The sequence below is a fragment of the Anticarsia gemmatalis genome, chromosome 8 (genome assembly GCF_050436995.1).
Source record: "Anticarsia gemmatalis isolate Benzon Research Colony breed Stoneville strain chromosome 8, ilAntGemm2 primary, whole genome shotgun sequence".
NCBI classification, from domain to species: domain Eukaryota; kingdom Metazoa; phylum Arthropoda; class Insecta; order Lepidoptera; family Erebidae; genus Anticarsia; species Anticarsia gemmatalis.
In genome coordinates this window covers 3,692,457-3,926,052 of record NC_134752.1, presented here as the reverse complement: position 1 = coordinate 3,926,052, position 233,596 = coordinate 3,692,457, and the positions used below count along the sequence as shown (strand labels likewise).

At 34.8% G+C, this 233,596-nt stretch overlaps 8 protein-coding genes across 14 annotated transcripts; 5 read left to right on the top strand and 3 right to left on the bottom strand.

The window, feature by feature from the left end:
• Window positions 1–822: 822 nt before the first annotated feature.
• LOC142974715 (transmembrane protein 104 homolog) lies at window positions 823–16,096 on the top strand. The gene is made up of 5 exons (XM_076117190.1): window positions 823–1,068; window positions 1,629–1,841; window positions 3,255–3,514; window positions 8,588–8,796; window positions 10,536–16,096. The coding sequence occupies exons 1-5, from the start codon at window positions 991–993 to the stop codon at window positions 11,294–11,296; spliced, it is 1,521 nt and encodes a 506-aa protein (XP_075973305.1). The 5' UTR covers window positions 823–990; the 3' UTR covers window positions 11,297–16,096.
• Window positions 16,097–17,367: 1,271 nt separating this feature from the next.
• On the bottom strand, window positions 17,368–36,539 carry LOC142974714 ((E3-independent) E2 ubiquitin-conjugating enzyme UBE2O). 3 transcript variants are annotated; one of them, XM_076117187.1, is made up of 25 exons: window positions 36,209–36,539; window positions 35,050–35,277; window positions 32,041–32,283; window positions 30,845–30,959; window positions 30,356–30,487; window positions 29,302–29,438; window positions 28,776–28,951; window positions 28,153–28,290; window positions 27,496–27,697; window positions 26,999–27,124; window positions 26,741–26,841; window positions 26,521–26,656; window positions 26,349–26,435; window positions 26,053–26,224; window positions 25,489–25,676; window positions 25,266–25,355; window positions 24,670–25,122; window positions 24,413–24,536; window positions 24,091–24,196; window positions 22,835–22,924; window positions 20,805–20,920; window positions 20,187–20,416; window positions 19,588–19,785; window positions 19,099–19,249; window positions 17,368–19,010 (listed from the first exon to the last, which is right to left on the bottom strand). In XM_076117187.1, exons 1-25 carry the CDS (start codon window positions 36,431–36,433, stop codon window positions 18,679–18,681), a joined length of 4,296 nt encoding a protein of 1,431 aa, XP_075973302.1. In that variant the 5' UTR covers window positions 36,434–36,539; the 3' UTR covers window positions 17,368–18,678. The 3 variants fall into 3 exon arrangements, with proteins under 3 accessions (XP_075973302.1, XP_075973303.1, XP_075973304.1); XM_076117188.1 differs by having other exon boundaries at window positions 28,153–28,275; window positions 36,209–36,538; XM_076117189.1 differs by lacking the exon at window positions 22,835–22,924.
• A 726-nt stretch (window positions 36,540–37,265) lies between these two features.
• Window positions 37,266–60,540, top strand: TBC1D16 (TBC1 domain family member 16). 2 transcript variants are annotated; one of them, XM_076117210.1, is made up of 7 exons: window positions 37,266–38,511; window positions 49,265–49,461; window positions 49,536–50,037; window positions 50,417–50,561; window positions 51,633–51,739; window positions 56,792–56,973; window positions 57,464–60,540. In XM_076117210.1, exons 1-7 carry the CDS (start codon window positions 37,631–37,633, stop codon window positions 57,655–57,657), a joined length of 2,208 nt encoding a protein of 735 aa, XP_075973325.1. In that variant the 5' UTR covers window positions 37,266–37,630; the 3' UTR covers window positions 57,658–60,540. The 2 variants fall into 2 exon arrangements, with proteins under 2 accessions (XP_075973325.1, XP_075973324.1); XM_076117209.1 differs by having other exon boundaries at window positions 49,521–50,037.
• A 589-nt stretch (window positions 60,541–61,129) lies between these two features.
• LOC142974725 (zinc-type alcohol dehydrogenase-like protein SERP1785) lies at window positions 61,130–62,494 on the top strand. Its single transcript, XM_076117211.1, has one exon. It carries the CDS (start codon window positions 61,289–61,291, stop codon window positions 62,393–62,395), a length of 1,107 nt encoding a protein of 368 aa, XP_075973326.1. The 5' UTR covers window positions 61,130–61,288; the 3' UTR covers window positions 62,396–62,494.
• A 229-nt stretch (window positions 62,495–62,723) lies between these two features.
• LOC142974931 (nudC domain-containing protein 3) lies at window positions 62,724–69,227 on the bottom strand. The gene is made up of 5 exons (XM_076117505.1): window positions 69,018–69,227; window positions 68,350–68,858; window positions 67,868–68,053; window positions 67,380–67,495; window positions 62,724–64,281 (listed from the first exon to the last, which is right to left on the bottom strand). The coding sequence occupies exons 1-5, from the start codon at window positions 69,128–69,130 to the stop codon at window positions 64,096–64,098; spliced, it is 1,110 nt and encodes a 369-aa protein (XP_075973620.1). The 5' UTR covers window positions 69,131–69,227; the 3' UTR covers window positions 62,724–64,095.
• Window positions 69,228–69,518: 291 nt separating this feature from the next.
• Window positions 69,519–125,816, top strand: LOC142974709 (transmembrane protein 178B). 2 transcript variants are annotated; one of them, XM_076117181.1, is made up of 7 exons: window positions 69,519–69,918; window positions 94,488–94,614; window positions 119,818–119,923; window positions 122,161–122,303; window positions 122,782–122,879; window positions 123,856–124,021; window positions 125,588–125,816. In XM_076117181.1, exons 1-7 carry the CDS (start codon window positions 69,793–69,795, stop codon window positions 125,689–125,691), a joined length of 870 nt encoding a protein of 289 aa, XP_075973296.1. In that variant the 5' UTR covers window positions 69,519–69,792; the 3' UTR covers window positions 125,692–125,816. The 2 variants fall into 2 exon arrangements, with proteins under 2 accessions (XP_075973296.1, XP_075973295.1); XM_076117180.1 differs by lacking the exon at window positions 123,856–124,021 and adding an exon at window positions 124,733–124,898 and having other exon boundaries at window positions 69,521–69,918.
• A 2,049-nt stretch (window positions 125,817–127,865) lies between these two features.
• Window positions 127,866–142,315, bottom strand: Sans (SAM_USH1G_HARP domain-containing protein Sans). The gene is made up of 9 exons (XM_076117298.1): window positions 141,935–142,315; window positions 136,240–136,383; window positions 132,391–132,612; window positions 131,443–131,669; window positions 130,635–130,798; window positions 130,075–130,253; window positions 129,551–129,673; window positions 129,036–129,166; window positions 127,866–128,628 (listed from the first exon to the last, which is right to left on the bottom strand). The coding sequence occupies exons 1-9, from the start codon at window positions 141,955–141,957 to the stop codon at window positions 128,357–128,359; spliced, it is 1,485 nt and encodes a 494-aa protein (XP_075973413.1). The 5' UTR covers window positions 141,958–142,315; the 3' UTR covers window positions 127,866–128,356.
• Window positions 142,316–190,571: 48,256 nt separating this feature from the next.
• On the top strand, window positions 190,572–229,894 carry LOC142974768 (homeobox protein unc-4-like). Of its 3 annotated transcripts, none has more exons than XM_076117275.1 (4): window positions 190,572–190,986; window positions 215,027–215,199; window positions 225,200–225,339; window positions 226,428–229,894. In XM_076117275.1, the coding sequence occupies exons 1-4, from the start codon at window positions 190,773–190,775 to the stop codon at window positions 226,930–226,932; spliced, it is 1,032 nt and encodes a 343-aa protein (XP_075973390.1). In that variant the 5' UTR covers window positions 190,572–190,772; the 3' UTR covers window positions 226,933–229,894. The 3 variants fall into 3 exon arrangements, with proteins under 3 accessions (XP_075973390.1, XP_075973389.1, XP_075973388.1); XM_076117274.1 differs by having other exon boundaries at window positions 226,425–229,894; XM_076117273.1 differs by having other exon boundaries at window positions 226,416–229,894.
• The last annotated feature ends 3,702 nt before the right edge of the window (window positions 229,895–233,596 follow it).

The following is a 233,596-nucleotide window of genomic DNA, read 5'->3' as shown; positions in this document are numbered from 1 at the left end:
GAAATATCTTTACATATAAAATATATATTAGACGCTAATAAAAATAAACATAATTACAATGTACAAATTGCCATTGCAAAAAGGTACCTTGAATTGAAAACAAGTAGGTACCTAGTCAATAAATTTAAAAAACACTATCTTGGAAGGGGTAAAGTTGCAACAAAATTTGTGTGAGATATTGCACAAGTGAGACTACCCTGCACAGGCTAACATTTACCTAAGCTTAATGTTGATATTTTTTATTCACGGTAAAATCATAACCCATACTAACTTGTGGCTTGGGCCCAGACAGTGGATGGTAGGAGAACTGACATGGTTTATTTTTTTTTAATAAGTTGGTTTTTCAACTATTATCCCACAATGTGAGTAATAAATTATTATGACTTACGTTAAGATTTGTTCGAAAAATATTCAAGTACCTATTTTCCTTATGAACATATTACAAATATTAAATTAATTGTTTTCATATTTATTTAAAAATATGAAAAAAACCGGTCTAAAAACTAAATGGTCGATTGTGTAGACGTTGATGACTTTATTTTATATGGTTGCAGATAGTTCGTGCACGAGGCAATTGAATGCTATACATATCTGTTGACTCCTGTGATTCGGCAAATGTAAGCCTTACATTATAATAAAGTTCTTATGCATCTGGGTGGAGAACTACAAAGGTAAAAAAGCGCGCTGTTTTTAAATCTAAGCTGCCACTTCAAAAACAAAACTTTTGTATAATGGCAATTTATAGATTTTAAAAATAAAACAACGTGATGCTATTGGCCTGTAATATTACGTCACCTAACATTGACAGTACATGTCAAATTGTGGGACTGTCAAAAGTTATTGTCAAGTAAATGTTGTCAACTTTATTGTGTGTTCAATTCATTCAATAACATTTTCCTTTATCACGGATAGATAGTTAAATAGATTGGAAAAATCGGTTCATTGCTGTGTCAGATATCCGGCAGCAATGTTGTGCGATAACAGAGTGTTATGCCTCGTCGTTTCTGGGGTGTAAGAAGGTTGCTAAAGATGCCTCTCACAGAGGCTGGGGACCAATATTCAGTATGGGTACGTATGTTACAAAACAAATAAACAAATGAGTGCAAATATTTATTTATACCTTGAAACATATGTTACATTTTTGTGACATTATACGATTGCAATATAATAGTAGTTCGTCAAATATATTAAAGTCTTTTGTTCACAATGTTTTCGATATGAACTGTTATTTTCTCCCTCCCTCGCGTTATAAACCGTTATATGCTGTCCTTCCCGCTGATCACTATTAATGAATCATCACACTGCAGCATGTCCTAGATGTAAATTCACTTATATAAACTGAACAACTTTTATTTTTGTAGGCTTACCTAATCAAATCCGAATAATCCTTTTAAAACATACCTTATCTGTTTATAACAATTTTAATACAGTTTTATGCTGTAAATCTATATAAAGTACCTCTTTAATAAACAACTTTTCTTAATAATAATATAGCATGAGTTACACACACAATGCATATTCCAAAACTACAACTTTAACATCTAAAAGAGTTTACTAGTTTTGTTTTAGAATTTACTATATTTCAGCATCTTCAAAGATCAATCTTACAATACTATTTCTGTTACTAGGTGGGTTTAATATACATATTCAATCTTATCGTTGGCACTGGAGCTCTGACATTGCCGGCAGCATTTGCAAGAGCAGGATGGGGTCTCAGCACTATATCTCTTCTGTTCCTGGCTTTCATGAGCTTTCTGAACGCTACATATGTTATAGAGACTATGGCATGTGCTAATGCTGTGTTCAAATGGAAGAGGTTGCAGTCTATTAAGAGAGAGAGTGTAAGTATTAATATAGCTGATTGAAGCTCCTGAATTCATAGATATAATTTGATGTCCTAGATCCAGACAGCAGTTAACTCATTCTCACACAGCAAGAAAGGACTTGATTCTCTTGTTGTATGTCTGTAGACTAAAAGGTAGCCAATATACAATACTCTATTTGACAGAAGATGGAGATTTGTTAGTAGATGTTAATAATTTACTATCATACCTTTGAGAACACTTCTCATAGAGGAAACAATACAAACTATGTATTTAGTAGATAATATGCTTAATATTATCTACCATGTACTTGTGGGCATTGAACCATAAAAGGCAGAATACTCAAATCAATGTCTTAATTTTTATAGAGGCAAATAATAACATAGTTTATTACTGTTTGTTATCATTAAGGTACTCTCCTGAGTAGCAAAGAGTTCCACTTATAAATTTTAAAAAGTTGTATCTTCTGTATACTTTAGTTTTAACAAATAATATTATGATAAGTTGTATAAATATCTTAGAATGTTATCAAAAAAATATATTATTATTTTCAACAGTTATGTTGCCAATTGATTTGTGGGGAAACCATTGTAAACAGTCATAGCTTATCTTAACAAGTGTGACACTAAACAGTATTCAATTACATTATAACCAATCATGCGTACATTTTTACATTCATTACTTACTAATGAAGTGATTAGACTAACCTTACCTACAGATAAACGGGGCGTTTGACACGCGGTTATAGCCAAATTGAAATTACGCGGCTATCTTAAAGACACCTCTCGAAAGTGCCATGGCCATCATCATCGTTAATTGTTTGTCTGTCTAAGTGTAGTTATTATAACATAAATAATACTTTATTTTAGACAAGAAATATTGCTTTGTTTTAAATTTCTGATGTCACTATATCAGTCTGCAACTTTCTACGTACATAAACGCAGCACAAACGTCGCCTCTTGGTAACGCTTGATAGCGCAAGCGAGCCGACATTGAACGTTATCCTCGTGTGAATGAGCTCTTATAAGCATTTTAATAACTTACTGAAGTTAATCAAAGATATAAAATTCAATGCAAAGAACGTAATAATAGAACGTGCGTAAAGAATTTTAATATGCTGGAAATATTCGTAGTGCATTCCAACAATAAAAGAAAAAGAGTAAGGGATAATAAATAACAACTATACGCATTTAAATAGGTTTGAAAAATGTGTTGCCTTAAATGAAATTAGGTGGAATTACTGGAGACAACTTTTCAGTAATTATCAATACATCTTAGAAATCTGTAGGCCAACAGCTGTTGTCCTAAGGACCTTACCAAAAACTCTCACAAGATTAGGAAATGTGCCGCTGTTTATGCCTATATTCCTTGTTTGAAAACATACTCGAGTTATCTTAAATCACTATCATAAAAGTCTAAATGACCTTTCAGATTCAAGAACACGAATCAGACGAAGAACAATCCACCTCACAGAACAATCATGGTGATCTGGAAGAACCCCTGGTTTGTGGAGACACGATACCTTCGCGGTACTACAGCCTGGACCGACGCGTCGAGCTCGGGGAGATGGCCAACTTGTTCTTCAACAAGATGGGCAGGACAATGTTCTATTGTTCCCTCTGTATTTATTTGTATGGAGATCTGTCTATCTATTCGGCGGCTGTTGCGAAGTCTATTATGGATGTTGTTTGGTGAGTATTATATTAAGATTTTTCGACTTTTTAGTTATGTTCCTGTTAAAGTAGTAGAAATTTGGTATGCAAAGATACAAAGTTCGATTCGATTAATCATCGATTTGCTTCGATTTTACACCAAGAAGTGTTAAAACACGTTTAATAGATGTTAGTTCCATGTAATAATACTTCGTCTTTGCGGCGTGCCTATTTACTAAAGCGCAGTCCAACGTAAACCACATTGGGAACAAAGCGGTTGAAATTATTACCGCTATCATCTCTTTCTTGTTTATGGAGCAATCAATTAGACAGTAGCCTCAGTAGGTAAGCAGTGGTATAAAACCGCAAAACGTTACAGTTTGTAATGTTCCTAGTTCTGGTCTTCCAAAAGCATGTTACTATAGTCTGATTACTTGCACAATTTATCTTAATTATAATTAATAATTCTGTGTATTTCCAAAATAAATTTGCCAAACGAAAATATTATCTAATTCGTAAAAGTATTCCCATTGACTAATTAGTTGTTTCTGGTTCTGGGAATATCACAAAAATAAGACGAACAATAGTAGAAACATTGGGAATTCACATTTGTTATAATTATAAGTACGCCACGATACACACACATATGTGTTTTGTATTAATCTAATATGTTACAAACACGAGTGTTGTTTAATTAATTAGAGGTATCGAGTGGTACTCCTAATGTTGATAGACGGGATTTCCCCGCATAGAGACATCTCGATGGGAATAGTAATCTATGATAGTCGTAGACTAGTGTTGCATGTATAAAATATTCTTTAAATATCAAACCAAAAGTCGACTTCCTAAAATATTTTCTATAACAGTTTTCTGGAAATTTATGACAAATTTTTGTTAGGGCCCATACTTACCAGTAGTTTGACACCTTATTAGCAGCAAAAACTAATAATTTAAAAGTTCAGAAGAATGTACTCATCTCTGCTTCTATTTTTACTCATGAACTAAAGCCTATACAAACAATACAGCCTTGCATGAATAGTAGTGTAATGGTCTTAATTTACCACAAACTATCACCTTTTTACTATCTACAATAGTAGAACTAAAGTTTTTATTTTCTACAAAAGAATACAAGTAAAGTTATGCAAATTACGACAGTTCGCTCATAATTATTTGTTCAGGTGTTATTGTTTTCTATAAGTGTGTGTGACGACACGTTTTATTTGTCGTTTTGCCTGTTTATTCGTGAGTTGAATCGACGCCAACATTACAGGTTATTCCTGAAGGATTCTGCAAGGAAAACTTGCTATATTTACATCCTTTACTCTGTTTACTGTTTCGTAATGTCTTTTATTAGCGTTCTAATTGTGGAGCTTTATTGCAGTTATTAGATGAAACGAAACGATATATTCTGGAATGACTACTACTTATTTTGGAAGTAGGATGAATCTAAAATTCAGTCTGTTGAAATTTATTTGTGTGATAGGTATGTTAGTTAACGGGGAAGTAATATAGGAAAAGATTTTTAATAGAAAAGTAGGTTTCATATGATTAGTTTAGCACGTGTTTTCCATATTTGCACTCTCAATTCAATATGGCTGAAAATAACTTTTTATTAGAACATTATAGTACACTAGTCAAGCTGTCTGGCATCTTTATATGGCCTAGATACAAAGTGCAATGACCTTTTACATAACAACTCATGAAACAAATGACGTACTTATTTCCATGAATTTCTTACAAAGAACTTACTCAACCTAAATAGCAGAACAAATATTTGTATATTAATATTTGATGAAACACTTCAACAATATTTATACGAGTATTAGGACGACTGTTTGTCTTAGAAATTCATCTCTGAAATAACTCGGTCAAGGTCGACTTAGAGGTCAACGATTTGTGGTTTATAAAGGTCATATAAGCTTTACTATCTAAAATGCCTATTATTGAACCTGTATCTATGCGGTTACGACTTTTTAATAAACTATAATTACTAATGAAGGTAGCTTCGCACGTGGTTCAAAATTTACACGACACACATAAGTTCACTTATGCCCGGTTTCTGAGGTAAATTTGGTAGTTTATCTAAAAAAAATATTATTTTTATATCAGATTAAACGCTATTGAATATATAAACTACCACTCAATGTACCTCAGAAACCGGAGGTTAGTCAATGACTTCTTGAAATAACTAATTTGCGGTTTGAAAATAATCATCCCTTGTTTTTATATTGAACACATGAGGCAACTCGTAGTAGATACCTATGTATAACAGTTTTGAAGCAATGAAAAGTCTCCGTACCGCACATGGCATGCGTGGTCGACTGAAGCCTATCTACTACTATTACTACTACCAAACTACTATCATTCTACCATGAGGAAAGTCAACCTTACCCAGAAGAGGCTTAAATCAGTAATGGATTCAAATGTACATATAGTTTTAGTACCGAAAATATCGCAATTTATCGTAGTTTTATATCTAGGACCCAAATATACCTACCATTAAAAGTTAAGTCAGCAAGATATTTGCAAAACTTTTTCCATACCAACATTTTACCAAAACGTGATGTCGTAATTCACCTTCGCAAAAATAATAATTATTTAATGGCGATTAGACAATAATTGTAAAAGATGTGGGTATTTTAATTAGCGTCCTTGTGCGAGGTGCATGCCAACGTTCTAGCGTTGAATGAAATCAATACTTACATTATGCACGATATGTCAAATACGATGTTTTTTGCTGTTTACGCAATGATTTATTGAAGATGTATTTTACAAATGGTAATTACCGTACTTAGTGTATGGTTGTAATACATATATGTGAATTACTTTGTTATTTTTGCAGATTTGGCAATTTTTATTTGTACCTACCTAGATGTTTTTTGTTTATAACTAAACTTGCTGAAATGTCTGAATTACATAAAATTTTGATTATGTATCTTAGAATTCATAGGGATAGACAGTGCGATATAAAGTCGCTTTCCACAACGGAATTCAAGAGGAAGGTCTATGTGTAAAAATTGTAAAACCAAGTTATTTTATGTAAAATAACTTTTAAAACTTGGCGTAGACGGAACAGTTCGCTAGTTTATTTCTTACTACATTCCTCTTTTATCTACGACCATAATAATAATGCGCTACACCGTTTTGTTCTATCCACGTCGCAGTTAGTTTGCTAAACCGCAACAGTAAACCAAGACATGTAATGATTAATGATCTAATTACAGACCGCGGCTGTCTGATAGCTTCCTACATTTTTTGTACACGATATCTATATCTATGCACGCGAATACCGGCTATAAAAAGCGATACATGGCTTAGAAAAAAAAATAGATTATGTATATCACACCTAATATACCTATTGAGTAAGAAAGAAGGTATCTTTTATTTTGACCACGTGGCCGTAAAATCCCATGAGAAAAAAGCTGCAGCAAATAAATCTGAATCCGTTCTTGTTTAACTGTCTTTCGAATAAACGTCTTGTAAGATCTAATAAGTAAGACAGTCTTTTGTCACTTTCTTTCTTTTTGAAACTGTACATGAGTGAAAAAGACAAAAACATTGTAGGTATAACTAATCACAGCTAACTCAATGTTTATAAGTTAGACATTAAGATTCAATCCGTCTATAATATCTGTCAAAGTATTTATGCCTTTCCTACGGATACGAGTCTAAACAGTTTGATTGTTTATCAATATTTATGAACGATAATTTACATTGATAGCTCTCATGAACCAACCGAAATGGTTGGTGTAAAACCGTTGGTATTAAAGTATTGATTCGTGGGAATCCGATCTAATTCGGTTCATCGGTTATCGAGATTAGATAACATTCTTTTCACATACTCTGCGGTTGATTTTTACACGTTTATGCTTGCCAAATAATTTTAGAAAATAATTCTCTGCTTGTAATATTACTCGAGGATTAACGCCATCTTGTAAATGTATAAGTTGACTTGAGGATTCAGTTAGATTGCAATGCCGTGGTTGCAAACTACCCTCACGCTAGCTACAGTATACCTACACTATTTCTTCATGAACAAAATACAATTTAGCCGAAATATAAGATTGCGGCTGAATTGTATGTGAAAATATCTCTTTCTGTAGTATATAATAATATGTATAGCAAGCATGTCATTATTATAGTCCGTGGATCACAAAAATACACAGCTACGATAGCTAGCTGTAAGAATAAACCTTTAACATTACTTTTTTTCGGTAGTTGCAGTATTTAAAGAGCCATTTTCATTTTTAAGTGTTTTGAAAAACAGGACTGAATCTGACTATAACAAAATACGCTAATACTGGACCTACTATCTGCGATCAAAATGTTGTCATTTGCATCAATTTCCTTTAGTTAGTAAAGTCTCTCTCGACACGGTTGTTGATGCTTGTCTAAAGAAAATGTAACGGTATCAAATTGCGGTGCAGCTTTTGTTTTGATTTCGTTTACGCTTCGCTGAAGCTGGCTACTCTGTAGTGATTAAAATACTTGATTAAAACAACGTCTACAAGTTTTATTGACTAAAACACGTCATAAGTCTTCGGGCGGCTTGACCAACTTTGACACTAGGCTGACCAGTGACCACTTACTCTGCGATAAGAAGAAAAATTGACTAAATTGTAAAAAAATTCACACTGCCCTCCTAAGATTTACTTACTGGTATGCTTGTAGCAGTGCGTGTGATAAGATAAAATAATCTTGATATTGATAAACAGGTTTCTTAAAACCGGACTATTTATTCTTAAGAATTAAGTTCTGTTATCTAATTGATTGAATAGATGCTAGCTCAAAACTATTTGTATTGAATAATAAAAAATGACACTATGTTAACTAAACGATTACTAATACTACACTTATCTTCCTTAAAATAATAACCATAGCACTCTTTGTAGCATAAGAGGACATAGAAAAAAACATCTTCTTTAATATTCTAATAAAGAATAAAAACAGCAGAATATTTGTAAGTCAATAAATAACTCATTACGGGAGGAGACCCTTGCCCAGCAGTGGGACTGTAATGGGTTAAATTTATTTATTTATTTTTAAGTCAATAAATAAATTCAATAAAAACATATTTTTCATCAAAATAATAATAAAATCTTTTTCTTCCAGCACTCAAATCCCAGCCAACATGTCAACACCCTCCATGGACGAGCTGCCTTGCTTCAACGTGACGTCATCGGACCCCACAGCGTACACCCGGCTGGACACGTACAGAGTCGCTCTCCTCACCTTCGTGGCAGCTATGGGACCGTTCGTGTTCTTCAATGTACAGAAGACTAAGTATCTGCAGCTGTTTACGTCCAGCATGAGGTGGTTAGGTAAGAATCGAAGCTAATTTAATTTTAAATCAAAATTATAACCGTAGGATAGGCTTGTCAGGCTCCTCTTTAATTAAATATAGTGTACGTAATGTTTTGACAAGGCTGTCATGAAATAAATTTAAGTAAATATAAAGATATACCAGTATAACTCAAAGGTGACTGACTGACATAGCCATCTATCAAAGCATAGCCAAAACCAATGGACGAATCGGGCTGAAGTTTGGCATGAAGGAAGATGTTATGACGTAGGCATCCGCTAAGAAAGAATTTTGATCAATTCTACCCCCAAGGGATAAAATAGGGGATGAAAGTTTGTATGAAAATTCTGTTCTTAGTCACAAACTACGCGGACGAAGTCGCAGCCAAAGGCTAGTAGTGTTATATTCCTTCGGATATAGGTAAAAGCCCTTTTTAAATGAGTTAAGGAATGTAAAATAACTTGTCAAGAAACAGTTACCAAAGAATGCACCAGGTTCGATTTCTATTACAATCTTGAGTGATACATCAAACATTATCTCTAAAATAAACCAATAAAAAATATAATAAAAATTGTCCATAGTTAAACGGAAACGATCCAACCCACACAGACGTAGTTTCGAGATATTTAACTTTTAAGTTCAGATCACTAACTTTGGGGACTAACTCAGGACTATAACTTCATGGTGGGTTTGAATTTTACTTGGATTGTTTTCGTGATATTAAAATTTTAACTTCAAGGAGTGTTTTGGTATACATAACTCATTTTACCCATAGTGTGGGTTGGATCCTTTCCGTTTAACTATAGCCAATTATATACTTAACTAGCTGCCCCGCGCAACTTCGCTTGCGTCACCTAAGAGGATGGGTCAAAATTTTCCCCGATTTTGTAACATTTTTCGTTGCTACTCCGCTCCTTATGACCGTAGCGTGATGTTATATAGCCTATAGCCTTCCTCGATAAATGGGCTATCTAACACTGAAAGAATTTTTCAAATCGGACCAGCAGTTCCTGAGATTAGCGCGTTCAAACAAACAAACAAACAAACAAACAAACAAACTCTTCAGCTTTATAATATTAGTATATTAGTATAGATAACCTTAATATTGCGGTCAAAAACCAGACTAGTTTTCATAACAAACCACTACACTTAAGTACCTAGTATAGTACATACTTCTTCCGTATATAAGTTTATAAGTATGTATATAAAGTCTGCGGTCATATTATTATGTATAGCGGTGGACACCGTCTGTGGTAAAGATAGGTACCTATATAACAACAAGAATTTTATACAAACTTCCTTATAACTATTTATGGGTATTATATACACTTTGAACAGATGTATAGGTAGTGTTTTGTAAGTTCTAGACACGTGAAAACTAAATAAACACGTGATGATACATTTATGTAGAAAATTAATAATTTATAGTTTCTAATTTTGGGTTAAAATTGTGTCTATTTCCTTATGTACGTAATAGAGGTTTGAGTGTTGGTTCGATTACCACAAAAACCCAAATACATATTTTATCAATACTTATAGTAATTTTGAGTATACATTTTATTTGTTAAATGTAATAAACTATTACAAGTAAGATAACTATGTTTAAAAGAGACTATGGTATTTAATATGCAATCAGACTGACCTAAGTCCATTTGTTTATTCATATCTTGATCTTATGTTGATTGTTTTACATTAAAAACCTATGGAAATTATCTTAAAGTCTAACATACATAAAATAACCACTACCTTTCTTTACAGCATTCACCATAATGATATCAATGGCGATCCACCTGCTAATCGGCCGTGGACCTCAAGGTCACCCTCCAGCATTCGACGTAACTGGCATGCCGACACTCTTTGGCGCTTGCGTCTACTCCTTCATGTGTCATCACTCCCTCCCCGGCCTCATCACACCCATCAGGGGCAAGTCACATCTAGGATTACACCTCTCACTCAACTACGCGCTCATTGCAGTCTTCTATCTTCTTCTAGCATTCACAGGAGCCTTCGCATTCTCAAAACTAAACGATTTATACACTTTAAACTTTATACCGTCAAACAATGAGAATATTTTTCTAGAAATTGTAGAATATTTTCTCGCTCTATTCCCCGTGTTTACACTGTCAACCAGTTTTCCAATCATAGCTATTACTTTAAGAAATAATTTGCAAAGTTTGTTTTTAGATACGACGAGATTGGAGTCGTATAACTTTGTACTAAGGAAAATACTCTTCCCAATTATTACTGTGGTACCTCCAGTCCTTTTAACTTACTTTTTAGAAGATATAAGTATTTTAATTGAGTTCACTGGGTCGTATGCGGGAACTGGTATTCAGTACTTTATACCAACGTTCCTCGTGGTCTCTGCCCGGCGTCATTGCACGAACTTGCTAGGTTTAGGCGTAATCAATAAGTATAAAAGTCCATTTTCTCATGTAGCTTGGGCTGTTTTTGTTCTACTCTGGTCCGCTATGTGTATTGTGTTAGTTTCAGTTCACTTTTTCGAGAAAAAATCATGACATTAAAGGCTGTAAACGAATGTCTACAAAAAGCAAATGGCGGCCACGGCAGCCATCTTGATTTAGTAAGTAACGGTTATAATAAAGTCTGCATTTTGAAAAATACAAAAAAAGTATTGATTGCGTTTTGAAATGTAAGTTACTAATTGAATAAAATTATTGTAATCGTAGTCAATAAAGCCTAAAGGACAATACTTATATTATATAGATATATTATGTGTAGATCGTGTTCGTCATATTATTGGTAATGTATAAACGACAATATGTTATTTATGTGAGTGTTAAAAGTTGTTTCGCCATTTTCGAATAAAGTACTGAATACTTAATACATAATATAAGTAGGCGAAGTTTCACGGCTTATTATAGATAAGTGTCAAATAACCTATCCACAAGATAAATTGAAAACAGATGCGTATTCGAAGGTGGTTAAACTGCGGGTAAACTGTGGGCATTGTAAATTAACCAGTAATTTATCTGTAGGTGATTGTTAATTAAATCTATGCTGTTTTTGTCTTTCCATCCAGAGAGAGATGTCAATTGATTTTATGAATAACTATTGTCGATTATACATATTACAATTTGTATTTTTGTATAAATATAACGATTTGCCATAATCGATAATGTCTATGAATGAGAATAATATATTATACCTATAACATGTTATAGATAGTAATTAATTCAATGTAATTAATCAAATATGAACATATACTTTTAAGAGTATTTGTGGACTATAGAAAATGCTAAACTGCACTTTGATACTCATTTGGGGCGAAAATGTTATGTCGTTGATCGCTGGTCGATTAAAATCATACATTGGTTTTAGACTTAGGAATAGAATTTTTATGTGACAAATTAATTTTATTTTTAAGGTGCTACTTATGTACCCGTTACTTTTATTTACTGTTTAATGTATCTCTTATGTCCAATATCATTTTCGTATCTACACTGCCGATCATTTTAATGCAGACAGTGCCATAAATTTTAAAATTATATTTGGCATATCCCAGCCAATGGCGCTATTTATGTTTTTTCTATAGTCCACAATATTTCTTTCAAGTTTTAACTAAGTATAAAAGCTTTTAACAGTTATCAAATGTTACCCAACCTCCCAAAGAATGAAGGACTAACAAACAGTGAGTGATTTTGCCTGATTTTTATACATGTTACATATTATACATATTTATTTGTATTGCAATAAAAATATTGTGACGCACAATAAGTTGAGTCTAATGCATTTGTTACCGTATACTGTGCTTAAGTCAATCTGTTTATACGGCTACAGTATTTAGTAGTCATGAGGTCCTGGGTTTGTTTTCCAGGTTGGTTAATGTTAATAAATATTGCAGCCTGAAGTTTCGTAACGTGTGTATGGAATAAAACTTATTTTTCTTGGCATAAAACTACACATTGCAAAACGTATTTAGGAAAATGTGTGTTAAACCAATTTGCTAAATAATACCATGGGAAACAGACGCGTTGCTAAAACAAAATTAGTTTGTACAGTCAGCTTCTTATATAAAGTGACAGATAACATATCCAGTTATAAAGGGACTCCTAAAGTGATCAATAATAATAATACAACCAAAGTCATCTAATTATGTAAGTCATTCATCTTGCACAATGATATCGGAACATGGACATCGTCAAATATATGAGTTCGTTCAAAGTGCCATAATCATAGTAACAAACACGGCGCCAATGGTTTCTAAGCATCCAAAGTATTCAAAAATATGGAACAAACATTAGGTACATGAAAATGAACTATGTCACTATGCATGTCTGATTGGTGTCTGGGCATTAAAGTGTCCGCCGTACGTAAGGTCACCGGGTCGTATCCCGGGAATCTTACTTGTTTAATAAGTATTTTTTTTAATGTCTATTTGACTTAAAAGCTAAATTATGCTCGCCAATTACCCACGATCCTAAAATAAGAGATGAGACCTAAACAACCTTCTAAAAATGTACCTAAGTGATTTGAACTCTTCCTGCACTCTACGTATCAATCACATAATTCGATTCGATGAGACCTAAACAGCCTTCTTCTAAATGTATGTGATTTAAACTCTTCCTGCATTCTACGTATCATCACATAATTCCAGGTCAAAATAATAACTCGTAAAATAACAAGGTTTTACTTCAATTGAAATGGTTGTTTATTATCTTAAAATATATAACAAAAAAATATCAAAAACGTGTATATCCACCTTCAGCAATAATAACATCGCTAAGTCGCTGACGCATGGATTGCACTGCGTTAAAACAAAATCTGTCTCCCCTTAACGACTCCCATACATTTTCAACGTGTCTTCTCAAGTTTTCCGTACTTCTTATCGTAGTATTATCCCATAGTTGAATCATTTTACCCCACAAGTTTTCTATTGGGTATAAGTCAGGACTACGTGCAGGAAAAATTATTCGTTCCAAATCTCTTGTTTCATTTAAATAATTTGATACTACCCTGGAATTATGAACAGAACTGTTGTCCTGTATGAAACGGATTCTTTCGTTTGGATAAAATACTCGGGCCGTGGGCAACAAAACATCATTAAGGATATCTTTATATCTTTGGCCATTAAGTCTGCCGCCAACCTCGACTAATTCTCCCGGACCGCTTTGGGACATCCAACCCCAGAATCCGAGTGTGATACGTCCACTCCTGTTACCAGGTAACACATTTCTTTCTTCGTATCTGGTGTTGTTTAACCTCCATAAAGATAAACGACCACGAGCAGTAGAACAAAATACTTTTTCGTCTACAAAAACGACATTTCCAAAATTAAAATCTAAATAACGTCGTGCGAACTCTAATCTTTGTGCTTTGTGCCTCGGCGTAAGTGCAGGTTTCTTGGCGGGTATTCTATTATGTAAACCTTTCTCGTGTAATCGTCTCCTTATTGTGGTCTGTGATACTTGAAACTCAAATGCCAAATTACGCGTGTTTAAAAAACGATCGCTTCGAGCTTTCTGCACTATTCGCGTATCTTGATCAGTGTTTGTCCGGCGTGGACGACCAGTTGTTACATGGTAACGGAGAATACCCTCTGTATTCCATCTATCCGTCCATCGATAAACTGTGTTCCTCTGTAAGAAAGAAACTGAATTATTATAACATGAAAGAATTTATGCAGTACAAAATACAAAAAAATAAAATAACATACAATATAAAGAGAAGTCAACTTACGGATATTCCAAGTTCGTTCGCAATGTCTGTTACAGAAACACCTTCTTGTTGCAAGTGAATGATTTTGTGTTTCATTCCATCATTAATTCGAAATGAGGCCATGTTTTTCCAATTAAATTGTAATAATTACTTTATTATATTAATTTATTTGCATTTATATGAATGACACATGACATTGATATGTAAACAATGATGTACATTATCTATGAAATCTTTCGAGTATTTATGCAAATTAGTATTAATTACTCTTTGATATCTAACGCGAATTATAAATCATGAAAATATGATAAAATTGAGGATAGAATAAACAAAACACATGCCAATGACGTCACGTTCATAATGAAAGGAACAACCAATGCTTTATCTCATTCATTTTGTTTTTAAATTTCAAAAGGTACCTTAAATATTCAGCGATAGAGTTCATTTTCATGTAGTGTTCCATATTTTTGAATACTTTGGATGCTTAGAAACCATTGGCGCCGTGTTTGTTACTATGATTATGGCACTTTGAACGAACTCATATATTTGACGATGTCCATGTTCCGATATCATTGTGCAAGATGAATGACTTACATAATTAGATGACTTTGGTTGTATTATTATTATTGATCACTTTAGGAGTCCCTTTATAACTGGATATGTTATCTGTCACTTTATATAAGAAGCTGACTGTACCTTACTATAATTATTGCTTTATAAAATATTGTATTTTCTATATTAACTTGTACGCGAATCTAGCATGCTTTCCTACTTATATTGTAATAATGATCTCCTAAACAAGACTAAAAAAAAGCACTTAAGTGCTTCAACCATGTCAATAACAGTGCTTATTAATTTATCTATAGTTTAATATTAAAAGTGCTTTTGAGCTACCTGCAACATATTGTATACCGGGGTTCGAAAAAACCCAGATATTAATTTTTAATAATTCCCTTCGAATCCTGTTTTATACTTGTTCTTTTATTTGTCCTTTTATTCGAGTTATATTAAATATATATTTTGCATTGTGTATTGCAGTTTGAGCATGAAATAATGAATATTTTTACCAGTAAAATATTTTAAGAAAGTATAATAATCGTATAATATATGGTCAACTCGTTATTGTGATTAATGATAATAACTAATATATAATAATCGCAGTTTTATATGTTATATAAGATAATAGCTCTCGTAACTTTAATATTACATGACAACTTATTCCTTCTAATCATTAGCTATGCTCCCTTATATTTTGAAAAAGCTATTTAACTTATAAGAAGCTAATTTAACGAGGCTTACTTTTGATAAAGTTACTTTTAAACACACTTGGCATCTATTTTTATGTTTTTTATTTTATACGAATGTATACAGATTTTATACTTTAGTTCAATAGTTTCTGATTTAAAGATTGTTTTTAATCTGTTTATTAATACTGGTGCCAAATACGTATAAGTTGGTGTTTTTTTTATTTTGTATACGAGTTGTTTTAGTCCATTTTATAAGCAATGTTATTGTTTTCACTGTGATAGAAACACCGTTTGAAAGATTATTGTGAGATGGTATATATTGTAACGACTGACTCATTATTTTTTATCAGTACAAAATATTTTTATATAAAATAAATTATCATGTGTGTTCAATTTTGGTTCTTTTATTTTCTTTTAGACCCTTTCCAGGCGTAGGTACGTTATAATATAACCCAACCGTATACAAAAAAGTCAAGATTACAGTACAAATTTAAATAAAAATACTTCATTAACATTTAGTGATTTTGGTAACTGTAATTCGTGATTAACTAAAGATTTTACCAATAAATATGTAAATGTTTTTTATACTCTCTGTTTTTAAATCTTAATCTTATCTCTCAATGCGATTGTCTCAAAGACAATTTAATGTCATAGTGCAATATACATTTAATTTTACCAATCACAGTCAACTTGGGTAACTATGAATCATTTGGGTAACATTGACAGTGGGAATTTGAACTAGTTTTGATTATTTTTTTCATATGAAACCAACATACTTGATAAAAGTTTGCAAAACTAAAATGAATATCGTTCAATGTTAACCAAATGATTAAGTTACCCAAGTTGACTGTAACTACATATAATAGTATAAGCAATCCTAAACTGACATCCTGACAAATGTGACATAAATATTTCCAAAAAAATCATCTGATTTTATCAATCAACTATAAACAGACCAAGCAATCTTTGACATAACAAATTCTCGATTTCCAAGAATAAAAACCATAACCACAGAATACTTCTGATCACACACGTTTTAATATTTATTTACAGAATATTCTGAGAATCGTGTAGTATCAGAAACGAGTATAGACAGGTAAGGCTAGATCGTTATCACGAGTACCGTTATCTCGCGCCATCGCGTCTTGTGGTTTATGCAATATGTGCGTTCACGCTCCGATTACCTGCGGCATAAACAAGCGAGAGCTATGACCTCAGACGTTCGTGTTGCCTTTGTATTGTGAATTGATATAGATGTGGGTATTTTGGTTTTATATTATGGTATTTGTTAGGTTTGTTTCGATATATTTTTCGTGGTTTTTAGTAAATATAGGTTTCTGGTAGAAGATATTTCTTGCTAATTCAGAAAATTGTGGTTTTATTGGTAAAAAATATAGATATACTGGTTCTGTATTTCTAGTTGTGTTTGTAACAACACGACATTCATTTATCTATTACGTACCCTCTTATTTATAGTATCTGGACAGCTAAGTAGTCATTTTACATTCTTTTATTACTATCCTTTATTACATCTTGACAAATTTCATTGAAGTAGTACTTATTCGCTTAAACATCAGAAAGGATTAGATTCAACAAGTTAACATCGAATGGCAGGGGGTAAAACGTGTAGGCATCAAGAACGGAATTAAATAAAAACAGTATAATGTTGAAGAATTATTTATTTTTTATCATTATACATAGTTGTCACTTATCTCGCGTACACAAGCGACAAAAGCCTTCCATAGCTCAATTGACTTTGGCATAAGGTTTCATTGTATTTGTGCTGCGCGGGGAACGGCGCGCGCGCCGATGTTTACTACAAGCACTATCGAGGGGGACAATATTTCATTATAAAATAATAGTGGATAGAAAATTAAAACTAAATTTAGAAAATATCACTAATAAGCGCCAAATCACTGAATAGCACTTTACAATTTCATTGAGACTGGGAAATGTTAAATAATTAATACTAAGAATGTAGGTATCACCGCAAGTAATAGAAATACTTTTGTGACGCGCTATATTTGGCGTGAGATAAAAGAATATCCGAACAACTTCTACTCGCACTAAACCTAAGAGTGTAAATTATTTTCATTAATTTCAAACATTGGTAACGAGAATGAAAACAACGTAATATATTTAGGGAGATCAGAGTGAACTCTACGTAAAGGTGTGTCGTGGCCGACAACTCACTAAGCTACGTGGTATGTACTGTAGTTGCACAAGTTGCTCACTCGCGCCTGTGCCTGGCGATACACGCACAGACTCACAGAGCGCACGGTCTCACCACATCTATCTTTACATTACATATTTCCCGCAATATAAAACAAAAATAAAATAAAAACAAACTATAATTACATAAAAATGAGTGAATGCATATTTTTACACACAACATGACACATACATAAAAATAAAACATCGATGAGATACTCGTTATACTCGCACATCATTCCCTAAACATTGATAAATAGCTTCATCGTAAATATTAAACAATATTGGAATCAGGAACGAAACGTTCTAGACGTTACATCTAGAACACCTGTCTTTATTGTATATTATAATTATAATAATATATTAGTGTAGCAAATATTCGAATGACAGCAAAAAGCTTCGCCTCGTAAAAAGTATGCAATTTTAATAAGTACCCATAATCTAAACATCATAACGTCGAATGTTGAATTAAAAGTAGACATTACTTTGTAACAAATAAATAATATTAATCTATGCATTAATAAATCTAATAATCATGCCGTTCGCACAAGATCGAACGTTTCATTTAGAATTTGATTATCATTAATTTTATTAGAGAGGAGCGGTCGGCCCCGCGACGTCGGCCGCGGCCGGACGAGAGAGGCGACGGAGCGACGCCTCGCCGCACTAATACTCGACAAGTACATCACAATAAATACTATAAACTACGAATATTTTTGAATAATTTGCGGGGGAGGGGTGCGCGGGGACGGCTAGTGCGGCGGCTATAACGTGGAGGGCGGCACGGAGATGTCGTGGCGCCGCAGCGCCGAGCGGAACGACTCCAGCGACGAGCGCAGCGTCAGGCAGAAGCCGCGCGACGCCGGGATCAGCGGGTAGTCTGGTGGAGCTATATCCCCCCCGGCGGTCCCGTTGGACAGCGCCACCAGCTCCTCCAGGCGCCGGCACAGCGCGGCCGCGGCGCTGCGCAGGTGGCGCAGGATCTCGTCGCGGAACGGCTCCGGCGGGTTCAGCAACATCTTCGTCATCGACTGCACCAGCTTCAGCAGGACCATCTCGTTGTACATGCGAGAGTTCTCCTTGCCTTGTTGGGTACCTGCACCAAAAACCACATTAGTATACTGTGACTCCTTTAAAATTACCGTGAGATGTTTATTTTTTTGTTAATTTTAATTCCTTTATACCTTTCTGCTTCTCATATCCGGCTTCGTTGAAGTAGGGCTCTGCGTTGAGAATGAGGCCCTGCAGCGACACGATGACCTGCAGCAGTGAGCTGTCCTTGCCCCACACCTCCACGCCACGACCCGACCATGTGCCCAGCAGTGACACACACACCTGACATAAAACATAATTATTAGAAACAATGTATTATGTTGATCTGCTAAAGTGTGACTGAAAATTCTTTAAAAAATTCAAAGTTCCAAAAAACACATAACGAAATGCAATAAAAGTATTCCCCATTCGTTTTCAATATTATATTATTACCTTGCCTAATATAGACACATTAATCGTAAAAGAACCTATTGCTTCCAACAGTAAAATATAGACGGCTTAAATATACTGATACGGACAGATTCTCAAAATGACACTTTCAGTCGGAGAAACAAGGTCTTGTAGTCTACGTCATATATTTATTTCTAGATATAAATAACAAAACAACTAAATAAGCTCACCTTCCCATCTTCATACAAGTTAGGGTTGAGCCTATCGGTGCAGTAGGAGTGGTAGTGGCACAGCGGCGGCGCGCGCGGGTACTCGCCGCCCAGTTGCACGTCGAACACGAACAGCCCGCCCTCGTACGGCGTCTTGGTGGGGCCGGCGATCATCACCGACAGCAGGTCGATGCGGTCTTCGTAGCCGCGGACCCACACCTATGGGAGACAAGCATATTGAAATAGGTAAAGTGACCATGATTCTTTTTATGGCTTATGTTACTTTATACTGCTGAATGACTTATTTATACTGCTGAGTATAAGTCTCCCTTTTAGAACGCTATTTTTTACGCAAAGCAAAAGATTATACTTCTAAACGAAAGCTAGCAGAAGTAACAGACATGAAGTGCAAATATAGGAAACCTAACTACAAGAATGTTAAATTTTACTATCATTCCACTAATTATGTTTGCAATAAGTAAACCAATATTAGCGTTGTTAGAAAATACCGTCACATAACGGTTACATCTTCTTTGAAAACCGTCAAGACCACAAAAATTTGCAATATTTTTTACTAAAAGTGAAGCGATTTGGTATGATTATTATGAGTGTAAACTTACACCAGGTGGCAGATCGCTTTTGAGCAATTTAATCTCCCTCTTGACAGCGGAGTAGAATGTCCTGGGTTCAGAGGGTTGCAACATGGACAGTCGGAAGCGATGCGCAGCTGGCGCAGATTCCAGCACGCAGAATCCCTCGCCGCCCTCACACGGCTCGCCGGGGACCGCTACCATCGGCTCCGGTTCATCTGTGCCTTCCGCCGTGGCTAGGGGCGCTGTTTCTGTAGGAGCTACAATAAATACAGGTATGATGATTTCGTTATATTTAGCATTCATATTTAAGCATTAGCAGCCCAGCTAGTTTAGAGGCTATTGTAGAGAAGAGTACAGTAGGTCAGCTTAGACTTAGACTGTGTACGGACAACTCATTTGTTTACAACCTTATACCACTCCAAAAAACAGAAGACGAATGGTAGACACAGAATTAAAAATTTGTTTAAAGAGTTTAGATATTTAGAATCTGTCAAATTTAATCACTGTAACTTTCAATAATGTAAGTATTTTAAAACATGTTAAAATGTTTTCTTCTAGCAAGAAAATAGTAGCACCTGAAACTGGCAATAGCGATACCGTCAAGTGAATATAATGATTAAAGTACCAAAGTCAATAGATTATTACCTTCAACCTTGGGCAGGGTAGCGGTGGTTGCATCTTTGAGCTCCGCATCGACGGGCGGCTTGTCTTCGCCCTTATCATCCTGGTCCGCCATGCTCACCACCAGCGCGCCGTACTGACTACAATATTGATTCAACTGTTATTATATGCTAAGACTGTTTTTGGTTGGCGCAAGTACCGTCGAAATGAAAAAATGAGTAGATAGATAGTATGTACCGAGTAAGAGTTTCCAACTTCTACTTCAATGATGTTCTAAAGTTTCATGGGCTAGAGATTTTATCTCAAAAGTTAAACGGGTAAGTAGCATTTCGGAGTCAATTTATGATGTACTTCATTAACACCTAGGAACGCATATGGAGTATCAAAGAAAATTTATTTATTATTTCTATTAGAAATACGAAAAAGGATTACAAGTGAACTGAGATAAGAAGTAACTGAAATAAAAAAATAACGTTTATTAAACATTTTCATATAGTTCACTAAATATACGCCGACGGTAATTGCACCAACACATAAATATAAAATACATAATACAGGAACAGTGAGACAGTACCAACCAACAATATATCAACCATGCATATTGTCAAGGGGTCTATCGTTACAAGACTTACATTAAACAAACAACTCTTATCAATAAACATTAGTTCACGGAAATCAGAGAAATTAAGTTACCACTTTTTACAGAGTATCTATTAAATAAAAAAAAAAGAAAATTAAAAAAATATAGGTTTGACAACTGCAGAGGAAACAAATGGCTAACTTGCAAATGGCGGCAAATGTCATTCTAAATTCAAATTCGCGCGTGAAGTAGGAAATATTCTAATAAAAAATTAAACTAGCATTTAGATTAAAATTAACTACATAATTGTGCTTTTTTTGGGATAAACCATGCACAGAATTGGCATTCTAGGATATAGTAACATTCCTCTGTATTAAAAAGGGGGAATTTGGAAACCAGTCTACGATTATATCAAAAGATAAACATAAAATGCAAGAAATGATAATTAAAATGTATCTAATGCGGTCGCAAAGTAAACACATTTGTTTAATATAAGTATTGTGCTATGGTTCTGTACTGTTATTGTTGAATCAATGTTATTTAATGCCCAACACCTAACATAAGAAATTAGGAATTTGTTTCTACATTGTCAAATAAAGTTAGTGTTGAAGGAGTGATCGAAATAACTTAAGTAGGTACGTATGTATGCAAAATACTTGTTACCCATGTGCAACTGTTATCTATACAACTAATATTAGTTCGTGTTCAAGATAAGGCGAAAAGTTGATTTCTTTACCAAAATAAATGGTAACATTGTTACACTGACATGCAAAGATGATGTCTTAGTACAAGATAGAATGTATTTTTGTTTCTGTTAAGTTATAATGTGCAAATAATATTAAATAACAAATGGATTGTGTAGAGGGCAGATAGTAAGAACAACCGCTCCTTAATTCTCAAATATTGGTCCATGAAAAGTAACTGTACTGACAAGAGCATGACTGTCATAATCATATTGCGATTTTTTAAATGTTTTTAAATTGTTATATGTCAAGAACAGGGGCGCTAGCCGTATATTTAACATTGAACCATGCAATATATAACTATTTGGTGATATTATGTTTTTATTGTGTGCTATTCACATAAATATCTGTACATAAATAAGACCCCACCGAGTAACGACACAGCACGACATTTAATGAGATGCATAACATAAAATAATAAAAAAGAAAGATAAAATAATAACAATTAGCTAGGAATCTGTACATGGTATAAAGAAACCAAACTTTTAGAAGAATTTATGAAGTTTAAAATAACACGCAATGACATAAATTGTCTTACATTTTATACAGTTCATGAGTATATGAATCTTCTAAAGAGCTTCGCGAATTGATTAATGCTTTTAACGCTCCCCGGACATTTTAAATCAGGAGATATAAATAATAAAATAACAAAATAAACATAATAAATAAGCACAAAACATGTACAGAAGCCTTTTGTTAAGAACATAAATAAAACAATAATGTAGGCTCACACTGAAAAGTGGTAGAGTAACTTCTCTTCAGTCGCGTTTCGTTTCATCATTAAGGTGTTTAAGAAATCGGCCAACTCTTGAGGCCTTCTCCTGTGAAACAAATTGTTACTTTTACGATCACGCCGGTCTATTTGCGGCCCATTGCTTGCTTGCACTAAACCCCTTTGACGGAACATTTTATAATAAGCAATAAATATCTCTCTAGTATAAAATACCTATATGGTATAGAGATACTGTACTTAATTAGGGCGTATGAATGTCTGTTTAAACTATGTATCCCGATATTTGAGTTTTAAATCGTGTAGTTCCTTATAGTGAAATCGAAGTAAGCGTCAAAATACTGATGGTATATGTCACAATATCTTGATGGGATATAATAAAAAATAAAAAGTAAACTGAAGATTTTTATGTGAGAATAACTTGACTGTCTAAATTGAAAGAGGTGCTCAACATACAATATTTTGTGTAATTTTCCAAGTGCATTATGATTTCATTGTATTTTGCATAATTTATAAAAGTTAACTACTAAAATCTACTTTTATATAGCGATGAAAGGAACTATGCGACTTAAAACGTATAATTTGTGCAATGAAATAGGGGTTTTTAGTAAACTCGTGCGAGACAAATTTCATACGAGTCTCTGGGCATCAAATAGTTCGGCCTAATTGTAGGCAATGTACGTACGACTTACTGCCATTTGTGTAAGACTAGGTTGCGTTAAATAAAACGTGTCGCTTTATCCGAGAAAGTGTGCAACATATAGTGTAAATATAAATAAATACACATCATTAATAATATAAAAGAAAAAGTTCTTATGATGTTTTCGTTCGTGTTGGTAATAAAGGGTATGAGGTTTTTCTTCTAAGATTAGTTGACCATAAAATTAAACGTATATATATATATTATATTCTCGTATTATCTGACCACTGACCATAACAGACTGCAATTTTATGAACATGTCTGATCAAAATACGGACTTTATTTAGTTAGCAAATATTAAAGTAACTTTAATACTTATTTCTAGTTTCTATTTCTAATATTTTTGTTACAGCGTTACATAAAGTGTTTTTTGTGACTTTATGTGCACGTGCACACATTGCCTGTACGGAACCAGTAGCAAGCGAAATTTTAGTCAGATGTTCATAACCCGAACCACTTATTACCAACATAGTCCGAAACCTCGCCTATTTTATCTCAATAGTAATCAATCCATAAGCGTATAGAGTATTTTTACCACCTTATGAGTAAGGACTTACCGGCTGACTTCGGCGTGTGCCTTGACAAGTTGCGTGTGGATGAGATTACACAGCTTGTAGCACACGTTGCGTGTGGTGCCGTCGCCGTCGCTTGTCTCCGCGGACGCTGGAGGTAAATAATACGAGACATAGTTATACACTTTCTTACGAACTTTTCTTACTAGAAAAGATAATTCAATTTATCCCTTGATAAGCATTTTTGTAACTACCCTAGAATGCAAACTGAATAAAAAAATATTTTTACTATTTATGGATAACACAATAGTTGGTTGGTAGAGGCGTGTTTCTACAGTAATTTTGGCTGTCAAAAGAGAATACTTACGGTTTTCACTAGTAGGCGCCAAGGTAACGCATGCTCCGTTATCTTGTGTGACGTTCGTGTCTGATCCAGACTGCACTGGCTCTATGTTCAAGTGCAGCTGTTTCTTACTAGCTGTCGTTTCCACCTAGAAAATAATATTAAAGATTAAAGATGAGTTGAGAGGCTAAATGTGGCTTTTGTGACCGCTGTATGTCAACTTATGACAAATCTTACTAAGCTATTATTTCACGAAATGGTAGTAATAATTCAATATTTACCTCCATAGGTTCAACGGTGACATTGGACGCGATGATAGCGCGATTTTTATCCAGCTCCTCATCTATCATCATGGCATCTTGTGACGCAGCAGTAGGCGCGGGTGCCGCAGCTACAGAGGAGGCGTGGACGCAAGAGGCGGGAGGGCCGTGAGGGCACACTACGGGCACCGTGGGAGAAGTCGCGGCGTGGACGCAGGAGGCCGGAGGACCGTGAGGACAGGCGGGCACGACCGCCGGGCTCGTGGCGAGCACGCAGGACGCGGGAGGGCCGTGAGGGCACGCCGGGGCCACCGGTGTGGCTGACGCGTGGACGCAAGACGCTGGAGGGCCGTGAGGACACTGCACGGCGGGCGGCTCGCTGGGCGCGAACAGACGAGCTAACTGCTCGTGCACGCGCCTCTCACCCGCGCGCGGTGTACTCGCACCGCGTTCCCGCACGCGTTCTAATAGACCCTGCAAATAAGTAGATATGGTTTTACTGTCAATTCAAACGATAAGTTGCAATTAAAAAAATCTGTATTTGATTTTTTTTAAATATCTACGTTGATGAAAACATAGGTATTTATTTACTTATAACTATGTCACTATATTCTTACCAAAAAGTGGTCTTCATGGAAGAATGATGTCCCCATGAGACGGTCTAAGAACCGACAGTCCTTGTAGAGATTCAGTAATTTCCGCATAACCTAGAAAGTAAAAAAAAACAATTGTACATCAGCCACTTCCTTTAACGATCATATACACTGGAGTATAAACAAAATCATTCAAATTGTAAATAGTTTAGTTGTGCAATGTAGGACTATTCTGTGTTTAGGTTACCTCTTGGTTCTGCAGCGAGGGTTGCTTGGCGAACATCTCCTCGAGGCGGCGCATGGCCACGCGGCCGCGCTCTATATGCGCCGCCACCCGCGGCTCCAGCAGGCGCGGTACTGGCGTGCCCGCCGCGCTCACCACGCACTCGCCGCCCGGGAACTCCGAGCTGCCTAGTAGCACTGCCGCTGATAGCACTGGGGAGAAACAAGTACATATTTAGACCAATACTGAAATATTTCTAATTTTGTAATAAGTTATAAATAAAATAAGGCAAATAAGGCAGTACAAATTACTATTAAGAATAACGTAATACAATGGTACCCTATGTTTACACAAGATGCAGTTTATGTGATGCATTTTTTTTGTAAAAAAGTAGGCTCATTTGAGGTTATCTTGAAGGAAAATGTAGACTATGGTAATGAATAGACAAGGTGTATTTATTGTATTTTGTGGTAATTTAGTCATCACTTGGTGTATAATATACATTTCATTATACCCAAGAAAATCTGAAGATTGAATTCACTTAACACGCATTACATGTGAAAATAAAATCTCGCAATAATATGGTACCTTGATTAGCAGTATTGTTAGTGGCAGTTTGTTCAGGCGGCGTGGGTGTTCGCGGCTGGTCGGGCGTCCTCGGCTCGGGATCGTGCGCGGAGCTCTGCGTCTCCCACGAGTCCTCAGAACCTGATCCGTCTGAACCCCACAGCTCGCCTTCTTCACTGTCGTACTCACCAACCTACAAATACAATACATTTGAGATAATTTTAGCGAAAAAAGAAGCAACTTCTACAGTACAGGGAAGCCACTGTACATTCCTTTGTTGATATTTTATTGATTTATTAGGGCGATGAGAGCTTTACCTTATAAAGATCTTGCGGCCAGCACATGCTAGTGTGTCCATCCACCCACCATACTTTAACGCGACCGGACGGGAAATTGTCGATCACCTAAAAAAAGAAAATTGTTAAATAAGAACTTTTTAAATTATTTCGGAGCAAGTAGTTTTATATTACGATCTTTTTCATGGTGTACCTGTCCAGCAGTGCAGTTGGCATCTTCTCCAGTGAAGTTGGCAACCCTAATGACGACAGTGCCGGGCCGGTACTGGAAGTCTGGGTGGTCTTTTAGGTCGTACACGCTTACTTCACTCTCGTACAACATTTGTGGCCTAGAGACAGATATTAAGCATTTTATTATCCGACATATTAGACTGTTTGTATAAGTTAATTTGATAAGTTAGGTTAATACTTACACTGGTTCATCAGCACTGGTATATGTGCGGTACCAATGTACGATAGCTGTCCGACCGTGATGGTCCACACGTTGGACGACGCCGTAGTCCCTGTGTTTTAACTGCCAACAAAATAGTACCGGCTTAATACATGCTTTTAACGCAAATCAACTCTAAATATTGTCTATTTTCATGATAAAATAGCATATATGAAGTTAATGATTTTATATTTCCAAAATAAAGTGTGATATAATACGGCGAGTCTTGTGTTATTCTCACCTGTTGGTTTTCTTCAACGTTGGCGGCGCCACTAACTACGAAGTCTCCCGGGAAGCACTCCTGTCCATCCAAGTGATGGATAGGGTACAACTGTGTCGACGGAATACCCATTTCTATTGTGCCATCCTGTAGACAACATGTTTTATAAGTATGTTAATAATAAAACACGGACGCGAGACGTCGCGTGTACTGAATAAGTTCGTCTATCACAAAAGTATATGCGCTTGCTTGACTATGCTAAATGTGATAATATTTAGTAATGCTGAAGGATGTCGAAGTTACGAGTTAACGCAAATAAATACCAGCATATAAGAGCTTTATATTGGTTTACAATTTTAACAAGATTCAAAGTCGTCAAAAATGATAACATCCACAAAAATATTGAAACAAAAACAAATAGTTTTTATTTTCTCTCAAGATGGGTAATTTATTAGCGCTGTCTTGGTCTATGAGTACTTTCTACAATATTATTTTAAGTGGATAGCTTTATCGGTTACCTGCCACACGACATTGGCGCGGCTGGTAGTGTGCAGGGTCTCGACAACGACGCGGTCACCACGGCGCGGGGGCGGCGCGGGCGGCGCTCGGCGCACGGTCCGCTTGAGGCGCTTGCCGCGGAGCAGCCGCACCGCCAGCTGCGGGGAACGCTTGCCGCGACCTGACGCCGCTGATGAACAGCGAGATGACCATGTTGCACCGCTATATAACACACAAAAACAGTGAAGTAGGTAACAAATTGTGGTCATAACTGACTGTGGCATCAGAATTAAAATAGAGACAAGTGTTTTAATTTGATGGCAATTCTTAGCGCGGTGTTTGCAGTATGGAAATATTCACTAAGCAAATTTTATTAACTTGCTATTTCAACTGATTTGTGATAACAATTTAATCTCTTTAAAACAATTTTCTTTTACAAAACAATTAACCATTGTACAATACGCGTTACTTGTGTGTGTCTCAGAATAGAACTGCAGCTCAGAAGGCGAAATGTATATATACAATAGACAGGAGACATAACTATAATGAAAAGGAATGACCTTTCTTACTATCATCTATACTCCTTGCCTATGTCTCTTGTATTTAGATATCATAGACAAACATCATATCACAGTCAAGAATATATGCTTTCTTGGATGATAGTAATGAATATATACCTGTCAGTATCGCTGGCCTCGCTGCTGGTGTTCTCCCAGTTGTCGGAGTCGTCGTCGTTGAGCGCGGTGTCGGACTTGCTGTCGCCGTTGAGCAGCGAGCTGTCCTCGCGCGTGGGCTCGGGACTGCGGACGTGCCATCTAGTTAGCGTACTCGATGTAGTGCCACGAATTACAGGTGCTTGTTTACTTAGCTGTATTATGTATAGCGACCAAGCGGTGTATTGTGAAGTTATGCGTGTAATTTATCTATAATATTAGGTACAATTTTGTATTTTTGTGCAGTCTTGTCTCTCTATCTAGTGTAGAAGTGACCTTGGGTAATGAAATGCATAATACTTTTATTAGTCGATGCATCTTAATGTGCGTGAGTACCTATGAATGTTTTTTAAATATTTTTTGATTAGGTAACTTAATAGTGGTCTTCAAACACAACTAGTTTCTATAACGACATATATGAAACGTACACGTATACAATAAACACTCAATCGTTACAAGTATACGTACGTGCACGGTACATACGAACGGTCTCGATTTCATATTTCTACACATAATACGACGAAAATTTCTAAACATATTCAGTATACCCATAACCAGCAAAGCCAAGCGGTGAGTAGTATCGCTACCTGATGCCGGAGTCGTTCTTCTCCTCGGTGGCGGTGTCCTCCTGGCTGCTGGCCGTGGGCAGCGAGGACACGTCGCCGATCGGCTCGATCTTGATGCTGGGGCAGTTCGCGTCCGTCTTCAGACCCTCGTCCGCCAGGCATTCCAGTTTGTCGTCGCCGTCTATTTCCATATCGTTCTGAAACAGATTACACAATTAGAGACTGTATTTTGCGGCGGGAAAAGTTTTAAACAGAAGAGTTTCAGGGCATTTTTACATGACTACTCATCGATGTAGCGGTTAATATGGGGGAGCGGCCTAAGTCATAAACGAGCAAGTACGCGCCTGATGTAGTAGTATTCAAATTCATTAAATCACTGTCATTGTCAATCTTCGTACGTTTGAAACTTTACTCTAAGCAAAGTCTCCCGCGTTAGAGACACCATAGTTAAACAAAGAAAGATGGCCTTATTTTAATTTAACCGAGGCACAATTTTACATAAAAATTCTGAGTCGAACAAATTTCGTAGTTAATTAAATATACTTACATCGGCCGCCTTAAGTTTCCTGTGTGAGGAGGCGCGTTTCTTGGGTCTAGACGGCACGTGGTCTGTGGAGTTGGTCTCCGTTTTCGAAGGCTTCTTCAACGGCCGGGTCTGCTTGCGGAGATTTCTGTAGTATTTACCTGTACAAGTATAAGTAGATGCTTAATAGGGAGCTAAGTTAAGGATAAGAAATAAAGCCTATAGCTAAAAATATGGTACGATAATCAAAATTTTCAGGTGTATGGGAAAATTATTTCTCGAAATTCAGGATGTAACATAATTTCTTTACGCAAGGAAATCGATTCTAAGATCATATAATTGATTTTTATCACAGAGGTAATTATGATAAAGTTCTAGCAAATATCGCGTATGGTACGGTAGCGTGTATGGTAACGCGATTATATGAGTAAATAGGAAAGAGTAATGTTATTTAGCCACGCCATAGGTGAAACATACTGGCCATACAAAACGATCATTTAACTCACAAACCACAGCGTGTGGTTCAATTAATAAATTATAGATCGCTAATTAAACAGCGGAACTGTGTAATTAAAGGTCAATGGTCATTCATTGCACACGGGATACGTGGGCGTGACGTATTCATAAATTAATGTAATTTTATTCCTGACAAATGAAGTCCAGACTACTCGTGTTATGAGCTCGTAAATGTCACGTCTGTGTTTGCACTTACGCGCATGCAACTAACGTGAATCTTTGAATGTCTGAAATTCAACTTTGAGTATTAACATCAAAACTTTATACCAACTTTGTAGGTACAAAAAATCGTACAATTTAATAACTACCACACAGACACCGGATCTATAGTCCTACAAGTTAGAAGGCCTTGAGAAAGATTCGCAGTTGGAGGAGTCAGGAGATTTACGACATTCAGAACTAAGAACATCAGTGATTTGCCTGGCCTGTTTCGTACAGCTACATCTTTTAAAAAATACACAGATTTATTAATTATAATGATGAAAGACGCCAAGGCTCTCTATAAAATGTCTGTCTATCTATACTTCTATAGATACGAATTTAGAATGTAATGGTTACTTACTTTGTTGCTTCCTCCATTGCTTCTTACTAACGAAGCTGTCTTCGGAGCTGATGGTGAGAAAGTTCCTGTCGCCGACTTGCAGCGTGCACGGCTCAAACACGTTCAGCAACTTCAGGTTCTTTAGATCTTCGCCTGAATACCAGACAAATGTAAATTAGTTACTTTACATACCCTTACAACATATTATTAGAAGTAAATCCCGATCCATCGGGAACTCCGGGATAAAAATGTTAATTCCTATGTGTTATTCTGGGTCTTCAGCTACCTACTTACGTGAAAGAGTAACAAACATACTCACAAATTTCGCATTTATGATATTAGTAGGATTTTAAAACTTTACGACCATGTGATCATATGATCAGAAGATAGAAGGTTCTAAGGAAGAAACTGAGGCTCTTTTTCTCCATCTTAGTCTCCATCTAAACCAATGGCAGATGCAATCCGTATTAAAGATATTTTAGAAGATAGCTACAACTGTTGCAGTGTTACCTTCAACAAGGAACTTGGGCTGCTGCGGCGCGGTGGCGTCGGTAGGGGGCGTGCACAGCGCGCGGCACTGCCAGTGCACGCTCACGCTCTCCGTCATCACCGCCTCCACCGTGAACTACACGAACAAACATAATTGTAGTTATAAAAGGACATTTTATAATCAAAGTAAATATGAAATAATAGATAGAAAACTACCCATCAAATTGTGGACGCATGGAGTCATCGTATTAAGGTAGTAGTATATTTTACCCATTGTAACCAAAATAAGTAATAGTATAAAAATAATGTCAAATCGAAAAGAGATTCGGTGAATAAAAGAGAGATCCAAAATCTCGAAAATACAATCATATAAATCTATTAATATTAATAAAATTAACGAGACGCCTCTAATGCCCACGTGAGCACCTGAGCCAGATAACAATTTCGGGTAAATTCCATCTACCCACCTTAGCGACCTTTCTAGTCATCTATTTGACGAAAGTTTAAGGGAGTTATTACCAAGAATTCTTCTATTTATAATTTTTTTCTTTTTGTATTTTGTAATTCATCAATAAGTTGTAGGTAATCGTCTCGAACAAAGCGTGCCTATATAATTTGGATATGAGGTAACGTAATTTAAATATGAGGAAAAAACTGTAACGTGCGTGCACTCGACGTCCTATTTACGTCAAATAGTTTTACTCGATACGTAAATTATAAAGGTACACGACATCATATCATGATACGTTTATTGTCATGACTTAATATTGAAATCAATAGCGAGTTGCTTAATGGGAAATAGTTTACATAGTCTAACCAATTTATTGACTTAAGGTCGATACTGTTATGTTCGGAAGTACTGCAATAGGAAGTTCCTAGATTACACAATAAATTACAAAATTGGTATTCGAGCTTAACAGTTAGTCTGTAATTAATTTATAAATTGCATTTTAATTATGGAATAATGAATTCATGATGAATATTACAACTTAAGTTGTAAGTAAGTACGAGAGTTAGACTTTTTATTTCAGTTCTTATTTTAAAGCCTAACCCCTCCCACTTTACGGGAAGAGACCCTTGACCAGCAGTGGGACATTGATGGGTTACATTTATTTATAAATAAGTAAAAAAGATATACTGTTTTTTCGGTTTTAATTATGACTATATTAGGACTTACTGTCTATAGGTTCGTAGGTTAGTAATAAGTATGAGCTTACCTTATGATCATGCATTTTATGTTTCCTAGCAGCCTTCATTTCCTTGGTGACGTGCAGCCAGTTGGCGTTATCCAGGGAGCCGAGCGGGCCGTACACCACTTGTCCCGGGTAGAACTCGGACGAAGAGTAGGGCGTTGATCGTCGACGACGCATCGAGTAGTCTTCGAGAGGACACGTGTCGAGGTCCGGGTACTCCAGCCGAGACCCATCCGCGGACACTAGGCGCAGTTTACTATGGACGGCCTGTGGACAAATACTTCGTTATTCTCGACAAAATAAACTTACTAATAAAATGTCATCGAGTAAAAACTAGTATATGGATCGCGGTAGATAAGTAAGTAGTTCAACTGGCATAAAATCGAGTTTCGTGATTTGTTTTTCTTCAAGTAACTACCCATATTTTTTCATATTATTATGTCGTGTTATTTTCTTCCTAAATATCACTATCACAAATTTCGTTGCTAGACTAGTTTACGTGTAGTTTTAGAATATTCTAGTGCTCAACAGGGCGCGCTACTCGCATGGGGATAGGTAGAAATTACATAACATCATAAACACGTATCCACCGTACAAGTCTAATTTGTTTTATCCGGATTATCATAGTCTAGTCCAGGGGTTCCCAACCTTTTCTTAGTCCGAGACCACTTTATATTATTCTTGTTAGCAGGGACCACTATGTAAGTATATTAAAAATAAAATGTAATAATCATCCTGGAAATTTAAAGCTTTAAAATCATTCGCGGAACATATTTTTTTCCATGGACCACTGGTTGGGAACCACTGGCCTAGTCCCTAGTCCGAGATTATTCCAGAACTTACAATATCATGTATAACAAGACCGTTGAAACGGCAGCGTGCGAAATTAATTATTTATTGTAATCGATCGGGTTATTGTGTATTCAGTGATTGTTTTCACGGTGTTAGCAAGGTATTATAATTGCATAAGTAAAGACATGGCAAGCGTTTGTTCGTGTCTCTGGTGATTTTATACAATTATTTGAGGAACAAAATATACTAAAACGATATCGCCGTCCTACATTTTTTGTTTGACTACCGTACATAGAATCCCAAAAAGAGTATGTATTATAAAGTGAATGACAATTGGCAAATATGTAGTATTTTTCTTCAGATTGGACCAAAAAATTAGTCAACATGATTTTAAACAACGATTATTTTGCTCTGGAGGTATATTTTTCGTGTTGGTGATTAAAGAGACTTTGCCAAGTCTCCATCGAACAGCCCTATTTAATGTTTTGAAACACACATAGATCAATAAGTAGGTATCCAGTTCTAAATGGGCAGGCCAAAACACATTTAAAAACCTCGTATTTACTATTTGATTGTATACTTCAATTTAAAATAGAATGCACTAGTTCTTTTTTCCTTCAACCTTAAATACTTCGCTTGTTTGTATGAGATAAAAATATTCTTTCTTATAACCGACGCAAGCTATTGATACCACACGGGCGCACTCGTGCATAACCACTGTTCGCTACTAATATTATAAATGGGAACACGACTATTAACAAGCGTACTGTATTTATCATCGAGTTTGATCTTATTATTTGATGATCTGTTGATACTTTTTAAAAAGAATCAAGGCATAGGTGGTGTGATATTATGATTTTTTTTCATATACAATCATGCATAAAATCACACTTTTTATGGCAGGGGTTCCCAACCTTTTCTTAGTCCGGGACCACTTTTATATTATTCTTGTTAACAGGGACAACTATGTAAGTATATTAATAAAGTGTACACTGAAAATTTAAAATTATTCGCGGACCACATTCTGTCTTCCGCGGACCACTGGTTATGTTAGGTTAGTTATTGTTTTATGGTATGCAGAGATCAAAGAACGTCACTTGGTACGATCCTTACAAACTTCCCTTGCTCCTTTCACATCCATACAGGACTACCAGATTTTTTATTACAATAAAATATTTTACGAAATTCAGTCATGTGCCACGGTAAGTAAATTTTAAGCATGTTATAATCATTTTTATACAACGATTTTTAAGATTTTAGCAACGTATTTACTACATAAGGTTCATGTATACAACTAATGCCTGAAACAATATTTTTAAAACACTAGAAACTTCGCGTCTTTTTTTAATATTTACCGTTACAATCTTACATATTATGTCTCACAGTTTTATGCAGTCAATTAAAATCGAATCCTTTCTCAGCATTTAAGTAAGTCTTCATGGTTTTAAGTGATGACGACAAAATCCATTGTGTGCTTTTTGCGTGACGCTCAAACAAAACATAAATTCAATAAAAATTGTTTCGAAGTCATTGACCTTGTAGTAGTCCAATCTAAATTAGTTCTAAAAGTTTTAATAAATCAGTCTTGATAGTTTTATTAATGTAATGTTTCTGATTATTGTTGAAAGAACTAACAATATTTTTCATTTTAAGTACATTTGAGTAAATAAATATCCTATAAATATATGGATATATTTTATTACTTTACATAACATAGAACAGAAGCTACAATATGTGAAGGTATTGCCATAATATTTATTATTTATCTACCTACAGTTCTTTACTTATAAAACTTTAACTTAAGTAAATTGATCAATCTAAAATTAATGTTGCAACATTAATTTTAGATGACTATCAATTTTTAATTAAACCATAATGTTATGAGAAAGAATATTAACTAATATCATAGTGATATTTTTAAATGTTATATCTAGGAAGCCAGACAGCATCTTGTACTTGTTAGAATGTAATAAAGAAACAAAATAATTATTTTAATAACCATAGATCTTCATACAGAATTCAGATTTCAATATTCTCAATTAAAATTTTTGTTGTATCTGCCTAAAATCATTAGAAACTAAAATATCATTAAAACTTCTAACTGACTGTTACTGTAGTACCAATCTCTATCAATGTATTTACAAAGAAAAAGTAATCACATGTCACTGTTTATCAAATAACATAGAGAGTACACCTGCAAAAGGAAGCACATGCACTTATAAATGTCTCTCTAAAACTTACCTTAGAAGTTCCAACCCAAGAATCGAGGCAGACTGCCAAATCGGGAGTGAACTCTTCTAACGGCTGCAGCCTCTCACTAGCGACACTTGGTATCACATGTTTGGTGCCCACTATTTGAAGAGCTGCCGTCATTATAATATCCCGACAGTAGCCTCTTTGGGTGTCTTTACCAGCTATCAGACGACGGACTACATCTCCGGGCATTAAAGAGCGGTCTGCTAAACCCACCTGTGAGTGACAAAAGGTATTTGTATTTGTAATAAACATATTGTTGGTGCTACTGCATAAAAATCTTAATGCTATGAACTAATTTTACTAATGACAGAAAATGAGTATGCTGCTTTATGTATAATTTCACTTTCATATTGTTTTATCATTAATTCAAGAATAGCATCAATTCAAGAAGTGCATAAATGGATTTGCAGTAATATTCAGACCTAGGGATATATTCCTTTTAATATAAAAAAAAGGAAATTTGAATTATTTTTGACAATGTATTGCAGTACCACCGATGATGCTTATTCTTTGCTAAAAGATTATTACTATTAAAGAAAGAAAGGAAAGGAAAAAAAAGGTTCCAAAAACAGGTTTTGGGCTGTCATTATATTAACAAAAGTTTCTGACCAAAGGGACCGGACCACATCCTGTCATCACCCTTGCTAAGAATAATGGGCTCATATTGTCTGAAAGTCCAACAATACAATATACCTTCTTGCTGTACATAAAATTATATTGTATATTGATTGATGTCCTTATTAGAACACACACCTTTTTGGGATATCATGTTATTTTTTTATGTGTGCATGCCAATTCAACTCAATCCAATCAACAAATTGCTTACTTCATGGTCTGTGACAATAAAAAATCAGTAAACTACTCAATAAACTCAATTTACTTTTAATGTATGAAATACATATTTCGTGCGTTAAATGTGCGGGTAGATTTCATAAATGAACTACCTGCTCTTACCCTCATAAACTAATATTCAAGGGCACATCGTGTATTATTCAAGAAATATAGTATTTAGCCTCACAATTAGGGGTTGTTATACTCGAAGGTAACGGCATGATTTATTTTTTAACTACAACGGACACAACGGTGCGCAAGTAGCCGACGCCGCGTGAGACGAAAAGTATAATTTGTAGCAATCCTCGCTTACCGACTTCTCGGATATGACCCGCTCGGTGCCGGAAGGATGCCAGACAACACGAATTTCGCCTTTTTGTATCGGAGTTTCAATGTCGCTCTCTTGATCGCTGGAGTTGGCTTCATAGTTCTCGAGTACCAGACCGAAGACCACTTGACCGCGATTGTTGATTTTATACACTTCATCCTCGTAAAAATATTGAAAGTCAGTCGGCGAACCTGGATTTTGCCCCGCCATATTGACGGGAATTATCTAAAGACACAAATAATTTTGTTTTTTACGTGATTATGTTCTTTCTGACAGCTGATTGCAATGTGTGGCGCATGCGTCAATAAATTATGCAACGGAAACGCCATCTTGCGGATTTTTTGTGAATTAAAATTGCATTCCGTTGTACGCAAGGTAAATGTTTAATCGATGTAAAACAGATATTTTTTCATAATTATCGGATTAAGAATCCTTAATATACCGTGAACAATTCAACAGACAAATAATATAGCTAAGGAAATATTTTTAAATCTGTAAAATCTCTCGTATCATATTTATCATACCACGGAAATACTTACACGGCCTGTGCTAATAATTCCGTATACCTCACACTAAAGTTAACATTTTTCACGAAGGGGTTTAGTAAAAGCTTTTACTAGTCGTTATAATAAACTGTGGCTTTTTTGCTCTATATCTATAATCAAAAGCCGAATAAGCTTTCATTTTTGCAAAGATTACTGTGCTACAATTTGATTTCAAAATCAGCTGCTAGGTTCTCTTTAGCACATATTCATTGGTTAATTAGCCTACCTACCTATCTGCAGTCTATCTCTATAAATGATCATGACATAAAGCTTTAATTATTTCGTATGAAGGTTTAAGTCTATAGTAAAAAAAAAATATTGTCACTAATTAAAGTAAACATGTCAATATAAATGATCAAAATGATCTATCAATATTCGTGCGCACCAAATACCCTAGCTTCTTTGCATTTTTGAAGTAAAATTATATTAATTTTAGTAGGTACAAGGTGCTTCTGTCTGCGGTCCGCACGGTTATGAAATTTAATGTGAAGAAGTATAGTTATTATGCAATAAGTCTACCGTTTTTGTTACCGTCCTATCCGTGTAGATTGAGAAACATAGCACTTGAAGAGGTTTCGTGTCCTTCTGTGACAATATATTTCAATAAATCCCCATCCAAGAGCAATAAGGACACGTGTTACCCGTTCAAGTTACAGAGTCGCACAGCTGTGACGTTAGTCCGAGAGCCGGTTCTATTCTCGCTGTCCGATCAATACTGTGTTATCAACATAGCTGTGTAGGTGTTTACATGCGCGTAGTACACACACAGCTTCGCTTGAATGAGGTTGTCGCGGATGATAACGCGTCGCAGTACAAATAAACCGTGAATTATTCGAGGAAATGTGAACATATCCGCAGCGAGATGCCGCTGCCTGAACTTTTGAAACGTGCTTCTAGTTATTTCCTCGGTTTGGAGTTCGACGACAACGAGGAACCTCCTGATTATGTAGACAACGAAATATTGTTTTGCAAGAACAATGTGTGCGTGCATCCACCGACGGTCGCAAGGCACGAATTGGATATTGTGCACCATCCGGGATACCTTACAGTCACCACCAAAGTTTTTACTGACCAACATAACAACGCAAAAAGACCAACACTTTTCTTGAACTGGATTCCAAATTCGACGCTGCGGAAATGTCCTTCAGCCGTAGAAACCAGTCCAAGCGAAGAACTTGTCTGTGCTGGAAAGCCGGTAAATGCGAAGGAAATTCCTAAATCGCGTAGTATTACAAATACCGGTAAAGTGGACGCTAACAACGAGCATGCATTTTCCGATTCATCAGAAACGACAAGCTTGAACTCTAATTCTGATAAACAAAGTATCAAATCGTCTGATACTAGATACACGCAGAATGATACGACACAGGAAGAACTGTCCTCGAGTTCCAAGCCGACGGTGAAGTCTATAGATTCAGTGAAGGATAATGTTTTCAGTAGTTTCGAGAAGGATGAGTCTCGGGACGAGGTGTTTGTATACGATAAACAGCAGGTGCGCTCGCAGTCCATGACATCGGTTAACATTACGATCGCTAATCCGAATATAGAGAATGTCGACTTGACCCCTGACTCGGTGTCCGGCGACAGATTTATAAGGTCACTGTCAATGAGCTCGTGTGACGAGGGTAACCCTAATTGGATGAGCACTCCTGAGTTTTTAGCTCTTAAACACAATCTGGTTTTCCCGGATAGCGTACAGAGTTCGCCAGTGCCGCAGAGACGAGCACCTTTGAAATGTCGAAGGTGAGTGCTGACATAAACATTTTAGTATAATTACTTTTGAAGGAATTTGATTGTACCTACCAGGTAATAGTCATACATAAATACAAGTAGTAACTATGTTGGTTTGTTTAGAATAGTAGGGTCAAAGACTAACGGTTTAAGAACCTTACTAGCAACCTGTTACATTACGACAGGTTTTAACATTTAAGACTAGAAACAGGTAGCTAAACGTCTAGGCATAACATTATTTTGGTGCGCAAGTCTTCCCATACCCTATAACTTGGATAAACAGAAAATTAAAACCATACGACGTAGTTTTGCGACAGATTAGATTACTTTCTTCCAGTGTTTAGTTTTTGATTCTCTTCATTTTCTGTAATTCAGTCGTCCTCAAAACTACAATATATAATAACCAACGTAATTAATTAATTAGTTTTATTTAATAAATATATAAATTAGTTTAGTAATCGCAGAAATCTTTGACACTGGCCTGACATGTAGACCTTCGATTTATCAGCGCACATCGAGATCCTTACATTGCCACATACATTATGACACCAATTTACGTACGTACTGGGATATATAAATATGGATGACTATTAAGCCTACCAACATATCGTACATTATGCACACTCATGGGTTCGATAAGATATGCAACACAAGTGCCATAAACATGCAAATCGTATGGTAAATGCCATGTAGCTTTAGATAGATACAAATTCTGGTGAAGCCTACTGCATTTGAATTAGGTTCAACGATGCATCTATGTAGGTAATTTAGTGAATTTATTTAAATACAGAAAAAAGGTTATTCCTTGGGGTACTTAGCGGAAATCTGATGGGGGTCGCGACTTGGTAAATCAATTTCCAAACTATAATATTGTTAGCTTGCTAGAGGCTCAACTACGGCAGGTAGCAATAAAAGAGTAATTAAGAGTTTATTTATCCAGTAGCTAAAGTATCGTGGGCTTATTACACTTACGTCGGCTTGAGTCCACTTCTAACACAAGCCTTTGAGCTCAGTAAGAGGGTTTAACAAGATTACAAAAATCATTCAGCCTGCTATATTACTCGTCTTTGAAAGAAAGAATGTCCCATCTGATTGTTAAATTTCACTTGATGTAGTGTGAAATGCCATTAGCATGCTGATACCATTCGTTGCGAATGTTCCGATCGATATTGTGCCGTTTGCAAACTCTTTAAACTGTTATAATATGTCCCTCTTTCAGTTTTCCCCTTTTAACATCCCATTAAGAACTTTTATAACATTTTATTCACAATTTTTTCATTGGTTACGAGACTAACACACCCTTTCACTGCCCCCGATGGGTAAAATTGGCCACGTCAGAAGGATTTCCCCGTTCCACTTCGTTCACGCGTACTGAAACTCTATTTATAGCTTTATTGATACTTTTTAGAATATGTCGGATAAAAACGACAACAGAATACAGTACTAACATAACCTTTTTAAGAATCCCGTTTACGACTTCAATACTATAAGATTAGCAAAGTTTAAACTACCCAGAGGATACTGATTTTTCAGACTATTCCTTAGTCAATAATAGATCATTTCTCGTTCTTTGAGTCCTACAATAGTAAAACTAGTCAATAACTAGGCATAATCATAGTAAATAAGTGCATGCATGGCGGTTATAATCACTGTGTAATTTCACCACTAACTGACATGGCTGACACTCAACGGTTACAAACAGTCCGGTAAATTAACGCTAATTACAGTCTAATAAAAGAGTCACAGTCGGTCTCTATACACTTGGATACGACGACAATACACGTATAATTACTGTAAACAGAGAATCCTTCCATCAAACTTAAATAAAATTGGTTTTGTTAGAACTTTTAATACCTTAATAATGATTAAATACTTATATCACGGATTTGAGCGTGTATAGTATCCGTCGTATCGAGTTTCATTTGAAGGGATCCAAACAGCTGTCGTAGGAATTCTGCTTTGTGGGCACGTTGTCATGATAATACATTATCACGCACGATTCCATGTATTCATTTCGTCCTATTTACTGTACCTATTATAACAATATTTTTTTCCTATTCTACATACATACAAACATAAAATCAAGCCTTTTTCATTCAGGCGTAGTGGAAGGCAGAGACCAAAACCCCTTTCCCTCCCTTCCCCCATTCATATCCATTGTCATACGGCACAAGTAATTTTGTTGTATATTTTAATGTAGCGTTAAGACAGATAAAGACGAAATATTCCGATACCCGAAGCTGTATTTAGATGTTAATAAATAAGGACGGTCTGCCCTCTCCAAACTGACCCTAAACTTTTCAGAATTGCTAAATCTGTTCATTATTCTGGTATGATTTATAACAGACAGTTATCCTTGCTTCTATATTTAGTTTCTATTTCCATTATATAAAGTCCAGTAATTAAAGTTATAAAATCTGTTTGATTTTACGATTTAATAGCAAATAGTGGTCGTAACTGTACATTAATTACTACTATTTACCTTAGTGAAATTTGATTTGACTTTGCGGTGTAAAAATAATTATTTAGGTACAACGTTTCTATACGAATGAAAACATTGCCAAATCTTAGATTACCTATCACCAAATTGGGTACTTTAAGACAATCAAATCAACTACTCTTTATGAAATGTCAAAACACATTTTAGTATACATAGAAATACAGTATAGTGACGTCACGATACCGTACTATCGTTGGAATCAAATGAGTGCGTAATAAAATGTTTCAGCCAGTAATAATTGCAATTTTAACATTGTTTACGAAAAAAACGTAGCCTAAGCATTTTAGATGTAGGTTTAAGTTTACAAGTTTAATAATTTTTCGTTAACCAGTCAAGTACCCAATTGAGCTAGATATTCACAAGCTGTAGGCATATTTATACTGAACATTTCATCGTAACATTCACAATTTCATCGAATATGTTCTCAATGCTCATTCCGTCTGGCCTGTCCTTGTCACTATCGGCAATTGCATTCCTCTCCCGACAGGAATGTCATTATTACTCGCGCTAGACATAACGCCTTAAAACTCCCTGGAATACTAACGATCAAAGAATGCCAATGAAAGGATATTCGACATAACATAGTTGCGCAAAGGTCAAAGGTTACTTACAGTTATATAAAAGGTTCTATTTGGCTTTGAAGCTTTCTGCGAATATAACTAATGGCAGTTCAATTCTATGTTTAGAATCTAGTATTTTATGTAGAGAAAATAAGACGAGTGGCAGTTTTCCGTTCGTGTGAAAGGTTCGTTTTTAAATATAGACTACTCTTTTGTAACTTTCTATTCACGTTCACAAACATCCCTTTGATACTGAAAAGACTTGTTGTACTGAAATGTCAATGGGCATTGTAAAGAAACTAGAAGAATAGACGACTAAGGGCCAGATTCACGACTTATGGATAACTGTTAGTTAACCTATCTTATAGATAAAGTGACAACTAATGTATGAAAACAATCTGTCAATCAATGATAAGTTTTCTTATTCACCGATTCTTATTCAGTACAGACGAAACTGGCCATAAGTCTTTGAACAAAACTACACTTATTTCTCATAGAGCCAAGTTATTACTTTTTAACACGAATGTCTGACTTGCTGTCAATCAGCCTGAACTGTCAAAATGTCCTTCATAAAAGCGTAGGTCACAGCAGTTTCCCGAGCCCAAATTGAAGCATGACATTTCTTGTCAAACTACAAGTTGACCCCAATAAGTTCGGGATTTGTTCGTAATAAGCTTATGTCAAAGGTACTTTGGGCCCTGATACATTTTTGTTTCATCAGAAAAACCTTCTCATGACGGAAGTGTTTACGTTTTTACCTTACAAGTTTATTTAGCTTTAAGGAGAAAGGATAGTTTGCCCTCAGACAATAATGAAGTAAGCAGCAAACCCCATTTTGTGCTTTTGTTAGTGGACTCGAATTAGATAAATGGTACATCTTATTATCGATAAGTATGGTATACTCAATATAAGGGAACCTGTTGTACCTAGGCCGGTTTTTTAGAAATATATTTTTTATTGTGATTTGACGTGCAGCACACAAATCATATTTGCATATTTTGAAATGTCAATTATTTGGGTACTCACCAAAAAAATATCAGAAATGTATATTTAATATTTACATAATATTTTTAAATTTAAAAAAAAATGGGAAATGTGGCCAAGGTACAACATACCCTATGTACCTAGGCCAGTAGTACGTTGTACCTAGGCCACACTGAAATTTGGGGGTATTTTAAGCAAATTATCAAGTTTCGTTAACTAAAATCATTTTATTTGATTTATTACAGTACACAGTATTATTACAGTATACAGTATTTAACAAAACATTTTTAAAATTCTCAAATGATAAAAATTTTAAAATGATAAAAATTAAAATAATATTCATAGCTTTTTTTTATGCTTTTCAAACAAAATATTTAAACAAAAACAACTAACTTTGGCCACCGTTTCGTTACATCACATCGCTGCGCCTGCCAAACTCCATATGTGTATTTTGATGTTAAAAAAAATGAATATTGTGTCCCAAATAAAAAAAAAGTTTTCCAAAATCTCACAAAAGACACATGTGGAACTTGGCAGGCGCAGCGACGATATCACATAATATAATATAACAAATCAATATACCTATATAGCATAGCAAAGGAAAACAAAATATTGAAACAACTAGCTGACCCGCGCAACTTCCCTTGCGTCACATAAGAAAGAATGGGTCCTAATTTTCCCCGTTTTTGTAACATTTTTTACTGGTACTCTGCTCCTATTGGTCATAGCGTGATGATATATAGCCTATAGCCTTCCTCGATAAATGGGCTATCTAACAGTGAAATAATTTTTCAAATCGGACCAGTAGTTTCTTACATTAGCGCGTTCAAACAAACAAACGAACTCTTCAGCTTTATAATATTAGTATAGATTAGTATAGATTAGTATAGATTATCTTTACCTAGGTATATATAAATTATTATTTCTCTCTTAAATTTTAATCAGTCATTTGGACTAGCTATTATAAAAACACTATCAATAATGTCGATATATTATTCAGCCTTAAGCATTTAGTAGAAATCCCAGTACTTCTGTATCTCTGGAACATAATAAATTTCTCTGTTCTTGTTAACTTTTTGCGGGGTTTTAATCTCCTCTTTTTCAGGCCATTTCCAGTTTTTAAGTAATTTTTGCATCGATTTCTGAAATAATAAAGATATTTAATTAGGAATATTATTACGTAAATGTGAAATAATTTAATAAAACATTCTCCTGGCTAAAGTACAACATCCAGGTTGTACCTTGGCCAGTGGCCAAGGTACAGCTGATCGACAGTGGCCGAGGTACAACACTACTCCAACTTCACTAAAACGGTGATTTTATATAGTTTAGAATTTAAGTATCTCGTAAGTTTTTTATTGTGTTGAGACTTGTAAAATCAAAGAACCGATAGCATATAACAGTTAAGTGACTATTAGAAAACTTTTAAAACTATTAGACTTCAAAATATATTAGAAATACTTACTTTTTCACACAAAAAAGTTTCAGCGTCGATAACACCAAACACCGGCTTAATGGCGGTATGCGACTAAATGCACATTGAATAGTTTGTAGTGACGTATCGAATACCGTAAACAGTAGAATTTAGTATCGCGCGAATATTTGAAAACGAGCCCAGTGGCCTAGGTACACATAGTGCCAAGGTACAACAGGTTCCCCTACTTAATAAAAATTAATTATCGAAATGGATGCACCTACGCATATAACTTTTGAGCAACTCAACATTTTTTTTTATATGTTTGTAACTGTCATGACAATGTTTGTATGGGATCGATGGGATCAAAATTCCTATGGAAATGAAATCAATGGAATCAAATTGTTCTATACCCGGAAAAGTAGAGCCAGTCCCGGAGGCTTTGGTCATTTCATCCCACTTAAAACTTATCCCGCGGGATAAGTTGTCCACATTAATATTTTTATTATTTTTCTTTAGTCAACTCATCCCGCTTTAAAGAAAAGGTAAAAATGTACTGTATTATTTGAATTTTTGTACATTCGTGAACAAAAGTGTTGCTATAAATGTGGTCTATAAGTTAATAAGTTAAGTTTATTACAGTAGGGGATAAGGTTAAATACATATTCTTTTTGTATTATAAGCTGTATATTTTTAAAAATGTCTGATGAATATTACTACTCACTTATTTATCGATATATTTTATTCCCTTTCTTTTTAAATAAATAAATATCATTGGACTCACACACGGTCATTTGATTCCAAACTAAGCAGAGCTTGTACTATGGTAACCAAATGTCTGATAAATATACTTATATACTTCTAAATACATACTTAAATAGATACATTGACATCCAGGCTCAGAACAAATACTCGTGCTTATCACACAAAGACTTGTCCCGGGTGGGATTCGAAAGGACAACTCCTGCTCTAAGAATTGCTCTTGTGTCGCGGGGACTATTATATATATGTTGGGACACTTATTAAGAAATAAAACGTATTTTTTTTTAAACTTGTTGACTAGACTTAGTAGTAGTACTTACTTCCGTAATCAATTCCGAATTTTAAAAAATAGCTCTATTCAGAAGTAGCCAAAAGGGGCAGTGGCCATAATGACGAATAGTTCATTAGCGAGTCGGTTGCCACACTGAGAATTAGTCCTAATGCGCGTGAACTACTTTTTTTCAAGTCTGTACAAATCGTAAAATATATCAGCGGGATGAGTTGTCCGATTCAAAAATTGTCCTAGGACAACTCATCCCGCGGGATGAGATCAAGCGGGATGAGTTGACCAAAGCCTCCCCGCTAGTGAAAGATAATTCAAATTCAATGTCACATTTCGTTCGACGACAGTAAAGGTCTACATAAATCAAACTGGAATTTAATCAACATGCTAATAAAATGGAATAAAATTGAATAACCATGTTGCGTTCCCAAGAGAGCTGCCAAGCGAGGACCGCGATTTAATTTACGAGGAATTAGATTATGTAACGTTGATTGCGAAAATGGACATGTTTTTTTCACTTAAACCATTATGTATTAAGGGTTAGGTATAAATTCGGGATTTTTTTTTAAATCATATCTATGTGTTGGTTTTGCCAAGAAGATTTCGTAGAATAAAATTTACAAGCTATACTAAGGCTGCGTTTCCACCAGAGATGTGCGATGGAAATGTGTCGTGCGAGGATGTCTAGCTGTGCTGTGAAAATGTGTGGGTGTTTCCACCAAAGCTGTGCGATGAAAATGTGTCTACGAGGATGTGTAGCGGAGCTGTGAAAATGCGCATTATGTGTGGTGCGAGGATGCGTTGCGATTGTTAAATATAAAAGTATCTTCTTTTTCCAATTATCCATATCTATTTTACGCACTTCTACTTCCAACAAACTCCGTCTGTGGACTGGCTGGTACAGTATGCGCAAACCTCGCAACACATCCTTCTCAACACATCCCTCGCACACATCCCTCGTACACATCCCTCGCACACATTCCTCGCTTGTTTTGTATGCGCAAAAATCTAGCTCCGCTGAGCCGTTTCCACCAGAGCTGTGCTGACCGAGGCGAGGTAAATGAAGCGATTCTATTGGTTCTTTACAAACACATCCCTCGCTACGCATCCTCGCACATCTCTGGTGGAAACGCAGCCTTAGTCAGGATTCGAGAAGAGAAGTTCTTTAAAAGATGTCTGGAGCAGTCTGAATTGGGGGAACTCCCTAATATAAACAAAAAATAGGCGATAGAGTGAAACTAAGATCATTACAAGGAATAAGACAAGACAGCTGAGATGCAACATTACTATTTACAATAGTAATTGCACACATCTTGACATTAAACATTCATTTATTCTTTACAGTAGTTTTTTTTTCACAATCTTGAATACTGGATCTAAACGTTTCAGATTTACGAGACTAACATTATACGCTTGTGAAGTCCATAAAGCATTTAAAAGTACACAAAGTCTCGATTCCGCTACCGGTTTCTATCAGTCTTAACCTTAACAAAGGGAAGATTTGTTTCCATTCCATATTAAATAACTTCAGGTCATTGTACTATTGCTGTTCTAGAAACGTTATCACATTACCAGATAAAGGTCAGCCGAACCATATTCCCTTCGGTCTCCCATTAGAAGTAATAGTCGATACTCCAGAATGGATATCTGATATTTATGTTCTCGTTAATGATTATGAGATTGCTAATGTTGATTAGAAATGCTTTTGAGTTTTCCTTAAGAGTATTTCAGAAGGTATCTGAAGAAATTTAGAGTCGAAATCAACCCGATTTAGTTATTTTTAGTATTGTAGGTTACTTGAGAACCTTTTATTTAATTATGAGTAGAATTAAAACAAATTAGATTTAAGTATCTTTTGGGGATTTAAAAAAATTGCTTGTTTTATATATAAGTAGATATCCAATTGTAGTGACACGAAATAGGCTTGTAGTGTGCACAAGCTTGTATCTTTGCCAAGTCTCTGTGTTGTTAAGTAATAAGTTGAAATCTACCTAACTAGAGATAGAAAGGGTTTATAAAATGACAAATATCTAGGTATTGCGCTGGGTTTATAGAATAAACAACATCCGATGTCATGGAGTGAAAAGGTTATAAGAATTACTAAGCAGAGTTCAACATCTTGTTTACGCGCTGACCTGATTCCTTCAACGTCACTTTAATAGTGTCGCCTGTTATAAGTAACCAAGGAGAAAACTGGAATATTCGATAAAGAATATATGGGTCGATGGTTGATTGAATTATGTATAAGTAATATTAAGTATTGTATCGCACTTTGTTCATATTGAATGTAGTTTAGCGTAAGGCAACGTAGATACCTAAATCTGGAGTAGGTAGGTAGAGGTTAAACTGTGAGATGCTCATAACTACTTTTACTCTCACCGGTCGGTAAACGATTAGAGGATTAAGCAACCTCAGCGCGGACAGGCTATAGATGTGTAGCCTCATTATTGTATTTCCACTGAGAGTCTCCGTGCTTAGGAGGACTCGTAAGAAGTCGGTTCCGGTTGTTGTCAATAATTACTATAATATAAAAATCGGTTTAGATTAATTATGTATATAGATAGAGTATATACCTTTGTCTGCGGTTTAAGGAAGCGCAATAATAGGCGTTGTTTGCAACCTACACAGGATTACAATAATATTATTAACTTATCTCTTAGAATATTGTCTCATAACGGTCTAGGTTGCGTAAGATGGCTCACACCTATCGATTTCAGTAGGCAGTTGCACTGTGAGAATTATTATTACTAGTTGTATTAATTTTTTACATTGCGTTATATTTTCAAGCCATTTTTTGGTATTTAACTTGTAGAAACCCAAAATATAGTCAACGATTGCATAATCTTGTTTCTAAAAAATATTAGATTTGTTCTATTTCTTTCTTTGGAAATCCTATTATAAAATTTCCTTTCCAATTTTCTGCGTGATGTTTCCGCCTTTTTTGTAGAAAAGTTATTTAAACCTCAGGGATTTCCTTCGATGCGTATTTCTACTGATGATGACGTGACACGAGCGGTGGTATGTTTTTCGCAATAAAATCACTTGTTTAAAGCTAACTGGTGCACTTTTCCATTTTGTATATCTCACAAGACTGAAAAAGGGTAAAATATATAAGCACGGTAGTTTAATAAACTTAGTGGTTGATACGAATGTAAGTAAGTACATAGATGAGCTGATTTACATAGATACGTGTGGTTTATGAGGCCAAGTTTCACTCTGCACTCTGGGCCACTCCACAAATCCCCCGGGTGTCGTAAGGGGTTAAAACCGTTACGAGTGGTATATCTACATTAAAGTTAGTGTTTATGATACCTACATACCTAATGGGCAAAGTAGCATGTATGAGCACGCCGCGTACTGTAAAGAAGCAAAGTTAAGACTTTCATTTAGTGTTAGGACACTAAATGAGTTTCCTAACTAAGTGTCTTAATACTTACTTACTTAGTGCACTTAGTACCGTGGTACTTATCTTCAAACATTTGAAAGGGTGTCCACCTTTAAGTACTCGAATTAATTTAATGTTAGATTTCTATTATTATACTTTAGCGCATTAAGCATTTAATGGTCTCCGAGCACGATATACTGTGTCATAATACTGGCCATAAGTGTGGGCATAAAAACGGGGCTCGCTACAATTTTTCATTAACCAACCTGCGCGCTGCGTTGTGAGAATTTCTTTGGTCCCTTGTTATTTTTTTTAGGTAAAAAGTAGCCTAGAACAATTAAGAAGTAGGAAACCTTTTAATGAACACGGTAATTACAAGATACAAAACAAATTAGGTATCAAAGTTGAATGGTATCGTTGATAAAACTTTACATTCCCCGGTTTCTGAGTACATTGAGCAGTAGTTTATCTATTCAATAGTATTTCCGGTCTGCTTGAATTAATCTTAGTTTATCAAATTAGTAGGGTTGTCAGTTGCCAGTAATGTTCTTACTTTTATCGGTTTTTATCGTACTTATAATCTTTGAATCATATTTACGATATGATAATCCGCTGTAACAATATTTGATTTCTTTTGTTTACGAGTATAATATTTATGTTTTTCCTACTAATTATCAGACATTACTACCTTATATACTTCTACTGTTTCTATATTCTTATCTTGATTACATTTGTGGTCAACATTCAATATTTATGTATGTATATGCAAATAGTATGAATGTATATTTTTTATTTCTACGTTTCAATTTGCAGATACTTGTCCGCAAACGATAAGCATAAATTATTTTTTTTCTTAATAAGACTTAATTTTTGCCAGGTTCTCGGTAGACCTTAGTCAAATGCGGTCCCTACGTCTGTTTTTCAACGATGACAATTGTACTTGCGGCCAGTTGGTAGTCGCGTCTCGAGAATCTCAGTACAAAATCCTACACTTCCACTACGGAGGTCTGGACCATCTCGCGCAGGTGTTACATCGATGGCACTCCCTTCTTCACAACATTAAGCTCACACCAGGTAATACATATACCAGATTTGTAATAAATTTTCTGCTAAGGATGTTATAATGTTAGTAGGTAATGTTGTCACAGGATCTGAAGAGCCGAACCTGCCGTATCGCCATTTTATGGTATGCCGTCCAGAAGTACAGAAGTCGGAACAACATCCCGAAGAAGGAAAACTCCCAAAAATCACACCAGAACTATTTTACGGGAAAATTATGAATGGGAAAGGAGTCATCGAAGACGATTTGTTCTTGAGGAAATGCGTCTTTTTCGGAGGTTTAGACAAGGAGTTGAGGAGGGAAGTCTGGCCGTTTTTATTGCATTGCTATCCCTACAACTCTACTTATGATGAAAGGGAGATTATACTCCAAATTCGGACAAGAGAGTATGAAGAGATAACTAGAAGGAGACTGGAGAAGATGACTCCAGAACAACACGCGGTGTTCTGGAAGACTGTGCAGTGTGTGATTGAGAAGGATGTGGTGAGGACTGATAGAGGCAATCCGTTCTTCGCGGGAGAAAATAATTATAACGTAGAGATAATGAAGAATATTTTATTGAATTATGCTGTTTATAATCCTGTTTTAGGGTAAGTATTTTAATTTAAATCTGATCAATAATTTAATAAGAATGTGAATATTTCAAATAATTGTCGATCAGTATCAAAACTGGATGAATAGTATTATACGGATGCTAATGTTGACCTTTTAGAATACATACTAAATAGTAAATACGGACACTATTCTTGTTAAGCAACTTAGTTATAAAAAGCATGGAATTCTAAAGAACCCGCATCTTAGATTATTGGCATGATATACATACATGCGAATAATCTGCTGCAATTATTGGTGCTAATCATCGTATGTACTCATATATGCTAGTATGTAAGCATGTATGTACTCATGTAGCTATGTGCTAGAATATCCATTTTTAGGTTTCTTATCTAAAACGTTTTTGTATTTCGCCAGCTATACACAAGGAATGAGTGATCTTTTGGCGCCGGTGCTCTGCGAGATAAAGTGTGAGGCGGAAGCCTTTTGGTGCTTCGTCGGACTGATGCAAAGGGCTATATTCGTTTGTACACCCACTGACAACGATATGGATAATAACCTTGTAAGTAGACTCACTATAATATGGTCCAAACCATTTTAATAATGTTCAACGCTTAACTTTAACGCAGTTATGGTTATTAAAGAGTTCCTTGCCAGCTCTTCTCAGTTGTTGCGATCAGTTAAATAACTCTAAGTACGTATCTTCCGAATATGCGGTTAATTTGTTAAATATAACGTGTTAAATGTTAATTTCTAAAGGTTTCTTTTACGTGTGTTTATTTGAAAACTATTGTTTCAAAACAAGTGATTCCATTTCTAACAATGTAATAGGAGCTCAATTTATTTCAAGAGTTGAACGCTCAGGTGACAATAAACACAAATCACTGATAGCTAACCATAATCATGTGACTTGTGAAGCTCCTTTCGTGTTCACAAAAAGCCTTTTTAGTAAAGAAGGCTGAAAAGGCGGACGCAATTTTGTAAGCTCTAGAAAATCCTCCATTTCACGCGAAATGAATGAAGTTCACCTTTAACCTTTACAGATATCTTTCACGCACACGATTGATATCAGTCGATTAATAACGCTTTCTGTGATTAAAGATGTATCCTTCGGTGAAGCAAAACGGCGATTATGTCGAAATGTTAGGCTCGGCTTAGATGTAGTAAAATACAGTAGTTGGTTCGAATTAGCTATTGTTGTGACTAGCTATTGAAGCGAATATCGATAAAACGGCCTAAATTGAGGAGAGATTGTGTAATGAAACCACTGGGACATGTGTCGGACTAATAACCCTTCTTCATAGTTAGGGCATTGTTAATCTAATTCAACATTTACGTCATTGATTTATTATTTATGAATGTTATGTCTGATGGCATGTTATAAGTACCGAGTACGTTTATGTAGATATTTAATCAGATATCTATTGTTCAAGAGAGAGCAAGAGTAGGTACTTTTAACTGTCTTATCAGATTGAAAAGTCTACAATGCAATGTAAACAAAGTGGACATGCATCAATGAGCTTAATTACAATAACCTATCTTATCATTTTATACGCACAAAGGATTACTGGACATCGTGATAAGATAATTATGACGTCATAAAATAAATGAGGACACCACTTTTTTTTTGCAGAGTTACCTGAGGGAATTAATAAGGATAATGTTGCCACATTTCTACAAGCATTTGGAAAAACATGTCGACGCAATGGAACTTCTATTCTGTCACCGTTGGATTCTTTTGTAAGTACAATTCGATTTTTAAATTTCAAAGTTCAAAGTTAATATTTAATGATGCCCTTTGAAGAAAAAGGTTTTCTTTTCGATTTTTTATCGTATTATCCCACGTCTTTAAGGCTTTACCTACGCCTTTGACCTTTTGAATTTTCGCAAATGAACGATATTTGTAGTTTGCGCGGGGAAAAGTTTGACTTTCAATGAAACATGAATTTCATAGTTATGCTAAAATATCAAATTTGGTATTTTTGTTGAGTGCTTTATTTAAACCTTACGAATTGGTAATATGAGTACCTACTTATTTAGGTAGATCTATATAATATTCTTTATTGAAATAATTACGCATTTTTATCCCATCTGTAAATTAAACAGCACGATATATAATATAATAGTCCGTAAGCCAGGCGCTAATTTTCGTCAGTCATTTCCTCTCAGTCGATAATTCGTAAAATGCATCAGAGAGTCGCATTATGACGCGTTGTAAACGTCAGCTGCGGCTCCGAGGGTGGGTTGAGCAGTGGCAGCCGCCCAAACACGTAAAAAATAAAAAAAAAATTAGTCATTTCCTCCCGATTAAAAACTTGATCAAATTAAAGTTAAACCAATATTTCGAAGAAATAAAATCGTCAGCTGGTGATACAGTGGTGGATTATACGTCAGCTGGTCACGCAAAGATGTAAAAAAAAAAAAAAAGATTAGTGATTTCCTCTCAAACGAAAATTTATCAGATGATAGTTTATGTATTGTTTTTAATAAATAAATTAGTCAGCTGGCTGTATGTAGGTGGAATGTTTGTCAGCTGATGACCTTAAGGTGTAACGTAGGAGCAAAGTAAATGTATCAGCTGACGTGTTTTCCCCCAACATACTGCCAGCTGATTGTTTTAATTACTTACAGGATCATGTCAACAATTAGTACAACTATTTTTTTTCGGGAGGAAATGACGTACATAAAGTTATTCAACATTATATTTAATGTGCAAACTAAAATGTAAGATTTTCTGGCAATGTTTCGATTGAATATTAAGTTATTAAGCTGCGTTTAGACGTGTATAGTATATTGTATCTGATATTGTTTTATTTTCTCTCTCACGTAAGTAAGTGATACTTATCTTAGTCTTACTCATGGTGTAAACGGAAACTTTAAGTAAATAACACAATCAAACAATTAAGCATTAACAAAAAAAATCTATGATAAAATATTTTATGATCGTCAGATCATAAAATAATACAGCCACTCACGAAGGACTTTAAAAAAAAAAAGAAATGTGTTGAACTGTATGTTATATGTGAAGTTATGGATAAATCCTCAAATTTTATTTCGGTAATTCATATTTTTCGGTCTCGCTTTAGCCCATGTTACTCGCATGCAGTGTGGCCAGATCGTGGGATATTTTTCCCTCCACTTTGCCGTTTTTAGTGTACTTAGATGAGATTGTGTCAAAAAGTAAGGCAAAAATATCCCACAATGTGGCCACACTTCTCTCGTGTCTTTTAGATTTATTGTCTGTCCCCAAATATCCCTCCATCGCCCCTTACGGTGGTAACTCGTATATTATTCTAGTTGTACCAGTTCGGGCATATCTATCCTCACCCAAGGCTAGGTATAGTTCTGGGTTTTGAAGTATTATACGTGCTAGTAGGTACAGTAGTAAAAAATATTTAATCGAAACATTGCCAGAAAATCTTACATTTTAGTTTGCACATTAAATATAATGTTGAATAACTTTATGTACGTCATTTCCTCCCGAAAAAAAAATGTTGTACTAATTGTTGACATGATCCTGTAAGTAATAAAAACAATTTTTTATGTGTTTGGGCGGCTGCCACTGCTCAACCCACCCTCGGAGCCGCAGCTGACGTTTACAACGCGTCATAATGCGACTCTCTGATGCATTTTACGAATGGAGAATGTTACTAGGTATGCCAAATCGCTTGAAATTTTGACACAGTATAGCCTGTATGTATACATATAAACTAGTTTTTGTTTTAGTCAAAAATACCAAATACTTTTGATTTTATAAGCATTCAAAGTTTCGAAAAATATCGAGTCCCGCTAACAGCCGCGTGAGCGGCTGTGACGTCATACTACTTTACCGCGCCGCGCGGGCCGCGTCCCGCTTAGTATTAAGTCGCCAATCGCTGTTGTAGGTGTAATAGTTTGCGTAGTATTTTGTTGTGTTTTCGTCCGCTTATGTATAAAATAACTTATAATAATAGTAAATACTATTCGATTAATAAAATGGATAAAGGATTTTAAAAAGGGCAATCGGATAATCTACCTAAAATAAATGGAATAATGGTTGCGAATTATTTGTGAAACAAATAGAGGTTTTGTTGCTTCCGAAATCCTACTTAATATTATAAATTTGAAAGTTTGTGAGAATGTACATATGTACATACATAAGTACATAAGTAGTACATAGAATGACATACATATGTCATTGTACGTATGTATGTATGTACATATGTGTGTACGTACGTACGTATGTATGTATGTATGTACGTATGTTTGTATATGTATGTAAGTAAGTATGTAGGTATGTAAGTATGATGGATGTTTGTTACTCTTTCACGCAAATTTGACTGAACCGATTACGATGAAATTTGATATATAGCTGAAGACCCATAAAAACACATAGACTACTTTTTATCCTAGAGTTCCCGAAGGATCGGGATTTACGCGGGAAGGGTTTCCATGCGGACGAAGTCGTGGGCGGCTTCTAGTATATTATACATATGTAGGTATAAGTAATATGTTAGGTATTTACGATCACTGCATATTATAATGAAACAGTTTTTAACCGAAATAATCGCATACTTATCGATTTTACATTTTTCCTGCCACAGTAAAATCAAAAAACTCGCGATCAATCCGGTTAGAAATTTGTTTCATTATAAGATAGTTATTTATTATTACTTATGTACTTACCTACATAATATTAAATTACATTTAGGTACAACATATGATTTCCTAGTATTTGAATTGAACATTTTTAAAAGTATTTAGGAATAATTTCAACGCACCGAGCGCGCGACCGCAAGCGGACGGTATATTCCCGTTGTCCACCCCCTGCTTGTCCACCCCGGGTGGACAGAGACACAAATCTTTTAAAAAGTTCTCGGTGTCCACCCCTGGGGGACAGTGAGAATTAATTTTAAATTATTCTCGCTGGCCACCCCGGGTGGACAAACATACGAGTTTCATATTACTACTCTAGATCTCCACCGCGCCGGTGGACAAAGCCACTGCTTAAATAAACATTCTCAATGTCCACACTTGCTGGAATTGGGTGTAAATAATTATGACAAAATTAATTAAATACATCTTTTGCTTTTGCAATCTACACAAATAATTATCACAATAGGTATTAATCAAAGTCATAGAAAATATCTTTACATCCTCATCCTTTCTAGAAATAAATCAATATTGAAGTCCCCATTGACAAGTCCCATTCGCATGTCGTGAATAAAATGATCACTTAAAATATATTTTTTTACGTTTATTGTTATAACTTATACCTTGGTTTAATAAGTGCCGCAACTTATGGTCAATCAACATTATATGGGAAAACACACAATAGATAGTGTACTTCTATTTACCCTAGAGATGTTGATAATATGATTAAACTATGTACCTACTTAATTAATTTAAGCAGTGGCTTTGTCCACCGGCGGTGGAGATCTAGAGTAGTAATATGAAATTCGTGTCTTTGTCCACCCGGGGTGGCCAGCGGGAATAGTTTAAAATTAATTCTCACTGTCCCCCAGGGGTGGACACCGAGAACTTTTTAAAAGATTTGTGTCTCTGTCCACCCGGGGTGGACAAGCAGGGGGTGGACAACGGGAATATACCAAGCGAGGGTACTGTGTGAGCCACACTGAGCAAGTGTAGAGTGACGTCACACCGTCACCGAGAGCTAGCGTCGTGCGGTTACAACTTGTTTTACTTATAAATCGAAAACTAATTGACGTATCGAAGTAATTTTTTCACCAGTTTTTTTTATTTTTAAACGAGAATATGGAGTGCTAAAAATCAAAATTAGGTAACATTCTCCATTATCGACTGAGAGGAAATTGGTCGTGAAAATCTGTCACTGGCTTACGGACTATAACGAGTTATTCACAGTCCAAACGTTTCAATAGCAATTTAATTAGCTACCTTTACACAGCCACTCTATCGTACGTAAAATAGATCGCGTGCAAAAGTTGCCGCTAAAATAAGTCTTAAGAAGGATCCCTATAATTTACTAAGTTAATTTCGATTCTGTCGACTTCTTTGCGAATATTGTTTGTAATAGAGGGTGAAAGATCCAGTGCGATGTAGAAGGATAAACGAGGTCAGTCCATAATCGCCGATGATACTTTTTCCTGTAGAATTGATGCGCACCTGCGTTGAAATTAGATCATTTAGTTATTCATAACTTAACTACCAGTTACCCCACATGAACGGTGTTATACATAGATACTATTAGGTACACACTTATGTCTGTTTTGCTTCATGTTTAGTCGTACTTAAGTAGTGATTTAAATAAAAAAAATATTTGACTACAATTAGACGTAGCAGAATAGAAACAATGTTATTTATAATATTAATCAACTGTACAGTAATGAAAATGTAAAAGGAATTAGGAGTGACAAGTCACCTCTAAACAAGTCAAACATTATTAAAACAAAATTGTCAAAATTATTTTCACAAAATTACAGTAGATTTGCCTTTCTCGCAAGAAATTCGTGACAAAAACGATGTTTGTCAAATTTTAATATCATCTTCAAATTCGACAGTGGTGGCAAATCGACTCCGGAAAGGAACCTCTTGTAATCGATATTGTTCTTTACCATTAATTAAAATCGAAGCTTAAGTGGTTAAGGTCGTCACGCCGCGCCGCTACTATTGGGTCATGGGTTCGATTCCCAAACGGGACAATTATTTGTGCGATCCACAAATAGATGTTTCGTGTTTGGTTGTGTCCGTTGTTTGTATGTTTGTAAAAGTCCTCGCGACACGAGAGCAAATCTTAAAAAAAATACGACATAGTAACAACTGTGTACATTTCAGATGTTTCAAGCGTGAGTTCACGGAGGCAGTGGCGCTCCGTATGTGGGAGGCGTGTTGGGCTAACTACCAGACGGACTACTTCCACCTGTTCCTGTGCCTGGCCATCATCGCGGTGTACGCTGATGACGTCATCGCACAGGACTTGAATACTGATGAAATGTTGCTGCATTTCAGTTCGTTAGGTGAGACCAGTTTAACATCTATTTGGTACCCATGATTATATTGCACTGTTCTATTGCTGGGTATGGGTTTTATCTCGGAATTTAAACAATGAAAAGTGTGAGATGCTCTAGGCCCTACCTTAAAAGCATCTTACATTCGGCCATCTTTTTTTTATATATTAATAGGTGATATTCGTTGCAGATAAAGCATCCAGCAAAATTCGTTGAGATTGTTAGCTTAGATAACAACTTTTAAGAAAATAACAATCTAATGTGAAACTGAAACTTTCAGGAACATTCCCGTAACTTCTATTTGATTACAATTAAATTGCGGTTTCGCTCGTTTCGAAGTTGCCTCTTATTAGTCTTCCGTCATTTCAAGTTTGTGTGGGCCGCGAAATGATTAATTAAATATTGCGGGGTTTCCTCTTGTGTTTTAACGGTTACGACTTTTGCATAAATACTTAGATCTAAATACAATTTATTTGATAAAAATATTGTGTTTTTATAGCGATGTACATGGACGGCCGCCTCATTCTCCGCAAAGCAAGAGGCCTGCTACACCAGTTCCGCCAACTGGTCCGGATTCCCTGCACCCTCGTCGGCATGTGTCAACGTTGCGGCCCCGGCATTTGGGACTCTACACACCGACCCAGCGTCGAATGCACCGGAGCTCACGACTTTTGCAAATACGCTGTACAGTAAGATAAAACTTAAAGAAATAAATACCAGTTAATTTAAATAGTATACAACTTTCACGTTAAACAGGTTTATTTTTTTTCAACCATAGATTAAGGAGAATAGCCCTGTTTGCCTTGAAAAGATCCTTGCAGTATTCTCAATTCAAATTTTGACAGATGTTTGTTAAAAATAATAGTGCTGTGCGTTATTTTCTGTTATTCGTAAGTGAATACTTGTTTGCCATATCTGTTATAAATGTAGTAGTGTCTAAGTACTAATTTTAAGAGAAGTTTTATAAAACAAATATATTGTTATTGTAATATGAAATTTGTAATGATGAAACTAAAATTTGGTTTATTTTGACGCGGGAGGTTTTTAAGTAAGATATCACGATTATTGTTAGAAAGTTGCGAAAAGTGACTGTAGGATAATAGAGATGTCACGTTTTTAAGATGTATCGTTTATTTTATGTGCGAAATATTTTCTGTGAATATGTATTGTGAAAATGTGACCCATATTCTGTGTCCGCTTTTGTACAAAGTATGCTAATTCATTGTACAGACAAAATAGATATTCACTTTATATTTTTTGTGTTGTAACTGTTGACTTTGATAGTCATTACGACCGTGTCTTCATAGCCAGCTTAACATAGGACATTTCTGCAGCTTTACAAGATTTATGAACTTTTATAAATAATTCAATACATCGATATTTTTAGTACCTACCCATACTTGTAACAAGATTATTTTTAAAGTATAATATTTAACGTGTACCTATCGTAAAAGTGCTTGTTTTTTTAACATCGCTAGGCACACTTCTGTGTGTCATAACGTCGATATACCTACGTATTGAACATAAATTGTACAAAACAATGTATTTAGTACAAATTATCAGTATTATTACAAAGAGAAAGGCAAAAAGGATTTTCAGGAAAAATATAAATAGGGAATGATGGATAAATAAATTGGATATGGCTAGAACATATCAAAAGATAACGAAATATGTTCGAAAACTTATCAAAAATTAAGTAAAGAAAAACATCTATTTATAAAAAAATATAACTTATTGTTGTACCTGCTATATAAATATTCTTAATAAAAATATATTTGTTTATTTTATCATCTAGATTCTAGAAGCCTTTCATATCACACATGGAGAAGTAAATTATTGAAAAGTGACTTGTAATTTTTCAATAAAAACATTATCAAAGGAAATACTTATTAATTTTAATTGTTGCTTTTCTTCACATATAAAATATCATATAATTTATTTGTAAGAAAAACATTACCTTCTGCGTAGTAAACTAAGTACCTGTATGCGCTAAGCGTTTTAAATTAGGCGGCTAATTGATTTGCTGATTATTTTTTAATGACGTGCTCAAAATTGGTTTAGCACTTTATGACACTCCATTTTCTTTGAAATATGACCATTCTTATGTATAAATAATAATACATACTCGATGTTGTGTACTATGTATGTATTGGAGCTAAGTAAGTGTATATTACAATGTATAAATTATGTAAAATTAATCAAATGTTTGATTATATTTATAATATAACTACAAAGTTCAATTGTATTACACCTTTTACTTCAAGAATGCAACATTAACATACTTCATTAGAATTATGTACTTTGTTTAATAATCACGTACCTTATTCAATTTCTAGTGTGTTCATATTCATTGAGTTTAAAAAATGATACTATATTTCTAGTACCTGTATTAGCGAAATATTGATTGTAAAAAAGACGTAATTAAAAGGCCCTGTTCGTACTGCTATTGACTAGAATACAGAGGTTGAAAATTCGAGGGTACAAAGGTTTCTCAATGAAAAAGGAATTATGATGTCGTTATGAGGTCTAGAATTCGATAATTTTGACAATGATGGACGCTTTACAGAAATGGTGAAGGGCAAGGAATAATATTTGCCACTGTAGTTAGTAATTGAATCGCTGCACTAGTAAAATAAGCGTGTTTTAAATTTCAAAATGTACCTAATATACTATGTTATTTATAAGTTATTTTGTAATTTTAATGTTAAAGATCTGTTCTACTATGTTATTGTTATAGTAGGTGTAAATTTTAACAATGCTACGTTCACATTGCATGAGAAAGAATAACAAATAGTTGTGCAATCATTTTAGGTTTAAAACATTTGACCTGTATTTAATTTCAATTTCATTAGAATATGTTTGACTTCGACCATTTAATACAGTTCTTGTTTATGGATACATAGCTGTGACTACACTGACTACGTTACATTCAGCCAATGACATAAATTATTCATTACGAAGAATCACCATGTATAGAGACCTAGACCTACTTTAAAAATCGATGTTACACCTTGCTTACTTGCAAATGACGCAAATGCGAATATTTCCATCCAAGTAAGCATTTTCTACTTAAATATTATTGAAAAAAATAATACTAGTACCAAATATGTACCTATTCCTAAAACAGATACAACAAGGAACAACCCTAGCAATGACTTATTAAGACAGCCATGATTTTCGCCATAGACTTTAAAAAAAAATTATGTCTAGGAATCTCCTTGTATTTTTGCATTTGGTTGAATATATTTGAAATTAAAATTAACTAATTGTATTTTTGTAGTATGTTACGTTAACAAAGACAGTTCCATCTTTATTTAAGCGGTGAATCATGCCCTAATTATGTACCTACGTATAATAAAGTAAAGTATTGTTAAAATTAATGATTGTGTAATATGTATGAGGCTATAATGTATTTGAGATGTTTTATTTTCGCATATTGTGAATTGTTACGCGTACTCTGTGATATAAACGATCTGCTTGTATAATATTGTGTAAATGTTGATACAATTAATGTTAAACTTAATGTATTGAGGTAATAGGAGTCATATCTACTTAGAAATAAATGTACAAGCATCATTCTGGCCTTTTTATTAATCAATTACCGTTTTATTATAATAGTACCTACTACCTATGCATGTACTAAATGATTTTAGTTCAAGTAGGTAGTGCAAGATTCGATTCCGATCCATTGGTTTGTATTATTTGGTATTGTCCCTATAATGGGGTTTAGTTATTGAAACCACCTTTCTTTTTATCGATCCTCCTTTTTCATAGTATTGAACGTGTTTAGTTTAAGAGCAGAATAAATAATACTTATAACTCGTATGGTTCGCTCAAAGAATACTCATAAAAGCAAGTGTAGAGTGCGTAAGCGGGACGCAATCTACACTGCTTTTTTGAGTGCACTAGTAGTAGGTACCTAAATATCTAAGTTTACCTATTAAGAGTACAATTCATGCAGTCGTTACACATTATTACATCATTGTTTACCTCTATGTCAAATAAAAGACGCTAATAATGCTAAAAGACCCTAGTGTGTGGAGTAAAGTTAACTGAAGTTTTATCGCATAATGATTAGCCGAGCAGCCAAGCATTCGACCTTGTCGACCCGGAGCAAGTCGCGCAGTCGCGGCCCGCGGTCCATCTGTCAGTTCGCCATGAAGTTGTCTTGTTATTGCTTGTTATGTCACCGCCACTTGCGAACACCTTCATGTAATACAACACTAATCGCAGTACAATAACAACGAGTGCATAAGACTTATTTATATTACGATAACATACTTACCTAAACTTGATAGTATATTAGTGCGGCGTCACCGTGTCAATGATATTCCCTTACGGTGTTATTTCAGTGATATTCTTCGCTGCACTCGGCACGCACGCGTCTTATAACAACACGATGTCTTTACCTAAAACTATGCGAGCTATCGGCCTCTATAAATACTTGCCGATAACAGACGTTAACAGTCTCATTGATTTGGAAGTGAATTTACCGAGTTATAGTAAGTCTGATGTCTTGGTTGAGGTTAAGGCTACATCAGTGAATCCTATTGATACGAAGCAGCGGGCGCCGAAGCCGAATGTTGAAGCAACTCCTCGTATCTTAGGCTGGGATGGCGCCGGAGTCGTGGTCGCTAAAGGAGACGAAGCAAACCTGTTTAATGTTGGTGATGAAGTGTTCTTTACCGGCGACTTGAGAAGAAGCGGTTCATACGCGCAGTACATGGCTGTGGACCAGATTCTAGTTGGACCAAAACCTAAGAAGCTAACGTTTGAACAAGCCGCTGCTATGCCGTTAACATCTCTCACAGCTTTCGAATCTCTGTACGATCGCTTACAACTGTCAGAGAAGGATAAAGGCAAGTCTTTGTTAGTCATAAACAGTGCAGGAGGCGTCGGCTCAGTTGCCACTCAAGTTGGTAAAATATTAGGAATGAAAGTGATCGGGACGGCATCCCGTACAGAAACTCAAAACTTTACTCGCGAGTTTGGAGCTGATCTTGTGTTAAACCATACCAAAGATCTGGTCCCGCAGTTAAAAGAAAACGGATACGAAGGAGGCGTTGATTACATTCTCGTGAACTACGACCCAGCTCCTTACTGGGACACGTTAATGACAGTCATCAAACCTCAAGGAAAGATCTGTTTGATTGTAGATACCAGTACTCCTTTAGACTTGAGGCCTTTGAAGGATAAAAGTCTAACTTTAGTATCAGAAATGATGTTTACAAGACTGAAATACAATACTGAAGATAAGATGAGACAGCATCAACTACTGAAGGAGGTATCACGGTTGCTTGATGAAGGGAAACTAAAGTGTACTTTGACTAAAACAATGTCGCCGATCAACGCGGCGAATTTAAGAGAGGCTCATAGAATCATTGAAAGACAGAAAATGGTTGGGAAATTAGTGTTGTCTAAGTTTACTTAGTTATGTTTCTAAGTGATATTATTAGGTGCTATTATGCTATTCAGAGTTTATGGGGATTTAATCTGTTTTGTTTTAATAAAGAATCATGTTTGCATTTTATTTCACGTTCTTTTTATTGATATTCAATCTGGTCACACATTTTAACTAAGTAATAGGTACCTTACTCGATTTGATTTGCGATATTTACGGCCCAAAACGTACTATCCTTTTTGGATTGATAACCTGTCGGAGGCTATATACTGGTCTTAATCTCAAAATAGTCAATTTAATCTGGCTGAAACAGTAGCGTAGGTAGGTATGTGCAGTGGGTTTTCAATGAAAACAGAGCAATGTTTGCATATCCTCCACTTCGAGGACTTTATTTTATCTATCAGTAAACACATCGGCTTATTATTATCGGTATACATATATGAGATTATTTATCTTATAGAGTACTAGCTGACCCGTGCGGCTCCGCTCGCGTGAATGAATTTTTTTACCTGTTACAAACCTTAATTATTCCTTAACAACAAAATATGTTTTTTTTTACGAAAAATATTCTCAAAATTATTTATATCTCATATAACTCGCGCTAAAGCATATCCGCCATTAAAACTGTTGCCATGACAACGGAATTTTGTTAATTCAATGTCATTATAATATTGAATATTCGCGACTTCGGTAGCGAAACCTGAATTTTCCCGGGAAATGCGTCATTTTCTCGAGGTAAAAAGTAGCCTATGTCCTTTCTCGGGTATCAAACTATCTCCATACTAAATTTCATGCAAATTGGTTCAGTAGTTTAGGCGTGATTGAGTAGCAGACAGACAGACAGACAGACAGACAGACAGACAGACAGACAGACAGAGTTACTTTCGCATTTATAATATTAGTATGGAAGTATGGATTGTGATATGTAGATATAGTAGACACTTATTAAACACCGAAAAGCTGGTTTGGATAATGTGTTAGGATAAAAGTCCGGTATTTTAGTCACTAGGAAAATGAAATGACGAACAACTTCGGAATGTTACACCAACCTATCATACTATCACACCATTCACACCAACTCTATTTCCTTACAAGAAAGAGATGCAGCTTTCACATACGCGGAAGTAAGTATGTAGGAATAATAGTAAAATGGACGCTTAATATTAAAAAATGCAATACAGAAAATAATCCATACCTAACGTCCCTTGGTTATACATCTACCTACCTTCTTTTTGGCTTGCACTAATAACACTGTTTATACATATGTCATTCAAACCCTTACTTTATTCAGTTCCTTTTAAGTCGTGAATTAAATTCTTCAATCCCTAATTGTATACAGGGTGCTTTAAATACGGCATTTTTTACATAGTGAGGTTGACGAGTACGCAATGTTTAGCACGCTCGTTTACCGTATAATCACATGCATGCATTTTTTGTATCCTACTACATTTAAACATAAAATAGAACAAGCACCGAAAATACGTCAGACATTTTTAAACATCCACGTTTCTTGAGTATCAACAAAGATCTTGTGGTATCTAATTTAGTATTTATATCTATGGTGCTAAATGTTTTAGATTTTCATTATAAAATAGGCATGCTTTTATAATTTAGAGCCTCTGTTGACCTATCCTCAGCATCAAAATACAGATTAAAAATATGTATGCAGACACACATAGAGTTTGACTCCTAATAAAAGTTAATACAGTATATTAAAATACTTTAATAGATTACTGGTCACCAGAGTAGGAAGGTAATGGAGCAGTACTATTGAGGATGTTTGGATCAAACTTTTGTCCTTGGAACGGGGAGCCAGGGGCGTTCCAAGCCTTCTTTAATATGTCGATGTTGCGGATCTCGTCACTGGTAGGCAGGCCTTGCATCTTGCGTTCCTGGTTCCATTGTAATTCACGCACCTGGAAATAAAATATATCTATAAAATACAATAACATAACCTTTTTTTTTACCGTCATCAAAATGCATTACTGCATGTCCCGCTCCAGGGAGGAAGCGGGGGTCTGTCGGGCTTACCCGCCGGTCAGGCGTTCCGGCTTTAAATTTGGGTATACCGACTAAAAACCTGACGGTGTTCCTTCAACAGTCACCACAAAATGGCCAGGACGCGGAACCTCCAATTAGATACTCCGCGTCATCCATACTAATATCATAAATGCGAAAGTAACTCTGTCTGTCTGTATCACGCCTAAACTACTAAACTAATTTGTATGAAATTTGGTATGGAGATATTTTGATACCCGAGATAGGACATAGGCTACTTTTTACCCCGGGAAAATTTCGCATTCCCATGGGAAAATTTAGGTGGCGGACGAAGTTGCGGGTAAAAGCTAGTCATTATATATAGGAATATGCCTACTAAATGTCAAAAGGCCATGTTTATTACACCAGCTTCAAGAATGACTAGCAAAATATCTATCTTTAGTTTATAACTATTTTATAACATTATAGATATTGATATGATATGACCTGATATAGTAAACATATGTATTATCTATGATCAGCTTGCTCTGGCTTCGTCTGTGTGGCACCAGGTTAACCTTTACAAACTACTTTAAACCCACTTCGAGAATCATTGTCTTTTGGTAAACACTACAAGAACATTTTGTTCTGCAAATGAGAATGGGCAAAATAGTATGGAGCCTGGGCGATCCGCGGCCAAACTTGATTTTTTGTTTTTTTAATGTAGTTTAGTCCTATAATTACCGTGTAGAAGTTTTATTGCCGCGACGCACTTATATGACGAACAAAATACATTTTTGTTTTTGAGCACTTTTAATAGTATAAAAACATATTTTTGGCTCATATTCGGAGATTAAATAAAAAGTACTATTTATATTATTGCATACAAATGTAGACATCTATACTTATAATAAATCTGTAGAGAGGTCAATTCTGTACATTGAATATATTTAAAAAAAAACCAATGGGGGATGTTTAGTAACGGATACTGATACCGAATCTGCAATTTATAATTTTCTTTTCTGTCTGTCTGTCTGTCTGTCCTCCGTCTGTATGTGTCGCTATCACGTAAAAACTACCGAATAGAATGCACTGAAATTTGGTATATGCATAGAATAAGTAGTGGAGCAACTTATAGGATACTTTTTATCGCATAAAATTTCAAAGATTTTTAGAAAATTGAAAAAAATACTAAAAATCGTTTGAACCTGCGTTTCCCTATAGAGACCATAGATGGCTTTACAATCCATTTCACAACATTCGCATAAAGTTAACGCGGCGCCCGCCGTATCGATACCTGTTGTTCGCACCAACCAATAGATGGCGTTATAGTCCGCAACAAAGCATGTTTTTTCTAATTAATTTATTTTAATGGCTTTATTGTAAAAAAATACCTTTGAAACATGCTATACATTTATAAGATTTTAAAACATAAATGTTGTATGATATATTACACAAAAATGTTGGTTTACGTGGGTCCGGTGCGGTCGGGATATCCTAGATGGCAAATCGAGTAATTTCGTTTGTTGCCGTTGTTCGTCGCAACTAACAGATGGCGTTGTTGTTCGAAACTCATAACCAAATTAATTGGTTGCATTTTGGAAATAAATTGGATAGCTATGAAACAGACTATGTGGTAAGTTTTAAAAATAAACAACGGATGATATATAAAAAATAATTACGGGTTACGCGGTTTCGGACGTATCATCGCAAGTATACATTATTACGCGTGTGAAGAGCTCCGGCGCAGATAGGTCTGTCTGTAGCTATAATAATATTCTGAATCCAGACGGGTAAGCAATGGTCAGTCTATAATAAGGTATTATATTTTACACTGTAAACTGGTACGGATACAGACGAGAGCGGAAAAGAAGGTAACCACAGGAAATCAGGCCTACCTGAGCCTGTGTCACATTGTGTGCCCTTCGGGTCCCTTTCGTAAATAACCATTAGATGACAAAAGAGTTGTTAGCATTTTTATGTGTAGGTGTATCGAGCGCTTCGCAATTCGCTTGCTCAAACGAATAAGCAACAGTACGAAATTTACGCGAGCGGAGCCGCACGGGTCAGCTAGTTATTAATATTCGAACAATCATAACATGTAAATATATAAATATCGTAACAAGTAAACATCTTGATTTTCTATAATATATTCACTGAGACGACTTATCTGTCTTGAATGCTCAGCTTAAAAACGAGGCGTTCATAGCCAGTTGCGCTCACTGGTCGGTAAACGATCTGTTGGTTAAGCAACCGTTGGCGCGGTCATTCTATAGATGGGTGACCACATTGTGGTATTTGAACTGAGCTTCTCTGTGCTTTCGAGGGCACGTAAAAAGTCGGTCCCGGTTGCTGTCAACTAAGATAACATTCGGGCGGCTTGAACAACTTTGAAACTAGGTGAACCATATGATAGATAGATACGAGTTACGATTATTGTTCATTTTGATGGCATTGCAATCGTTGTAAGAAGATGTGACGTTATTACACAACATTAAATGCATTACAGACACGAAATAATTGTATTTGTTCTATGAAATTCCATTATATTTACATGTCAATATATTGTTTCCTGAAAGGATTGCAGCGAAACGTTCTTAGTAAAAGTTGTTCCTAGTTATCATTACTTTAATTTGACACTACTTTCATTAATGGCCGCCGACCGCCCAGGAGTGCCCATTCTCTTTTGAGTTTAATGTGAACAAACCAAATGATTTTTAGACAGGACTTTCATTGTTTGTCCTATGGTTAGTGGTCATCCTAGTGTCCAAGTTGTTCAAGCCGCCCTAGAGGCCTTTGACATGGCTTAACAACTATTATCTTAGTAGACAACAGCCAGGACCGACTTTTAATATGACCTCCGAAGCACGGAGACGTCCAGCTCAAATACCACTATGTCACCCATCTATGGAATAACTGCGCCAAGGGTTGCTTGCGGTTGCACCCACAGATAATTTACTGACTGGTGAGCACAAATGGCTATGGATGTCTTACTTTGGGATATGGGATTTATATGTAATAAAGTGATTATATTTACCTTAGCTACATGGTCTTCAGGCAAATCTGTCAATGGTCTTGAACAGTCTATTTTAGATAGATCAATGGGTTCTTCATTGTTCAACAATCTATCCCACCATCTTTCCTGCACTTTCTCTGTAAATAAGCAAAAAATACATTAGAGATGATTCTTAGTAATGATAATTAAGATAACTACTTGTGAACTACTTCAAAATTTTTTTATATACAGGCAAACACTGACTTTAATAAAAGTTAGTTACTTTCAGGACAATTATTAGTAATAAAAATTATTAACAGAGTTTAAAATTGAGAATTAGAATTTATTAGTTCATCAAATACTTGTTATATTATTAAGGTAATTTTAAATTAATAATAGAGCTAACGTAAGGACTATACAACACACTTACAGCTGAGTTGGCAGAAAGATTCCCTATTATATTCTGAGATCATAAAACTGTACCGAAGTAATTTGATTAATATTAAATAATAATATGCTAAAATACTAACCTAAATGTATAACCAGTTTCTTTTCACTGATACTCCAGAAGCTGTCCATAACTTTGATCTTGTACGGCAATGAGTCCTTTAATATAATGTCTCCGTTTCTCTTAGCAATGGTTATGTCATTTGGGTTGATGGTCACTTTCAGATCCTTCGATGATTTAATGTCAGGTGGGAGTTTCACTGTTGCTTCTGGAATGGGGAGGAAAAAACATAAATAACCAGTTGTTTGCATTTTTCATAGAGTACTCTGCAGTTAGGTTGTTAACTTCAAATTAATGTTATTGACAAATAAGGTTGAATAATGATATAGTAGTAGTAAGAAAGTAGAAAGTATAAAACATAGTAGAAAAGAAAATATTAACAGGAACTTGATCAAAGAGTTTTACATTAATTGGAACTTAAGTAACAGCAAATTGCACCTTTTATCTACAAAATGTATGTTACCTAAGTTAGTTTCTCAGCTAAAATAAAGTAGTTCTTCTTACCTAGTTCCATAATAGTCTGCGACCACAAATATATATCTCGTTCAGCACCATTGTAGGTCTCACTGTTCTGTGTAGGAATCACTGGAGGCTGATAATCATCAGGGATCACTTTGGCTGCCTCTTTCACAGTCTTCTCAGCTTCAGTCTTGGGTATCGCACCTTTACTTATGGCAGAAGTATTAGAACCTTCTTTTGGTATATCTTGGCTTTCAACTTTCAGTTTCGATATATCAGGATAATTTATCTGTTCCTTTGTATCAATCACTGCTGTTTCAGTCTCTTGTTCCTCAAATTCCTCTTTATCTTCTTCAGCGATTACTTCTACTTCTTGAGCGACTGTCGAACACATTATTTCGTTGCTTATGTCTGCTGGTCTTGACGCTCCATTAGGGCCTTTCCAGTTTTTAGGATCGCAAGTCCTGAGCACTTTGATGACGAGCTCTTCGGCGACGCCTGGTGGGAATCCCATGTTTTCGTACGGACCTTCCGGCACATGGTAAAAGTCTGTCCTGTAATTTGAATTTCAACTTCCGTTACTTATGGATAATTACGTAGAGGACAGTAAAATAGACCGCTATTATCTAGTGGATGGATTTGGTACAAAGTAATTACGATTCTTTGGCATATTGTTATTGATTTTACCAAAAAAATAAACAAACAAAGCTCACCTCCTTGCTAAAAAGTTGAAAATAGCTGACAGAAAACCTAAGATAGATTTCTCATTGACAAGTATCGATGATAGCACTTGATCGTATTTGGTGAAATCAGGAGTGCTCGACATTTTGTGAGTTTATTTCATCTAGTATTTTGCTAAATAATGAGGGACTGATTAGAATTCAATACAGATCGCGAAATTTCTTTGACAGTTTACGATTTTGACATGCACTGTCATTTACGACTTTGTTACGTTTCGTTTTATTAAATTAAAAGATTACGCAGAGTATAATTTGTCACAAAAAAAAATCTTTCAATTTTTTTTTATTAATCAGTATAAATACTTGAATTAAATTTAATTTGAAACAGTGATAATTACTAGAAAAAATAATATATTATTTTAATAATGTGCATGTTGCTATAAAACAAAATATCTGTCAAACTGACCATAATTTTTTGCTGTGGCACCACAAAACCAGTTTTTTAATTTGCATTCCCGCCACTTGGAGGAGTTGGTTCGCTTTCGAAAGTTTCACATCCGCAAGAGAGCGGCAAGGCAAGGCGAAGTGAAGTAGGCAAAGAAGTCTCGCGCGCGAACTCGGTACGCTGCAGGCGATGACCGCATTCATATGAGTTTTTATTATATTGTGTGTGTGCTGTCGTGTTCTCCGTTCCGTTAAGTGTTTACGAAAATGCTGTATAGGTGAACTTTTACGAAATAAAGTGTTGTGATTGTGATATTATCTTTTACCCTCTTCTATCTATTACTGTCTTTCGAAGGTTGTAAAAATGCCTTGCTCAGCGGTAACTTTGTCTATAGCGACCATTACAGCAATCGTGGCTGCTGCTTTAATGGCAATAGCATTCTCGACGGATAACTGGCTTTATATCGAAGTAAAGCGCTCCAACATACAGGTAAGGAAAACTTAAGCTAAAATATTTATTGACGAATATTTTATTCACAGTTATAAGATTGTTGTTTACCTGCTTTTTTCATATTATTATTATTGCAATTTAAAATACCTACCTGATGAACTAAAAAACAGTTTTAATAAACTTTACGGGTTCTTCAGGTGTTCGTAGTTAGGAAGTAAACATTTAGTAGATTGAGGTCAGTTGAGCTAAAATAAATTTTCAATACTAATAACTCAGCTCGCAGAGTCGTCATCAAGACAGAATAATTGCTGCCAGTTACTTAGAGCATCAATTCAAAGTTACAAGGTCGAAGTCGACGCAAATGTGAAACACAAGAAAGGAACTTGAAGAACAGCTGGAACAAGTACCTTCAGTCGCCAAACAAACAATTGATAAACATCTCAGTATTTTTTAATTGCCGATTGTTTAGTCCCGAGCGTGTTAACACAATCATGATCATCAATAAATCTTTGGAATTGCAGCATATCCCTCAATTCAACCTCTAGTACTTAAACACAAAGTTAAATCGAGGCAATAAAAATCATTGTAACACGTATTCTTTCGAGTCCTTGCCGAGACACCGTTAGAGCAGACACGTTACGCATAAATATGCACGTATTAATGGCACGAACAAATGTGTGGGTAACTGTACTATTCCGTGAGTTACTCCTGTGCACCCAGACGTGGAGATAAAGAACCACGACCGATAACGAGACACGACAAACCACGTTTTAAAACATATTCTATTTGCTCATTTTTCTTTCATTTGAACAGGCATCGGACACACACAAAAACTTCTCGATAGTTAAACATTTTCAGAAAGCGCGTAATTTGCAAAAACTGGAACATCTCACGGTTAATTTGCTTGTTATGCGTCGGACTTTTTGTACGGACAGGTTCTGGTTTCTTTTCTCGAGTCGGGGTCACAATTTTTTTTGCGATCTGAGCCAACTTGTTGCAGCGACTTCTACCTGCTTACGACGGCTTAATTTTTTGCTCGCTTCTTCTATAATAGGGGTGGCTTTGAAAGCTATGCGTAGACAGGTTCGTACGTGACCAATTGTCAGTTTCCCTTTGGTGTTATCTAAAAGCTAAAAAGTTTTTGTGACTCTTTTTGTTGCCAAGTCTCTAATTTTAAACTCAATGCTAAGTAACAAGCCTTACGCAAGAACTTAATGTATAAAAGAAGCCAACCCATCTATTAAGGATCCAATACTTCATGTTTTTCTTGATACCTATCCTGCTAGCGTGTGCATCCATCGGAACATTGTTTCCTCATACATTATCATGTATAATCGTACACAATTTGCTAATGGAAACATGCAATACAGACACAGTTTTTCGAGTTATTACGTGTATCAAATTATAGATCAAAGGTCGTTTAAAAGTATAGCTGAGATGTAATAAAGTGACTAACCATGATAGATGGAAAAAACTTGACATTTGAAGCACATAAATCAGTGACCGCAGGTCTAATAGTCACATTTAGGATGTACAACATTTAAATTGCTTCATACAATGGACCTCTACGTTTTGTAAAAAAGCCTGGAGGGTATAATCAGAGCTTGAGCCGATAGACAGATATCATCTTTATTTGATGCTCATTGCTCAAGGGTAAATGAAAGAAAAGTTATCAAATAAATACTTTAGGTGCACGATCGTCTAATAAACTAAGTGATTAACCGGACGTCATTCATTCAATCAATATCCGGGTAGGTACCCACAGTTAATTTGTAGTTCGAAGATATGCAAATTCAAAGAATCCGCAATACTTATCCTATATAGTAAGTAGTTTTAATATGAATAGTACCTTTACACAAAAGACGTAGTAAACATACATTTCTATCTCCAGTCTAAGCTATTATAATGAAACCCATCACGAGAAGGTAACCTTTCCAGAGAAAATGATTTAACGATGAACCATGTCGGGAATGAATTATTTGCTATCTACATATACTTCGTCTATTGAATCTTGTAAGAACAAACAGTGGAAAGCTTGGGAGAAATCAATCGTGAAAGTGACGAAATCTATGTGAACATCTCTGGACATACAGTAGCATGCCAACTTTATTGTAGTAGGTTGAATGCCTTTTGTTTGTGACTTCTCCTAAGCAAATAAAAAGTACGTTTATATCCTTTTGAATCACTAGCCTATATTTCGAATCGTTGGTATTTTGATATAAATTCAGCTTGTAAAACCATGGATTCGTAACCAACAGTTTATTAAAATCATAAGAATAAATACGACAAAAAATGGGATGGGTTCGTGTATATAACTATACAAGAATCGTTATAGCCATGTTGTATCTTACGATTGTAAAACGTAGTTGGTTTTTAGACTTAGAATTAAAATAAAACGACCTTCGTTAAATACAGCATTGTATCCGAATGTTACGGAAAACATAACCTCGAAGTCTAGCAAGGTGCGAATATCTTGCTTAAAAATACATTTAAAAACTTAACTATAAAAGTTTATTATTTTATGACCGTTGTATGCTGTTATAATTATCAAGACTAAAAACCTATGGATATTCAAAATTCTCTTTAGTGAATTTCTTTTGCATTTAAAGATCATTCATAATTCAACAATCATGACTTAAATTAAAAAATGGTCTGCTTCTGATTATGATTGCTAAGTTGATTCAATAACAAAATGATGTTTTACGAAATCATCTTAGCAGTGAAGTGCGCAGAGTAACAAACATTCGTGATATTGCTGCACTACTGAACAGAATATGGAGTGTTTGTACATTTCCAGTAATCTATAAGTCACGAGTAAAAGCTGCATGATTTGCTATATCTGTGAAGAGTTCAGTGCGATCACGTCTATAGCCCGAAGCGATTGTTATGTGTAACTGGCTACTCATCTTCAAATACCTTTTTCGTAAAAACTATTTACTCGATAGTAGTCACTAGTCGATAGGTTACAATTTCATACGAGTATTCATACGAGTACAAGATTACCTAGTATAAAAAAGTGTATGAGTGTGTCTAAATATTAAATAAGTAGGTACCTATACATAATACTTTACTACATTTCGAGAAAAGTTTCTTCTCAGAATGGAACTAAAAAATATAGTGAAAATACTGAATTTCATCTGATAAGCAATCTTATATTAACTGGACACGTAAAACATGAACATTCAGACTGAACTGTCAGGTTTCAATGACTTTCACGTTAGTTAATACGTCCACTTTGTCGAACATGTTATAGCACAAACGTAAGAACATTCTCCAACTCCTTCAACCGTGAAAGACACGGGCCTCTCAACATAGAATCAATATTGTCCAACCATCAAAGTTAATGAGTTAACTGGTAGACTTTCATCTTGAAGAGCGGCTATTTCCTGCGTTTGGTTAGTTTAGTTATGCGGGGGCAAAGAAAGTGGTTTATGCAAATAACCCGTGTTTCTGAGACGCAAGATTTCTTATGTAATTCGGCAAACACGGTGATATGTATTAGTAGACTTTCTAACGTTTAAAGTAACGTGAAATATTATTTTTAATTCTATTACTGAAAAACGAGAAATCTTTCTCACATTTTATAAAATAGTTTTAGATTTGGTTGCAGCAAAGATTACGATTAAATACGTGACGATGTGTGAATAGGAAGTGAGGGATGTGAGTTTGTTTATTGCCTTTACCTGGCGGAGACCGGATGTTGAGTTTGTTTAGACTGTCAAAGTAAACGCCATTTGTTAAAAAAAAGTATTGCCTTACAGGTAAAAGTTTTTACGTTAGGTATAATCCTCTTAAAGTCACATACGTTGGCGTTTATTTTGGCGGCTTTCCCATAAAACGTAAAGCTTTAATGTAAAAAACTGTTAATGTAATTATGTTCAGTTACGCTGTAATTTCCTTTTCAACCACTAAAATATATGCTTTCGTTTGTAAAAATGTCAGAATATCACACGAAAATACGTCTTGTCCTTGGGTCGATAAATTTTACCTAGTTTGGTGTCGAAAACATTTAAATACGAGTGTCAACACACGCGTCACTGACAATGGATGATTGTCACGGCAACCCGCTTTCCTGCACGACGCCACCCACTTCTCACGACTTCCGACTACGATTCTTTTATACTATTCCGCTTTCTTGGTTTCATAGGAAAGCCAATTGAAAGTTCAGTTATGTTTGGTTACGTTCAGTTATCGTACAAACAAATTAAATTTAAAATCTATCAATAACTTTCAAATACAATTTTTATCACGTAATTTATCAGCAAAGAGAACCTATTGAAACTATGATAAGGAGCACCGCGACTGGCCGGAGTATAGAGAAAAAAATTATGAAAGCCTTTTACCGATGAGAAAAAAAAGTGAAACTTACTTTTAATTTAAGTTAAAGTCATCATAAAGATTTTTTTCAGACGTTAACGGCCACTAACATTCAGCTCTACACAATGTCAAATAAAATATATATTTTTTTATGTCACATAATTAACCGCTAACACTCAAAGTTTTTGTTACACAAGCTATTTTTATTCGGAAATATTTAAGGTATAAGCTTTAGAGCTTTGGGTCGTGCACTTGATACCTAACTCATTGGCCTGTTGACATGTAAAAGACATCTAAATGAGTATTTAATATCACATGTGGGTACAAATGTATGTTATGAAACTACTTGCTCAAGATTGCATGCATGCGCGGATATTGCACGGTCAAGCGTGATTGCTGCTTCTAATGGTCGGTTTAATCGCAGGTAATTGTACCGGCTTCACGGGAGGGACTGCGGAGTTAGGAAATTGGTAATTTTTATCCAACGATTAAACGTGGAAATAAATAAGTTATGTAAATGATCCTTTTACAGATTACTTTTCCGCCATTACAAGTTACCTGATTGTCAACTTTATTATATCACTTGATTTTTATGCCACATTACGTCGATAAGCTTTATAAGGACATGTGAACGTAAGGCAGTATACGTCACACGGTGGCCTATAAGAAATAAAAAAAAAATAAACGTCATTATCGGTAATCTGACAGATCGTTTGCGCGGGCATTTTAGTTATTGCGCAACGGTAATAACTTTATCGGCCCCAAAATAAACAAATAACTCAAAAATGTTGGAAAGTGTGGATAATCCATCTGGTTCTCAGATCGTTATTATAGTTACCTTTCACAATTCCGTCCATGGTTTATAGTTTTCCGGCCTTTCACTGTACTTGGACGTTTAGAACTTTTGGGTTTCGCTGCTTAGTGAGATAACACGAATACCGTTATTAATTATGAATAACTGTAACTGACATAGTTTTGGAATTAGGTCAAATCTGTTACTTAATGATTTTCGATAAGCTTTCTTTGTTTTTTAAACACTTGATATTCATGGTCGTTAGTTAAGGTTATTGAGACTTAATTAGAATAAGCTTCTTTAGGAGTATTATTCAACATAGACTATAAATATTTGCCATCATGGATACTTCATTAATCTGTCACCAATTGATGATGAAATCTTACACTATTTTATAAAAGAAATTTACCCGCTAAGCTTAATTTTATACCTACCTAAAAAAATAAAGCAAATTTTTTGTACAGTAACAAGCAATAACTCAAGATTAAACTATACAAACTATTTAAAAAAAACAAAGACTAACTGAAAACAAAATGGCTTAAGTCTAATGAGATGAAAAAAAAATATAAATTGTTGCCAAACTGAGTACACGGTTCAGTTTCGCACAGGTCGGTCTCATTATTGTCTGTGCATTGTGTCATGGAGGTTTGTTCATTGATTTACCAACTATGTATAATGACATTTTTTTCTCCTAATTAGTGACATAAGTATGGCACGGTAACTTGAAGGTAGTTGGAAATTTATGTAACGTAGTACTGCGTAAAGTTACTGCTATGTGTATTAACTTAAATACTTTTTTGGAGTCATTATACAAAAATATTGCAAGATCTATCAAATTAACAAAATTATTCGTTGTCTATAAGCATCTTACAGAGAGAAAATCAGATTTTCAGTTGCCAGATATTGGTCATTAAAATAGATGCAATCCCTTGTTAATAACGGTCCCATTATTATCCCAAAAACGTTTAGCAAATAATATACAAAAACATATTTCCGTTTAAGATTATTCAGTACTTTTTAAGTATAGTATAGTTATCTGGGCGTTAGTTTATTCTAAATAAATATAAAAGACTTAGGCTACTACAAAAACAAAAAAAAAATAATTTATTTCTCGCTCTAGTTTCGTGTTGGTTAATTCTATTAGTGAACTAGTGCGACCTCGAATTTTACAAATTTAATGCTCTTTGGTAATGTTTTTAGACTTTATCAGAACAATTGTTCTACTTGAATGATAATCTCAAGTGTAAGACTAGAAACACGAAATATAAAGCCTACAAAAACCATTTTGGATACGTCTTGAAAATAAAACCAGATATTGCCAACAAACTTCCGTCAATAGAAACGCATCAATAGACTATAAATTCTGTTTTCTGTTACTTCTTGCGTATTTTAGCATTTCAAAGAATTTCTTAATTTGATTACTATAAAGTTTTTTGCTTCGGACACCGCAATTTTTACTTTTTATTATTTAAAAGATAGTCTAAACTTACTGCTTATATCTCTTTCGTTCGTCATGCAAATAAAATTAGTTGGAATTGCGTAAAACTAAACGTACGTGTCGTGTAGTCGTTTGCAAAGAATTAATGTTCGGAACGTTATTGCTTACAGAGAGGTTGTAATCTTTATTTGCTTTCGGCTATTTACCCGCGCTGTTATAAAGACGAGTTACTTTTACTACATCGTTTTCTCTTAACTCGATTCAACTATGCGTTGGTCAACGTCAAAATGACGTAACGTGGAATAACAAGACGTTTTGACAGATAATGTACGGAGAATCTGTCAAAGTATTTTTTTTATAAAGTTTTCTGACGTTTAAAAAGTAGGCCCTAACTTGCTACTTGTCAAAAGTAAAAAAGTTACTCAAAAAAAAAAACAAAACTGAACTATTGCAGTCTTGGTGGCTAATGACGTAGACTTATCATTACAGTTCTTAATTATTGTATTGATTTCCATATAAATAATATTTTATATCGATGAAGAATTCTAAAATGCACTGTAATGTTAAATAATGGAGAATTTCTACTGATACATATTAAAGTGTCAAGGCGACGCGACGATACATTTTTATTAGCTAGAAACGTGATAAAATGCGTTATTAGCCAATATCTAGTAGTAAATTTCCGTAACGTAGAACGATAGAATTGCCTAGTTTATTTCAACTTATTTCATAATAACCAAACGTCATTGTTATTCTTTTCACAGAATTTGTCACAAAAGACCGTATTGGGTTTCTTTTACGCAATAATTAAAATTCACAAACGGCTACCTGAGCCGAACTGATTTCTTAAGAAAACTTGATGCGTAGGTACTATGGTAAATACTAGCAGAGCCTTTTTGATATTGGTGACAAGAATTTAAAGATGTTTGCAAGAATTATGACTTACTTAATTAACGTTAATGAAGAATAAGAGCGATTGAATTTGAGCTATAATTCAAATATCTTTTTTGTCTATAATTTACCTCCAATTTTTAAACATTTTTTAGACCAAAGTATGGATAACACTGTAAGCATAACAGTTGATTAATGTGACATCAATCGCGTGGTACTGCCGGTGCATAGACCTCGCTCCAGTGAAATTCAACGCAGATTGACGAATACACGCGATTACACGATCTGTTTCAATTGAGACATTACTTCATAACAAATGTTTCATTAATGCTCTGTAATTGTACTGTTTATCAATTACTTACTGATGATACGTTCATGTATTTGAAAAAAGTAACACTCATTAATTTGACATTCGATTGACGCCATTCACGACTCGTAATGCATTAATTAAAAGATAGTATTTTTTTTTAACCTATCGACATGATTGCTGTGTAATGGTATGTTTTAAAATCCATCATCGGTTTTGATCGCCGGAAATTTTCTGCGAACCATTCAAATAAAAATAAAGATACAATATCAAAATTATAATACAAAAATGTTTGTGAATCTTTATCGTCTTTTAATATAATTTCTTTCCGTGTAAAATCTGAGTTTAGATAAGATTTAAAATAACCTGTGAGATGTTTAACATATTAGGATCATTACCATCTTTTAAATACAGGTTTGTTGATTTTTAATACATTAATGTTGCTGTGAATTTAATAATAAACATATTTATGTTCGCATAAATATGTGTATTTACATAATATCCACACTTTGGACCCATCGAACAATTAGTTGAGTTTTTTCTGCTGGCTATCATGAGGCTTGATTTACGTCAAAACTGAGGTTGAATTTAGAAAAATAACGGATACTGAATATAACTTGTTTTCAATATTGATTGCTTGTTTTACCGCTGATAAATAAAAGCCGTGGGGATTTAACATATTGTATTGGACAGGTAAAATTCTGTACCTATTATTTACATTGCAATTACGAAAGACTTTCTTAGCGAAAAGAACGTGTTTCAATTATTTAAGTTTAGTAGACTTTATTACTTACTTATCTTAGGCAGAGCAAAATGTAGAGACTATAAACCTCTATATCATATGTGTTTAAAGTGATGCCGAGATTGACATTTTACACATACCAAAGGTTAAACAATTTTTGACGTCATAGTAAATACAAGCAAATGCTGCAAAGGTACCTAACCCGCGAGTAATATTGTCATTTAAAGTATTTTTCTCAAAGAATGTTCTTTGTCTATTGTCTCATAGGTGAAGCGAGTATGTATGTTCGATATTGAATTACTAGAGGGCAGATGATATCGACATAGGACACTCAACAGGTGCTGTGCTATTTTTGTAATGCGATACCTTTGTTCCTGTACCACTATACTACGTTTAACTTTGAAAACAAATATTGATAGATATTTTAAATTGATAGTTTTTTTTACTGGATAAACACATACATAAAATCATGCCTCTGCACATGCCACCATGCCCACAGGGGTAGTAAGAGACCGAAAATCAAATAATTTAGTACCTGCATAAGGTTCGAAAGACTTTTTTGTCTACAAAATGTTGAGTGCACATACCGAAAGTATGGACGTTTAGATAAACTGTTGTTAATAAATCAAATAAAAATCACCGATGAATGGTACCTGGATTAATACATACTTAAGATACTTCCCCCAGATATTTTGAGACGAAATCGCGGGAAACAGCTAGTATTCAATATTTCTCAACGATTTAACTCTTAAAATAACTCGATTATACCGATTCATACCATAAACTCAACGGCTTTGCTCTTAACAACGTACTATGTAATAAAAAACCATAAGCAATTATATCGAGATACAATTGTGAGGTTGTTTTTATATCGGTTGTTGTTCAAGGCTGGCCGGTTTGAACGTAACTACCCGCTAGAGATGCATCTGCTTCTGTTTTTAACTTATAAACATCTTAAGGTTGAAAATACTACTGTTTATTCTTGTTCCAAAGATAATACTTTACAATTGGAGAGAATATTAAACTATTAAGGATCGTACCAAGTAGCCCTGCCCCAGTGGGAAGAAAGCGTGATTTTATGTATGTTTGTATTAATGTATTATGTCAAGGCAACGGTGATATAGGATTTTTGGAGACTTTTACGCAAAAATATTGTGGGATGCTTTTAAGATTAACTGGGACGTGGTAAATTTTAGATGGGCACTAGAGATAGTATTTTTTATGAAGTGGGCTAAAACATATGTGTTATTAGAAACTTTTCAACTAAATGTTATAAATGGGAAAACTTATTTATAGTGAAAAGTAGTTATTATTGGTACCTACTAAAATATTTATGAAATATATGCTTGTATTCCATTCAAAATAAAATTTCGCCTAACAATAAGGCTATTTACTATTTCGCTGACCCATTTGTGTATTGGTTCAAATATTTACAAATAAATATTTGTCAAAATGCTCAGGTATGTAGTTTACTTCGGTCACCGTTAAATAAATTTCTAACACGGCAAAGATCCGTAAGCATCAAGCCCAAACCTCAAAACCGGTTGTATTACTAACCTATTCGTTTTTAAAATATAAGATGATTTATGAAACACGACGCTTAGAAATCAAGACAACAGTTATTTTTGCTTATACGAAATTCCTTTGCGTTTCGCGGTGACTAATAAGCTTTGCTAATAGGTTCTTATGCATGGAACTTAATTGTAATTAGCATTTTAATCACCTGAACTTTAAATAAGAGGGATTTTTAAACAAAATGTGGTTTAAGATAAGCAATGAAATGCTACGGGATCAATTTGCTAAGCATCTAATAATTTTTTATTTAATTTTAAGATTTCAATTTTACCCACCATTAAAAAGTGTGGCGTTCTCAAGTTTCTGCTTTCCCCTATGGGAAAAATGTGTGATTTAAAGCATGTAAAAATTGATTTACCTGTTGCCAAGGAATATTAAAACTTTCTTCAAATTTACGATTAACGAAATGTATATGTCAGTCAGACATAAATTGTAGCGACAGAAACTGCGAAGTGGCAGTAAAATTTATAAGCATTTTAGCACTTTACATCGTTATTTATATCAAAGTATATTGAAAGGAGAATTCGCTTCGTGATCATACCAACATGCAACAAGTACTTGGTTAAAATCTTGTTACTTTCGTTGTCAAGATCACTATTTACCTACCTCATGTGGACTTGCGTGTTCGCTGTTATGACGATAAGTAGCCATTAACCTCAGCTCTGTAAATGATGTTAAGTAGCTACGTGGATATTCGGTAGGCATGGTTATAAGATTACCAAAATGTTGTTACCATGAGGAAGTTTAAGTTAAAATTGTTTCTGAAGACTATGACTGATTTCCCTAAATAATACATACCTACAATTGTCATTTTTTAGTAAGTTTATTTCAATATAAAAGATATGTAGTGTAATTCTGAAAATATTCTCTTTTGTTTGTCTTTGGCCGTTGGTGACGATTTCTCTTGATCTGTGTTTTCCAAAATAACTTTTTTTAACTGAACCTTTTAGTTCAGGAACGTCTTTTCTGAATATTTTATTGTTTTTATTTGATTGGGGTCACCGTTATTATACTTTATACCTTTTTAAAGGGTCAAAACGTGCGATGACACGTGACATTACAATACCCTTGAACAAAATACATGTAAAATTATTAATATAACCGCAAACTTGTATTTAGTCTTATATTTTACTTATTTATAATTTATTCGAAGTATTTGTGGTGGGATACAAACAACTTATTCATATGAATTACTAATTAAATTGATATTGGTATAATAAATACCTGTTAGGTTAAGCAATTATGTACCTATTTGTTATATTTCCTTATTAGAGAAAAACAACACTATTACCGATTATTACCTTTATTTATAATAATCAAAATTTACAAAAAATATAAGTATATCTACATGATTAAACGGAGTATTAAGCATGAAAAAGATGTCCATTGAGGACATATGTCCATAAAGTATACTTTACTTTATGGACTTACGTCCTCAATGGACGTCTTTTTCCTGACATACCTGATGATGGAGGATTGTAATCCTAACTTACTTGTTACTCCTAATACTATTTTCCAATACCAAACTATATTTTAATTCCTCATTACGCTGAATCTAAAAAAAACAGATACCTACCATACTTTCTCTAACACAAACTTACACGATTATCCCTCGAAACAATCACACGATGAAAAAGTCCTTTAATCATTCTACGCCTTCAGAACGCCATGCTACGTTTCTTTCCACGCAATGTCATATAGGACTACAGTGAGGTGGTCGACACAATGGTCGGCATTGCAAGGTGAACCGGCCCGCGGCGCTGGGTGCATGACCCGAGACGCGCCCTGTAAAAACTCCACACAGCTGAGCGGCCCGCAACTTGTAGGGCCCACTTATGTGTATGTATGGATGTTTGAAGATGTGTGTTTTATTTGTGAGGTTTCATTGTGCTTCTTTTTGGGGTGTAAGTTAGGTATTGTATGTCTAAAAGATTTTAAATGGGGGTGCGTTATTTGTTTCGGTTAATTCTTTTTTTGTGAGTTGTATGTATCGTATTTTATTTCTGTTAAATAGTAGTGCTGAGGCTTGTTTTATATCTGAAATAAATATGTATTATGATACTTAAGAGTTTCTTGAATCTGGGACGTTTCTGAAATCAATTTATAGTGAATTGATTAAAAACATAGTTTTACTATACTGTGGATACTTTATGGTTGCTAAAAATAAATGTATATTGCTGGAATAAATAAAAAACTTCTAGAACTTTTAGCTATCTATATCGAAGTATCATAACATTCTAGCAAGTACTTAAACCAATCTTCGTATACGCATCTAATAGAGGAAACTCACTCAATATTTGCGCAGTAATCCAGCGCACTTGCACTCACAGGTGACCGGTTTTTTATGTGAAACCATGAGCACTACATTCCAATCGTGTCGGTTCATACATTGACGCGCATGCGCAAACGTTGGCGAAGGGAAACTGTATGCATTTGCATTCAAACGAACCTGCCTTTTTAGATATAAATCGTACCAAATGAAATTATGCGGACATTGATCATGAATATTTATATTTTGCTACTATTGAGCAATGCGGTACAAAAGATATCAACGAGCGACGTTTTTATAATATGTAGGCTGTTGTTCTATTTTTAGTTATTTTATGGCTTTCCTTGCCAGTAGTAGTAGTTTTTTAATGTTTACGCAAAACTTAGTCATTGAAACATAAATGAACCGCGGTAAAATCCGTAAAAGTGGATTCATTCGTCCAATTTGCTAGTAATTAAATTCGTCACAAGTTGAACATTCAAAATAACTTTTCTTAGGACTTGATGTCATTGAACTTCTTCTAAACGATTTACGTCTTTACTCTTACTAAGGAAGATTTCGAGATTTAAGAAAAATATGATATTTGTATAAATAACAAGGCTTTATACCTACCATACTATTCTATAAACCTGAAATCCTTTTGCGATTTATGTTAAAAAATCTTTCAAATACTTTTGAAGATTAGGGTAGTAGGTACATAAGAAAATGTTATTCACATGTGACAAAGAATACGGATTGTCGAAGACGTTACTACAGACTGAGTCATCAACTGTCTTTCCATACAAAAACGTGCAAGACATTTACTCTAATTATGCGCAAAAATCTTCAAACACGTAAGTATGACAAGGTTCTATCAATATCGGTCACTTTCGCCACACTTCGGAGAGGTTCGTAAACATATAGTAATTACTCCAGCCGCGGCCGCCATTGTCTAAAGACTTTCGCCATCTTGGCTTCCGTCAAACATCTAATCATTACACACATTATCTTATATTTAATAGGTAGAGAGTTAATTTTATGTACGAGTGAAATTATGTGTAGTTGTTTTATGTATGCTATTTGAATTAATTTTAAGGCTAGCTTGTATAGACTTTGATGGACGTTAATGAAGATTTTTGAGGTTATCTCATGATAAGTCGTTCTCACATTTCATTCCTTATATTTATTGGGATAAATTATATTCCTAAATAAAAAGAAAATTGACAGCATTGTACGATTAACTGTTTATTAAAGAACTTACGATTAAAACAATGGAAAAACCTTCTCTTTCAAATTAAAAGCGGGTTGCTTCCTTTAAAAAAAATCTAAAAGTCACCTGAGATAGTACAATATCGTAATCTAAAAAAAGGTATGTTGTATTCTGGAGGCCAGTTGCATTAACCTATCGACAAACGATCAATCAGCAATCTTTAGTTAGTAATAGTAAACCTACCTTTCGCACTGTCGCACGCTTCACGGAACTTAGTTTCTTTCCGTACTTTCATAGACACGTCAAAACTCTGTTATAGTTTCTTTGACCTGTGACTTGTTTCAAGATAGTTTTTATGCTTAACAATTACTAAACAGTTTATTTTAAATGTCTTACAAAAGATTAACAAAGTTACCAATGCAAAGTAAAGATATATTCTTTTATTCTTTGTTGGTTATATTTATGTTACAACGCGATTTGATCGTTTTTGTTGACAAAATATACACAAAAAGACATACTATAATACCCAGCACTAATGCAATAAAGTAAAGCTCAATACTAGTCAATACTCTAAACAACAAAAAGCATTCGATTAATTACTTTATTTACCTACCATTTCTTTATAAAACGCATAAGGAGTTTTTATATAACCGATTCAAGAGACAACTCTTCTCTAGATGCATATGCATTTTTATAATATTCTTTATCTTTTCAGGGTTTTAAACTTTCTTTAAATCAAAATTTGAGTTCAATATTTAATTTAACTATCTAGTAAAATCGTTACAAGTAATCATTACCTTTTGTAATAGTACAATTGGAATGAATAACAACATTCAAGCTATCTCTAAAGCCTATCATAGTTTTGACAAAAGGAACACAAGTACGTGTCGTTTGCGAGTCTAGGAACATAATATTGAACGATAAGGTTTTGTCTACATAAATATTCGCGATTAAGCAAATGATATGCGTCGTCGACCGCCTCTGAGGAATGTCGGACAACTCACGCGATCGCTATGTATCAATATTCGAATAGGATTACCGTTTTTGTGTCAAATGTAGGCTCTTCAACACTTTGTTGAGGACCTGTTTGTGTAGAAACAACACACTAAGTATGGTTAATCTTTAATGAAATGCCTTAAAAACTTTAGCGTGGTCTTAGTATTTGGAATGAAAGTTTTTTGATATATCCGTCGTTATATAAGAGAAGGTTTAATCTAAAAAGGAAACTCGCCAGTTACATGGACTGTATCTGAAAAATGTGACATATGGATCTTCAAATATGTCTTTGCTTTTAAATTTTTGTGTTTTTGTTGAATGATTCCGAACAAACCAATTCGTAAATAAAGCTTATTGTATCATGCAAATTATTATGAAGCCTTAAATTTTGTAGAAATTGGCTTACTTCTGTTTTGCTACACACCTTATCCAGTCGCAATACGACAGTTTGTAATATCAATAAACTATTAATTTCATTACCAATTTATTGAACAATAGTATGCGATTACACAAATAAGCTTGTCAATGTAATTAAAACATTACAGCATTACGTAAAGTGAAAGGTATGCGTATATACGATGACATTTTAACAAATTAATTAAATTAAGTTGAACTTTCGTGTTTCTGGAACTGTTTTGAAGGTTGATTGACGGGTTTGTGGTCGTGTCAGTTTATTTTTAGACTGTCTTACGTATTTATTGGTATCAAAAGTGTGAGTGACGGTATATGGGGAATAGTTAAAGTAGAGTTAAAGTAAGTTGTCGAGATTTTTGTGTAACTGGTCAAAATATTGCTATTTGTACGTCGCCGTCGTTTTTGTGTGTCGGAGCACAAATTACTGGCCCTGTTTGTCTAAAAGCGAACAGTCTTTAAAAGTTAAATAAACGTTAAAGTTTAATTTTAAATTGTTTGATTTGCCAAGCTGTTAATTAAGTAAAAATATCCGATTTCTTACTAAACCATGTGAACAGGCATTATGTTACACAATTGTAAAATCCACGAAATTGATTTCCTAACGTCAAATAGCTGACATTCAAACATTACGCATTCTTTCCTCGCATTAGTTAGTTGCCAAGATATATTACATAAAGTTTCTCTCACAGATCGAGCATATCATTGACACTGTATTAGTATCTGTAACTTTCTTTGCACTTTCCCATCGATAATCGTAATCGGATAGTCGATTCGATAAAAACGTATCTCGACGATCGATGAACTCTAGTCGAGTTGAAGGAACGTCTCGCTCCGATGGCTGATCACTCTGATGGCCAACACTGGTGTTTTGCAAAAAAACTAATGATCTCTGATTACTTTAAGTGGGTGGATAAAAGCCGATATATTTTTCTTTTTGATTCAATTTTAAATGACTGTTTTATAGGCCGTTTGTGGACTAATTTAAACGCGATTTGCCTTATCCCGCATAACTATAGTCTAACAACTTAGTAGTGAGCTTTACTTATGCACAATTAATTAAGATTACCATTAGTTATTCTGTGTATTTGAAAAATAAAGTAGTTGTATGAACGCGTATGCCTTTGGGTCGCTTATATTTTAAATTCCCAATTTTCTTTTACTCCGTCAGCCGCGTAACTTGTTACACTATATTTCTGACTTATTATCTTTACGCAATCAAAAAATAGTTTTGCGATTATTAAACTCATTTATTTCACTAACCGTAAAAGTAATTAAATTGGTAAGATATATTTTACTTAAAAACCACTTAATTTCAATGTTCAGTTGGTAATAAATGCTGACCGATATTCAGTATTTATTCATCGAATACTTGGTCTACATAACTGGGTATTAAATCAGTATTGAATGGTTAAATTTGTACTAAAAGTGGTTCGACAACAAACTGGTTTTCACGTAACTAGCCTTAAATTAACACATGCCGATTATTGTAGTTTATTCAACGTTTTTAGTGAAACAGGATTCCGATGTTAGTTATTTAATTATAATAATTGGTTAGGATTGGCATATTTATATATAACTTGTTATTTACCTAGTTTTAGTTGTAATATTTTGTTAGAAGTACAGAAAATACTTACGAAAATTTGCTTACCTGTATCTGTAAAAATGGATTCGGTATTTTTACATATTATAAATTGCATGCTTTTGATTTTATTGCATTTTGGAACGCATTGCATATATAAACTGTTTTACATAACACATGATATATAACAGCATGATAAATAGAACTTTTACATACATACATACATAACATCACGCCTGTTATACCCGAAGGTGTTGACAAAGGTCTTTGAAACACTCGCGTTTCACCATTAACAATGTTAGTTCCATTTAATAGGGGGCGAGTCTATTGCCATTTACCTAGCACGAAATGATTATAGTCAAATACTTTTTATAGTCTAATGTTACATGTCACATGGATATATCATATCTACTATAAGCTATAATAATATTAGATCGGGGAAAAAGTATTTTCGCGTTTCAGTATGTATGAACTTGTAATAAAATCTCTTTGGCTTCAAGAAACACAAATGAGTACACGGTTCATTAGGTTTCTTTCAGTGAGCTCGTGACGTACCCAAATATCGAGCTTTTTTGTGTAGAGAAAAGATTTTATTACAAGTTCATACATACTATAATGCGTAAAGACTTTTTTCCCCGGCCTAATAATTATAGCCTTTATTACCAACATCATAAAAATAGCCGTTTTTCTTTTAAGTAGTGTGTAAGAAGTTGCACATTAGTTAGTGATCGAACGTGTGTATGTCGTTATGGGAATGCGATCAACTTTCTTGTCGTTAATGCTTTATTATTGCAATCATCTAAATAGAGTAGGCTTCGATGCAATAATTCTTAGCATTTACGTTTATTTAAAAGCTTTCAGTAATAGTAAAATTAGATAAGGCCAAGAAAAAGATGTTTGAAAACGTTCTGTTGAATTGGTATATTTTTTATGGTAATATTATTTTCATTTTCAATATATTTACATTTTTGATAATTTTAGGTCTTTTGTACTCCTAGTTGATGATTGCAGTAACTATTTGATAGCTTTATTAGAACTATTCAATAGTTGGCTCAATTGTCCTGGGTAATCGTAGAATCTTTCCCTTCCCACTTTTATTTGTAGTTAGTGAATCTTTCTTTGTTTAGACCTACATTTTTAGTTAACCGTCTCATTCAAATTACTTTTGTTACTGAATACTAACCTCGTTTTCCATGTTTAGTCTATGATACCATTCCATTCAAAGTTTAAAACCTCCTAAAAACAATTTTCCATACCCCTTGTTCTCATTCTTAACTCGTTCACATCGACATCTCAATCGGTATCGAGAAAAAGTTACCATGTGTGTCACTTTCGAGTGATGCAACACGCATGCACTTATTACAAGATATTATGTACTGAGAAGTATAACGTAATTAATTACTTCAATAGGGATCGTGTTGTGTAACTTTGTCGTAACCGCACAATATTTTAAAGGAAAATTGGACAGATTGTGAAATTTAAACGAAATATGTAATTTTTGATCGAGTTTGCGATAAGCTTTAGAATGTAAAAATGGGTTATTTTAAACAGTATAGTAACTCAAGCTGCGCGTCAGAATCTGAGCGTACGGCAATGTAGGATTTCTTGCTTTGCATTAATTTCTATGGTACTGCGTCCACTGGATCAAAATTTCGGTGTCGTAGAAATTAATACAAAGTGGCAGATCCTTAAGCCCGGTTCCCTTTGCGGAGCGGACTCATTTATGACTCCGTTAAACTCGCAAGCGCAAACTGCATACTTGTGTTTCCACCAACAAATAGTCTGATAGTATGCAGTTTACGGTCCATACGGACCGTACGCTCTGGTTTCGACGCAGTAGATGCACAGCTTCATAATGACGTCCGTGACATAGTGGGTAAGATAAGAGTCACGTGTAGTCACTGTAAAATATTTGCGTGATAAACCCCCGATTTCTGAGGTACATTTAGCGGTAGTTTATCTATTCAATAGCGTTTTTTTATAAGTCTAAACGCTATTGAATAGATAAACTACCGCTTAATGTACCTCAGCCACCGGAGGTTAGGAGTTTAGTCTCACTGAACGTAGTATCCATTTTTGGAACGTTAGTAAAGTTCCCCAGCAATGCAATAGTGGGTCTTTATAAAATTGAAATGAAATAAATTAAAGTAACTAATCGTTTATTTAGTTTCAAAGCAGACGATTAAATAGTAAAAAAACTATGTTTATTCAATTTCAAAGTTGCATTTGTAAATCGTCAGTTTGTAAATAGTTTTTTGTGTAGAATTGTGTTTATTTTTGAAGTAACACTTATTTGTTGTGGTGATCCGTGAAGCATGTCACAATTCTGTTCATTGTGAGTTTACGTTACGTTAACGACCTTCAACTTTGGTCAATAAATGGCTTGCGTTTAAGGCAATTTTAACGATAAAACCTTAACTTTTTGACCGAAACGGATGTATGAAAATTACTGACTTGCTATCGGCCTTGTAGTGGAATATGACGGCTTTTAGTAGACCATTTTCTGTAGGCTTAAACAGCCTGATGTTTAGTAACGCTTAAATCCCATTGTTTAATTTAATTTTATTGATTTAATCTTACTGTCTTCTTTCGTTTGTAGTTTAACGCCGCTTAGAATTGAGTGATAATGCAGAATTTATACATTGATCACTGTTGGTGGCGTATCTCAAAATAACAAACATGCAAGGGTCAAACACTTGAAACATAGGCCCGTATTTAATTGACTGGTATTTCAAGGAAACCCAGTTCTAGGAACCTATTTTGTGTGTAAAACGGGTATTTAAGATGTACTTAATATGACGGCTTTTAGAAGACACCTACAGATCAAAAGTTAGTAAAATCGTCTGCAAAATGCTTTCAAATGAATACCTATGCAAGTATTTTTATGCTTACTGAACAACAATAATGTGGTATTTATGCTATCTATGAGTATTATTGAGTACATTTACATAGCATTGTTTCTCGTGACGCCGCCGACCCCTCTCCGGGAAGTCATTACGACCTTTAATGGAATGTGCGTCTAATGGACCTGTAGTCATAAATATATAGCCATTGTATACTAGTTTTTATCTCTTGTATTGTTTCTAAACACTCGCTTGAAAGAAAACTGATGGATTGTCGTTTTCTTGGTAATGCTATCGAAAGAATATAGACTGTTGTAAGAATAGACTTGAATAGAAAGGTACAGATGACTGGGTTTTGGTGATTACTAATTTACGATAACATATTATTGATGTAGAGCTTTTATAATTGGACGTGTGATTTCCGGAACTGCTAAAATATAGATACGAGTAAAAAAATCTTTTATAACTAGTATAGATAGAAAAATCAAGTATTTTATGTTAGCCACATTAATTTTGAAGACTAAGGGCTTTTTGATATCATGCTTCTACCTTAGGTACAGATAAATAATGTCAAATGTTAGAAAGTCTGCGGTATATTCGTACCTACTACAGATTTCATTGAACAAAATTAAACCGGTGTTTTAAGAAAATAAATTTTGTGTGACTCATACTGCATCTAAGAGATATGTTTTAATTAATTTTATAAGATATATTGACGTGTCAGTGGTTTTTTCCCGTCAATAAATCAATACGTGAGTCATTTTGACTGAGCCAAGCCGGTTAGCTTAGAATTTAGACCGGATAGAACTGTCTATGTTCATTCAACACAAACTGTTTACAATAAAAAAACTGTCGCGAGCTTTTTTGCAGAGGTTTGCTCAATGAAGCTTTATCTTTCTAACTTAACGTTTGATGTTTTAGAAACTGTTATAATTAATTCAAGAACTTAGAGCCTTTTGTATGTAACGCAGACTTTAGTTACAATATTTGATGTTACAGACAGATATATGTACAGCTTGTAGTTAAAACGAGAAAAATGTAAGGTTATCTTTTGGATATCGAGTTATCAATTAACTAAATTAACTTAACGTAAAGTAACTTTTAAAATTAGAGGTGGAACTGGGAAATACATACTGCTTGCACTTTTTGGCGTTTTTGCCATTTGTGGCGTTTCTGAACAGTCGCTGTAAGGATGCAATACAACATTACGACTTAATACTCTCATTCATAACAAATTCGTTCTCTGAAATAGGGACAAGAACAAAAAGGGAATAGAAATTGACCCCAAATATCACAACAAACCTGATATATCCTAAGTCATTCCCTCTCAAATTCTCTTTGTAATATATTCAATCCTCGTATTAACAATAGTGATATTGCGTGGTAACTTGTGTGTTTCTCACGATGTTGTATCGGTGTACTTAGTATTAATGTGAATGACAAAGCTCTGCTTGATCTGATATTGTAACTGTTATTATTTCGTATCGGTATATCTTGGTGTTGTCTATTAATGCCTTTTCTTTGAGTGCGGGATGTTGATAGAAAGACTATGATTTTTGACTTATGTTATCTACTTACTTAGATATATGAATAAGTTCAACCCAATAACGTCGACAAAGGCTTCTTCTGGGAAACTTAAATCAATAAGTCTAACCTGTCACTGTTGCAAAACTGGACAAGGGTTTCTTGTCTGAAAATCCCACCACGCTGTCCTGTGCGGGTTGGACTTTACATCTTCAAGAACTACTACTTACCTATTTTTAGTGGCATTTGAACTGGGCGTCTCAGTACTTCGGATGGCACGTCAAAGGCCTTCGGGCAGCTTGAAAAACTTTGACTCTAGGTTGACCACTAACTATACAATAAGAAGAAGAATAAGTAGAATAAACCAACACCACTTGATTTATGTAGGAATGTTGAGTATGATAAACTTATCTCCGGTCCAATAACCTAACGAAATAAAACAATGATCGTGTTCCTATACACAGCGACTCCTTAACCGACACAATGAGCGGAAAACGAAATAGGTGAGGACATTGGTAACGCATGCCAACAGTGTACGAGTTGTGAAGTATGTGATACTATGATACTACATACTTTTTATTAGGACCTCAATCTAAGAAAAATGTTTATAGTTTTTAAACTTTGGCTTTGTATGATTACTGTCTCAGGTTATATGAGAATTTAATTTATGATGTATTGTACTTTTGATAGGTTGATATTTAGGATAGGTTATTAAGTTATTATAAAAAAAAACTAAGCGGCATACTATTAAAAAAAACATTTTTATATTTTACAAATCATAAGCGACATTTCGTAATTCGCAATTATTTTACATTGTAACTATATTTCTTTACAAAACTTACACAATAATTTGCATATTATGGAGACTCACTCAGGTACTAACAAAGATACGTATATCTTTATAGGCCGATAAATTACTATCAACCTTTGATTTAAAGATGAAAGGAAGATAATTGTAAATAGAATTTCCGTTTGTAGGTTTTCTCTCCAAACGCAAAGAAGCCAATCAAGTGGCTCTAATTGAAACGTTTTATCTTAAACACAGATACATTAAATACCTAGTTGTACGTGGTGGCGCCAGACAGACCGACGGTAACTACTTTCTAATGACTGGAATCATCTAGCGTACATGTTAAGGCGTGTCTAACATGGTACAAAATGCATAAATATCGGTAAAGTCGTTTTTGAGAAAAATTACACCAGCAGCTCGATTTTCAACCACTATAGACTACCGACAACCGGCTAGCTATCGAGAAATGTTGCACGAAAATCTGATCAGCGCCTCTAGTGGGCTCCGTAGGAACTATTATGGCAGTACATTTTAAATGTCAATCTCTCAATATTTGACAGTAGGTACCGACTGTAGAGAATTTCGCTACAGATAAGGTAACACAGTAAAGTAGTAAAGAAGAAGGAAATATTGTGTGACCGATGATATACCTACTATATCTTATTTTTTGTGAAGTCAGATAAAATGGCGACAGAGTGAGAGTAGATTTTCAGCAATATTTAATTATTGGCATTTTGTCAAACGTGTTTTTACTAATTGTAGCTTTTAACGTTATGATTGTTTAATTGCTCTGTTATGGATTATTTCGTAATTCTGTTTTGAAATCAAAGTAAAAGCTATTAAAGGAACAAGTTTGTTAAGTTTCTGAGCAGGAAGTGATTTAACCTTAATTGAATTAAACAGTTAATTCGGCGAGGTCATCATTTTTGACAGTTTATGTTTACTATTTAATGGAGTAAAAAGTATTACTAGTATTATTAATAAACGATCCAAATGCCTAAAATACTTTATTTGAACCATAAGGACACACACATAATCATATACTACTTATTTTCGACCGAAGGACACGAACATGACCAATAAATAGTTCCTTAAGCTAACCAATCCGTTCCATCTTCACTTGGTCACGACAAGAATCCGTAACTAATATCCAAAAATCCCATCCCTTATTAAAAAAAAATACCATAAAATACTTACGTATTCCCAACAGCGTATAAAACCTTCATGCATTTTAATTACTAGAACCGGACAAATAGAAAAAAAAGTAACGTTTCGGTTTGAAAAGGCTGGCACAGTCCTTGAATGCCCTTGGGGGCAATCAATCCGTTCCGTCCTTCGGGAATCCGGAGGCCTCCGGTGGAATGCGGTTGGAGCCGGTTCGACGTAATTACTATGTTGTGGCGAAGCCTGGCGACCATTGTGGCCATTGTGAGGCCGTTAGAACAGCCTCAATCGCTCTTTAATTATACTACGCATTTTCTTAAACGAGGTACAATGAGGTCGATATTTTGTTTGATAAGGTTTTTTAGTTATTGCTAACTTGTGTTTAACAAATGCAATATTTTTCTAATTGTGTCCTTCTGCCAAAAGATAACATATTACAACAAGATATTTCTTCAGATTGGTTATCTTCTTGACCGTCTATCCAATACATCATTACGAGATGGATCCTCTTACTTTAACCTAAAGTATGACTGTAGTGGTTTATAAAATTGGTGCTCATATATTTCTCAAAGAATTTTAAAGATCTTTTAGAGATGGTATCGCGCAGAAACTAAATTCGTTGACCCCAAAACTTGTAGGAGGATAATCCGTCTGTTGCATAATATTAATCAATACTCTACTATACTATTAACATCTATTGTTAAATGATTTATATCGAGGTTAATATTTTTCGTCTCATTTCGTAGTAGAAAAGTACGCTAGAGGAAAACTCACTGACACATATATTAGTTCAGCACAGTTCTGTGTTGATGAATGAGAGCAGATAATTCTTGAAGCACGATCGACATGGATACGGATATTATGAGATGTTACGGCTTATTGTGTTTGTCACTACTTTGTAGCAAGTGAAGTATTGGTACTATTTGACCGATAATTACTGTGAGATGAATGAGGCTACGAAAAACATTGGGCTAAGTACAGAGTCTGGACTGAATTCTGAACCACGTTTTACCTACGTTTGTCATATGACTCATATGGAAGCTGTTAGGATGTATTTTTTTATTCGTGTGAAATGTAAACGGAACAGGGGACATAACAGTTTTTACGACATAAATAACAAATAAAGAAAATTACATTTACAATTTGATAGAATTGTTTTACGAGTAGGTTTTAAGACATTCAAAATATGAAGAAAATTACGATAGAATTCATTTTATAACTTTACAAGAGCCCGTAGCGAACTACAAGCATTTAGGTACAAATTTCTATACCAGTTGTCGTAAGGAATTTGTCTGCTAAACCTTGAATCTGTCGCCAAAGCATTTGCCACCCACCAGTTTATAAACTGTGTACATTAACGCGTTTGTTTGATCTATTGTTTAGCTTATGTTTTAGAATATGTTTGGACAAATAAGTAAGCATTGAAGGCGTAATCGTTATGTAACTAATCATATATTGTACTTGAATATTGTATAATATTTAATCTTTGCCTTGAATTTTCGTATCAAAACTTTATACTAACAGTAACCGAAATAAAGATTCTTAAACCTTCATATCATTAATGATGCGAAAACTAGGATCGTAGGTACCAAAAAAAATATCTTTCTTAGGATTCGATTCGAAGAATTCCAGACTTAATTTATAAATTCGTGGATAAATCTCCGAAGTAGTTCTCAAAGTATCAAACCTACTAACATAATATCTATGTTTTAGCCATTAAAACATTTTAAATCCGTGTTTGATACCGATATTAATGGCCTGTTTCTTTTCTTTGCAGACGTACGCAGCAGACAACTCAGGCAACTCACAGTCGATCCTAGATAGCCTCAATAACAAGTACTTCTTCTTCACGAGGACGAGGGGACTCTTCCGTATCTGCTATCCTAAGGAGCGGCCGCCGTCAGGTAAGAACATCAGCTTTTGATTAGCGACATGTGCAAATTGGTCAGTAAGACCTCATGTTTTTACTGGTGTATTTTACCACCTTAGCTCTCTGCTAAAACCAAGAAGAATTTTTATAACGTTGTGGCATTTATGTGTTTTCTCATAAACCCCTAAAAATTTTTGTATAGACCATATTTTTCTTGGATTAGTTTTGAGAGATTTGAGACCAATCAAAACATAAAACTAAATCAGAGATCAGTTTTATCGTTTTTTAACAGATTTACTTGCGATATACGTAAGAACATTATTCTGAACCGACATTATAACTATACCAAGGTGTAATAAAATAACAGATTTTACCACAGATGACATAACTCTCAAATGACGTAACCGCCAAAAGAATTCCCTATTAAAATAGCAATAGCCAATTTACTAAACAATACAAATAAGGAGTCTAATACGGTGTTTATAGTACACGTTTACGTGAATGACGTCCATTCATGAACAAATTTGGGACCGGCCATTGTCATTGAGATCTGTACACTGTTGCAAACGTGTCTGCCGTGCCCATTCTGTTCACATCCGTTTTCTTAGTATTAGTCATTTGAGAGTTCAATGGGTAAATGTCGTAAGCGTTGAGTTGCAGTATTATTATTTTCTATCTCTTGAGAAGATATTTAAATAAATACATAAATACTAATGGACAAGTCACACACGGTCGTCTGATTGCAAACTAAGTAGAGTTTAAACTATGATACCCAAACATCAGATAAACATGATTAAACAAATTAAATGATTTGGGTATGCTTTAAAGTATTGACATGGGCATATGACACTATTACTCTGGTGCAGTAAATTGGTTTATTAAATGTATCATTCATTTAAAAAACAACGTATGTTTATAGAGTTAAAACTTTGGAAAAATTTGAAAATTTTGATAGTCCGTTTTTTTATAAAGTACCCGAAGTAAGCGTAAATAATATAGTCATAGTAGATATATGCGATGTAAGAGTAGGAAAATACGATCTGTAAGTGTTCAACATTAATGTAATGAACTAAATACATTTTTTTACAGTGATAAATAGTTTTCTGCAATTAAAACGTTTTACCATAGATACGATCTTTTCAAAGATAATTCTGTTCTAAATAGCCAATCTCATGTTCATAGCTCCTAAGAACTCATTGAAACGTTCAGCTAATGTTTTATCTAATTGTTCATAACTTCGTGATTATCTATCGAGGCGTAAATATACTAATTGGATTTTCTTTCATACGAATATAGGTCTAATCGTCATCAAAATATGACGTGTTTTCGCGTGCATGTTGCGTTGGTCAGTGGCACGGGTATACGGTAAATAGAGGTAGACGTCTTACTGTTAGGAACTACACAATAATCGTTATTTTCTTGTAAGAAGTAAAACATCTGGGTTACTTTACTGTTTATGCGTGATACATGTTGTAAATATCGTGATATCTGTATTGAACGATCAGAATGTGTTCGTGTATTAAATTGTATGAAAATCTTCGTGTGTGGCCTAACTCCCTAGAATGTTGTATCGGAATTTATGCTGTTCTAGAAAGATTTATAGATAATAAATATTGCATACACCATTGATATAGTCCGCCAACTTAGTAGGGAGCCTTTCATGTAAGACTTGCGGCTGATGAAATTGTTTATTATAAAGTCGAGAATTACTAATTAATAATACCGATATTATTTACCTGACACGGGAATCGAACCCGAGCCCTAACGATCAGCAGTCGAACATACTCCCGACTGCGCAACAGACGCAGTCTATTATAGCTCAACAAATAAATAATAAGGTCTTTACAGTGCAGTATAGTTTATCCTACTAATATTGTAAATGCGAAAGTTTGTGAGCATGAATGTATGTTTGTAACTATTTCACGCAAATACTACAGAACCGATTATGATGAAATTTGGTATGTAGGTAGCTGAAGACCCAGAATAACACATAGGCTACTTTTTATACTATTCCTGGGGGCTCGGGATTTACACGGGAAGGTTTTCCACGCAGAGGACTTCGCGGACGGTCTCTAGTAGCACATAATGTTGTATATTTGCATATAGAATCGACAGATATCATCAGTACCGTTGCTTTATGACCATGACAAACTATGGAGTTTTTACTTTCTAGAATTAAACTGAACATTTGCTCTTGAGTGGTGTATTAAACTGTTTTATTTGTTAGATACTGAGTAGAGATAGTAGTGAGTTATATGGTTTTATCGGGTGTAAAGTGCATCGACAGTTATTTGGACTTACTAGTCCAGTCCAGTCTTGTCTACTTAGTAACAACAGTAATAGTTCTATAGGATAAAGTTTAACTACCTATATTTAATACTTGTTTCACTTAAAGTCCTATTTTGTCGTGCCAACCTATGTGTGCGAAAATTTTTATATCACTATTTTATGACAAACTATTGGATTTTATTGGCCTATACAGTGTTTTTGACTCAGTTTTACATAAAAAATACTTTTATTCTGGAAAATTTTACATGAAGAACTCGCGGATAGGCCCTCAAACAATCTATCCAAAAATATAATGAATAATGTACCTCATTTCCACAATATCAGGAAATTGGTAACTTTTTATCAGAAACCATTAAACATCCACCTGTATAATTATTTCAAGATGGATGCCGCGCGGAAGAGTTACAAGTCTTAAATTACAGCTCGCGTCAAGTACAAGGTGTCATGTACTTTGACCCCAATCGTGTGAAAAATGAGAAGAAAGCCGTTGCTTTAAGTTTGTAAAGATTGTGTTATTAGTTTGAACATTGTTATGAGAAACTAATAAAATTATTTTAAGTAGGGAATTATTGCTGGCAGCCATTGCCACTTGTAATGTCTGTATTAAAAATAAACTTGTTGGAAAAAAAAGTTTGACAGAAGATTGAGCATCCATTTTGCGATTTATGTGCCAGTGTTTTTAATTGCATTTTAAATATTTAAAAACATCATAGGATAAAATTAAATAAAGTTACCTATGAGAGCATTCAGAGTACTAATACAAAAATTCTTTGCGACGTCACCTGTTTGTTTATTAAGTCATCAGCTGCAAGATGACTTCATATCAAATACCAGCAAACATACTTCTTACAGAAGGAACAATGATGAAAACTATGCGGAACTGAATCGCGTCATTGATCACGATGTCAATCATGTCTCCCCCACATAAGGTCTCTCAGAGTCACTTTAAACAATTATACAGCGCCTTGAACCTTTGTATTCAAGATCTTCACTCCTAAATTGGAAAACCGAGGCCTCATCAATATATATTCCTTTCCCATTACAGTCCCACTGCAGGGCAACACTCCTCCCGAATGAGAGAGAGGTTAGGCATTGAGTCCACTACGTAGGCCAAGTGCGGGTTGGGGACTTTGCATGCCCTCAATAAATGTATTACACAAATTTCCGGTTTGCAAAGTTTCATCACGATGTATTTCTAATACACACATAACTTCGAAAAGTCAGCCTCGCGGGGCTGCTCGCTTAGTCTGGACCCTGCTATTGATGTCTTGCCTCGGGTTCGAACCTGCAACTATTTGCGTGGGAGGTGCCAACTTAAACCACTCGGCTATAGCTGTTTTTTTCATTAATAATTCAACACATAATACGCACCATATTGACACTTTTAATGTCCTCTAACTACTATTTTCGTTCATCAATTCGTAGGTCTGGGTCAAACGTGTTCGCAAATCTCTGAATATTAATTACTTTTTTATGAATAGGCTGAATGATGATGACTTTCGCCTTGATGACTGGTGAAAATGTTTTTGTGTCTAATTTAAAATTGGAATTGGTGTGGAATTTGATTCGGTTAGGGCGGGCCGAATTGCGATGAATCTATGGTTAGCAAATTTTTTTTTTACAATTTATCTACCTGTTCGAAAGTCTTACCAAGGGGTATCGTGTTATAACCCAAGTAACTGGGTTGTGGAGGTCCGATAGGCAGTCTGCTCCATGTAAGATACTAATATCCAGCTGCATCTGGTGAGACTGGAAGCCGACTCCAAGAAAGGCTAGGCTGATATATCTAGCTGATCGAGTTGTGTTATAAAAATAATTATAGATTAGCAGATGCTCGGGGCTTGCGTGTTGTGCTAATAAAGTAATTTATAGCAGACATTTTCAAAACTTTGTATATTACCGTTAATTCGTTAGTTAATTAGTTTCAGGCTAAATTAATGTCGTTTCAAACCAATTAGAGATTGTAATTTTTTCGAACTTATGTATCTCCTAATTACATTCGGCTTCTTTATTAAAAATACATACATCGACAGCTTTCGTGTAGCAGTGGTTGAGAAAGGTAGTTGCTACGCCACTACCAGTGCGTCGAGAAATCGTAGGTTCGATTTCCACACAAAACAAATATTTGTGCGATCCACAAATAAGTTTGTCCCGTTGTTTGTATGTTTGTGCCCACGACACAAGAGCAATTCTTAGTGCTGGAGTCGTCTTTGTTAACAAATTAAAATAAATAATTTAATTAATAAATTTAACCATTAATGTTCCACTGCTGGGTAAGGATCTCCTCCCGCACTGAGGCGTTAGACCTTGAGCTCAATATATAAAAAAAATATAAAATAATTATATTTTCTTGCAATATACTACTACTACCAACAGATATAATCAACTGTTTGACTACTTAGCACAATGATTGTCACATGAGATGAGCGTACGTGATATATTCGCGTGACGGACCAAGGATTTACTTCATACTTACATCACGTTCTACTCACTTCTTCATTATTTGTTACCTACTACATAAATTACTATTATAAACAAATGGCTACCGTCTGGAATAAACTTTTTGCTATTTTCAAAATTGGTTTTTGAATTTTGATATATAGTTTTCCGTGCTCGTTGCAGTTTTTGGCTATTTAAACGTTCTCGATCACTATAACTTTAAGTAAACCTAATTTATGAATTGAGGACAGCTAGAATATTTTTTGCACTTGCACTACATATAAGTGTCATAAACTTGAGGATTTTACAAACATACAAACAAATAACACAAAGCGCTACACCCAAAACAGTTATTTGTAAAATACAGATTTTAATTTCAAAGCTTAGGATCTCCTCGCGATTCCCGTGCCTTTTATACTACAGACGACGTTAAAACATTGTCTATAATTAAAAGTTAAGTTATAATCATGATATCATATTATAATGATAGTTTACGTTATTCATACTCTTTGTTTACACCTGCTCATCACGATTGTAAGATATTACGAAAGAATAAATATATTGATGACATCATTATACAGCTATGTTGGTCGTGGTCGATTGTAGTTGTAAATACCAATACCGATTGTATTGTCTAACTTTTAACTAGAGATTAGATTAGAAGATTAGAAGAGAAGAGATTCTTCTTCTATATGAAAAAATGTAGGAACATATACTATAGTAATACACGTGTAGTTTTACAATAGGTTTACAATAGTCGCTGTGTAATTTTCACTTAATAAAGCCTCTATTATTTCTTATGGATTTATAAAAGTTAAGTCCGACAATATTCCCGATACCAAACATCTCCATTCTGTAATAGTGTAAATTAAATGTTCGGTTAATTTAAGACGTGTTGTCTTTTCAGTAAAACATACGTGTACGATGAGAAAATAATTAGGTACTTTGGATGGAAAATGTATCTGTCTAGGTTGATATGTTGATATCATTTGTATTAACACTCGTTTCAAAATGTATTATGCACTTGCCTAAACGTTTTAAAAAAATTGTAAATGTTATTTATTCTACAAGGTTTCTCTCACTCATCAAACAACAAAGTTTAGCTAAACAATAAATAAATATGGCTTCTGTTGTCATAATAAAAATTATAAAATACAGCAGCACTTTCTTCTTTCACTTATAAACAGCTAACAAGGAAGAACGAACGCTAACTAATTGTTGCAAAAGAGAAATTTTATTTTATTCATAACTCTTGATAACTTTCATAAGATTTTTTCATATTTATTTACATTTTTAACATTACGCTTGGGTTCTTCAAAGACGTAGTTAAGTGAACTACCGTTTGCCCGCGAATTCGTCCACGAGAAAATATACTTTGGGTTAAGTACCCTGCGTGTTTGTCCAAGTTAAAATATACCTAATGTGTTATACCCAGTTAAAAATGTGTCCTGGAAAATGACGGGTGTGCCAAGTTTTATCAAATATCATTTCGTAGTTTCGCCTTGATGCCGTAACAAAAGTGTCTTAAGTTGCTTTATAATTATTATTAGAACTATTTACTTGTTAGTTTTATATATAATTGCAGAAATATCGGTTTATGGAGCCCTCATAATTACCTTATATCGTAAGGCTGTATTTTAGTACCCACTAGTTAACTTTATAGCTAAATTGTTTCTAATTTGTAAATATAATTTGGCATAAAGTTAAGCAATTTGAACGAATATGCTCGTGAAAGGTTTTATAGTTAGAATATATAAATAAACATTATGTTTAAGTACCACGTTAAGTAAGCACAGAAATAAACCTATTTTGTAGGGATTTTGCCATGCGTTTAGAAGCCAATCATTTGCTTTAAGGTATTAAAACCCAGTAGGTATTTATTTTATATTAAAACTATTTTATACTAGTAAAGATTTACATACATTTTTAAACCGGACTGTACAGGTACACATAGCTCCTTCCAGTTTAGTCTATGTAGTAGGATTCAGATAACCAATGACTATTGTTATGCATATCTAGGCACAGCTGAAACTAGTGGGCATAGAAAGTTGACATTTGGCATGAACATTCCTTAGGAAGTGTAGAGGAGCACAAGAGGAGGATATTTGAAAATTCCCCCTCGAAGGGGTTGATATTCAAGGCGAGCAAAGTCGCGGGCGGAATGCCAGTGATATAATATTTCAGTTATTGATTCAGTCAAAACAAGATTAAAAGAAAGTTTACTTATCTACCTAGTACCTATTATGAAATTATTTGCATCAAGTCTTCGTGTTTTTTTCTTCTAGCATACAAACTTCCGTCCGATTGATAACTATCCCCAATACAAATATGAGTGTCGAAATACTCTATGGAGTGTGTCCAATAGACAATGGTGAGCCTGAGGTCGCAACCTTGGCTCCGTGGTCCAATGGCATTATTGGTTATTTGTTAAACAATGGTTGGGGAAACAGGATTGTTTGTTTTAAGTACATCTGTTTAATGATAGTCTGTATTGATAAATACGTTTGTAATGGAAGAATTTTTGAACGTGCCTTTTTATGTGGTATGTGGCAACAAAAATAAAAACTGACTACCATTCACAAGAGAAGAAAAGAAAAACAGCCAGAATTATCCGAGCTTACCCCCGCGCAACTTCGCTTGCGTCGCATAAGAGAGAATGGGTCATAATTTTCCCCGTTTTTGTAACATTTTTTACTGGTACTCTGCTCCTTTTGGTCGAAGCGTGATGTTAAATAGCCTATAGCCTTCTTCAATAAATAGGCTAACCAACAATAAAAAAAAATCAATTCGCGCCAGAGGTTCCTGAGATTAGCGAGCTTAAACAAACAAAAAAACTCTACAATTTTATAATATTAGTTTAGATTTTCAGACAAAGTAAACATAATTTAAAACAATTTTCTCGCACTTTCCAGCTGGTTATGATATTATTAATTTACGGTAACCTCAAGCACCATGTTAATTAAAAGGTACTGGCACATCGTGGAGTTAGCCGACGCAAGTTAACTGGAACTAACCACTTAAGGTTAACCACCAAGGTTGGAACAACCACGCGGCTGTATTATTTTATTGTGTAAACACTTCAAAATATATAGTTTAAACGCAAATTATTGTAACGACATTGAGTAGGCTTTTAAAGAAAAAATATGATAATGGGTTTTGTATGAAAATTTGATTTTATTTGTTCTCATTTATGGTACTCGATTCGCACTTTTACAACATTTCAAGTCTTAAAATCAGCCCATTTTCGATTCCACAAAACTCTTGAAATTTTATATGAAGACGATTAAGGAAGCAGAAAGACTGCGAGTGCCAACACCTATGGCTGCATCAATGTGAACCACAAATTGATCCTAGAAAGAACAGTTATTCTTCTTTAGCTGTCAGACTATTCAGTATCTACGTTATACCTATCTCCAATTACTGTTCATCATTAAAGATATTTGTTCTACATTTCCATTCAATTTTGACAATACCTTAAGTCAGTAATGAATGAAATGAATAAAGACTAACTTTCACGCATGCATATAAATATGTATCTACTCGTTCTTGCATATAACATCTATCAAAGGCTTGCCAAACGCGTTATTGTCTCCAAATCGTTGTCTGGGCCCGACTGGTTGGTCGACTGGTCTACCAACTGGTTAGGCAACGACCTGAATAGAGGAACACGTACTAGGTAGTGTTTAATAGTCGGTAGTCATGCGATAGAACAATTTGGTAACTATGTTGTTGGACGTGTGAAAAAATTGGACTAGCAAGCGTGATTTTAGCTCTGGCCTAGTAAGTCTAGTTTAATTGAAATATCGGTTATTTGTTAGGCTTATGAAGATTATATATGATACTGATTGATGCAGTCAGATATAAAAAGAAGTGATAATATATCCATCTCGCTAGGACTTCTATGCCCACCCCTAAGTTTAGGTTTAAAAGCGACTAGTGTGTTTAGGAAGAGGTCGATTTGATCTTCAACAATCTATGAAGTTGCAGTTAAGTCTTCTTTATAGCAAAGTTTTAATACTTATGGAGTCTGCCTAATGGTTAGAAGTTTTTATTTCTTTAGCGCCTCTCATAAATTTTATCTTAAATCTAATATTTATTTCCTAAGCCGTAAATCTAAATGGCTTATGTATTTTACTATATAACAAGTAGTTACATAACAAACACGAAGTAAATAGCTGTGCCTAATTTTATTGTCAGATATATGGAAATAATAGACTTAATGATTACTGTAATAGCTAAGGTCGTAATTGCGTGGCCTTATGGAGACCTCGTGTATATCTTGAAAATCACACGTGATTTTAATAAAAAAATGTTTTTACAGTAGCAAATTATTTTTTTTGTGAATTATTATAATTATGTTATTTTACAGTATGTTTTATTATCTTTAGAACGGCTCTAATGTCACCAGCAATTAGTTAGATATCATGCTGTACTATAGAGGTACAGGCAATTTAATAGTTAAAAGTCGAAGATAGATTCAAATTTCGTTGTATTTAAGTAAAGTTGACGTTTTCTGTGTCTGGCTTCATGATCAAAAACGCCTAGAAAAAGACAGTTGCTAGCGTAATTTATCAATAACATGATTTCATATTCATAATTTTGACTGTGATTTGTATGATGATGATGAATAGCACGATTCTCTACAATCAAATATCGAGAGTTTAACATTTAAAATGTACTGCCAAAATAGTTTCTACGACGCCAGCTACAGGCGCTGAACTGATTGTCATGCAACATTTTTCGATAGCTAGCCGGTCGCCGATAGTCGATAGTGGTAGAGTAATGCGGTACAGGTTAAAGTTACTAAGACAGTACAGTTATGCGCAAGGTATTTGAAGGTAGTTCTCCTCATACCTATTAGTATAAGTCATACAAGACTGACAGATAAATAGTCACAGATTGCTACGAGTAATCAGTCATGATTTGCAAAACTGTATTCGAACCCTGTTCGATTAATATCAATCGGTAATAGATGTAGGACAATTGATAAAGCTTAACTAGAGCGAATGTCGTGCTCTAAGTTGTTTTAATTGAGATAGATTGTCAATACAAGTGCAGAAAGCTTGCTTGCTTTTATACATCGATTAGAAATGATCAATTAATTGATAATCTTGTTACATGTGAATGCTTGAAGGATGTATTGAATGTTTGAAAGACGGTTTGAAGACGTAGGAATTTGTTTTGAAATGTAACAAAAGAGAATGCTTCGTTTGGGAGGAGACCCTTGTTCAGAGCAGTGGTACAGTAATGGATTTAAAAAAAGAATATCTTATAATGAAGAGATGTACGTAGAGTAAAATGGCTCATGAATGGCGGATGTGTTATGACTTCTGGATGGATGAATTTAATTTTCATCTTAGAGAGCTAGGTAGACCAATATTTAAAATAAAATTAAAAGGCAATTAACAAATAAAATACCTACTTATTGATATAACTGATAAATAAGTAGTAAATGAACTCAAATTGCATTTGTTAATATAAAATACAAAGGTTCTGCAATAGCCAGGTGAGGGCGACATCGATTCATCGAGTGGCCAATTCTCAGTTGAGTCACGTTGCTTTCTCAGTAAACGAATGAATATAGTTTTACATCTGAATCGATGGGTGCAGGTGAAACTCTCGTGCTACTAATATAACCGGTCCTGTCCGCTCTCGGCGTCTCGCTTCAACTGGAAGATGCGCAAGCGTATCTCTTCACAGTACACGGTTGTTTTTTTCCGCCGGGAAGGTCGTAAGCATTGACAAAAAGTTTGGTTTGTATTTAGGTTACTGAGACCTGTTTGGTTGTATGATTGTATGTGATCTGAAGGTTAAATGTCCTCAAATAATACTACGGTACTTTTTGATGGTGATTGTTTTTGAGTGTTTATTGAGTTTGGTCTTCTGGAGCTTTATTTTTAGTTCACTAAATGTTGTATGGAGACAAATCCTTATCCTATCAGTCTCAGTGTTGTAAATAATAGATTTCTGGAATTAGATAAAATACGATCTCACAAACTACTTCAATGATGTAGTTTGTATTTGATGTAATTACGCTATCAAAAACAATACTTTAATAATTTATCCACAAATATAATGACGAATTGTCCCTTATAGTAGTTAATGATTCACTAATCTCTCCAAAACAAGCAACAACACGACCCCATTACCTATCTCAAAGCAAACAGTTTTCTAACCATATTTACCCACAATTAGGACCAAAACATTGACAAAGGAACTAGCTAATTTCGTAGATAAAAGACACAATAGAAGTTGAATAATTACTGAAATATTCGTACGCTCGTTATGACAGAATGCGATCGCCATCTCGGTGTACGGTGTGGTGCAATGTGAACTGTGGAATGTTGTCTTAGCTTTGTTTCCTTAAACTGACTCATTACACCTGTGTACTGAGCCCTATTGAGGCCTATTGTAGTAATTTAATTGTGAATTTACTACAACTTACTTTAAACTCACAACTCACAACAGTTAAAACGCAACTGATATACAGAACACATGGTGTACACAACAGTAGGGTAGAAATGGGCTGAATAGATAGATTGATAGAAAATGCTACCGGAATAGTTTCTAGGATATTGAGCTGGAGACAGGTTAGGTTTTACCACGCTTACCTGGGTTTAGTTTACTCATGGCCATGTTTCCAATTCGAGAACTGCCCTTTGCAGGTTTATAATTGAAATTTTATTTGCCTCTGACTCACAGTTAAATAAAAATACAATACATAACTACAAAAAGAGTACTACTTCTCTTAAAATTTACTGCGGCAATTGTAGTACATGTTTTACTAAACTGGTAACAGACGTAGACAATCTATGCGTATACACTCCATAGACAGTCTTCTATAGAATATACAGTGGTTTCAATAATATTGGCAATCATTTGTTATTTTACAAATACCAGTCTTGTTAAGTCCAATCAACAATTTGCTATGCAATATTAAAACCAGAAAAAGAGCGATAAGATGTAATATGCAAATATGTATTGAAAGTCGAATAATTGTTCAAATGTTTGCAGTAGGGGTCAATAACCGATAAGCGTACTCGATGTCCTAATTTTGAGGTTGTTCACAGAATTATGTCACGATAAAAGTATAGCGCTCTCTTTTATAAGTTTGATATCATTGTGCATTATATGGTATAGCTAATACCTTTAGGTGTACATAGTACATAGTTACATACAAATGTACTTCTTTTGTACCTATCTCTCCATGAGTTGTATTAATTTTAGAAAACTCCTCGTGTATGCGGCAAAGTGACGGATTTCTATGAATCTCGGTCGTTACGAACCCGTTTTCCTTAGGACAATGAGTAACCAACTATTTATTGTATGAGTCTTCATATTTATTCGAAACTGAGGCACTGGAAAAACTTTACAACAAAACTCACAATAAATGCAAAGCATGAAACACAAAATGTCAACTACCAGCGCTTTGCATCAAACATCATTATTTTCTAGTATATGAAGTTACTGTTACAGTATTCCAACAATAATCAACTGCATCATGATTGAATGTTCAATATTATTATATCCATAAAGTTTTTTATTTGTATAACTTCTATTAGAAGCTAGGTAAATGGAATAGATAACAACGTCGCTAAACGTGCCATGATCCCAAAACACATAAGCAGGATTAAAATTTTCGGCGGTTACCAAACCGAAGTTTGTCATCTCTCTTAAGGCCAATTCTTTAGATGTGTATCATCAATAAGATCAGAGTTGTCGCAATATCGACTGAGACACGATATTAATATTAGTCATTACGTGTCCTTTGTTCTCCGAAATAACGATTACTCGACATCATATTGAAATTCAATGCACAATACACGTTTTAATGTGCCGATGAATAAGGCCTAATTGTGAAGAACTCATCATTAACCGTAGCGCGTTATTCTACCATTGGCAATCGACTAGCTATTGGCAAAGTTGGTCTAAAAACCTGATCAGCGCCCCTGGCGGTAGTCGCAGGAACTAATTTTGAAGTACATTTTAAATGTCAAACTCTCAATACTCGATAGGACAGTCTGTAGAGAATCGAGCTTCTGTAGCGCGATTTTCTACAACTATTGGCTATCGACAACTGGCTAGCTATTGAGAAATGTTGTATGAAGATCTGTACCTCGATTCTGTACCACTATCGACTACCGACAACCGGCTAGTTACCGACATTTGACATTTAGAATGTACTGCCAAAATGTTTCCTACGACGCCCGTCAGAGGCGCTGATCAGATTTTCATACAAAATTTCTCGATGACAGTTCGATTGTCGGTAGTCGATAGTAGTAGAGAATCGAGCTACTGATCAGCGCCCCTAGCGGTTGTCGCAGGAACTAATTTTGAAGTGCATTTTAAATGTTAAACTCTCGATGCTCGATAGTACCGAATAGAATATTTGTTTCTGGTTTGTTCTACGCAATAAAGATAGACTAAATATTTCTATATAAAATGAGCATTAGCTTAGAAAAACATACAATAGTTTACTTAACACCGTGAGAAGTTTTCGTAACGTGTCTAATGAAGTATGTTTGTAATTTTTTATATGTTATAGAAAATACTAGGCTAACTCTGAGGGTTATTAATGCAGAGTATTTGGAATAATTAATAGAAATCGTTAACGTGTATTAAAGTCACATTAAAATTTGTTTGTATTTTTATACTTATGCTGTCTTTTGCATAAAACCGTCTAAACTGTTTTGGATAAAATTTAAACTTATAATGATATCCCGGGGAAGGAGCCAACCTTATTTTTTCAGGACCTTCACGAAACAATTTTTCTATGAATACTCCGAATACAAACAACAATACAAATATCAAATGACGTCATTTCTACTACCAAATCCAAATTCGTGAATACCTTATTATTGTCTATTTATAGACCCAAAAACAATATAAATCTCCATTATCCTGTATTCAGGTTCGCGTGTCGTATATGACGTCACCTGTTTGTATTCTCTATGGCGAAGTACGACGTGCAAACAGATTTAATGAGCAGTAATTAACTTGGATTAATTTATAGGCTATTGTTTGAGAAGGCCGAAAATAATTATGAGTCGGAGGATTATGGGTGTTGTCACCTCTACTTTTAAAGTTGGTAGTATTGGGTTTGTATGGGATGAGTGGTTTCTAGGTAAAATTCATGGTGTCAACAAGACTGGTATTAAAATGGCATATTCTATTTATCTATCTATCGTATGGTCAACCTAGTGTCAAAGTTGTTCAAGCCGCCCAAGAGGCCTTTGGCATGGCTGAACAACTGTTTTCTTTATCGACAACAACCGGGACCTACTTTATAAGGTTCGTTCTTTGATTTCCACCTAACCCTCCACCCGGGTACAAAGCGTGAACTTTACTTTGGAGAAGGTAACCAACAGCTGTTTTTTGTTTACAGCAACTAATTACAGTTCGACATTAGTCATAAATTATTAATTAATTCTACTTTGATTATCGTTTGAAACGCAAACTTTACGATCCTATTCATGTGCTGATTAGTAACTTCAATTAATTACAATTAAAAGCTACGACATATATTATTAGGTATTTTTTGATTGATAAACTATAATTTAGACTCGAAAAATACATGTCATGATTCTGATTAACGCGACGTGAAAGTAATTGCGGAAGCTGAAATAAATTAATGTACATACGTTCGTGTAATTTTAATAAGTTTGAAATAATTAAAACATAGATTGTGAAATTGGGAATCCTTTTTTGTTAAGCTAGATAACCTAAAAGTAAATTTGAAAGTAACTGAACTGAAACATTGCTGTGTTATTGTTAGAGAAATTTAAATGGCATAATAATGTCATACAATCGTAAATGGCAATGGAAGAAAGTAGTTCCTGGTCCATAGTTTTTATTGTTAATCATGTATGCATCAGTGCACTTCCTGAATTAATTATTATATTGACAATTGTCACACGTTTTATATCGGAAGTTTATGAAACACATATGTATTTGCGGGCATTTTACTTTATTACTTAAGGCTTCTGTTGGCATATATTTAATTTTATTCTACCTCGGTCCCGCTCGCGTGGATTATCACCCCATTTTTCGACACTTCCTAAGGAATCTTCATATCAAATTTTGACTTTCTACGGCCAGTAGTTTCGGCTGTGCGTTATCCATCATTCAGTAATTCAATAACGGTCGAATTTAATATATCGGTATTAATGATGATTAGGACAAAAACCTATATGAAAGTAGACTAACTACTACCTCCTTTTATAATTTCTTCGATGAGGACTAACTTTTCTCTGCAATTGAATACAAATAACTGAAATTTCGGCTTTACATGCGATTCTTCAAATTGAAGTATATCATGTGCAGTCTGTTCTATATTTCCATTATCTTATACATCTCTACGGTTGCAAAGCGAAGCAGTTACACTGCACATCGAGTGAAGCAAACAGGTGGTTCACAAGGAACAGCCTTACGTAAACTAGACCGGCCTATAAAAATAATTCATTTAACGATAGACAATCTTCCGATGTATCGAAGTAGAAAACTGTCGGTCATACGTAAGTAATCGTCGTGTTTCGCAAGCGGTGGTATCTACGCCCATATCAAGAGTTTTGCAAGCCGCGCCGGACCGTGAAGGAATGCACTTTTGCGATGCGCGAACCTTCATAGTTCATGCTTATATGGCAATTTACAGATATAAATAGTTTTAGATAAGAAAAATTGATAGAGACTATATTCATATGCATACACTAGTACGCAACTGTTAAAGACAAAGTTTCTGGAAGAGTTCTGTGTCAAGCAAAAAGTGTTTAATTAGGAAGTCTATGGAAGCAGCCTAAACTCTATAATTAGGCTTCCCTAACTAATGATCGTCGTATAAATGAAGCCGAATCGAGCAATCGTAGTCAGTTTAAGTTGTAGTCAATTTACCTTAGCCTTCGTAACAGTCGTCATCAATTGTCTAGAAATATCCTAAGCATTGTATTGCACCTGGTGAGGTAAAACCTTCCCGTAAATACGCGGAAGCAAGTCAATTGATTACGGAAGGTCTAATGATGGTGGTGAACCGCGTGCAACGATCACCGCAGGCACATCTGTACTAGTACTACACTTGCTACAGACTTATGTCTTCCGGGACAAATCAATCTTGGACCATCCCCGCTAGGAGTATCTGGCAACATTGATTTGTAGCACAATTTCCTATTCTTAAGTACTATTTTTCCTATATTTCCTGCTTCTATATGTATGACATTTAAATTTAAGTATTTGAAAAATTAGTTCCTACGGGATACGCTAGAGGCACTGATTAGTTAGTATTTCATGAACAACTTAGTGCTATTCAATTGCTGATAGTAGTAAAATATCGTCGAGAAGGTCGTATTCTGTACAAGGTATCGTTCTGGATGCCTGCTATAATACTGATTACTTGAATAAAGCTGTATCATTGAAACTAAGGGGTTATAGCATAATGTATGAGAAAGATTTGCAGTTTCACTCTTCACCGGTAGTGATACACTCTATAATCATGAGGAATACTACCAAATGCATATGATAATTGTATATTATTATTTCTCCTCTTTAAGGTGTAAGGAATGTTACTGGGTTTTTTTTAAGCTTGTGCACTACTTACTCGTTTATTTAAATGGGTAAAATAGTTGACCCGTCTTTCTTCGAACTAAAAATATCGGTGCAAGAATGCGGTCAGAGTGCTTTTATTCGCCGCTGGGTGTCGTGGAATATACTGTCATGGAATTTATAAGAATTATTCACTTTAAGTAAAGTACTATTATGTACTTATAAAGAAATAAAATACCGCTTTTGTTTATTTTATATTCAATAAATCTACTCACTAGTCAAACAAAAAACTTAGAACTTAGAATTGTTTCAAAATATCTTTCTCCATGTTAATTTAAGAGCACTGCCCTTATTCTAAGCCTCAGTCTACTAAGAGAACACTTCTTAAACTCTACGGCAGTAAAAGTTAACAAATTAAAACATTCATAACAATCTATTTAGCATAACCCAACACGTGCAAAAGCGGACTTTACCAAAAAGTCTAAATACCTCATTCAAATAAAACTAAATATTCAGAAAAACCAGTTTAAAAAATTAAAATATGTCGATCATGTCCGCAGTGTTCGGCGATCAGTTGATCACGCTAACCCGATTACGTATCATTCCGTATCAGTGAATGCGTGACGTTACCGGATGGCTATGGCCATTGACCAATTACACACGAAATCATGACCAACTTCTTCGTGTTCGATGTTGTTCCTATTTATGATTGGTGAATGTTTTTGAGGTGATTCGATGAAATTCTGTTCGCGTTTGAGTTTTTTAGGTTATGTGTGCGGTTGTTGCTTTTGTTGTAAGTTTAACCGAAGCTAGTAATTTCTGAAGATTTTTTTTTAATAGGTTCTGTATTAAATAAATAGCTTTTGAATTGGCTCGATATAGGTATTTAGGTATAGTGAAAAAGATTTGCAGTTTTTGCAGGAATTTCAAAAATTATAGGTACATAGATTCAAAACGTTGTGCTGCAGTTTTTTTGTAGAAAACTTAAAAGTAACATTATTTTATTTGTACAGACGCAAATATTTACTTCAAACTTAGGTCGACGAGTAAGGTCTAATGTTTACTTCAAATATTGCAATTTATATTTATTTTATTAAAATCCTTACCTCAATTTTATTTCTTCCGTCACGGATATCAATACTTGACACGAATTCGCAAATTGGAAGAACCAATAACTCGAATAACATACGACATAAGTTATAAGAGGTGCTCAGTAACATACGACATAAGCCTTTTTGATTCTGTACGATCCACTCAAACATCTTTACTGCGATCAATGTTCTTTGAGCAAAAGTATCAGTCAAATCCATTACTTAGGGATCTTATCAGATAACCTCTCTTCAAAACACGTTCTTGAAGCTTTAAAACAAATGGTTATGACCAAATAACATTCAAATTCAATGCATTGTATATGTACCGACATTACGTGTGGTTTATTTCGCAAAACGAACTTGTAAGTAATATATAAACAGGTATTTTGTATTCGTTGTTACGATTATTGCTTTTTACAATTGGCCAATCGGTTTTAGCGAGGTTAGTATGGAAATTCTACTGGTTTAGACAATGATTTACTGAAGATAACGTAAGTCTGTATATTTGAAACTAGCTGACTCGCGCTGCTTCGGTTGCGTCGCAAAAGAGAGAATAGATCATGATTTTCCCTGTGTTTGAAACATTTTTTACTGGTGCTCTGCTCATATTGGTCGTAGTGTGATGTTATACCTATATCCTTCCTTAATAAATAGCGCGCATAATTGACGCGTTCAAACAAACAAACTCTACAATTTTAAATATATCATAACAAGTCATAACTCAGCTTAAACTACAACCATGTAAAAGTGAAAACGGAAACTATTATTTTCAAACATTTCGGAGAATATCTTTATGGTTACCTTATACTTTGCTAATGCCTGTACTTTTATGAATGTGCCGTTATATGCTAGCCACGCCTAGTATCTATTGCTTGATCGAAGATACGGCTGAACCGCTTTAGATGTTGATTATAAACTCCCACGAATCAACTTTAACGAAGAACATAATTATATGCCTAAGTGCTAGTCGTTAAAAACCACTTACAAGAAAGTTTCTAGTCTTATTTAATTAAATTAAAATCAACATTAAAGTTTAATTAACGTAAACATTTATCAATGAAATTGAAATATTAACGCGATTTCATTACGATTACAAAACTTCCCATGGCGGTATAGCGAAATTATTACTTTCTCGAAACTATTTCCTTCAAGTAATGGTTATAGGAACCTGTAAGCAACCAGTTCTATTATAAAGAAAATGTACTAAAACTTGCATTAAAATGTAAACTTGCTCATAAATTTCAGTCAAAATTATAGGTAGTGTTTCTATACAAGCCTCATATAATTAAGCCATTAATTCTAACTTCATAATTGCTAGCTAGCCCAAGGTATGCATCAAACGGGAACGAAGTACGACTTTCTTTGTTCCACTAGCCAATATTCAAACATATTTCATTTGCACCACACCTTCGTCGTCGAGGTCAGAATTAACATACCGAAGTGGCAGATGTTCAGTCAATTAGTCGCCAGGTCGCGGCCACCTCATCAGCCTTTCTAAGTACACTGGAAAATAAGAAAGTGAAACTGCCAACTGGCTATTAGTAATTGGCGGGAAAAGTAAGCCGTGGAAATATCGGCGGCTATCTTGTTTTCTTTCCTGTCATTTTCTTTCGCTTTCGATGTTTTTTTTTTAATTTATGGCCAAGGCTATGGTAATAAAATAGTGTTGGCATAATGCGTGCGGTCTACTTGCATAAATTAATTGAATACAAATTCAATCAGCGTGTGAGGTTATGTTAATAATCGGAAATTATTATTATGTCGTTTCCGTTGTCGTTGACATTGGATTTTAAAAGGGATTCTTAGTAATCAGCTTATAAATACAGTATTATAAACCTAAGCTTACTTTTTATCGTAGTTCGAAAACCTTTGCCGCATATAATATGCAATTGCACTAAATTGTCATATGAAGGGAAAACAGTAAACAGTTAGTAGGTTCCTATCGTAGCAATTTCCTAAGAATGATTGGTTCTCACGTTAATGAAGGCTACGTCATTTTATAGACATGTAATTTCCTGTTTTATCTGTCTACATATTATACGGTATTATAATAATATATCCTGTGCGATACACATCAATAGTTAGGCCAAGAATTTCCGTTTCTACGCGGAGGTAGGTCTTATCACAGTAGGCTTGATTTTACATAACAAAGTAAGAATCGAAAATGTTTTTGCATTATTGTCTATTCGTTATGCGAACATCTCTTTTGTTGAACGAATAGTGAACTTTACATAACGGTTATATAACAAACAAAAATGAGGAAGTTTATTAATATTTTTATTGTTATTTGAAATGTTAAATGACTTTGATGTTAAATTGACCGAGCGGTGAAAGATGACTACGATGTGAGTGATTTTCGTTTTTGGTTAGATTAATGGCGTGTTATTAAGTAGTAGATCCTTCTTTCTCTCTCGAGATACATATAGTAGGTACCTATTTAGTTTAGTATAGACACAATTTCTCTGAAAGGTAAAGTAAGACAATTTTTGTTTGTCTTTGATTTTCACTATGCATAAAACAAAGTTTGTCGTGTCTATGACTAGCAGTTCGATAATCTTAAAAAAGTTTGTAATCTAAGCTTTGTGTAATTTCCGACCGGGTCCGCTTATAATTTCAAAATTGAAAATATGTAGTTTTATTAAGCAAAACCGACAATGAAATGCTACATAAAGTGGTTTTAGAATACAAAATTTGTAATGGATGCAATCAACAAACCGATGCACAATGGTGTCAAGTAATCTGTGTCGATTCGTAACAATATAATGATCTTCGTTTCCTACAAAATTAACAATTAGCTTGTTCTTGGGTTTACCGCCTGCTTGTTTTAATTTGATTTTGTAATTGGAGTTTTGCAGCGGTCTAGTTGTTCGAAATTTTAAGATTCTTCTCATTATTTTACACAGCTACTAAGTCTTAGCCAATCTTCACCATAGTTAATTTGTAATTTGTAATTATTTTAATTTGTTTTTAAAATTTAGTCTAGTAGTGTAGAAATAAAACTATAGAAGTGTTTGCTTATCATGACATTGTTTTAACATTGAGTTATTTTGTAAAGAGTCGAATTAATAATCGACTAAAACTACATTCGAATACTATCTCAATCGTATTTTTTTATTATGCGCCTTTATTTTGAACAAATTATTTGAAATTGGAAATATGATTTATTTTTTAACATTCGAATGAATGTTGTGTGTTTTTTATTTTTTTATGCTATTTAAATATCGAAAAATAGAATGCTAATGGAATACGTCCAGAGGATAAAGGTGAAATAGAGTGGTCTTTATATGTGCATATTTTATAAAAATGAATAAATAATATTATTTTCGGAAATAGATACTAATATCATAACCACACAATATTCGATAATAATGCTAATAAAACCTGCAGTTAGTCACGCATATATGACTTTTACGTACCAATTACAGGTAAGTGTTTAGTATTACATTCACACGGTGAGCTAGTAATTATGCCCAACACCTGCTCGGCTTAGTACGCAACAAGGACATGTTCAACTTTCTACATAGTTCGCCTACGTATCGGCCAAATGTCGCGGAACCCGGTCACCTATTTGTTCTCTGTATTTGGGTGTGGGCCAAGCGAGGTGCGTGCGCCGATTGTAGAATATAAATGCAGCATGTGAAGGAATGTGTAAGGATTATGCGTGTTGATTACGTGAACTTTCACGACTTTAATACATATTAGTGTTTGATCGGGTTGTATCTAGTCTAGTTTGAGAAGCACGTAACTAGATACGTAAGCATACTAAATTATGTTTTAAAATGCAGGCTGATATTTGACCAATAGAAAATTGCATTTAGTAATTATTGTAAATCTGAATTCATATATTCAGAAGCCGCTAGAATACATCATTCTTGTTCTAGAGTTTCCGATGTCAACTAGAGATAAACGCAATTAAGTCTTGTGCTAAGCTAACTGGCTAGCCAATGAAATAGGTACATCTATTTGGAAACTTCTACTACTGGCTACACAGTTTTTCAAGTGCTTGTCAATTATTTGTCACTATCGACCTAAGGTATTAAAAAACATAGCAGTGTCTTGAAACTTGTACCACATTACAGTTGGCAGTTAACAAGTTTAGCAAGTGCACATTGCATACCATCGTTATGTAGGCAGAACAATGTGTCAGAGCTAATATTGATGCTCATTGAATATTCATACCAAACTAATAAATATAAGACAATAGCCACTCTATAGACAACCTTGTGCTACCAGAAATGAACTGTCAAAATATTTGAATTTAGATTTCGTCAATCGTAAGTACTATTCGGAACACATCGGGAAACGTCGTGCTTCAGCTTTGTTTCTCAATTCGAATTATTGGAATCGAATGCTGGGTTATTATTTTAAAAATGTTTTTAAACTGCATTTTTTATTCAGCCATTTATCATAAAGTCATATTGATTTGAATAAATAATCATAATAAGCAGGTTTTTAATAATTTTGCAGTCTATAAAATAAACAATATTACAATTTGTGTATAATTATTCTCAAGACAACTAATAAATTAAATTAATGATCTCATTTCATACTATCGTTTAAATCAATTTAGTCTTCATTTTCTCTGTCGTATTTAACAAATATAGATAAGTTAGAAAGAGAGGTCCGAATTCGCAAAGTGAATGTGTCTCGTGAGAACGCAATACAATGGTGCAAATTTTTTGCTGCGTTATCTGTTCATCTTATTTTATCTGTACTTAAAAGTGGGTTTTAGTAATTATTATCTTTATGAAGATGAATTTATTTGTTACGGAAGCGGTAGTGCTGTCCATCAAAGCTAATACACTTTTTTGCACTTCTTACAAGACAATAAAATTATAATAATAATTAAGGTGCAACATTTTGGTTATGAGTCAATTAATTTATATCCACTAATATTATAAAGGTGAAGAGTTTGTTTGTTTGAACGCGCTAATCTCAGGAACTACGAGTTTGTTATATGGATAGGTGATGCCTTCAAGCGTTTATGACGTCATCAGCTATTTCAATAAATTCAGTTTTACATGGTTTTTCTCTATAGAAATAGGTATTAGAGGTGTTTTTATAACTACCAAGTTGCCAAAGTCCTAAAGACTCCTGACACTGTCCAATGTTCGGAGAGGAACAAGGACTCCATAGATTTTTTCGATTAGAAATGAAATTGAAAACGGGAAACATTGAAATTGAAAACATGGCACATTAAGATGATGATGAGGATCAATAGGCAGCTGGCGAAATTCGAATAGACGCTTACTAAATTGATTATACTTTATATACATAGCTACCTATGTATTCCTTATGTACCTTAGAATTAAAGCAAATATTGGAACGTGCAACTTAAAACGCACCATTTTATTTACATAACGCTTTAATTGCTATTAGCTTTATGCATCGTAAGACAATAGCTTGTGAAATGTAAGGTGTTCACGCTCATTGGTGACGAGACCAAAGGCTTCCTGGTTTAATCAAAGCACATGCAATTTTAAACTCTATGTTGGCGGCCCTAAAGTGCATTTTTGCATTGATAAAATCATGGAGTTATATGCGTTTTTGGTTAAAGTGTTCATAATTTTTGTACGCATTGAATACAGGTTATATGCGAATATGACCTCTGTGGTAAATGCATTTTAGAATTATTTTAGTTTGTGTAGACCAGGTACTTTGTACAGTCACAACGTTATACGATTTTGAATTTAATGCGATGTGTTTTAAGTTGATTATTGTTTGAAAACGATGTTAGGTGTGATTTTAATCAATTTAATGTGTGTTTTCTAAATGATATTTGTGTTAGTTTTATGAGAACACGATTTTGTTCTTTATATTAGCCTAGTTTAATGGCTAATATTGTTTGCATAAAGTTTGAAAGGTGCAATAATGCAGGTGTGTAAGATACCAAGATTTTATTCATTAGGTAATGACGATACAATTTCTTAAACATAAATGATTCGAATTTAATTGTTTTCTTGTTCGTGTATTATAGCTTTAAATCGAACTAGTAAGTAAAGTTATTTAGAAAGCATACAATTGAATACCCAATTTTGAAAAGGACATACATGAGTCCTTTTCGAAATTGTATGTACAGTTGCATACTGAAGCGCTCATATCACTATTCAACTTATGAAGAATGACTTTCAATTCATAAGAATTTCGAGCTGACCGCAAAATGACTGGAGAAACCCACACCAACACATACACGAGGAAACAAAAATTCATTGAATTCAACAAATTGTTGCAAAAAATATAGTCTCACGAATTAGCGGCCATTAACATTCTTAACTATGATCAAATAAATATTAAATGAACTATGGATTTTTGTACAAGTTTTAAGACATAAAATCTTCAAGAACCAATGCTACATTCACAACCGGCCACAAGATATCTCAAACTATAGCACGATTCTCTACTGATATCAGCTATCTGCAAGAAATTTTGCACGAAAATCAGATCAGCGCCTCTATCGGGCTCCATAAGAACTATTTTGGCAGACACTTTAATGCCAAACACTCGTTACTCGAAAGTGCAATTCATATTTCAGAAAAAAATATATACGCGCTATTTTAACTAGTTATGCTAAATTAGTACATATTTATATTTTCGTCTAAATCAGACGTATAAGCATCAAGTGATCTAGCCAAATTCATTACATTTCAGTCAAAACATACGTAAGCTGACATTTAAAATACAATAGATAATTTGTGGTTTACAAATCATGAGCGTTGATTTCACGGTAACGTTTCACACTTTCTTTTCAACAAGGTCGTTATACTTCAAATATATGAATATGAAACGTTACTAATGGAAGTGCAGAAACAATATTAAACGGACGTAGAAAACGTTCGCTGAATTTATTTGTTATTGTGTGAGTTCAAAAACCCCAGCTTCTTTCAAAGAATTTTTTCAAGGAAAATCGGGATCATACATACATTACAGTCATTCGTAATTCTCTGTTTTTGTTGTAATTATGTTATTGCTAGCGACTGTAAGAAATATCGTTATTCAACAAAAAGAGCTTGGTTTGTTTTTATTACAACCAAAACACCATTCCCGTATAATTAGGTCATTGCAAAGTCTTGCAAACTAAGCATACTAAGCATTAGCTACTAAATAAACCGTTATTAAGCCGTCACCTAACTGCCTAGTTAAGGACAAGAGATCTCATTTACCTATGGGGAAATTTATAAAATGTAGATGCAATTTAGCTTAAAACATTTGAATAGACCAGAAATAATTGAAATACCTATATAACAAGGATATTTTGTTGCGTCATCTTCATAGAAACTTCAGAATCTCTCATCCAAAACTAACATGACTCAATATCCAGCTCATTAGACTCAGTAAAGTAAGTAGCCCTCTATGTCCATACTTGCTTGTGAAAGGGAGGATGTAAAGGCTTGCATTCTTGTTTCGCAAATAATCTGTGTGCGAACGTACTGGCAACGTTGTCCGGTGATTCAAGCGTTTGGTATTCAACTGATATTTACACCTTTAGAATTTTGTTTATTTATTTATGTATATTGCTGATACAACGACTGCATCATTGTAGTTTTTATACTGTCACGACCTTGGCTTCTAACCACTCAAGACGTTAATATTATCTTGTACGCGAAATATGGTATTAAAGAATGACGTAGATGTATAGAATCAAAGTTCGTTTAGGAAGACTACCTGCTTATTACGTTCTGAAATTGATTGTTAAATACTATTCCATTAAAAATATTGTTGCCGATTAGGAAATTTTTGCAACACGCCAATTTTATTTATCAATCAAGTTTAATTTGGAAATTTATTTATTTATCTAGTTCTTATGTACTTACCTATGTCTTAATCATATTATTTCAATCACTTTGTCGTTTTTCACAAATTAATGTGTTTATTTTGTTGTATTGCAGTCGAGATCTACCTATCACCTGTCGAGACACACTGCAGCAATGTGGACTACTTCATACCAGACGAAAACAACGAAACTAAAGGACTCTCCGACGATGCGATGAACAGGTAAATATCATACTTTATACATCATAAAGAGTCGTCTATGTAATTGAAAAAATATGATGCAAATGGCCAAATTGTTCAAGAGTATTTCTGTCGCTGCAAAAACGTGATACTCGAGAGTTGTCTCAAATTGAAGGACGCTTCTGCATTCTTAAATATTTTTTTTACTCTATATCTATACGAAGCTGACACCTTAAAATTGGTCCTTCACATAATTTAAAAAAAGGGAACTCTATTTGCCCTTTGATCCATTCGTATTTTCTCTGGTTAAGTCAGTGGTAATTGACCTAAAATATATCTAGCATCATTATCAAACAGCTTTTATCTTATTAATACGTTGCTTAAACACAATCCTTCCAATCCACGTTCCTAGTCTTCCCTATCTGGTTCCACTCAAACTGACCAAAATAAATAAGTGGACGAATATTTTAATTCACGAATTTAAGCTAGCAAAAAAGCAATTGGTCTAAAGTTATAGAAAAGTGTCAATTCAGAAACCTTGTGCCAAATGCACCCAAGTGGGTCAACATTCAACTACCAGTGATTGGTATTAAAACTATCTGTTGAAACAATTGTCCATTGACATATACCTACATAGAGACAATAAATTATGTTGTGATCGTTAATCTTTGAGCCGGTTCTGCTTGTTGAGTAATTCGTGCTTAGTGTTCAGAAGTTATGTGATTAGCAAATACTTATTGAACACCTGTTTGGTCTTAAAGACTATGGGAAACGGTATTTTTTGTTTTCTTTGGACTTCGAAGAACTAAAATCATTCGTAATTGTTTCCATAACTTTGAACTTTCGCGTTGCATGTTTAGTATATAAAAGGATACGGGAAATAACACGAACACGAATTTTCCCTTGGAATGCCTAACGTTTCGGCGCTGGTTGCATTAGCCATGTGCACAGGCAGTCAGCATGCGACCACGGCGATTCATTTCCGTATCCTATTATATATTATCTGTAATTACTGGGTAGAAGCTCTTCTATTTTAGTTTTTGGTACCGATATTAAGAATACGACAAAATCTTGTTCTTACTACGAGGGCACTACCATCCGTATGACCTGTATATGTACCACGTATCTAAATGTCAAACTCTCGATACTCGAAAGTACAGAATCGCGCTTCTGAAGAGTGGATAGTATACTTTTGCTTTATGCGTTTCTGAACGTTTGTGCGTAGTGCGTGTTTGTCATAGCGAATACTTAATATACAGTTATAATAGAACTGTGGTCAACTTACCGCAATAATGTTTGTTTCACTAAGCTTTGTACGTGCTTGATGGCCACAATCATGGCTTATGATGTCGTCTGAATGATTTTTACAAAGAATGAAAACATTGGGTCTGTAGCATTTTATGCTAGCAGCGTTAAAAAAACTATAGAACACAGAACTAACATTTATATTTAATTAACTATTAAATAAAATAGGTATACAACATATTTTGTTTGTCTCATACTTATCCATGATGAAAGAAAAAAGATACCTACCCAGTGCGGCGTGCCTTGCGTCGTCAATGAAGCGCAAATCTGTGCGATCCATAATAGCTCTTAGATACTCTATAGTCTATTGGGTTAATTGTATTACCTCTGGTAATTGAAGAACATTATTCTTCAGACTGTCGATATACTGTTGTAATACTGCGTAGTAAGCTAGCAATACGATTTAAAAATATATGACATGGTGAAGACAATGATCAGAAAACTATAAGTACAGTTATACGTGCTATTGTTGCTTTCCGATTAAGGAAAACGTCGTGAGAAAATCAACGTGTTTTGCGTGAAATTGGGAAAGACAATGGTAAAACATCGAATTGATTTTTCTAGAAAGTTTTAACCTCCAGTTTACCGTATAAGGATTTAAGACAGTTTGCACCGTATATTCCTACCTCCTCCAGCAGAATTGAGCCTTTTTGTTACCAGACAATGTCTTGAAATTAATTCAGTAGTTTGAGATTTTTAGTACCTAATTACTTTGTCTATTTTTGATTGTATTTTTAGACACATAAAAATATTTTTTGTTGAATGTTATTTATTTGTAAACCAAATAAGTTGTTTTTTGTTTGGATGTCCGTTGAAAGTTTGTGAAAATCCTCACGATATAAAACTTTTTTTCTCTAGTCTCTATTATAACTCTTGTATTATATTTATCGCATACTTTAGCGTCTGCCTATCTCTTTGGGGAAAAAATTATGAATTTATGAGTGTTACTAATTGTGTTCGTGTATTAATTGCAGGTTACATATGGCGCGTTCAACTGTGGCGTTGTTCATAGTGGCGTTCCTGTCGCTGTTCATCGCGTTCTGGACCGGTGTCGTCGGCTGCTGGAAGCGCAGCCCCGGCAACATCACCGCCACTGCTATACTCATGCTTGTCACATGTAAGTAATTACCACTGACCATCTATTCTAGATCTATTTGAAGCTTATTTTTATGTTCTTGGATAATTTTTGAAGTATAATTGCCACGGCATTTGTATCGTTTGTGGTTAGGTATTTTTTTGTAAAAGAGTGTTAATACGCGTACTATCTATTGCGATACTAACAATTGCCTTAAATATTTCACTGCTTTCTCAATTACTGTAAGTTTATTAAGGGGTGTAGGTATCTATACGCTCAGTGGTTTCTCATAAAAGAAGGATTGCCTAATCTTTTGTTTAACTTTGTGGAGGAGGCAACATTTTTGGCTTCTCACATTGGCATTGCAGAAACCAACCAGCCCTAAAGCACTTTAGTATCGCACTAAAGTTTGGTACATGGTATCTATTACCATATGTCATTCTAGAAGGAATGAGAACATAGTTGTATGAGACGTTCATATTGAAGCACACATATCAACGATGTTTGCTCAATGTTTCAGGTTTATTAGCAGCGGGTGCGATGGCGTTATGGCACGGAGTGGAATTCTACGAGAAGGAGAAGGTTGTTGGTGAGGAGTTCTACCAACAGTGGCCCAATGTAAGTACTGCTTTCAATCATCAGCTTTCAAGAAAGGAATGAACCAAACTTAGATACAATCGTTCATTGTAACTAGAGACTTGTTATTACTATTTGAACGACGATTTGCATTTTGTGGGGAGTTTATTTTCTCCCTTTTGCAGTGCAGTACTGCATATATTATTATCAAGTTAATTTTATTAATTTAATTGCATTATTGTATGCAAGTTTTGGTTCGTTCCTCAAAGAAATAATCTCATCTAGATTAAGTAAAGTTCTGTTTTACAACGTATACGTTAAAATGTCCAGATAACTTACATTTTACGATGTTCCTGGACACTTTTTCTATATGCTTGTAAAACAGAAGCATAGTTTAAGTTGAATATAATCATCGTAATTATTATAAAAGTATTATTTCTTAGGTTATGACGTCCAGATTTTGTTTTTGCGAATATTCCACGTCTTTTTCCTGAGCGGTCTAGTTTCTTCGACTAGAGCCGTACACCAAGACGTGGTAGAGCAACAGTCCTTTGTTTTGGTGTGGCTTCCCATACATACGCCATGCCTGAATAGGGGGTCTTACATTTACTCATTAAATTGATAGAAACTAAAAAAAAATATAGTTACAAAGGGCCAAATTTACGACTTATGAATTAATGTCGGACAAACTTCTATCTAACTATGAACAATCCTATAAAAATTCCAGCTGATAAATTATCCGATAGTTTTTGCGATAATAGAATAAGTTACGACTTTTGAACAAGTGTCGGATATCCTATAATGACGACAAGTGTAGCCATGAATACTCAAAATACCGCCTGATAAACAATCCGGTAGTTTTTTCGAAGAGCAAAAACTGGAAGGACTTGAGAAATAGGACTCGCTGTTTTTATAAAAAGTGCTACAGATATCATAGTGTTTTTATGCAACCTGACAGCCTGTAATCAAATGATCTATGTATCAAGTACATATTTATTGACATCCCTCCAAAACTCAGGTACTAAAAGACAACTCATCGATCTGGTACGATTGGTCGTACATACTTGCGTGGCTGTCTGTCGGCGTTTCCTTCGGCAGCTCCATTTTATTCTTCTCCGCCGCCATTTGCCTGAGCAAAGAGAAAAGGCGGGAACAGCAGAATAACGTGCAGTACATAATGCCAGGTCAGACCGCCATTTTGAAAAGCGGCCATTTTGTAACGCTTGGCGGTTGAGGTTGACAAACGATTGTAACTCTATTGTATATTATTTTTCGTTCCTGTTTTAGTTTTAAAATATGGAGTATGTGTGTAGAAGTTGGGGTTTTTGTAAATGTGTTACTCAAGCGTGATTAAATGTTTAATCTTTTCTTCTACAAACATGTTCTATTAGTCTCTAAGTCATAAATAACTTAGTTGTAAGTGAACAGTCATGTAAGTATCTCATACTAACAAAAAGCTTTTTCTCTTTTTTTTCATGTTTCTATGAAACTTGGCTACTGCGTATAACTTGGCGGCAATGCGACCGGTCGTTAACGCATATAAATATAATGCTATCTCATAATATCTGGTTTACGCCAAACGCAATACTAACACGCTTACCAACGATATTATTAACATATGGTGCTGTACATAATATTACTACTTTACAACTAAAATGACTTCAAAACAAAATGTACATACATTACTATTCCGTCCTTTTGCACACACATACAAACACACACACACACCCACATACCCACACATACACACCCGCATACCCACACACACACTCACATACCCACACACACACTCACATACCCACACACACACTCAATCTATTCACATACACACTCACATACACACACACACACACATTTAAAATCACAACCCCTCGTCCAAACCCGGTATAAACCAGATATTACGTGAGAACTCTCGCGTGTGGTACGACTGGTCGTACATGGTCGCATGGTGCGGCGTGGGCCTGTCACTGCTGTCCGCCATCTTGTTCTCGTCGGCGGCCATTTGCTTGCGCGGCGAGCGGGAGCGGGAGGAGGCGCTTAACATGCAGTACCTCATGCCGGGTATGCTTCAATACGCTCAGCTCATACAATACAAAGAAAAACATCATAATATCTGAAAATAGTTTAACTAGAACAGGACAACTGAAAAGTAAAGAAAGAACAGAAATAAAGAGAATTTAGGCATATCCATTCGTTCTACATCATATACTTTACATATACGGAAGAGTATGGATATAGGCCGATTAGCTGTAAGAAATTACTTAATTGTCGCCTCATAAGTATTGGGTACCTATTACATTTGTGTGTATTATTAAAAAAAACTATCCTTATTATTACTATTTATGAATATTGTGTCTATTCTCTTTTATTGTTGGTTGGATACTATTACAAATTCTGTAATTACTGGGTTATCAAAAAACAAATTATCTACATAAATAATTAAATTAATATTTTCGCTTCTGGCAATACATACACGAAACTAAAATCTGTTGTAAATACCTACATATTTCTTCAAACAGGTGGAGAGAATGCATGAATGGTTTGGAATTTTAATACATTAAATTTTTTAATGTTTGAAGATCCCTATTAAATTCAAATTTAATGATTACTTATTCTGAATGTATAAATTTCAAGTTTTTAAACAGAACAGTTAACTTTGAAATAACAAAACACTGAACAGTTAACGATTGATAATATCGAAAACTTTACTTTTAAGATTGTACTTATCATATTTTTCCACCATCCCACAGTGTACCCCCAGAAGCAGCAATACGCGTACGCGGGGTACCCGCCGCCCCAGGCGTACCCAGGACCCTACTACCACGGGTCTCAGTACGGACCCTACAACTACTGAGCATGTGACCAGATGAGGGACCTCGTGGCGGCGCACTTCGCCAACGCCCCCGCCCCGCAGGCACCCGCGCGCAACCCCAGCCCCGCCCCGCCCCCTCCCCCTCCCTCCCTGCCCTCCTCCCTCGAGACGTACAACTCCCACCGCAAGATCAAGCGGCCCAAGCTCGGAGACAGGAAGGTGTACCGCCCTGTCCGACGACACACGCTCTCCCGCATCGACGAGACGCCCCCGCACACCGTCAGACCACGCTCGAAGAGTCTCCAACATTCAACAGACTTTTCTTCGACGCGACCCATACTACGGTCGCGGTCCAACATTTCAGCTGACACCAGCAGGAGTGTTCCGGTGTGCAACCAAAGTCACGACGTCGAGAACCAAATAGAGAGCCACAGCCCACAATACGCTGAACCCAAGTCGGAGTCCGGCTCGTCGTTCGACCGGCCCGCGTCCATGACGGACCTGCCCATCATGGTGCCGCTGGACCCGGTGACGGGCGCGTACATCCCGTACCCCGAGTACACGTACTACCACGACGACGGCTGTCGGTTCGGCCGCTACAGGCAGTACAATAAAAAGAGGAAAACTTCCTCCAAACACAACAATTTGTACCTAGCGTTCATGTATTAAGTCCCGCGCGGGTGTAGGTGAAACATAACTGAAATGGTTACGAGTTTCGATAATGCCGTACAGTGTATGACGCCACAACCCATGATTCTCATTTAGAAAGTTGTCTCTTGTCTATTGAAGTTTGCATACACTGTTTTTTATGATGGGTGGCCCGAATCTGGTTGAGAGATATAATTCTTTAGACTATTGGCACGTTTTATGTTTTGCTGTGGCGCGAGTTACGCTCGCTCGAGGTAATATAGTGATGTGGCGACTCGAACTCGCGCCTCGGCCCTGCGCACGGCTACGAAACTCTGACACCACTGACTCTGAAGGTGGGATACGGCGAGGCAACGTTGTGATGCAATGTGGCGGCCACTTGGTCTTAAGGTCAATAAAACGATGCGTGAACAACTTACTAAACATGTGCAACCGACCAAAAACAATTTGATAGTTTCGCTACTAACAGCCACGCATTCGCAACAAGTTACATCCTATTACGTAGCCTCTCGTTGCACCACAACTTTGCGTCGAAGTAACCCTTCCTAAATCGTTTTCAAGCGACATTCAATCGAACAAATCTCTGTTACGAATTTAGTTAATGATCAGTAATTTGAACAATGTATCGAGAGATGCTGTAATTAGGAGTAAGTTAGTAAAGACTCCGCCATAACACACAGATGAAACAAATTCTTTTAGTACCTAAGTTAAAATCTAAGAATTTAATGATTTTTGGATTCATATTATATAGTTTTTATAAAATTCGACTTATATACTCTGTTCAGTTTGATATATCCGAAAGTATTGTGCCTTCTATGTAATAAATATTGCTCATTTGTACTGTTTAAACATATCTTAATCTAATTTAAAGTAGTTAGGTACGTAGTTAGATGTATTTTTGTACACAAACAATTAATAATGCAATGTAGGTGTTTCAGGAGCTCGGAGAAATATGATATATTTATCTTTTTGATATATCTTGATTTCTTATTGCATAGAACAATTGTACTTACGTATGGTTATAATGTCAAATCGTGAAAACCGTCCTTTTGATGTACTGTACGCTAGAATAATGATTGTGGTATATTCTTTGGATTTTTGTATACAATTCTTAGTCAAAATCGTCGAGGTATCGTACCAATTAGCGATGAACTATTTGTAAATTAATCAGTGTAGGATATAATTCATTACAATAATTGGTAGATTATTTTTAATTGTATTTAAAACTTCCTTAATAAAAATAATTTAAAAATAGCTTTTGTTTCACTAGTTCATTCAACTTCCCTTATCGTCCGACATGCAAGGTGAACGATTTCCACACTTTACTTCATTATGCTTTCGAAACGATATGTATTAGGTTCCTTATTTCTATTGTTTATCTTTATTTTTTATTGCATTAACTGTATTTCATTAAAATAACATGCTTATCTTCGAAAGTAGGTATCATGAATTATTCTTTTTAAATATATTGTATGAAAATTTTACGATCGAAGGTTATAGTCAGACTAATCAAATGATACTATTTAGTTGGTTTAAAGTGGCTTATATAAATAAATAATGTACAACAATTTCATACAAAATGTATATTAAAAAAAAATCTGTACAAAAATATTTAATATGGCGTTGGTGGACGTTACAATGGATGGAATGATCTCAAACATTATTATCACATTTCATGAGGCACTGCTATAAATAACATTTATCGAAAACACTTGAAGAATACATTATATTTAAGTGAAAGCACGAAAGAATGGAAAGGAATAATTATGATGAATGGGGATTTTTTTGAGATTTTTTGGGTTAAAATCCAGCTATTTAGCCTTCTAATCAAAATATTCTGGACTCCATAAAAAGTAAAAAAAAAATAGGTTAAATTAAGCTACTAAAATATATTTACCATTCACTTTTCACGACGAAATCGAAATTATTTTAGATAAGTAAATTTTTTTGTGTGTTTCACATTAGCTTCACAAAACGCCCAAAAGACTAAACTTTTCACCTTACTATACCCCACTTTCAACCCAAAATCAACTCAAAATACTCCCCCAAGAATCAAAACTCAAATAGCAGTATCAATAATAGCACCTGGGTGAGACAAGGCCTGTTTTCTCTCCTGCACGGCCGTCACTAACTTCCTATAAGGTCCTAGAGGCAGGCCGAGAGACTTCAGGTCTCCTTCCGTGAGCAGCATGAGAGCATCCAGGTCTATTTGTTCGTCTTTAAACTTTTGTATGTATTGTGATAGACCCCACGCTGTAAGGAAACGTTCTAGAGACCCGTAGCCCGATTCTTCTGCTTCGTTCTCTTCGTCTGATGTGATTGTGGAACTTTCTGGAAGGGGAAGATATATTGTAATAATTGTTGGTGTTTAGAAAAATACAAGGTGACGATCTGGTTTGATTGAAATTCTGTTTACTTTGAAATACGGTGGATAGATATAACTTGTCGATACTAATATAATGTCATGTAAAAGTAAGTAATCTTTAACCAGGTTTTCTTTCACTGCTGAACTCCGTTTAATTTATAAGAAATCACTACTAAGACTATTAACTAAAAATATATTTTATTCAAAAGAATTTTTCGTAAAAACAGTTTTTTTTTTAATTTTACCCGTATTGAATTTCATTCTATTAGTGTTTGGATTTCTATAGCACAGAAAGTCTTGTATTTTTGCGGAAAGTAGAATTAGGTGGTAAATAATATAATTACGACGAATTTCATAAGGTGATTGTTTGTACCTGACTGTGCGGAGGTCCACTCGGCCGGCTGGTAGGCGTGTCGCGCGGCGAGCGAGCCCGCGGAGCCGATGGACAGGTCCTCGCCCGGCGCCGCGCCGCCCAGAGCACTCAGCGTCGCTGTTATAGACCGTCTGTAACATCATCATGTTTAATACATACCCATAATCTCCATGCCCAAGTACACTACGCAGGTCAAGTGCGGGTTGGGGATTCATGATCCAACTCGCACTTGACCTGCGTGTGCACTCGAGGCCTAATCCCTCCCTTGTTCGGGAGGAGACTCTTGCCCAGCGTTGGGACAGTAACGGGTTAAAAAAATGATATTGCAGAGATAATTTGGCATAATGTGTTTTTTTTTCTTATTATCTGTGTCTACCAATCTGAATGTTGTAGATATTTTTTCTTGAAGTTAAATGATTTTCACCAGGATGTTTTTGCGAATGAGTTTATTGACGTTTGAAAACCACAGTTACTTGTGTTAAACACAGTTACAGAAGATTTGTTTGAAATCTTACCTAAAGGCCACACTGCCGAAGCCAGGTCTCTCGAATATACTGGCAGGTTCCTGCAACATCACCTCCTGACCGATGCCGCTGTCCTCGTTCACTGCTGCCGTGAAGTCAGGCTGACTTGCCGACCTGTACAATACAACGTGAATGTTTTAAAACATGGTAGAGTAATAAAATCTGAACCTACAACATTCGGCAATATTCATCTATTGATTTTATTGTTTCTTAAGTCCCAGCTATACCTAGTAAGTCAATAGCAACACAAATAAATATATTAGTACCTATAGCAGCTGGTTTTAGAGTAATCGTAAATTTGTCTTTTTAAAGTGCAAAAAGTTTCTTCATGAACGGTCTACCTATAAAATGTAGAATTTGAACTTGTAATGTTTAAATAATTTGGTGATGTAGACGATACTAGCTGCTTACTAGGATCTTGTACCGCTCGGTCGACAGTTCCGGGCGATCATATGACAATACTCTACAATTTTACTAAAGTCAGTCAAAGTCAGTGAACATTTTCCACCGTTTACCTGGTGAGTGTAGCTTTCTGCGCATGTTCAGGCTCGATATGTTCATTGAACACATCGGCAACATTTTGTCGAGGCTGCGGGCCCGCGCCGAACGTGCCCACGTACATCACCTCACTGTCGCGACGAACACCGCTCAGTGACGTCACTGAACGACGACCTGTCGTCTCTATCTCACCTACCTGGAACATGTCAAATTATGTCGCGTTTTGTTATCGAAAAAAGAGAAAGGTTTTGCCTGTGTGTTCGGCAAGGGGAACAAGGAGACTAGAGATGGTTTGTAAAATGTTGGCCTAAAATGAGTAAGCTTATAACAAATTAACAAAAAAATCTTGTTCTCCAATAGGTTAAGTTGTGCGTCAATCAGAATATTATCAAAAACACGTTATGCCATCGTCACTGGAGAAGGCCTAAGCTCAAGTTGCAGCTTATTACCAAACCCAAGTAAATGAAAACAAATCAAGTCTTTAAAATTCAGTAGCAAAAGGCACTTGCAGCCGCTTTATTAAAAAGAGTAAAAATGGCAAAGAAAGGTTCTTCATTCGTAGCTAAGTGATTGTTACCTTAAAGTCATCATTATTGAGGGTATTTCGTCCAACGGTATTGTTCCTCAGTTTGCTAGCGAGTGCCTTCTTGTACACAGCACCTCGCCCCCTCGCACCAGAGTTCACTGTGCCTACTAGAGCACTGTACGTAGGACGAGGCTGCTCGTCTGCTAGAAGATTACCTGGAAGAATATAGAAGAAACTTTAGCATAACTAGTTAGTTGTTCTCACTAGGTTCTTTTAACCAGTTTCTCCGAAATGGTTGAAAATTTAAAATGCTGCCGCGTTCAATAATTTTTATTTTTTAAAAAGGTTACGAAAGCGATTTTTATTTGAAGAATTCTTATGTTGATTCAAATACCTAGATTTCGTTGTAACTGTTTCGTTAATTGCGCTGATAAGATTCAGCTTTCGCTATGTTGTAGAGAAGTGTAGAAATTCATTAAATATTTTAGACGTAATTTTAAATAAGTGGAAAGTTTTGTGTAAAATCAAGACATTTTTTATCTTTTAATCTTCATTTCACTTTCGAACTGACATCAGAAACAAACTTTATTCTTTTACTAGCTGACTCGCGCAAATTCGCTTGCGTCACTAGTACCTACTCTGCTCCTATTAGTCGTAGCGTGATGATATAAAGCCTATTATAGCCTTCCTCGATAAATGGGCTATCTAACACTGAAAGAATTTTTCAAATCGCATCAGTAGCTCCTGAGATTAGCGCCTTAAAACCAACAAACAAACAAACTCTTCAGCTTTATAATATTAGTATAGATGAGCACTAGGTAGTTACAGAACAGTTAACAAAAGCTACTAATCTACTTACCATGGCTAGTAGATCTGGTCATCTTCTGCTTCAGCGCCCACAGCACATTGCTCGGTCTATGCGGCATGGTGGTCACCTCCTCCGCGTAGCCCTGGTCCCACTCCTTGGCCAGCTTCTTGAGCTCCTTCTCAGCCATCAGTTCCGCCTTACTTTGACGTTTCTGATACTGCTTGTGAGACTTTTCGTAGTCTTTCTTAGCTTTTTCTTTTAGGGATTTGGCTTTTTTCCTAGAATAGAGAGTAAAAGTAGTTAGTAAGATATCAGTGAAAGATGACTTTACAAAAACTTTAACCCTAAGGACCACCTCAGAACTTGGGGTTAAAATGATGAAAAGTTACTAAAATTACTACCGACTGTCGACAACTGTCTATCAACAGTCCCTTAAAAACTATTTTCATCAAAAATAAATGTAGGAATAATAGCGCTATGAACGAATATCCAGACAAAGCTGCAAAGGTCAGTATTTTTTTTTCAAATGTACACATAAAAGCAAAGCGACCTTTATAGTTGATTGGATCCATAGGAACCTAAACCAAGGTTATTTGAAGGCCTACAACCCGACGTACACTAATCATAATCAAACTATTTCTATACATACATAAAATCACGCCTTTATCCCATGGCGGTAGGCACAGACCAAAGAACGCCACTTGGTCGCCAACGCCATCCTTATAAACTTACTTTTCCTCATTTACATCCAAACATCTTGTTATACATGACTGCCAGTTACGAGTACTACGCACCTGGCCTTTTTTCAAGAACTTTTCTATCTATCTAGTCAGCCCACTTCTACCTATTTTTACTATTGAGTACCTATTGAGAATAAGCCTTCCCCTCAGTACACCGTCTTGTACAATCCTACGTTAGTGTCATCCATTGCACTCCTACTCTTTGATCCTGCTTTATTACTGCAAAATTACATTTCAATAATTTTACGACATTACTTACTTATCATTATTCTCCAACTTAGCAGTAGCCTGGTCCAAGAACCTCAGGATATCTTCTCTGCCATTAATAGCAGCGAGTTCCTGAGCGGAGTGTCCGTCGACGTCCATCGCGAACACGTTGGCTCCGAAGTTGACGAGGAATGTGACGCATTCCTTGTGACCTCGCGCGGCTGATAGGTGCAAGGCTGTGTTGCCGAAGTAGTCCGCTTTGTCGGGCTCACCTCTGAAAGGGAATAGAAACTGTTTTTAGTGATGACATAGGGCCAGACCACAACACTCTTTGATGGGCTGTTGTGTCCGGCCCATCGGCATGTGGAGTAATAGGGTGCTTCGGGCAGATCCTGTGAAAGACCCGTGAATTGGGGCAACCGCGTGGCGTGCGGCTTGCGGTACATGCGTTGGCAGTTATCCAGGTCGTGAGGACACACGTGTGTCTGAAGTGCCTGTTTGACGGGAATTACTTTCAGATAACCTTTTTTGATACATAAGTGAGGTAGCAGCAAATATATTTAAAATCTTGTCAAAGTCGTAAATCGTGTATAAATATAAAGTTCAAAGAAGTGACTTCTATATGTAGCACTTATCGATTATCGAGATACCCACTAAGATAAAATTATAAGTAATTTTTGAATTTCTTTAAACATAATATTAGAAACCGAAAAACAGTTGAAAATTATAATTTCGAAAGTTGAATGTCAACATTTTCTATTATCATACAGTTTTTGGTGTACTCAGTAAATTATATGCAGTTTTACATTGTACCTACATACAGAGCCCCTTTAAAATGTTAAACAGTTTAGTATTAGAAGTCAAGAACATATCTTGTAAGACTATATGACACAAAAACTATATTTCACAAATTTATATACAAGGAGCAAATATCATACAAGATAACTGATCAACTGACAGTCATCTATCGCTCATCAAAACATGATTGATGGTACACCAGTACTTCCTGCGACTATACATCAACAATAGTTGGGAAATAACCGAATATTGTATCATTGTAATAGATATTTTCACTGGCTGGTAAATTAACCGTAATGGCTATTAAATGTTAAGTGAAAGCGTGGCAGCTACTCAATGAGGGCCGAGTTTTGTACAACAGTTATCATAATGGACACGCCTCATAATCATCATTGATAAACGAAATTGCCGATTTTTGCTTTGAGTGATACATTTTGATGCTTTTTTTGATGTCATCGTGATTCTTAGTTAATATAGATAATCCATATTTCCATACTAATAATATAAATGCGAAAGTAACTCTGTCTGTCTGTCTGTCTGTTACTCAATCACGCCTTAACTACTGAACTAATTTGCATGTAATTTTGTATGGAGATATTTTGATACCCGAGAAAGGACATAGGCTACTTTTTACCCTGGGAAAATGACGCATAATGGGAAAATTAAGGTGGCGTACGAAGTCGCGGGTAAAAGCTAGTCACCTATAAAACACTTCATTCGTAGTTCTGGCATGAAAAGATATAACCGGTTGAAGATTTCTGAAATATCTTCTGAAATCACTAGCCAGAATCTTAACAAGGAATTTTTTTGTCGCACTTCTACGCAAGAGAATGCTGGCCAAATGCGGGGGGGTTTTGCATGCTCTCAAGAAATGTGTTAAACAATTTTTAGGCAGGCAAGGTTTCATCATGAAACTATTGTTACTTACCTGAATTGTTTTAGGATTGAACAAAACAATAAAGCACAAGCCAAGGGCTAAGGCGATGAACCTATCTCAATCGCAATACAATTTTACGATACCTAGCTAAGATATAATCTATTCCAAATCGCGCAGGTTGGAGCGTACTGCATCATTTGGCACACAGTAGCTAGATTACTGACTAACCAATGTTGAACTAAGCACATGTTGGTATACAGATGATCCCTAATGATAGTCGTTAATAGAAGTCTGTACATATCAGACAACTAGTTCAATTAACAGCCAAGCCAAGTGCTTGAGAATTAAGTAATGAAACTGTAAGGTTAAGACACCTAACCTTTTTATAACTTGATTCAAATTCAATTCAAACTCAAAAGATGATTTATTCCATAAATCTTTTAGTGTCATTATAGTATTCTTAATCTACCATCGCTTTGAAAAGGCTGTTGCTTGTAAAAAGAATCGACAAGAAACTCACGGTTCACCCTTTACTTGACTAAAGATTATGCTATTATCGAACTACTGAAACAATGCCGAATCTAGATTTTTATTTAGATGTTTAGTATTAGTAGCGTAGCAGTCGTTTTTAGACATTCTCTTAGTCACCAATCGGGTTTTATTTAGCCGTCTACACTCATATATCCACCAGAGTACACGTAACTATGAATCGAAGGAAAGCAGTTTAATTGATTTCATCATCACAGTATTAGCGTATTATTGTCAAAGATACGGTAACAATCGGTAACATTGTATAACGACGGCACCAGTACGATCACAATGCGCGAAAGTGACAGTGAGTGATACCACGCTGTTCCCACAACTGCTTTTAAACTAGAATGTTGCTTGTTTTGTAAAAAAAATCGATCATTCACACTATGAGATACTAAACAGGATTGTTTATGCTTCAAGTGCTTTTTGTTTGTCACTTTAATCTTCCCGGTTATGAAAGTAAAGATGGGCTGGTGATTGTTCAGGTCAGTGAAGGAGCAATCTTAACTCTGATATTCGTGAAGATGGGTAGCTTCTGAGTACTTAGGCGAGTTTAAACTTAACGTCTTTCTATGATTCTAAAGATATATTATACTAGCTGACCCGCGCAACTTCGCTTGCGTCACTTAAGAGAGGATGGGTCAAAATTTTCCCCGTTTTTGTTACATTTTTCGTTACTACTCCGCTCCTAATGGCCGTAGCGTGATGATATATAGCCTATAGCCTTCCTCGATAAATGGGCTATCTAACACTGAAAGAATTTTTCAAATCGGACCAGTAGTTCCTGAGATTAGCGCGTTCAAACAAACAAACAAACAAACAAACAAACAAACTCTTCAGCTTTATTATATTAGTAAGTATAGATTAAGAGGCGGTCCAGATTGTTGTGAATTTTGATAAGTCATTAAGCCAAGTCTAGCTCAAGCTCAAGGCTTTAACAGTAAGTCTACTAAACTTACTTAAATACAAATTATTCTCTTTTTCACGTTTATTCAATGTAACGGGGCTCGTTTTCTCATAAATAATGGTTACATTCCATAAAAACAGCCACGAACGTTATCAAAGTAATAAGTATGACGTTGTAATCTACGTTATTGATCGGAGTCTCGCAATAAAAAGTAACTACAATAATCCGTATTGCGTTTATTGTGCGAATAATATACAGCAAGTGTTATCTACAAATATGAACTGATAAAGCAATATTTAGGTGGTGACTCAACTAAATACTGAATTGAAATCGTTACGCTAGAAAACTCACGTCCGTTAGCTGTTTTTAGAATTAAAGAGATTATTTAGTGACGAATTAAAAGATAAATATGTCTAATTATACTAACTGGCCCGCTTAATTGTAAGTTTGAAAGGTAAACCAATCTCTGCGTCGCAGACGTATAGATAAAATTGAAATACACAGGCATGGACGCAACTTTTCAAAACAGCTTCATAATTTCGTCTTTCACCATTTTTCATCAGTTTTAAAGCATCAAATAACACATAGATATTTCCACAGCGTGGGAGAGGATCCATTACACGACCAAGAATGGAAGATTTTGCCCCATTCAAGAAAGATGTAGCAGTAGCTCTCATGCAACTCTTTATAAATAATTTAATAAATGAATAAAGAAAATAAGAATGAGCGATATGAAAGCTACCTTTTTCGTTAACCTAGACAACATTCCAGTTGTGTTTGTAACTCACCCTCGTCCACACAAGAGTCTCAGTGCTTCTATGTGTCCTTCGAAGGCGGCCCAGAGCGTGGGCGTCATGCCCGACTCGTCCTTGTTGTTGCATTCTTTACGTGTCGCCTCCCGTAACACTTCCAGCAAGCCGTCTTTGGCTGCTCTGCGAATAAAAGAAGAAAAGATACTTAGGAACCATCAGAGATTAATACATTTTAAGAACGTATGCAGGTCATAGTGCAAAACTTGTTTCTTATACGCATAATATTAGGTCGGGGAAAAAGTCTTTTCGCATAGTATGTATGAACTTGTAATAAAATCTTTTCTCTAGACAAAAAAGCTCTATATTTGGGTACCTCACGAGCTCACTGAAAGAAACCTAATGAACCGTGTACTCATTTGTAATTCTTGAACCCAAAGAGATTTTAGATAATGCGAAAAGACTTTTTCGCCAAACTCATATGTATCTAAATGATTTAGGCACAGAAATTGATTCCGCTTGGGTATAGGTTTAGATTGTATTAGCTAAAAGATACTTTACTTATTTTCAAGGTAGGAATGTCTCTGTTCTGAACTATTGAACTTGAACTCTATTATTAGCTAAAATAGATTATTTAGAAGAACTTAATTTATAGTTCATAAATATTGATCATGCATTCGGACCGTTTGGTCGATGTTTTGTAAGTATTCAAACGCCACTATCTCTCAGGCGCCTTAGGTAATAAAATATAAAGTATAGAATATTGCTTATGATTAGTTTGAATACTTATAGGTCTCAGACAATAATAGATAATAAATACTTTAAATATCCGATAACAAATTAAGATCATCAGCAAATAAAAAATGTAATCTGTCGGACTGAATAGAACAGAAATGTACTAACAATTTAAATGATATCTTTTCAGGCACCGCGACGCAACCTGATAACACTAATCGAGTTTTCTTGTCACGTAATCTACTTATAAATCAATGATAACAATGAATAGACCACCTGTATATAAAGTTATATATTGTCTAGTTGTAAAGTAATATTGTTTTATTAGGCAGGCATACGTAATCGACTGTTTTGTGTGGAAACGAAACGTCGAGACAACTCGAGCAGTCGTGTTTACTCAAATTTATACCTACGTAGGTAATGTTATAAAGACTAAAGGCAGCTGGCAGACGGAGACTATTGTCTACCGATAAAAATCCTTGAATCACGAAAAAGCTACAGCACTTCTGTGCGTTATATAAAACGGCAATAAAAGATGTGACGGATAAAAAGTACGGCAAAATTGTTTTTAGCAGGCCCTAACAAAATTCTGTCTGTTTCCTACAAATTTATAAAGGTGGGACGCTCTTCTACGAATCGTAAACCAGTAACTTTGACAATCATAAGCGTCTACATTTGACCTAAACGATTAAATGATTTGACAGGGACACTTGATTTTGGTCTAATCGGCAGTGTTACGTGATATGGAAACGTTTCCAAAAAGACAGAATGCATTTTCACAAAAAAGAATATACACGAGCGAAGTCAGTTTAAATAAGATTCGTGATTATCTGATCAGACTGAGTTGATCAAAGTGCAGTAATTTAAATATTATTTGCTTATCTTCGATAGTACCTCTATATTAGCGTCATCAAATATGACGTTCATTGATAAAATCAATCGTAATTGTTACGACTTGAGAAATTAATTTTGCAAAAGTACCGAGATAGTTATTTGTGTTTCTAGGGGCAAATTTTTGCATTATCAGATAACCAAGGAATAATGTTGAAATTGGCAGATTTTTCATCCAGTCCGTGATTCCTTTATGATAATTTACTACGTATTCCGAATTTAGTGAAGGATAAGGTAATACATTCTTATAGCAGACATTTATCAATTTTTAACCGACCTAAAAAGCAGGAAATTTCAATTCCATGCGATTTCTTTTATATTAAAGTAAATGATTTCGTAAGTTCTTAAGATTCCATATCTCTTATGTAAGCTACAAGCCGGGTATATTGTTTTGTCTGCAATTCAGTTCATTAACACTACATTTCACTAATCAATATCAACCTATTCTATAAGTCATTGACCTCTAAGCACTCATAACGGTGGTATACATCACCCGGTAACCTGACACCTGGTTGTCACGTACAATCAATATGATAACAGCAACATGCAAGGGAAATACACCACTTTGTTTAAGCAATAAGGGTGGTTATAGAGTGAATACATTTGGCACAGTATGCAACCCTTAGTAATGGTGAGCAGGCAAGCGTGGTAGCGAAGTTGTAATGGGCGGTATACTAAAGTTTGTGTTTAAATATTGTTATGACAGTTTTTGCTTTTTGTTCTAGAAAATTCTGGATGAGAAATATCCGTCTGATGATTCGTGTTAACATACGGATTTACTTTAACGAGCTTTGACTACTACTCTAGGTGACTCGATCGAGTGAACCTCTATATGATGGGCACTCTGGGCATCGTGGGTATGTATTGTGTGTATCCACATTACTCAGTTACTAATATTCTAGTAAAATCATATGTGTGTACCAAGTGACGTTTGATTCTCTCCCTCATTAATTATACTTAGCTAATTTTTCTATTTTTATTTCAAGAATTTAATGATATTTATACGTATTTTGTGCCCGGAACTTCAGGGATTACCCTTTTAAAATACCAATCAAATAATCAACATCACGGCTAATCACTACACCGATAAATTAACCTTACATAAAAAATAATTCCATTCAGTTTTATAAAACTCGTTGAAATTCGCATCAAAAGTAAAAAGCCTAAAAATGATTATGGAGTGAAAGTGAAATGGCATTTCCTGTCCATTGGTACCGGTTACAGAAATGCGTGTTATTTCAATTACCTAGTTGTTCTGTGTTCTGTGTTTTTACTTGTTTCACCGTTCTATATGAAGGCTTGCTAGAGGGGATTTTGATTGATCGATCGAGAGGCAAGGCGACAGGAATGTATGTGGGTGGCTTTATACGAAGTCTGGTACTTAAGCATTGTGTTAGATTCTTCGGATATTAGTTAAATTCTCATAGAATTTGATGGGCCTGAAATTTGCCGTTTTATTAGAAATACTTTGAGTAGCTGCTGTCATAAATACTACAGTGCATGAAAGGATGAGTTAAACATCCGAAACAACAAGGTTACAGCTTCGTATTGTGTGGTGATGTATCCAAATAACTGCTAGCCACACATAGTGGACTAAGGTAAAATAGAGCCAATTTTATACGATAAAGCAGATAGATACTTTAAACATTTTTGAACAAATTTTGAACATATAACGTTTAAAAGCAACTTTTCATTACCGAATATTCGGAAAATCTCTTGAAATATTTTCACACAGACAGTCAATATATTTTTAAAGTCGCTTCGGTGCGATATCGGTGCGTTAATCAGATAACGTGACTTCCCCGTATGTCATGGAAGCGAGGAGCGATGTGGAAGTGCGCTGTAGGAGACACGCTTGGTTACCTTCCACAGTTCAATGTCCTGCTCAAACTATGTTTTCCGATGACTATTGAGGTAGTACACATGGAACGAGCGATTAGCGATTTTTCGCCTACCCTATTAAATTTAGATAGCTATAGGCCTCCTCTCAGAATGAGGCGGAAAGTAAACCTAGAGTCCAGTTTCGTGTACTGGCTAGCAGTGCAGGTTACTTAAGCTATCAACAATCTTTATGCTTTTTGTGTGATACGCAGGTTTAGAATCTAAAATTAAACAGGAATTAATACGATTAGGTGTTACTTTTTTGTTGGTTTTGGCGCAGGTTACACGTTAAAACTGACTATCAGTCAAGGAACTACATTATATAATGATAAATTAAAGTAAACCACTTGAAGGTTCACTATAAGTGTACGTACTGTCTAAGTTTTCCCTGACGAGTATTTAGGGCGCTTTCATTAACTTGGCGACAAGTCAAGACGAAGCACTTAAATAGCTTTACCGATAAAGACTAAACATCTACGCAAGTTTCCTGGGTTTTAATTCAGGCTTTCGAGTACAACAAACTGTAACGTTTTTGATTATTTGCAAAAGGTATTTTACCGTCGAATTGAGTCTCGTTCGTGAGTGAATGTGTATTGATAGTAAAAAGTTGTTCACTTCATTTGTATGTATGGTAGAAGGCAGAAGCAGGTCAATTTGAACCTACTTGTCGCTATACGATTGGTATTTTATTTACTTTCGGCAAAACCTTATAATGTATACTAGTTCTACGTACTCCTGATCATGCGTTGCTTCTAAGTTTGAAATAAGTTAGTTCGGTGAAGATTGACATACTTTGTTCCCTGTCCTTGAAGTGAAGAGATGAAGACGGGAACTCTCTTTGAGAACTAGTTTAAGGATTTAAAGATTTTAGTTAAACATGTAGTTCCCTTATGCATGTAGACATCGGTTTTTAGTGCTCAAGTGCTGCCTATAACTTTATAATTTATCGAAAACTGAATAACATTTAATAATGTTTCTGAATGTACAAAGTTTCAGTTACCCTTATTTTATTGGTTTCAAAGAACAACTAACAGTAAATCAACTTCGTAATGTGGTATAAAATGTGTCACCATTTTTCTCTCCGCTTTCGCTGCGCTTATGTGTCTATACTCTCGACATTGAATCGGTATAAATTCAGTGAATTTGAAAACAATCATTATGTTGCATCTGATAAGCAATTGTTATCAGGATTAGTTAGAACTTGCATAGCATTACAAAACAATATTAAATACAGGGTGAGATCTTTTAGGTCCGTTTTTGTTTTATTAGGTAACTTGTTTAATTAAGTGTAGGTTACTGAAAATGTTAAAGGACCCGGTTTTTTTAAGCTTTATCCTGACTGCCGAAATTGATGATTGTTTGCCTATGAACTTATGCCCGGTCTCTGAGGCACATTTAGCGGTAGCTTATCTATTCAAACTGTTTTTTTTAATATGAGCTTAAACGACATTGAATAGATAGGTAAACTACCGCTAAATGTACCTACCTCACAAACCAGGGGTAAGTCGTAAGGGTCCGAAAGGACCGGGTTGGCTAGTGTAAAAGCCTTGTTTGAATAGATTTTATTCACCAAGTTATCATAGACATTATTTAGTACTATCGAAATAATGGTTTGTTCTATTATCTAGTTTGATAATAATTGTAATTACTGATTATTTCCGTAATTATATCAATAATGACAGTCGTATCATACTTGGCACGGTAGGATTAATTTTGAGTTTGATCTATAACAATAAGATGAAACTATGACGGTAATCGTAGACGTGAATGTTAGGTACCTAAGTAAGTAGGTATATAACACAAGGGGCTGTAAACTATGTAGGTACTTATACAGTAAGAAAGTAGTTAGGTACATAATATAATGTCGCTAATTTAAATTATACAAGCTCAATTTTCATTTTATATAACGCTAATTACGTGCAATAGCGAGTGCAGAAAAGCGTGAAATACTATTTATAATAATTAAGTAATCTAATTGGCATTTTATCATAATTAGCGAGGATTAAATTTCCATGCTAAGTTTAAATTTATCAGCGGACTGAAAATGAATCATTCAGTATTTTTGAATGAAAAAACTTGAATTAGTGCTATAAAGTTTAGCTTGCTTTAAAATTAATTAGCGTGTCGTTTCAAGTAGGTAAATAACAATTCATATAATGATGTTCAATGTTATCAATAATCAATAATCTTATCGAGATTCTGCAACAGGAATAGATAATAGACTTACTTATGAAACCTGTCCGTGGTCATTTTATAAGTTTTTCACTAAACTTGTGGCATAAACACTTCACAGCGACCGCACGAAAGTTTGTTCAACTCATTTTTAACAGATTGCTACAGATCACAACCGCGAAATTGATAAGCCGAGAAAGTTTACTGTTTTGTCACACTTCACACCTTAGCAAATAATTGAAAAAAAAAGTTATTTTATTAAACCTTTATAACCAAAATTACTATTATATTTATGTTAGAAATATGTACAAACTTCCAAAGCTTTTAATGTGTTTTTATTCGTATTACGTGTACGATAATAATAATAGAAACACCTGTTTAGCTCAGGTGAAACACTGCCGATTGGCGAATCACTCACAGATACAATAGGCACCCAAGACCAATGACACCAACAAAGTTTGAATGAATGAATTGAATGAACGTATAGTAATTTGCAAACGTTCAATGACCTGACGGTAGCGACATCTATTAACAAAAATTATAAAGTTATTGGCAGCGCCATCTCTTGTTCAGTAGTACATGTAAAGAAAACAATCGTAGCTAGGTCATCTATTGCCCGATAGATGGCAGTATTTAAAGCTCATTTGAAACTAAAAGGTCCAGTGAAATATGTTTTACATTTTTTGAAGAATAATACTAACAAAGCTTAAGATGTAAATATTTTTGTTCATACAGTTTTTTGTTTTGCTGAATATTTGAGGTATCAATTACCATGCAGTTTCAATAGGCAAACTCAGTGTAAAAATACGTAATTCTTTTATAACTAATTTATTTTTTATCGGTCAGATCATGAAATCTTTACTAATATTATAAAGCTGAAGAGTTTGTTTGTTTGTTTGTTTGTTTGTTTGTTTGTTTGAACGCGCTAATCTCAGGAACTACTGGTCCGATTTGAAAAATTCTTTCAGTGTTAGATAGCCCATTTATCGAGGAAGGCTATAGGCTATATAACATCACGCTACGGCCATTAGGAGCGGAGTAGTAACGAAAAATGTTACAAAAACGGGGGAAATTATGACCCATTCTCTCTTACGTGACGCAAGCGAAGTTGCGCGAGTCAGCTAGTTTTAATATAAAAAGGAAATGATGTCAAATGAATTTCTAATTGTGGTATACAGGAACCTTAATGGAATACAGCTAAATAAATTATTTCCATTTACAAACTTTAATCTTCACACCTGATAAGTACATAGTACATTAAAAGCATTATTTGATAAAATAATAATACCTAACTGATACCTGTTAAAGTAGTAGATTGTCGTGCATTATCATTAAAAGTGCCGCAAAAAGCTCACCTAAAAGTGAATTATTGTATTTAATCTCAAGTATTGGATAAAATTATCAAATGCTTTGATAAAACAAGGCCATATCGGTATATCGTAACGCTTAACTATTATTATAATGGTTTCATAGACAAATAGGTTTGATAGATCAATAAATGCGGCAAAGTAACCGGCTTTTATGAATATCAAAAGTACAATAATTATTATATTATAATTAATTTATAATATTTATTTATTTATTTATTATTATTTATCGAATGGGCACAATATGATAGAGGGAGAAAATGATGTCGGTTTCATTCAATATAGTTTTATAAAAATTTGAGAATAAAAATATTTTATACGAGCATCACATTATTTTTAATTCCGATTTTATTTGTTTTAAAAACAAAACCTGGGTGTTTGAGCAAATTGTCAATGATTCAGTTAAGATAAAGTTACTTGGATTAAAACACGATTTTATGGACTAAGTATGTAGGGACGATAATCGAGAAATTCCTGTGTCAAAGTAAAAAATTGAATTGACCAGTAGACCCTAGCTAACGTTGTCTCGATTATACATACCCTGAGAACAGAATAACATAAATACGACGAGATATCACGAGATGAACCGAAAAGTACTAAAGAACGAAGACGCTCAGCTCAATGCCATTTGATTACAACCTTAGTATATCCTAGCCAGCTCAATCACCTAGCTGACTACTTACTTACGAAATAATCAGTGAACAGTTCTGTCCTTATAAAAATATACGCTTGTAACTAGAAAACCTTTCGCCCTGAACTTTACTAATTAATCCATAATCCATTTAATAAAGATTTCAATAAAAGCTTTATATCGAACTATAGTAGATAATGAGCACGAGAGAAGTGCACATAACAGTATACACTACGTACTCGAACGATACACGCGAAACACATTAACTTGATAACGCGCTAATGGATTGCAAATATTTGTAGCTGATATTTGATACAAACGCCTACGCTACAAGATTATTAGTCGCAAAAATACTCTCTCGTGGGTAGAATTAAGCTATTAGTGTTCGTTACCGATAAAAATACTTCATTTAGCACCGAATATAGAAATAATATTAAGCTTCTGATTTGTCAATGTCTTGTTCCTGCCGTGCTTTTGGTGTTTCTTCGTTTAAATTCAAAGAGAGCTGTCCTTTTGCGTAAGATACTAGATAGTAAAAATATAGGAAGATTCATGGATCCAATAATGATCTTGGTATATTTTAGCGAAAATTGCAATTGCAAACAGATCTAAAAAAAGCTTCTTCAGAAGTTTCGATTCCGTTTTTGGAAATTAGTCAAAAGTTCTACATCCTGCTTTATCTCTGCGATATAATAAGCAACCAGCGATAGTGAATTTAAGTATGATTCTCTACAGTCAATACTATGAGTATCGATAGTTTGACATTTATAATGAACTAAAAAAATTGTCCCTACAGCGCTCGCTAGAGGCGTCTATCAGATTGTCATATACAATTTGTCGATACTTTAGCAAATCCGGTGAATGAGAGACCGTTCTTTTACTTTCAATCGAATAATTATTTATTGGTTTATCTTTGACTTATGCGATAGAGTTATTATAATATAAGAGCCATTTTATTATGCCCTTCCTCATATTCGATTCTTAATCACCCTAATAATTTCATTTTAAAATAAATCTGATTGAGCCGCGAAATCGTACAAAAAATACAGACATATTTCGGTTTGCTTAGTCTTTGGAAGTACAGTAGTAGGTACCTAAAGATATCTGAGTAAAAAATATAAGCATACTCTTACACGTGCCACGTCCTTCAGAATGTTTACTAAACTAATGACGTCATAACGATAGTAAACAAATTTAATCCACGAGTGGTGATGGTTATCATTTTGTTTCGTTTGTCTTCACAAAATTAATGGAAGCATTATAAGCATTGAACGCAATCGATCGTGATAAGTTATTCATGGGAATGTTATAGTGAAATAACAAAGTGGACATTTTGATTTTTTTTATGGGTTTATTTATTGTGTAATCATTATTATACTATTATAACAAATTCTTCCCGAAACGTCTTTTCGAGTAGACTGAAGTTCCGTAAACATTTCCGAGAAACAAATTTTGTTTTTAAATTCTTATCGATGCCACCATATTACAGATAGAATCTAAGAGTGAGTTTGCTATAGGGTACCGTTCAACTTCTAATTTCTGATAGACAATTCAAAATAGTGAAGTCAGCCCCTATAAAATAAAACCTTTATAATAACCGGTAGAAACGAATTATACTTATTTAAGCCTCCGCCTACACTTTCAGTAGCAACAGGGTTTAAGCCATAAAAATCCCATGTAATCAATATTAGTAAACAATTAAACTATTCTGTCTATATTCTTCGTGTAAAAACTAGTACTAGTAATAGTAACTAGTAAAATATTAGACATAAATAGTTAAATAATTTTGACATTCTCTTAGTATGTATTCTCTTCTCTTAAAATGTCAAAATTCAAAATTGTTAATCTTTTTCATAACTTTTAAACTCTCGCGTTGCATGTTTAATGTATAATAGAATACGGGAATTAACGCGAACACGCATTTTACCTTAAAATGCCTAACGTTTCGGCGCAGGTTGCACTCGCCGTGGTCCCAGGCAGACTGCCTGGGACCACGGCGAGTGCAACCTGCGCCGAAACGTTAGGCATTTTAAGGTAAAATGCGTGTTCGCGTTAATTCCCGTATTCTATTATATGTTAATCTTTTTATTGTAATTTATTTAGTTATTTGAAAGCTTATAACTTCCGTGCTACTCCCGCGCACGGGATCTTTCAAACAGCTACCGTAAATATTCCATCAAGTACATAATTTATTTCATTCTCGACTCCGCCTCTATAATAATAATACCTTTACACAAAACTTAACAAATTGTCTCTCAATTTGTTTAAATAATTCAAACAATAACTGTATAATTCTAACTAGTGGCAGGTCGCCATTACTTCGCCCACTAACACACATTTATTATGGTTTTTGAACGCACTTAATACTGCGTGGGCAATGAGCAGGCTTTCACTAAATATTTGAAGTTCTTATTTTATTTTAGGTATCCTGTTATTGACATTCTAAAACAAGTGAAATGAGAAATGTACTTATAGGTAGTCTAGATGACTTATTTCCTGAATGTGTAGGTATTGCTAAGTTTAGAATGAACGTTTCAATGTCCGAATAGTTTAAAAAATCTTGGTTTTACAATATATACTAATATATAGGTAACAATAACAGGTACAAACTTAATAAGTTATTTATTTAAATTTTAACTATGACATGTAAAATATTGGGTTCAGATTAACAAAAAAACTCTTTGAAACCTTTCATGAACAGTAAATTAAAGTTCAATTTAGGGCAACTTGTTTGTTGACTTTCCTTAAACGTTAATGAAATATCTTTTAATTTCTAGGACATGGATGGTGTAATAATAATTACAGCAGTAGTTTGTACAGTAATTCGTTTTGACGGTTTCTCATCCAATAATTTAATTTCTAATCACAACACGTGGGCATTACCCCGTAAATAACTGTCAGTAGATATGCCTAACATCGTGTGCAACACGTACCGTGAAATATTGCACATAATCCTACTCTCACAAATCTAATTAGCGAGCAACATTCCCAATAAATCCACATGAAACAGTGTAATAACGTCGTAATCCCGCCGAGATGATTGCCTTGCCACGATATATCTTTTTTATGCCCGTTTATCGCCCGATAATATAATAATCATATCACGCTGACAATAATGGCATGCCAAATAAAATCTACCTACCCTATATTACACGTATTGACGGTGGTTTAAAAAAGAATTTCGACTAAAACGTCGCTTCTTTAAATTGTGTTTTATCGTGAGGTGTTAAAGTTGGATGTTGCATGTGTCAGGATAAAGCTACGCCATTTTGAAATGTGTCAAAAATCGCTTGTTCGAAAACAGAACGTGTACAAATTGGGTGAAGTTCGGTGCGCGCGGGAAAGCAATATGTTTTTATTTCTTTTTAATTTCCGGTTCGTTTTAATGGCGTCGAAATCAATATAATGGTGAAGCGGCGATCGCCATTTTCGCATTTTGTGGTTTTGCTCATTTAGCGTCGTTGAGCATGATTCAACAGTATAGTGGCCACTTAAGCTAATGAATGTTGTCGTTACATCGGATACCTGTGCCACACTGCATTTTTTACAGAGCTTCTGTCCTTTTTGGTTGTCAAAAGAGTTGCGAAGTGTCATAAAAAGTTTGTATATCTTATTTAAATTGGCTGTGGGATTACGACATCAATTTGTTGAATACAGTAATTATACGGCTTGTGTTACACAATCCTTGCATGCAACATGTGTATTGAAGTATCTTTTATTGTATCAAATTAACTTGTCACGCAGTATCGTCTTCTAGAATGATTTCGTCAGAATGTTCGTGATAAATGAGACGCATGCAATGAATGCACAAGGACATAGATGATTGACAGTAATTAGCAAATTATTTTGTTATTATCTGTTGGTATTATTTTCTCTAATTTCTATTAAAAGGTCACTAATTTACTAGGTTTGTTGCAAGTTAGTTACGTAGGTGATGTTTGGATTCATAATGTGGCTGACATTTCCTTCTAGAGTTATTTATTGAAGAGTTTAATTCAAATTGTTATGAAATTTTTATCATAATCATCTCTTGTTTTAGTAAGTTATATTGATAAATATTATCAATACAGTAACGTATAATCCAACAACTTAGTAAAGAGCCTTAAATATAGAGTTCGCGGCTAGCGAAGACATAAAAAAAATGTGTTTAAATACATGAGTGACGGGCAGTTATATGCAGCCGACGGTGGAATGTTGAAAACAGCTAAATTATTTTGGAAATACTAAGAATTACTTAATATATAATATAGATAAACCAATAATGCCCCTCCAAATAGTTGCTGGTCTTTATTACCACAGTACCACTTTCCTTTATCTATGTTAAGACCATAACCAATAGCAAACTTAAAAAAAATGAATACTTACAACAAAATATTTCAACTAAATTACTTTTCAAACGCATATTTCCCGCAAATAAAATAAGAGAGGGTCGCGTATATAATAAAAATACAAGTGGTTTTAAAATTCCGCGCAGCTCCCGCCTATCCATCGGGTGATTGCGTCTCGAGCGGTAGACATCTTGATTTTTTTGCTGTAGCCACGTGATTTAGGTGGAAAGTCGCGGGAAAACGTTGCGTGAATTGATGTTGGAAATATCGCTAGACTTGTACGTTGTAGTGAGGATAGAGATGTTGTTTACTTGTGTTGTTGTTGTATGTAGTATATGTATTCTGAATTTTAAAATAAGTAAAATGTTGATGAATTTTCCTGAGTCAAAGATCAGGATGTGCTGCCTTTTTTGGTAGCATTTTGAGACCAGGAAAAGTTATTTCCTAGTTATTACTTAGCTTTCTATCAAAGTAAGTTAAAAATAAAATCAGTGTAGTCTGTCGCGATAATGGATTATGTCGGTAGATACTTATTTGCTTTTCATTTTTTTTAACAGGCCTGAGAGTAACCTTACAACAGTTTCTAAGATAACTGTGCCTTAAACCTGAACTTAGCCCGCTCAGAAGCCTCAAGACACGGTGGGACACGTTTGCTTAGCATTGGCTAACTGCTATGGGCAACTGCAAAGATCTTCACGCTGCATAAGAGATAATAATAGTCATTGATTTAGTTCGGTTCATTGCTCTAAAACATTTTCAGTAGTTTAGAAACTCCACTAGCCCTTAAACAAATAATTATTACATTTCTGCAACATCATGACATCGTCATCGTGTTATTGGGAATACGATGAGTGTTCGGAAGGTGCTAATGTTCAACGGAATCAACTTCCGCCACTTAACTGTTAGCAGTAAACCATTATATTTCATTTGGTTTCATCAACACTTTTATTGAGCTTATGATTTGGTAAAGAAAATATACAGAAACGAAATCTGCCAAAACAATGAAGGAATAAGAAAGCAAACGTACTTTTTGAAATCATTTAGATTTTGTTTCATATACTTACGTAATGTTATAATGGTAGCTAAACCCATGATATTGCATTTATAATATATTTATGGAAGACATTTTCATTTCGAATAAAGTTGATTTTTGGATGGATATTGCTTGATACCTATAATAATATATTGAGTTTAGCTAACTTGTAAGCTTTCGCGCACTTTATAGCCTGCAACCCAATAATTCCAAGATTGATCTTATATAACCTACAAATTAAAATAATAAATACAAAATCTCAGTAAAATAGTATCAATTTGTGTTCCATTACAAGCTTTCAGCTAATAAAAGCGATAACATCGTCATTACGCGCCGAATGGAATCGTAACCTAACAGTTAACGCCTTTAGTGGTTGTTACAACCCGCCGCTAGGTGGAGCTACTAGCCGACCGGAAGTCGACAGGAAATGGCCACTAATGGCGGCCGCGCCGGAAGCGACACCATTACGACGCTAGTGCTGCTCAAATAATTACATTGAGGGATGTGCTTATTTTGCAATATAGGTAAGTTTTGGACAAATAAAGGGCGAGATTGAATGTCGTGGGATACCCGGCGGAATGATACCAAGTTGCCATATATTATGAATGCTCCCGACTTATTTTGGCTATGTTATTTATTGCTAAGTAAGTATACAAGTTAAAGGTAAAGACACTTCTCATCAACCGATTCCATCCAATCGAAAAAATTGATTTTGTTTTTCTACGTTCCCTATTTTGTTCTAATATTCTTAAATTTGATAAAAAAGCCTTATAATTATATAAATGCTAGTAAAAAAATCACTCGATCTATATTTCAGCACGTCTTTTATTGTTCATAAACACTACCTGTTCAATATTTATGGTATCTTTGCGTATCAGTTCATCTTAATACAATGTGACTCTACTTAAAACTAATCTCAATATCTACAAAATAAAACATACCTAGTCAAAAGAACACAAGCTATAAATAACTAACGCTGACAATTTTCATCGTTGGCGGAAGTTTCAGTAGTAACTTCTACAATAAATCGTGTCCAGTCGCAAGTGAAAAAGCGCCGGATTCACCGCGGTAACGAGTTTCAAATTGAACAATCTACTTAGTCTCCAACTTTGAGAGAGTTCGGACTTGGCCGTTGTTTTTCTAATTTTCTCTTACACATAACTTGGTTCATAGAGTTTGTAGACGTGTGGAGTTGTGTTAAGACTTTTTATAACGATGTTTTTTTCTTTTAACTGTTATAGTCTCCAACCCACATTTGGCCAGCGTGGTGGACTCAAGGCCTAAACTGTTTCTTGTTCGAGAGAAAACTCTTGACCAGCAATGGGAACGGGTAAGAAGAAAGAAACACCTATTCATGTGAAAATCTCAAAAAAAGTCTATAAACCATGTCTTCATACACTCGCAATGAGGATATATTTTCGTTACCATGATTAGAGAGCGAGTGACTTTTAAAATAATATAAAATGTTCTTACTGAGTACGCAAGGGGCGCTGATCAGAAACGCATCTAAAACATTTCGATTGCTGCGCTTGTGAACTGTTCAGAGTGGTCTAGATTTAGTTAAAAAAAAACAAATTAATAAGTAACCATTTGGCACCATTCATGTAAAGATTTAACAACCCACATTATTATCTTGGTAAAATCATTACTGAGCCACTTTAACTAATCAAGAACCGATTCAGCGATGACAGTGTAATATATTACCTAGCTATTTATAACATATTAGTAACGTGTTCTCATAAATACGTGTAGTTAATCACACAGTACATTAGCCGGCTGTCGTCAGACTTCAGCGCCATTGTTCTAGGAACGTTGCAATTCCCCACACAATACTAACAATGCGCTAATGCGAAACCGCCACAAGTAGCACCACAGATTAAAAAATCATCCAGGATAATAAAGAACTTATCGGCTGTGAGATCTGACGCCGGTGCCTAGTGAATGGAAAAAAAAGTAAAAAGGCGGGAATTTGATTCATAATGACATCAACATGGCGGCACTGATTGCGATCTGAAAGGGAGATAAGAATGGGGTGGCTTTGTCTTGCGCTTGATTACTATTATACCTAGTACTGCCATCGCTATTGTTACTCCATGTTTGTTAGGAAAATGTATAGGCTTTTTGGTGTCAGTCTATATGTCGTTAAGAAGCACGTGATGTGAACTATAGATGCAATTGGATGCGATTTTAATCCATACGTGGGAATATTTAATTTAAATTATTTGTATTTTTATTTAAAAAGATAAAGATAATATAATTGGTCAATTTACTGCATTTATTGTCAATATTGGTAATCTGCAAGTTAATTTAAAACCATTATTTATATTAAGTAAACCTAAAACGTTTCTAGATAGATACTTGGCGTTGTCAAAGTTTTGGTTCATTTGTGTGGAACTAGAATCTTGATTTTTTGACGAAATCATAATAATATATCTATGTACTTGTTGACTAAAAAAAAAAAAATATAGCATTATATTATTCCACGTCTTCGCGGGGCTTAGGGAAGGCCTCAAACCTATTCAGCTATAAACTGAAAAACACAATTTATATAGAAACCCAACGAAATGTAAATACGACGAATCGTAACCGAATTGGTCAAAGGGTAAACGGGAAATCACTGTCCATTTGCCGAATACGACATTTGTGACAAGTTCGGACGTACAAGCACAACACCCGCGCTACATCACTTTAAAAACATTCTATTCTCTATGGTCGAGGCATAGAGATTAAATTTGCGCGGGAAACTATTTTTCGAAGCGCATTCCCTTGTGTAGGTATTCGAACACAATATAAAGTGTAATAAAATAAACCGTCCGCAATAATTTTTATTGTAAGAAGGGCCCTCGAATTATCATTTAGATGGGGTGGTTGGCAATATGGCGCGAATTCTCGTGCCGAGCAAAAAATAGATCGGCCAAACAGCCGACGCGACAATTGAGTTACGGTTAGGGATGATCTTGTAAAGGGATTTTTCGGGGATTTTTGTAATTGCACCTATTTTATTGTCAAGGGTCTTTTGTTTATGGATGAGTGGTTTGTGGTAAACTTTCTTGTTATCGAATGTGGCACCGGGTCTTTGTGTTTTATTGGTGCGTTTATTTTTTAATATATTCTTAGTTTGTTTAGGAATTTACTTTTTATTCTTTTTCAAAGTTTAGGACCTTATGTTATAGGATTTTAATCGGTGGATAAGATAACATTCACAGACGTCTGTTGTAACTTATTAAACAAAAACTCTTGATGGAAACCTTTTGATTCAATTTTTTGTTAAAGACTTCATCAGTTATTAAGTAAACTGAATTCTGTCGCTAGCACATTTAATTTTTAGTAGTCAACGCGATCCAAAGAGCGTACACAAATTCAAATTGCTTTTCCATTTATAGGTGCCTATTCCAAATTTCTGGGAATCTATAAAGCGAAATATTTAGGTATTCATAACAAGCATAGTGAGTTAATACAAATATTAAATTTTAATCTAAGTGTCGTCGTCAACAAGTATTAATGACTAACTCCCCACAAAGATGTTATTCCCCTGAAACACATTAGTCTGAGCACGTTAGGGATTTGGAAGCTGCTATAGTGGTAAGCGAGAGCGGGTTGGCTTTTTGTAAAGAGATTGATTTCGAGCGAAGCAATTTTTACAGAAATGTGGTGAATATCCAAAAGTTTTTAGTATTTTTTATGACACTTGTAACAAGCTTCAACATTTCCTTGCCTGCTGTATATTATAGATAATTACAACTACGTTTTGTCGTTGTTTTGTTTACCGCCTTTGTATTTCAGGTTCGTTCATTCTAGACGTGGATGAAAAGATTGCAGTACCAACTGCCCCTGCATTCTATGGGAGCAAAGCGTAATTCTATGTATTGTTCGTCTTTAATTTACACATATTCTTGAAACAGCGAGATACCACTTATTGTTTGTAACCTTTCTCAATTGAAGCATGTACAAGTTGCAGGTAAGGCCTTCCAACTAAAGTCAACTTAGCTAGCGATTTCAAAAGTTCTCAATAAATAATTGAGCACAAAAATGGCGTGTTTCACTATGTCGTGAGGCGTTAATGACACGGCGAAGCGGTGGTGTGAGCCGGGGGAGGCCAAATGGAAAGAGAATCAACGCTGATAAATGATTTCGGTACAAATGTTATTTTGATCTTTCGCGATATCCACAGATTTGTTTTGGGGCGTACGCGATTACAATTCGTTCGGTGCCAGTTTTTGATTGCATTTGCTTCGTGCCTACATGTGGATTTTGCTTTGAAAAATTGTAAAATGCTCGTGTTTTTTATTTTCAGGTGGTTGTTTTTACTGAATTTATGTTTATTAATTTGGTAACGGATTTTTGGATGAACGATTTTATCTTGTACAACCTTAATTGAACGAATTTAGAGCGAGCTTTTGGTTTCCATACTGTTTGTGATGCAATGGTTCCTATAGCTAACCTGTTGTTAAAGTAACTTCCCTTTCCGGTGTATCAAAATAAATGATTAAGCATGTAAATAGTAATACACAATTTATTAATCTAAATTAAACATAATTATCATATTTAATGACACATTATTATTATAGTATCTTGTAGCGTCTACGTGTTAATTGTCTTGGGATCAATGCCCTGAAATAAAAACAATAATTTAAAACATCACGTATTTTCAACCAGAGAAGGCGTTTTACTTATTATTATTTAATTTTTTACACAATATGGATAGAGTCGATTTATTTTTAAAATTCGCTTTTCTATTTCATATGAGAAAATGCTCATAGTATATCGAAATTTACTTATCATGGGTCTATTTCTTACACCTCTATATTTACGAGTCTAAGAGGCATGGTATTAATGAAAATAAATGACCAAAAACCAGAGCTATTTAAGAGATTTTGAGTAAAAAAAATGGTATTGAAAAATCATTACTATTTCGGGCCAAACAGGTGTATGTACAATATTTGAAGCACTTTTTTCCTCAAGGGACGATAATACCTCACTAAGTTATTCAGCGTTCTGTAAAGTGTTGGCAACTAAATTTCTTATTTTGCTTCAGAAACATAACTTTGCCTTCTAGATCAGTCTGGTCATCAAAGGACAATGTAAAGCTATGTGACATTTACCCAGCAGTAGCCGATCCAAGCGAGCGTGGTGTTGGACATCCTCGGTCCCAGCAGTGGGTTCATCTGCGCGATGTATATCGTCACCCAACTGAAACCATTCATTAGCTAAAAACATATGTTTTATTTATATTTGATACAGAAGTTACATATTATTAGCCATTTATCATTTGAGATAAAGATTGAATGCAATTATAAATATTCCTACGAAAAATAATGTTAAAATATTTTATTTTTAATAATTTAAGCAAATACAGGGATGATCGATATTATTCATATCATCATAATATGGATGTGAAAAGTGTGTATTAAAAGTTTTTAAAGGGGCTACTACATTTGTCCAGTGGAAGTATGTTTAAACTCTTTTATTAAAAACTTCATATTCGTTTTATACATTTACAAACAAATCAAATAATACTTACAACAGCCAGAGGGAGAACATCGTTAACATAATACAACATCTTATCAAGCTGAAAATCGTAAAAATAGAGTTAATAAAATTATTTATCTACGGATGATGAAATATGTACATTGATAAATCTTTGCGAATGCTTCATTTATTCTTCTAGGTTTAAGATGATAAATATAATAATTTTATATTATGTGGCACATCAATATAAAAACCACGAACTCACTCGATATCAACGCAATAGAACCTTTTACTTCATATGTTTAAGTTATACAACAATATAATGTATAATGTTTAAGTTCGCAGGGAATCACTGCCTTTTGGATGTCGCCATTAAACTAGACTAGTAACAGGAGCGATGATTGCACATTATAGAAATATTGCCACCCTTTGCCAAACTCTTTTGGGATTACCAACACAACCATCAAGAGTTCAGGCGCAGGACCAACGGCTTTACGTGGTCTCCGAGCTCTATAACGGGCGCGAAGCAGAATTCTAACCCGAAACTTCTGCGCGGCGACCACTCTACCAACAGTAGAACAGAAGCAGTTTTACAGCAAAAATTCTAGACTAAAGAGACACAACTAAAGTAGCTCACCCTTGATGAGGTCCTCTCCTCACAATAATAGGTCCGAACAAGAATATAACAGCGCTGATACCACTCACGATGTATATCGGCATCATTGGATTCTCCTTCTTGCCAGTACCGCCTCTCAAGAGCGGCAGAGACTTTGTAGTCCTTAAAGCTTCCATTTTGATGTATTTTATCTTATTTTATGAAATTGTAACTATACATAGACTTCAATATGTGTATGACAGTTTAATTTCTGTTTTGTTGCAAAATTAATCCATGGTTACGGCTTCGAACCTTTTTTCCAAAATGTTGGAATGGCTGGGAATAAACATACTTCTTGATATTATGGTTTGTGTTTTAAGAAGGTAAATTCCAAAAGTCATGACGCTGTAATTTTGGGTTTCTATAAAATACTAGCGTACCCGACAGACGTTGTCCTGTCTACACGTTACTAATTAATTAAAAAAACATTGTCCAGCGGACAAAATTGTGAATCTAAACCATTTTTAAATCCTCTTGAACACACACAAATAATTTCATCAAAATCGGTCCAATCGTTTAAGAGAAGTTCAGTGACATACACACTTACAGAAGAATTATATATATAAAGATATGGCAAGAAGTCTTTAGCGATCGATTTTAGTTATAGAACTTAGCTAAGCTCAAAAGCTTGGCTAAGCAAAAAAGTAATCACAGATCATCTTCCTGCTTACAAATGAGTGTACAAAGAAAACGTTTCCTGAAGAATTTATTTAACGTACAAAATCGTCGTAAATACAAGAAATCATGATTACCACGAGCTATCTTATAAACAAGGTTGCGTCACGGAGCGGCGGGACCCGAGGCCGCATCGGCCGCCATCGGCTCGCATCGGCGATCGCAGATAGCGAGAGCGGCGTACGCGCAGCGCACCTATAATGACTCAATTATCCGCTTAGTGAGGGCGTGGCCCACTACAGTATGTCTTCATTACTGCGGAGACGGCCAACTGCTGTGGAGGAGGCTTTTGTTTCTTAGATTTTCGTGATTGCTGTAGATTTGAAGGTTGTTTCTAAGTGATCGGCTGCCAATATAGTCGACTATGAGAATACACAGGCACATTGTGTGAACTGAAACCTAAAAGCTAATAAGCTTGTACTCTAGCGTGATGGCTTTTACCTTCTAGGAAAAATGGCAAGCCGGGTTAACGAGAAGCGAAAGCCGTGGCGAAAACTAATACAGTAAGTAGAATGTAGACAACGTTTTCAGGAGCTCCGTTTTGAATAATAATATGCTTTTTTGAAAGCTTATTATATAGCAAGTATCTTTAATCAGTCTAATAGTAAAATAGAAAATGCATTTGCGGAAACATCACAGTTTGCACATTTCAACAATAACTTTAAGTGTCTTAAACATCATCAATGAATTTCAGTCTAATCAAGCAGCGTAATAACAAAAGCTCAGTTGAGAATTTCCAATCCGTCACGAATCAAGTTTAACCACGAAGCCGTCTCACCACAATACAAGCCACTAGGAAGAGTCGTGTGCGCAGCGCACATCATAATACCTTATCTATTGGTCCTGAGAAATATACTAAAGTATTTATTGGAAACATCGATGGCCGCACTGATGCCCGTTTATGATGCATTTCTAGTCGTACCATCGTCTTATCTCAACCATCTGCACTTGACCCCACAGGTCATGAATTGATTTTTAAGTTTCTATTTTATGTACCTGTACAGTTATTTAAGATATTGAACTAATAGAGATTGTTACAAGCAGTTAAGATGTACTCCGTCGACATGATTATGAGCATCGTTGTCGTTTTAATAACTTCATTTTGTATCGTGATTTTAATAATATCAGCTTTCTAGTAATTTCCTGCTATAGTTAATTATTTAGAGCTAACGGTTTCATTGCTTTAAAGGGTTGGAGGAAGTCATCAGTTAGTAGGACATTTATAGATGAGATGGGATAGCAAGCGACGCTAAGTAATCGCTCATATACTTTATGTTGGACGTATAGACCGAGATGATTGATTCACTGATCGTGAGACCTTGGATTAGATATTTTAACTGGGTTTATATTTTATGTTTAGTTAGTTTAGATACTCACGACTTTTGGGCAACACACAGTTACAGTAATAAAACAATCCTATTGTACTTTTTTTACCCATTACTGTCCTATTGCTGGGCAAGGGTCTACTTCCGAACGAGGGAGGGGTAAGTCCTTGAGTCCAACATGCTGGCCAAGTGCGGGTTGGAGACTTTGCCTTTGCATGTCCTCAAAAAAGGCCCTCATTGTAGAATTATAAGAAAAAATGGTTCATAAATAAAATACCTATAAAAATATTGGCGTCATATTAATTTCCATGTTATCAGGCATCTTCACGGTCAGAGGGCGAGGACGCCTTTGCCTCCGATATTGTAGGCGGGCGTTTTGACACCTGTCACTTTGACAGCTCGGGTCAAGCGGCCCTCGCTAGCTTCAATTTCCGGAGGGTGTGACGATGTTGCATGATTTGAATTTAATTTTGAAATGGCTCAGTCATCCGTCGTTAAGACCTTGCTATATAATAATATTTAATAAGAATTTGAAGACATAAAGAGGTAAATAATGGCGAGTGGTATAAGCATTCACCACTCTCGCAAGGGGTCGAAGATTAAAACATCGTGAACTAACCTTGCATGCTTGAAAGTTACATTTATTTTATTTTATTTAAAGAGGTTTGCCTCAGTGATGACACTTCTGCCTCGTGTTAAACATGCAGTACCGCCTCCGTAAGCTTTGTTTCCACAAAGATAAATAAAACAAAAGTCGCCAGCATTTCCTTGAATACAAAATTCTATGCAGTAACATATGCAAGGGACTTGTCATACATAGTGCGCTGCAACGGGCCGGAACATAGCATGCGACTTCGCAGCTAGAATAAATCACATGTGATTTATTTTTATTCGGTTGGCAACAGTGAGCGGCGCATACATTCCCGCCCTGCAATGCCGTTACCATTCTTTATTTAAATTATTTTCGTTGGTGTTTGGCCAGTACGTGCCTAGCGTATTTTTTATCTGTATTAACTTCGCTGACCGTTTATGAACGGAATTTATTTAAATTGTTTTATTTATTCGAGTTTTGTATTGGATTTTGTTGGTGCACCGGGAATACGTTTGCCTATGGCATTTTGTTAAATGGATAGATGCTAGCGCTATTTGTGATGGAACCAGTTATCTGGGACGTTTATCGTTTTGTTTTTAGTTTATAAAGCTGGTTTATTATCTAAAACAAATTGTGAGGTTGGTATTATGTTTTCTAGCTTTATTTGATTGTTTGATTGAGGTAATATTTTCATTCCAATTTAAGCAAATACAAAACGCGTATTTATTTCCTATAAAACCACCAGTTCCACCAGCATTTTACAAGTCTACCCACATTAGGCACAAAGGCGTCAAAGCTGCCAACATGACGAAGGCACACCGCACATTAGGCAACGTTGTAACCAGTAGCAGAAGCAGTACAATGGAACACAATAGACTCGACGTACAAATGGTACAACTCCTACAAAATGCAACAAATCATCGCTGACGGCTAGCCTATTTAGAATTTCACAGTTAAAGTAGATAACTGCTTGTTTTATTGTTCTCTAGTGATTGACTTTTCTAGGAATCTGTTTAGCACTTTCTTGGTCGTGATTTAAAGTGTTGTGGGCAATGAAATGGTTGTTGTAGTTGATGTATAGTTACATAGACACGTTACTATTAAGCTGAGCGATCGGGTAGTAAAGAATTTCGAAGATAATTTGATATCTGACTTAACATTCTCTGTGTATTTGTGTATAAGTATCCAGTAACAATTTTGAAATTAAGAAACTTGATCCCGTAATGCAACAGAAAGAATAGAGTTGTCTGAAATTCTATACATTGACCTGTTCTTAGTCTAAGGCTTTGGCCACCAAGACATACTTGCATAATGATCTCACCGCTTTAGTTAAATCTGCAACTATGTTTTGACTCCCACGTCCGTTAATTTAGCTACTTATAATTATTTGAAATACCAATTGTTTTAGCGCACTAAAAGATAAAAGGAAGAACAAACTCTGCCGACAGGAAAAGGCCTACAAGACAGACAGAACGGCACAAATACAAAACATTCATCTATCACAATGACTCAATACACATAGACGAAAATAAACGAACGTTCTGACCTCACATCGACCTAAAAACTTCACAACCTCATTTTTAATTGCGTCGGGAGCGATATTAATTTTCAATAAACACGTTATCAGTGGCGGTCAGTTAAAAAAGAAGTGAATTCTGTAATTTATTAGTGTGGTGGAGATAACCTTCGTATCTTGGAGACAGGGACCGCAACACAGATGTAAGGTACATCAATGACGGCAACTTGACATAGCTTTTGAGTATCAGCTAATTAAAATTGTAATCAGAGCAGCTGTTTTAAAGACGTAGTATGGTTGATAGCATATTGGTGTTAAGAAAGAAGTTATAGGACACCATTTATGATAAAGTAGTTAAAGATTCTCAGTTCTTATGATGTATGCCGTTCGAGCCGTTTTTCACGGTAGGTTTTACCTCTATGGAAAGTAGGCGCCGATTTTATGTATGTATTTACGATTTTATAATAAGTTAGATTTACAACCTAATTTAATATTATTTTTTAATTGATTTGTAGTGTTTTTTTAAATTGATTAAAAGATTTTTTGGGTAAGTATGATCTCATATTTGTTTCTTGGTTTATCTTTAGCTACGTAACAATATTACGTTTCCAATAAATACTTTTTAAATATTACGTATTTGTTTTTTCCTCTTTAATCATAATAGTCCAAAGAGCATATCGTGAAAAATATTTTGCACTTTTGATAGCGATTGATAGCGTGCTTATTATGTGTCATTAAAAATATCTGTTCAATGCAGCGACGAAAATGCACAGATTAAAGCACTGCTTTGAAATGATTACGTGATATTTTAAAGCTAGGGTGTTACAAAGTTTATTTCTAAATGTTTCTGACTCTACAATGCAGCTTTTAGTCTAAAACCGAAGCTATTGAATTATAATCATTAATAGGTTCATAGCATTTAAAGGTGATTTCCGCAGAATCTTCATAAATAAACCTATATTTCACTTTAAACTTGCTGTGCCCAACGGTTTTGCTCACTTTTATGGTGATGTCTAATGTATGCTCTGTGAAGTGATGTGTCTTTCATACAAGAAAATAGAGTCTGGCTAACTTGCAGAATCCATTTCCGAAGAAAAGGTTAAGAAGTATTTTTGGACTTATTGAACCCACTCGAATTAGTAAACTTTATTTTAAACTGAAGGGCAAATCTAATTGGCCATTAAACGAATCATTTCTTCAAAAATATAAATCTACTGCTCAATCGTACAACCCTAGTGAACTACGAAATCAATAACAATCGTTCAGTTAATTCAATATTATAATAATTAGGCAACAGCCGACGTGGCTGCGATAAAAACATCATGTTCCACTAATGTAGATCAAAACAAGAGCAGGTCGAAGGCCATGAGATAATACGCTTGTATTAATTTGCTGCAGTGACAATGTTAGCTGTGATTATGTGAAATTTTGGGAAATAACGCTTCTTAGAAAATGTTTGAGAGTATTTTTATTGCTGGGAAACACTGAGGGAGTTAGAAGTTTCAGTGAATTGTTTTTGTCGATGACGCAGTTTAGTTATTGAGAATTGATGTTTGATTGTTTTGAGCTTTTTTTGGGGAAATATTTTGTCGTTTTTTACTGATCTTGTGTAAAGAATCCATGAGAGTTATTAAATCGTTGATGTGGTGATGAGATTTCGTTTATGTATAATAAATAAAATCACTATTGAAAAGTTTATATCATGTTATTATATTAAGGTTAAAATTATTCAATACTGAAAATTCCGTGTTTTTCATTATTTATTTCGATTGTTTATATTATTTTTATTATGGATATTAATTGTGTCAACATTAAACTTCGGAAGGGCTTACAAGACCTGAACTTGTTCAGCTTGTTTGCTGAACTTGCTATTTGTTAAGCTTGACTAAATTATCTAGGTGATTTCTTCTTTACAAAAAAAATATAGTAATGAAAAATATATTGTAAACTTTTAAAACAAAACGAAAATCTAAACCTACGACCGTTCTATATGATTTAGTTGTACAAGGAATAAAATAGAAACGGTGCAATAATACGATAAAACTATTGGTATATTTCTTGGCAATGAATCATCTTTATGGGCTATTCCGCCGGTATATTTCGGCAATTCGTTGAATTATAGCTCGCTGTTGTACCGAATACCAGTTATATTGCTCTTATTGGCTATGTACTTAATTTTCCTTATGTACTTAGGTACTTGTGTCTTGTTTCTTGTACTGTCTAAATTGTGAGATGTATGTGTTTGTTTTAAATTTCTTTTATAGCTACTGCATGTGGCTACGCGTGGAAAGATTTTCCAGAATCCAGTCCACTTCCAGCCATATCAGCATTTTTATTTGCCTCAACTTGGCCAAATGAAAATCATTTATAATTAAAATCCACTCTTATACAATTCATGTTGTGTCGGACTCTACAAACAAACAGACCCCGGACACAAAGCCTAACCTGACCCGAGACCAATATTTATTCCAAGCAGGAATCTAACTCTACCTACTAAAAAAGCCCGACTACAAACGAAAATAGATTCATCGTCAATAAACACAACAGGAACAAACTAATTGGCTTCAACACAAGCGTACAAGATGCTAACAAGATACAAATGAATATGTACACGATATTACAATTTAATTTGGTAGCTCGGCCCGGGTACTGAACGCATGTATCACGGACAACGAGGCAGCCACCAGGGACACATAACTTAAGCGAACGCGCCAGATCAAAAGGCCCGCGGGCAACGGACACTGTTCGATTTATATCGACGTATGGCTACTAAAACAGCGAGATCTTGCCCGCTGTTGGTAGTTTGATACCGTTTCAGTTCTAATATAAGATGTTTTTTTTTAAATCGCTGCTGAATGTCAGTCATACGTATATTTAATGTATAATAGAATACGGGAATTAACGCGAACACGCATTTTACCTTAAAATGCCTAACGTTTCGGCGCAAATTGCACTCGCCGTGGTCCCAGGCTGACTGAGAGTTTAAAAAATATGATCAGTCATAGGTAGTTTTCTATTACTCTCATACTCCCACAAATAATTTTCTAGTCCTAAAATCTACAAGTTTAAGTTACGAATCTGCGTTCATTGGACACGTGGAGTGAGGAATGACATCTCACCGGTATACAAAATATGCAGGGCTAATATTTAAATTTTCATCAATGAAACTATTCTACCACCTTTTTTTTCAAATCAAATCATTTATTGATTAAGGTTTATGTGTAGGTGATAATTTAGCCTTTTTCAGGCATTACTTATATAACTTTTACACGGAAGGTAAAATTAGGTATTTAAAAGAACTGTAGCTTATATAGTTATTTTAAAATTGTACACAGATTATATTAAAGACTGCATAACATTTACCTTATCCAAAATTAATTATAGAATCTGAGAGATAGTACTCGGTATTTTCTTCTCTTTGCCACGCACAATAATCGCGTTTCTCACGGCCCCATTTCATGTAGAAGCAGCCTACAAAGCGATACGGCGGATATAGTGAAAAATAATGGCGCTTAAATTGCCTATGTGGGGGTTATTGTATGATATTATTGCTCAAGAGCGGGAGATATACGGCGCTTAGTCAGCACTATATATCTATATGTTATTGTACTCAGGTGGATAGGGGAGCTTGCTATATCTGTGGGAATAGAAAATATATTGGATAAGGGTAGAAAATGTTGTAAGAGCTTTGATAATTTCTTCAAATTCTTTTGTTAGTTACTATATAATTCCGATTGCATCCAAATTTAGTCAGCGAATTTTGCATTTTAAATACCTATACAACAATGCAAAGAAAGAACTTAGAAATTGGTACAGAAGGAAAGGAAAGAGACATAAGATCAAATCTTGTGCCCATGAGAGTGTAAAGACTTAAAACAATGACACACTTTTTTACTATGGGAGAAGACTAAGGTGGCAGAGAATAAAGAGTGTTTCTTGCTTATATTAACCTTAACTTAGCTTCATGACTGCTGGTTTAAAGTTCTATGAAAGAGAACTATTTTAAAACAAACCTAGTCCTTTTTTAGGGGTCTTTCGATTAAAGTATTTGGTATTGGACTGCAACGGTACAGCAGCGGGTTATAACCAGCGGCACGGCAGCGGCAGCGATAGAATGATGTGTTTAAATTAACAAGAAGTGTTCAAGAAAATACCCCAAAATCTTATAAGTTAGCAAAAAATCAAGTAAGTGTTAATCGTTTGAAGTGGTGATCTTTGACCTGTCACGTCACAATCAAAGTGCCGACGGTGTCGAGTGGTGTCAATGAACTCATCGCTCACTGTCTGCTGTGCTCGCCTTGAACAAGTGTCAATGTCATTACACTATCATACCCACTGTACCTCGATTCTCTACCACTATTGACTACCGACAACCGGCTAGCTATCGAAATTTTGACATTTAGAATGTACTGCCAAAATGTTTCCTTCGACGTCCGTCAGAGGCGCTGATCAGATTTTCATACAAAATTTCTCGATGACAGGTCGGTTGTCGGTAGTCGATAGTAGCAGAGAATTGAGCTACTGGTGGAGCTTGTGACTGAAAGACTGACTAACAGAGGATTTTCTACCACTATCAACTACGGAATAACGTGTATGAATATCTGAATAGCGCCCCTAGCGTATTTCGTAAGAACTATTTTATTGATATGAAGTTTCGAATGTCAAGTGCTCGTGATTTGATAGAGAGAGAGTTGGATTTGGATGCTACGGCACTACAGAAATGCCTAAAGTCATTTAGAACTTCATTTGTGTTTGCAGAAAATTTACCAATGTGGTAAGAAGGAAATCTTCTGTAAATAAGTATGTTGTCAAAGAGAGTAGACAGACTTCTGGTCTGATCATCACATTTAAAACAGCAACCTACTCAAAGATTTTGTGATTTGGTTATATTAGCACTAAGAAATGACATTACCAATTTCAACGGTAAAGTGGATTTTCAAAATCTTAGGCAATCATATTAGAACTGAGCACAGAAGCTTGTATTGCTATATATTTTCCCAGATTAAATTCTCTACGCACATAATGTTATCTTTCACGATAAATTGTAAAATTTCCCCAACGACGCGACTGCATAATTAGCGAGCAATAAGTTAGTAGCTACAAACAAGATACCTAGTTGCGTTAGATAACGTTATCAATAGGAACGGATGCAGCGGTCCGAATGGATCTCAACTGATAACCTATTGCGGGATGTCGAATACGAAATTATGATAACGCTGCAGTAACTAACAGCTCCTTTGACATCGGTGCGCCCGCGTTTGATCGCATTATGCAATACTGAACAATTTTCCTTTTTAAAACAGACAACTTCTACACTGGAAATTGCTCTTGTGTCGCAGGAAAAAAGACACAAAGTAAAATGGGACCCCAAACTATGGATCACCCAAATATTTTTGTTCCTTGTGGGACTTGAATCCACGACCGACTCGTAGTGGCGTGGCAAATATCTTGACCACTACGCGACTGAGTTTACTTACTAAAAAATAAATAATTCACGTCTGTTGTACCCGTAAGTGTAGGCTGAGGTGTAATAGGTATGTTACCCAAGTTTTGCCGTTCACAATGTTAGTCTCTTGTTGCAGGTTACCAAATTCCGAGCTACTATTGAGTACTTTTCCCGAATCGGGAATCGAATCAGAGACCTCAAGATCAGCAGTCGTATGCACTGCCGATTGTCTCACAGTAGCGGTACAAACAATATTATCACGTAATAAGTTGGTAATCAAGTGCTAATTTCATTATTAACGGTACAGTAGTGTGTTAAAATAATTAAGTAGGTAATAAGTGTAATAATGAACGGAAAGCTTCTGAATAAAAAATAATATTTCTTGGAATTAAATTGCTTCAATTATTGCGTCGTCTTTAATAATATCTTACTGGTAATTTATTCTGTAAATTAATAGGTTTAACTTTTAATATTTTCGTAGTTTATTTCTTTATTCCCTTTGGCCAGTAGTCATGGCTTCAGTGTATTATTTCTTTTGTTATTACTTATGAAGCAATGGAAGTTTGCAAGGATCGCACAGTAGCATGCTCCGGTCTCTGCCTACCCTTATCCGAAAAGGGCGTGATGTTATGTACTATTTTTTCAATACATTTTAAACGTCAAACTCGTTCGATATTCGATCGTAGAGAAACGCGCTACTGGTTCTATCAAACACGACACCATCCCGACAAATTTAATTGGTCAATAAAACCGACTTGGTAATGATTTGTGCAGCAAATGATAACACGTAGTTAATTATTATTCACGATATTAATGTTCATTGAATAACATCTGCTGGTTATCGCTTCATTCAAAGGCATTCATTGAGAACGACCTAAATAATTGTCAACTATCTTTATCTATACATCGTGTTTTGTTTAGTGCGTTCGTGTATTATTTGGTTTTTACAGGTGTAAGTTTTGGAGTATTCAAGCTGGGCAATTTATTTAATTGTCTTAAGGCTATTCTTTTTTTCTTTCTAATAAAAAAGAAATAACGTTTGTTAGTGTTGCTGATACTTGCGAATGGCAGTATAGATTTCACTTACATTAGTTCGAAAATAATTCCAAGTTCAATGAAGATTTTAAAGGTGGAAAAATATAGAAAAAATAGAAGTTGGGTAAAGTAGTAAAGAATTATTTTCAAAAGCACAGATTGTCAAAACATCTGAAAAGCCTATGTTTCTATCTGAATTAAGCAATTTTACGTCATCTGGCAATGAAAAACGTTGTTGACATTATATCGACAATTATCGAAAAATATTTCATAAATTGCGAAATTATGACTCAGGTTTCTAAATGACGTAATTCTTTGTTATATTATTAAAATGATTTGTAGATAGCTGTAACCAACGGTTTGCTCTTATCTTACTTAATTTTTTCAATAACTATAATAAATCTTTACGCCGAAACTGTTAGTGAATGTTTTTTGTCAAAGGTATCTACTTGCAAACGAAATGAAATATTATTTTTCATCATTAGCCTAGCCTTTTGACAACTATGTTGGCTGCCAGTCTCACCGGATTCTGCTGAATACCAGTTTTTTACATGAAGCAACTTTCTGACATCCAAAACCTAGTTACCTGGGTGCACCCTTTCGTAAGACTGGTTGTTATATGTCCTGTAAATGATGTGTAGCTATAATTACAGTTTTAAGTTTAACAAATGATTGCAGAATTATAAGTTAAAAACAGTAACCTATGTCGATTGTAATTAAAATACCTAACGGTATATAGATTGAGACATTTACCAACAAATTGCAGTTAAGTATTTATCCACGGTTCACTATCATTACCAATCATGTAAATTGTATAAAGATCCAATTTGTATTGAGTACCAATTAGCAGCGAAGCTTCGTAAAAACCACACCTCATGTTGATTACTAAATAAAAAAAGGTAAGAAACCTGTACATTTCCATTACCGAGTGTCTGAAGTGTTAAATAATGAAATGCTTACATTCTATCAGCCGGCTGGACAGGCCCTTGCCCTTTGCGAGAAAAAAGCCATCAATGTGATTAATAAACGCCAAAATACAACTTCATTGCTATCTTAAATAACACGTTATAATATTTATTGTACGCAGTTTATTATTGATATAAAAAAGAGTAAATGAATAATATTCACCCATACTTACTACTATAAACGCAAATATGTATGTTTTTTACGCTTTACACAGTTTCCACTAAATCGATTTTAAATATCTTTTATGTGGAGATAGTCAAAGACCCGGGATCAAACATAGCTATCTTTTTCAAATATCTGCTGTGTAGATTCACAAGCCGAGCCGTGTGGTACCGCGGGTTCCAATATAAATAAAATAGAAGAAATGAATTAAAAATTTCGTGTGATACCCAATATTCAATGCTAAGCAATTATTTTAAAGCAAGACAGAGATATACAATTTTCTTTATATCGAAAGAGACACAAGATGTTATAAATGCAGAAATTAACATATTTATCTATAAGATCTTGTTGTTTAATTGAGATGCGAATGGCTTGCGTATGAGTTAATTAACAATTGATGAATGTGTACCTGCTACTGTACATTAGTTAAAAGATATGATCTTTCGCGTCGAACGAGTGTTTATATGAAAAATAGTTTGATGCAGAAAGTAATTACCGTTCTCATTAGCACGAGTGTGTGTTATTTTAAAGATTAATTTCATGTCTCGTGTCAATTAATGCATGATACTGATAGCACGGGAAATTGATTGATGGCCTATCGTGATGCATAGCTGATCGTTATATTGAACGTTATAGCGTTGAAAATCAATTAGATTGACATTACCTATATGTACTTAAATTATTCTAGCAGATAGAGAGTTCTCAATATCATAGGATATATAGTGTTTAGAATGATGAGTACAAAATTGTTGGTTTATTTGAGAAAAAATTTTTTTGAAAATGTCCATTATTTTACCCATAACTGACCCACTGCTGGGCAAGGGTCTAGTGTCAAACGGGGAGGAGTTATTTTTGAAAATGTCTTACTTAAAAATTTATGATAATACCCATAATTATATATGATTTTAATCCTGAAAATTATTAACTTTTAATGCAATTTACCCTTCGCCGCAGACAGTAGCAGGTGTCTACAGATAACTGCTTATAACTTAATGAAAAACCATTTAAGTTTATGAAGTAGTTATAAGAACTTCAACAATTATACAGAAAATAAAATATTAATTATAAATACATTTATCTTCGGGTAATAAGTTCACGATCGTATCAATTTAAAAATCAATTCATAAATTAAAGTTAAACATAAATCAAACTTTTACAATTAAACGAGTCTATTATTACTTATCTTTTACAACTTCCGATGCACTATAAACTTAAAACAAAAGCTATATTGTAAAATACACCCTAAAGTATGTGTGATAGAGTTGATATTTTATTGATGTGATGATGTTATCGGGTCCTAATTTGCAGGCTGGAAGCTTCCGTTCTATTGACTTGAGAAGAAACTCTGGCCCTTGCATTTCTGTTATAACTATAGGGGAGAACTCACTAGTAGAATTTATGTAGAAAGCTAAGCTAAAAATAAACTTGCTACATCGTTTAATTAAAAAGCCAGCCCGCCAATGGTCAGCGAGGCAACCTTGAGGCCTGAAGCCTCTCTCATTGCTACTGTGAAAGAGATTTGAAGTAAACAGTAGGAGAGTATGAGTTCCATCCTTTGGAGTGAATACGGGTCAAATGCTTAATTTACCTTAGCTTTTAAAGCTTGCTTCTTGATTATCAAAAAGCTTAAAAAATAATCCTGGTTAGTAAACCAAGAAATTACGTTACAAATCATTAAGAGATTGAAATGAGTGCGTTGTTTCACGCTGACCAAACCTTGGCTTTGTACCGCCGACCATTTGCATATGAAGCGAATAATTAGATCACTCGGCTATCAGTGTTTCGCGGCTCTTGTAGTTCTTAACTTAGCCTTAGCATGATTTATCTAGAGTAGATTTAGATATATATCAGCCAAGCCTTTCTTCCAAGCTATGTTGGAGGCGGCTTCCAGTCTCACCGGATGCAGCTGAATATCAGTATTTTACATGGAGCGACTGCCTATCGGACCTCCATAAGTCAGTTACCTGGGTTATAACACGATACCCTTGGCTAAGACTGGTTGTCAGACTTTCAAGCTTCTGACTACTACTACTTTTAGAGTAGATTTAGATATTTGTCCAAAATTGGCTCTCTAACCCCCGGCTTCTGAGGTACATTTAGTGGTAGTTTACCTATTCAATAGCGTTTAAACTCGTATAAAAACGCTATCGCACAGATAAACTACCGCTATATGTACTCAGAAACCGGGGGTTAGTCTGTACTAAGTTGTCGGACTATCAGATACATAACAATTAACATTGTTATACTAAGTGAGTACCGAGCTTTGAGGACGCAGCGGGCCGTTGTGATGTCTTATCAATAGTTTATCGTCTGGCAAAATTATATACGATTTGTTTAATTTAATAGCTTGTTATTGCTTGTAGACACGTTTGTGTTAATGACTGTGGATTTATGTGACGGCTCGACTATTGTTTATAGCTAATAACTACTGGTCTAGTTCGATTTGATGAGACGCAGACAGGAAATTGATAATAGTGGCTATTTTTGGAAGCTCTTAGGTCTTTTTCTTGTTCTTTATCCAACGTTACGTGGAGTGCAACATTCTCAAACATGCTGTAAAGAAAACTTGGCTAATGTTTTCACACATGGCCGCTTGTCCTTTTCGATTTTTCTCTTAGGTCTTGTATAATATTTGCCTTTCATTGTAGTGCAATGGTTGTAGTGATCTACGCAAAAAATGGGGTACAAAAGCCCAGCTACATGCCCCAATTGACCTGCGTTACTTTACCTCACCGTTATGATTGGAGTAAACGTGTTCCCTGCAGTAGGACAGTAAAAGGTGCAATTTACACATTTTTAATATCCCATTAACTAGAAAAACGTTATTTATACAGCTATCGAACGCCATCGAGCTCTACACTAATATTAGTAAGGTTTATTACTAGTTTTACTAAAGGCCTAGAACCTCCCTCATTCCGGGAGGAGACTCTTGTCTAGCAGCGAGTCAATAATCAAATAAACTTTTACAATCATTTGAAATCGTTGTAATATTTTTAATCTACCAATGTTGCCCAAAAGCTGTTGCTCGCAAGAAGAAAGGGCAAGAAACTCACGGCTTATTTTTTTTTTATTACCAATATTTTGTTATATTCATTCAGGTTATTATTATTTATTTTATTTTATTAACCTGTTTTCGCCTTTCGGTATCGTAATAGCACTTTTTCGGAAATCATCAGGGACGACATATGACGATATATTATTATAATCTAGAGTAAGAAGGATCCATGACCTCAACTTTTACTGTAACAAGTCTCAACTTGTAATTTCTCTACAATATTAATGATGGTGGTATGAAGACGTCTACTTCAGTGTTCGATACAATGAGTTTACAATATTTCATTAAGCACGGACATGGTGATTATGTGTCTATGATAGCTAACGTAATTGAGTGGCTATACGTAAGGTCATTCGTCTACAGTCGGCTAAGCTATCATTATTTATCATATATCTCAATAATTCTATATGACGTGTTTGTTGCTGAAAGGGTTCTTTCTCTTTAGTTTTATACTTATTTCTTTTTTTTTAAACGGTTTCCTAATTAATTTCATATCGCATGGTCAACAGGAAGCGATCAAGCTTTGAGTCCGCAATGCTGGCCAAGTGCGGTTTGGGAGCTTTCATACCTTTAAGAACTGTTCTGAAGATCTCTTTGGCATTCAAGGTTGCATCACGTGGTTTTCTGTCACCGTTGGAACAAGTGGTCATTATTTCTAATTCACACATAACATCGAAAAGTCTCGGGTTTGAACCATCAACCATTCAACCATTAATATGGAAGGTACCAACTTGTACCACTCGGCTAATAGTGCTCTTGCAGGTAGTTGCCAAAGCTGTAAATTGTCGTATAGCTGGCAGTGTGTGGAGAGCACGGTATAGAGAGAGGTGCGCGTGCGCCGGTAATCTGTCCGCAGTTCTTGCAGCTCTGACTCACGCCGCATCACTTCCTACTCATTACAAACACATTATATGTGTAGCACTGATCTCTTTAGTTTTTCACATCACTAAACAATGATGTGTTGATATCTAAGTATAGGTGGCGTCAAACAATAACGCTAGATCATAGTAAACTGTTTTTGTTACGTAGAGGGCTTCGATTCCAATATATAGATTGGTCAGCCGTTTGTTCAATGCACTGTGTCTTCGCGTAAATGTATATTTTTTGATAACTTTAAATCAAATATCTATAACTTAGATGTCAATGTTTGTATGTCCTCGTTGATAATTTTAGGGATGAGAATACTAGTCACGGCTTTCTGTCATGAGTAATAGGTGTCCTAAATCTTTTTGTCCTAAGCCTCTACCATCTTCTTTTTTCATATCTCTGAACGAAATAAGAAGGTGTCTTAAAATGATAATAACCTACAAAAATGCAATCGCTTGTGGATACAAGCGATTGCATTTTTAGGTTTTCATCATTTAATTATAAATAGACCATCACAATATATTCTGTAAAACCTGCTCGCTAGACCAATTAAAATGACATTTACAGACTTAAAACATAATACAGCAAGTTTATATCCTGTTCATAGAATTAAATAAAAACCCATGTTTTTATATCTAAAACGTTTAACAATGGCGATAAAAACGAGATATTCACGAGACTACTTCGTTTAAGATTAGATTGACAAAGGTATGCGAACATGCATGACAACATGACGCAATCAGTTACGGACGAAATAAGTTCGGAATCAATTTGTAGAATTGGGAGATCAAAAGACATAGTTGTATTGTGATTTCCTTGTGTAGTGTCACCACACTGCTTATGACTGAAGAATTTTCTTGGGGAATGTAGTATCAAATCTATAAAAATGTTACCAGAATGGCGATATCCTACTGTCGACTTTCGACAACTGGGTGGCTAATGTATCTATCGAGAAATTTTATATGAAAACCTGATCAGCGCCCTTAGCGAGTGTCGAAGGAACCAATTGTGATAAGTTTTCGTATTTACTAAACAGTCGGGTTTCTTAAAATTGCTAGATGGCTCTAAAGAATCAAAGATTTCGGTTATTCCAGTTCAAATCAAATCGTAGTCAAACTTTTCAGTGACATCAAAAAACCTAAAATGCGGAAATGAAAATCTACTACTTTAAAAGTTTGGCACCATGTATCATAGGTGTGAGCACAGAATATGTATACAACCAGCATTTCTAAATAAATTAAGAAATATTAGAATCTCTATATCACGCTCAAGCTGCATTCACCTCACACTCACAGGTGTGAACCGAATAATTAACAACATAATAAATCATTCTCAAAATTGTATCAGAGTGTATTAATTCTAAGTTTATGGTGTTCGTACAATCAAGGACGCCGCAGCGCCGGTCACCCCATGGCGCGCAGGATCAGCCCAGCGGGCGACCGACTCTTGCGCACCGCAGTAATTAATACTTTTCAACATGACTGTACCACGACGCTAAATACATGGAATTGATATACCCCTCACAGTGACGATAACTACCTTAAATTGTACGCCAATGATTATGTGTTTTTTTACATTAATTTGATTTTTTGTGATTGACATTTTTTGAGATGTTTGTTGTTTGGGATTCTAAATATGTTGGGGTATTTCGTTTGGGAATTGTTGGCTTCTATAAATAGTTTGTGTCGAATATTTTTGGCTACAATGAAGTCGATAGTTATCTAGGCGTAACAGGATGTAAGTTAATTTGTTTGCGGATACTGACGAATTTCTTTAAATTGTTATAAGCCGGCATTGTTTCGATCGAAAAGATATACCTAGCCATAGACGGATGTGTAAGGGTTGTAAGGATAGGAAAATTATTAGAAATACAAATGGAACAGTAAAGTTAAAGTACTAACATCTTGTTATGTAATGTCTCTACATAGACAAGACATTAATATTTAGCATCTATGTAACTTTTTTAAATGTGTATGACCGATGTCAATGTACCTATTTAAGAGTTAACGACACTCATCTATCGGCATACAAACACATGCTTATTATAACGCATCAACCAGTATCAAAATGTAAACTTAACGACGTACAATTGAAAAGCAGTAACAAGTCCAATGTCGTGATCCCCGATACACCTGATCCACGCATCCAAAGAAAATTCTATAAGCAAGTCTTTTTCCAAAGCTAAGGAATGCGCGTGACCAATCGGTCGACGCTTCTATCGACATCGATGCCATAAAAAATCAACGGAAATGATCGGACCACGACAAATGAGAATAGTTCTCGAAATTGAATAACTCGATATCACCAAAGTAGGAATTGAAAGACTATTGACTGAAAAAAATCTGATCGATTCGATTCTACGGATGGGTAAGTTATCGATAGTCGATAATCGTAAATATTTTATTGGTAGCTACTATTTAATGGACTCTCTCATATCTCATAAATGTTAAAATACTGTTGCATAAATTGATTAACTGAGCATAATTCAATACAGTTTAGTTTAGAACCTGAGTAACGGTGTGATATCAAGTGCATAAGTTATTAAGTTAATCTTTTGAGGTACCCATTCCTTTCAGCGCATTCAAATTACTGAAGAGAACTTCAATAGATATAGTTTAATTGGTATGTGTTGAAGGGAATAAAATCTTGATGATTTTATTTAAAGACAGTAAGTACCTTAATTACAGGTATCCAAGAACGAAATAGACTAATAAAATGTTGCTTTGCATATTGTAATCATCAACATTCACGATGTTATATTTAATTGAAAAGTAATAACCACTCGACTATAAGGTATTGTTCGAGGCTGAAATGAGAGCTGAAAATCATTGCTGTGCCTAGCACAGCGTACATGGGCTCAATGTACGCTGTGCTAGGCACAGCAATGATTGTTTGTTACATGTAAATGTACTGACTAGTTACTAAGTTATGTACTTTTGATGTGTAACAAAAATAAATGGTTTACAAAGTGATCACTAGTTTAAAGCTTCACGACATCGATATCGATGCTCGATACATCCCAACCGTTTGATACAGTTGAGAATGACATTTGGAAACGGTAGCCACCGTCGCAGCAGGGGGCGGTGCCTCTCCACCATCTTATTTTTATTATTTTTTTAGCCCTTGTTTATCCAGTCCGGGGCGTCTCGGCTCACTGGCCGGAGCAATCAATAAAACGCTGTGACCGTAAAACCACGCCGGAATTAAATACAGCGTTCTGCGTCCAATGTAGGCAGGTTCTCTCCGTCACGCACCGGCCACTGATGTAATTAAAAAAATTGAAAAAAACACCGACAATTAAGTGGATTCCGAAATAGGTGCAGTCACCTCACTGTACGGTTCGATTTGATTTGCTCAGTTTGACGAATCGTAAGAATTTACTATCAAATGTAAAGCTGATTCGAAATGTTGACGCGATTAGTCAGTTTAAGCGTCTCGAAGATCCGGTACATAAAACATTGTTGTTATTGACTACGATAAGAAATCGTTATGATGCTCAATGAAATAAATCATCACCAAATAAAAAATATAATCCCATATTTAAATATAAATCCACAAAAGAACAATCCAGCTTACACGAGGTCCCGAGGGAGGCCGCTCAAAAAACGTCTAATAGAGAATTATAACAAACACCGGCCGCCGGTGGCAATTTCACACTTTATTAATGCAAGTATTACGGCTAATTCCATCGCTTGACACGTGCCGAATTTGCTGTTCCCATAAAACGTCGGCCACCCCTCGCCCGACAGCCAAATGTACAACAATTCATTGAACTTTCTGTCTTATAGCTATACATCTAGATATTATGTTCGTATGTAAACAAACAAGCAAAAAAATCAACACCCCCATTCGCGAAAATCTGTTCTAATCTCAAAGCCATAAAGTTACAATTTCATTGAAAAGTTTCCATAGTACAGTTTTGCACAAAACCGATTTCGATTCCCTCCAATTTTTGACAGGAGCGCGATGGCGATTCATAGATAAAGTTGCGCGTATTCCGCGGACCATAGATCACAGAGTAATGCGGTCACGCTCTATGGTATTAAGTGTCAGTTATCGTATCCACGGGGCTTAGAGCGCGCGTATGATACATTTTTATGTTTGTACGCTCCCCTTGTTATAATAACAACATGAAGTGAGGTTTACTCGGATTGAATACGGCATTATAATGAAATGATTCATATTTAAGTGAGTCCTCCCCTACGTCTGTTGTAATTTGATGGTGTCAGGGATCGGAAGCTATGTTTCTTATTAAAGTGGTGTTATGACTGTCGTTTTTATTGCATTGTGTGCGTCTTTTTACTGTTATTTGTTTTGTTAAAAATTACAATGATCTGTTGGTTTTTAACTCACCTGCAGTTTGCTATACTAAAATAGAGTCTCACAATTAATTGCCGCCAATAAACTTTAGTCTGTGTATAAGTTGTAATGTTTGAGGTCCAAATAATTCCATGAAAGTTTCATTTCCTTACATTCAAGAATATTGACTCAACGACAATATTCAAATTGTTAAACCGCATTTATAATTTATTGGAGTTTATAAGATTATCAATATTTTACAGAGACACAAACCCAGAAACCCAACACCGTTCACACAAACCTTGTATAAGTTTCCCAGACTCCGCAAAATCCGGGATGAGCCGATGGCGAAGATAACGCGATAAGCGTCCGGTAATAGTCCAAATATCTTCTTAATGTGTATGTAATAGGGATGCGCGTGGCGGTCGCGTGGCCGCGCGTCCGGACGACAAACAACCGCCTACTGTGCACGCGACTTAAACCAAGCTTAGCACTTTACTTCCCGACAGTACACCACCGTTTTAATTACTGATTGATCCACCAGATACGTTTGTTGGTATCAGCCGCTCGTAAATTAGACAAAAGGATTATGGAGATATTGTTCGTTGCATATTGCTACAAAATAACAATTATTGGTGGCCGTTTGTAAGTTACGACTTAGACAGTGATTTGTAGAGTTTCGTAATGTTGCTTTGTTGTGATTTGATAATTAAAATTCTTGTCTAGATTTAGAATATCGAGTGGTTATGCTTGATTTAAATGTGCTTGGATTATACAAGCATCCGGTGTGGGTGGTTAGGATTACGTAATATTAGCTTTAGTGTCAGAATCCAAATGAAAAATAGGGGTGATACCTGAATTTAGAATTTTTGAATTTTGAATTCAAAGTCCCCAACCCGCACTTGGCCAGCGTGGTGGACTCAAGGCCTAACCCCTCCCTCATTACGGGAGGAGACCCTTGCCCAGCAGTGGGACATTAATGGATTAAATTTATTTTATTTTTTACCTGAATTTAGAGCCTAAAGAAAATTCCTTTTTAAAGTAAGATGGTAATCAATAGAGACTATGAATACGATTAAAGAGTGATAAAACCCAAAGGCGAGTCCATTAAGTATTGTGACTGATTTAACGAAAATATTCCACAAAAATTGAAATTCCCGATCGGTACCAAAACCTGAAACCTGAAACCCCCCAACAGTATTAATAGTATTTTTGTAGGAAAATGTATTTTATTGCCTTGTTCCTCGACCACGAATCACATTGAAATAAAAACCTACCTACATCTAACTGTGAAATAAATATAAAAAACATGTAACCCAACATTGGGTAGTGGTATGTAATACACATACACCAGTAAACAAGTTAAGTAGAATGTGTATGTGAGGCGAAAGGACCGCGTTTGTATCAAACGGAGACAGATTGGACACGATCCTGATAGTCGATGACTAAACGAAATACATGAACGGATTATGTAACATGTACACAGAGAAATAAATGAATTTATGTCGATTTCTTGAAAGTGTTTGTTGGCCGGAAGATTATTTTGTATCATAAATAATTTGTAGCGCTGTATTAATTGAGGCTTATTAAACAAAATAATTTTAATGTTGACGAAACAATTTTTTTACGCTTATGTGTTACACCATATAAGCGACTTTGCGACATCAAAATCAGTCAAATTGTTTGATGTACTGGCTACACCTGAATAGTAACTTTACTGTATAACTAAAAACTTTTATCCCAAAAATAAAAGTTGTAATAATTCACCAGCTTTTTCTGTCTGTCACGAAACTGTACGTTCAAACCTGTGAAATGCATCCACAAGGTAATAGCATTCTTATCTAAACAGCAAAATCGACAAACACCATACTAACATTGCTTGTAAAATTTACCCAAAAATTAACAGCAACTTTACCCTAATATTGAATTGAAGATTCTCACATGTGGTATAACCCCATCCGCAACAAGTACATCGGTATAGCTCAGTAAACAAGAGCGACGTAAGCGGAACGTGGTTTCAATACAGTTTTATGTACGGTAGACATCTACTGGTTTACACAACTATCTATCAAACGAACAATGTGTTTCATTGTACCTATCATGTTATTATTTGATTTACCCGTCTTAAATCTGTTTTAGGTGTAGTGTTTTGTTTCTATTATATTTATTTATATTGTTAATATTAATAAATGTTATGTGTATTATAGAAGTCGCTTCTGAACTATCAAAAAGGAGAAATCGATTTGAATTTCAGGACTAGGTAGAGACTTTTAAGATACTGAAATTGAATTTTTTCGTAAAGTAGAGTAAATTTAGCGTGAAGCTGTTGCATGTGGATGGAGTTTAATATAATTTATACTGAAAATAAATATCTATTCGTGTGAATGTAGAGACGTTTTTTCTTCACCAAAATCTGTTAATGCTTGATGGTTGATTAGTCAAAAGGTTAATAGTACCCATTTAAAAATTATAAAAGTGTATCATTAACTTCCGACACCCAAACGCCCTACATTATCCTCAATATTAAAAAAGGTGTATCACACCCACAATGTAAGCCATCTTGTATAACAACCACATAACAGTCCCCCACCTTACACTACCTCAAATATTCATTATGCATTCTATAAAAAATAATAGGTGCATTTGTGAGCGCATGTAATAAAAGGAACAAAAATGTTCTATATAATATCAGGGCGGCCGCGGGCGATGAAAAATAAATAAAAATGCATTGCGGGAGGGAAAATGAAAAGCCACTTAGTGCCTCCCTCTGGCGGATTTACTAACAAACTAACAGCAGCGGGGCGTGTGTCGTTTTGTTAAGGGTGCTCTGTGTAAAAGAATGGTAATCTACTGATTAGAAAATCAACCCCAAATTATTGGAGGATCTTGTTAGTTTGAGATTATTGTTTATTCTACTTTAGAAATCTAATGATAATATAATTTAAATCAATTTGACAAATTTAATTATTGACTATTGTTGAAAGTTGTCGTAATCTCGATACTAAGTAAATTTCGGGTCAAGTACCTAGTGAAAATAGAATTTAGGTTTTTGGTTTCTAAACAACGAAAGAAGACTTGCGACGATTACACATGACTACACATATCTTTGAGACCTTTGAGTGCAAATCCGCAACAACAATCATACATAAATCCAAATAGAAAACACAGATTTTCAAACGAAAAATCCACGAATAGGTACATCCTAAATTTCCGAGAACGTAGCAAACATTCCTTCAAACAAATACCTAACCCACCTTTTTATCAAACTTTTTACGTATTGTTTTTGTCTGGAGATAAAATTTACGGGCACTAATGACACCGGGCAGACGGGTCGCGAATCGAGGGAGCCGCAATAACTCATGATTTTACCACTTTTACTGTGCTTTTCTCTTCTTTTCCCGGCAATATATTATTTTTTTTACGTCACTACATCGCTGCCTGCGCTTGGAAGGCCGAGAAGTCATGCTTTGAATATAAATTTAACCCGTAACCGCTATGTATGGACTCGTGTAAAGGGTTAAGAGGACTTTATACATGGTCTCCGGCTTCCGATGGAATATGAGATTTACTTACTAGTGCGAGCTTTAGCTTTACATGACTTGATTGTAGAGTGTCGTGCTGTAAGGTATAGTTGAAATGTATTTTACTTTGTTGTAAGGTCTGTATTTTCTTAATAGATCGTTTTAATAATTTGAATTTGCTTACAGGTTTCTTATTAGTAAGTGATGTTGCAGAAAGCTTAGACTTAGGTTACATCGAACAAATATATTATTAGAAATGTGCTCTTGATATAAGCTTACTGAAGAAATATTCAATGTAAGTAAATTCCAAAATAGATTGTGTGTCGGGCTAGTGATCTTTATGATAATTCAAACAAGAAAAATGTTCAAAATCTTTGAAGCTAGGCAATGATGAAAAAAACGTGAATTCTATCAATTCACACAAAGATCATAAATCCAGATGGTAGCATTCCACTATCTACCAAAACATCAAATACTTATTAAACATTTAATCTCCTTCATTAAACATTAAATAACGCAACACTTTTAATTCGGAGAGGACAATAGAGCAGCATAACCCTTGACTCGCGGCGCGGGGTCGAATCGACCCCACACCGGGAACGACGAGTATTTTGGCAGATGTGACAATTACAACAGTCCGGTGTCGATTGCGGCTGAATGCGAACAGATAATCTTTTAAACGGTACACCATTGAAATTTCGATCAACGACCCTATTTATACAACATACATTGACGCATTCGTTAGCTAGTTTTAAAGCTGTTGTTGTAGAAACACAGTAATGGTTAACATTTCGTGTTTTTATTTCGAGATGGGCCAAATGCGGTTGAAAGATAACTGATAAGGATAATTGAAACATGTGTCATAGTGTCGTTTTGACAGCTCCTCCATTGTTTATGACTCTTTTAGTGAAGCCGAATTTTTTTATCTTTATCTTTATTTAACGTTATAAAAGCTTTAACACGACACCTGTCACTCATTTTATTCGGTTGTTTAGTTATCCAACGGATTATGTTTTTTGATGGTATTTGGGTATGGTTATAAAAATTCTGTTGTACGAATATGTTATGTTCTGTAAAAAATAATATTTTTATTAAGAAAATTGAGATCTCATAACAATACAGTTTTTGGTACTATTCGTCTTAATACCTATTTAGTTTTATGTGTTAAGCCAAATACCCAAGGCTTAGGCTTTCAAAGCTACATACAATACATATTTTATTTAAAAAACTATGATAACAGTCGTTAAGCCATGTCAAAGGTCTTTCGGGCGGCTTGAACAACTTTGACACTAGGTTGACCACTAATCATACGACAAACAAACAAACAAACAATTTCAAAAACAAAATAATATTTTGTAAATCAATTGGCAAATACGTAAGTAATAGAATTAACTATAAGACCAACAATTTTGTGAACAACAAAATAATAAGCAGATGACAAAACACATAGAAAAAATCCGTTAATATATAAAAATGAGTAATAAAATATCATCTAGGTATTATGAAACATTTATATCACAAAGCTTTGAGCGTTTAAGGTTACGAGCGAGTTGATGTGACGATAAACTCTGATGGATGGATCATAAAAATATATTGAGCGATTGTGAGTCTATTTTCTAAATTAACTCGTGCTTTTTATAACATATATATATACATATAGACGCATATATTGTTTGTTTGAAACATGTTAGGTAAAATATTTATGAGCCGAGAATTGAGATGTTATGATTTTATTACTGTTGAATTGTTTATTGATTTAAATGTTAGTTTGTTTGTCAATATTGAGAGTAATAAATAGTAATTTAAGCAGCTTATCTATTTTCTCGGTACTAAAGCTTTCAATTGTCCATTTTTTATTACAAACGAATACTTAATGCAGTATTTTAACCTGCGTTTGCTTGATCTTTTGGCACAACTGATTAAGTTAACTGGCGATCATAGCTAGTCTTTAGTAATAAAATTCACGTTTTTGTTTTATTTTATTTGTAAATTCACGTCTGCTATACCGGTGGCGGCAAAGCGTATAAAAATGAAAATAATATACCTACCTTGACTTGTATCAAAACATTTCATCATAGGGATAGATATGGCAAATACTTAGATTTTGATGTCGCAAGCTAGTAGTTACAGTATTTATACAATCTAGAGTTAGAACAGTAGTAGATTGTAGAACAAACATTATAGTAACTTCAAATAGGGAAAATCATTAAATATCAATATCGCAGTAGAATCTAATCACAGTCGGTGATAAGTAGCGTTTGTCTCGCGAGATCATCTCCCGGCGGTGCTATAACGTGTAACTGGCGCATCTGTCGGCCGGGGTCGACTGTGCCCCGAGCCCCGGCCGCCGCAGGGTTACTTATGTCTAATTGTGGACTGTGTTTCGTAGTTCTGTTGCTGTTTTTGGCTGTTTTGATTTTGTAACTTATTTCTTCTTTAAGTTTTAGTGTCGTGATAAAAGTGTTTGTTGTGAGTGTTCTAACATGATGCTCTTGGTATTGTCGATTTGAATCGCCCTACTCTAATAGTACCTAATTATTAATTTTATTCTACTACTGGTATTTTAAGTGCATTTTTTTTAATGAACAGTTAACTGTTTTTGGCAATTTCCGCAGCGATAACAGAAGGACAGCCTGAAAGGCTGCTACGTTTATTACAAAAGATAGAATACGAATGTGAGAATGATTTTCAAAACTATATCAAACATCTTCAGATTATTGTAACAATAACATTTATTTACAAGGTATGTAAAGCGAAACAGTAAGAGCTAGTAAGACATAACGCTAATATAATGGAGGCGGTTTAACTCGACTCAAATAATTATGTGGGCCCTCTTGCCTACCCACCGGCACAAAACGGTGCTATTCGGAAGGTTTTCAGTCTGTTTAAGTTTTTATTTAAAGTAAAATTTGTTTATGAAGAACTATTCTTAAAACAATTTAATTTATTTACTTCTTAGGTCTACTTAGACTTTTTATTTCTGAAGAACTTACCCATAAGTAGTTAATTAAATAAAGCTGTTTAATTTAATACTACCAACTTTTAATACTCAACCAAAATAATAACTCGTAACGTAATTTCATTATATATAAAAAACTTAGTTTCTATATTACAACAAGTAGCTAATTCCACTTAACCAATAATCAAAAAAATCATAATATAATCGAGGTTAAACTATCGCAAGGCCTACAGAATTTAGAGTTTTTAAAATATACACCCGTGACAATTAAAACGAGTGTTTGTTAAGTAACTAGTCTAAATATATGTTCAATAATATGGTAAATTCATTGCACTTACACTTCACAAAGTTTTGCCGACATTTGTATGATAATACAGGTATTAATGGTAATAATTGTTAGCGGTTTAAAGTCGACACAAATAATTAGGTTGGGCCCACCCCACTCGTCTACTTACCTACTGAGCTTGCCAGTGCCACTATTCTGAAGGAATTTGACAATATTTTGAATATATTTTAATCTTACAGTTCGAGCTTGTTAGTGATACATTTTTATTTGGAGAGCTATGAAATAAAATTGTATGTTGTATGGAGAAAATATGCAGTGATCTAGAAAAGTTTTAAGTTGAATTTAGACTTTTAGCCTTAATAAAAAAGGCCTGATTTAGGTGTATGTAACATAAAAAAGTACTCCGTGCCTTGTTCTAAAAAAATCTTCGAAAGTACAATTACTTGCAAAAAATTGGTTGGACGAATACAAGACTTAGGAGCGCGATATTTGACGTACATAGGTAAATAGATTCCTTCCGAAAAACGTTAAAAAAGTAAAAGTAAACTAACTAAATTATGTTAAATATGAGTTGTCCCCGATACCATGTATCGCAAAAATTATGTAAAATAAAACCTAAAAGTAATACCAGAACTTTCTTCATAAACAACTAATAACTACACCAAGCACCGAACCTACATATCCATTCACTGTCCAAGTGTCCAGTCTAAACATCGTTTAATCTTGCAGTGTACATCAGTGAATGTTACGTAGCGAGTGTTAATTCTGTAATATGTACACAAATAATCATGCGGCTGCGCCTCGCCTGCACTCTATTTACCACCAGCCCCTGAAGCGGCACTATTCTGAAATATTCTGCTACACCTGGGTATATTAGATTTAGGATTATTTATAGAAAAAAACAGATTTCATGGGGGTTATGGTGGTAGAAAAGGTGCTTGTAAAAGTAAATATATATATATTTTTAAATAAATCATCAATAACGAATGATGAAATGAAAAGGAAATTAGGAATAATTAAATTTAGAAACAGAGTAATTATATACAGACAAATACGTAAGCATGTTGTCACTACCACACTCGGATGTTTTTGCTGCCTGAATTTAACCTCAAAAAAACCCTAAATTAAACAACACACTGAAGCACACAACATTACAATAAGCGCCTGTATTTACTTCGCATGGTATTACATTTGTAAAGATCTGAAGACGCTCCATCTTGCTGTTTATTTTTGTCTTTTCTACCACCAATTGACATGTAACACAAAAGTAATACTACTAACCTATCATTTATTTTAACTACATTACATATCAACTGACTATCGACAACTACAATTCATCAAATACAAAATATTTCTCAAAAATACCAAAATATGGAAGTGAAAATGGTTCCATCTGTTAGTCGTCAGCATCAGAATACATCGTTTGGAGCTCGGCCACGTCGCAGCCACCCCACGGGGGGAAGCTATTAAGCCAAGCCAAAACTAATTTAAATTAAATCCTAGTGAATTACCCGACGAGGAAATTGTCGAGCGTACCCTCGATGCTCTCGCAGATAGATGTACTGGTAGTCACAAAAGTGTTAGTATGATTTTTCATTAGTGTTTTCTTCCTAAGAAGAAGAGTGATGCTGTAGTCTTTCGCTTCGAGTGTTGTATTGTAATAAAAAAATATCTAAAATGGTGAAAATTCTACTTATTCGATTAGACTTGAAAAGTAACCTGTATTTTTAAGTGAGAGAAGAATTAACTTCAAATTAATCGACAGTATAAAACGTGAATGCTCTAGTAAAATGCTTGTCGCAAAAGTAAGGTATTTTTACAGAGTACGGATAGTGTCAAACCCTATAAAAACAAAGTTAAATTGACAAGCTTCTCGCAATACAATTAGTCTTTGGATTGCACAAAACATATAGAACTCTTACAACTATACTTTTGGAAATGATTTTATTTCGTTCTGATTAACAAAATTATTATTTTGCCATTTTAATTGTAAGAACTCCCTTAATAGTTAATAATCTATCAAAGCTCCTTTACGTTAAACTGAAACACTTGTGTGCACAATTATACCGACTATATTGCTTGCGGGCGGCGAGGCTCGAGTGCCGGGCGCGTCGTTACATGTACCATTTGAATATTATCTAACACTCCCCACCCTCCCCTATCACCCATCACCCCCTTTCACCCCTCCCTTGGAGTTTAGACACAACTGTGAGGCCTCAACGCCTTAATTAATGCAAATTTGAGTGCTAACAAGATTATGAATCTGCCGCTTTTTGAACTGTAAGAAAGTGCCGTCTCTCTCATTCATTAGGTTTATGTAACACTTTTGTGTACAAGTGTACTTTATTGTCTTAATGTGTGTTATGTTTTGTAGAACAATTGCTGTGTACGTTTGTGTAATTACGTAGATGTATGAAGGTATGTCTTTTGCTTAAGTCCTACATATTAAAGGATCTAGATTGTAATCTTTGACTAAATTATCCGGTTAAAATATTATCTTATGTAAGTATGGTTTGTGTAAGATAATATTTGAATGATAATATGTGTGATAATAACTCCTACGTCCACAAATTAACTTACGATTCTTGTATGTACTTATAATGTAAAAAGTCACCCTTGATTGCAAACTTTTTTTAGCTTGATGATAGTTAAAATCGAAATAAGGGTCCATAACTATTTTTTTATCTGAATACATCATGGTTTTACAAGCAATCTATGTTTAATTTGTAGCCCGCACGTTTTGTACCTAATTTTAAGTACTTTTCCAATCAAAAGTGGATTCGATTGCCTAAAAATTTTATTAGCATTCAATAGTTAACACTTTTTATTCCCACCAACCCGTTGAAAATCCAAAACAGACCTAATGATCGTGCCCACTGGACCATGGGGTAAACTGGGCAAAAAATCCATTTGGCAGGGTTTACCCCAACCCGTTACCCTTACCCATCAATCATGGGTATCGTGTATTTAATTTTTAAATCAATTGGTGACGCGCGTGTCCTCCATCCATCTTGCGATATCAATGCTTAGGAAATTGACGGACGGAAATGGAAATGTTCAGATTGGATTACGAGAGTAAGATGTTGGGATGCTGTGTTTGTTGTGAGATGATGTCTGTTCAGGTTTGTGAAGTCTGTTGTGTTACGGTTGTGATTTCGTGTTGTGATATTGTTGATAGTGCTTAGATTAGGTTGTTCGATTATTTCAAATTTGTGTGCTGCTATTTGAGAGAGTTAAATACAGTAGGTTATCCATTTTCTAAAGTATGTACGAAGAAATTTCTTTTAGAAGACTCTAATAGGAAATTTCCTTTTTGATCAAAAAGAGCTAACCGTTGGAGGAAAAGAGTAGGCATTGGCATTTCAGATTATTAAAACGAATGGTTTGCCTTCGTAAAGTTAGACTGACTTTGATAACTTTCAATCAATGAGAGGACTATCCTCAATAAATAAATAATTCACGCTATTTTTAACACATATGACCCCAAAATGTCAAAATAGAGTACAAAAAATCAACCCCTTCCCAAAGATTGAGTCTATCAAATCCATTGCATTGTCATAATAAGTAAATCCGACCTGCAACACATTAGCTATATAACATAGGTGGTAAGAGCTCATGCACATCATCAATCATCCCCCCCTCCCCCTGCGGACGTCGCACCCTCACCTCACACCCCCTCCGTCGCCTGATTGCTTTCACCTGAATTACAAGCTAAGATTGCAAAGAATTGATAACGTTCGGAAAATAGTTTTATTTCAATGTTCAAATGAAATATGGCGGTGCTGTTTTACTTTATAGGTTGTAAAGCATAAAACGTTCTTGTAATTTTATGTTGTTTTAAGTATGTAAGAGTGGATTTAATATAAAACCTTGTGGTTGTGTTGAAAATACAATCTTCTAATCATAAAGAAAGTGCAGCGAGAGCGATAGCCGAGTGGTCTAAGCTTGCATTTCCCACGCAAGTGGTCGATAGTTCAAACCCTAAGCAACACACCGATAATTTTCGAAGTTACGTGTGTATTATAATTAATTATCACTTGTTTTATCAGAGGAAAACATCGAAACCGTGCAAAAGTTTTTCACATATTTAAGGGCATACAATGTCCCCAACCTAAACTTGGTTAGCTTAGTGGACTCAAAGCCCTGCGTCGTTCGGGAAGAGACCTTAGCCCAGCAATAGGACGGTCATGGGTTAATAAAGACATATTTCGTATTACCTATGTAACAGTTTATGAGAAGTTTCGCTAGATTGCTCGTCGTTTTGCATCAGGTTGCTTATGCTTATTACTCCTCATTATATATTACTTGATGACAATATCAGCGTTCTAGTCCCAGAGGTTCTCAAATAAGTGCTTGAAAAGGTGAAATGGTTCCAGAAAAGGATGGTACGGCAGTGTTATTTCGAGCTCGACTAGACAGGGGCACGGCATTGCTGATGCAGATTCTATTGTTACCTTTATATTGTTTTTTTTTTTCTTTATTGATATCATTATTATGTGCTCAATTCAATCTACTGCAAATTATTAGCCTTTCTATAGCTATGCTACGCTTACCGATCTCCTGTCAATCTCATCCAAGCATACCCTGTGCTTATCTTCGTCTTATCCTAACGTCGTTTTAAAATTTCTTCAAAATTTAACAAATGGTGGGTTTAATATTTTTTATGAACAAAATGACATAGTATTTACAGTTTTCACAAACAAGGCATTTGAAATAACATCGTGGGCGGACATTAGTTATTACTAATACGACTTGTTTCCTAGTTATCTTTATTAGCATATTAAAACGTCGTATGTACCACCCACATGGCATACGAACATAAATCATATACAGTTTATAAGCACATTAGGCTTTGCGTGTGGTCTTATGTATGAGTTTAAAGAATTGTACATAGAAATGCTTATGTAATATATGGATGGGTAGAATAAGGCTTGGCAGTGATGAAGCGGGGATGTTACGACAAGGTACAGACAGTTAGTTTTTAGTTCAAGTATCTAAGGTGTTCAATGATCTGACTGCTTCAATTTCCCAGACAAATACAATCGGGGAGCTTTCTAGAAAAAATTAAATAGTATCTTTAGTCAGTAATTTGTTTATGAATACATCCTAAACTTCAAGAAGTCTGTCATTTACCTTCACTTTCAAACCCTGATTATGTATGGACAGTGACCGTGAGTTTCTTATTAACTCTTCTCATAAGGCTCTACCACCTATTCAAGCTAGAGGTAGATACAGAAATTGTAACGACTATCCTAAGTGTCAACATTTGCTCTTAATTAATAAATGATTTGATTATGATTGTGAACTACCAGGATCCTACATGAAGTGCTATTTAAAAACTTCGAACAGTCGTAAAAGACAGCATTTTTTCAATATGTAAATAAAATATATTTACTTATTAATTCCAAGCATTTATTGAAAAAAATAACACAACATTTTTTTACTTAACAAAAATTGTACCTAACACAATGGTACATCAATAAAACAACTAAAGCGGGCCATTCCAGGCAGACAATACATAACGCTGCGATCGTAAGCCCCGACATAATGAGGAGTAACGACACGCGCGTGCATGGCCCGCCTAATCACGTAGAGAGAGATAGACATATACGGGTGACACGTGAGAGAGCGGGACAGAGATATATGCTTGCGATGTTGATGTCTAAACTGAAATTGGTGATAAATGTAGAGAAGTATGCTGGAATACGTAACCCTGTATTTGTTTACCTTGGAAAAATTAAGGTGCATCGTGGACTCTACAAAAACCCTTTTTCAATATAATAGTTAGCATTATAGTTTAAACAAATTAATACAAAATATTTTTCTATAAACAGCATTTTTAATTGGTATTGGGATATTATATGAGAGAACAAAAGAGAGATTTTAAAAGTACTTTTTCAGCTATATACATGAAGTTGATAGAATAGAAGAGATGAAAAGGCATTGATTGTACGCTACTTAAGATAGAGGCTTACATGGTCTTTCATAATATTTCTACTGGTTAAACTTTATTTCAACAATTTACAACAATCATTTGGACGCACTTTTCCTATTATGTAGAGATCATTGTCAAATAGTTTACTAAGTAAAGTTTTATAAAATCTAAGAATTTCTTCAAGTCATTTTCTTTAGGTCAAATGTTGAGACTTATGATAGTCGTAACAATTGCTTAATCTACCAGTAGCTCGAAAAAGGGGTATAATAGCCTAATGAAAAGAGCTAGCAAAAAATCGACGGCCACTCTTTTAATCCAATTGATTTAAAATTTTTCTTTTGTAGTCTTTATTACCCAAAGAAAACATTTTTTTAGTTACCTAAACAAATATTATTACATTTGTAGTAAGATTTTGAGATTAATTTCCTAAAATTAATCTCATGACCACTGGTTATTTATTAATTTTATGTTGATAAAGGAAAAACTGTAGTTAGATAAAGATAATAAAAATTAATGTGCCAATAAGGTCTTGAGAATGATGATTATTGCTGACTCTACATTGTAAAAATAAGTTAGGTGGAGTGTTTTAATAAAGTGTGTTGAAGTCGTCATAAATCAATCAATCGTAGGCAACAACAAGTTAATCGATTTGACAGTTTTTTGATCAACAGTTGCCATTTTACGACTGACAAAAAATATTGTGTGCTAAATTGTTAAAACAGTTTCACCTTGAAAAACTTGAGCACTAAAGAGAGGCACAAAATAACATATTTTAACGAGGCAACCAACGAAAATAAAATAGAAATAAACTCTGAAAACTACCTAGCAGCAGAGATGAAAAAACAGAATTCATTCGTTCGCAAATACCCATTTAATATGAATCTAAATATTTACAATCGACATCTATTAAATACGCTAACAGATTTTTTATCCGAAGCGAATACACAAACGTTTTTACTTAGATTGGACCGCAGACTGGCACAAAAAACAGACATTCAGTTAAACTTTAGCTGCTAAATCAATAATCAAATGATCCTCAAGCGCAAAAATGACAATGGTGCAAACAGTAGCCCGCAGCGAATCCTGCAAAACTCTCATTAACCCCACTCTAATTAAAACGTAATTAAATACGCGCGACAAAAAGAGAGAACGACATTTAACTGATACTAATAAGATCGTCAAACAATTAGGACTGGCTAGCGTGTGCGAGCGAGACGGCGACTATCACGGTCTCGCTCGCGCACACCGCTCTCTATTTAACTTTTAATTTATACTCATTCCTTTATATCTTTTATTGCTTCGCCCATCGCGGCTCCTAATGCGCCCGAGGTGCTCCTCGCACTAATTAAATTCATGCAACGCTGAGTGCGGGCGCGGGCGGGGGTGGCGTGTGAAGGCGCGCGGGTGCGGCGGGGTGCGGGGGGTGCGGAGGTGTGCTGGCAGGCTCCGCCCGGGCGGCGCGCGCCAATGGGCAGGCAGGCGGGGCCTCTCCGGCCGCCGCTCTCAGTACCAGATCCCTGATAGAGCTGTCATGTCGCGTCCGAGCGCTCGTTACGCTGTCTTGACATATTTTATTATTATTTATGTCAATTACGTTATTACTTTTTTGTTTAATGGAATAAGGAATTGGTTGTGAAATTGATTGCCTTTCGGTCGCTTATGATTCATCACTGTCAAAAATATAATCTGAAACGTGTTAATTTTGTATGATTGATAGTTTGTGAGTCATTAGAGCGATTGGGCAGACGGACCAGCCGTAATCTAGTTTTACGCAACGCTATTGTGCGCGGCTCTACACCTCTACACCTCTATTACAACTTGATTGCTCACCCATCACACGATCACCTGTCAAATTAAAAGAATGGGTGAAATTTAAAATATATCCCAGTTATTATCTTTAACCAATTTATGTCTATGATCTCAACATCTTTCATCTTCACCGATACAATAATAAATAGGTACACAAATCAAGAAATAATTCTGAAAGCGTCGAAGCCATATCACAGACAGGTTTAGGTACTAATCCTTTACCTACAGTCAAACGTTTAGGTACAAGCGAGCTTTACGTAAAAGGGCAATCACAAACCGTGAACCTTTACGGTAACATTCCATAACATAACTCCTTACCGATACTCCGTACATGTCAATGTATAGCGGCGCGCCATGCGGCTGAAAAAGATTATGACAACCCCACGGGCCCGCGCTAACCTATGACAACCCTATAAATCCCATGTCCGACCGCCCACCACACGATAACAAACGTTATCGTCATATAAATAAAGTTTATTTCACCTCGCAGCCGCCCGTCGCCTACGTTACCGTTAATTCAATGTATTCCGGCCCTTAATTTATGAGCCGTTATTCAATACAGATCTGTAACTTCACGGCATAAGGTTTGAAAGCGTTTAGCAGCGGAGCGATGTACTGTCGGAGGAATAAATCTATGATATGAAGGAGGCGGAGAATTAATTTGTGTGCAGCGTGTGGGGGGGGGGGGTGTAAGGTAAGAGGGGTGGGGTGGTGGCTCCGCCCCGCGGCGCGCCATCACGCGTGTGGCGGAGTGTGGCGGAGTGTGGCGGAGTACTGCTCAGTACGGCGAGGACGCGGCAGGCGCGCGGCACCGCGCACGGAGTGAGATCGTAGCCCCGCTAGTGTGTTGTGTTGAACTCGAGTGACTATTGTGCGATGACAGTAGATAATGGTATGGTGGCTGCGCGGTGAGGGGTGTCGGCAACATATCAGGCGCTCGAGGAGGCGGCGGCGGCGGCAGCATGGTGCTCGAGGGCGGGCTGCCGGCGCCGCTGCAGCTGTATGCGGCGGCGGCGGCGCAGCTCGCGCCCCGCCCGCCCTGGCCGCCCTTCCTGCCCTTCTTCGGAGTGCCTCCGCCGTTCCTGGCCAGGCCGAGGCTTCCACATCCGATGCCCGCGAGGGCCCCCCATGGACCCCCCAGCGAAGACTCTAACGAGGACGGCGCCAGCAGCAAAGGTACGTTACAAATAAACACCCACATTGTAACAAGACATTTGCACCCACAAACTACAAGTAATAAGACACTGAGTGATACATAAATTATCTAGATATCGTTGAGACAAATTGTCGCAATTCCAATTTGAATACACAGTCATTACTTATTAAAATTAGTAAGGAAATAGAGCAGATTACAAGTTATTTATTAATGAGTAGTTTAGGTAGAGTTGACATTTTGTTCGAATGAGTTCAATGTAGTAGGTACATATTTGAATGTAAATGAGTGAGGCCGATATCCTGGTGTGTGATTATTTGCACCGAGTGGCGACTGCGGCGAGTGTTCGAGTGTTTGTGGGAGATAACCTCAACTATCGCCGAACAACTTGTATTTTATGTCCAATAAATAATATCAGTGTGTCATATCACACGCACAAACAAAATTAATTAAGCACTCGTAAAACTGTAATAAGATTATTATCTGTTGACACTTGATAGAAACGTGCTCGTTTTAATCGTTCACTGCATATAAAATATGCCCTCTGTTCATTAACTAATATCAACTAAAAGTATGTCTTATCAGGAAAATAAAAACTTTTTTCCACGTTAGAATCATACAAAACAAGTCACTAAGTTTTTTATGTCTCAAAATGAGAGTGCACATAAATATAGTTTTATGCTAATAAAATAATATCTATCTAATATTTTTTTAGCGAAAGTTTATTAGAGATTGTTTTGTGAAAGTTTTCAAAATAATAATTAGTCGTTTCAGTACTTATCTTTGATACGGTTTCACAATTTTTCAATTTGTTCTACAGTATTTTTTATTAGTGTTTTAGACTTTACAGACAAAAACCATAAACCAGGAAACAATTAGGTTTATCTAATTCTTTCTTTTAAACGTAACTTAAATACTAAAAAGTATTTAAAATCCAAAAAAGTTGTGCCTAGTAAATTTCATTTTATTCTACGAAACTGATTATATTCTTCAAAATAATTGTTTTGCTCAGTATACAATAAAATAATAATTTTATAATAAACAAATAGTTTAGTTTAATGTTAAAAGTTATTTATAGTTTAGTTTTGTATAATGTTTAAAGGAATAATATAAACAATTTGTTTTAGGATTAATCTACAATAAGTGTGTATTTAATACAAGTAACAATAAATAAAATATAACTCATTAAAATAACAAAATATGTTTTTAAACATTCACATACATTTATCCATACATAATATCACGCCTATTATGCCCAAAGGTAAAGGCAGAGTTGCAATAATAAAATATTATATGTACATTATGCACCTCGCCTACCTTCGGATATATATATTAATATAAGTTTCGCCATTAATAATGTTAGTACCATATAATAGAGGGCGAGTCTATTGCCATATACCGGGCACATTTGTTTCATGTCATATTATTTTTCTTCTTCGCTTTGACTCTATTTCCCATATAAATTGTAAATAGTTAATTAATAAATGATATATACTTGCAAAATTGCACTTACAGCTCTACTAGTCTATTATAATGAGTTAATTATTTTCCCGCGACTCTATCATCTACGAACAATGGTAGAGTTTTTCCGTTCCCTGTTTTTTCAGTTATATAGTCCCGTCGCTGTTTTATTTATGCAATGAGAATCACTTTGACATATTTATACCTATATATGCATTTTTTTAAGATGTATTATAATTAGATATGCCTAATTTTTCACTATTTTGATTTTGAAGATTAAAAAAATTACTAAGAATATCATATTTGCTTTTAATATGAAGTTGAAAAGATTATCTTTTAAATCGTTTTATTCGTTTAAATTAATGTCTTTATTTGTATACAATATATTTTTCTTGTACATTTTGTGCGTTTATTTAATAATAAAAAAATATTACATACGGACTCTAAAGCATTCATTTTAATTGTTTTTTACCAAGATATTATTTAAGGATAATTATATAAACTTTTACAATTTATCTTTTTGTAATAAAGCAATAGTTTAAACGTTAAATTATAATTGTTTAGTGTATGTAAATTATTACAATTATATTTAAATAGTGAAATTATATTGGAGGCAAATTATTAAATTCAACTTAAAATAACTTTTAAGTTACAGACGCTGTTTTTATTTGACGTAAACAGCACTTATTAATACCTGAGTAGAATAATAATTACAAAATTAAATTATAAATTAGTCTATTCTATTTATTTTTTCTTTTTTCTATTTTAATACTTGTTTCTTTTATTTATTTTTTATCTATTTGTATATATAGTAAGTTTATTGTTGTTAATTTAAAATGTAATTGTAAATATTTTCTTTAATATTAATAAATAATTGTAAAGTTATAAATATATAAAAAAATTAGTCTTAGTTGCACGGTTATGGCAACAAAATTAAAATGAAAAGCTATTTTTAATACTTATATACCTACATTACATTTAACATAATACAAAACGGGGCATATTGTTTATTTCACTTATCAATAAATTATTTGCGATATTTTCAGTAGCGGTAGTAAATCGAAATAATTATAATTAGCCTAGCACAAAACAAATGTATGGTTAACCTTGGGTTCCCTTGTGAGAAATCTTTGTCATTAAAATAATTTGAACCAAAAAAAGACCGCGTATTGAAATAAAGAATTTCTCTCACTATCATTTTTCTAAGGTTTAACTGTTCTGTAATACGGACAGCATGTATTATTTTTGCCCCATGTAAACATTTATACCTTGTATGTATGTCTATGTAAGTATTTTTTTTTTATAAATAATAGCTGCATTTTTTTTATTAAAGAACTGTTATTTTTTTTAAATGCATCTACATTTTCTTACTTTTAATATTTTCAAAGCGACTATATTTTTATTAATCATCTATACTAATATTATAAAGCGGAAGAGTTTGTTTGTTTGAACGCGCTAATCTCAGAAACTACTGGTCCGATTTGAAAAATTCTTTCAGTGTTAGATTGCCCATTTATCGAGGAAGGCTATAGGCTAAAACATCACGCTACGGTCTTTAGGAGCGGAGTAGAAACGAAAAATGTTACAAAAACGGGGAAAATTTTGACCCATTCTCTTAGGTGACGCAAGCGAAGTTGCGCGGGTCAGCTAGTGTGTAAATATAAGTACGTAGAGTAGGTAAAAATAATATTGAACAGCGACTGCAACTTTCTATTACAAAATACCGAGACAGATCAAACAAGGAAACGTTAAAGTCATAAGTTAAATTAATTTAACTTTGCATATAATTTACACTGATAAATAAACATCAATAAATAGTTGTCGAAGCCAACAACTCTTGTATCAATAACGGAAACTTTCCATTTTATTACTAACTTATGTTCACACTTCAATAATTATCGTGTTGTCACTATTAACTTCGTGATACCAACACTTGTAAACTAACTCGCAACCACTCCTCACGATTCGATACAAAAACTATCGATAAATAACAGCAATCGATTCGGACACCGACTGTCAGTATCGATCATGAATTAAAATTTCGATCCTCAGTCACTCACACAAAAGTCCAATCAAGACAAGGCCGACTCACGCTCATAATCCAAATATATAATGCCTAGAATATACTGGCGTGTTGATATTTTCGATTCCAAGTCGGCTGACCTCTCGGCAGATTAAAAGTAACGAACAAATAATGGTATAAATAATGACGGCGACGCGTCGCACGATACACTTATCCTTCTAGGCATAACTTATCGCTTTTATAATATTAAGGCATTATTCCCGAAATATTCTCGGGGCTCGTTTGAATAAATTTTATATTAATAAAAAATAAACGTCGGGTAAGGTGCTAAGAGGCTAACGAGCGTAATCCAAATGTAAGTTATTAGTTGGTCGCCGCGGCCTCCTGCTGGGCGCGGGCCGACTCGATACCGAGATGTTTATCGATTCTTTTGTCGGCTCTAGCGCTGAGGTGTTACCCTCGAAATTAGGATGTTAAATGTTTTGTACATGACGCATAGTCCGAGCACTCGGAACACTCCGAGCGCATTGTATACATCGCTTTTTATTTATTTTTTGTTATTCTTAATAGAAATATCAATAGGTTTTTTGTGTTGTAAATTATAGATGATCATGTGTGAAATCGTTCGGTATGAGTACGAGTATTCGTATACCTATGGTCGTAGCGTATGTTTCGGTGGAAGTACTTGGAATTGATATGTAATGAGGTGGTGCGCCGTTATTATTTTCGCTTGTTATGGTAATGTGCGGTCGTACAAAGAGCCGGGACATTGAAAGGCTATAATTACAGTAATCTTTTACAATAACTAGTTTGAAAGTGATGTCCAATACTAGAGAATGTGTTATTATTGCAGCAGATATTGGTTAAGTGCTGTTTGTAATATAAAATGGCTATAAAAGATGCATTATTGCTTTAGTTATCATTACTAATTATATATTTATTGTTTAGCACTAGGTTTAATATTTTTCTGGGGTGATAGCGTCGTTAAACAGTGACATTGTGACCGATGAAGTCATCGAAGCTTATTAGTAAGAATACAAGAATAAAATAATGAGTAAGTGTTTGTTGAATTAAATATGGCGATAATCACAATGTAATTGCATTTCTTGTTATCAGGAATAATTTCACAATTTATTTTCTTTGTCACAATACTTAAGGCTCTTAATTACTTAAATTATCTAGCCTCTTTTTTTTTAATAAATCAAATACATTTATAAAATAAATGTTGGTCGCAAAATTATATTAAAGCATATGTAGATCATACATTAATGTATATATTTTTAAAAATAAATAACACACAGACCCTTATTGTATTTATGTTATTTTAATATAAAATTACACAAAGAGTCTCATTGAATTTATCTTTTCCCTTCTTCATAGTGATATACCTACGCTATGTCTAAATAATGATGTAGAATTAGCACTTATTTAAAAACAACTGTAATTATTATAAAATATTACTGAAAAACAGATTATATTAGAATACCTTGTTCATTGTTCTATTATGTTTTAAAAAGAAATTATTCATATTCTAGAAAATTATAGTTGATACTAAGTAAGTTTTTACAATTTAATTTAATACTTATTATTCTAAGAACTGTAATTAACTGAATAAGCATTGAACCTACAATATTAATAGGCCTTGCATTATTTATCTGTAAATTTATAGAAAAATAATCTCTTCCCATTTATTTGTGTAATTATAAAAAACGGAAACTATAAAATAATATCAGAACCATAGTTTAACATGCCGGAATACATAAAGTCTTATTCTTTATACGGGCACGCTGAGACCGTAGAATACCTCTCGCTACTATTCTTAAAAACTTTTGCCATTGCAAAGTTTAAATGTCATTTATTCCGTGCTTAGGTAACCAACATAATATCTGTGTGAATGGGTAGTTAGAACTGTCAGTCGAAACGCACTGACTGGTTATTTCAACACCATTAAATATATAATAACAACCTAGTAGTTAGCACCCGCGCCGTAGCCTTCAGCAAAAATAACAACTCATTGATACAGACACCATTTTTAACACACCCGGCCCAGGGGAACATAAATTATTATTTTAATTGTTTTAAAATGAATAGTGTCGGGGAAAATTGCTTCACCACAGCTTTATTTACGTGCAATAAATAAAGCGTAATTAAAAACGAGAAGAAACCGCTAGCAATCACATTTACAACAAATCATTTCCTAACGCCCAGATTTCTAATCCATTCAACTAAAAACATTTTTTTGTTACTCAAAAGTTACGGAAAACGTAGGAAATATTTCTTTTTTCACGCCAATGAATGTAAACAATTGTCCATAGAGTCTCTGTTTGGGATTGTCGTGGAGCAAGACTAATCAATTCGGTTTTTGAACGAAGAGAGAAACGTCAGCCGGTGCGCTAAAGGCGGGAAACGTTACGCTTTTTTTTCTATGGTTTAAAAAAAGTCAATTAAGATTTGAGATGTTGTAATGAACGCACTTTTTTTAAACGTTTACGCGTACATTTGCAGTTATTTAGAAATAGAATTGGCATTAGATAATCGCACTGGTTTTAATTAACTGTTTAAGGTTGAAAGTTTTGCAGTTAAGTAGGTTTTTAGATTGGTTAGATTAAATGTTTTTTTCTTTTTTTTGTAAACTATTACTTGAATTGAGAGTTTTAACATTCAATCCAGTGCTATTGAAATACTTATTTTATAACATCTACTTTTAATTATTTGCGTAGATAGAAAGATTTCAAGTAAAAAAATATTTTAATTTCACAGATAATAAATCAAATGATGAGGCATAGGTACTCAATCCAATTTACATTCTGCAATATCCTTATTGTAACGGTTAAAGGATTACTGGTATATACATACTTAAATCAACTCATTGTATGAGACTTACTCGCATGTCTGATACCTTCTATAAATAATTATAAATATGTCATCAACAACTAATAAAATTAAATCATTATCGAATTAAAACCAACCGCATTTAATTATACAAAGATAAATGATCAATACAAGTACAAAACAAACAATTTTAATGGAAACAGCAAACAAGCAACAATAACATCTAAATGGCCTAATAAACAGAAATCACAACTAGTCAAAAGTACATCAATAAAGGGGAGAGGGGACCGACTGCGATAGAACAACGCATAAATTACAAGCCCCTTTACAACTATACTCACAATGTAGTGCATTTAAAATAGACATTTATTTTATGGTTAAACATTTAAAAAATACGTCAAATTTTTCAAAATTTTTTTGTTCTTTGAAGGATTTTTAATAAATGACAGACATGACAATGACATTTTAATATTGACGATTATATCAAGTGCTGCTTAAAAAGGTCTTCACCACATTAAAAGCATTTGTTTATCTTTATAGTGCAAAAAGTTGAAATTAAACCTAACCGCAGAAGGGGGAACGAATTACCGCTTCTTACTTACGCATATAAAAACAAGCTCATTACATCAAACGAGTGACAAAAGGCCAAAAATGTTGATAATAAGGCCTATTAGTCAAGTCGTCGGGCAGTCGCAAGGTGCGCGAAATGTAACTGAACCGGGAGGGGGCCAATTTCAAGGGTCATTTCCTCACCCAACAGGGGAGGGACTTCGTGTTAAAAATAAAACCAAAGATGCCATGTTTCAGACCTCTCGTACACCGCACAGCTGTTGTTTAAATTGATACTGTAATGGAGTACTCCGTGTACTTACTCCGCCGTTTTTTGTGCCGCAAGTATTATGAGATATTAATGTGTTAGATTAATAGTTTTATACAAACCAGTTCCCCATACGTCGCAGTAAACGTCTCGACACGGCCGACAGAAGCCAATGTCGTATCGTCGCAACTCGGCACCGTTTTATAGCCGTTTCTGTAATAAGCACATGTGACAAAGGCCCATTAAAATTTGATTACACCCAAAAATAGTGTACCGTCATCGCATCTTGCGCCGAGCGACGCGTGGCGAATCGTTCGTCGCGTGCCCCAAAACACGCATTTGTCAAATTCGATTCGCTTTTTTACTATTTACTTTTTTCATAGTGCACCGTTTTGGCCCATTCACCCCTTCTAGAAATTGGTCACGGGAGACTAGTGTGATTTTGTGCCAATATGTCCTGTAAGTTAGCGGTTTATTGGTTGTCGGCTGTTCCAATTGGCCCCGTGGGCGTCGGTAGGCAGGCCGCCGCGTCAAGAAGCACTAACTGTAATGAGTCTACCTCTCGATAGTTGTTTAACTGATCGTTTAATTAATTTGTCACCTTTACTGCCTTTATATTTAAGTATAAAGCGGACAGCTTGTGTCGTTATTCTCTTAACTGCTGTAATTAACAGACATAAAATAAATGTTGAATAAAGTTTTAAGCGCACTGAGCCGCTGACTACCGACGGACTGATTTCACGATTCAGCTTGATGACATCGAGTCATATATAAAACGACTTGTAACAGGAAAAGTTATAGGTATTCTTATAATGGCATACGTATTATGTGGAAGGCCTTCATTGAATGTATTCCCAGTAGCAAAATCGTTGCAATTTCTGCTACGATTCCATTGTTTTCCATCACAATGTAACGAATTGATTCAGCCTTCATAAATGAGTGCGAGTTTTTGCGTGGGACTAATAAAAAAAATGTCACCCACAGTGTTTTTTGTTTGAATAAAAAAACAAACAACTAATTTCACGGTTCAGTATGTTATGAATACATTATTATTATATTTTTTATTACTTATGCGTATATTTTTTGTAACTTTTTGCGTTAGATGAAATTAGAGTCGGTATTTTTTTCATATGTAGCTAGAAGTTCCCATGTCGTCAGCGAATTTTCTGATTAGATTTTTATTGTTTATTAATGTTACGGTCTTGATATACTTCCATTTTAACTACTCTCGTCTTTTAACTACTTTTTTCGGATCTATTAATTATGTGTTTTTTAAACCCATTACTGTCCTACTGCTAGGCAAGGATCTCCTTCCGATTTAAGAGAGGGGTTAGGCCTTGAGTCCATGTGTTTTTATTTCCCAGAAGATAAATTTTAGTTTAGTGTGATAGCCCAGAAAAACCTTCCTTACCGTGCTAAAGGCAAAGTTACTACCCACAAAAGCCTAACTTACAATGCTTTAAGTATTTAGTAAAGATTAAATACTTAGATACATGCGAAATCACGAAATTCATTAAGTCCCTTGTGTCGGGGGAATAGTTTTTACTAAACATAATACATATATACCTAATCTTCTCAAAGCAATGTAAAACTTCAAAAGCCACAATAACAAGTAACATAATCTAAATACCCCATCAGCCTCTATTTATAATAACCATCGTAGAACAAATTACCCGCCAAAAATCCACAAATAAACCCTCAAACAGCATGTCATACAAAAATTAATCCGTTTTATCACAAAACAAGCAGATAATCCTATTGAGTGTAACATATTGCGAAGCCTGAGAACGGGGGTGTGAGAGACCCCGCACCATAACTAACCCTATTAAAAAGTGGCTTCAACCCTCCACTGTATTAATGTAGCATAAAATTAACCCGCGCGTCACGCCCGCTGCTTGCAATGTTTAAGTTCTGCTTGGGGTCTGATAGACCGTTAGGATTTTGGTCAACTTTAAGTGCATGTAGGCTGGTATGCACAAGTTTATGGAGCGAGGAAACACGTTAGAAGTTATTGCTTTGAAAGTAAAGTGAATTGTTATTAAAACGACTATCCTATTATATTTTATCCTAGTGTCTTCATAGCGTGAAGTTTAGTTTTTTCATTTAGGCAATTTTTTTTATTGCTTCTCCACTCCTATTAGTCATAGCGTGATATTATATAGCCTGTAGCCCTTCCCAATGACTAAAATATTCAATACAAAGGCGGTGGTCAGAGGAGTAATACTCTCGAAACGTGGGAACGTTTCGCCATAAACTATGTCAAGTCCCATGTAACCAAACATGTTACAAAATTCCGCACTACAATTGAGAAATAATCGAATACTTTGATTATTTCTAATTCTTCGATCTGGGAATAAAAACAGAGACTTTATGATCAGCAGTCAAATAGCTCCATCCACGCCATAGCAGCGGATCGCTTCTTAAAAGAATTCAAATCCGTGCAGAAAATACCAATAGCACTTTGTCTGATCTAGAAATCGAACCCGAAACATTACAATCGGTAGTCGGATACACTACCAGTTCTCTTCTAACATGTATTCAAATCCATCCTTATTTAAATCCATTACAAATTCCCAAAACCTCAAACCAAAACATTTGCAACAAAATCACATCTCTAATCAAGCCATTATCGAACGTAACCTTCCGAGGGCGCTGTAATAACAAGAATAAATCTGCGAAGCTTCCCGTCACTAGATAATGTAAGTTCGGAAGCCGGTCCCCGGGACCCCTAGCCGTGGAGGGTTAATGATGTTTGTAAACAATACTATACTGAATTAGTTAATAGTTATGTTTTGGGTTCTTTGGTATTTGGAGATTATTTTCTATAGTGGTATTGATTTGAAATGAACTTGAGAATTTTATACCTACGGCTTAATTTTTTTCGTTTTAAGTCTGTGCTTTTGATTAGGAAATAATGTTTCAATTATTATAGCTAGTTGTAGATAAATTAAATCATAATTATTAATTTTACGCACCACACAATATTCATCACGTGGCTTTATTGTTTTTGACAGCAACACTATCCTTTTTGCGTAACAGACCTATGATAGAACCAAGCTTATCAATACGAAAATGCATTTCACTGTACAGTCACGAGTAAAAATGTCAAACTGTCAATATTGATTTCAAAGTGGAGAACAAAATATATTCATAGCTGAAAACATAACACCTATTAGGTACAATAATTTTAATACGGAATTTGTAAGAATACTGTCAAGAAAATAAACCACACTAATTCATGTCTATGCTTATGACTGTACTTTTAAACATTAAACGTATTGTGACAGTTCACTACTCTATACAAAGTACAGTCAAACTCGTAGACAGGTAACAAAAACTCAAGTCCCACAATACCTATTGTGACACAAGTAACAACGTTATTTAAGAGTCTATTTATCTTTGTATTGTACTAACACTTAATGACAGTAGTTACAAAGACATAGTTTGTCGTTTCAGTTTTTAAAAGCAACTTAATATAGTACATAAATAGTGGTTAATTTCATTATAAGGTTATATTTCAAACTCACATTTTTAATTGAGCAACTAATTTTGAATAGCTAGACTGGATGAAATGTCAAAGACACTTTGAGTATAGGTATACCGGCCGGCATGTGACGTCACAAGTATATTTTTTTCTTTGGGATGAAATTAGTGACTAAACATAAATTGATGATAGATTATGAATTATTAGTTTTCGTTTGTTATCATTTAAAATATTAAAATAATAAAAGCAAATGATAAGCTTTAGCATTTTGGGTATACATTTTACTGTAAAAGTTTTGAAATTTTATTTTAGTTACTCTGCCAAGGTTAAGAGTCTACCTGTTTATCTCAATTGAAAATTAGGTGATTGTTTCATAAACCATTTCCTATGTGGTCCTATGTGGTTAAAATAATAGATCATTGTAAACTCTTTTTTTTTCTGTGGTGATGGTTATATTTAGTACTAATTTTAATTTTATCATATATGTAGATATTAAACAAGGGCAAGTATGGATTTAAGAGTTAGGCCCTCGTTCTTATTATCAGCTATATTTAACACAATACTCAGAAAAAAATACTGTAATTGTTACTACACCATGAAGTAAAATGTTCTATTTTTTGCAACATTTGACAATTTTTGCACGATTCGTTTACAATTGAAATCGTTACTCAGATATTATTTGTCAATGATGGAAGCCTACGGATATTTTCTAGGAAACCTTCTAAAACGACTGTGACTTATTTCATTATGGTTATTGTTACGTTCACTGGTTATATTGTAAACTGGATGGATTAAAGACATTTCGATTTTGGTAAAAGTGAAAATATTCTCTTGCTCTTTATGATTTTTAGGCTGTCATGGGAGGTTAAGTAGTTGAGTAAACTGAAAATAATAACTTTATTCGATTTACTCAAAAAAAGCAACATATCATTATAAGGTAGTAGTTCTGTGAGTTCTTGGGTTGGAAATTGTTCAACAACATCTCATCAGCTAGTAGGCTTTAATATATTTGAATTGTGCAAATGTCATGAAAACTAAAGAATCGTGTAATGTGATAGCCGTAATTTACACAAACACAAATTAAGGATGTCTTACGACATAAGCTCCATTATTGTAAATGATTCTAAACAATTACATAATTTTAAGTAGAACCAACCTATATCTCGTATGTCACTTTTGTATACTGAACTACTAAATCGTAAATCATTCAAATTATTTACACATTTTCACCAAACTCAAATCATACTGTATACCAGTACATTACATATACCATAGGTATCAGATACCACTTGACAGTCATCTAGCACAGCGCGACAAAGGGCCGCGAAGATGTATGGCGCCCAGGGGAGCCACACCATTGTTTCATAATAACAACCATACACTCCATAGACACCACACATGTTCATTTTATACTATTGTTTTTATTACAAGTCAATTGTTATGTAATTGAATTGATATTTGGAAAATTAAAAAAGGTGGTTGATTTTTTATAGTCTTTATTTCTGCGATATGTTCTTTTTACTTTTCGCGCTGTATGACAGCGTAAGTTAATTGTCTTGTTTTTTTTACAAAATAATAATTAACTTATTATTATAGTAATATAAAAGCTAGCTTATAGTAAGTACCTTATAATAGAAATATAAAACCGAGCTTAGCTCTTCAAAACGTACTGAAAATTGGTTAGGTGCTTAGAAAATCACCCAAATTTTCCATAATATCACCCTTACTAACAGTATCCTTTTACAATTAACAGTACAGGTAAAGGATATTTAAACTGAATAAAGTTTGATATGGCTTTAACGATGGATGAGTCCAATGCATTCGAAGTCGTTGTGTAGCCTGTACAAACATTTACAAAATTTATAGTAGTCATGTATCCGTGCGGACAAATCTGTTTTCTTATGAAATACACCACAATTAATACAACAACCATCAAAACATAACAAAATAAAGGTAAATATCCATTTGACCAAAAGCAAAGTAAACAAATAACAAACAAACAACATCTTCATAACAACATAACGATATAACATAGATACGTTACTTTATACGTAGTAAAGATAGCAGTTTTCCTGTAACACATTAATATAAATAACAGTTATTCTGATAACTGATAAACAGATATATAAACAAATAAACTATGAGCTATTAATTCATAGAATTATTTTATTACTTCAGTAATAAATAGTTCCAAAGATGGATGATCACTAAATACTTACCCTCTTATTCATAAACATACTATAAACCTATTTTAGTTAAAAAACTACTATAATGTTTTCTCTTTTTCATTTCGCTAAGGAGTGAAAGAAACAAAACTATTTATAAGCCTTTCATAACTTCATATATTTTTATGAATAAGAGGGTTAGTTTAAGTAATAACAAATTAACTCTTTTTTAAGAAAATATTTGGCACTAGTATTGTTTCTGTGGTCTAAGTGAGGTATCTCAGTATCTTATCTGATCATGAAATCTTGAGTTCAATCCCCGGGTCGAAAGAAAAAAATACTAATAGTACCTATTAGTATTTTTTTCTTTATATTTTAGTTCGGAGTTTGATCGAATAAATTGCGAAGCGTGGATGAATGTTATACACCTCTGCCTAGACCTTCGAAGATAACAGTCATATTGTAATGGTACATATGTATGAGTGCATACTTCTACCAGAATTGGCGTCACTTCATCTGTGACGTAAATATTTAGATAATACGTAATGAAAATTAATTAATTAGGTAAATCTACGCATTGATCTAACGTCAACAGACAAAAAGATAAACTAATCACATTTTCACATAATTACTTGACGTCAGAGTCTAGTGACATAAGATTCATTCATAAGATGAAAACTAGGCTAACACACACGATTTCATAATAATTTACTCATAACTTAAATAGGTTCTGTACACGGAAATATTTTTGCCTGTCACTGATTGTTTTTGAGCAAAAAAGCTCAGATCTATCCCTACAATATAGCCTATTACATTGCATAATATCATCTAAATTGCTTCAGTGATTCAACAGTAAAGTGCATATAAGTGAGAGTTCCTTTACGTCAATAAGACGTTGATAATTACTCTACCAAATAGTACAGACAGTACGAGAATACTGGAAAACAAGATCAATATTAGTATGGACAATCCATGAATACTGAAATCTAAGTTTTCAATTTTTAATATTTGTTCCTCTTCAAGGTGGATAAAATGAATCCAATCCGAATCTAAATCCAATACTCTATTAGTCATGTGTTCGTGAGTCATGTGGTAAACGTTTCTTGGAAAAAGACACCGTTTCCTTGTAACGCAGAGCCCCCGAAATACGTAGCACTCATTTGACTACACGCACGGTAAAATGCCGGTGTAAAAAACGGATACTAATATTTGCAACTTATCTTAGATATTTTAGAATCTTAATTCTAGGTTTACGAGTTCTGGATAAGTATTGGTTAGCTTATCGGGGGAATCTTTACAGTTGTTTGAAGAAAATTTTGTTCCAATTTTATTTTTTAAAAGCCAACTCCCGCACTAAGAATTCACCCCTGTCGCGGAGATTCCCAGTACACTGGTAGTGGTGTGTCAACCACCATAACTACTAACTATTGGATAGGTTATATTATTGGACACTTATCTATAACCTTAAACTGGTCCCAAGTATTATTAGACCCGCGTTTCTATTTTCATATTCCATTGCAGCCAACAGGAGATGATTAAATAAGTCGGGCACAGATACACAACAAACAGTCTTGTCTGAATTATAGCTCCCGCGGGAATCACCACAGATAATATAGGACCGAAGTTACAAACTCCATACGCAAAAAATAGTGATGTTATGATGGAGATTATATTTTCGGTTTATTTACGAAGGGAATAAGGAAAACCTTTTTGATTTTCCGTGTTTATTTCGGTTTATGAGTGGGTTTGGCAGAAAAGACGAATTATTATATATTTATCTTCCAGGATTATACAAATGAACATCACAAATACCGAATGAAGTTTTATTTTTATTTAGCATTGATATATTATTTTGGTTTTGAGGAAATTACAAGTTGTTAAATAGTAATTTATAAGATTTAGGTGTCTATTTTAAATGTCAAAGTTATTTGTTTGAGTATTAAGCCGTGAGATAAAAAGCTTACCTACACTAAATTCAATTCGTAATATATTAAAATAAAATGATCCAAATCTGTCTTGAATAGATAGTTTATCTCTATATTTATGATTTGGTCACACGAGAAAATAAGAACCACCAAAAATATAAGGCTATTAAAGAATAAATTATGTTTTCAATATTATTGATGTGATGCGCCTATTTATATATTGACGTTGATATAAGGACAAATACTTTATTTATCTCAAAACAAAATAAGCTCTAAAAATAATTTATCTTATAGGTACTATTGGAAGCCGCACATGTATTACAGTCACATATTTATAAGAACGTATGGAAATTAAAACAAACTTATAATGCGAAGAAGGTTGAAAACAGTAAATAAATCACAAAAAATTCAAGATGCATCTAATACGTAAATTTTCTACAAATATTATTCGAGAAAAATCAAACCAACTAATAATTCTAACTTCCAAACATCAAACCACCAACTAATACGACCACTCCCAACAATGCTATCGATAAATCCAACTGCAATCAGCATCCCATCACTATAACACCATCGATATGGCGAGTAGACAGTGGCGAGCCACCAGGGAGTCATCCCCTAATAATTATTGCGGTGTATTCAGTGTATTGTAAGCTGTGCGTACAATAAATTGCCTGCTCTTGACTTCGTGATGACGTAACGTCCCTTGTAAACATTGCATTGTAAGCTCCTTGCTTGATATGCTATCCTGGTACTTGCTTGCAAAATGTAATTGCATTTTGGTATCAATTTAATTAGGTACTGTACAAAAGAAAAATTCCTGTGATTTTCTGACGTTTTGAAAGTATGTACAATTTTTTTACTTTAATTTTCATACAGATTAGGAACTTTTCCTCATTTTCTCCCTCACTTAATAGATAAAAAGAGCTGAGACTGATAATTAGCTTATACAAATAGTAGGGGAGCTTAAGGAAGCTTTTATGGTTCCTTAATACTGTACTTCTTACTTACTTCTGTTCTAACATTTCTAAAATAGGCTTTATCATTCCATAAACTTTAGTTTCATTTATTTATAAAACAACCGACTTAAATATAGCAGTAGTCTACAGAACACCGAAAAGGCGCAATGATCAAAACATCTAGAAACCAACCGTGTTACGTGTTAATAACCTCAACTATCGATATATTTTGTCGTTTTATTTTACAATTCATTTAACAGCTTTAGAAAAATCTATTACGAGTCGAAAATTCGACGAGTTTTTACTTCAGAAAAATGTTTCACAAAACAAAGTTTTCAGCATCTAACGATGCAATAGCAAGCTGGTTATTTATTTCAAGATAGGTACGTTCATTGTCACTGTTTGATTACCGTACAAAGCGCGCGGAGGCGACAATGTCCCATCAATTTGTCCGCCAACCGCAGTACACAACATTTGCCAATTGGTTTTCCTAAATCGGTAATAGTTACATCGGTAAATGTGTGACAAAATGCTTTATTACCATGAACATACCGACCATTTATTTGGCACAATTGACCCGAACGAAATATGTAGATAATAGGTAAAATATTCAAATTGATGCGCCATTTGTATGGATTCAAAAATGTGAACTGCCATTTTTATTTTATTACCTTCGCGTAAAATATGGCCGTGGCGAAATTGTAGAGCGGTTCCATTGTCTTCGTATGACACGTAACAAACAATTGTGGACTTACAATGATATTTTATTTGTATTCTACTTAGTAATGTCACGATAGATACCTACTTCTAAAGTGTATCTTTGTATTGCCCTGTTACAAATTAATGAGAGCTTATCACACTTATACTCTATAAGAAAACATGTAAAACGCTGACACTTTACGACAATATTATTCATCTATGATCTATCATTATATACTAACCATGATAAAGCAGATTACATTAAAATATACACATATAACATTCATCACCTAACTTCTACAATAATCGACAAGTAATCACAGAGAGTTTCATATAAGTTACGAAAATAAATAATTTTACCATAGACCAACATTTATAAGTTATACAATGCTTTGGGCAATGCTCGAGTCTTATTAAGAACAATAAAGTCAATTTTTGTTCACCTTTCATAATACTTTATACAATGAATCAACCAAGAATGGTGCTTAAAGCTTATCACAATTTCGTTGATAAGCTCATTTGCGTTCGTTATCAGTTCTAATAAAATCCATTAACGTATCACATTATGATATTGATAGACTATCTAATAGTGATTATAGTAATATATCATGTGATAGCTGTGTTGTCATATTCATATCAGTCTAAGTGCACTTAATGGTTCAATCAAAAGCTTTACACTTATACTAGAAGTTTGCTTGTACCTCACAGCTGTTCAATTGTCATATTTACCTGTAAATATAGGCTTGCTGGTTTCGCGGGAATGATAGAATGTGTAAGGCTTTTAATGGTGACAAAATAAGTATGAAAATAGTATTATATTTAATTTAAAACGCATTTTAGGAATAGATAATTGAATGAACGATCTTCGCAAATATAGCTATTCAAAGTAGTAACGTAAATCAATATCAATAGTTTCTAGATAAAAATAGGTGCAGTAGTTTTCAAACCATCTCATAAAATAAACAAACAAACTCCATCTCTTTATAATAACATAATAAGAGAGATTATCGAACTGATAACGGCACACAAAAATGAAACAAAACTTTTATCGGTTAACAAAATACCTCAATCCATCCCAGTCGTTCAATATTGTTTTGGTGAAATATTAAAATTTTATTACACCTTATTTTCACGGGCATAAAATAGCGGTTATAAGCGTTCGTGTATAATGTATAGAAGTTCAATTTATCATGTTTCAATCTCGAAAGTGCCGCGGGCGAACCGATCCGACCGGTTGATGCCACGAAATATTACACGTGAAAAATAGTCAGTTTCTATTCACTGTTTTTATGTAAAAACGTTGTTATGTAAACGTTAATATTATGTAGTTTTGCTATGACTGAATACTATGGATAATTATGCAAAGTTTTCTCTATAATTATTTGTATTTCTTATGAAATATTTCTGAAAAAGAAATCTGAATGTAAGTTTGTTACTAAAACTATTATAAAAGTATCTAGCACTACATAGGGAGGATATTTAGGAAGACTTTTGAATAATCAACTTTACATATTTTTCTAACATACTTCTCATTCGGGATGTTATGCTGTCTTCTAGAAATTAATTTCCTCCACATTCTATAGTACTCAAAAATACACAATCATAATCTCCAGATAATCTTAGTGCTAATACATTCATTTCACATTTAATAAGGCACACGTTTCTCGAATATAATTAATAAAGCCCGCAAGAGCTATTAACAGTTACCAGTGTTACCACTGAAGCCGCATGTTCTTACTGTAATTTACTTTTCCAATTAGTTTAACAATGGCTAAAGGAGATAAACGACATTAACGGATCAATGCGCCGCCACGAACATACATACAAACTTCTTAATACGCGCAAATGACCCCAAATGATATGTATATTGCTAATAATTTGAAAAGTCCCCTTTAATAATCTGCCATTAATGTGGGAGCCGGTAATTGCACACGGTAGGATAATACGCAAAGGCACAATTAGTAAAGGGCGAGTTTTGCTAGAACATCAACGGTGTTGTCGACCAACTGGTAAACTGGTGTTTTGAAAAAGGTTATGGAAATTAAAATTGTTGCTCTTAAAACGTCGTTCAGGCGTGTCGGTTTTATAAATACTCTATTTATGCCTGCTTACTGGTCCATATTCTTGTATGTCCTTTTATTTTACTTTTCGTCTCCCTAGGCTAAACAGAACCTTTATAGCATGGACGATAAGTATGCGAGTGCCACCGGCCACAATATCGGTACTGAAGACGTTTTAAAACAATTAATGACTTTATTAATTTTTAAAATATGTAAATAGCGGTGTGGATAGACATGTTTGTCGGGTCTTGGTATTTTACAGGGTGTCGTTATAGATGATACGTGTAGCACCTTGAATGATGTATTATGTATTTACAAGCTTTATATTTGGTCGTAGCAGACGTTTTTTCAAAACATAAACATGCCTTAACCTTACTTCATAAATGTTTTATGTACATAACACGTTTGTGCACCTTTCAAAGTCACAAAGAACTTCACCATTTGATGAAAAAGCCCAAGTTTTCGGCACCCATAAGCTATTTATATAATACCTACGTATTGTATTGAAATCGTTATATAACAAAATGTTTTCGAATACATATCATAATGGCTTGTTTTATGGGCATGTTATTGCATGTATTTTAGATTTATCGAAGCCTTTTAATGGCTAATAAAATATTTTTCGATATGGCGACATTATCAATTGAACTTCTGATATGGGGAGCAGATTTTGGCGGCAAAATACCTACGATTATTTTCCTGTAATTCGGCTCAGTTGTAAAGTAACTTTTGTTCACAGCGCTTGTGTAGTTTGGTCTTTTGATTTTAATATGAAACTGAATAAGACGTTTTATCTCTGTCTCTTTATACTACTGTTTATTCCGTGGTTTCTGAACGTATTTGGAGAAGTCCTATAGTTTGATCTATGGACTCTTATCTTCCTTTTTGGCTGCGACTTCCGAACGCGTATGGTTTCTTTAGATCTTGTAAGTTCTACAAATACTTTTCTATTTTCGCTTTTTCAGTTGCAGTACTATAGTTACCCAGTAGCTTACTTTATAATTTATAAGTAAAAAAGATATAAACCTTTTCATCAATGCGTTTTTCTGCCGCCAATTACCAAGAAACCATCTTTATTCACAAATACCACTTAATCAAAATCATCATCTTTTTTTCTTGTATTTCTTCAAAATTCTTCAATAAACACATACTGGTATTTCGCTAAAAGTCCCACTTTCCATACTACAAGTCCATACATAAATTCAATTAGTCTCTGGCGGGCGTTTCGAGGAACTGACCGCTGACCAGCTCCACTAATGAAGCCACTTTTCGAGACCGATGTCTTCATCCAACGCAGGGACGCATTCCAACAACACGATTAATTGATTTCGTGATATTATTGAGTAGCATACGAAAACGTGTCGATTATTAATCACATTTTTAATTAAATTTACGCTCCTTTAATTATTGCAGCACTTTTGTTGATTTTATAAGGATTTCCTGCGGAATTTTGAGGTCGTCCTTGCCACGTTCGTATCGTAATATATGATCATTAAGTTTATGCTACATTAAAGCATGATTCAATATAATTTAAGTTTTGAACTAACTAATAAAAAACACCTTATAATATTTTTCGTTTGTAATCATTTAATTAATCAATTAATTCGATCAATAACTTTAACGTTTTGAGGGATACGCTAATAAAGCAGTATTTTCACAAAACAACTTAACTAAAAAAAAATCGGCCCTGGAAAACGTAAACGACCAATTATTTAACACAACTTTGTGAGTCAATGCAATTTGTCATATTCCAAGCTTTAAGCACTTTCCCGGTGGCTAAGTGAGTTTATATCTTAGCTCGTTGAAACCCAATACTTTACAACGCCTCGTTACCATACCGCAGCTCGAGTCCGCCTCTGTAATGTCTGTCCACACGCGCGGTACCCGCCTATTTCGTTCAAAATTATAACTTTATTATTGCTGGTGATTTCGGGAATTAATTTCCCGGGATCGAACCCAAATTACAGTGAGTAGGCACCCCACTCCGGGCGATGAAGACATATCGACTCCGTCCCGCATATTTAACGAAATAACAGTAAAATAGGTAGGTATAAAATATGAATTATAAACAGTTTGCGAACAGTGAAAGTATAAAATTGACTTGACAAATCGTTGTGTGTAATATGAAATATAATTTTCTTGTTAAAGAAATATATTCTTGTGAAATTTTGCAAGTGCGGTTTCTATAATGATTGTTGGCAAGTAATTTGCAAAAAAATAAATTAGAAAGTCTATATAACTATATGCAACCTATCAACTTACTTTTCTCTGTATGAAAAACTTATTAGTTGTTTTTATTTATGTTTACTGAATGTCTACAAATCTTTTGAAATACGCAAGTATTTGCAAAATAATACTCACAAATAAAGCCCCCTGGTCGACTGTGCCCTTCAATTAACTTTTTATTAAACTATTTTCGTACAATTTCCACTGCAACGGCATTACACAGTTTTCCTCGTATTACAAGCTTTAATTTAATACAACATTACTCAAAACCTATATTTGTTTTTTGGAAATCAGAAATCGAAATTTATTATTAAAATGGTACATTACACCTTAATTCAGAACCGTTCATTATCATTGCAATAACTCCTTCCATATTGAGTGAGAGGAAGCCATAAAAACCAGGCATATCCAATTAACCAATTAAATCGCAAGTAAGGTTACACTTTCCCGCGAAAATAAAAAATGGCGGCGAGTCGAGCGACTATTTTAATTCGATTCCCGAAAAACTGTTTATCCCGCTAGTGTGAACATTGTATGAAATTATCGGCTTGTGTGATAACTACAGTATGTGGCGGTATTATGTCGTTTCAACGGTACAATAATATTGTAAAACGTACTGAATTTTACACCCAAGTCCGCCCCTCGCGCGAGTCCAATTGATTCTTGGAATAATGGACTTATAAAGCAATGAGCTCAATATTTTGATTGCCGAACAGACTTTAATACGCACGCCTCTGTCTATATGCGGCTTTTAATGATACTGTGACTTCTCTTTGCCTACGAATTTCTTATTTTTTATGCGCGATTGCTGAAATTGTCAAATGCTATTGTGTTTTTTTTAGCTCACGGGTGATTAATTAATTACACAAAATGAAATGTATGTTCTTGTCAAATATTCAAGTTATTTTACTAGCTTTCTTTAACAAAATTAGTTGTCGCAATCGAGGGGTACGCTAGGGATCGAATAAATTATTAATCGTATAAATTATTATGCCGTTGATACATATTTTGTCTGAAGATGAGCTAATCAAGATCACATAAATTATAATCGCCAAGTAATATTACAAGAATCAATGCAAGGCCATAGAGGCAATCAGACGAGACACAGATAAAGATAACAATCTGGCCAAATATAAGCCATAAATTATTTGTAATACAAGGAGGATTCTACCATAGAGTATCAATTCCCCTTTACCGTCTCCGTAATAGAAATATAAAAGGCATCACAAATAAAATCGCATTTATTGAATAGAAGCATTTAATTCCGTTCTACGATGTCGTGCGCCGATAGTCTCTCTATGAATAAAATAAAAATATTGTCTTTGAAAAGAGAACTTAGTTTTATTTATGTCGCAATATTTTTCCTTCGGTTTAGCTGTTATTGTTCCTTTGTAGTTACTAGCGCATTGTGTTCATAATATCGACGACATACATTTTCAACACACGAATATGCATTGTGTTTTGACTGAAACTTGCAACGCCTTTGCCTAATCACTTCATGAAAAGAACATAGCATAAAACCGCACCTAAAATGTCAGACAGTGAAAAATCAAAACAATAAATCATTCGTTTGTCGTCGTAACAAAACAACAGAACGAAGCTGAATTATTAACTGTACGAATTTATAAACCGCGTTATACAACCCTCAAATAGATACTTAGTAAGTCCCCCCTGCTCCCCTCCCCTGTGACATTAAAACATTGAGCAGACTAAATTAAAGCGCGCCAAAACTGTTGTCTGCGGGCCCAAGGCGCTCGTTTGTTTTAATACAGTAACCGACATGCTCTCTCTCACTCCTCTCATTAGCTACGTATCTCTGTCTCGCTTTCACACGCGTAATTTAACCTTTTCTCTTAAGGCGACAACGTAACGTATCGGCTGTCTGACAACTAAAAACAACTAAATTAATCTAACGGCAAGTGATTTCTGTATTAATTGAAAACATTATGTTCTTGTCGAGGTGTTCGGCAAAAACTTTATAAAGACTGTAATTACAACACTTCCTGAACACGTTTGGTTTCGTAATCAATTCGGTATGATTGATTGTTTTCCTTTATTATTTTCCTTCGATCTCACGATCTGCTTCGCGAAATGAAATGGTGACTTTCATTTGACATTAATTAAGTTAAAAAGGTGTTTTACAAAATTATCAAAGCAACAAAATAACGATACATTCAACGCACAACAGAAGCGCGTTCCTCTTAATCACTTCTAATTTATTTAGCCCCTCGGAGGACCGAGCGAGTAATTTATAGGTGTCCCTTTCCTACCCGGGGCGGCGGGCGTGTAGCCGTCCCGCTCTCCCGGGACCATTTTTAATTAAAATCACTGGGAGAAAATTAGAAATTATATTCTATTTTCAAAAACTTGCTCTGACGCTTTGTAGGAGATTATCTCTTTTTTATGAGCCCCCGGTCGCGGCTTTTGTTTTAACTGCGGAGGAATTGTCTGAATGGAGTTTGTTCCTGTGCGTGGTGTCTTTTACGATTATATCTTGTTCATTTCAATCCAGCTTCCCTGATGATTGGAAATGTTTTAAGTTGGCTCGTTTTGTTTTAACGATGATGTGAGTTGGCTTGTTCTTGCCATATACGTTTTAGATACAGCCTTACGAAGCCTTAGCTTAATTTAACTTGGCACTCATTCAAATTCAATTAAACGTTTGAACAAGTCTTTTATACATTAGTAATATCGTAATTTAAGATTTATCGTCACACCACAGGCGGTATTTAAAACATGTGTCAATGGTCCGAATAAATTAACGCTGACATTTTTATCAAGTTCATGTTGTCTGTCTCTTTTATTGGTTTGATTTTTAATTTATGTTGAGCAAGTTTTTTCTCTTAAATACCTACATAAGCTTGACTCCATTTAACAAATAAAATTGGGCTGTAATCCACGCTAAATTATGTGTCAATTGGTTGGTCTCCATAATGAGAATTTATTTCCTTTTGTAATTTTAAAGTGATTAAGTACCTATGTATAACTTTACTTCCCATTTTAAAAGACAGATAACCTGCTTCTAATAAGTCCGGCTTAAAGATACATGCGGTTACCCATTCGAAGTCATATTTCAAAATGCACTAAAAAGTTTATTTTCACTAACTTTTCAGAACGGTAGTAGACTATTTTGGAGGAGACTCATAAGGAATCATCTAGAAGTTTTTAAATATTTTTGAACACCTAATAAAATCACATATTCTTAGAAAAAAATAAAAACAGTATAGTTTAAAATCAGTTGATAGTCAAAGATAACTGGCAACCAATAGGTTAGTCTATAAGTCTTTCTATATCCAGCCTACACGTATCCAGGCAAAATTGGTTTAAATTGATCCCATCAAAAATCAGAGGTTCACTACTCTATAAAATCTCGAAAAAACTCACCATAATAATACTGAAACTTTAATTCCAGGTGGTGTCTGCGACGATGACGGCGACAGCGGCAAGAGGCGGCGTTCCCGGACGAACTTCAACTCCTGGCAGCTGGAGGAGCTGGAGCGAGCGTTCCTCGCGTCCCACTACCCCGACGTGTTCATGAGGGAGGCGCTCGCCATGAGGCTGGACCTCAAGGAGAGCAGGGTCGCGGTAAGTCATATACTTTAAACTACTTACCCCCGGTTTCTGAGTAGATTTAGCGGTAGTTTATCCATTCAATAGCGTTTTTTTTGTATAAATTTTGACGCTATAGAATAGATAAACTACCGTTAAATGTACCTCAGAAACCGGGGGTTAATGATTTTTCACTGGTCGATCAAAGCTTCCTCCGTTTGCCAAAAATATTAGCGGTTCCTTAAATTCTACGAAAATTTATTTCGGCGGTGAATCTGCATAAAGGCCTATGGTCGACAGACTTTCAGGTTCCTAATACTGGTACCTATAAGGATGTCGTGTTACTACTGCAGAAAAATACCTATTATGAACAGTTGCTAAATTTGTTGCATAGAATTGAACTGGTATAAAAAAGTGGTCTAGTCATTATTTTTGCTATTTAGGTTACGATCAAGAAACTCTTATGTTTACTCTACCTATTAATAATTGAGTTTCATTTATGAAAGTTGTTTATTGACACAAAATTATATTAAAGTTTAAGTGCAACTGTCACCATATTTGATATCGAGTGGATAAGTACAGATTAACTTTTACACTTTAGTGAAAAAGTAAGTAGTAAAAACTTTTATAAGACCAGACTTTAATAGTTGGATTAACGTCGTTTACTGTGATCTCGGTAAAGTTTACTACAAGTTTAGTACTAAAATAACAATCGTTTATTAGAAGCAAATACTTTAATATACAGTGAAAGATATAGAGTAGAATTTGGTAGTCATTTATGCCATGGAAATATAGTGATAGGATGAAATAATTACCAAATGATAAAACCCCTTCTGAAAGTAAAAGAATTAGGTAAAACAATAACCGATCAAAATTGTAGCATCATTTCCCACCTTTTTATAAACATCTGCATACATTCCTGTTGTATTTCTAACATAACAAACCGTTTTGACACCAAACTTGGTCTTAAAACACATTTCAAGAAAAACGAACCGAAGTGGAACAAAACGAAAGAATTATAACCGCGTGTACAGGAAGTATGTATCAAATGTATATAAAATTGAACGGCACATGCTTTAGCCACGGTGTTTAAACACAAGCGAATGCTTTGTACCACCGACTGAAGCTATATATACTCGCGACTCGAAGCTAATGTCTTAATCCAACGCGGGTGGTTTACGAGCTAACAACATATATAATATGTTGCCAAAGCGAAATAGCTAATTTTATTACTCACCAATCTGTTATGGTACAGACTACTGACTGTTGAAAGTTCTAAGTACCCGCCGGATGTCGTTCCGTGACTTACGATACTAAATTATAACGTTTTGTTCTTGTAATTGACCAGGAAAGGTCTTTAGGTACGGCGGAAAATCATCTGAAGTCGTTATCACAAATCGTTGCTTTCAAATGGTGGTTGCAAATGGTCTTTGAACGTGTTATTGTGCCGCTATGACGATTCTGCAAGACGGAACAACGGCCTGTTAACCAAAACAAACAAAATCACCAAATACCAATCTGATGCTATTCAAAAGAAATACACGAACAAACAGGACTTACGGTACTTTCTACATAAGGGTAAAAAGCTGAAGGTTTCCGTTCAATATAAATGAGGGACGATTTCCCTTATTTTCCCCGAACCTTCCGAGGCTAAGCGGCCGCCGGGGACCGGGGGCTCACCGCTTTTTATATAAGGTTTAGGATCCGAAATAATGTTCGACTTGAGATAATACAGTTTTGAATGGACGCCGTTTTGTGGCCGACCCCGGACCAAACACGAATTGATGGCGTTTTGTTGGGCTCTACTTCAAACGCAAATTGCCGCTCCCTTATCACACGCATGTTGGATAAAATACATCAAATCACTCAGTTTACAAACAGTTACAAATTACTCCTATCGTAATTACCAGTTTTTATCATTCTATTTTATTGCCAGATAAAAGCGACCCCGACATTACGACTTTGAAACAAAACTTTATTTTACAAGCCTAATTATTTTCCAAAATAATGATATAACACTGACATTGAACAGATAAAGCTCATAAAACTTTTATAGCGTTACAAAATCCGCTAACACAATATTATTTTCGTTGAATATCTCGTATAAGTAAATCCATTTCTATAATCAGTACTAACGTCGATTGTATCCGACATTTATCGCGGCGGATCTCGTTCCGAGAGACAGACTATCCCGCACCACTCCTAATAGTTGGTATAAATCAAAAGATTGCAATCTCGGCGGCACCCCTGGGACGCGAGCGAGACGGCACGATTGAATAGCATAGATTTAAATGGGCGGGTCAGATAAGGATGGCTGCAGATCGCGCCGCTCCGACCTCGAGCGCGCCGCCGCTCGTAGGGACGTCACAATTCGATTACAGCTCAATAAAGTTAAAGTGACTTGTTTGCGTCTGTAAAGTGGATTTTTTCTTCTTCTTTGATTTCTCTATTTTCTTTCGTTCGATCAACGTTCCGTGTTGCGTTTTTGATCGCAGTTTCGCTGCAACGACTTTGGATTTTATGGGCTGTGTTCATACGTTAGTGCAAAATAGCAATGTCTTTTATTGATACGTGTTTACGCTATTCCTGCAAGGCTCTAATTGGAAATTCAAATGATGAAGTAGAAATAGCCTTGAATATTATTTAGAATATAAATAACACTTGACGGAGTTTCCGTAAGACCGCAAAAGTAATCATGGGCTTACATAACGTAAAGGTTTCGCGAGAGACGTTAAAAGCCCATTCTTTACCAAAAGTGGCATATTCTAATCTAATTTCATCCCTGCCTGACGTAAACTTGCGAAAACGGCTCACTCGCTCCGCCGTAAGCGCGGAAGTATCGACTTCATTTTAAAATTCATAGCATAAAATTTACATTTATATGCCAATTTCATTCCCTAACAGGGCGTCGGCGGTCGCACGCACACATCAGTATTCCACACACATCCGGTGCTGGCTGGGTACACCCCGAAAGTAAAAAAATAGAAAATCTCCTTACATTCTCTGCTCGGTTGGGAAGAAAAAAGAATGGCGCGAGGTTTAAATATGGAACACTAAATGGAACGCTTAGGCGACAAAATGCGGATAGAATATAAAATTTAAGGAGTGTGGGGTGTCTTTGTCGCTCTCCCGTGTATCGCACATAGGCGTCCCTCTCGCCGCTCGGCGCTATCAAACACGAGCCGACTTTACCGCCGTAGGCTTAGCGGTAAAAGATAGACATGAGACCTCTACGCAGGGTTGCTCCCGAGGCGGTGAATTATCGTGCATGAATAATTTTCTCACTCGCAAACAAGATTTGCTCGGTATTAAATTGCTCTAATGTAATTACTGTGCCTAATGAAATGCGTTGCCTCACATATGTATAACCGTATAATTTACACATTAAACATGGTTTAAGTGAACTTGTCAACCATGTTTAGTCATTCGTTTCTGGCATATGTTGCGCTATAATTGCCCTCAATTACTGAAGAGCTTCACGCAGCTTTAATAATCAAAGAAATAAATTATTCACTGAGCTACCGTTTTGCCACAATATTAAACTAAAAATGAACTGTCTCAAGCACATGAAATTTCCAAGTAAAATTAATTAAAATAAGAAATCTTAGCAAAGTTTAAACGACAACCCTATTAGATATCGCTAAGCTGGCAATTCGGCTCGAGCTTGCGAAATTTATATCTGTCTCTGTCACACTAACGCTCCGATATCAATTTGTGAACTGAAAAGAGAGAGATAGGGTATCTGAAATACAGCACTGAAACCACAGTTTGTGTTCATGGAATTGTTTACTGGGTTGTTTTACAAATCTCCTCTTATGATCGAATGCTTATTTTGTACAGCGACAATTCTATGCTGTATTTTCGTTGGCTAATATTTTCTGTAGATACATGGAGTTTGTCAATAAAATTCTTGGTCAACTAGACATGTTTATTAATAACTAAGTATTTCGTATTAAGAAAAATCTCAAAAGTGTCACAGAAAAACGTGAATTAAATAAATGCCGTCCATTTCAATTGTACTAGTTTAGGTTTAGGTTGCGATGTCGGCAGGATGGGCTAAACAACTTATTACTGACATAAACCGAAGTATTGCATCTTCGAGAAATAGGCAAAATAAAATTTTATTAAAGGTTTTCTATACATAGTAAAAATGCCTTTAAACAATTGACACATAAGGAAGAGAGAAATAAGAGTGATGAAAAATTGGAAAACTTTTCGTACTTACATACATTTACTTTTAAAAATGCCGTCCGGCAAGACTATAAAAGCAATGTCTTTGAAATCCAAAAAAAACCAACAATTATCAAACCGTCAACACAGCACTTTTACCAAAAGTAATAGGATAGCATTTCCACCAATTATTGTGGAAATCTCCCTTCGTCGAAGACATCGTATTCACCCCATAGAGGGTGAGTAAGTCAATGTATCGACTCGAACATCTTATTTACACCTCGAGTGGGGGAGGAAGCGATTCTTCGACGACAATGTCATTTGGTAAATGCTTGTTTATTTGGGTTTCCTTCCTATGTTTAAATTCTTTTTATATCAGTACTTTGCTAAAAGAAATTGACATTGAAAACTCTTTCTTAGATTTTTATTTCGATCAACTTGTCTTGCATATTTTATTTTCGCAGGATAAAAAAACAAGAAGAAATTGTTTCATTGTGATATTGGGGACACCGGGCAGATCTTAACATGAATGAAACTTCAGTTTAGATTAATCATTAGTGCGTATAAAGCCTATGCTAGGTACCTTGAAGTAACGTATTAAGATAATAACTATTAAAACAATCTTAGATATCATTCAAGTCAATTAAACTCAAATTTAAATACCGAAATATATTTTTAAGAATAAAAAAATATATTAACACCAATATACAAAACAATAAACCTGATTTCTAAGCTAATCGAGTGAAACTGCACATTCATTGAAATTCAAACAAAATAGTTTAATGAGAGCAGTGTTAAACAAAGGTGTGTAAATAATTAGTGGGCGTGCTCGTAATATGGCGGCTATTTGTTACTATAATAGATCTGTCAACAGAGTAACCAATGGTCCGTACACTTGTTTTATATTTGTGGGGAACATGGGACATGTACAATAATGTACATGTTGTTATGCTGTGATTGAAACTGTTTTTTGTAATATCGTCATCATACATACTATTTACTTAAATGTTATATTTTAAAATGAAAGATTAGTAATGTAATTCTCTAGTTGCAGAAAAATGTTTAAAATAGTATCAATAGTTTGATACTTCGAAACTATCGTTTCGGTTTTAGATAAACTTTGTTTGCTACCAGAGAAAAACAAGCAAAAGTATCTTGTATAATTATTAATTAACTTTAAAGTAGGTTGCAATTTAGACTCGTCTGCCACATTATAAGGACTAATATTATAAAGATACTAACTAGATTTGGTTCTTTGATTAAACACCATCAACAAATCTCTATGAAATTCACTTCACAAATAACTCCACACATTACCTATTGTATAATTACATTTCCAACAAATTCCAAACACACCTTTATATACGAACCCTCCCACAAACGCAATCACATATCAATCGTAAAGAAATAAAAACATCCCCCGTCCTAATGGCCGCCACCCCTAGGGGGAGGACACACGACTCATTAGCCCGACTGCCTCGCTCTGCCCACCGATGCCCATTACCGGCTGTAATCAATGCGAACCGATTAGAACGCGGACTTAATTAAAATATGGATGTGGAAGAGATTTGTTTCCATCTGGGTAGAAAGAGAGAGAAGATCATTACTGCTTACTGCCTTTATGCTATGTATTAATACGGCTACTGATTAAACGGACTACTTCTTTAGCCGAGATGACTATAGCCCGGTTTCTCAGGTATGTTTAGTGGTAGTTTATCTATTCAATAGCGTTTTTTTATATGAGTTTAAACGCTATATATACTATCGCTAAGCATACCTCAGAAACCGGGGGTAAGATATTGTAGGGAACAGTATCGTATACCTTACCGTTTTAGGCTGTACATACTGTACATGTATCTATTCGCAATAAATGTACATAGTTTCAAGAAATATTTATAAAATGATTCAATTATTATAATCAAGGCATGATATTTAACTGTAGGCGTAAGGTGTTTGTCATACACCCGTATTTATCCATCTGAAAGTTTCTCGGCATGTAACTTCCGAACAATGACCAGTTATAGAATATAAGTATTAATAAAATAAGCAGAGTATAAACATAAAAATAAAACATAGATTCTTTAGAAAATGTCAGTTAATGCTCTACACAAATATTTATGTCATTAAGATAAAAATACTTGTCATTATCTGACAACTAAAAAAATATCTCAAAAATGGCAATCAAACAAAGCCTTAATAAATATTTTTTAATTGCTAAAATAACATTAAAATACAAAAATAATTACGCAGAAAATAGTGGAACGCCATTGTTCTAAAATGCGAAACTCATGCTACCATAATTATTACTATAATATAAATTGTTTAATTTTGTATTAAATTAAGCGTTAAATTATCATAGCTATTATTATAAATTATGTACTATATATTCTATATAATATGGAAAAAACCTAAAAAATATTTAATCGGTCCCTTTGACTTGCTTCAAAATTATGTTTGACAGTGGTTTGACAAGTGATTGACATTATATGACAGTAACTAGCATGTATTTTTCCAAACGAGTAGCTCGAATGTGGAATTTAACACCCGTTGAGAATATTTTACGAAGGAAATACCAAATTAAAGTTGACATGGGAAACGTACGGCCCAAAAATGTTGCCAGTTACCAATTACGTTTCGATTTAGGGTTACCAATTGCATAAATTATAAAATTTATGTTGTCAACCTCTGCTAAAGAGTTCTTTTGCGAAGATAATTTTACTGTAGGTATTGGAAACAGGAAAATAATTTAGACACATAAATACACATAATAAATTATTCTAAATCGTTATACTCCTCATTCGATATTAATTTACGAAGCATAAATTGTGGGCATCAGTACGAGTATTCTCTTTATACCTATCGAGTTAATTAAGAAAGGTGTTATGTATAATTTTATGAAATTAATCCAAATGAAGCTGGGGTAGGGTCCGTGGTCCTTACCCGCGTTATGCGTGTTTCGCAATAAACCGCGGTAGGCTCGTAAACCTGACCCCACAGTCGACCCGATGAACTTAAACCACGTTTTATTTTCGTTTTATTCAATATGTTTGAAAAATCCTTCAATTTTATTAGATACATTTTTAAATTATAGAATTTCATATCATACGATTTTTGATGTCCTTTCTTTATTAATTGAGTAGGTTTATTTTTCATTGACTGTTATAGTACGGCTGGATATGCTTCATTAGCGGCTCTTTTCACAGATTATTACAGTATAGCAGATTATTTAATACATTTGATAATGTTAAGTTTATATAAAAGCTTATAATGATATGTAAGTTAACTGGTGTCAACAATACGAGTCTATAGATTCAATAAAAAAATAATGCTATCTTGGTAAAAAAAAATTACACAACATAAAAATCATTTCGAGCTTTTTAAATAGTCACTATTCAGTAAAAACAAACCAAGCTTTCCTGTGTTTAATGCTAAAGCCCGATTTTCTCTGCATAAAAGTAACATTACTACAGCAACGCAAAGCCTAGTAGGTACAAAATTAAAACCTAACGGGACCTTTAGAACTAACATCTAAGGGACCGCCATCATACAATGTTCGCATACCTATTTACGTACTAAGCTACAGTTAATCCTAATTGTGTACATCTTAATTACATCATTTTAAACTAGTCATAAATACTTTACTGTTACGAAACTGTGATAGTGTCATATTATAATTGTGATAATACGAATAAGAACTGAAGAAATTAAGTTCTTTACAGACTTGCTTATAGACTCAAAAGTACTGTTAGTAAGCATAATCAGGACGAAATAAGTATGACACTAAAATAAATATATTCTTTGTTTTCTAACTCTTTATGATACATTACTTTATACCAACTATAGTGCAGTTTAAATAAGTGCCGCAGAGTGTCTGGGGTGTCTCGGTAATGTGCAAAGAAAGATGGCCTGCTAATAAGATACTTACTTAAGATTTAAATACCTCTTTGTCGTATTTAGATGCTAGTTATATAAAGTTTAATAGTTCGGTAATTATGACCTTTGATGGTGGCATTTATATTTTGAAAATATGCAGCTGTATTTGGTGTAATCCACCATTTGTAGCTCACTATCGCTTGTGGGAGATAAGTTAGCAGAAAATTAGTGTCGTTTTAGGCTATGTTAATGGTAGTATATTCTAATATTATTCATCAGTCCTAGCAAAGGACAGTTGAAAAACTCGTCATCACTGCATAGTACATCTACAACACATTGTTTCATATAGAAGATAGGGGTATGCAAGCGAGTGAGATGCGCGCGCACGCCCGCTTCGCATTACCATGCAAATTATTGCAAATGCGCCTGCGCATTGAAATTTAACGTCTCAATTCTTGGCGAGCCGAACACTTTACATACCTTTGTGCGGCAAGATAAATCCTCGAAACCTTTTATTGACGGTGTTTAGCATTTAATCCCGTAAGTCCTGTCGTTAAAATTAAACTTGGCACTTTCAAATGAGTAAATAAATTAACAAATATAACTTGGACTCCTGACTGCGACGTGGATGGTAATAATGAAATGGAAGTCTAGTCTAAATTACAAGTGTCATTTGTGTACGACGCGGAATACGGCATGTAAACGATAGCTATACACTTAGAACCTCTCTGTAAATTTCGTTTATTACGAGGATTAAAATTAAAGCGATATTTAGAACATCTATATAAAAAATCTGCCGACTAGCGGTTAGCTACTGCCAAAAAATAGTCGTTTTGAAAAACTGTTAATCAATTCCATGGGCAAATCTAGTTTCAGCAAGTTGTAACTAACACAGAACGTGTTTTCCACGTCCGGCGTAACCCGACTTTCTTGGGGTCATCGCTCCATTTAGCCTACTTTCAAAATGCAGAAAAAAAAAATGGCAAAATAGACTTGCAACCTAAAAGTACTGAACTTTGTGGTAAAAAACCAGAAAGCGACAAACGTGATGGCGACACAGGTCGTGCAAAACGAACGGACTTAACGGCTCATTGAAGTAATCCTTTTACTATAATTGAACAGTTTTCGTGATCACCTACGGTGCAAAATATTGAATAAAATTTTACTTTTAATATAATAATAGCTATTGTCATAACGAGTCAACCAGCTTGCGTATCTAGTTGAAGTAAATATCTTTTTCAAGTTATCACAAATAATATTCTATGTTTCTATGCTATTGTCATAGCGACATGCGAAAGTTTGGATACTTATTTCTCAATCACGTCAAAACTAAAAAAACTGATTTTCAAGATTGATACAGATAGCATATAATCTGAATTAGGAATAGGACACAGATCTTTTCACTCAACGAAGTCTCGAGCAGACTATAGCATAATAACAATTTGCGTCATAAAATTCTACCGCTCAACCAGCTTCCGTATCTACTTGGAGTTTCTGAGGAATACCTTTTTATAATGTTAGCTTTCATTAGCAGAATAGAGACTGAAAATAAATAGGTACCAAGACTTATAATGAGTAGTACTTGCTAGACTAGTCATAGATACCTATAATTAAAATGTCCACTTTCTTAACTGACCTATTTAAGCCGGCCGTTAATGGTTTGGTATTCAATCCAATTAGTTAAAGAGGCTTAAGGGCTGATTGTAGTATAAGAACGTTGTTTGTATGTTTGTTAAAGTTTTCGCCAGACACAACTAGCACGAGTAGTTCTTTTATAATTCCTACTGCATAACGATGAATTTACGTAGTATTGTACTTTCATCTTTGTTAAATTATAAGACTGTACTAAGTTATATATGAACCGAATCGTATGATGTAACGTACTGACGAGTTGTGTCAGTTCAACACCGTTGTCTGGATTAAAAACCTAGTGTTAATATATCCAAACATTAGGTATGACTTTATAATCTAATGTAATTTTTCTGTCGTTTAGGTGTGGTTTCAAAACCGCCGCGCTAAGTGGCGTAAGAAGGAGCACACAAAGAAGGGTCCGGGGCGGCCGGCGCACAACGCGCACCCACAGTCCTGTTCCGGAGAGCCCATCCCACCACACGAACTGAGGGCCAGAGAGAGGTGAGATATGTGCATAACGTAGTTTTTCATCAGAAAGACTTATATACTTACTAACTAACCTAACCCGGCTCCCAATTTGTATTTTACACAACGTCGTTCTTCGTTAGATGGTTTTTCTGTATGAAATCAAAAAATCTCTGGAGCTTGTTTTATAAAAAATTTAAGTGATACCTACTTAACGTTGGTAATAAATATCCTTAGGCTATCCTAGTTTAGACTTTTAGAGTAACAAAGACTAAGAATGCGAAACAGGTGTGTGGTTTGGCTGCCTTAAAAAAAGAAAAAGAAGAGAGTGGTAAACTCATATGAGGTTTCATAGAAGAGTGTCAGAAAATACTTGGTACATTTTTGACATTTTTGAGAGATCTAAGCTTTTGCCACGTGTATTTGTAGTTTTTTGACAAATCTTATCTCCTACATGACCCTGTAATCAATCGATCACGTATTAAATTATTGAATTTTTGGCAAAAATCTCCCGCTTATCTTTTACTGAAGAAACCAATTTAAATATAATTAGTCATAATTATTTATTTAACTTATTTTAAAACCGACTTGTTTTTTTTATAAGGCAATAAAGGCATCCAATTGATAAAAAGTTCAAAATATGCAAGAGGTTATAGTCGTATGTGACGCAGGCACATGCATTGCAAATACAGGCCCGAGGTCATCGCCTCGTATTTAATTACAGGAGACATTTCGATAAGGCTGTTATCTCCTGTATTTTATACCTACCTAGTACATTTCTAGAAAAATAACGTGACTTGGATGGAGTCACGTGGCACGTAGGTGTAAATATAAGGAAAATAAAAGCCCTTACTCATTCCATGTAAGCAAGTAAAGTTTTTTACTACGAAACATGTCTTGGTTTAGTAAACGGTGTTGCAATTCATCATGCGACTTTTTCTTCAAAACTATTAGTTCGTAAACTGTACGTTTAACTGCATTGCTTCAGCAAGTAATCAGTCATTTTCGTAGAAAATGAAAAATAGTGTAGTGAATGTTTGTGTTTCGTATTTTGCTTCATCAAATTGCTATTAGGTTCTATACTAATTGGGCCCTATCGATTTTATCAACAGGGCGAGAAGAAGAAAGAAGTTGGCAAAAGCGTTGGAGAGACAAGCGAGGAAACTGCGGGCTAAAGGCATCGCTGTCGACCTTGAGGCTCTGAAGGCAGAGTACCTCGCCCAGCATAAGAATACAGGACTGTACTCCGATTCCGACGGAGATGGGGAAGGAGAGGAATGCATGATAGACGTTGTAGGAGGAGATTCCTGTCATGACTCGGGTCCTGAAGACTTCTCCCTGTCTGGGCGACTCCGAGCTCCCTCCGGTGCAGACGGTATGAACAACTCTGACAGTTCAACATCCGATGCTCACTCAGGAAGGAACTTCAGTCCCATCCCTGACCCTCAACCCTCCTTCTTCAAGCAGTTCGGTGCGACGAGTAACTTCGACAAATTCGACTTCGACTCGGGCCGGGCCGTCTCTTTAGACCTGAGCGGCGGAGGAACCGCCACAGAACAAGACATGTCCAAAAACGGGGGAACAAGGAAACACAATCCGTTCAGTATAGAATCCCTCCTTAACACGTGAAAGTGACTTTAATGTAAGACTATAAAGAGGCTCTCCGTTATATCGTGTACCAGTGAAGTTTGTCGTGAGTTCAACAGTGTTATCGACATTTTAGTACTTATCGACTAAGTGAAGTTGTCCTAGTGTGATCTGTCCCACGCTCGACGTTGCACCGTTGTCTCCACCACGGCCTACAGGCATTTCAGAGATGTTCCTTTGCTTTAAATTTAAACTGTTATTATCATTAGTTCTAAACGGCTTCAGTAAAGACTTGATAAGTACCATATAACGACATATCTCGTGTGAATACTAGACGTAGGTGATTGTATTATATAGATTGTAGTGTATATAGTAATTCTCTATATTTATTTTCTTTGATGTTAATATATTTTCAATTAACTATTCGGGGCAATAATTTATATTGACTTTGTTGATGATGTGGTATTTTATTTTTTGCATATTTCAAATTTTATTTGTTGATTTAGTAAATGGCGTATGATTGGTAAAGTTCTGACTCGAAATCACAAGCAAAAAACTGTAGGTGTACACTTGATATCAGGTTCTGTTAGTAAGTATAAAGGGAGCTGGCTCGTCGCGGTAATGACTTAATTTCAGTAGTTGTTGTCTCTTTTAACAAGTGAACTAAACACGAAGTTTGTTCGTCCATTAACCAAAGCGGTGAGCAATTAACTTAATTACGACGCCATTACTATATTATTTCTTGACGGAGGCACTTTGTCACAGTTAAACGATAAACTCACCCTGTATTATAGTAAAACATGATGGAAAATAATAACGTCCATAATTGTCGACGAGCTGTCATCAATACCAGTTACATCATGAATAATTCCTCCTTAATGTCCCATGATACTATCCACAATGCGCACACAACAATATCTATCAAGTAAAACTACACTATCAATTTCCATATTTAAATCTGTTACAGTCAGAATATAAAATATATTTCATCAATTATAAAGCATAAATAGTTAGGAACTAGAACAATGGCATCATAAAAACTAATTAAAAAAATCCATTTGTCAAATAAAATGGCGGCTCAAATACAATTACTATTGGCGAAAGAAATACAATATCTGGTCGTAAAATAACAACAATTAATGAATGTATAATGCGTAACGACCGATAAGAGAGCCAATTAGTTTAAAACAATATGGCCGAGTTGGTTTATTGCCATTTTTACTTACTCCGCAGTGAGTTTAATAGGTACATAACAATATGCAAGCTGATTGGCCACGCGTTTATTGTCTCGAGGCGTTCGCACGTGAAATTATCCTACTTTGAACGTCACGCCACGGTGTTATCAAAATATTATACTTCATCTGCCTGCAAGGAATTTTTATCGCTCGTGACACGTTATAGAGAAACAATAAGTACTTGATTGCACAAACTGATGCAATTGCATGTAACAACAAAATATCCGTCGCTATACCATCTAAAGTTATATTTCTAACACATTTTTCTTGTGAAACTTTCCTCCAATCTACGAACTTAATAATAGAATAGTGTAACAAGTTTATTCCACACTCAATTATAGAAAAATGTAACGAACGAAGTATCTATGATTTGAATTGTCTACTTAAAAGTGTCATTCATGGAAAGTAACAAACATAATATCAAATTATTACCGTTGTCTAATCGCTGGCAGCTGTCTTCATTTTGCTCATTTCGCTAAATTCGTTATGGCAATTCCAGCTGCAGTAGCATATAACAACTTATTTCTCTATGCACTCCTAAATAGACGACTGAAATTATAAGTACAGATGTCCGTAAAATGTATAAAACAGACTGTTAATCGAATATTTCTCAAGGCTTCCAAACAGCTTTCTTATCAAACCTCAATCCAGAAATAAAGCAATTTGTCCGCTCAATTTAACATAAGAAAAACAATGATATAACCAATTACTGACATTCAAATTGACGTTATTGACTGATCCAGATAACATGACATACTATAAAAATTGTTTTTTTGCCCAATTTGTTATGGAAACATTAAAACAAACAAGGTTTTATGGCTTGTTATAATTCTTTTATGATTTTACAGCAATTGACATTTGACATTTTTATTATTATGTTGGTAGTTGTAACCTGGTGACACCAATTTTGGCATATCGTTATGAAGCGGCTCCTGATTAGATTCCTGTCACCCTTCAGATAAATATGTTGATGTTCTCTGATCTCTATTTTATTGTACCTACTGGATACAATGTATTTCGAGTTAATTATAAATGTATATTTGAAATTATGACCAATTATTATTTTATTGTTTTCATTTAATTGCATTCAATTTAAACAATGTTACATCATGCGCTGATGAATGTGTAATTAACCAGTTCATATCTCGGTACTTAAGTTATTACTCTAAATATTGACTGTTCATTCGATCCAGAGGTACTAACACTATGATTCTCAATCTCATTTAATTTTAAGATCATTCTTGTAGCATCCGCCTATAATTTATTGTAAATCTTAATTTTTCAGATAAAATGTAATAGCTGTTCTACTTTCTTAACAGATAGTCATTTAATTGTATTCAGTTAAGGACTATTCCTCGATTTAAGTTTATTACATCTCGAATTCAGAATATTTTTTTTACAATTTTCTTTTTATCCCTTCAATTGAAACGAAAATATTTTTTTTACAAAGGTGAATTCAAATAATTTCAATCATAATTGATTGATTTACAATAAGATATAGTGCAGAGTCCATCAATTCTTCGCCACATCGTGTTTCTATTTTAATTTTGATTCATAAAATAATGTGTAGTCTAAATGAAATCGTTACTAACTGTACATTTTTGTAGTCGGAAACAATATCTTAGGTACAAAATATTATACATAAGTTTTAATTTATATTTAAAAATCTGAGTGAGAGGAGTATTTGTAAATTGTCTATCACACTGTATGTAAGATGTAAAAAGGTATGTTATGCGAGTAATTTATTGAATCAAAATATAACACGATTAAACACATTGAAGTTATTTATTTTATATTTAATTACAACCTGATTTTTTTAAACGATCATATTCTTTATCATTCTTCTTAAATCGTGCCGTAGTCTGACGAAATTCTTTCACTAGCAGCGTGTAAGGAAAGTTTTTCATCTTACTATATTGACTACCAGTAGTAGGCTGGGCTGCCGATAGTTAGATTCTCAGACATAACGAATATTCCTGTTATCCACAAAAAGTTTTATGAAGTCGGGTTATACTTCGAGTTTGTTGTTTGTTAGTTTATCAAATACCAATGCGGAAGCTGCCTTTTAAAATATGAGTAAATGTATTTTTTGTGCATTGTGACAAATTTCTTAGCTATTTGCGGAAGGAACAGAACACCGGTTCCTATTAAAATATGTTTTTGTGCATTTTATAATTGAGACTTTCAAAAGGGAGAGCCAATTTTAGAACGGACACATATAATACATTTATTGTTGACAAAAATACAATTCATACAAAAACTCACTACTTAATTTAACTGAAACGACAGGCAAGGTTAATAGTTTAATTTGATAGGAATAAAAAACCTATTGTTGGACTATTAGCTGGCCAATTTAATACAATTTAATCGGTATACAGAAATAAATGTTATTCAAAGAAATACACACTATAGTTACTGTTATTGAAAGGCAAATGCAATTGTATATTGCGCCTATTTTAAATGTTGGTATGCAGGCAAACAATGCAACTCATTCTGTTCCACACTTAGCACAAGTCTCCTTCCGTATTGAGGAAAGGTTTCTCTAGAATCCACTTAGCCGTTTAAATCTAATCAACTTTAGGTACCTACATCTCTCTAAAAACTCTCAGTGAGCCATTTGTAAAAGGCAAAGCGCTTGAAACATTTGGTAATCACTGCTCTTATCGTATATCTGACTGATACAAAGTGGTAACCAGAGACCAAAGAAAGCTTCTTGGTACGATCCTTAACTTCCCTTGGTTTACCCAAATCCAAGCATCTTGTATGATCACAATCATTCGGACTCAAAAACGTAAAGATCATAGTATCATTAATATTTTAACAAATACTTAAAATGAGTTTTCACGGTAACTCAACAAACAAAAACGTGAAATTCAACAGGTGAGTGTCACGGCCACTCTTAACACTCACATTAAACGGCTATCAAAGTAAGCACAACAGTAAGAATAACAAATGAACTCTTGAACATTAGAAACAGCGATTGCTATTGGACAAAGTATTTTAACTTACATTAACAAGGTAAGTATCCATTCAAGTACAAAGAGACCGCATAAAGAGTTTATGAATACACACAAAACCCACCGACCCGCCGACAAAGGTCGGCGACATAATGTTGGCGGTTTTACTTTTAAGGCAGTTTAGGTAGGTACTCTATGGTGTTCTATTAAACCGATCTGAATACCGGTATCAATAGCAAGATTTGATACCTGGTATTTCAAATGTCATCTATACTAATACTAATACACTAATACTAATACTAATATAATATATAATAATAATCTATACTAATAGATAGAGTTTGTTTGTTTGTTTGTTTGTTTGTTTGTTTGTTTGTTTGTTTGAACGCGCTAATCTCAGGAACTACTGGACCGATTTGAAAAATTCTTTCAGTGTTAGATAGCCCATTTATCGAGGAAGGCTATAGGCCATATATCATCACGCTACGATCAATAGGAGCAGAGTACGAGTAAAAAATGTTACAAAAACGGGGAAAATTTTGACGCATTTTCTCTTATGTGACGCAAGCGAAGTTGCGCGGGTCAGCTAGTAATATTATAAAGCTGACGAGTCTGTTTGTTTGTTTGAACGCGCTAATCTCAGGAACTACGGGTCCGATTTGAAAAATTCTTTCAGTGTTAGATAGCTCAGTTATCGAGGAAGGCTATAGGCTATATATCATCACACTACGACCAATACTAGCAGAGTACCAGTGGAAAATGTTAGAAAAACGGGGAAAATTTCCATTCTCTCTTGTGTGAGTGTGTGACGCAAGCGAAGTTGCGCGGGTCAGCTAGTAATTTATGAAATTACTATTACGTTCAGTATTTATAAACGAGACTATAGGGGAGAGGTGCCATGAAAGGGACATTTATGTTGTGGAGCCTCTAATAAGTATATAAAATATTATTTTTATTAGATTGGAGTTGAATGGGAAGCCTTCATTAATTAACTATTGAAATAAAATACAGTTATTATTAATTCTAGCTGTTGAGTCATTTATTTTTGCATTTTTTAAAAATGTGTGTTTTGTCCCTTTCATAAATGGCCTGTTTTGAAAGGGACATGATCATTTATGAAAGGGACAGTACAAAATATCTAAAATAATCAGGTCAAATTAAGTAAAAAACAAACACAATAAAGGAACCACCACTACAATAGATAATTTTAAGAAAGTTTACGATCAGATTTTAAAGTAAAGGAATTGTTATGTCTAGTCTTACTATTTTTATTATTAGAACATAACAAGTTATTATATAACATGTAATTGAAATAGAGATCAATACCTAGGTACATTACATAGTTTCAAAAACTACTCAAACACTAATTAACTGTCTTCTTAAACTTTGGTTAGGTATTATCTGAAAAATATTTTTAGTGACAAATTGAAAATGCCTTTAATGCCACAGGTTTCGTGTGCCCATTTGGTGCATATCATTCACTGTTTCTTCAATTTATTTGGCATCAACACCCGGGTTCTCTGTTTTGGTGACATTTTATCTGCAATGATAAATAATAATTGATCACAGTTATATAAGTAGTCATGAAAGGGACGTCCCGTTCATAACCGTTTGTTGTGTCCCTTTCATAAATATCATACTCAAAATGAAAACATAACCACAAAATCTACAATTGTAAATAAAAGTGTACTTACCTTTTGTTTTAATATTCGTGTACGACAAGAAGATACTAATCTTATGAAAAATAATAAATAATCAATTCACTTCACTCGAAAAAACGTTTTACAAAAATAGCTAAAAAAATACTTTTCTACCGTAATACGAACACTCACACGCGGTGGCCACCTTTGAAGTGACAGAAGCATGAAGTTAGGTGCGATCGAATGTCCGTTGGTGCTGCCATACAACAACAATAATGTTGATTTGAATCGGTTTTTATTTTAGCTGTGATTTGAAGTGTCCCTTTCAATACGTGTCCCTTTCATGGCACTTCTCCCCTAATATTTTGCTTTAAACAGAGAACTAAACGTACTTTTTACGTCAAGAATAAAGAAATTACAAGTCGGTGTGTCAAATAAGTTCCTAAGATTGTGCTTCTAAATTAATACCCGTTGAGCGGGCCCAGAAGTGATTCTGTTGAAATAAAGATCCACCGACATCAAGACAATTGTAGGCGGGTCGGCGGGTTTCATGTGCAGGCTTCTTAACTAAATATTTCAGTTACAAAGTAACGTTATGTTTTGAAGAAAACCATAAAGTTGGTAACAAAAACCTTTACTTTGTATCCTCATTTGAATTATAATAGTTAATTTGCAATCACAGTAAACTTTAGTTAATGTAAGAACTGTTTTACTATATCTTGTGTTTTCTAACAATGTTTAGGTGTATAATAACTATTAGATCCTTTCGAATAATTTAACAATAATAATATGTGTTCTAGCTAACCCCTCCTTCATTATGGGAGGAGACTCTTGCCCAGCAATGGGACATTAATGGGTTAAAATATAAGTATTT

What these genes read in the sequence shown, in the direction of transcription:
- LOC142974709 (XM_076117181.1), top strand. Translation starts at nt 69,793, where the DNA reads ATGCCTTGCTCAGCGGTAACTTTGTCTATAGCGACCATTACAGCAATC. An exon ending in TAAAGCGCTCCAACATACAG is followed by an intron (nt 69,919 to 94,487) that starts GTAAGGAAAACT and finishes TTTTCTTTGCAG; the next exon opens with ACGTACGCAGCAGACAACTC. An exon ending in TCTACCAACAGTGGCCCAAT is followed by an intron (nt 122,880 to 123,855) that starts GTAAGTACTGCT and finishes TCCAAAACTCAG; the next exon opens with GTACTAAAAGACAACTCATC.
- LOC142974931 (XM_076117505.1), bottom strand. Translation starts at nt 69,130, where the DNA reads ATGTCGAGCACTCCTGATTTCACCAAATACGATCAAGTGCTATCATCG. An exon ending in TTCAACTTTTTAGCAAGGAG is followed by an intron (nt 68,859 to 69,017) that starts GTGAGCTTTGTT and finishes TTCAAATTACAG; the next exon opens with GACAGACTTTTACCATGTGC. An exon ending in CTGAAGACCATGTAGCTAAG is followed by an intron (nt 64,282 to 67,379) that starts GTAAATATAATC and finishes TTTTATTTCCAG; the next exon opens with GTGCGTGAATTACAATGGAA.
- LOC142974715 (XM_076117190.1), top strand. Translation starts at nt 991, where the DNA reads ATGCCTCGTCGTTTCTGGGGTGTAAGAAGGTTGCTAAAGATGCCTCTC. An exon ending in TCTATTATGGATGTTGTTTG is followed by an intron (nt 3,515 to 8,587) that starts GTGAGTATTATA and finishes TTTTTCTTCCAG; the next exon opens with CACTCAAATCCCAGCCAACA. An exon ending in GTCCAGCATGAGGTGGTTAG is followed by an intron (nt 8,797 to 10,535) that starts GTAAGAATCGAA and finishes CTTTCTTTACAG; the next exon opens with CATTCACCATAATGATATCA.
- TBC1D16 (XM_076117209.1), top strand. Translation starts at nt 37,631, where the DNA reads ATGCCGCTGCCTGAACTTTTGAAACGTGCTTCTAGTTATTTCCTCGGT. An exon ending in GCACCTTTGAAATGTCGAAG is followed by an intron (nt 38,512 to 49,264) that starts GTGAGTGCTGAC and finishes AATTTTTGCCAG; the next exon opens with GTTCTCGGTAGACCTTAGTC. An exon ending in CAACATTAAGCTCACACCAG is followed by an intron (nt 49,462 to 49,520) that starts GTAATACATATA and finishes TAATGTTAGTAG; the next exon opens with GTAATGTTGTCACAGGATCT.
- LOC142974768 (XM_076117273.1), top strand. Translation starts at nt 190,773, where the DNA reads ATGGTGCTCGAGGGCGGGCTGCCGGCGCCGCTGCAGCTGTATGCGGCG. An exon ending in GGACGGCGCCAGCAGCAAAG is followed by an intron (nt 190,987 to 215,026) that starts GTACGTTACAAA and finishes CTTTAATTCCAG; the next exon opens with GTGGTGTCTGCGACGATGAC. An exon ending in TCAAGGAGAGCAGGGTCGCG is followed by an intron (nt 215,200 to 225,199) that starts GTAAGTCATATA and finishes TCTGTCGTTTAG; the next exon opens with GTGTGGTTTCAAAACCGCCG.
- LOC142974725 (XM_076117211.1), top strand. Translation starts at nt 61,289, where the DNA reads ATGATATTCCCTTACGGTGTTATTTCAGTGATATTCTTCGCTGCACTC.
- Sans (XM_076117298.1), bottom strand. Translation starts at nt 141,957, where the DNA reads ATGACCACGGACAGGTTTCATAA. An exon ending in AGACTCTTGTGTGGACGAGG is followed by an intron (nt 132,613 to 136,239) that starts GTGAGTTACAAA and finishes ATTCCCTTTCAG; the next exon opens with AGGTGAGCCCGACAAAGCGG. An exon ending in TTCGGCAGTGTGGCCTTTAG is followed by an intron (nt 129,167 to 129,550) that starts GTAAGATTTCAA and finishes ATGATGTTACAG; the next exon opens with ACGGTCTATAACAGCGACGC.
- LOC142974714 (XM_076117187.1), bottom strand. Translation starts at nt 36,433, where the DNA reads ATGGCGGGGCAAAATCCAGGTTCGCCGACTGACTTTCAATATTTTTAC. An exon ending in ACTTGTATGAAGATGGGAAG is followed by an intron (nt 19,250 to 19,587) that starts GTGAGCTTATTT and finishes GTTTTATGTCAG; the next exon opens with GTGTGTGTGTCACTGCTGGG. An exon ending in CGGATATGAGAAGCAGAAAG is followed by an intron (nt 19,011 to 19,098) that starts GTATAAAGGAAT and finishes TTTTTGGTGCAG; the next exon opens with GTACCCAACAAGGCAAGGAG.